This window comes from Hyla sarda, chromosome 5 (genome assembly GCF_029499605.1).
Source record: "Hyla sarda isolate aHylSar1 chromosome 5, aHylSar1.hap1, whole genome shotgun sequence".
NCBI lineage: Eukaryota > Metazoa > Chordata > Amphibia > Anura > Hylidae > Hyla > Hyla sarda.
Genome location: NC_079193.1, coordinates 71414167 through 71641145, shown reverse-complemented (window position 1 = coordinate 71641145; position 226979 = coordinate 71414167). Strand labels below are relative to the sequence as shown.

Below are 226979 nucleotides of genomic sequence, written 5' to 3'. Positions count from 1 at the left end.
AGGAGGTTTGTTATAGTGTGTCACCCCAGTAGTAAGGAGATTACATGAGGAGGGGTTTTGTTACAGTGTGTCGTCCCAGTAGTAAGGATATTACATGAGGAATAGGTTTGTTACAGTGTGTCATCCAAGTAGTAAGGAGATTACATGAGGAGGAGGTTTGTTACAGTGTGTCACCCCAGTAGTAAGGAGATTACATGAGGAGGGGTTTTGTTACAGTGTGTCACCCCAGTAGTAAGGAGATTACATGAGGAGGGGTTTTGTTACAGTGTGTCGTCCCAGTAGTAAGGAGATTACATGAGGAATAGATTTGTTACAGTGTGTAACCCTAGTAGTAAGGAGATTACATGAGGAGGGGTTTTGTTACAGTGTGTCACCCCAGTAGTAAGGAGATTACATGAGGAGGGGTTTTGTTACAGTGTGTCGTCCCAGTAGTAAGGAGATTACATGAGGAATAGGTTTGTTACAGTGTGGCATCCAAGTAGTAAGGAGATTGCATGAGGAGGAGTTTTGTTAACGTCTGTCACCCCAATGGTAAGGAGATTACATGAGGAGGAGGTTTGTTACAGTGTGTCAGCCCAGTAGTAAGGAGATTACATGAGGAGGAGGTTTGTTACAGTGTGTCACCCCAGTAGTAAGGAGATTACATGAGGAGGAGGTTTGTTACAGTGCGTCACCCCAGTAGTAAGGAGATTACATGAGGAGGAGGTTTGTTACAGTGTGTCACCCCAGTAGTAAGGAGATTACATGAGGAATAGGTTTGTTACAGTGTGTCATCCAAGTAGTAAAGAGATTACATGAGGAGGAGGTTTGTAACAGTGTGTCACCCCCAGTAGTAAGGAGATTACATGAGGAGGAGGTTTGTTACAGTGTGTCACCCTAGTAGTAAGGAGATTACATGAGGAATAGGTTTGTTACAGTGTGTCATCCAAGTAGTAAGGAGATTACATGAGGAGGAAGTTTGTTACAGTGTGTCACCCCAGTAGTAAGGAGATTACATGAGGAGGGGTTTTGTTACAGTGTGTCGTCCCAGTAGTAAGGAGATTACATGAGGAGGAGGTTTGTTATAGTGTGTCACCCCAGTAGTAAGGAGATTACATGAGGAGGGGTTTTGTTACAGTGTGTCGTCCCAGTAGTAAGGATATTACATGAGGAATAGGTTTGTTACAGTGTGTCATCCAAGTAGTAAGGAAATTACATGAGGAGGAGGTTTGTTACAGTGTGTCACCCCAGTAGTAAGGAGATTACATGAGGAGGGGTTTTGTTACAGTGTGTCACCCCAGTAGTAAGGAGATTACATGAGGAGGGGTTTTGTTACAGTGTGTCGTCCCAGTAGTAAGGAGATTACATGAGGAATAGATTTGTTACAGTGTGTAACCCTAGTAGTAAGGAGATTACATGAGGAGGGGTTTTGTTACAGTGTGTCACCCCAGTAGTAAGGAGATTACATGAGGAGGGGTTTTGTTACAGTGTGTCGTCCCAGTAGTAAGGAGATTACATGAGGAATAGGTTTGTTACAGTGTGGCATCCAAGTAGTAAGGAGATTGCATGAGGAGGAGTTTTGTTAACGTCTGTCACCCCAATGGTAAGGAGATTACATGAGGAGGAGGTTTGTTACAGTGTGTCAGCCCAGTAGTAAGGAGATTACATGAGGAGGAGGTTTGTTACAGTGCGTCACCCCAGTAGTAAGGAGATTACATGAGGAGGAGGTTTGTTACAGTGTGTCATCCCAGTAGTAAGGAGATTACATGAGGAGGGATTTTGTTACAGTGTGTCGTCCCAGTAGTAAGGAGATTACATGAGGAATAGGTTTGTTACAGTGTGTCACACCAGTAGTAAGGTGATTACATGAGGAGGAGGTTTGTTACAGTGTGTCACCCCAGTAGTAAGGAGATTACATGAGGAGGAGGGGTTTGTTACAGTGTGTCACCCCAGTTGTAAGGAGATTCCATGAGGATGTGGGGTGTATCAAAGGGCTGAGCTAGTGGGCGGGGTCAGGGGGCGGCAAAAGTAGCTTTTTCCTAGGGTGGAAAAATTCCTTGCACCGGCCCTGAAGATAGCTGTTGGCCTAATGCTCTTTTAGCAGACAGCCATCCTGCCTGGTGTGTGTAGCTTGGCTGAGCATGGAGGTTTTCAGAAAAGGTAGAGGGGAGAAAGCTGGATCAGCCTTCCAGCATGCTGGACTATATATTAGTAGTATATAGTATAGGTCAGTGTTTTTCAACCAGAGGTGTCTCCAGCTGATGCAAACTACAACTCCCAGCATGTTGGACTATATAATAGTAATATATAGTGTAGATCAGTGTTTTTCAACCAGGGGTGCCTCCAGCTGATGCAAAACTACAACTCTCAGCAAGTTGGACTATATAGTAGTATATAGTATAGGTCAGTATTTCCTAACCAGGAATGCCTCCAGCTGTTGTAAAACTAGTTGTAGTTTTGCAACAGCTGGAGGCTCTGTGGTTGGGAAACACTGACCTATACTATATACTACTATATAGTCCAACATGCTGAGAGTTGTAGTTTTGCATCAGCTGGAGACACCTCTGGTTGAAAAACACTGATCTACACTATATATTACTATTATATAGTCCAACATGCTGGGAGTTGTAGTTTGCATCAGCTGGAGACACCTCTGGTTGAAAAACACTGACCTATACTATATATTACTATTATATAGTCCAACATGCTGGGAGTTGTAGTTTGCATCAGCTGGAGACACCTCTGGTTGAAAAACACTGACCTATACTATATATTACTATTATATAGTCCAACATGCTGGGAGTTGTAGTTTGCATCAGCTGGAGACACCCCTGGTTAGGAAACACTGACCAATTCTATATACTACAATATAATCCAACATGATGGGAGTTGTAGTTTTCATTTGGGGCAGCTGCTGAGCCACAGGCTGTATCAGGGCATGCTGGGAGTTTTAGTTAGTAACTAACTGCAACTCCCAGATTTAATTAAAAACTAAAAAAGCAATCAAAAAAGTCCCATCAAAACAAAAATGGTACTGTTCAAAACCGCAGATCGGAGCGCAAAAAATGAGGCCCATATAAGGAGAAATAAAAAAGTTATTGGTTGGATAAATACCGGCCATTGCATTGACGGTATTTTTAATCTTAAAATACCGGCCAGGTTGCCACTTTATGTGAACCTGGGCTGAAAATAGCTTAAGGGGGTACTCCGGTGCTAAGACATCCTTTGGATAAGATGGGGTACTCCGGCGCTAAGACATCTTATCCCCTATCCTTTGGATAGGGGATAAGATGCATGATCGCGGGGGAACCCCGCGATCATGCATCTTATCCCCTATCCTTTGGATAGAGGATAAGTTGTCTTAGCGCCGGAGTGTACCCCTTTAACAAAGAATGTATGACCACCAAAAATAAGATAGAACACACAATGCAAGGTCCCTAAGGAGGTAAGAGCATGTCTTTTCTATTTCCCAGGACATGTATGTATAAGGACATTCCCCTATTTAACAATATTTCTTTCTCTAGGTCTATACAACATTTTATTTGCATTTCAGACAATTAAGACTTAAGGTTAATAATCTGTACAGTGTTCTTGAGAACAGGCCGTACTGTCTGAGCGAGCGTGGAAGGTGTCAAGCAGCAGCACGGACTGACGTCTTGAGGTTCTTTCTAGGTAACCGTTACAGCCCTGAAGTAGGTCATCCTCTACGTACAGGAGATGTGTTTTCACTAGTGATTATTTAATAGTCTGCAAAGAACATTGGGAAATATGTCATCAATCCATGGGGGTGACCTTGTTTTCGATGAGTATGTCACGCTTGAAGTCATTTGTTATTTTATGAAGTTCTTATCATATTAGAGGGCTGTAGAGGCTCAATGTATAACCATGTTTCTACTTGGGGGTCAATAGGCTTGATGGGTAAGTATCTAAGAAAGTCTATCCCAGTCTACAACTAAATGCATTAATAGCATATATAGTGTACAAATCGTATTATGTCATCACATGATGCGTAGGCGATGTGGCCAGACATTACATTTTCATAGTGGATTTCGTTTAGTGACATTAGACACACTGGGGGAAATTTATCAATGTTGGTGTAGGTAGAAGTTTTTTGTAGATCGTTTTGGTTGGTCTAAATTTGGTGCAAAGTTCTAAATCTCCACACAGTTCTATTTGTACACCTGAGCTGCACCTCACAGGAAAGTGGACACAGGGATTTTGTTCTATTGCTTTGAGGCTCGGATTCCATTGGGGTTTTTTGTCCACCAGCAACAACGCCAGAAAAACTGTCACTGCTTTTACCTGCGTTTTGTCAGTTTTTCTTGTGTTTTCTCCTGCGTTTTTGCTGGTGTGTGGAAACACATTTTTTTCACTGGCTTCAGGGCACCTGTTAGAAGTCATGCCACGGTAAGACATGCTGGCCGCGGTCACACTCCTTCTCCGCTGCCCGGTGGGTTCGCACTGTGATTCGCATCCCGCGATGCGATTGCACCCAGCCCACTGCTTGTTACCTTTCCCGTCGTCTCCGTGTCTCCTCTGTTCTTACTACTTGCCGGCGGGCCCGTCCCCACCTTCTAGGGCATGCGCGCGCCGGCTCTGTGAAATTTAAAGGGCCAGTACACTCTTAATTGGTTCTATCTGCTCCATTACCCTATAAGTATAAGCACTTCCTTTTGACACTTGCCGGATCTTTGTGCCCTTTCAGCCTTAGAGAAAGCATTCAGTTAGTGTCTTGCCTTACCGTGTATCTGACCCCATTGCTACGTATCCTGACCTTGCTCTTGTGCTGCCTGCCTTCTGACCTCTTGCTACGTGACCTGATCTTGCTACTGTGCCACCAGCCCTGACCTTCTGCCTGTCCTAACTTTGAGTTGCCTCATCCTTCCTGTGCCAAGTTACACCTCGGCTGCCTGTATGGACGAGTCGTATCAGGGATGGCGACCTGGGTGCCGCCTGCTGCAGCAAGTCCATCCCGCTTTGCAGCAGGCTCTGGTGAAAACCAGCGGCACCTTAGTCTCCACTCCCTGGTACGGCCCATGCCATCATCTACACAGGTTCAGCAGATCCACTTCACCTCTGCTGTAACAGTACCACTCTGTGGGTCAGATGCAGAGCACCCAGTCCACAGAGTGTAAGGAGGTAAGGAGTGATGTATAGCATATACATATACAGGGTACAGAGCATCAGTACTTACGTCCGCCAACTGTATAGTATACAGGGGTGCATTGTTTACCCATGTATACTATACAGGAGCCCAGCAAGGAAAGAGTTAACCCACGCTGCTGCTGAGCAGTTCTGGGTTAAGTCTTTGTGCGCTATCCTGTATATACAGCTGTCTATAGATGACTGTATACACAGGATACAGTAGGCAGACGTCAACAATTGGAGGCTCCCTGTTTAGGAACACTCCAGGGCAGAGAGCCAAAAATGCACTAACCTTTTTTTTGTTTTGTTTTTTCTTCTGATTTCAGATATGTGAATGCGGAGGACTATGTCAGATTCAGTGGATTGCGATGATGACCAGCGTTTTAAAAATTTCAATAAAATGGTTAACGAAGGCTATTGGGCAGTGTTTTTTAAATAACATTTTTTTTCAATGTGTCAGGTTTTTTATAATTGAATTTTTAGGCTTAGTAGTGGAAGCCGTCTTGTAGACAGAGTCCATTACTAAGCAGGGGCTTAGCAGTAGCCCCAAAAACAGCTAGCGCTAACCTCCAATTATTGCCCCGGTACCCACTGCCACAGGGGTGCCAGGAAGAGCCGGTACCAACAGGCCCGGAGCATCAAATATGGCACTCCTGGGCTGAGGCGGTAACAGGCTGGCGTTATTTAAGCCGGGGAGGGCCAGTAACAATGGTCCTTGCCCACCCTGGTAACGTCAGGCTGTTGCTACTTGGTTGGTATCTGGCTAATACTGAAATAGGGGAACCACACACGTTTTTTGTTTATTTATTTTGTTTATTTAAAAAAATGCCTAGGGTTCCCCCTATTTTCAGTATCAGCCAGATACCAACCAAGCAGCAACAGCCTGATGTTACCAGGGTGGGCAGGACCATTGTTACTGGCCCTCCCCATGCCAATAACGCCAGCCTGTTACCGCCTAGGCCCAGGAGCGCAATTTTTGACACTCCGGGCCTGTAGGTACCGGCTCTTCCTGGCACCCCTGTGGCGTTGGGTACCGGGGTAATAATATAAGGTTAGTGTTAGCTGTTTTTGGGGCTAACGCTTAGCCCCGGCTTAGTAATGGATTCTGTCAATAAGACGGCTTCCACTACTAAGCCTGAAAACTCAATTCTAAAAAACACGATACATTGGGAAAAAAAGGAAATAAAAAAACACTCCCCACAGCCCTCGTTAACCCTTTTATTGAAATAAAAAAAACGCTGGTCATTGTTGCAATCCACCAAATCTGACGTAGTCCTCCGCATTCACGTATCTGAAATGAGGAGAAAAGAAAAACACAAAAAATGGGTTAGTACATTTTTTGCGCTCTCCCCTGGGGAGAGCACACATAATGCAGCGTGTTCCTAAACAGGGAGCCTCCAATTGTTGCTAAACTACAACTCCTATCATGGGGGGGCAGTAGTTAAGCAACAGCTGGAGTCTCCCTGTTTGGGAACACACTGTCAGAAAGGCTCTGTTACCATTATGCAAAATGCATAATGAAAAGAGAGCCATCCTTACCACCCCGGCTTCAGGCCTGGACTGTGTAGCTCCGCCCCTGAATGATGTAATCACTCGGGGGCGGAGCAGTAAAGGTCGTAAAAGAGTGAGACCTCCCCTGCGAACTGTCCCTATGCCCTGGACTACTACTCCCATCATGGGACATTCTGTGTCCCATGATGGGAGTAGTTGTAGTACCACAGTGCTGAGGGATGGCACTTGCCCATCCCCCGGCTGCAGGAATCTTTTTGGACTGTAACTACTACTCCCATCATGGACAGACTCTGCCCATGATGGGAGTTATAGTCCAGGGGATTGTTACGCCGAGCGCTCCGGGTCCCCGCTCCTCCCCGGAGCGCTCGCTTCACTCCCTCCGCTGCAGCGCTCCGGTCACGTCCTCTGACCCGGGGCGCTGCGATCCTGCTGCCAGCCGGGATGCGATTCGCGATGCGGGTAGCGCCCGCTCGCGATGCGCACCCCGGCTCCCCTACCTGACTCGCTCCCCGTCTGTTCTGTCCCGGCGCGCGCGGCCCCGCTCCCTAGGGCGCGCGCGCGCCGGGTCTCTGCGATTTAAAGGGCCACTGCGCCGCTGATTGGCGCAGTGGTTCCAATTAGGGTTTTCACCTGTGCACTTCCCTATATTACCTCACTTCCCTTGCACTCCCTTGCCGGATCTTGTTGCCTTAGTGCCAGTGAAAGCGTTCCTTGTGTGTTCCTTGCCTGTGTTTCCAGACCTTCTGCCGTTGCCCCTGACTACGATCCTTGCTGCCTGCCCCGACCTTCTGCTACGTCCGACCTTGCTTCTGTCTACTCCCTTGTACCGCGCCTATCTTCAGCAGCCAGAGAGGTGAGCCGTTGCTAGTGGATACGACCTGGTCACTACCGCCGCAGCAAGACCATCCCGCTTTGCGGCGGGCTCTGGTGAAAACCAGTAGTGGCTTAGAACCGGTCCACTAGCACGGTCCACGCCAATCCCTCTCTGGCACAGAGGGTCCACTACCTGCCAGCCGGCATCGTGACAGTAGATCCGGCCATGGATCCCGCTGAAGTTCCTCTGCCAGTTGTCGCTGACCTCACCACGGTGGTCGCCCAGCAGTCACAACAGATAGCGCAACAAGGCCAACAGCTGTCTCAACTGACCGTTATGCTACAACAGTTGCTACCACAGCTTCAGCAGTCATCTCCTCCGCCAGCTCCTGCACCTCCTCCGCAGCGAGTGGCCGCTCCTGGGATACGCTTATCCTTGCCGGATAAATTTGATGGGGACTCTAAGTTTTGCCGTGGCTTTCTTTCCCAATGTTCCCTGCATCTGGAGATGATGTCGGACCTGTTTCCCACTGAAAGGTCTAAGGTGGCTTTCGTAGTCAGTCTTCTGTCCGGAAAAGCCCTGTCATGGGCCACACCGCTCTGGGACCGCAATGACCCCGTCACTGCCTCTGTACACTCCTTCTTCTCGGAAATCCGAAGTGTCTTTGAGGAACCTGCCCGAGCCTCTTCTGCTGAGACTGCCCTGTTGAACCTGGTCCAGGGTAATTCTTCCGTTGGCGAGTATGCCGTACAATTCCGTACACTTGCTTCAGAATTGTCCTGGAATAATGAGGCCCTCTGCGCGACCTTCAAAAAAGGCCTATCCAGCAACATTAAAGATGTTCTGGCCGCACGAGAAATTCCTGCTAATCTACATGAACTTATTCACCTAGCCACTCGCATTGACATGCGTTTTTCTGAAAGGCGTCAGGAACTCCGCCAAGATATGGACTCTGTTCGCACGAGGCGTTTCGTCTCCTCGGCTCCTCTCTCCTCTGGTCCCCTGCAATCTGTTCCTGTGCCTCCCGCCGTGGAGGCTATGCAGGTCGACCGGTCTCGCCTGACACCTCAAGAGAGGACACGACGCCGTATGGAGAACCTCTGCCTGTACTGTGCTAGTACCGAACACTTCCTGAGGGATTGTCCTATCCGTCCTCCCCGCCTGGAAAGACGTACGCTGACTCCGCACAAAGGTGAGACAGTCCTTGATGTCTACTCTGCTTCTCCACGTCTTACTGTGCCTGTGCGGATGTCTGCCTCTGCCTTCTCCTTCTCTACAGTGGCCTTCTTGGACTCTGGATCTGCAGGAAATTTTATTTTGGCCTCTCTCGTCAACAGGTTCAACATCCCAGTGACCAGTCTCGCCAGACCCCTCTACATCAATTGTGTAAATAATGAAAGATTGGACTGTACCATACGTTTCCGCACGGAGCCCCTTCTTATGAGCATCGGATCTCATCATGAGAGGATTGAACTTTTGGTCCTCCCCAATTGCACCTCGGAGATTCTCCTTGGACTTCCCTGGCTTCAACTTCATTCCCCAACCCTGGATTGGTCCACTGGGGAGATCAAGAGTTGGGGGTCCTCTTGTTCCAAGAACTGTCTAAAACCGGTTCCCAGTAACCCTTGCCGTAACTCTGTGGTTCCTCCAGTAACCGGTCTCCCTAAGGCCTATATGGACTTCGCGGATGTTTTCTGCAAAAAACAAGCTGAGACTCTACCTCCTCACAGGCCTTATGATTGCCCTATCGACCTCCTCCCGGGTACTACTCCACCCCGGGGCAGAATTTATCCTCTCTCTGCCCCAGAGACTCTTGCCATGTCCGAATACGTCCAGGAGAATCTAAAAAAGGGCTTTATCCGTAAATCCTCCTCTCCTGCCGGAGCCGGATTTTTCTTTGTGTCCAAAAAAGATGGCTCCCTACGTCCTTGCATTGACTACCGCGGTCTTAATAAAATCACGGTTAAGAACCGCTACCCCTTACCCCTCATCTCTGAACTCTTTGATCGCCTCCAAGGTGCCCACATCTTCACTAAATTGGACTTAAGAGGCGCCTATAACCTCATCCGCATCAGAGAGGGGGACGAGTGGAAAACGGCATTTAACACCAGAGATGGACACTTTGAGTATCTGGTCATGCCCTTTGGACTGTGCAATGCCCCTGCCGTCTTCCAAGACTTTGTCAATGAAATTTTTCGTGATCTGTTATACTCCTGTGTTGTGGTATATCTGGACGATATCCTAATTTTTTCTGCCAATCTAGAAGAACACCGCCAGCATGTCCGTATGGTTCTTCAGAGACTTCGTGACAACCAACTCTATGCCAAAATTGAGAAATGTCTGTTTGAATGCCAATCTCTTCCTTTTCTAGGATATTTGGTCTCTGGCCAGGGACTACAGATGGATCCAGACAAACTCTCTGCCGTCTTAAATTGGCCACGCCCCTCCGGACTCCGTGCTATCCAACGCTTTTTGGGGTTCGCCAATTATTACAGGCAATTTATTCCACATTTTTCTACCATTGTGGCTCCTATCGTGGCTTTAACCAAGAAAAATGCTGATCCCAAGTCCTGGCCTCCTCAAGCAGAAGACTCCTTTAAACGACTCAAGTCTGCCTTTTCTTCGGCTCCCGTGCTCTCCAGACCTGACCCTTCCAAACCCTTCCTATTGGAGGTTGATGCCTCCTCAGTAGGAGCTGGAGCTGTTCTTCTACAAAAAAATCCTTCCGGGCATGCTGTCACTTGTGGTTTTTTCTCTAGGACCTTCTCTCCAGCGGAGAGGAACTACTCCATCGGGGATCGAGAGCTTCTAGCCATTAAATTAGCACTTGAGGAATGGAGGCATCTGCTGGAGGGATCAAGATTTCCTGTTATTATCTACACCGACCACAAGAACCTCTCCTACCTCCAGTCGGCCCAACGGCTGAATCCTCGCCAGGCCCGGTGGTCTCTGTTCTTTGCCCGATTTAATTTTGAGATTCACTTTCGTCCTGCCGATAAGAACATTAGGGCCGATGCTCTCTCTCGTTCCTCGGATGCCTCAGAAGTTGATCTCCCTCCGCAACACATCATTCCACCTGACTGCCTGATCTCCACTTCTCCTGCCTCCATCAGGCAGACTCCTCCAGGAAAGACCTTTGTTTCTCCACGCCAACGCCTCGGAATCCTCAAATGGGGTCACTCCTCCCATCTCGCAGGTCATGCGGGCATCAAGAAATCTGTGCAACTCATCTCCCGCTTCTATTGGTGGCCGACTCTGGAGACGGATGTTGGGGACTTTGTGCGAGCCTGCACTATCTGTGCCCGGGATAAGACTCCTCGCCAGAAGCCCGCTGGTTTTCTTCATCCTCTGCCTGTCCCCGAACAGCCTTGGTCTCTGATTGGTATGGATTTTATTACTGATTTACCCCCTTCCCGTGGCAACACCGTTATTTGGGTGGTCGTTGATCGATTCTCCAAAATGGCACATTTCATCCCTCTTCCTGGTCTTCCTTCTGCGCCTCAGTTGGCTAAACAATTTTTTGTACACATTTTTCGTCTTCACGGGTTGCCTACGCAGATTGTCTCGGATAGAGGGGTCCAATTCGTGTCTAAATTCTGGAGGGCTCTCTGTAAACAACTCAAGATTAAATTAAATTTTTCCTCTGCATATCATCCCCAGTCCAATGGACAAGTAGAAAGAATTAACCAGATCCTGGGTGATTATTTGCGACATTTTGTTTCCTCCCGCCAGGATGACTGGGCAGATCTCCTTCCATGGGCCGAATTTTCGTATAACTTCAGGGTCTCTGAATCTTCCTCCAAATCCCCATTTTTCGTGGTGTACGGCCGTCACCCTCTTCCCCCCCTCCCTACCCCCTTGCCCTCTGGTCTGCCCGCTGTGGATGAAATTTCTCGTGACCTTTCCATTATATGGAGAGAGACCCAAAATTCTCTCTTACAGGCTTCTTCTCGCATGAAGAGGTTCGCGGATAAGAAAAGAAGAGCTCCCCCCGTTTTTTCCCCTGGAGACAAGGTATGGCTCTCCGCTAAATATGTCCGCTTCCGTGTCCCTAGCTACAAGTTGGGACCACGCTATCTTGGTCCTTTCAAAATTTTGTGTCAAATTAATCCTGTCTCTTATAAACTTCTTCTTCCTCCTTCTCTTCGTATCCCTAATGCCTTTCACGTCTCTCTTCTCAAACCACTCATCCTCAACCGTTTTTCTCCCAAATCTGTTCCTCCCACTCCTGTTTCCGGCTCCTCGGACGTCTTCTCGGTCAAGGAAATTTTGGCTGCCAAAAAGGTCAGAGGGAAAAATTTTTTTTTAGTAGACTGGGAGGGTTGTGGTCCTGAAGAGAGATCCTGGGAACCTGAGGACAACATCCTTGACAAAAGTCTGCTCCTCAGGTTCTCAGGCTCCAAGAAGAGGGGGAGACCCAAGGGGGGGGGTACTGTTACGCCGAGCGCTCCGGGTCCCCGCTCCTCCCCGGAGCGCTCGCTTCACTCCCTCCGCTGCAGCGCTCCGGTCACGTCCTCTGACCCGGGGCGCTGCGATCCTGCTGCCAGCCGGGATGCGATTCGCGATGCGGGTAGCGCCCGCTCGCGATGCGCACCCCGGCTCCCCTACCTGACTCGCTCCCCGTCTGTTCTGTCCCGGCGCGCGCGGCCCCGCTCCCTAGGGCGCGCGCGCGCCGGGTCTCTGCGATTTAAAGGGCCACTGCGCCGCTGATTGGCGCAGTGGTTCCAATTAGGGTTTTCACCTGTGCACTTCCCTATATTACCTCACTTCCCTTGCACTCCCTTGCCGGATCTTGTTGCCTTAGTGCCAGTGAAAGCGTTCCTTGTGTGTTCCTTGCCTGTGTTTCCAGACCTTCTGCCGTTGCCCCTGACTACGATCCTTGCTGCCTGCCCCGACCTTCTGCTACGTCCGACCTTGCTTCTGTCTACTCCCTTGTACCGCGCCTATCTTCAGCAGCCAGAGAGGTGAGCCGTTGCTAGTGGATACGACCTGGTCACTACCGCCGCAGCAAGACCATCCCGCTTTGCGGCGGGCTCTGGTGAAAACCAGTAGTGGCTTAGAACCGGTCCACTAGCACGGTCCACGCCAATCCCTCTCTGGCACAGAGGGTCCACTACCTGCCAGCCGGCATCGTGACAGGGATGAGAGGCAGATTGCAGCATGTCATTCTCCAGAGACCTGTTGCGATTGTTGCTAAAATACAACTCCCATCATGGGGGGCTGTAGTTAAGCAACAGCTGGAGTCTCCCTGTTTGGGAACACACTGCCAGAAAGGCTCTGTTACCATTATGCAAAATGTATAATGAGAACAGAGCCATAATTACCACCCTGGCTTCAGGCCTGGACTGTGTAGCTCCGCCCCCTACTGATGTCATCACTCAGGGGCAGAGCAGTAAAGTTCACAGGGGGTCTCAGGAGTGACACCCCCCCTGCGAACTCTCCCTATGCCCTGGACTACTACTCCAATCATGGGACATTCTGTGTCCCATGATGGGAGTAGTTGTAGTACCGCAGCGCTGAGGGATTGCACTTGCCCCACCCCCGGCTGCAGGAATCTTTTTTGACTTTTTGGACTGTTACTACTACTCCCATCATGGACAGACTCTTCCTATGATGGGAGTTATAGTCCAGGGGCTGAAGGGAAGATCGCAGCAGGACATTCTCCAGAGACCTGCAGCAATCAGCAGTTATAAAGCAGGAGAGCGAGCAGCATGCTCCGCTCCCCTGCGATATATATATATACTGTGTAAACTTTCATTTTTAAATCCCCCGACGGGAGTCCTGAATGGCCGGCACCGAGGAGCCATTCAGGGCTCCCGGCCGGGTTCTTTAAACTACTACTTTGACCCACAAATTTATGCCCCCATGCATATTTATAATAATTCATTGGACCCAGTGTGTTTATAATAATTAATTGGCCCCAGTGTGTTTATAATTATTAATTGGCCCCAGTGTGCGTATCCTTATCCCCCCCCCCCCCCCCCCCCCCCAGTGTCCTTATTTCCCTTCTGCTGCCTGCTCCTCATCTTCTTGGAGCAGGGCAGCAGGGGGACATGTCAGGAATCGGCGGCGGTGAATGAATGAAGCCGACATGTCCCGCATATAGGCTTCATTCATTTACCCCCGCCGCCCGACATGTCCCCGCAACCAGAGCTCACCGCCGGAACATGTCTATTCTCTGCTACTCATCTCCGTCGGGTACGGAGATGAACAGCAGAGAATAGACATGTTTTCCCCACACACATACACACACACCCATCCTCATTAGAGTGGGGAAATGGCCCACAGGGCGTTTTCAGCGGAGGAGGCATATGCCATACTTGCCTTTGACACTGAAAGTGCCAGAGAGGACGAGGAAGACCCCACCTTCCTTATTTCTTCTAAATTCTCCTCAATATCTTCTGATACCTTCTGAGCCACCAAGGCAGCGGAGATGCCACCATGCGAGGCTGCAAACCTCCTCAGCTCCTGACCCTGTGCCCCATGCTACTATGAGTCCCCCTGGCACTCATACTAGTCAAGCCCCCCAGCCAAGTTTACTGTGCCTGGTACCGGTGAACTTATTTGGACTGAGCCAGTGGACCACGAGCCCGTGATTCCTGAGTTTGTTGGTGACACAGACTCCCAGCCTCCTTTTTAGCTAGGTCCGGTGGCTGGTTCCCAGTGAGTGCAGCCGAAATAAGGATCTTTTGAGGCCTCGTGCTGAATATGGACCTAGTTAAAAAACCAAAGATCAGGCAGTACCGGAGTGGGGACATCCTCTACCAGAGCCCCGCTCTACAGTGTGGCCATGACCCGTCCCTGATTCGAGGCCATTTGGAAAAGTTTGCATTATGCTGATAATGAGGCATGTCCCCCCTGAACTGATCCCGCGTATGACCGCCTGTATAAAATCAGTCTCGTTATCAATCACTTTGGGGCCAAATTTTGGGAGGCCTATATCCCTGGAAGGGAGGTCGCTGGGGACCCCCGGGATCGCCACTGCGGTACCCTGCTATCATTACTGCACAGAGCGAGTATTTCCATAGTCAGGAGAAAAAGCCCTCCAAAATTTGTAATCCAATTTTTCCAATTACCCCTTGAGAAAATGTAAAAAGATTGGGTAACCCCAGCATTTTAGTGTAAAAAACTAAAAATTTTCAATTTATGGCCCACTGTTCAAAAAACCTGTGAGGTGTAAGTACTCACTGTACCCCTTGTTACCTTCCTTGAGGGGTGTAGTTTCAAAATTGTGGTTTCTTGCCGTTTTTTTTTTTTTTTAGATTTTATGTCAGAACTTCAACCATTGCAGTGCAAACCACCACTTTAGGCCTCAAATCTCATCGGTGCTGTCTCACTTCCAAGCCCTGTTTTGCAACTGCAGAGTGCTTTACCGCCATATATGTGGTATTTCCTTATTCTGGAAATTCTGTGGAGCTTTTTTTCTCTTACTACTTGTGAAACTAAAAAAAATTTGGTTAATACCAGCAATTCAGTGTTAAAAATGAATGATTTCACTTTTACAGCCCACTGTTCAAAAAACATGTGAGGTGTAAGTACTCACTGTAACCCTTGTTACGTTCCTTGAGGGGTGCAGTTTCTAAAATGGTGTCACATGTGTAGGGTTATTGCTGTTCTTGCACAATGGGGGCTTTGTAAACGCACGTGGCCCCCGACTTGAATTCCAAACATTTCACTCCAAAAGCCCAATGGCGCTCCTTCTATTCTGAACATTGCAGTGCACCTGCAGATTACTTTACATCCACATATGGGGTATTTTCTTTCTCAGGCGAAATTGCACTACAAATTTTGGGGGCCTTTTGCCCTATTACCCCATGTGAAAATGAAACATTTGGGGTAACTCAAATTTTTCACTTTTATGGCCCCCTGTGCAAAAAACATGTGAGGTGTAAGTACTCACTGTAACCTTTGTTACGTTTCTGGAGGGGTGTAGTTTCCAAAATGGGGTCACATGTGGGGGGGTTTCTGCTGTTCTGGCTCCATGGGAGGTTTGTAAATGCACATGGCCCCGACTTCAACTCCAGCAAAATTCTCTCTCCAAAAGTCCAATGGCGCTCCTTCTGTTCTGAGAGCTGTAGTGCGCCAGCAGAGCACTAAACGTCAACATATGGGGTGTTTTCTTAATTGGGAAAAATTGGGCTTCAAATTTTGGGGTCCATTTTCACCTATTACACCATGTGAAAATGAAAAATTTGGAGTAGCACCATCATTTTTGTGTTAAAAATAAAAAATTTTACTTTTACAGCCCACTGTTCAAAAAACCTGTGAGGTTTAAAGGGGTACTCCGGTGAGAAACTTTTTTTTTTTATCAACTGGTGCCAGAAAGTTAAACAGATGCCAGATTTGTAAATTACTTCTATTACAAAATCTTAATCCTTCCTGTACTTATTAGCTGCTGAATACTACAGCGGAAATTCTTTTCTTTTTGAAACACAGAGCTGTCTGCTGACATCATAAGCACAGTGATCTCTGCTGACATCTCTGTCCATTTTAGGAACTGTCCAGAACAGCATATGTTTGCTATGGGGGTTTCATTTTACTCTGGACAGTTCCTAAAATGGACAGAGATGTCAGCAGAGAGCACTGTGCTCATGATGTCAGCAGAGAGCTCTGTGTTTCAAACAGAAAATAATTTCCACTGTAGTATTCAGCAGCTAATACTTACAGGAAGGATTAAGATTTTTAATAGAAGTAATTTACAAATCTGTTTAACTTTCTGGCACCAGTTGATTTAAAAAAAAAAGTTTTTCACCAGAGTACCCCTTTAAGTACTCACTGTAACGCTTCTTATGTTCCTGGAGGGGTGTAGTTTCCAAAATGGTGTTAAATGTGGGGGTTTCTGCTGTTCTGGCAAGATGGGAGGTTTGTCAATGCACATGGCCCCCGACTTAAATTTCAGCAAAATTCTCCCATCAGCTACTATGGGGATATTCTCCCATCATGCACAGCTCCCGGGACGTGACATCATCATTGAGCAGTTAGACAGAAAACTTCAGAAGCTAATAACTATTGGAAGGATTAAGATTTTTTAATAGAAGTAATTTACAAATCTGTTTAACTTTCCGGAGCTAGTTGATATATATATATATAAAAAAATTTTTTGCCTGGAATACCCCTTTAAAGGTGAATCAAGGCTTCCTTCATCTCTAACCACTCATAAAGCTCAGGAAATCTGTCTCTTGTTTAAATACCAGTGTACCTACGTTTGCATGTCCACAGTGCTGCAGTGTTATCTCTCCCTTCCTTTCACTTATCAACAACACCAGAAATAGTAGCAGTCCAGTGCTTAGTGTAACCCCTTCCTTTCTGTGCTGCTGTTGTTGCTCTCCTTGTTGCTCACACAACACCTTGCAAATCTAGTGGATCAGTAATCTCTTCTCTCTCCACATGTCATCTATTACCATACAGTATGAATTATCAGCTTAGCACAGTGACAGCCTGTTCAGTCCAGTGTATTTTCTCCACCACTATGTTATGGAACAGCAGTAAAGAAAATGTGCTTTGATTGGCATAATAAGCAAGGGAAAGGAAGAACTATGGCAAACAGCCCAGCTCTAGTCCTTGCCCCTGAACTATAGAGAATCAGAAACAGCTATGCATCCTTGAGGAGACTCTCTGGGAGGTTAAATACAGCAGTGAGAATGTGAAATCACCCTGTCATCAAGGGTTAATATAACTAAACCAGGCAGGTGTTTAAAAAAATTTTGAGACAGGTACGCTTAAAAAAATTCTGTTGGGTTATTTGAATACCTGGGGGTATTATTAGGAGTGATAACTGAGCTCTCATTGAATGAATAATAATACTATTAAGAAGCCATTTCTGTATTGGAATATACTTTCTACCCTCTTAGCACAGGATGTTTTTCACTGATCTGGTCTCGTTTCACTTTGTTAAGTTAATAATAAGTCAGAGGTAACCTTTCTGCACTGACCTCTCATCTACAGATACAAGGGGATTAGGCTTTCTTCTAGAATAAACAACCATAATTCACATTGTCCTTGTATCAAGGAGCCTCTATGCCCAGTGATTCGGTTGCTTGGTTTTGCACTTTGTAACTACTATGGTGCCTTTAGGCTCTTAACAAACCTCATTATGTAACTGCACCCTTTAGTTCTCAGCTACGTGAATTTAAGTTGGGTTCACCAAAAACTATGACCTATGCCCTACATATCTGCCTCCCACGGAACAGGTAACACGGGCACAAGGCCATTCTTTTCACTCGTACCATTTTAATAACTGCAAAATCTGTTCTCGAAAACAATGAGAGGAAATTAAAACTGGGACTTCAATCTTTATTCTTGAAGTTTAATGACTTTGTACAGTAAATGGCGGATGCCATCTCATCCTGATTCTTCGGCTGCGTTTCCTTTTCATTCATAAGTCAGTTTCTTAAAATATATACACACGGTGACAGACTAAAAAATACAGAAAATGCAGCCATTATTCCATTAGAATAAAGAATGGTAATGTTTTGTATTCTTAGGATTTATTAAAGTTACTGTCTGGATTAGAAACAATGACAGATTGTGCATCTGAGGGTGATATACGATGTCTGTTCTGTCCTGGTGACAAAGATCGCCTTCCAACCTATACAGTCACAAAGGGTTAATAATGATGTGGTTTAAGAATGTATTGAAAATGTTGTGTCACCAATACTTCTTCCATATCCTACCCACACAGAAGGGGATAAATGCATCATAGTTGGTAGTTGGGGGGGGGGGGGGGGGCAACCATTGGAACCCTCATGATTTGAGAATGTGAGAATGAGATTCCTGAAGCTCCAGTCTAAATGGGAGCAACAATTGGGTATGCACACTCATTAGCTATGGGACTACTGAAGAAAACACTTGGCGGTATTTGGAAGTCCCATAGATAATGTATGGCATAGTAATGTGCTTACTCAAGTTGGCTTAGTAAAGTTCTGGTTCTTGCTGACATCTACATGGTTTCACATCATCTCTGTTGGTCCTGTGTCCCATCTATTTAAGCCTGCTGCAATCTTATATCTGTACAGCTTAAGACTACCTGCATTTAATAGTAGCAAACTTCTTGGGAAAACATACTTGGAATGTGTAAGTGTGTGAATAAACCTTTAATCCCAAATAATGGTCATACCCTATGACAGCATCCAATCTATTCCGAATGGGGATGCCATGTTACTTTCTGAAAGCCAAGAGTTGCTTTTACATCTATATACACTGGACGCTATCCTACAGAGAAAGCAGTGGTGAGAAGTAGGAGCCTCCAGTAAGAAGAACATATGTACTGCACCTTTAAATCCTGAGACTTGTGTAAAGTTGTAAAGAGCATTGTTCATTACTGTGTGATTCCGAGTACTTATCACATCTCTCTTTATCTTGTCTTCAGCTGTCATGGGGCCTAGCGCTTTGCATAGCAATAAGTGTAAGGCAAAAATGTCTAGTTACAAGTAAAATGTCATCCACTTTAGATCACATTAAACAAGATGAGCTTCTGTACAAGGCTCTGAGCTGTGTATACAGATCATGTCATCTCATCAGTAGAATCTAGTTCTTGTGCAGCAGAACAAAGCAGATCACCGCGGCAGGTATGGGATGAAGTGACTGGTCCATGTACAGCCAGGTATGGGATGAAGTGACTGGTCCATGTACAGCCAGGTATGAGATGAAGTGACTGGTCCATGTACAGCCAGGTATGGGATGAAGTGACTGGTCCATGTACAGCCAGGTATGGGATGAAGTGACTGGTCCATGTACAGCCAGGTATGGGATGAAGTGACTGGTCCATGTACAGCCAGGTATGGGATGAAGTGACTGGTCCATTTACAGCCAGGTATGGGATGAAGTGACTGGTCCATGTACAGCCAGGTATGGGATGAAGTGACTGGTCCATGTACAGCCAGGTATGGGATGAAGTGACTGGTCCATTTACAGCCAGGTATGGGATGAAGTGACTGGTCCATGTACAGCCAGGTATGGGATGAAGTGACTGGTCCATGTACAGCCAGGTATGGGATGAAGTGACTGGTCCATTTACAGCCAGGTATGGGATGAAGTGACTGGTCCATGTACAGCCAGGTATGGGATGAAGTGACTGGTCCATGTACAGCCAGGTATGGGATGAAGTGACTGGTCCATGTACAGCCAGGTATGGGATGAAGTGACTGGTCCATGTACAGCCAGGTATGGGATGAAGTGACTGGTCCATGTACAGCCAGGTATGGGATGAAGTGACTGGTCCATTTACAGCCAGGTATGGGATGAAGTGACTGGTCCATGTACAGCCAGGTATGGGATGAAGTGACTGGTCCATGTACAGCCAGGTATGGGATGAAGTGACTGGTCCATGTACAGCCAGGTATGGGATGAAGTGACTGGTCCATGTACAGCCAGGTATGGGATGAAGTGACTGGTCCATGTACAGCCAGGTATGGGATGAAGTGACTGGTCCATGTACAGCCAGGTATGGGATGAAGTGACTGGTCCATGTACAGCCAGGTATGGGATGAAGTGACTGGTCCATGTACAGCCAGGTATGGGATGAAGTGACTGGTCCATGTACAGCCAGGTATGGGATGAAGTGACTGGTCCATTTACAGCTGGGTCTGCACCGCTGTCACATCCTCTAGTACACAGAGTCTAATTAATCTTTCAGGGACTGCGAGCCTCTACGAGGCTGATCATGACTCTCACCACCCAGGGGCCCGAGCTGTAATTCAAAGGGCTTTTGAAATTTGCAAAATGTAAATTTATTTTTTAAGGGTCATGTGACTGTACATTATATGTAATATATGTATTAAGAATTATATAGTAAATTTATTCTTGCCTCAAAGGACGTTATCACATCTCATGCCAGAAAAGATATCTTCTTAATGAAGAGAACCATCTAAGGACCATGTCTATTATCCAGCGCAACCAGCACCAATCTCAGTTTAAGCCTATGTTCGCACACAGTTTTCTTGTCTGTTTATTTGGGGGAAAAAAAGCTTACAAAACAGGCATAAGATGGCCATTCCTTATCATTGAGCTCTATGGAACTCAACAGTGAACTGGGTGTCAATGTACACACCCGCCAATCACATAGTCATAGTATATCCCAGCAATTACAAAAAGCTTTTTATTAATGCATGTATCATATAGATACATATATATATATATATATAGAGAGAGAGAGAGAGAGAGAGAGAGAGAGAGAGAGAGAGACGCATGCGCTCGAAACGTGTCAAGATCTCTCAGATGGTGCGAAGTGTATCAGCTCCATGCTATTTTAAAGAGGATATGAAAATGAAGCAGCAATTTTCAAAAATGCTGGATTATCGTTTTCTTTTTTCATATTGGACACACAGGGTCTAGGTGGTGAATCCGAGCGCAGGAATCAGCAGGTGAGCTGGACTTTCCATATCTTTTTGTACTCCGCTACTATCTGCAGTGTCTGATCACTGGGGTCCAACCTCTAGGGCAATCTCCAGAACAGAGCCCTATCTCTCTGTGCACTGAGCAGGGTCGACACATGCACCATGCATTCTCTAGGGGGCGCTGTATATGAGCGCTGTTCTCAGGAATCTCCGGCCTTTCCATAGACAATGCATTAAAGGGTAGCTCCCACCACCCAATTTTTTTTTTTTGCTAGCCCGTTCCCCCCCCCCCCCCCCCCGCCCCCGCTACGGCACTAGCCCGTTCACTCCTAACACCCAACCCCCCCCCCCCTCCCTGCATACCCAGTTCCTTAATTACACTTGCAGTTACTGCAGAGTCTGGCAGCGGGCGTGCAGGGACAGCGGCGGCAACGAGGCGGCGGCGGCGATGTGCGGGAGGAGTGGCCTCCCAGCCAGTGGCCGGGGAGCCAATGCGCTCGCTCCCGCCTGTCTGATTGACAGACAGGGAGCGAGTGCAGCCTAACTGAAAAAGGACCGACTGCCACTCCAAAATCAGTCCTTTTTCAGTAGCCGGTTTTTAAATGTAAATGAAACCTTTTTAATGAAAAAAAAATAATAATAAAAGTATATTAGAGATATGTTGCATACATAACTACTACAACATATCAAAAAATAAAGTTGGTGACAGTGCCCATTTAAGTGCTTGCTGACACTCCACTCCACACACAGGGACAAACAGGCCCTTTTGTCCCGGGGGTCTCAGTTATACCCTATACTGGAGTGAAGTGTAGTACTAACTTTTTAAAGCCATATTAAAAAGTGATAATGTGCCGTTCTCCTGTCAGTTCTTTTTTACTAGAACACTATTGTGAGCTATCACTGAATCTGCTTTGAACCTGAAGGAACCTTTCAGTGGTTTAAAGGGGTATTCCAGGAAAAAAAACTTTTTTTATATATCAACTGGCTCCAGAAAGTTAAACAGATTTGTAAATTACTTCTATAAAAAAATCTTAATCCTTTCACTACTTATGAGCTTCTGAAGTTAAGGTTGTTCTTTTCTATCTAAGTGCTCTCTGATGACACCTGTCTCGGGAAACGCCCAGTTTAGAAGCAAATCCCCATAGCAAACCTCTTCTAAACTGGGCGTTTCCCGAGACAGGTGTCATCAGAGAGGATTTAGACAGAAAAGAACAACCTTAACTTCAGAAGCTCATAAGTACTGAAAGGATTAAGATTTTTTAATAGAAGTAATTTACAAATCTGTTTAACTTTCTGGAGCCAGTTGATATATATATAAAAAAAAGTTTTTTCCTGGATAACCCCTTTAAAGTTGTTGTTTTTTGTGGTGTCCCTATACGTTTACATTATGTTCTCTTACAGACAACTATGATCAGCATGGGTTAGAGAGCTGCAGATGGCCAATGGCCTTCATTCTAATAATCTTTACCCTCCCCGGGGTTTACTCTAGAATAAACTCGATATACAAGCTTCACTCCTTGCCAATGTTTCACAGATCAATTTCACTATCATCTACGCTGCTGGAGTTACAGAGTTTAACAACCTTTGGCACGGGGCTCACGTAGGACTTTAGTCTCCAAGCACTTTGCCTGTGCAGACGTGTTGTGCCAGGTTTGCCGAGGTCCTTGATTTACCTCTTTGTATTCGGTGAATTGCTTTAATTAATCACATTACAGAACGTGTCTACAACCTGCTGCGGGGCTGCATCACTTGTCTCGCTCACGACTCCAGAATGTAAACACCACATAGCAATACCTGTGGCCAGAATTGGGATACTTGAGCTCAGCTGACCTTGGCCACAAACCACGGCAATTTGTGGTAAAACTGAGTGCGGTTTTGCCACAAGAATTTTCACCATGTAGCACATAACCATACATGGGGCCATGCATCGGAATCCAAATATACATTTCTTATCACTCATCGGCCCCTGGGCCCCAGCACTGCTTATAAGCTCTTCCTCTTTTAGGCACATTGGGGGAGATTTATCATTCAAATTATACCATACTCTTTTTTTACTGCCATTTTTTCTGTCTACCTTTTTCCGTTGCAGCGTGTAATTTATCATAAGTGTGTACTGTAGATGATGAATTCTCCGCCACTTTGCATGGGCGGGAAAAGCTCTAGCTTACGAGGTTTTGTACGTGTACTTTTGGTCGGCATATTGTAGTGTCTGGAAATCAGGGTTTGCGCAATTTTTAGCGACTTATTCTAAAAGGGTGATAAATAAAGGTGCACTGCATGTCTAAATCGGAAATAGGTCTACTGCTACTCAAAAACTTGTCTACTACAAAAGTCACACAAATGTCGCTAATATTACATGACTGCGCCATCAAAGCGCCAATGATAGTTGGAAAATAAGGTCTATATTGAATGATAAATCTCCCCCATTATATCTTAGGAAGCCAATAGATGGGTCGAGGAACGTGTCTAATATTCTGTGCTGATAATTCTTAGGATTCCAGCAGCCATCAATCCTTCTTTCTATGGAAAAATGACTAAATCTTAGAAAAATATCCATTTATTGAATCAATTGAAAGAACTACACATTTCTGGAATAATGTATTAGACAATGACCATGACGATCAATGTGATGGCTTTAATCTAACAAAGGAAGCGCATTGAACCCTGTGTGATGTAAAAAGACTTATAAATGATAGTTATTGAGAGAGAAAAAAAAAGAGAAAAAAGGTGTTCTGTTATCCTTCCAGAGGTGAACCCAGCTCTGTGGTAGCGTTTAGGGTTACTGAAGGCTGTTGTTTCTCCTGTTACTTTCTCCCGTCACAAAATAACGTCCGTTATTAATAACAGGCTATGACGGGTTAAAACGGGTAATGTAAAAATCCCATAGACTATAATGGGATTTTGTAACGGTTGTTTAAAGGGGTACTCCAGGCCCTGAGACATCTTATCCCCTATCCAAAGGATAGGGGATAAGATGTCTCACCGTGGGGACCCCCGCAATCTTGTATTCGCCACCCACCTGTTTGAGCTGCACGCCACGGTGCCAGCTCACAAACAGCCGGGTGGCAACCACGTGGCCGGAGTATCGTGACGTGACGACTCCGCCCCCGTGTGACATCACCCCCCGCCCCCGCTATGCAAGTCTATGGGAGGGGGCGTGACAGTTGTCACGCCCCCTCCCATAGACTTGCATAGCGGGGGCAGGGGGTGGCGTCACACGGGGACAGAGTCAAAATGTCACGATACTCTGGCCCCGTAGTCACCACCCGCGGCGTGCAGCTCAAATAGGTGGGTGGCGAATGCAAGATTGTGGGGTTCCCCAGTGGCGGGACCCCCGCGGTGAGACATCTTATATTCTATAGTGTGTAAGCGGCCTTACATAGCATAATGTCAGCATGAACATACTGCTAGAACATGGGGGGCATTTATTTTGAGGCTTGTACCCGTTGATGTGGGAGTGTAACATGGGAGGGATTGAGGAGAGGAGATTTGGGAGGTTGGAAGGGACACAGAACAACAAGGACTTGCATAAGGGATCATGGTATTTGTAGTACCTGGAAGTGGAGCTATTTTGAACAGGGGTCTCCGGGGGTCCTGCAGCAGCGGATTTTGGCCTGATTGCATATGGGCGTACAGGTAATGCATCACAACACTGTCCACAGCAATTTTTTTTTACCACTGGATAACTTCTATAAGCAATCCCCCGGGGATTCCTAAGGGTAACATAACTTTAAGAAACACCTCTCCTCCTCCCATATTACCGACTATTATCAGCGGAGTGATGAAAACTATTTTGTTTTACTTGGACAGTCACTATAGAAACAAACTATATTTGCTGATCCTGTTACTCTGGTAAAACCCTGGACACACGCCAACTTTTTCCTGTATTCTTTTTTTCCTATATAGACACACCCAACGTCTTCTTAAAGATTTGTGATCATTCGAGGGATAAGTGAAGGGGGGAAAAAAAAGCAATGTTTTGTAAAGAAATCCAGTAAGTAATAGCAGATGTGTTTTTCAACTAAGCCTTTCAGTTTGACTAAATTTATAAGCAGCGACAAAGAAGACTTCCTGGAACATTGCAGCTGATCTGAATGAGATGTGAGCAGGGATGTACTGTGCGAAAAGTTACAGGAGGTCACACACAATAGAATGGGTCACCGCTGCCATCTAGTGATAAACATCATGCATTGCACAATTTGTTCATTCTCGTTTCTTACACACAAGATCAGGAGCAGAGTTACCATCCATCATGAACCATGAAAAATGTAACAAAAATCTCAGGAACCAGATTGGTAAATTATGTTATATAGGTGCAGATCTTGTTCCTGTAACAGTATTCCATCAGATTCCGTCAGACATGGATAAATACCTCATACAATTGCAAATATGACTCACAAGCCATATTACAAAATTCTGGAAACGTCTCATACATTGATAAGTACAGCACAGTCCCAACACTACTAGACCTAACACAGTGGCCCTATGGTTGTGCATAGGGGCAAGACCTCTCCTGTCCAGGAAACAGCTACGTTTTTACAACTAATATAAATTGCCATGGATAGAGTTATTATTGTCATGAACGGGGGGCAGTGAGAAGTAAGCCCTTAAGCTGTCCCTAAAACCACTCTCTCTGCCTACTTGCCCATCCACGCTAAACGACGGATCTACAACTTGGAGATGGTCCCTTCCTTGCACTAATGTGAATGGGCGTTGAAGTAAAAAAAACTAACGGAACTGTACAAAGTCGGGGAACAAGTCAGGAACATAACGGGAATGCAATAATCAACAAACGGATATATAAATACAAACAAGGCAGGATATAGCATACTAGAGCAATAGCACCGTTTACATTGGACACAGAACCAGAAACACACTAGACACCCCACTCCAATCATGGAGGGACAACAATACTAACTCCAAATTAACTCTTTGCTAAAGGCACACTCTACAGTGTGGAACGGTTAGTAGCCAAGGAGGAAACATTAATACAAATATGTGAAACACGGGTACAGACCCAAGACTAACTCATTCCTAGATAGACAGATTAGCACAAGGCTCAGAACAAGATTCTATCCTAGGAGATCCATGATTAACCCCTTAAGGACCGGGGGTTTTTCCGTTTTTGCATTTTCGTTTTTTGCTCCTTGCCTTTAAAAAATCATAACTCTTTCAATTTTGCACCTAAAAATCCATATGATGGCTTATTTTTTGCGCCACCAATTCTACTTTGTAATGACGTCAGTCATTTTGCCCAAAAATCGACGGTGAAACGGGAAAAAAATCATTGTGCGACAAAATTGAAAAAAAAACGCTGTTTTGTAATTTTTGGGGGCTTCCGTTTCTACGTAGTACATTTTTCGGTAAAAATGACACCTGATATTTATTCTGTAGGTCCATACGATTAAAATGATACCCTACTTATATAGGTTTGATTTTGTCGGACTTCTGGAAAAAAATCATAACTACATGCAGGAAAATTAATACGTTTAAAATTGTCATCTTCTGACCCCTATAACTTTTTTATTTTTCCGTGTATGGGGCGGTATGAGGGCTCATTTTTTGCGCCGTGATCTGAAGTTTTTAACGGTACCATTTTTGCATTGATAGGACTTATTGATCGCTTTTTATTCATTTTTAAATTATATAAAAAGTGACCAAAAATGCACTATTTTGGACTTTGGAATTTTTTTGCGCGCACGCCATTGACCGAGCGGTTTAATTAATGATATATTTTTATAATTCGGACATTTCCGCACGCGGCGATACCATATATGTTTATTTTTATTTACACTGTGTTTTTTTTTTTTATTGGAAAAGGGGGGTGATTCAAACTTTTAATAGGGGAGGAGTTAAATGATCTTTATTCACTTTTTTTCCCACTTTTTTTTGCAGTGTTATAGGTCCCATAGGGACCTATAACACTGCACACACTGATCTTCTATGCTGATCACTGGTTTCTCATAAGAAACCAGTGATCAACGATTCTGCCGCATGACTGCTCATGCCTGGATCTCAGGCACTGAGCAGTCATTCGGCGATCGGATAGCGAGGAGGCAGGTAGGGGCCCTCCCGCTGTCCTGTCAGCTGTTCGGGATGCCGCGATTAGCCGCGGCTATCCCGAACAGCCCGACTGAGCTAGCCGGGAACTTTCACTTTCACTTTTAGCCGCGCGGCTCAGCTGCGCGCTATTAGAGGTGGGTCCCGGCTTCACTATGACGCCGGGCCCGCCGTGATATGACGCGGGGTTACTGTGTAACCCCGCGTTATATCAGAAGAGCAGGACCAAGGACGTACCGGTACGTCCTTGGTCCTTAAGGGGTTAAACAAAGTCAAAACAGGACTGACAAATGCACAATGCGAACATGGAGTAGGAAACACAAAGCAGAACTAACAATACAAGAATATAAAACCCCAACAAAGGTACTAAAACAAGGCAAGCAAAAATCCAGGTATCAAACAGGACAGATAACCATGGTCAAACTCAGGAAATGAGCTCAGACAAAAGCTAAGGTACATCATAAAAAAGACATGGTCAGAGTACAGGTCTAATAACCAGCACCAAAGTTCAACTAAAGTGGCATTACATCCACTCCCAGTGCTGAAGCCAAGAAGGTTAACTTTTCCCACAAGAAACTGTTCAGACATTAAACTGCATATCTGAACAGGTCCCAGAGCAGAAAATACAAAACACAAATATACAGACATTACAGTTATACTCTTCTTCTGGAGTGCTGAACAGGGATAATGGCATCCTCATTGTCCTTATATAAGGGGTGTACAAAAAAATGGAACTTCCACCTATCAGATATTTATGTTGGGAATACTGCTTTTAGGAATCATTCTAGGTAAGGTCGAGGCTACGACTTTTTGTAGCATTGTTTTAATTTAAAGGGCTACTCCAGTGGAAAAAAAATAAAGAAAATGGCCCTCATTTACTATTCTTAACCCGACTTCTTTTGTTAGTTTTTTTTTGTCGCATCTTTGTCTGCGCCATGTCGCAGACATCGTGCGCCAGTCTGCGACACGATGCAACATTTTTTCCCGACGGACCTGATGTGGATTCTCCCAAACCTGAAAAAGGGGCGTAACCCAACATTTCTGAGCTTTCCCACGTATTTATAAAGGTTTCCAACCCGAATTTGTTGAATTGTTGTGGATTTTTTCCCGACAACTCAGAGGAGTTGGAAACCAAAACCAACAAAACCCACGTGCGACAAACGGGATGCGACATAATAATAAATACCAGGGGAAAAAAGCAGTCGGGTAAGAAAGCAAGATAGACTTACAACACGATTTTCTAAGTGAATGAGGGTCAATGTCTTAATTATTTTGATTTTGGAAAATTGCTGCAGAAAAAGTAAAAATTTAGTACAAACAGGAAAAATGCAGTAATAATTCAATGTGCAAATATAACCTAAAGGCTTCAAATCTTAATAAGACACTTCAGTTTTGTTTCTAGGTTGTGGCCTTCATGGATCAGACTGTTTTTTCTAGCACATCCCACAGATGATCGATCAGATTGAGAGCTGAAGAATTCGAAGGCCAAGTCAACACCTTAAACTTTTTGTCACATTCTTCAAACCTGAACAATATTTCGAATTTGTCCAGGCACTTTACTAAAAAAAAGAGGACACTGCCATTAACCCCTTAAGGACCAGGCAATTTTACACCTTCGGACCAGAGCGTTTTTTGCACATCTGACCACCGTCACTTTAAGCATTAATAACTCTAAGATGCTTTTACCGAATATTCTGGTTCTGAGATTGTTTTTTCGTGACATATTCTACTTTATTTTGGTGGTAAATTTTCGGCGTTACTTGCATCCTTTTTTTGCGAAAAAATTCCAAAATTTCATGAAAATTTAGAAAATTTAGCATTTTTCTAACTTTGAAGCTCTCTGCTTGTAAGGGAAATGGATATTCCAAATACATTTTATTTTTATTCACAAATACAATATGTCCACTTTATGTTGGCATCATAAAATGGAAATATTTTTACTTTTTGAAAAAATTTGAGGGCTTCAAAGTAGAGCAGCAATTTTCAAAAATTTCATGAAAATTGCAAAATCTGAAGGGACAGCTGTTACAGAACTACAACTCCCAGCATGCCTGGGCAGTCTAGGCATGCTGAAAGTTGTAGTTTGGCAACATTCGGAGGGCTACAGTTTGGGCACCACTGTAACAGTGGTCCCCAAACTGTGACCCTCCAGATGTTGCAAAACTACAACTCCCAGCATGCCCAGACAGACTTTGGCTGTCTGGGCATGCTGGGAGTTGCAGTTCGGCCTTCCTAGTGGTTGCCATAGTAAAAATCACTTTACTTTCAGTTTAATTTCTCCCCCCCACCGTCGATTCCCTACCTGAGCCGGGATCTCCAGTGAATATCTGCGATGATTGCCGGGTCCCACGAGTCTTCTCCTCCAGGTACCGGCCTCCATGTTCTCCCCCCGTTCTGCCTGACATCCAGGGGTGGGCAGAACGGGGGGTTTCCATGGCAACCCACCGTCTTGCTCTGCCATTGGTCAGAATCAGTTCTGACCAATAGCAGGGGATGGGAGGAGATCGCAGCGCAGCGACCTCACTCCTACCCTGCAGGATGCTGGGGCCTGTCACTGACAGGTCCGAGCATCCCTATTTTCCGGGTGATCGGGTCACCAGAGACCCGATCAGCCCGGAATAGGAGAAAATCGCATGTCTGAATTGACATGCGATTTTCTGCGATCGCCGACATGCGGGGGTCCCGGGACCCCCCTAGGCATTTGCACGGCATGCCTGCTGAACAATTTCAGCAGGCATGCCGTTCCAATCTCTGCCCGGCGAACGTCAGGGACCGGAAAACGCCATGACGTTGTGGGACGTCATTGGTCCTTAAAGCCCAGGGTGCCATGACGTTCCACAACGTCATTGGTCCTTAAGCGGTTAAAGGGGTATTCCAGCGGTTAAAGGGGTATTCTCTGATGATACGTGTCTTGGGATCCGCCCAGTTTAGAAGCAAATCCACATAGCAAACCTCTTCTAAACTGGGCGGTTCCCGAGACACATGTCATCAGAGAGCACTTAGACAGAAAAGAACAACCTTAACTTCTGGAGCCAGTTGATATATAAAAAAAAAGTTTTTTCCTGGATAACCCCTTTTATCCTTCCAATAATTATCAGCTGCTGAGTTGAGTTGTTCTTTTCTGTCTGGCAACAGTGCTCTCTGCTGACATCTCTGCTTGTCTCAGGAACTGCACAGAGTAGAAGAGGTTTGCTATGGGGATTTGCTTCTACTCTGGACAGTTCCCGAGACAGGTATCATCAGAGAGCACTTAGACAGAAAAGAACAACTCAACTTCAGCAGCTCATAAGTACTGAAAGGATTAAGATTTTTTTTATAGAAGTCATTTACAAATCTGTTTATATTTTTGGAGCCAGTTGATATATTAAAAAAAAGTTTTTTCCTGGATAACCTCTTTAGGGAACATCACTGCCATGAAGACATTCACTTGGTCTACAAACATGTCAGAGTAACATTTACTGTGATGGGCACAAGGTGGTATTATGGGTGATCCCAGACTTGGATATACAAACTATATACTGTATTAAATATTTTCCAGCCAATATTCTGTTCTAAAGAGCTTTCCATTGTTCTCAGGATAATTGAATGTAGTTTAGAGTCCAAGTGGATATGTGAATTCTTGCTCTGGCGCAGATTTACAGCAATGACACACACTATGGCATCCAGGCCTATTAATTACATACGCGCCTCGCTATAACCCCCGCAGCTCTTTTCATCCCACAGTTCACCTGAACAATAAGGTTAATTCAGTGTTATTAATAGAACAGCTGGTGCCAGGTTTTCCTCTCTTTTGTGTTGGGTTGGTGGAGCTAAAAGCTTCTTATGAGCTTGGAATATAGAAAGATATACTGTATAGCACAGAAGAAATCACTGTACTGTCTGAGAAGGAGATCTAATGGGAGAACTCAACAAATTCACTCAAGATGAATGCCCTAACATTGGGGCCAACCACACTGTATCCATAATGGTGTTAAAGTTTTTTAATCAACTGGTGCCAGAAAGTTTAACAGATTTCTAAATGACTTCTATTAAAAAATCTTAATCCTTCCAGTAATTATTAGCTGCTGAATACTACAGCGGAAATTCTTTTCTTTTTGAAACACAGAATGGTGGGCACCGGGCCGCCTAGGGCTAGGTGCCACGGACTATGTGGTCTGTGGTAGGAGGTTAGGAAGGGGTTAAGGTGAGCCCCATTACATGTGTGGGGAGAGAGATATACCGTATATACTCGAGTATAAGCCGACCCGAGTATAAGCCGAGACCCCTAATTTCAACCCAAAATCCCAGGAAAAGTTATTGACTCGAGTATAAGCCTAGGGTGGGAAATACCTCATCCCCCCCTGTCATCATCCAGACCCGTCATTAACATCCTCATCATCATCCCCTTGTCATCATCCCACACATCCCCCCTTCATCATCCTCTTATCATCCCACACATCCCCCCTTCATCATCCCCTTATCATCCCACACATCCCCCCTTCATCATCCCCTTGTCATCATCCCACACATCCCCCCTTCATCATCCCCTTATCATCCCGCACATCCCCCCTTCATCATCCCCTTATCATCCCGCACATCCCCCCTTCATCATCCCCTTATCATCCCACACATCCCCCCTTCATCATCCCCTTATCATCCCGCACATCCCCCCTTCATCATCCCCTTATCATCCCGCACATCCCCCCTTCATCATCCCCTTATCATCCCACACATCCCCCCTTCATCATCCCCTTATCATCCCGCACATCCCCCCTTCATCATCCCCTTATCATCCCACACCCCCCCCTTCATCATCCCCTTGTCATCATCCCACACATCCCCCCTTCATCATCCCCTTATCATCCCACACATCCCCCCTTCATCATCCCCTTATCATCCCGCACATCCCCCCTTCATCATCCCCTTATCATCCCACACCCCCCCCTTCATCATCCCCACCCCCCTTCATCATCCCCACACCCCCCTTCATCATCCTCTTCTCATCATTCGCCCTCAGTGGTCTTCAACCTGCGGACCTCCAGAGGTTTCAAAACTACAACTCCCAGCAAGCCCGGGCAGCCATCGGCTGTCCGGGCTTGCTGGGAGTTGTAGTTTTGAAACCTCCGGAGGTCCGCAGGTTGAAGACCACTGCGGCCTTCAACATCATCCAGCCCCCTCTCACCCCCCTTTAGTTCTGAGTACTCACCTCCGCTCGGCGCTGGTCCGGTCCTGCAGGGCTGTCCGGTGGGGAGGTGGTCCGGGCTGCTATCTTCACCGGGGGCGCCTCTTCTCCGCGCTTCCGGCCCGGAATAGAGGCGTTGCCTTGACAATGACGCAGAAGCACCTATGCGTCGTTGTCACGGCAACGTGACTATTCTGAGGCCGGGCCCGAAGCGCTTAGAAGAGGCCTCCCCGGTGAAGATAGCAGCCCGGAACCACTATCCCACCGGACCACCTCCTCACCGGACAGTCCTGCAGGACCGGACCAGCGCCGAGCGGAGGTGAGTACTCAGAACTAAAGGGGGTGAGAGGGGGCTGGATGATGTTGAAGGCCGCAGTGGTCTTCAACCTGCGGACCTCCGGAGGTTTCAAAACTACAACTCCCAGCAAGCCCGGACAGCCGATGGCTGCCCGGGCTTGCTGGGAGTTGTAGTTTTGAAACCTCTGGAGGTCCGCAGGTTGAAGACCACTGCGGGTGGGGGAGTTCACTCGAGTATAAGCCGAGGGGGGTGTTTTCAGCACGAAAAATCGTGCTGAAAAACTCGGCCTATACTCGAGTATATACGGTAGGTCAGATGGATAGCCAATGAGGAGACTGGTTGGTGGTAGGTGGCAGAGAGGGTGGGCTAGCCGGTTATTTAAGGAGGGGATCCCCGCTCCCACTTCCTCTTACCGATCTCAGCGCCAGGGAGAAAGCCCCGCCCTCCCGCCCAATTTTTCTTTGGTTGTTAATTCTTTGCTACGGTGCTTATTTGCAACCCCCTGTTATATAAAAAAATATATATATATATATATATATATATATATATTATTAAAAAAAAAAATCTTATTAAGAGACGTTGTTTGTAATTTCTGTCTGCATATATTATTCTTTTGCGTTTGTGAAGTCACAGCTGGCGGTACAGGAGATATGAGATCGGAATAAGGAAAGGTGGAAGGCTTTTATGCCGTCGGCTTAGGCCGGCTGCTTCCTCTTGGTGGTCAACCTATGGAGGTTGATAGTTAAAGTTATTTCTGGTTAAGAGGTTAAAGGAATAAAGCTGTGGCCGACCCCCACGTCCACTAAAAGATATCAGTTGTCCGTGTGGTTATTTCAAGGTTATATAAGGTTAGTGGGTCGAACAGGAGGTAAGGGAGCGGTATAGTACACACAGTCCTGTCTGCTGACATCACGAGTACAGTGCTCTCTGCTGACATCTCTGTCCATTTTAGGAACTGTCCAGAGCAGCATAGGGTTTGCTATGGGGATTATCTCCTACTCTGGACAGTTCTTAAAATGGAAAGAGATGTCAGCAGAGAGCACTGTGCTCGTGATGTCAGCAGAGAGCTCTGCGTTCCAAAAAGAAAAGAATTTCCTCTGTAGTATTCAGCAGCTAATAAGTACTGGAAGGATTAAGATTTTTTAATAGAAGTCATTTACAAATCTGTTTAACTTTCTGGAACCAGTTGATAAAAAAAAAAAAATAATAAAGTTTTCCACCAGAGTACCCCTTTAACTTCTCTGCATATAAAAATGCTAGCTAAAGGATCCCCACAAGTCATATGTACCTGATGGACCAACCAGTTTACCCACCTCTTTCTAGGGCAGTGTTCTTCAACCTGCGGACCTCCAGATGTTGCAAAACTACAACTCCCAGCATGCCCGGACAGCCAACGGCTGTCCGGGCATGCTGGGAGTTATAGTTTTGCAACATCTGGAGGTCCGCAGGTTGAAGACCACTGTTCTAGGGTGTAACACCCGGATGAGAGCTCAAAGTCTTCTGAGCTTCAGACATAATGACATCTTAGACTAAGAAAACTCTAAGCATCTGCACATCAGATGGTCCGTCTACACAGCTGTAGGTCCCAGACACTTTGTAGGACAAAACAAACAGGGACTAAGCGCCTTCATATCACGTTTGACTATCCTGTTTGCTTGAGTTTTGCTCGTCTTTTATTTTAAAAGAATCCCTTTACCAATTAGTTGGTTTTCATTATTGGGCATACCTTAAATTCCATGGCATCTATTTTTTTCTAAAAGGGCTTAAACCATAAAGATACATTTTTAATTTAACATTTTAACATATTTAAAATGTACAAGCATTTCTGAAAATGTATTGTTTGAGAGATATGTAGTGGAGCAGTTCAGGGCAGCTGAGGGTAGAGGTCCCACTGGCAAAATCTATTGTATTGTGTTGCCATGAATGGCTTTATACCCTGTAGATCCCTCTGTGAGCCCTTGTAACTTATGTAACTGGGGATCTGCACAATATAGGTAGTCAATGTCTGAAGGGGTGTACCTGTGATGGTGTGTGCATTAAAGGGGTACTCCCGTGGAAAAAACCATTTTTTAAATCAACTGGTGGCAGAAAGTTAAACAGATTTGTAAATCACTTCTATTAAAAAATCTTAATCCTTCCAGTACTTTTTAGGGGCTGTATACTAAAGAGAAATCCAAAAAAGAAATGCATTTTCTATGATGTCATGACCACAGTGCTCTCTGCTGACCTCTGCTGTCCATTATAAGAACTGTCCAGAGCAGTATATGTTTGCTATGGGGATTTTCTCCTGTGCTGGACAGTTCCTGAAATGGACAGCAGAGGTAAGCAGAGAGCACTGTGGTCATGACATCAGAGGAAATGCATTTCTTTTTTGGATTTCTCTTTAGTATACAGCCCCTAAAAAGTACTGGAAGGATTAAGATTTTTTTATAGAAGTGATTTACAAATCTGTTTAACTTTCTGGCACCAGTTGATTTAAAAAAAAAAAAAGTTTTCCATGGGAGTACCCCTTTAATACTGACCCAGACTCACTAGTAACTTGCAAACTGGGGTAAACTTTACTGAAATTAATGGTGCCAAATTTATAAAACAAATTCTCCATATGGCACAAATTTGCAGTTTTAAGGGAGCGTTCACACTGAGGAATTCACGAGGAATAATTTTGGTCAGGAAATTGTTGCCTTCTGTCATTCTATCCATCAAGCGGAATTTTCATGCGGAAATGAAGACGAATGAAGGAGGAGGCTATTTAATCTACTTTTCTGAATTCCGCTCATAAACGATGTCGGGCAGAATTTTTTTTTACCATTGACTTCTATTGGATTCTGCTCGCGGATTCTGCTTGAAGATGAACATGTTCTTTCTTCAAGCAGAAAGGAATTCAGCGTCGGAATTCCGCTAGCAGAATTTCCGCAGTGTGAACCGGACAGCAGAAAAAACATTAAAGTCAATGGGCAGAGGAGATGAGCATTAATATGGAGAAGAGAATTCTAGAGGAATTACTTGAGTAAATTCCTCTTGAATTACTCAGTGTGAACTCACCCTAAGATGGATACTTGGAAATTGGAGCTGGCGCCAGGAGCTTGTGACGTCAGCTGTCATGCCCCCTCCCATAGACTTGCACTGAGGGGGCGGGGTGGGATGTCATGAGGGGCGGGGCTATGATGTCCCGAGCTCCCGGCACCAGCTCCAACGTTCGGAACAAGGACAAGCCCACTATATTTTTCCCACACATTCATATCGCCCAAAATAATAGTCCACGGCGACCATCTTAAATTGATTCTTAACTTCACTTCGATGTGGCTGACTGAGGCCAAAATGTCCTTAAAGGGGTACTCCGGTGAAAACCTTTTTTCTTTGAAATCAACTGGTGGCAGAAAGTTAAACATATTTGTAAATTACTTCTATTAAAAAAATATTAATCCTTCCAGTACTTATTAGCTGCTGAATGCTACAGAGGAAATTCCTTTCTTTTTGGAACACTGATGACATCACGAGCACAGTGCTCTCTGCTGCCATCTCTGTCCATTTTACCAACCATGCATAGCAGATGTATGCTAAGGGCAGCATGGTGGCTCAGTGGTTAGCACTGCTGCCTTGCAGTGCTGGGGCCTTGGGTTTTCACCGGAGTACCCTTTAATGCAATACAACCCAACATCATGTGATAAAACCCCACATCCTCTTCCCCACATCTCAGACAGGTTTGTTTCCCTTTATAATCCATTAATTGTAATGCTCTAGGTGACTAATATAATCTAAAAATTATCCTTAGCAGGGTAGACTGATATTGTTTGTTAGTACAATATTCCACATTCTTGAAGATATTTTGCCAGGAGTCCTCTTCTATACTACCTAGTTCTATTTTCCACCTTTTTTATGAATGGTAAAGTGATTCTTGCAGTAATAACTTATAAATTTTACCCATCAAACTCTTGTGTGTTGTGTTCTGCTCAAAAATTTCAATTACCGGATGTGAATTAATAGTGACAATTTGTTGGCTATTCGTCACCCTAACTGCTTCAAACATCTGTATATACCAAAACTTAGACTTCTCCGTGATATCAAAATCCTCTTTTATTTGTGCAAAGGATTTAAATTGATTATTAGTGACTGTTTGGTCCACGTATTCTACAACCTTTTGTTTCCAAAAATCCTGTCCCATACCCTTATTAAAGTGCTTTAAATTTAAATTATCCCATATTCTAGTGAATCTAGTGCACCCAATTTGACATCTTATCTTCAGTTTCTGCCATACTCTTCTAAACATATTTGGGAACCTTTTATTGGGAACCCTGACTTAGCCCATTCAATATAATTTTTACTGTTACCGTTTTGATGTAACCATAGTTGTTTCAATACCCAGTCTTTTCCACCCATTTTTAGATTTTGTGTTTTCACCTCCAGATAGTATAACCTCAAATTTGGGAGTGCCCAGCCCCCTTTCCCCTCTGGCAAAACCAAATTTGAGTATTTTAGCCAGACCCGCGACCTCCCCCATATTAGTCTGCTTAGCATTGTTTCAATCCCCTTGAACCATTTAGCAGTGATCCAAACTGGAGAAGCTGAGATCACATATAAGATTTGAGGCAGCATTATCGTTTTTATTAGGCATACCCTTAGGACTGGGCGGTATACCAGTTCATACCGAATACCGAAATGTTTGTGCTACACGATATGAATTTTAACCCATACCGCAAAACCGAATTGGCCCCTCTTCCCCAATTAATTATCAGCCCAGCGCTACTACTCACATATGTCACCCGCAAGCGCTGCCCTCCTCGTCCTCCTGTTTGTTCCTGCCGCCGGCGCTGACTCTCAATACCAGTGGTCTTCAACCTCCAGATGTTGCAAAACTACAACTCCCAGCATGCTTGGACAGCCGTTGGCTGTCCGGGCATGCTGGGAGTTATAGTTTTGCAGCATCTGAAGGTCCGCAGATTGCAAACCACTGCTCTATACTGTATCCCTATGCCCGGGCTGCAAAAGGTAAACAAAATAAACTAACTCACCTTCCCCATCGGTCCGGACTTGCCCGTCGGTCCGGAAGTTCCCCCTTGGCCGGTGATAGGTTAAGCCGGCTTCTTACATGACAGTGGGCTCAGCCTATCACCGGCCGAGGCGGAACATCGCTGCGGCCGGTCATAGGCTAACGGCTGTCCGACGTTCCCGTCCCCAGCGTAAGGCCGACGTCTAACATGCGTTAGTTTTATTTTGTTTACCTTTTGCAGCCCGGGCATAGGGATACCGCACAGTATAGAGTGCCAGCGCCGGCGGCCGCAACAAACAGGAGGACGAGGAGGGCAGCACTTGCGGGTGACGTGAGTAGTACCCCGATGGGGACAGCGCTGGGCTAATAATTAAATTTTTTTGGGGGGGGGGAATACCGTTATATAACGTGGAACCGCCATAAGTTACAAAAATACCGTGATACACATATTTGCCCATACCGCCCAGCCCTACATACCCTATCTGCTATCCATAGGGGAAGTTTCACCCACACATCAATTTTATTTTATTCATTAGTGGTTTTAAGTTTAGTTGCAAATAAGAATTTATTTTATTCCCAATTTTTAGTCCCAGGTAGTCAATAGATTCTTCATGTCTCAGTACCTTCACTTTCTCTATTTTTGATATAGCCCCTTGCGATCTTGGGAGTATCATAGATTTTTCCCAATTTATTTTTAAGCCAGACACCTTAGCAAATTCCTCCATTATTTTCATAACCTCTGGAAGCATAGTCTCAGTCTTTTGTAAAAATAGCAGTAGATCATTTGCATAAAGCAGAACTCTATCAAACTCCACCCCCCCCCCCCTTAACACCGAACCCTGATATTTTACTTGCATTTCTTATTCTTATAGCAAGTGGTTCAATAAACAATACGAAAAGTAACGGTGATAGGGGGCACCCTTGTCTAGTCCCTCTTGTAAGATAGAAACTTTCTGTCAAACTACAATTTAGACTAATCTTAGCCCTTGGTGCAATATATAACAGTTTTACCCAACTCAAAAATTCCCCTCCCAAATTGTATTTTTCCATAAGCCGCCACAGAAACCTCCACTCCACCCTGTCAAATGCCTTCATTGCATCTAATGACAGGATGGAGTGGACTGAGTCATCGGCCAGCTGTATGTTTGAAAAAGTATGAATTAAATTAGACTGAATCACCCGCCCCGGTACAAATCCTGTCTGATCTTCTCCGATCAATTCCGGTACTACTTTAGCCAGTCTATTTGATAGTACTTTTGTGAGAATTTTTGAGGCAGTATCAATAAGTGAGTTTTTATCCTTTTTTGGAATTAAGATTATTATTGCTTCTAACGTTGACTATAAGAGATCTCCCATTGTTTCAGCTTCTTCTTGAACCTGCATAAAAAAGGGCAAAAGTACATCCTCAAAGTCCCGGTACACCTGAAATGGCAGTCCATCCGGGCCGGAGATGACTTTCATCTTCCTGACTTTACTGCTGCCCATAGTTCTTTGATAGTGATTTTATTATTCAAGGGCCCTTTTTTCTGGAGGTAACCGAGGTAGATCGCATCCTTTAAGATACTCATCAATTACCTCAAAAAGGGGTGTACCCTCTGTTTTGCAAAGGTCTGAGAAATACTGCAGTATCACCTCCTGAATCTGAGTAGAGTCTTTAAAAGTAGTACCCTGTTTATTTTTTATCGACAAAATCCCTGATTTTTCTCTTTAGGCCTTAATCAAATTTATTAATAGTTCCCCTGGATGACCAGAGTCAACATAGTTTTGACCAAAAAAGAACCTCTTCTGTTGTGCCCTTTCTGTTAAAAAATTAGCTAGCCTCTGCTGTGAAAGCTTAAAGGGGTACTCTGGTACCACAGTTTTATGGTTATCTAGCGTGTTTGTAGTGAGTTGAGCACTTTTGTAATTCACATGTTATTCATCTGTCCACAGCATACAGTGGGGATCAAAAGTTTGGGCACCCTAGGTAAACATTTGTATTAATGTGCATAAAGAAGCAAAGGAAAGATGGAAAAATCTCCAAAAGACATCAAATTACAGATTAGACATTCTTATAAAATGTCAACAAAAGTTAGATTTTATTTCCATCATTTACACTTTCAAAATAACAGAAAACAAAAAATGGCGTCTGCAAAAGTTTGGACACCCTGCAGAGTTAAAGGGTACCTCTCATGAAATAAACTTTTGATATATTTTAGATTAATGAATGCTGAATAACTTTCCAATAGCATGTTAATGAAAAATATGCTTCTTTCTATAGTATTTTTCCCGATCAGTCCTGTCAGCAAGCATTTCAGACTCATGCTGGAGTCCTAAACACTCAGAGCTGCCAGCCAAACAGGCTGTGAACAAAGCAGGCTGGCAGCTCTGAGTGTTCTCCTTTGTGAACAAAGCAGACTGGCAGCTCGTAGTGTTTAGGACTCCAGCATGAGTCTGAAATGCTTGCTGCCAGGACTGGTAGGGAGACCCCTAGTGGTCATTTCTTCAAAGTGGAAAATTAAATAGAAAGAAGCATATTTTTTAATAACATGCAATTGTAAAGTTATTCTGCATACATTAATCTATAATATATCAAAAGTTTTTTTTGATGAGAGGTACCCTTTAATATCTTGTACTGCCCCCTTTGGCAAGTATCACAGCTTGTAAACGCTTTTTGTAGCCAGCCAAGAGTCTTTCAATTCTGGTTTGCGGTATCTTTGAGATCTCTGGGCTGTCTGTCACGCACTGCTCTTTTAAGGTCTATCCATAGATTTTCAATTATGTTGAGGCCAGGAGATTGTGAAGACCATGGCAAAACCTTTAGTTTATGCCTCTTGATGTAATCCCCCGTGGATTTCAAGGTGTGTTTAGGATCATCATTATCTATTTGTAGAAGCCATCCTCTCTTTAACTTCAGCTTTTTCACAGATGGCATCAAGTTAGCATCCAAAATTTGCTGAAATGTTATTGAATCCATTTTTCCTTCTACTTGTGAGATGTTCCCTGTGCCACTGGCTGCAATACAACCCAAAAGAATGATTGATCCACCCCCATGCTTAACAGTTAGACAGAGGTTCTTTTCATTAAATTCTGTTCCCCTTCTTCTCCATACGTACCTTTGCTAATTCCGGCCAAAAAGTTCATTTTTAACCTCATCGGTTGTTTCCAAAATGCATCAGGCTTGTCTATATATTCATTTGCAAAGTTCAAATGCTGACTTTTGTGGTGAGGACGTAGAAGAGGTTTTCTTCTGATGACTCTTCCATGAAAACCATATTTGTACAAGTATCTCTTTATAGTGGATTAGTGTACCACAACTCGAGTGTCTGCCAGATCTTTCTGGAGGGATTGTGCAGTCAAACGTGGGTTTTGAATAGTTTTTCTCACAATCCTGCAAGCTGTTCTGTCTGATATTTTTCTTGGTCTTCCAGATCTTGCTTTAACTTCCACTGTTCCTGATGACTGCCATTTCTTAATTACATTCTGAACAGAGGATATTGTTCCTCGTTACAACCCAGGCTTGTGATGTCGGCATGTATTTTTTTATTTTTCCAGTGCCTCCCAAATTTTTGGGAGATCCCGACAGTCTTGGTGCATTTTTAGGCATCTTAGGTTGTGATCTGAGTTCTACCATGTTTTTCAACCCATAAGAGTATATAATTTCACTATTTTGCTATGCGGCTGTCATTTTATTACAGTTTCAGTAGTCCACAGCTATATATGTCTCTCTTACCAGGTAGCTCGTCTGATGGTATTTACATATATGGGCTTGCATACACCTTATATTACTCCACCTGGAGGACAAAAGCATCATTAGTTTTTACCTCACGGCAGTCTTATTCAGCCCCTATATCTCCACTTCTCGGGCTAGAATCTGACTGGGGTGAAGAGAAAGGGCAACGTGGAGCCATTAGGAAGTCCTCCCTCCTCTCCTTTCACAGTGTCTAAGTAGCGACCCCGGCAACGGTGAGCCCCCCCCCCACCCCCCGGACCAGCCGAGGAGAAGGGGGGGGGGGGTCTCCTGGAGCATAATTCATGGTTCCTTGTCGGAGCCTTCTTTTCCTTTTTTTCCCCGGGATGAAGGTGCAACCTACGCCATTACCCTCCTCATCTTTTTTTTTTTTTTTTTATTACGAAGATATATTCAGTATTTTTGGCATGAAAGCAATATTCCATTGGCCTTGCAGACCAGATGTTTAATTCGCATATTAAGCAGTTTAACCAAGCAGACATCACGTCATCCAAGAGCTAATACTCAATATTTTCTCAAACTTTCTTTGTTTTTTTCACTACCCTTTCTGAGTAGCTCTATGTCTGGGAGGATGGGGGGGGGGGGTTAAGGGGATTGGGAGGTGAAAGGTGGGGGGGGGGTTAAGGGGAAAGGTGGGGTTCTGTATATTTTTTTTTATATTAAAAAAACTATTTTATGTTTTGGAAGCAACCCTGGCCACTGACCCCAACAAGAAGATGCCCCCTCACCTCCTACTGCAGTATTCTTATGCATCATGGACCATCTGGCTATAAGAACAAACTATAAGTCTCCTTTAACAATACTAAGTCTCCTTTATCACGTCTGCACTTATAAGATATTAAAGGCTTCTTAGTTCTGTATGACAATTATATTACTTCTTAGCCATCCATTATTCTAAGGACTCTTAAGACTAAGATGCTTCTGTGCCTCTGGCTGTCAGACTTTATTACAAAGAGCTGGCAAACTATCCTCAATGCCCGAGGATGGTAACATTTTGCAGGTTTATTAAAGTAATACTAATATTAATTTAGCAAATATAGGAGGCAGGAGGTCTTCCATTATTAGAGCTGGTTTTGTATCTTTGCCACCTGTTTATGTGCCAATGCACTCTTCTCTACTAACATTGGTTTGCAAACCTAAAAAAGATAAAGGGTGTGCCATCTTTACATTGTCCTTTGTAATTCAGTCTTAGTTATTACAAAGTGAGTGGGTGAACTTATACAAATGTGATGGAATAAGACGTGCTTTGAGGCAGTCAGATCTTTTTTCCCATGCTGCTAAAGCGATATGGGATTACTGGAAGTTCTACAGAAATTACCATTAAAGAGTACTTGTCACCAAACTAAACTTTTAATATATTGTTCCTTTTTTTTTTTTTTTTTAAGTATTTATTTAATTTTTACACTTGAAACAGACATTACCAACAAGGTGAAAAGAACATAAACAACAGCCTCCGTAGGTCTCAGAGACTGACTCCACAATAATGACAGGAAGTCATAGGCATGAATAAACATTCGTCAACAGTAAAGAAGGGCACATCTGAGACCCGACCAGAGAAGGCCCAGCACAGACAGACAACCAAGCACTCACTCAAGCACACTTCCCGGAAAACCTGATCCTCTCCAAACAAGTGGATCACAAATTTGACTCCATGAGTTCCCAGAAACCGGCCTCCTGTAACCCATGCAGGTGAGGATAATGCACATCCCCCACAAGGGTGCCCTAAGAGATATCAGAGGCTGTGGAAATTTGCCTGATGTGGTGTACCACACTTTAGCTATAGCTTGAAGAGGGAGAAGAAGAGAAGAGCGAGAGTGATACCTGTAGAGTGAGTTAGTAAGAGCTTCATAGGAACCCATAAGCGCTCCAGCCAAGGCCGCAGCCGAATTCGACAGATCCAGGTCGATCCACCATGCTGCACAGACCAGTTGAGAGGCAAGAAAATAGTTATACACGTCAGGGGCAGCCAAGCCGCCATGCCCTTTAGGAGCCTGGAGAAGGGCCCGACCAAGTCTTTCCCTGCCAACAGAAGGATCCCAGAGCATCACACTGTGTATTAAAATATTTCTTAGAAGGAATCAGGGAGCTAAATGAAAGAGGAAAAGGAATTTAGGAAGGTAAATCATTTTGAATATATTGATCCTGCCAGCTAAGGATAGAGGTAGAGAGGACCAGGCCTTCAACCGCTCCACAGTGGAGCATAAGAGCGGTTCCAAATTCAGGGAACAATAATCCGTCAGGGATGTAGTGACTTCCACCCCTAGGTTTCTAAAACGAGGGACCACCTGTACACCCGCTGGAAAAGAGGAGGGAAGGGGGACCCCAGGTGAGAGCGCCATTAGAGAGGACTTAGCCCAGTTGACCCGTAAGCCCGAAATCAAACCAATCCGGTCAAGTAGGTCGATTAGAGACAGAGACCCCTCCGCATCCGTCAAGTACACTAAAATGTCATCTGCATAAAGGGAAACCTTCTCTACATTAGAACCCCTGAGGATACCACAGATAGTGGGGTCACTGCGAATGGCTTCCGCCAGAGGCTCAGCAGCTAGCGCAAAGAGGACGGGAGACAGTTGGCCCCCCTGTCTCGTTCCACGGCCCGGGAGAAAGGGAGCAGAAACATCTAAGTTAGTGCGAATGCGGGCCCTAGGGCTATCATATAACAAATGAACCCAAGTACAAAAACAGGGCCCAAACCCAAATGCACCCAAGACCTCCCACAAATACGGCCACACCACCGAATCAAAGGCCTTATAGACATCCAGACTAACTAACACTCCAGTAGGTAAACCCTACTGTTGCAGTAAAAAACTCTGCTCCCATCACAAATGACCTCTTCCTTGAGTTGGACTGCATGCAGAACAGCATCCCTGTCCTTGAATTGTAGAAGTTTGGTCAGGAAGGGACAAGGAGGACCTCCGGAAGGAGGAGGACTAGCTGGGACCCTGTGAGCCCGTTCAACGGAGAAATAAGGAGAAAAGGTGTCCACTGGAAGGATCTCCTTCAGCCATGTTTCAAGGAATAACACAGGGTCATTCCCTTCCACCTTTTCAGGAAGGTCCACCAGACGGATGTTATTGCGTGGCAGGCGGTTCTCCATATCATCCATTCGGCCCAGAACTCCCATCATCTGGTGCTGTAGTGAATCAACTCTGTCTGGCAAAGGATGGAGAGTATCTTCCACTGCAGAGACTCTACGCTCCACCTCCTCAGTGCCCTCACGTATCTTCTGGGTCTCATGTCGCAGAATAGACAGGCCTTTCAGGGGACTGTCACTGCGGAGGAGTTGGAGATCCCACAAACAATGACAGAGGTGGATCAGGAGAGTCACCTTTAGGACGGTCCTGAGGTCTGGAGAAATGGCTCAGCGCTTTCGCCGCATGCACAGAGACTGAGCAAGCGGGGTCTGAGCACCAGGGTCCTGGTGGGAAGGGCCACAGGAATGGGAGGACCCATCATCAGAGGAGGCATCCTCATCAGAAGTTGGCTTCAGCATGTTGTTTGGACTTCTTATTCCTGCTACGGTGGCCACCCATGACTGACAGGGCCACACAGAGAGCAGGTAGAAAGGTACTAGAAACAAAGTCCAAGTAGTACAGGTCACCTCTGTAGAGATAGCAGTCTCTAGCAAATGTAGAAAGCACACTAGTCCCAGCAAGCAAGCACAGCCAATCCACACAGGTTACTCACTGACTGAGGGCAAAGCAGCAGGCAAGACAGGCAATACTCTCCAATTGTGTAGAGGAGAACTCCTTCAAAGTCGCTCCGGTCACAAGGAGGCCAGCAGTCTGCAGCAAGAAGCTTGGGAGGCAGGTGAGGTGCAAGGTAGAGGGGAGACAGCAGCAGCCCAAGAGGACCCTTTATATTACAGGGTAGCCACACAGCAGCAGTCCGTCCTGCTGGCCACGGGACTATGGCAGTCAGGGGAGAAGAAGGCCCTGCCCACAAAGGCCTAGGATGGCGCCTGGATTCCTCTGCAAGAACAGCCCAGGACCGGACCAAAGCCAAGGAGAGCACCGAGCTCCGCACACCAGGCTGCTTGCCAGCAGGCACAGCAGACCCCACCGAACCTCTCACCACCAGAGCTGCAGTCACTGGGAGCCGCTCGCTCATCCACCAGACACTGGAGCCCGAACGGAGGCACCACCAGCAGATCCCAAGCACCTGGGATATCCTTCTGAAGAAAAGTGGCCAGACAGGGTAGGAATTTAGGGCTATTAAAGCTGGGATAGCGGGAGCCCTCACTTAGTGCGGACGCTCACACCGGCATCCAGACAACACCCTCTTAATATATTGTTCCTTATGTAATTATAAGACACTGCTATTTACTTGCTGTTAAAATTCTCAACCTTTATATGTTTTTGATGTGATTGAAAAAACGGCCACTAGGTGGCTCTGTTCTGTCTCCTTCTGGCCTGGCAGGAAGTGCGTGCGGGGCATGGCGAGGTGCAGCTCTCGCAGGCTTCAGTGATGTCGCATGTGCTGGGGAACACCCACTTTCTCCTAACGGGAGTTCAGACAATGTGAGCAAGGGGAAAGGTATAATACAGAGATTTTTAAAGCTCAGGGATTTTTTTTAGGGAAGGAGGGGTGTTCGGAGTAGTTAAGGAATATAATCTGAGTTAGTTTAGAAAATATGGTTTGATGACAGGTACTCTTTAAAGGGGTACTCCGGTGAAAACCTTTTTTTCTTTTAAATCAACTGGTGGCAGAAAGTTAAACATATTTGTAAATTACTTCTATTAAAAATCTTAATCCTTCCAGTACTTATTGGCTGCTGAATGCTACAGAGGAAATTCCTTTCTTTTTGTAACACTGATGACATCACAAGCACAGTGCTCTCTGCTGACATCTCTGTCCATTTTAGCAACCATGCATAGCAGATGCATAGCAGATGCATAGCAGATGTATGCTAAGGGCAGCATGGTGGCTCAGTGGTTAGCACTGCTGCCTTGCAGTGCTGGGGACTTGGGTTCAAACCCCACTAAGGACAACAATAAATAAAGCGTTATTATAATTATTATAATAACGTCAGCAGAGAGAACTGTGCTCGTGATGTCATCAGAGAGCATTCCAAAAGAAAATAATTTCCTCTGTAGTATTCAGCAGCTAATAAGTACAGGAAGGATTAACATTTTGTAATAGAAGTAATTTACAAATATGTTTAACTTTCTGCCACCAGTTGATTTAAAAGAAAAAAGGTTTTCACCGGAGTACCCCTTTAAAGGGGTATTCTGGCCAAATACATCTTATCCCCTATCCAAGGGAATGGGGATAAGATGTCTGATCGCCGGGGGCCCGCCGCTGGGATCCCCCGTGATCTCTGTGCAGCACCCACATTCTATGCGGGGCTGCGTCTCCAGTCTCAGAAACCTCTTTGTTTCCAGGACTGGAGACATGACGTCACGCCATGCACCCTCTAAATCATAATCCTTTACTAACCCTGTATTGTGACATCACTGTGTTGTCTTGTGACATCAGTTTGTACATTATCCCGGTATTGTGTACTGTGATCACGATCACTCTGCGCATCAAATCTGCACTATGACTATTATATACCCGAGGTGGCCCAATACTATCTCTACAAAGAATAATAGTTCTAAAAATGACATATTAGGTTGGCCTGTTAAAGGGCTTGCATCGGAGTCTAGGAACTTAACAGGGGTACTCTGCCCCTAGACATCTTATCCTCTATACCAGGGGTGTCAAACATCCGGCCCGCGGGACGAATCCGGCCCGCCAGACCTCGTCATGTGGCCCGCCGCCAGCCGCCAGCCTTCACCTTTAATCTCGCTTTTTTTTTTTTTTTTTTAAAGAAAGCCGCCTCTTCAGCGCATGCGCGGCAATCCTCCTTCGGTCCTCCTGGTCCTCCGCCTCTATGGTTGTACGCACGGGACGTCAGTGACGTCCCGTGCGTACAAGTACAACCATAGAGACGCGGGAGGAACAGGAGGACGGCAGGATCATCGCAGGAGGACGCGCGCAGGCCCTGGTAAGTGATCTTCTTCAGCGTTCCGGTCACCGCTTGACCGGTCCTGGCACCTACTGCTATGGTCCATAGGAGTAGATGTGACCCCGGGCCGGAGGAGTGGTGACCGGATCACAGTGGGGGCAGCACACAGACATACAGCCTCCAGCCATACACTGGAACTATACTGCCAACTAATGTGGGGGAACATGCTGGCAACTAATGTGAGGGAACATGCTGCCTACCTAATGTGGGGGGAACTATACTGCCAACCTAATGTGGGGGAATATGCTGCCAACTAATGTAGGGGAACATGCTGCCTACCTAATGTGGGGGGAACTATACTGCCTACCTAATGTGGGGGGAACTATACTGCCTACCTAATGTGGGGGGGAACTATACTGCCTACCTAATGTGGGGGGGAACTATACTGCCTACCTAATGTGGGGGGAACTATACTGCCAACCTAATGTGGGGGAACATGCTGCCTACCTAATGTGGGGGGAACTATACTGCCTACCTAATGTGGGGGTAACTATACTGCCAACCTAATGTAGGGGAACATGCTGCCTACTAAGGTGGGGAACATGCTGCCTACCTAATGTGGGGGGAACTACAAGGTACTGTACATTGCGGTAGGAGGGGTAGACTTATAAGGCAAGTATATCCCAAACTCTACATTTTAACTGTAAAAGTTGGGGGTCGTCTTATACACTCAGTCATCTTATACGCCGGCATATACGGTATGTGGGGGGGGGGGAGGGGTTCTACAGATACAACCGGCCCTTTGAGGGTGACCAAACTGCTGATGCGGCCCCGGATGAATTTGAGTTTGACACCCCTGCCCTATACAAAGGATAGGGAATAAGATGTCTGATTGCAGGGGTTCGGCTACTGGGACCCGCTGCGATCTCCCTGCAGTCACATTATGTTCAGAATGCTGGGTTCGGGCGGCTGTGATCGTGACGTCACACCACGCCCCCTCCTTTCATGTAATGATAATAATTGTGATCCCATGGTTGAATTCCTCTGGACTTGTGGTGGCAATCTGATGTGTCTGAGAGCCCTGGATGATCCCCTCTCTTAGATGGCTCCTGTATTGGAGAGATGGTCAGCCGCTTTCTGTACTGTATTGTTATTGCCTTTGCTGCCTGTACTCCGCAGGTTCTGTCTGTTTGCTTAGGTGGGGATGTTATAGGGGTTGTTTTTTTTACCTTTCCTATTATTATTATATATATATACTATATTATTTTTTTAATATAAATTTGCAAGATAAAGTTAATAAATACCATATCTGATGAAAAAAAGGTTGTATGGAGAGCGCTCAGGAGACGGACCCCGTCCATACCCGGTGGCTGCTTTTAGGAGCTGCCAATAACAGCTGACACAGTGCAATCTCTGCAGCTATTAACTGTTTAAATGTCACTTTCAAAGCTGACAGCAGAATATAAACAGTGTTGGCAGCCCGTTGTAGGTGGTATAGTGGGCGGATCGTCTCACTGCAGGGCTGCTCCTGCTCTTGTCCCCGCTCAGTTAATGTGCCGTGCTCAAAGTGCTAGTGCCACAAAGCCTTCAATCAGTGTCCTGTATATTCTAATGCCTTAGAATATACTAGCTTCGGCTCTATGGCAGTAGCGCTGTGTGCGCGGCAGTGCTTCAACAAAATGGGACTGGGACATGGGTAGCCTTGCAGGTCCCAACAAAAAAGGTGTTGGCAACATAGAGCCCTGTGTTTGCTCTTACTGCTGCCACACAACAGATTGGTGGCAGAATATGATCAGAATTTAAAGGGTAACTATCATTTAAATAAAAAAATTGGCATGACAAAAGTTAAAGGGGTACTCCGCCCCTAGACATCGTATCCCCTATCCAAAGGATAGGGGATAGGATGTTTGATCGCGGAGGTGCCGCCGCTGGGGACCCCCGCGATTTTGGCTGCGGCACCCCAGACATCCGGTGCACGGAGCGAACTGATGACTGGCGTTCCGGGCTAGAGGCTTGTGATGTCACAGTCCCGCCCCCTCATGACGTCACGGCCATGCCCCCTCAATGCAAGTCTATAGACTTTCATTGAGGAGGCATAGCCGTGACGTCACGAGCCTCCAGTGCTGCACACGACGCTCTAAATGAATGCCAGGTGCAGCAGGGAGATCGCGGGGGTCCCCAGTGGTGGGACCCCCGCAATCAGACATCTTATCTAGGGGCAGATGTCTAGGGGCAGAGTACTCCTTTAAGCTTGCATCAGGTCTTATAAAGACCTGCTGGAATCGCTAGTTATAATTCCAGGAAGTCTGCAGTAGCGCAGTCCCTTCAAGCTTTTCCACTGTTGCATTAATTTCCTCCATTATAGTTTTGTGCTTCACATATATTAGCCAGACATGACCTTTTTTCGCTATATGAGCCTATGAAGAAAAAAGGTTGGAACTGGCAACAGCTGGGGAGTTGAGCCAAATGCAGCAAACTTGTCATGTCTGGGCCAGAATCCATATATTAACTAGAAAATCAATCAATTGTTTATTATAAAGATCAGTTCTTTGGTAACATAAATATAAAAAAAGAACACTGTAGTAACAGAACATATAGGACAGAAGTGACATCAGACTCGCTCCTATGGCTTCAGATTGACCTGAGCTTTTTCCAGAATTTCTTTTTTCATTTTGGGATATGTGGGGTGAGCGTTAAGTACCTAGAAAACAATATAAGGCAGGTGATATCCCGACAGATGACTGGATGATAGTGACCACATGCATTTCCAGTCTGTACATACCTTATGGCAGATATCTATGGCATCTGCATACTTCTTATCCTTCAGATAGTTGAACGCGAGCCTAAAACCTAAAACAAATACAGGAGCAAGATATTAAACACCTAGAATCTCTTTTAAACGAAATAGGGATTTTGTACGGCTACTTGTTGTACTACATGCAGCATTGTATTGTAGTAATTATCACATTCTTTTCTATTTCTTCAATACACTTAGTCTCCAGCAGAGGGAGTTTTTCTACAGGGGATGGGGACTGACACAATGTATTTGCCCCAACTAGTTGTCTATTGCATATCTGTTACATTGAATAGTTTCAGATCTTTAAACAAAATGTAATATTGCGCAAAAAGAACCGAATGATAATATAACATTTTTATTTTGAATTTAATTTTTTTTAATGCATAAAAAAAAAAAAAATATATATATATATATATATATATATATATATATATACGGTATATGAATGGAGTTAGGTGCTGGAAAAAGTGATCAATTTCAGATCTTAGCGACGCCTGCTCCTCCTTACATTTGTTTAACCTTACGGCAGCGAGTGTATGGAAGGAGAGTTATAAGACACCATAACTCATAACATTGGAGGCAAAATCATATAAAACAAATAATCCACAGGATAATAGTTAAAGGGGTACTCCACCCCTAGACATCTTATCCCCTATCCAAAGAATAGGGGATAAGATGCCTGATCGGGGGGTCCCGCCACTGGGGACCTCCGCGATCTTAGCTGTGGAACCCCAGACATCCGTTGCACATAGTGAACTTCTCTCCGTCCCATATGACTGGCAATGCGGGGCGGAGGCTCGTGATGTCACGGTCACACCCCGCTCATTCCCCCTCAATGCAAGTCTATGGGAGGGGGCGTGACGGACGTCCGGCGCTGCACCCGACGCTCTAAACGAATGCCGGGTGCAGCAGGGAGATCTTTGGATAGGGGATAAGATGTCTAGGGGTGGAGTACCCCTTTAAGTGTCTGACCGCTGGGAACTCCTGTGATCTTGAGAGCGGGACTCCTGTATAATATACTGTTATCTGTACTTGAGATTCTCATAAGGCTCCTTGTAGAGAGATAGATACATACCTACAGCTGGGCTGGACTGACTACTATATTCCCAGGCTAGTTTGTAGCTCTCAGCCGCATCTTTATAAGACTGTTCCTTCTCCATAATGAAGCCGAGATATTCATAAGCTTTACAGCAAGACTGAAATGGAAAAACACAAGAATTCTTCTTTTTTACTATCAGGTCTGAATAATCTGATTTCTTCTTCAAGTAACCACATATGTAAATTGATTTGCATGTAAAAAAAACAGTAGCATCCACTGGTTGCATTTTAGGACCAACAAGACGAGCTGCATGGTATTCTGGGGTGCATGAAACATGTAGGGGCTCCCTCATCAGTGTATACTGGAGCACGCATGGTATCATGATTCCTTGTACACTGAGGCTATGTTCACACTACAGAATTTTCTGCATGTAAATCCGCATTTAATTTCTGCATCATTTTCAAGCCAATACACTTCAAAGGGATTCCGCAGTCCTATTCACACTGAAGAATTTCTGCATCTGTCTTTCCGAAGACAAAATTATGCATTCTGCACTCGGCAAAATTATAAGTTATGTCTTATATTTTTGCGGAATTAGGCTGTGGAATCACATTGAAGTCAATGGGGTTTGAATTTCTGTGCGGAATGCAGAATTGGTGCGGAATGTGTGCAGAATTTAACCTTATCTTTAAGAGGAGAACTACTGTCCGATGCTGGGGACATGTGCTTCCGGGTGCCGGGCAGGTGAATTTTTCAGGCCTTTAGCCCTGCTTCGGGCAAGCAGGGCTGGACCTGAAGGCCCCCAAAAAGTATGGCAGCGCTCAGGGTGTATTAAGTGGGCTCCTGACTCAAGCCCGCTCCATACTCGGTGGCCCCCAGTTGACTTCAGTAGCATGCGGCAGCTCCCAGCTATTAACCCTTTAGATCACTGCTGTCAAAGCTGACAGCGGCATCATAAGGGACATGTAAACGCTCCCTGGTGGGCTAGTGGGGTGGATCGCCACTGTAGAGAGGGCTTACCTCTGCTTCCTACCGATACACACAACAGATTACAGCGCAAAAAATTAGCCATCATACAGCCTGGTATATGAAAAAATAAAAAACTTACAGGGGTCTGAAAATGGCAATAAAAAAAAAAAAAATTGAAAAAGTTCTGAATTTTTTTTTAATTAGTAAAATGTGACGGAAACTATACAAAATGTGGTATTGCTGTAATCAGGCCAACCTAAAGTATTAAAATAACATGTTAGTTTGACCACAAGGTAAATGGTGTAAACCCCCCCCCCCCCCCCCCCAAGTTTGCATATTTTTTTTATTTTAATTTCCCTTCACCAATATTTTTTGTTTTTGTTTCGAAGCATATGTTATAGAAAAATAAAAGGTGTTATTACAAAGTACAATTGGTCTTGCAAAAAACAAGCCCTTATTTGGGTCTGTAGATGGAAACATTTAAGAGTTATGGCTATTATAGAGCGAGTGCAAAAACGAAAATTGGCCCGGACAAGTGGATTGTCATGAGAGACAAGTGGATTGTGCTCCTGTTTTAGTCCCTTGAACAAGTATTTTTTTATTTTTTTTATTTCCACAGCCCTGAGGTGTGAAGAGAGAGCATTGTGGTGAGACTGGAAAGAACCACACAACTTCCTCTAGATCGTACAGCAGCTGATAAGTACTGGAAAGATTAAGACTTTTAAACAGAAGTAATTTACAAATCTGTATAACTCTATGACACCAGTTGATCTGGAACTTTTTTCTTATCCTCCGGAGTACCCCTTTAAGTGGGACTTACGATACCCTACACAGTCAATAATAGGGAAACTTGGAAAGAGAGGTGTTAGGTTAGGCAACAACTAGAATAATTGGAAATCCGCAAGGGAAGTCACATTAAAGGGGTTATCCAAGAAAAAACTTTTTTTTATATATCAACTGGCTCAAGAAAGTTAAACAGATTTGTAAATTACTTCTATGAAAAATCTTAATCCTTTCAGTACTTATGAGCTTCTGAAGTTAAGGTTGTTCTTTTCTGTCTAAGTGCTCCCTGATGACACATGTCTCGGGAACCGCCCAGTTTAGAAGAGGTTTGCTATGGGGATTTGCTTCTAAACTGGGCGGTTCCCAAGACACGTGTCATCAGAGAGCACTTAGACAGAAAAGAACAACCTTAAAGGAATTCTCCAACTGAAATCTTTTAACCCCCCACTGTGCCCGGGCTGTAAAACTATACATAATAAACTTTCACTTACCTGCCTACGATCCCCCGTTGTTCCGATATCGCCGCCCGTGCTTCGGTCCCTGTCGGCTTCCTCTTCCTGCGGGTCGGTGACTTCACTCTGCGCTCAGCGGCCACGACGGGACATTGCTGCAGCCGCTGATAGGCTGAGCGCAGAGTGAAGTCACCGACCCGTAGGAAGTGGAAGAGACCGGGACTGGAAAACGGGACGGCGATATCGGAACAACGGGGGATCGTAGGCAGGTAAGTGAAAGTTTATTATGTATAGTTTTACAGCCCGGACACAGCGGGGGTAAAAAGTTTTAGCTTAGAGAACTCCTTTAACTTCAGAAGCTCATAAGTACTGAAAGGATTAATATTTTTTAATAGAAGTAATTTACAAATCTGTTAAACTTTCTGGAGCCAGCTGATATATAAAACATTTTTTTTTTCCTGGATAACCCCTTTAAGACTGTGGAACTTTAAATTTCAGTGCTTCTTTCCATGGCAATTCGCCATGGAAATAAATGCAGATTGCGCATCATTTCTGCAGATCCAAAGTGAAATTCGGCAAGGAAATATTCCCAGCTGAATTCTGTAGTGTAAACATATCCCCATCTATTTATAGCATATCCTGTCGATAAAGCAAAAATGTCCAGATAAGAATACCCTTCTAAATTCCATACAACTCGTAGTGCTAAGTTCCTGTGTCTTCCCATTTTCGGAGTGGATTGGAGTAGATTCCTGGTAGAGTACGCTTTATAGTAGATATTGTAAGAGAAAAGACTCATTTACCCATAGAGGTATTTTTTGCTGCACATTAGAGGGCATGCTGGGAATTTTTAAACCCAAATTTTGTGACTATGCTGTGTGAATATCTCAGATTAAACAGTATTTAAAGGGGTACTCCTGTGGAAAACTTTTTTTTTAAAATGAACTGGTGCCAGAAAGTTAAACAGATTTGTAAATGACTTCTATTAAAAAATCTTAATCCTTTTAGTACTTTTTAGCAGCTGTATGCTACAGAGGAAATGCTTTACTTTTTGAATTTCTTTTTTGTGTTGTCTACAGTGCTCTCTGCTGACACCTCTGTCCGTGTCAGGAAATGTCCAGAGCAGCATAAGAATGCTATAGGGATTTTCTCCTGCTCTGGACAGTTCTTGATACAGGCATCAGGTGTCAGCAGAGAGCACTGTGGACAACACAAAAAAGAAATTAAAAAAAAATGAAGATTTTCCTCTGTAGCAAACAGCTGCTAAAAAGTACTGAAAGGATTAAGATTTTTTTTTAATAGAAGTAATTTACAAATCTGTTTAACTTTCTGGCACCAGTTCATTTAAAAAAAAAAAAAAAGTTTTCCACCGGAGTACCCCTTTAACAGGGTATTCCGGCCTTATGCATCTTATCCTCTATCCAAAGGATAAGATGTCTGATCGCAGGGGTCCCGCAGGGGTGATTGCAGGGCCCCCTACATTCATGTTTAACCCCTTAAGGACGCAGCCCATTTGGGCCTTAAGGATGCAGACAATTAAATTTTTACGTTTCGTTTTTTCCTCCTCGTCTTAAAAAAATCTATGGCACAACCAAAAAAATACTATTTGTGTGGTGAAATTAAAAAGAAAACCGCAATTTTGTTAATTTTGGAAGGTTTCCTTTTCACGCCGTACAATTTACGGTAAAAATGACATGTGTTCTTTATTCTTTGGGTCAATACGATTAAAATGATACCCATGATAACATACTTTTCTATTACTGTTGCGCTTAAAAAAAATCGCAAACTTTTTAACCAAATTAGTACGTTTAAAATACCCCTATTTTGAAGACCTATAAGCGGTGGTATGATGGCTCTTTTTTTGCGCCGTGATCTGTACTTTTTATTGATACCATATTTGTTTACATAGACGTTTTAATTTATTTTTTATTAAATTTTTTGGGAATAAAATGTTATAAAAAAGCATCTATTTTGGACTTTTTTTTCATTTTTACGTTCACGCCGTTCACCGTACGGTATCATTAACTTTTTATTTTAATAGTTCAGATATTTACACAGGCGGCGATACCAAATATGTATATAAAATATTTTTTTAACACTTTTTGGGGGTGAAATAGGGAAAATGGGACAATTTACGTTTTTATTGGGGGGGGGGGGGGTCACATTTTTTTTACTTTGTTTTTTACTTTTATTTTTACACTTTAACCCCTTAAGGACGCAGGGTTTTTCCATTTTTGCATTTTCATTTTTTCCTCATCACCTTCTAAAAATAATAATGCTTTCAATTTTGCACATAAAATTCCATATTTTGGCTTATTTTTTGCACCACCAATTCTACTTTGCAGTGACATTAGTCATTTTACAAAAAAATTCACGGCGAAACGGAAAAAAAAATCATTGTGCGACAAAATTGAAGAAAAATTTTCATTTTGTAAATTTTGCTGGCTTCCGTTTCTACGCATTGCATTTTTCGGTAAAAACACCTTCTCTGTAGGTCCATACGGTTAAAATGATCCCCTACTTATATAGGTTGGATTTTGTCGTACTTCGGCAAAAAATCATAACTACATGCAGGGAAATTTATATGTTAAAAATTCTCATCTTCTGACCCCTATTACTTTTTTATTTCCACATACGGGCCGGTATGAAGACTAATTTTTTGCGCCGTGTTCTGAAGTTTTTATCGGTACCATTTTTGTATTGATTGGACTTTTTGATTGGAATTTGTTTGCACGTACGCCATTGACCGTGCAATTTAATTAACGATATATTTTTATAGTTCGGACATTTCAGCACGCGGCGATATCACATATGTTTATTTTTATTTACACAGTTTTGTTTTTTTTATGGGAAAAGGGGGGTGATTCAAACTTTTAATAGGGGAGGGGTTAAATGACCTTTGTTAACTTTTTTTTTAAACTTTTTTTTTGCAGTGTTATAGCTCCCATAGGGACCTATAACATTGCACACACTGATCTCCTATGCTGATCCCTGCAGAGCCATAGCTTTGCACGGATCAATCAGATAGATAGGGGCTTGATTGCTCAAGCCTGTAGCTCAGGCTTGGAGCAATCAATCGACGATCGGACACCGCAGAGAGAGGTAAGGAGACCTCCGCCTGCGTCCCAGCTGATCGGAATAAAATCGCGATGTCCCGATCAGACAGACTGAGCTGCCGGGAACCATTTACTTTCGTTTTCAGACGCGGCGGTCAACTTTGATCGCCGCGTCTGAAGGGTTAACAGCGCGCGGCACAACGATTGGTGCCGCGCACTGTTAGCCCAGGGTCCCGGCTGCTAACAAGTGACCGCGATGCTGCAGATGCCGTGATCTGTATTGATCACGGCATCTGAGGGGTTAATGGCAGAAATCCGTGGGATCGCGGATGTCCGCCATTACAGGCAGGACCCTACCAGCGATCAGCAGCCAGGACCTGCCGCGCATGATCCGGGCATCGCTCCGATGCTCGCGGTTATGCTTAGGATGTAAATGTACGTCCTGGTGCATTAAGTACCACCTCACCAGGACATTTACGTCCTCCGTCGTTAAGGGGTTAAGACATGAATGGAGGGGGCGTGATGTAACATCATGAGGGGGCGTGGCTGTAACATCACATCACACCGAGATTGCGAGCGGGACCCCTGTGATCTGACGTCTTATCCCCTATCCTTTGGATAGGGGATAAGAAATATAAGGCCGGAATACCCCTTTAATAGAGATGTTTATTACGTCATTCATATTGTTCTGAATCAGTTTATATCATAAGGGCACCGAGTATGTTTCTTACATCTCTTTTCTGTTTTACCTTATTGTATTTAAGACAGCGCTTTAGTAAATCTGTTGCTATGTCATATTTTCCTGATTTGATATAAATGTCAGCGAGCAGCAACCAACTCTTTTCAAGATCTTCGGCGTCTTCCAGGGTCCAGTGAGCTTTGGACAACCTCTTTAGCTGGTTTCTTGCTCGGGGAGTTTGCTTGAGAATCATGTAAGCTTGAGCTATTGCCAAGAGCACCGAGACATTCTCTTTCTACAACCACAAGGGATAACACATCACTTTTAAGGTATTATAACTCACTCTTGACAAAACTGAGATGATAGTGTTGTAGTGGCCATTTCTACAAAAGTGAAAACAGGGATAGAACCAATATGGAGTCACTTTTGCAAACATGACCACAAATATGCCAATTTCCACTTCATTGCTCCAACCTTAAAGGGGTACTCCCGTGGAAAACTTTTATTTTTAAATCAACTGGTGCCAGAAAGTTAAGCAGATTTGTAAATTACTTCTATTAAAAAAATTGTAATCTTTCCAGTACTTTTTAGGGTCTGTATACTACAGAGGAAATGGTTTTCTTTTTGGAACACAGAGCTTTCTGCTGACATCATGACTACAGTGCTCTCTGGTGACATCTCTAAAGAATTTTAGGAACTGTCCAGAGTAGCATATGTTTGTTATGGGGATTTCCTCCTATTCTAAACAGTTCTTAAAATGGACAGAGATGTCAGCAGAGAGCACTGTGGTCATGATGTCAGCAGAGAGCTCTGTGTTCCAAAAAGAAAATAATTTCCTCTGTAGTATTCAACAGCTAATAAGTACTGGAAGGATTAAGATTTTTTAATAGAAGTGATTTACAAATCTGTTTAACTTTCTGGCACCAGTTGATTTAAAAAAAAAAAAAAATAGTTTTCCACAGGAGTACCCCTTTAATTCTACACAAATAAGAGGGGTACTCCGGTGAAAAACATTTTTTTTTAAATCAACTGGTGCCAGAAAGTTAAACAGATTTGTAAATGACTTCTATTAAAAAAATCTTTACCCTTCCAGTACTTTTTAGCAGCTGTTTGCTACAGAGGAAATTCTTTCCTTTTTTAATTTCTTTTTTTGTCTTGTCCACAGTGCTCTCTGCTGACACCTCTGTCCGTGTCAGGAACTGTCCAGAGCAGCATAGGTTTGCAATGCTGATGCCCCTGATACGGGCATCAGGTGTCCGCAGAGAGCACTGTGGACAAGACAAAAAAGAAAAAATAAAGAAATTCTGTAGCATAAAGCTGCTAAAAAATACAAAAGGGTAAAGATTTTTTAATAGAAGTCATTTACAAATCTGCTTAACTTTATGGCACCAGTTAATTAAAAAAAAAAAAAAAAAAAATGAATTATTTCCGCCGGAGTACCCCTTTAAGTTTAGCTTAATTAATTTGGTAAATTGAAAGATTACCCAAACTATCTATGTAAATTATAGAAAGTACTGCATTGGAGGGGTTATCCAGGAGTAGATAAACAGAGCTAATGTCTTCCAAAAACAGCACCAAACCAGTCTTTAGGGTGTGTGAGGTATTACAACTTGGCTCCATTCACTTCAATGGAACTGAGCTGTTTTACAATAGAACCCGATGAAAGGCCTGGTGCTGTTTTTGGAAGAAATCAACTCTGTTTTTCTATTCCTGGATAACCCTTGTTAAACAAAATGTTAAAATACCACAAATGTATATGCATTACCTCAGTGGCAGCCATTTCTGTTAATGTACTTAGTGCAGTTTCCATGTTGGCTTTGTCCCTGGTGGCCATAAGGCAATGACACTGCAGCATAGTTAGCTGGTTCTGTCCATGTGCAGTGCGGGGGTGAAACTCCTTCAGCAACTTCTCTGCTGTCCGAATTCCCAACTTCTCTGAATCCCGCTTTTCCCCTATAAGACTGAATCAGACAACGACCGAATGAGAAAACCTATTGATCTTATGAGGGAACCTATTCACTTGGAGAGCGGTGCCATAGTATTTAGGGTAAGGTCGCACATAGCGCACCACAGAATATTTCACGCTGTGGATGCTATGATGCCATTCACTAGAGCGAGTTCTCTGCTGTAGCCGGGTAGTCCTGTGTGTCTGCTTGTAGCAGCGGATTTCCTGCAGCAGATCTGCTATGAACAGACAAACAGAACTACCCAGCCGCAGCAGAGAGCTCGCTCTAGTGCAGTTTTTCCCAACCAGGGTGCTTCCAGCTGTTGCAAAACTACAACTCCCAGCATGCCCGGACAGCCTTCGGCTGTCCGGGCATGCTGGGAGTTGTAGTTTTACAACAGCTGGAAGCACACTGGTTGGGGATCACTGCTCTAGTGACTGGCATCGGTGCATCTGCAATGTGAAATTTGCTGTGGATGCGCTATGTGCACTGCATGGAAACAATACCAGGAAGTAGTAAGACCGCTTTTAAGAATTTTTCCCTTCCTGGCAAAACCCTTTTATTGTGATGACATCATAGCAGAGTAGCCTGTGACTCTTTGAAGGCTGCACCAATTTCTTTATTTAGCTTATTGTTATTAAAGCGTGGAACCCATATTAAAGGGGTATTCCGGCCTAAGACATTTTGAGGGAGATTTATCAAAACCTGTGCAGAGGAAAAGTTGACCAGTTGCCCATAGCAACCAATCAGATCACTTCTTTAATTTTTCAAAGGCCTTTTACAAAACTGAAAGCAGCGATCTGATTGGTTGCTATGGGCTACGGGTCAACTTTTCTTCTGGATGGGTGATAAATCTCCCCTTTTACCCCCTATCCAAAGCACAGGGGATAAAATGTCTCATCGCGGGGTCCTGCCGCTGGGACCCCTCGTGATCTCCGGGCACCTCCCGGAATTCTGTGCCAAGCGCTGGTCCCGTGATGGAGACGTGACCTTATGCCACACCCCTTCCATTCATGTCTTTAAAAGGGCCTTATTACCTATTGTCATTTTGATTTGTCACAATGTAAAGTTTGAAACACCACAATTATCCATAATGTGAATTGTCTCCTTCACTACTAAATAGGCAATGTACCCATATCATTTGGCTGCCCAATGTATAATAAATGTTTAGAGTAAAAGTTTATGTAAAAGAGTTATTCCCTGACCATATAGTGTATTATTTTGTACCTGTTATTTTCTTCCGAGCTGTCAAACACCTCCCCACCGACAATCTCATTGTCTGGATTCAGACAGATCTGGATCATATTGGTGATGGCTCTTTGACCCCAGTCATTGTCTTTGCGAGCCTTGTTAAAAAATTTCAGAGCCTCATTTGGCTGTCCTATGTGCCTGGAAAGGAGAATACAGAACATTTTAAGTGTACCTGTCGCCAACAAAAACTTTTTATATAAAGTAGATAATACCATTATATGTATATTTGTAATATACATTGGTTACATTTGTGTATATTTTTGGGTGAAAAAAAAGCTGTCTCTACAGCTATTGTCTGTGTGTCTATGAGGAGACCAAATACAGGAAGTGATGGCAGGAGAAGCAGGGCTCTGTGCAGATTCCTTGCCTGTCAATCATCCTGATGTATGAGCCAGGAGCATGTTATAGAGTCTCAGTGCACAGAGTCCTGCTTGTCCTCAGTGTACAGAGCCCCGCTTGTCCTCAGTGTACAGAGCCCTGCTTGTCCTCAGTGTACAGAGCCCTGCTTGTCCTCAGTGTTCAGTGCCTTGCTTGTCCTCAGTGTACAGAGCCCTGCTTGTCCTCAGTGTACAGAGCCCTGCTTGTCCTCAGTGCACAGAGCCCCGCTTGTCCTCAGTGTACAGAGCCCCGCTTGTCCTCAGTGTACAGAGCCCCGCTTGTCCTCAGTGTACAGAGCCCCGCTTGTCCTCAGTGTTCAGTGCCCCGCTTGTCCTCAGTGTACAGAGCCCCGCTTGTCCTCAGTGTTCAGTGCCCTGCTTGTCCTCAGTGTACAGATCCCTGCTTGTCCTCAGTGTACAGAGCCCTGCTTGTCCTCAGTGCACAGAGCCCTGCTTGTCCTCAGTGCACAGAGCCCCGCTTGTCCTCAGTGTACAGAGCCCCGCTTGTCCTCAGTGTACAGAGCCCCGCTTGTCCTCAGTATACAGAGCCCCGCTTGTCCTCAGTGTTCAGTGCCCCGCTTGTCCTCAGTGTACAGAGCCCCGCTTGTCCTCAGTGTACAGAGCCCCGCTTGTCCTCAGTGCACAGAGCCCCGCTTGTCCTCAGTGTACAGACCCCCGCTTGTCCTCGGTGTACAGAGCCCCGCTTGTCCTCGGTGTACAGAGCCCGGCTTGTCCTCGGTGTACAGAGCCCGGCTTGTCCTCGGTGTACCGAGCCCCGCTTGTCCTCGGTGTACAGAGCCCCGCTTGTCCTAGGTGTACAGAGCCCTTCTTGTCCTCAGTGTACAGAGCCCTTCTTGTCCTCAGTGTACAGAGCCCTGCTTGTCCTCAGTGTACAGAGCCCTGCTTGTCCTCAGTGTACAGAGCCCTGCTTGTCCTCGGTGTACAGAGCCCTGCTTGTCCTCAGTGTGCAGAGCCCTGCTTGTCCTCGGTGTACAGAGCCCTGCTTGTCCTCCGTGTACAGAGCCCTGCTTGTCCTCGGTGTACAGAGCCCTGCTTGTCCTCGGTGTACAGAGCCCTGCTTGTCCTCGGTGTACAGAGCCCTGCTTGTCCTCTGTGTACAGAGCCCTGCTTGTCCTCAGTGTACAGAGCCCTGCTTGTCCTCAGTGTACAGAGCCCTGCTTGTCCTCAGTGTACAGAGCCCTGCTTGTCCTCGGTGTACAGAGCCCTGCTTGTCCTCGGTGTACAGAGCCCTGCTTGTCCTCTGTGTACAGAGCCCTGCTTGTCCTCAGTGCACAGAGCCCCGCTTGTCCTCAGTGCACAGAGCCCCGCTTGTCCTCAGTGTACAGAGCCCCGCTTGTCCTCAGTGTACAGAGCCCCGCTTGTCCTCAGTGTACAGAGCCCCGCTTGTCCTCAGTGTTCAGTGCCCTGCTTGTCCTCAGTGTACAGAGCCCTGCTTGTCCTCAGTGTACAGAGCCCCGCTTGTCCTCAGTGCACAGAGCCCCGCTTGTCCTCGGTGTAGAGCCCCGCTTGTCCTCGGTGTACAGAGCCCGGCTTGTCCTCGGTGTACAGAGCCCGGCTTGTCCTCGGTGTACCGAGCCCCGCTTGTCCTCGGTGTACAGAGCCCCGCTTGTCCTAGGTGTACAGAGCCCTTCTTGTCCTCAGTGTACAGAGCCCTTCTTGTCCTCAGTGTACAGAGCCCTTCTTGTCCTCAGTGTACAGAGCCCTGCTTGTCCTCAGTGTACAGAGCCCTGCTTGTCCTCAGTGTACAGAGCCCTGCTTGTCCTCAGTGTACAGAGCCCTGCTTGTCCTCAGTGTACAGAGCCCTGCTTGTCCTCCGTGTACAGAGCCCTGCTTGTCCTCTGTGTACAGAGCCCTGCTTGTCCTCCGTGTACAGAGCCCTGCTTGTCCTCCGTGTACAGAGCCCTGCTTGTCCTCGGTGTACAGAGCCCTGCTTGTCCTCGGTGTACAGAGCCCTGCTTGTCCTCAGTGTACAGAGCCCTGCTTGTCCTCAGTGTACAGAGCCCTGCTTGTCCTCAGTGTACAGAGCCCTGCTTGTCCTCGGTGTACAGAGCCCTGCTTGTCCTCGGTGTACAGAGCCCTGCTTGTCCTCGGTGTACAGAGCCCTGCTTGTACTCGGTGCACAGAGCCCTGCTTGTCCTCAGTGTACAGAGCCCTGCTTGTCCACAGTGTGCAGAGCCCTGCTTGTCCTTAGTATGCAGAACCCTGCTTGTCCTCAGTGTACAGAGCCCTGCTTGTCCTCGGTGTACAGGGCCCTGCTTGTCCTCTGTGCCCAGAGCCCTGCTTGTCCTCAGTGTACAGAGCCCTGCTTGTCCTCAGTGTACAGAGCCCTGCTTGTCCTCAGTGTACAGAGCCCTGCTTGTCCTCAGTGTACAGAGCCCTGCTTGTCCTCAGTGTACAGAGCCCTGCTTGTCCTCAGTGCACAGAGTCCTGCTTGTCCTCAGTGTACAGATCCCTGCTTGTCCTCAGTGTACAGAGCCCTGATTGTCCACCCTCACTTTCTGTATTTGGACTTCTCATAGAGACACACAGGCAATAGCTTCAGGAACAAAAATATACGACAGGTATACTTTAATGGAGTAAGAAAGAAAAAAAGATATCCTGGATCTCTCTGACCATACGGTCATAGCTGTAACTGGCAAGTTATACCTTTGAGCCATGACTGCATTAGGAACTGCTGGTGTCTGACATTTTCTAAGCAAGAACATGATACCACATGGTGGGGTGTCACGATCAGCTCTCAGAGAATGTGCTCTCTGCACAGTATAAGGCAACATTTGCCAGTCATGAGTAAACATGGTGTCTTGAGTGTTTTTGACTGTGGACAGATTGTAGGGACAGGTTTGGTGCCAGTATTTCTGAAACAGCCGCACTTGTTGACTGTTTCCCAACCATGATATCAAGAGTGTACTCAGACTGGATGAACCGTGGATAGACATCTGACAGAAGATCATACGGTGGCAGGCCACATGTGGTGATACATTTGGTATCTCAGTAACAACATGCCACTGCTGACCAGTTAGCCAGTGGACAAGTAAGACAAATACCTACAATAACCATGCGGCTTATCTTGCAAAAATTGGCATTCAACAGCCAGACCAACAAGGGTGCTCCTGGCATCCTAGCTTTATCGCAAACAACTCCTCACATGGGCCATGAAAAGATGTCAAAGAATCTTGGACACATAACAGAATACTGTGCAGTTTTGGTTCAGCGGGCTGGTGGTGGTCGTGTCATGGTCTGGAGAGCATTTTCTTACCATGTCCTAGGACTATTAGTCAACATACCACAATCCTTGAACAGTGAACACTATAGAGACCTGTCAGCTGACAATCTGCCCTCATGTCTTCAGGAGGTCTTTCTGACCACCTTGGCATCTTTCAACAGGACAATGATCTGTGTCATCTGACTTTGATCACTAGGGAGTGGTTGGAGGAACGTGACAATGAGCTCTTCACACTACCTTAGTCCCCATACTCACCTGACTGTATGGCCATTGAACATATTTGAAAGATGCTGTAAGGAAAGGTACAGATTGCTTTTATACCCTAACAGAAATCCAACGGTGTCTGCAGCTTTTAGAAGAGAGTTGACAGATGTCCTTTAAAGGGGTACTCTGCCGAAGGATAGGGGATAAGATGTCTGATCGCAAGGGTCCTGCAGCTGGGACCACCATGATCTCTGTGCAGCACCCGGTGTTCCTGTAGATCGTGGGGTGCCAGCGGACACGCCCCCCCCCCCCTCGTGACATCACACCACGCCCTCTCAATGCAAGTCTATGGGAAAGGACGTCACGACCCCCCCGCCGCCCGCTCCAATATTTCAGAACAAAATGTTCCGAACGCTGGGGCAACAGAGTACCCCTTTAAAGATATGGAGTGGAACTCTGACTGATCTATATAACAAGGTTTTAACAAGTTTTCCTATAGATTTTGGAGTCAGCTTTACTTCACTTCACTTTTAAAACATCTTTTGGCAGATGAAATAAAGAAGTAAAAGGAGATATTTATATTTTCTTGCTATTTCTCCATGTCTATGACCTGGGCAGTAAAGTCTAATGGTGTTGTGTGACCTGCTTTAAATGGTCGGACACCAGTAGTGCAGTATTAAGCGCCGTACCACAGAACAGTATTCCTGTTTAATATCGCTTTATATTCATACACTTTGGCACTGAACATTTTCACCACATTAGATTTTAGTGTTATAAAATAAAACATTTTTAACTCTTAGCTTGCAAAATATAAGAGATTTCATTTGGGGTTTCTTTGGCAACCATCCTGTGTCCAGTCTAAAAGCCTAAAGCTTGTCTTAAGGCCATATGTCACGGGGCAAGTATTGGCCAAATAGGCCAATATTGTGCCCTGTGTAATAGGATAGGCAGTCAGCTGGCGAACCATCAAATGTGTGTTTTTAGACTGCTTGCTGCGTTTTGACATGTTAAAAAAAAAATATTTGTCACCTCACATCCCCCAGGGTAATAAAGTATATGCTGCTGACAATGATGAGTAAAAGGCTCAATGCCTGGATCCAGCCATTGTTTGTGTGGCCCTGCCCACATCATAACCAAGCTGTGTAATAGGCTTGTTAAAAGAGTGCCGATTTGATTGATTGGCGCTTACATCAGGCAGCCATTGGCCCATCTAATACCACCCTTAGACATAGTAGATCCTGCCAATTTCTATCCTTTTGCATTTAGACAAAAGTTGAACACAGGTGTCAGTCAACCATGGCCCTTTCAGTCTTTTCTTGCACAGTGGCACTCAGCCATCCGCTAAGCAGGGAAATGCAATACAGCTCTATTCAAGTGATTGGGGCCAGCTTCAATGCTCTGTACACCAGGTGGATGGGAGTGTGGCTCCTAGTGTGAACAAATATGAAGTTTATGGGCACAATCGTGTAAAAATACTGGCACAATCAACAGTGCGACAATTTCCACAATGCACAGAAAGTTATATTAAGATTTTCAGTATTTTTAATGGTATGAACAGCACAGTCTGTAGCAGTATTGGCACCACCAAAAATCCCAGACCCCCAAGAGAATCCAAAAAAACTCTCCATCATGGAAGTACTGTATACAATTACACTAGTGTGAACAGAGCTTTAATTTGAATTATTCTGCCTACTTACCAGCAGTAAAGGCCTTTACAGAAATTATATCCGGGATCAAGAGTAGTTCGTGAAGACTGTTCTAATGCCATATCAAAGAACTGCTGTCCTTCTTTAAGTTTCCCACTCCTTCTTAGAAGATCAATAAATTTACTCAGTACTGTAAAGTTATCTAGAAAAGACAAGTACTTTAAGTGTTATGGTATGGTCACATCATGTTTCCTAAGTCTTTCTAGCGTGTTGTCCGGAAAGCTCCTGACGTATTAAAGGGGTACTCCCGTGGGAAACTTTTTTTTTTTTTTAAATCAACTGGTGCCAGAAAGTTAAGCAGATTTGTAAATTACTTCTATTAAAAAATCATAATCCTTCCAGTACTTTTTAGGGTCTGTATACTACAGAGGAAATGGTTTTCTTTTTGGAACACAGAGCTGTCTGCTGACATCATGACCACAGTGCTCTCTGCTGACATCTCTGTCCATTGTAGGAACTGTCCAGAACAGCATATGATTGCTATGGGGATTTTCTCCTACTCTGGACAGTTCCTAAAATAGACAGAGATGTCAGCAGAGAGCACTGTGGTCATGATGTCAGCAGAGAGCTCTGTGTTCTAAAAAGACAATAATTTCCTCTGTAGTATTCAGCAGCTAATAAGTACTGGAAGGATTAAGATTTTTTGAATAGAAGTAATTTACAAATCTGATTAACTTTCTGGCACCAGATGATTTGAAAAAAAAAGTTTTCCACAGGAGTACCCCTTTAAGCTTGTCCACAGCCTTCCATTACCTCATGGAGGCCAAAACAGAGTTCTTTTGGACAACATCTATCAGGTATACATCAGTATAGCACTGAAAAGGTAAGAATGGATTAGTGCAGTATCCTCTATTATTTTATTATATGAGATTCTTTAAAGGGGTTCACGCCCATCCCCTCGTGACGTCACGCCCGCCCCCTCAACGAAAGTCTATGGGAAGGGGGCGTGACTTTCGTTCCCATAGACTTTCGTTGAGGGGGCAGGCGTGACGTCACGAGGGGGTGGCCTCGAACACGGATGCCCACACACAGTGTTCGGAGTAATAAACTTCCGGACGCTGTGAGCGGAGCTCCGGAAGGCAGGGCAATGGAGAACCCCTTTAAAGAAAAATATCCTATAAACAGATACCATATAAGACTATGAGTGACGGATACCAACATATGGCATTCATCACAGGCATATGTTCAGCGGATAAGTCATCCGCATTTCAGTAGCTTTTCATGAGGAATCTATTGTCATTACAGCATTTGGGGGACAGTTTCATACTATAATAACTCCTGGGCATCAAGTCTGCTGTCTTGGGGTTGTGCTAGACTCCGATCTTTCTTTTCCACCCTATATCCAGTCACCTGCACCTCAAAAACATCTCCTCTCTCCAGTCCATCCTACATACAGCAGCCAGACTCATCTTTCTCTCCAGCCGTTACACTGATGCCTTCCCCTGGGTCAGTCCCTACAATGGTTACCTGCTCAGCTCAAAATATTGTATAATATTGTCTTCCCTCCTACACAACCTCTCACATCTCCAAGACTTTGCTTGTGCTGCAACAGTTCTCTGGAGTGTGATACCCAGACTCATTCCCAACACCCACAGCTTTACATGTGCCCTACAAACACATCTCTTTAGGCAGGATTATAACATTCCCCAAAAGGTTTCCCCTACTCCCCCCCTAACCTTTCATTCAGCAGTGTCCCCCTATGCTCCATACACTATGCTCCAGAGACCAGATGGTGACTAGCAAAGAACGATGATCCAGCACTTAGAATCAATAGCTTTATTGAAGATAACTGGACGCTGTAAAACCGACCATATCAACAGACGCGTTTCGAGCGCATGCGCTCGAAACGCGTCTGATGATATGGTCGGTTTTACAGTGTCCAGTTATCTTCAATATAGCTATCGATTCTAGGTGTTGGATCATCGTTCTTTGCTGTACATGGTGTGCCTTGCCGGGCACATATCCATCGGAGTGGTGAGCTGGATTTCTTCTCTACATTTTACCAGCTGGTGACTGGCTCATCCACTATTATGTGATCTACCCTATTTATAAAGGATACTGGACCACTATACAAATATAAAACAATTTGTGTGTAATTCTGTAATATCTAAATGTATATCTATGTACCCCAGAAGGATAAAGTACTGTAGAATATATAAATAAATGTTCATATTTTAGTCATTCATAGGCTACAATGGCAACTGCTTAATGGATATATCATGAATCACATATTAGTTTCTAGGTGACACCAATGACAGGCCTCCAGGATGTACTCCATTTAATGTAGAATCCAACATTTCCAACACACCCATCAACATCAACATCAACACACCCATCAGTAACAAAAATCGTATTGTTTAAAAAAAAATTGGAAGAAAAACCCACCTGGCGTTTTTTTTAGAACCTGGTGAAAATATTCTATTGCCTTGTCATATTCCTGTTTCTGAAACATGATGTCTGCCATCACCTACCAGACAACAACAAAAAATTTCAAAAGTAAAGACAAATATAGATAATAAGAATCATAAATAATCAGTGAAAATGACAAAAAAATATAAATCTGCTAAGAATTAATGAAATAGTGCATCTTACCATCTCATAATATGTGCTGTCATTTACAGTAAATAGTGAATTGTACCTAACAACTCCTGATATTGGAACTACGCTGGTTACCCGTTCAGCTCAGAATACGGTATAAAATCCTCACTTTTAGCCACAAAGCTCTCCACAATGCTGCACCTCCCTACATCTCCTTCCTCATCTCTGTCTACCATCCTACACATGCTCTCTGCTCTATAATATAACCTCTCACTCCTGTCTACAAGACTTTTCTCGTGCTGTACCTGTGCTCTTGAGTGTGATACTCATTTTTCAAAAGTTTTGATCAGTCAGGGTCCTAGGGTTAAAGGAAAACTGTCAGCTTTCTCCCCCAGCACTAACCAGCAGTACTGGCTGGTAGTGCGGGGGGCGCTGATCAGTTTGATGCTTACTGTGTCCGGATCCGCCGCACTGTTCGGCCGTAATCTTCTATTTTCGGTATATGCTAATGAGGTGCTAACTGGCACCGTCCAGGCTAACTGGCATTCTGACGTCAGTGCCGCCTACCGCAGCGCCGCCCAGCTCATCAATATTCCTCCCCTCCCTCTTCATTACAGAGTGGGGAGAAGAGGGAGAGGCGGAGCGAGAGGAGGAATATTGATGAGTTGGGCGGCACTGCGGCAGGCGGCACTGACTTCAGAGAGTTCCAGTTAGCCAGTTAGCCCCTCATTAGCATATACCGAAAATAGAAGATTACGGCCGAACGGCACAGCGGATCCGGGCACGGTAAGCATCAAACTGATCAGCGTCCCCCGCACAACAGCCAGTACCACTGGTTAGTGCGGGGGGGGGAGAAAGCTGACAGTTTTCCTTTAAGACCCGTTTTTTCCTTTAACCGATCAGGAGATTGAGCATGGAGAAGTGTGTGGTAGCGCATTTCACTTTCCCCATCTCAGTGATATACAGTACATCCTGTGGCTACAATTTAAGTCTACGGAGCTACAGGATGTAGATTGCTACAAGCCGGTGAGTGAAGGGCGCTACTGCACTCTTCCCTCTCCTCGTTCTCCTGATTGGTGGGGGTCTAAGTGATGTCAGAAGTTGTTGAACTGACAGGAACACTTTAAGAAGATCAAAATCCATGTTAACCTTTTTCAGAGGCCTTTATAAAAATAAAAGCTGGTTACTCACAAACTCAAAAACTAAAATATCTATTTACCATTGTAGCTTCATCCTTATATCTTGGGTCCTGAAGGAGCTCTTTACATTGTGCTTCACAGGAATCCAGGTCCTCCATTATTATAAAAAGATGGGTCATCTTCAGCAATACCTGGTAAATGTAAGGATAAAAACCTCTTTAAAGCATCACTTTCATGTTAAAAAAACGTTTGACATGTTGTTTACATGTTAAAAGTTTCGATTACACCAGGTCTTACTGCGATGGTGAGATAAAAGCTTGTGAAGTCTGCAGCATTGTTCTTCACTTTACTGGCTTATATCTCACGATCACAGTAAGACCCAGTGTGATTTATACTCCTGACATATCTGGAGGACAACATGTCAACATTTTTTTTAATGGGTACTCCAAAGGATAGGGGATAAGAAGTCTAATCGCGGGGGTCCCGCAGCACCCCCTGTCGCGATCTCTCCTGCAGCACCCCCTGTCATCTGGTGTACAGAGCAAACTTCGCTCCGTTCCTGATGACTGGCGATGCAGGGGGCGGAGGCTCGTGACGTCACGGCTCCTGCCCCTTGTGACATCACGCCCCTCCCCTCAATGCAAGTCTATGGGATGGGGCATGACGTCACAAGCCACCGGCCCCTGCATCACCAGTCATCAGGAACGGAGCGAAGTTTGCTCTGTACACCAGATGACAGGGGGTGCTGCAGGAGAGCTCATGGGGGTTCCCAGTGGCGGGACCCCCACGATCAGACATCCAAAGGATAGGGGATAAGACGTCTAGGGGCAGAGTACCCCTTTAAGTGACAATGATGTTTAAGTCTTCTGTTGGTCAGTGGTGCAGCCATTAGCAAGCTCCTTTTAAAGGAAAATGGGGGAGATTTATCAAAACCTGTCCAGAGAAAATGTTGCTGTTACCCATAGCAACCAATCAGATGGCTTCTTTCATGTTTCACAGGCCTTTTCAAAAATGAAAGAAGCGATCTGATTGGTTGCTATGGGCAACTCAACAACTTTTTCTCTGCACAGGTTTTGATAAATCTCCCCAATATTCTTATTTGTCACTCGGACTGCTGCTGATCTTAAAGGACACTGCTATCAAAGACAACTGGTCCTGCCGATCCAAACAGAGTGAGCATGGCGGCTGCCCCTTGGTCTTGCAGAAATCTATGCAGGAAAAGAAAGTTATGTGTAACTTCCAGTGAAAGGAGGTAAGCAAAGTGGAAGTACAAAACAGGTAATAAGATACTGGATCAGGAAAGGAGAGATAACCGGCACTGCTTGCATCTCTAGCGAATGGACATAAAATGAAAGCAGAGTGTCTCTGTAGTAAATGGGGGTGGATGCGGCAAATTCCCCGCTCCACAGCAGTGCTGCACGGTAGGGTAAGAGTCTGTATACAATGCATAGAAGTAGAAAGGTGTGAAGCTCCTGCCGCTCCAGCTCTGCTCGGACCACGGGGTGAAGGCATGCCGAATTTTTCGATGTAATCCTTGAATAAATCTACACAGCAAGACTACCAGGTGTGTGCTCCGTGTCTTTCTACTTCTATGCATTGAATAAGATACTGAAGTTGGCATTCCTATAAAACCAATCTGACTGGCCCTTTTATGGAGGCAGTGTGGTGGTCAGACTTACATTAAAGGGGTTCTCCAGCGTTTCAAAACGTATCTCCTATCCACAGTTCGGCGTTGGGGTCTGAGAGGTCGGACCCCTTGCAAACTCCAGAACTGGGCACGAACCTTTCTGCTGCATGAAGCGCAAGGTTTTCATGCACTTTATGTATTCTCTGTGGGAGTGCTGGAGATACACGAGTACATCGCTTGTGTATCTCTAGCGCTTCTACAGATAATGCATCAAGAGTGTGTTGACGCGGGGCCCCTTTCTAGAGCAATAAGATAATTATTCCCATATCCTGTCAATAGGGGATGTCTTTGTAAATGCTGGAGAACCCCTTTAACAACAAAAGTTATAAGGGCATGCTGGGAGTTGTAGTTTTGCAACAGCCAGAGTGCCACAGGTTAAAGGGGTCCTCCAGGAAAAAACTTTTTTATATATATCAACTGGCTCCAGAAAGTTAAACAGATTTGTAAATTACTTCTATTAAAAAATCGTAATCCTTTCAGTACTTATGAGCTGCTGAAGTTAAGTTGTTCTTTTCAGGGACCGGAGCACGGGCGGCGATATCGGAACAACGGGGGCAGGTAAGTGAAAGTTTATTATGTATAGTTTTAAAGCCCGGGCACAGCGGGGGATAAAAGATTTTAGTTGGAGAACTCCTTTAAGGTTGTTCTTTTCTGTCTAAGTGCTCTCTGATGACAAGTGTCTCGGGAACCGCCCAGTTTAGAAGCAAATCCCCATAGCAAACCTCTTCTACTCCACTTAGTTCCCGAGACAAGCAGAGATGTCAGCAGAGAGCACGGTTGCCAGACAGAAAACAACAACTCAACTTCAGCAGCTGATAATTATTGAAAGGATTAAGATTTTTTAATAGAAGTAATTTACAAATCTGTTTAACTTTCTGGAGCCAGTTTTTTCCTGGAATACCCCTTTAAGAGAGAATATAATTTGCAGTCCAAAAAAAGCTATGACCACCGAGCTATGACTCAATGCATTCCCGAGGAGCACTCCCATACACAACTGCTGCTAGTAAACAACAATATGCACTAGAGGTCCTTCTCCAGCTCTAGCCCAATAGCATTAGATGTTATGAAGATCATTTCCAGCTATGTGACTATGCCAGCACTGTGAGAGACTTGTTGCTGCCAAATTCACTGACCTGATCCGGAAATGTGCTGACAAGATGTAACATACAACAAGGTGACCGCAGGGTTCAGTCCTGACAGCACTATATAAAGGTCTTATCATTATTTCTTCCTATAATAAAGTGATTTAATCCGCACAATCACATAACGTGAAAACCTATTTCCCACACTGCAGACACTTACCTTGTTATCTACGTCAGAGTAGGATATAGCTTCCTTGTAGTATTTTAGAGCGTTTGGGTAATCCTTCTCCTCTAAGTAATAGTCAGCAAGCTGCACCATAATCTTAGAGGCTACTTGTTGCTGCCTTGTGTTCATATCTGGCTGCTCAAGGGGAACACGCTTCAGTATCCTAGTCTGGATATCCAGGGCCTAGAAGAACAATGTCATAGGTCGGCATATCACTTAGAAGTATGTGTATTATGGATGACAATTATACAGCAAGAAGAGCTCTTTCATAACCTACTGAATTGTAAAATCTCTTAAAAGCCTTAAAATACAGCCATAAAATAAGGGTATTTATGTATAATGCATTCTCCCTATCTTACCATTTAGCCTCATAAATGCTTAAAAGCTGGTATCCAGGCATAAATCTGACTCATAAAAAGAGACGCATTACATTTCTGATTTACAGAAATAGAAATAGCGCCACCACCTGACATTAAAAACCAACCAAAGCTGATGTAGTGTACGAGAGAAAGTCCAGCTCACTCCCCAAACCCGCAGCACCCGGACTGGCGTGGGCTACGCCTGGATATTGTGCAAACAAGAAGAGATGGCCCAGCGCAGGTAGGTCAGGAACAGGATACTTTATTGCCAAATCAAATGTAGGTACATGATGGACATGGACAAAGGTGACGCGTTTCGGCCCCTCCGGGCCGAAACGCGTCACCTTTGTCCATGTCCATTATGTTACCTACATTTGATTTTGCAATAAAGTATCCCGTTCCTGACCTACCTGCGCTGGGCCAGCTCTTCTTGTTTAACCAAAGCTGATGTTACCTAAACGGACTGGAAGCAGGAAACTTACATAGATGGGAACATATAGAGACAAATGGGGAGAAGGTCAGCCCCAAATGTGCACGGCACCCTGTGCGAGTGGTGAAATACTTGGAGAAGGATAAAAAAACACAGGGGGCGCTCCCTGATGAGGGGTATCTGCTGGTGTGTGCCCTTCACCACACCTGAGTGAGATACACACCTTGTAAAACCGTTAGTTGGTTGGTGCAGCGGTTGGCACGAGATGGGTCAATAACAATGGTTGCCTGCTGCGCTCCTACCGGTATCGGACCCCAATGTTGGGGACCGATAATAATGGAGTACAGATGAGGCAGAGAAAAACAGTTAGGCGGAGGCGCTGCACAACTTATAACATGAAGCGAGGACTCGAGCAGCATAGGACAATAAAATATTTTTATTGGTACAACGGGGACAACGCGTTTCAGCATGGACTCATGCCTTCCTCAGGTCCACTTACAGTGCCCAAGGGAATACTTGGTTTAGTACTGTAGAGCTTGTGTTGATGTCCTGTGTGCGTCTGTGCTGCCGCCGGTCTGACATTGAGTGGTGAAATAAGCATCTTGCCCATATCAGTGGTTTTCCCTTACCACCTGAGCATATTGGCATATTGGACTAGCCATCAACCCAGTCTGCTGGAAATATAGTGATCTAGTATAGCAAAAGTAGTTAAAAGAAAGCAAAAATAAAGGGGTGAGTCCCTAGTGTAGACAGCAAACCAAAAGACCTGTACAGACATGTAGAATCACTCAATCTGGGTCAGCAGCCTTCTCAATCCCTGCAGCTGGGGGTCCATGATATAAGGTTCCAGATGCAAATTGAGGGTCTATTGGGGGGTCTGTTGCACAATGGACAAATAATGTTACATATTAAAACTAAGCAATGGAACAACGCGTTTCAAATTCAATCTGTATTCTGTCAGGTACGTGCATAATGAACAATATACTGCTCACACTTTGTGCAATATTTTCATTATACACATACCTGACAAAGAATCCTTTCGGATTTGAAATGCCTTGTTCCAGTGCTTTGTTTTATATAAATAATGTTTTATGTTCGTACAGGGTGCACTGATTGAGAGAAGCACCCTACAGATATCTCAGTTTGTGGCTATTAGCCCAAATTTGTATCCAGACAGTATAGCAAGAGTGGGTCGGAGTGAAAGGCCTAGTTTTATATGTGCAATATTGTATGTTACACATTGGGAATGCAGCATATTAGTTACACAGCCAATCACCAGAAATCAGGTAGGTTCATGGGGAGAGGAAAGCAGAGCCTACCACCCTTCATGTGAGAAATATTGGTCTGCTAGATGCCACATGACCCCTACTCACACCCTACTAATGTCTTCCTCTGACATTAGGCACTATTTGCCACTTGCCCCTCCTTGTATACATAAAGGCAGTGTCTAGCTATGCACAGTCCCCCCCTCTCCTGCACTGCTGCAGATGAAAGAAGCCCTTGAAACTATAACTCTAGTTCTAACTAAAAATGTTAGTAACTTTATTTTTTTGACGCATTTCAATTAGAGATCATTCCTCTGTTTGGTATGAATTGTTACCAATCATCCCACCGTATGGTTGCAGTTTCCTCCTGAACAAGACAGAGTTGGTAGATCTCTTAGGCACCTATAGTCAATGCAGCTTGGCTATTACTATACTTAAAGGGGTACTCCGCTGCTCAGCGTTTGGAACAAACTGTTCTGAATGCTGGAGGCTGGAGCTCGTGACATCATAGCCCCGCCCCCTCATGACGCCCCGCCCCGCCCCCTCAATGCAAGTCTATGGGAGGGGGCGTGGCGGCTGTCACACCCCCTCCCATAGACTTGCATTGAGGGGCCGTGACGTCATGAGGGGGGCGGGGCTATGATGTCACGAGCTCTAGGCTCCAGCGTTCAGAACAGTTTGCTCCAAACGCTGAGAAGCAGAGTACCCCTTTAAGAAGAGTAAAGAGGGCTAGGAGACAGAACATATCCATGTCTACTTGGGATGCTGTTTTTGTATCTTTAAAACAGCAGGAAAGGCTATGTATTTGTTTGAGCCTACATGTTTGTTTGTTTCTTTTTACTTTTTTTGGGGGGGTGGGGGTTTGGGGGCGTCAAGCTGGGGAAAGTGCATGTATGCCTTGTGTAATTGAATGCCTGATTGGTCATTTGATATATTTTGATATATTTTCTTTGCATCTTCTTCCTTTCCCAATTGTGTAACATTGATTTTTGATTTTAAATGGACTTTTAAGATAAAAAAAACAGATCAGAGCAGTAGGTATGTCATTCCTTAACATACATTTTAAAAGTGGATTTTTCATAGAACATTACCTTGCTTAAAGTTTCGGCCAACAATTCCTTTTTGGAGTTTTTATACGTTTGTCCAAGTAGCATAAGGAACTTGACATCATTAACCATAGAAGGCAAATCAGTAACTGAAATCAGAAAAGAGTAACTTATTTTAAACTATATATATATATATATATATATATATATATATATATAGCAAAAGCTTTAAACCCCCTAGAAAGTCAACACATGGGGGGAGATTTATCAAAACCTGTCCAAAGGAAAAGTTGCTTAGTTGCCCATAGCAACAAATCAGATCGCTTCTTTCACTTTTGAAAAGACCACTGGGAAATGAAAGAAGCGATCTGATTGGTTGCTATGGGCAACTCATCAACTTTATCTCTGGACAGGTTGTGATAAATCTCCCCCATGGTCTGGTACTGCAAAAGACACTGCAATATAGTAATTTTCTCAAATGACATTAATCTTAAAAGGGTATTCCATTTATTTTATTTGACTATGCTACAAGGGCTGTAAAGTTAGTGTAGTTCATAATATAGTGTCTGTACCTGTGTGTGATGGTTTTCTCACAATTCTTATGTGATTTTCACCCCAATATTTATTTTTAGCAGCATACAAAATGACTGTTGTCACAGATTTTTCCCAGGTTGCAATGGGGCCGAGACCTGACTCACTAGTCAGCTGATGACAGGGAGCCTGTCTGCTTCAATGGGTGGAGCGATCGCTTGGTGGGAGAGAGATCAATCTGTACAGCTGTAGGCACCCTGATTTAAAACCATAGGTCTTTTGAATGGATGCAGCTCATTTATGTCTCAATGAGTGGGGGGGCTGATGTGTGGGAGGGAGGAAAATGGAATTATGGGATTTGTAGGCAAAAAAGGAAATACCAGTTCACAAAAAGCTAGCCACAGTGTTATGGTATTCTCACAACATAGCCATTTAGCCCCAAGACAAGCGCAGATCCTTCCTAAGCATGTCCATTACTGTCTAACAGGTACGAACTAAAATCACCTTATGGTGGATAACCCTTTTAAATGTGGTGCCTAAATGCCTGAACTGGGCTCTGTTCTCCATGCTAACCACTATATATAACTTTGCAATAGGAGACTAAGCTTCCTGATTCATCTCCACAGCATCTGTCTCCAGCGTAAGCCCCAGTGCCATAGAACAACATTACACTGGGTCAGGCACTGGAGACTGTAGAGATGCCGTTGAAGCTTCGTCTCCTATTGCACAGCCACGTGTGACGGGGACTGGGGAAAACAGCGCCTCCATTCAGGCATTTGGCGCCCTTAAAGTGGTACTCCACTGGAAAACATTTTTTTTAATGAACTGGTGCCAGAAAGTTAAACAGATTTGTAAATTACTTCTATTAAAAATCTTAATCCTTCCAGTACTTATCAGCTGCTGTTATGATCCACAGGAAGTTCTTTTATTTTTTTTATTTCCTTTCTGTCTGACCACAGTGCTCTCTGCTGACACCTCTCTCCATTTTAGGAACTGTCCAGAGCAGGAGAGGTTTTCTATGGGGATTTGCTTCTACTCTGGACAGTTCCTAAAATCGACAGAGGTGTCAGCAGAGAGCACTGTGGTCAGACAGAAAGGAAATTAAAAGGAAAAGAACTTCACGTGCAGCAAACAATAGCTGATGAGTACTGGAAGGATTAAGATTTTTTAATAGAATTAGTTTACAAATCTGTTTAACTTTCTGGCACCAATTGATTTACAATTAAATGTTTTCCAGTGGAGTAGCCCTTTAATGTCTTTTTGAAAAAAGACTATCATGCACAGAACTGCAGTCAAAAAAGATTAGGAAGTACACTTTAAAAAACAAAAATCAAAGAATGCGCATGGCACCCAACAATTCGATTGTTCATTTGTTGCTATAACTTATCTGACAATTTTTTAATATATATATATATATATATATATATAAATCTACGCATCAAGGAATTATCATCCAAACTTAAGATGTTAGTTTTCCATTTTTCAAATACACTGCCTACAGCCTGATAAAGGTAAATAAAGAATGTGCATTTTATAAAAGGTAAGATGGTAAATGATAGATTCTAGATTGTATACAATGCAGTCTTTATCCTCACAGTTTCTAAAGGGCGAATGCTAATTTCTTTTTTACGTTAAGCCGTTACAGGTTTTACATGAATTTCCATTATATACTTTAGGTAAATCCATTTAATTACTTCTAATTTGGCCCCCCAAATTAACAATAACTGTATTAGATTATACTGTAATAACTCCCAATAATGGTCAGAAATGTTCTCTCTCTATTCTGATATATTATTGTTAAAGTAGTACAGGAAAAAAGATAGCATTGGATTTCATTGTCTTGGCTAAGGGCTCTACTGGTTTTATTTCTATAATATACCAGCTAGTCCAAGCACCGCTTAGAGGGGTACTCCGCTGCCCCAGCATTCAGAATTTTTTTTCCACCACGTCCCCTCCCATAGAGGGGGTGTGGCATGATGTCACGAGGGGCGTGGCCGTGACATCATGACCCTGCCACTCGTTCCAGGCGTTCTGAAAAAAATGTTCCGAATGCTGAGGCAGTGGAGTACCCCTTTAGGCGGTGCCGCCACACCCCCTGCCATAGACTTCCATTGAGGGGGGTGGCGTGATGTCACGAGGGGCGTGGCCATGACATTACGATCCTGCCACCCGCACACAGTGTTCTTAATGTACAGAGATCGTGGGGGTCCCAGCGGAAGGAAACCCCGTGATAAGACATCTTATCCCCTATCCTTTGGATAGTGGATAAGATGTCTAGGGGCAGAGTACCCCTTTAAATGGAAAAAAATGCAGACTTCCTCCAAATGTTGTGGATGTGCCCCCAGCTGGATCCATACTGGTCTGCAATGTATTATTTATTCTGTCTATTCTATAGCCTGGTCAGATTACTATAGAACGGTTGCTTACTGGGGGATGAATTGTAAACAGAGAGTCATTGTGAGGTTTAAAGGATGAGACTGCCTTCCTTTCGGACATTTAGTTTATTTTTCTGCAAGTATATGATTATGCTATAACATCAACAATGTCCTGTACAGGGAGCTGACATTTCGTATTTTTGTCGGAAGCTACTGGGTTGGTTGTACGATTTGGGGATGGGGGTTGGGCTGAATACATTTTGTAAGACTATTGTCTGTATACCCTATATTTCAATTGTAATGACTGGACACATTTTGTTATGTATTTCTGTCCACATGTGCAGCTTTCAATATAGAAAAGACTTTATTTAAGAAAAAGAGTAGTTTAGGAATAGTATGTTGTATGAAGAAGAAACCTACCTGGTCCATGGTCCAGGACGTGCTGGAGAAGACTTTCAGCCTTGCTGTAATTTTTGATTTTAATGAAAAGTTCTGCAAGATCACTATATAAGAAATCCTCGGGACTCATCTTCAGAGCCGCTTCATAATAGTTTATAGCCTGTAGGCATAAAGGTAATGTAAGGAGAACTGAAATACAAAGCTCACTATAATACTGTGGCCCTGATTTACTAAGAGTGTTGTGTAGGTTTCTTTGTGGGTTTTAATTCCCTACAATTTATTTTCCACAGTATTTACTAAGGTTTCCCTACATTTTACACTTTCCCCACACTTTCCTTTTTTTTACACATGATCTGATCTTTCGGGTTTTCCTCAGCTGAAATCCACCACATTTTCTGTGGAAACCTTAGTAAATATGTTGTTTTTTTGTGAAAATGTCGGAGACATGCCCCTTTTCAGTAGCCACACCCTTTCCCAGGTGGTCACCCCCCTTTTTCGGGTTTTCTCAGTAAAGTGGAGAGTTGGTCATTTTTTTTTTTTAATTCTGGCGCAGACAGAATTTCTGTTGCAATGCACCAGAATGTGGTGCACAACCCGACAAACATGTCGGGTTTACAAGAGTAAATTAGGGCCAATGTCTCTTCTAACATTGGGGTCTAATGATATTAAAGAATAAACTCTTCTGCCATCTCTCTTGTCTCCAAGACTTTTTTTGTGCTGCACCAGTTCTCTGAAATGCAATTCCCCAGATGATCAGATTCATTCCCAACATGGACAGCTTTAAAGGGAACGGCCCTGATTTACTAATGTCAACCCAATTCTTTTTCTCAGGTTGTGCGACCAAATTTGTGTTGCATAGCCCATGCAACACTATGGCCCTCATTTACTATTGCAAACCCGACATGTTTTGTCGGGTTGTGTGCCAGAAACTCTGTCTGCGCGAGAATTTGCGCCAGAGTTGAAAAAACCTGACTAACTCTCCATTTTACTAAGAAAACCATAAAAAGGGGCATGGTCATCAGGAAAAGGGGTGTCCACCGAAAAGGGGCATGTCTCCGACATTTTCACAAAAAAACTAACATATTTACTAAGGTTTCCACAGAAAATTTGGTGGATTTCAGCTGAGGAAAACCAGACAGATCAGAGCATGTGTAAAAAAAGCAAAATGTGGGGAAAGTGGAAAATGTAGGGAAACCTTAGTAAATACCGTGGAAAAAATATTGTAGGGAATTAAAACCCACAAAGAAAACTACACTCCATTCTTAGTAAATCAGGGCCTTTGTGCGACACAATTTTCCGACACAAAATACCATCACTTTTTGTTTTTTAAACCCGTCAATATGGGCATGGTTAGCCGAAAAAGGGGCGTGTATGATGATGAACTCACAGGAAAACATGTGAATTTTGCTTCACCAAAACTCACTCAAATGACTCAAAACCGAGTGAATCCTACTCCCATCATGGAACAGGGTCTGTTCTATGTTGGGGGGCAGTAGTACAGGGGCTGAGGGATTGATCGCACCGGGTGTCACTTCTGAGACCCGATCCAATCAGAAGTTATTAAGCAGGGGAGCGGGCGGCATGCTCCTCCCCAGCGATGTGCAGTGTACTTTTACTTTCATTTTTAAATTCCCCGCCGGGAGCCCTGAATGGTTGGTACTCAGGAGCCATTCTATTTCATTCTATATCTTGCCCCCTGCTGCGCTATATAAGTCTTGCCCCCCCGCAGCGCATTTATATAGGTATTGTCCCGCGCAGCGCATGTGTAAATATATTTTCCCACCGCAGCGCTATGAATGAAAAGTATTAAAACAGCAGCGCATCTTGCTGGGAAGTTGGATGGCCCGATGCGCTGCTGATAGAATACTTTTCATTCATAGCGCTGCGGAGGCATATGATTATAGAAGCGCTGTGGGGATCAGATATATGTCTGGCCCCCCGCAGCGCTTCTATATATGTTGCCCCCTGCTGCGCTATATAAATCTTGCTTCCCGCAGCGCATTTATATAGGTATTGTCCCTCGCAGCGCATGTGTATATATATTTCCATCCCACAGCGCTATCATAAGCCCCCGGCAGCGCTATGAATGAAAAGTATTCTAACAGCAGCTCATCTGGCCGGCCTGATGCGCTGCTGAAAGAATACTTCTCAATCATAGCGCTGCGGCGGCATCTGTATATAGATGCGCTGCAGTGGTCAGACATATATCTGGCTCCCACAGCGCTTCTATAATGATATGCCTCCGCAGCGCTATGAATGAAAAGTATCGGACCGGCCAGATGCGCTGCTGATAGAATATTTTCCATTCCTAGCGCTGCGGAGGCATATGATTATAGAAGCGCTGTGGGGGCCAGACATATAACGTTATCTGCCCCTCACAGTGCTTCTATGTACATATGCCGCCGCAGCGTTATGAAAGACAAATATTCTTTCAGCAGCGCATCTTGCCGGCCAGATGCCCTGCTAATAGAATACTTTTCATTCATAGCGCTGCCGGGGGTTTATGATAGCGCTGCGGTGGGAAAATATATATACACATGCACTTTGGGGGACAATACCTATATAAATGCGCTGCGGGGGGCAAAACTTATATAGCGCAGCAGGGGGGCAAGATATATACCCCCCCCCAGCGATTCTATATATCTTTCCCCACCACAGCGCTTCTATTTAAAACCCCGCCGGGAGCCCTGAATGGCTCCTCAGTACTGGCCATTCAGGACTCCCGGCGGGGAATTTAAAAATGAAAGTAAAAGTACACTGTACATAGCTGGGGAGGAGCATGCCACCCGCTCCCCTGCTTAATAACTTCTGATCAGATCGGGTCTCAGAAGTGAGACCCGGTGCAATCAATCCCTCAGCCCCTGTACTACTGCCCCTAACATGGAACAGACCCTGTTCCATGATGGGGGTTAGTAGTACAAGCACTAATGTAGTCTGAATTTACAGAGACAGACGGCTGTGTGAATGCAGCCTTTCAAGATGTTACATTGTACAACTTTTTAAAATTATTTTTGACCCATATATCTTAATCTGTTCTGTGTGTTTTCTTCTCACTTTCCTATCTTTAATTGGATGTTTCTGTAATCATCTTGGCAATACTGCCTGTCAGGGCAGAATAATTTTTATGCGACAGATTTAAACCAGTGCGACACAAAAAAACTGAGATGGGCGACAGATTAGTAAATCAGGGGGAAAAAAAACAGAGTAAAAAGAAAAACACTCCACATTAAACACTTGGGTTTTAGTAAATCAGTGCGAATGTGTGAGTACAAAAGACATATTGTTTAATAAAGCTTTTATGTTAGACATATTTGTCAAGAATTGTTGGCGATGTTTTTTCAAATTTTTCATTTTGCTATTTAGATTTTAAAATAATCCTAAAATCTTACAGAAGTCATTCCAGCCACTAGGCCTAATACTAAGCTAAGACTTCTTGTGATGATCAAGAGGAGGTTGCTGGTAAGTAATCTTTACAGAATTACATTGAAAAATGACACCAGTAAATAGAGAAAACAGAGTACAGTGTTCGGCAGTTTCTGGCAGCTCCCTAAGAGAATGAATAGATTGGGGACACGCATGCGCAACCCTGTAGCTCCATTCTAATGGGAGACTGGCATCCGTGTTCTTGAGATCATTGGGTGGGCCCATTCATCGGACCCCACGTGATCAGATAGTTATCCCTTATCCTGTGGATGAGGGTGAGACTTGCCGTTGGACTTCCCCTGCCAACCTCCTCCCTCAGTGATCAGCTAGTTATTACCTATCCTGTGGATATGGGATAACTTTATCAGATGGGAAAATTCCTTTAACATAATGAGTAAGTAGATCAAATCATATAAAAAAAATTTAAAACCTTTTTATATTGATGGGTTTTGACAAGAGATAGGCCAACTCTTTTCGCCAGAGTTGCATCATTTGGCTTCTTCCGTTGTGCTTGGTCGTACACCTCCAAAGCTTTCTCTGGCTGATACAAAATAATAAAAAAAATATATAAAATAATACAAATTATATATCAGACAGGAGGCTCATATCTTGCATTAAACCTTTCTTTTTAATGCCCATAGCAGAAAATTACAGAGAATTTACTTCATAACATTAGAAAAATTTATTAAAACTACATCTCCCAGCAGCCCCTGGAATCCCCTCCCCTGGGGCGGAGACCCTATATAAGGGGCTGGCTGGATCTCCTCTTCCTCTTTCTTTCTGCTCATGGCAGCTGGTTAAGTATATAATTTTTCTTTGATATTTCTCTGTTTTGTGCCAGGTCTGAGGGCATTTGGGGACCCCCATTCAGTGTCCCTGTCTTCCCGTCTTTCCTGGTTCAGTTCATTTTCTAATATATGTATGGTATATATATATTTAGTTTCTATTATATTTTATATATATATTTTATATTCTTGGTATTTTCTTCTTCATTAATTCTTATTTTGCTTACTGCGCCGCATCTTCACGGCGTTTCCTTCCCCCCTTTTACTCTTTGCTCTCTCTTTCTAGCGCTGAGGTAAATTTCCCTATTTCCTCAGGCGCCATTTTTTACCTGATTGTTCGCGCCGTCTTCCTCGGCTTCCTCCCGCCACTCGCATCCTTTTCGCGGGCTCAGCGGCAGGGAGGCGTGTCTGAGTGACGCGTTCTTGCGACGCGCCTCCTGTTTCTGTTATGCGCCCAATCAGAGGAGCTTACAGACGTAGTCTCGCGAGACTACGGCTGTAAATCCTGTTTGCTGAGATCCTCCTCCTCTCACCGGCGCCAGTGTTGAGCGAGCGGTGAAAGGAGCGACAGCAGCTTAGTTATTGTCCGGTTTGCAGGTTAGCTATTAGGTGTTATCACCCTTGACTACTCCTTAGAAGGGTCCAGTGGGATATATTAGGTACACTATACTGGTGTATCTTCCCTCTTAGCATCTGCTCTGCGGCATTAGGTTAACCCTTTATAGTGACTGATTATCAGTCAGGCTACTTGTAGCCAGTAGTGTGTTATACATGGATTGTAAAATGACTGGAGAAACTTCCACACAGGTGGATGAGACCGTGGACATTGAAGCTTCACAGATAATGTCTGCTTCACAAATCCAAGCATTAATTTCTAAGTCCATCCAAGCAGCTCTAGCTGCCCATGTAGGTTCTGACCCCTCTATACCCTCTGCCTCTAATGAGATCTCAGGCAGGGGTAAGGTAACTCATAAAAGGAAGCACATGAACGTACATTCCGACTCCCCGGCAGGGGAAGTTTATAATATGTCCCAGGCAGAACCCGACCCGGTCTGCCGCACCCCGCATCCAAAAGTTCACTCTCGACCCTTGGGCCCCAAGGAGAACTACAAAGGGCTGAAATCCGCCAGGCGGACCAAACCAGACTCGTTCAATACGTCTAATGACGAATCCTCGAGCGAGTCCGGCGAGTCTGACGTGGCTCAGGCCACAGACTCTGAGGAGGAGGATGCGGGGATTCAGGCGGAGTATTCTGATACCGCACCAGATATGCCCAGCGAGGCAATCCTAGATGCTCAGGGTCAACCCCTGTTTAATCCCGATGAAATCACACACCCGCGCTCAGGGGACTGGGCTCCGTTGCCACACGTGGCACAATACATTGAACACTGGATTAGGCGACCTTTAGACCGCACTAACCGCAACAAACTAAGGGCGGAATGCCCTAGACCATGTGTGACCAAGAAAGTGGCCACTACCCCAGAAATAGACCCGGTCCTCCTTAAATACTTGACCCGGGCGGGGAAATATTCAAAGAAGGGGATCGAAAGATCTTTCAAATTAATCCAGGATCGCATACTAGATATGCTGGGACCGCTTACCAAAATTTTAAATTTATCTGAACAAGCAGCTGCGGCTGCCCAGCCAGTGGATCTCACACAATTGAGGGGTTGGGCCCAGCGTGCGATTTGCATGCTGGGCAGTGCCAACACGGCGTGTTCAGTTGAACGTCGCCGTTCTATACTGATGAAACTAGAACCCCAGCTCAGCCACTTAGCTGAAAATGAACCCGGCCCTTCCGCTGACGGTCTCCTCTTTGGAGAAGACCTAATTAAAAACATTAATAAAGTGGTCAGTTTGTTCTCCAGCCTGGATAAGGCGCAGACGTCATTAAAGAAAGCGGGCCAACCAACCAAGATTTTTGGCAGGGCCGGTAGAGGCAGAGGCCGATCTACCGGCCGCTCAGCCCCTTATAGGCCCTATGTTAGAGCTGCGCACCAACAGTTTGCTCCCGCTCAACAGCAATATACTATGCCTGTGGCCCAACCGGCCCCTTTCTTCCCCCCGCGAGGACGCCCCTGGAGGGGACGTGGAGGTCGCGGATTTCCTAGATCTCGGCCATCGACCGGTGAGTATACGTTCTCTTTCCATTCCACACACAATAGTGGGGGGCAGACTGATGTATTTTACCCACGCCTGGTCCATGATTACGGCAGACGCGTGGGTCCTCAATACGGTAGCAGGATACCGGATAGAGTTCCAATCTCTTCCTGTGCTGAATTTCATACCTCAACCCATTCGGTTTTCAGCGCAAAATATAGAACTCATAGACAACGAGCTTCAGGAGCTCTTATGCAAACAGGCGGTTGTAGAGGTAGACCCCTTGTCACCCGGATTTATAAGCAACATCTTCTTGGTAAAGAAGAAGGATGGCGGTTATCGTCCAGTGATAAATCTAAGAGATTTAAACCAACACGTATTATATCGTCACTTCAAGATGGAAGGTATCCATCTGCTGCGCGACCTTCTCTGGCCAGGAGACTGGTTGGTGAAGATCGACTTGAAGGACGCATATCTCACCGTCCCCATTCACCTATCCTACCAACATTTCCTACGGTTTCGGTGGGGGGACCGAATGTGGCAGTTCACCTGCCTACCATTCGGATTATCATCGGCCCCTTGGTGTTTCACCAAGTTGCTGAAACCGGTAGTGGCGGCTCTCCGGAGCAGGGGTGTCCGGCTTATCATCTATCTGGACGACCTGCTGATCATGGCACGCTCCAGAACACAAGCCCTGCGGCACAGCCAATGGGCGGTTTCCTTAATGGAGGACTTAGGATTCCTCATCAATCACAAGAAGTCTGTGCTGACTCCCTCGCAGGAGATGGAATTCCTAGGTTTCCTAGTGGATACCAAACGTGCCATCCTGCTGTTACCAAAAGCCAAACTAGCTCTGATTCGGAAAGAAATCAGAGCGACTTTGCGCAAGACCCGGGTATCTCTAAGGATGATTGCACGCATAGTCGGCCTGTTATCGGCCTCTATTCAAGCGATCTTCCCAGCTCCACTCCATTATCGGGCCCTTCAACGGCTCAAGACCCTCCATCTTCACCAGGGCCTCCGATATGCGGACGAGATTACCCTTTGTCCGGAAGCAGTGGAGGAATTGCAATGGTGGCTGCATCACGCTGTCGAATGGAACGGCAGAACTATCTTCAATTCCTGTCCAGACGTCATAATAGAGTCCGATGCGAGCCGACAAGGTTGGGGAGCTCGTTGCGGCCAGGATACTACAGGAGGGAGATGGTCCGCAGAGGAGTCTCTCCTCCACATCAATGCCCTAGAACTCTTGGCAGCGTTCTTCGCTATCAGGAGTTTTCTCCCTCTCACTGCCAATTGTTGCGTACTTTTACGCATGGACAATGTGGCTGCGGTTCAATATGTCAACCGCCTTGGGGGTACGAGGTCCAGAGTGCTGGCGGACATCGCGTCCGAGTTCTGGAACTTCTGTCTTTCCTGGGACATCACTCCGGTTGCGGAATATCTTCCCGGTGTATCCAATGTCGTGGCGGACTGGAATTCTCGTTATTTGAAGGATTCCAGCGATTGGATGTTAGACCGTTCTACCTTCCGAACGTTGAGGGAGCTTTGGGGTCCATTACACACGGACCTCTTCGCATCCCGTCTCAATCGACAATTGCCTCGTTTTTTCAGCTGGAGGCCGGATCCAGAAGCATCTGCTGTCGATGCTTTCCGCCAAGTATGGTCCCGGGGAACACACTATGCATTTCCCCCATTCAATATGATTTCCAGGCTCCTTCTCCAGATACTGAGTCAGAAGGCGACGGTGGTGTTGATCACCCCTTGGTGGCCAACACAACCGTGGTTTCCCCTTCTGTTGGGGATGACAATCGACTATCCTCGGTTGCTTCCTCAATCGCCTCTCCTTCTCACGAACCCGACCAGGGGTCCTCACCCGTTGGTGTTGGAGGGCAACCTTCCACTCCTTGCGTGGTTGGTTTCGGGGTCCCGGATGCTGGTAGTGACCTTTCACAATCGGCTAGAGACCTCCTCGCCTTGGCCTGGGCCCCAGGGACTAGATCGGCATACAGATCAGCCTGGGCTTTGTGGGTTCGTTGGTGTGATCAACGGCAAATTAATGCCGTTCATGCACCTGTGTCAGTGATTGTGAATTATTTGGCGGATTCTTTTGAATCTGGGAAATCATATAGTTCTATCAACGTATACAGATCCGCCATATCGGCATATCATTGCCCGATGGACGCTTTACCAGTAGGCAAACATCCTTTGGTATGTAGGCTCTTGCGGGGTGTTAAGTTCAAACGCCCTCCACGTCCTAGATACCAATCTACTTGGGATGTCTCCAGTGTGTTGGAATTATTCTCCTCCTGGGAGGATAATGTCGCTCTCTCTTTAAAACTTTTATCTTTCAAAATATCTACTCTTTTATGTTTAGTGTCCATAAAACGAGTATCTGACGTTAAAGCTTTAGATATTTCCAGGCGACAGTTTTCGCCGGAAGGGGTACGTTTTTCGGTGGTTCGCAGAACTAAGACAGGAATTCAATCCGTCTTTTACCCCTTTTTTCCGGACCACCCACGATTGTGTGTAGTACGCTGTCTACAAGAGTACGAAGCGAGAACCGCGTCTTTGCGATCGGAAGATCACAATCAATTATTGATATCTTATGTCAGACCGCATCTTCCAGTAGCCTCGGCCACTTTGGCCAGGTGGGTGCGGTCAGCCATGGAGTTGGCTGGGATTGATGTCTCTCTGTTTGGAGCCCACTCTTCCAGGGGGGCTATGGCCACCAAGGTAGTTACTTCAGGGGGTTCGCTTACGGACCTTTTGTTAGCTGCCGATTGGTCGTCTGAGACGACTTTTCGACAGTTCTATTTTCGGCCCCAGGAACACGTTTCTGTGTCTGTTCTCTGAACGTGTATGTTCGCATGTTTTCTGATTAATCTTGTTTAGCTTTAAACTTGCAAGATATGAGCCTCCTGTCTGATATATAAATCGGGATTTTCCTAGCTACCATGACGGAAAATCTAAGTTATATGAAGACAGGAGACGAGTATCTTCCCTCCCTTCCCAACCCTGTTACGGTGTGTTTCTCGTTTCAGGATATTGAAGAGCGGATCCTGCATCTACGCAGCAGAGATATTGAAGAACGAGACTTCCTTCTACACAGAAGAATCTGAGGAGACCCTGAGTTACAGTGGTTATGCTTTTCTGTTCCAGTTCGAACACAGTTCACGGAGGCCCAGTTGGCCCTGACGACCAGGTTCCAGTTGAAACACAGTTGCTGGGGGCCCAGTTGGCCCTGTCGTCTGGTTCCGGAGATGGAATTCGTTTGCCGTCAGAGTGTATCCGGAGTATCAAGATGTCGTGCGCTGTTCCGAAGTTCGCACGAAAGAAAGAGGAAGAGGAGATCCAGCCAGCCCCTTATATAGGGTCTCCGCCCCAGGGGAGGGGATTCCAGGGGCTGCTGGGAGATGTAGTTTTAATAAATTTTTCTAATGTTATGAAGTAAATTCTCTGTAATTTTCTGCTATGGGCATTAAAAAGAAAGGTTTAATGCAAGATACTCGCCTCCTGTCTTCATATAACTTAGATTTTCCGTCATGGTAGCTAGGAAAATCCCGATTTATATTGACTGCACAAGCTCATTTATAGTTAAATAATAAAAGAGATTTTCATTATTTTCATCATCCATACTGACTGATAATCCTATACGTGTTCCAGGACATTACACGGTTATTATAAAGGAAAACATGTCTTTCTTATCCTCACTCTCAATGCACATGCACATACAATGTAAGTTAGATCTAATGTAAAATGACTTCAATTATCTCTCTTGTATTTAAATAAGATCTGCAAAATGTGTGTAATGTGCAAAGTGAATATACTGAAGAGATGGAAAAGATTAGCTGTGACTAGATTTTTTTTTTACAATGAGAAAATCGATAACTAATGGTTAAAAACTGTTAATCCTCCAACAATTGAAAGGAACCGATTGGAACAATTAATTTGAATAATTTATCTATATTTATATAAGGTAACTACTTTTACGTAAGCTCTCAGGCCCATGGAATAGTTGGGTGGAGAATCCACATTTACAAGCGACACCGGATAGAAAGCGGCTATGTTTTTCTAATCCCACGTAACCCCTTTAAGACATCCATGACTTTCCAATAATTGTTTTCTATTCTTTCATTTTCTATAATGAATATTTTGAATATATAACAGCAACATGGTTTAATTGAAACATAAAGGGGTTGCCCATCATGGACAACCCCTGCTTGTTAGAATGCTGCCTTAAAGGGATACTTCGCTGCTCAGCGTTTGGAACAAACTGTTCCGAACGCTGGAGCCAGGAGCTCGTGACTTCATAGCCCCGCCCCCTCGTGCCATCAAGCCCGCCCCCCTCAATGCAAGTCTATGGGAGGGGGCTTGACGCCCCCTCCCATAGACTTGCATTGAGGGGGCAGGGCGTGACGGCATGAGGAGGCGGGGCTATGACGTCACGAGCTCCCGGCTCCAGCGTTCGGAACAGTTTGTTCCAAACGCTGAGCAGCGAAGTATCCCTTTATCAAAGAGCAGTAAGGGCTCATTCACACTACGTAACTGCAGGGTGGAATCCACAAGGAATATCTCCATGGAATTCCTTGCATATTCTGCCATGCATCCCAGTCCCATTGATTACAGTGTGTATTCCTCTGCTGTGCTCACATAGCTGAAGTTACGGGATGATAATTCCAACAAGAAATTGGATTCCGGTGGAAGAATGAACCTGTCAGAAAAGTCCTGTTTGTCAAAGGCAAAAGCACTGATTCCAGATCATTTCTGCTGGAGCGGGAGGATGGCAGATCTACAGAGGAACTGAGAGAGAAAATGTTCCTTGCTATGTTTCCTCGGTGTGCCCATACACACTACAGAATTCCCACTTGGCATATCCGCATGGAGGTACAGTAGGTGCGGCTGAAATTAAAGAGCGATATGACTGCACAGACATGTGTTGTCTCCATTACAGAAGGTATCCAGAAGTAGAAAAACAGAGCTAATTTCTTCCCCCCCAAAAAAGCCACCCCTGGTTGTTTGTGGCGTTACAGCTCAAGTCCTGTTTTTCTAATCCTGGATAACTTATTTAACGGCAATGTAGTTCCGCGCAGAATATCCATTCTTATGCAGGGTTGCGCCATTGCGGGACCTCTGCGATCATACATCTTATTCCCTATCCTTTGAATAGGGGATAAGATGTATAAACCCAGAATATCCCTTTAAAACTGTGGCATTGTGCACAGTGCAGCAAAATCTCATTGATTGGAGGCTGCTGCAGCAGAAACTCCCATAGTGGGAATGGGCCCTAAAAGTTCAATTTACTTGCAGGGAGAGATTAAGATCTCCATTAAAGGGGTACTCCGCTGCTCAGCGTTTGGAACAAACTGTTCTGAACGCTCGTGACGTCAGAGCCCCGCCCATCATGAAGTCACACCCCACCCCCTCAATGCAAGTCTATGGGAGGGGGCGTGACGGCTGTCACGCCCCCTCCCATAGACTTGCATTGAGGGGGCGTGACTTCATGAGGGGGTGTGGCTATGACATCACGAGCTCCTGTTTGTTCCAAACGCTGAGCAGTGGAGTTCCCCTTTAAGATCTCCATTAACTAATTCACAGCACAAGAACAATTTAAGACAATATTTGGTGATAGACTATATATATGAGACAGAGGTTGTGAAATTGTGAAATAAGTATTCATACACCCTACGTATTGTGGAGGCATAAGTTAAAGCCTATGGGATTCAAGCTATGCTATGCAGTAAAAAGTATTTATTGCTGTATAGTACAATTACACCATCAGACAATTATACAGCCACAGGTCTCTTATATGGCTTCAGTGGTTCCTTCACTGTAGGGGGCCTGGTTGTGACTGCGACTACCGCATCACCTATTGCTTTTCAATTGCCAACTACATTATAGTGAATGCATGTATTACTCAAGAATACGACAAGATTAGAACATACCTCTTGAATATTCATGTAGGCATCTCCCAGGAGAAGACTTGTGTGTGCACCAGGCAGCTGTTCGCTCAGCTCTCTATTAGAGAAGAGGACATAATACCGTTAATAAAGATTCCCTGCTAAGAACACACATCCCATGACTGCTAAAGGCACCTAAAGTCCTGTCTGCAATCTGAAAAATGGGAAGAATCTCATAAAGACAAGATAGCTGGATATCATTAAAGGGGTACTCTGCCCCTTGACATCTTATCCCCTATCCAAAGGATAGGGGATAAGATGTCTGATTGTGGGGATCCCGCCGCTGGGAAAGCCTATGGGAGTGGGCATGAAAGCACACAGGGGGTGCTGCAGGAGAGATTGCGGGGGGTTACCAGCAGCGGGACCCCCGCCATCAGACATCTTAGCCCCTATCCTTTGGATAGGGGATAAGATGTCTAGGTGCGGAGTACCCCTTTAAGACATTATTATAATGAATATTTCACATGTTTACCATCAACATGGTTTAATGGAAACTTAAAGGGGGTGCCCAAGTTGGACAAGCCCAATCTGTAAGACTACATGAACACCACGTTTGGGGCATAAAGCCTAATACTGATCCAGCTGGAGAATTTGAAAGCCAATTGCCGTTATATCCCTGCTGGATCGGTGCCATTGCCCATTCAGCTAGTGACTCCTGTCAGGTCATTGTCAAACAGAATCAATCCGTTGTCTTTTTTTGCCAGACTGAAAAGTGCAGCAAACTGCGGTTTTCAGTCCGTCAAAGGACCGGATATGGTCAGAGAATGAGCTGGTCGGAGTCACTCGCTGACTCCGTCCAGCTCATTGAAATGTATGACAGTGGTCTGTCAGGGATATGGCGGCAACCGGATTTCAAATTCTCCTACTGGATCCGGCCGCTATATGCCCCAAATGTGGTGTGAATGCAGCCTTAGAAGGGTCTCTTCCTGGGACTCTTAGCAATCAGCGGTCGGTTTCACTTTTTTTCCATTTTTAAGGAGATGGGAGAGATGACAAGATGGATGCAAGGGGAGTGAGTACAATCCATACTATGCAGAGTACTATTTATTTTTTTTTTTTACGTATTTTTATTTTGCTTTTTAGGTCTCTGGACAATCCCTTCAAAGGGTTACTCTGATGGAAAACATAAATTTATTTATTTTTTAAATCATCTTGTGCCAGAAAGTTAAAAAGATTTGTAAATTACTTCTTTTTATTTACAGAGGAAGTTCTTTATTTTTTTAATTTCTTTTCTGTCTGACCACAGTGCTCTCTGCTGACACCTCTGTCCATGTCAGGAACTGTCCAGAGCAGGAGCAAATCTCCTTGCAAACTTCTCCTGCTCTGGACAATTCCTGACACGGACAGAGGTGTCAGCAGAGAGCACTGTGGTAAGACAGAAAGGAAATTCATAAAGAAAAGAACTTCCTGTTAAGCATACAGCAGCTGATAAGGACTGGAAGGATTAAGATTTCTAAATAGAAGTAATTTACAAATCTGTTTATTTTTCTGGCACCAGTTGATTTAAAAAAATAGTTTTCCACCGGAGTACCCCTTAAACCACTCTGTTAAAAGTGAAAAAATCACAGCCTAAAAAAGACACCAGAAACAGTGTGGATCAGTCGTATTGTGAAAAATACTCATGGATCAGTCGTATTGTGAAAAAAAAAAAGTAAAACCCTGACTACTAGTGTGAAAAAACAGGGAAAATACAGGATAAAACATTACTAATATTATTATGAAAAGCATTTCCCCATACTTTTTTAACGGCTGCCAGAAAGTTAAACAGATTTGTAAATTACTTCTATTAAAAAATCTTAATCCTTCCAGTACTTATTAGCTGCTGAATACTACAGTGGAAATTATTTTCCGTTTGAAACACAGTGCTCTCTGCTGACATCATGAGCACAGTGCTCTCTGCTGACATCTCTGTCCATTTTTAGGAACTGTCCAGGGTAAAAGGAAATCCCCATAGCAAACATATGCTGTTCTGGACAGTTCATAAAATGGACAGAGATGTCAGCAGAGAGCACTGTGCTCATGATGTCAGCAGAGAGCACTGTGGTCATGATGTCAGCAGAGAGCTCTGTGTTTCATACGGAAAAGAATTTCCACAGTAGTATTCAGCAGCTAATAAGTACAGGAAGGATTAAGATTTTTTAATAGAAGTAATTTACAAATCTGTTTAACTTTCTGGAACCAGTTGATTTAAAAAAAAAGTTTTTCATCGGAGTACCCCTTTAAGGAGTCTGAACTGAGGACCAAAGGACACTTTCTACTAACTAAGAATTATTAAAGTATATGACAATGGGTTTTTCTAAACCAGAAACATCCTTTGCTCATAACTACATTTGGGATAACTGTATGCAAAGTACAAAGGTCTCCAACCAGGGTTCCTCCAGCTGCTGCAAAACTACAACTCCCAGCATGCCCGGATAGCCATTTTGCAGCATCTGGAGGGCCATAGTTTGGAGACCACTAGTTAATCAAACAACAGCCATCTTCCTAATTTTACCCATGAGGCCTAAATTCATTGATACTGTTATAATTAAAAAGATTTTATCTAATATGTCTAAAGCCAATCCCAAGTTATAATTCTCTTAATTTTCACGCTTCACTTAACCCTCCTAAAATTTGTTCCATAGGAAGGTTTGAATTAAACCAGTGTTACTGTAAATTTACCTATAGCAACCAATGTATAATTTCTTATCCATTCGAACTTTGAGATAGATGTCGGCCATCTTTTTCTTCACCTCAGTGTAATAGGGCTGGTTGGGCTTGACGTCTCTCAGCATACTTAATGCCATTTCCACATCGCCTTTGCTGAGACACATATCGGCATTGGCCACAACAATCCGAATTTCTTCTGGGGTACCCCGGAAAGCATGGATGGCATCTTGTATGATTTTTGTAGCTTCATGCTAAAACAGAAGAATCATGTTAGAATAAAGAAAGCGCCTACAATAATAAAGGAGTACTGGGGTGTATGACAATTTGTTATTCTCTATTCAAAGGATTTGATCGCGGGGGTCCGATCAGACACTGCGATCTCCTGCACTGCGCTCTGGCTCTCTTTGTGCACGGAGCGGGGGTTGGCACACGCCAAACATTAAAGGGGTATTCCAGGCAAAACCTTTTTTTTAAATATATATATATCAACTGGCTCTGGGAAGTTAAACAGATTTGTAAATTACTTCTATTAAAAAATCTTAATCCTTCCAATAGTTATTAGCTTCTGAAGTTTTCTGTCTAACTGCTCAATGATGATGTCACGTCCCGGGAGCTGTGCATGATGGGAGAATATCCCCATAGGAGCTGCACAGCTCCCGGGACGTGAGTCATCAGAGAGCAGTTAGACAGAAATCAATAACTCAACTTCAGAAGCTAATAACTATTGGAAGGATTAAGATTTTTTAATAGAAGTAATTTACAAATCTGTTTAACTTTCCGGAGCCAGTTGATATATATAAAAAAAGTTTTGGCCTGGAATACCCCTTTAATCTTTGTGGGAGAGCCAGAGATACACAAGTACAGCACTCAGGTATCTCCGCCTCTCTCATAGGAGGACATTTATCAATGGATTTATGCTTATTTTTGCTTATATTTGTCTCACAAAATGTCGCACGTGAGACATTTTGCATTGATGGGAGACTTTTTAACAGAGAAGCGAGCAAAGCAAAATCTACAAATCTTGCATTGGTATGCTATTTTCATTTTGGAACATGCAGTGTTCCTAAATTTCTCAAGATCGACTTTCGCACAAAAGTCGATTCACGCCTAAAAATCTCATAAATATAAGCAAAGTCAGACCTGGCTCAGGAAAACAACTTACACAAGCTGTAAATGAACTTTCTCACTGCCCGACATTTGAGACATTTGTTTGTATTAGCGCCGGGGATGGGTGAGTCTGGAGGACCACAGTCTTGTAGGGTCACATTTTTTTACCTTCCTGCACATGTTTTTTTTTTTTTTAAAAGGGGCCTTCCTGATTTTGCCAAACTACAACCCACAGTATACACATTCAGCCCTTTGCTGTCTGGGCCTGATGTGAGTTGTAGTTTTTCATAATCTGTTAACCCCTTAAGAACCACAGGTTTTTTCATTTTTGCACTGTCGTTTTTTCCTCCTCACCTTCTAAACATCATAACGCTTTCAATTTTCCACCTATTGACTCATATGAGGGCTTGTTTTTTGCGCCAACCATTTTGCTTTGTAATTACATCAATCATTTTACTACAAAATCTACGGCGAAGCCAGAAAAAATATTTATTGAAAAAATATTATTGAAAAAAAAAACGTAATTTTGTACCTAATTTTGTATATAGGTTTGATTTTGTTTTTCTTCTGTTAAAAAATTATAACTTTATGCACGAAAATTAGGAGGTTTAAAATTTCCTCTTCTGACCCCTATAACTTTTTTATTTTTCCGTATACGGCGCAGTATGAGGGCTCATTTTTTGCGCCATGATCTGAAGTTTTCATCGGTACTATTTTTGTTTGGATGGGAGTTTTTGATCGGTTTTATACATTTTTTTTATAGTATACAAGTGACCAAAAATAGGCAATTTTTTACTTTTTTGGTATTTTTTTTACGTATATGCCACTGACTGTGCGGTTTAATTATTTATTATTGTTTTATTATGTTTTTATATTTTCTTAATTATAATTTCTTGGTCTGTGTAATTATTTTTTATTTTCATTTCTCAAACGACGCTTATACACATATCTAGTAGGGTCAGAATTAAGGTGGCTTGGGGGTGAAAGGGACATTGTGGTAGACTCCGAATCTGGGTTTTCACAGTCAGAAGTCATTTGAAGCACGATCTATTTTTCTTTTGAAGTCTCTTCCTTCCCAATTCTGACATTTTAAAAAGAGACTCACGTCTTGACCAGCTTCACAAGTACTGAAAAGTTGCCCCACTGTAAGAGGCAATTTCACAAACTGTAGGTGCTGGACTCCAGAGCTCATCGGATCAATCTTGCTTCTTCCCGAGCTCATGTGAGTGAGGTATTTTATTTTATAATAGGTGTTGATCAAGTTGTTGACCCCTGTGCGACATAATTATTACTTTTGTGCGACTTTTTGATCAAAATAACACAGAGGCAAATGAGAAAAAAAAAATTAGGAAAAATCCAGAAGAAAGTAAGAAAGTGATGAGAGAGGTAAGTAAGCAAAAGAAATACGACCACCCGGCCGCCTAGAACATCTGCCAGCTATGTAGTGCAACGACAACTCCCAGCATGTCCACAATGGAAGGCCATGCTGTGCGTTTTACTTGCAAAACATAGCAGCATGGTGATGAGGTTGGGTATACCTGCACCAGAGCTGGCCTGTGTACAGAAAGTTTAAAGTACGGGTTTGGACTTTACTAATTCATTGCACAGATTTGACAGTGAGCCATCACCAAATCCTGACCGTAGTCAGTAATTCATTTACAGAGCAATATTTAAGAAAATATAAGTGAGAGCCAATAAACACCTGGGTACCAGGTTAACAAAAGAGAGATACTGATTCATGATTTGGAGGCCTACACTAAGCCCTGGCTTAAGAATGCACTTCATATATAAAAATTTGAAAGTACATATATACAGATTTTTAAACCCCCCCCCCCCCCCCCCAAAAAAAAAAAAGAAAAAAAATATAATAAAAAAAAAATAATAATAATAATATATAGGAAGCAAATAGGAACAGCACAACCAGGTAGTGCAATAGTTGCTACGGGTGCAAGCGGGCCCAATCGCAGCCCAGGTCACAGGCGGCTGTAGTAGATAGGACAAAGGCAAATATCCTACAGCACTCCGGTTTCCAGGGAATCAAGCAAAGTTTATTTCCTCAAACAGTGATACAACGTTTCAACCGTCTAAACGGTCTTTAACACGGAAAAAAAAATAATAATAATAATAATAAAAAAATATATACGTATACAGTATATATATATATATATATATATATATATATTTATATACACACACATATATATATATATACACACAATATATATTTAAATATGAAAAATTTTACACATCGAAAAGTTATTTTTAAACATTTAGGGCAGAATAATAACAGGTGACAAGGTGGTTTTTATAAGTGATGGTCAGAAGTCATTCTTTAAGTTTTGCTTATCTGTGCATTAATGTAATTTATTGATTTTTGATGATCTGCACCAGATTTATCAAGCCCCTTGGATAGTTTGATAAATATGTAATACATAAGCAAAACTAAAGCAAAAAAAAAATGCACACACATCTTGCTTACCAAAGCAAACATTGATAAATGTCCCCCATAAAGTTGAATGGAGGGCGCATGCGGTCTGTGCAGAGGAAAGCCAGAGGGCAGTGCAGGAGATCACAGGGGGTCCCAGCAGTCAGACCCCCTGTGATCAGACACTTATCCCCAATCCTTTGGATAGGGGATAAATTGTCCTGCACTGAAGTACTGCTTTAATGTTGAGCAGTAGTGGTTGTTTGCCATAGGATTGCCCAAATCTTCCCTATATCTTACAGGGGTTATCCCATTCTATAAAATGGATGGACTATTCTTAGGACAGACCAGCAGGGCCTGACCCTCAACATCACTGTTGATCAGGAGCATCAAGAGGTTGCAGAAAATGCCAGACCCCTTCATGTTCACAAGATACAGCTTTTAGAACTACTCTGCCAGGTATTGCCACTCAATAGGATGAATGATGGACAGAAATAGGATGATAGAAAACAATGAGGATGTTCTGATCACTATTGCCTGCAAGCAGCAGGAAAGCCAAGAGTTGGATCCCAACCAAGCTAATATTGGGTGGCCTTTCCTAAGGATAAACCATCCATTTTAATAAACCCCTATAATGCATGAAAATTTACATGGTTTTATTTTTTGTGTGCAAATGCATTAACCTATCCACCTATATGTTATATTTCAAGGGGTGATCCATATTCATAGTAAGTAATCCGGCCAACTGGTCAATGGGGTGTGACCGTGGAGTATTCTTTAATTCAGTGCCACTTTTTAAGGCGTAGGAATGCATACAGAAACTGGCTAGACCATAAAAAATTGGAATTTTGTTTTCATAAAAAGGAACATTTAAATACATTCCACTTTTACTTTTCCTCCATTCAAGCCGTAGTGCATAATTAAATATGTTAAGCTAATAAATATTCATATGCATTGTACTCCTGGTCAGCAAAGGGAAAAAAAAGACACTGACCTTTGGGATTCTAAATTCACATTCTCACTCTCAAATTACTTATTTTTGGCAAAAACGTAGTCGCCCTCTTACCTGTTCTCCATTTAGACGAAGAAGTTCTGCGAGTTCTAGGTAAACAGAGACCCGTTCACTGATGCTGAGGGTGTCTGCTTTTTCTCTTGAGCCCGCTCCTCTCTTCATTTCAGGCAGGTTCATACACATCCTTAACATCTGGATGGCTTCTGATACGTTTCCTGTTTGTTTTAAGACTCTTGCCTTCATCAGATGATAAACTGGATGTTCTCTCATCTTAAAAAATAACAAAAAAATTAAGATGGAGGACACTATATATCCAAGTGGACTTTGTCCATCTCCTCCACTGCTTCAATATAGACAAAATCAAGGCAAATTATTCGCCTATACCAACCATTTTGTTCTATATGTCGCTGATATGGAATAAAATCTTACACTGAATCGCATCTACGTTTTTGGAAATAAGGAGATTTTTTAACACTTACCGTAAAATCTCTTTCTCGAAGGATCCATTGGGGGACACAGACCGTGGGTGTATCTTGCTGTCTCTAGGAGGTGTGACACTATGGTAATAAAAAAAGTCGGCTCCTCCCAGCAGGATATACCCGCCTTCAGGCTCTGAGGTAATCAGTTTAAGTTCTAGAGCAATAGGAGGAGACCGTCAGGTCAAGAAGACCCAAAACTGTCCGAGAAGCAGAAGAAAAAACATAACTGAACATACCCTCGGACCGAGAACCAAAGGAAAAATCCCAAAAAGGGCGGGAGCTGTGTCCCCCAATGGATCCTTCGAGAAAGAGATTTTACGGTAAGTGTTAAAAAATCTCCTTTTCTCTATCGGCTCCATTGGGGGACACAGACCGTGGGACGTACCAAAGCGGTCCCTTGGGTGGGCAGGTAAGCAGTCAGGCAGACGGCCGTTCCACTGCCGCCTGCAACACTTTACGCCCCAGACTAGCATCGGCCGATGCGAAACTATGAACTCGGTAAAACCTCGAGAAAGTGTGCAAAGACGACCAGATAGCCGCCTGCAAATCTGCAAGGCCGAGGCTCTATTCTGGAGATCCCAGGATGTCCCAACAAAACGAGTGGAATGAGCCACAACCTTGAAAGGAGGAATCCTCCCCGTGCAGCGATAGGCTTCCGAAATGGCAGACCGAATCCACCTAGAAATGAAGTGGCCTTGGAAGCAGGTTGTCCCTTGCGACGACCTTCCATAAGGACAAAAATGGAATCACACTGACGAAATGAAGAGAGATGGAAGGATAAGCCCGAACAGCCCGGACTACATCCAGCTTTTGTAGTAAGTGCTCCTTAGGATGAGAGGGAGTAGGACAAAAGGACGGGAGGACAATGTCCTCATTGAGATGAAAGGCCGAGACCACCTTGGGCAAAAAGGAAGGATCTGACCGGAAAACGACCTTGTCCTGATGGATCACCAGAAACGGAGAACGGCAGGAAAGAGCTGCCAGCTCAAACACCCTCCGGATGGAGGTGATAACCACAAGAAACACCACTTTCCAAGAAAGGAGGCGGAGAGACACCTCTCTAAGGGGCTCCAAGGGTGCACCCTGGAGGGCACTCAGAACCAATTTCAAATCCCAAGGGGGAGAGGAGGACCGATAAGGAGGAACAGCGTGCGCTACTCCTTGAAGGAAGGTGCGGACATGAAAATTAGAAGCCAGAGGCCGCTGGAAAAGAATAGCAAGGCCGAAACCTGACCTTTAAGGGAACTGAGAGACAACCCCAGTTCCAACCCCGACTGCAAAAAGGAGAGAAGACGGGAAACCGAGAAGGTTACCGGAGAGAAGCCCTGAGCCGCAGACCAACGAAGATAAGACCGCCAAGAAACGGTGGTAAATTCTTGCGGAGGAGGGCTTACGAGCCTTGAGCAAGGTGTGAATGACTGGGAAGAGAACCCGCGGCCGTCAGAACCGCGGTCTCAACCGCCACGCCGTCGAATGTAGCGACTGTAAAATGGGGTGGCAAAGAGGACCCTGAGCGAGTAGGTTCTGGCGGAGCGTAAGGCGCAGGGGAGTGTCGTCCAGGAGCCTGACTACATCGGCGTACCACGACCTTCGGGGCCAATCTGGAGCTACCAGAATGGCGGGGATGTCCTCTGCTTTGATCCTCCTCAGCACCCTGGGAAGGAGCGGAAGAGGAGGGAACAAATAGGGTAGGGCGAACCCCGCCCAAGAAACCACTAGGGCGTCCACGGCAGATCCTGAGGGTCCCGAGACTTGGACATCAAGCGATTGAGCCGGAAAGCGAAGAGGTCCACGTCCGGAATGCCCCAGAGGTCGCAGAGCTGCACGAAGACCTCCGGATAAAGGGACCACTCGCCGGGGTCGGGTGAGGACCAACTGAGGAAGTCCGCTTCCCAGTGGAGCACTCCCGGAATGTGAATTGCGGAAATGGCCGGAACCTTGTTCCCTGTCCAAGTGAGAATCTTGGTCACCTCGGCCATAGCTGCCGAGCTGCAAGAGCCGTCCAGACGATTTATGTACGCCACGGATGTGGCGTTATCTGACAGAACGCGGACAGGACGGGACTGAAGACGGAACTCCCAATGAATAAGAAAAGAAGAATCGCCCGCAATTCCAATATGTTTATCGGAAGAAGGGTCTCCAGGGGAGACCAGAGTCCCTGAACCGTCCAATCTTGGAACACGCCGCCCCAGCCCGACAGGCTGGCATCCGTTGTAACCACCTGCCAGAGAAGGGGAAGAAACGACCGCCTTTGGAGGAGAAGGGGGGAGCGGAGCCCCCAGAGCAAAGACTGACGGACCCTGCGAGGAGAACACGATGGATAGAGGAGACCTGTCCCATCGAGAGACAATAGCCAGAAGAAGGGGGCGGTAAAGAAACTGGGCAAAGGGTATGGCCTCCATAGTTGCCACCATCCGAACCAGGACCTCCATACAAGTACGGATGGAGACTGATACCTGGGACTGAAGGGAGCGGACCCTCGACCGGAGCGCCAGACGTCTGTCCCGGAAGACCAATTCGGGCAGAGGCTGTGAAGAATCGAAGTCCCGGAAAGGTTAGAGACTGGGTAGGATGGAGGACAGACTTGTCCCGGTTGATCATCCACCCAAAGCGAGTCAGAGTGTGGAGAGTGACGTCCAGATTCTCCAGAGTCTGGGCTCCGGTTGGAGCCTGATGAGAAGGTCGTCAGGTAGGTGTCACCGCGATTCCCCTTGACCGTAACAGGCCCCTCACTGGTGCCAGGATCTTGTAAAGACCCAAGGCGCTGAGGCTAGACCAAGGGGGAGGACTACAAATTGGAAGTACCCTTCTGGAACCGCAAAGCGGAGGTACCGATGATGGCCCGGAAATAATGACACATGGGAGGTAGGCATCCTTGATGTCCACCGATGGAAGGAACTCTCCTTGTTCCAGGGACACCACTACCGAACGGAGAGATGCAAATTCTGAAGTGGCGGATGGGAAAGAAGCGGTTGAGACGCTTGAGATCCTGAATCGGCGCACAGAACCGACCCTTTGGGGGCCACAAACGGGGCCGAAAACCCCCTGGAGAAGCAGGGATTGGAGAGCCGCTCTAAATTGCTTCACCAGAGGAGGAGACCGGGGGGCCCGGAAATGAAAAAAGCGATCCCCCGGAAGGGAGGCGAATTCGGTCCGGTAACCGTTGGACACCACGTCCCTGACCCAAGAGTCCTGAAAATCTGGGATCCAGATGACTCGGAAAAAAACTGCATGCAGAAGTGGGTTTGCGGTTGTCCGATTTGGGCGCAAAGCGGCTGGACCGGTTGGAGTCCGACTTCCAAGACGGGCGTGCCCGGAACAAGGGAGCCTTCTTGTCCCGCGAGGGCGCCTGTCCGGACCCTTTACTGGGGCCAGAGGTCTGAAAGAACCGAAGGAAAAACACTTCCTTTGGGAAGGGGGCGAGCCTTATTTTGAGTTAACAAGGAACTCTTACCTCCCGATGCCTCAGAGATAATCTCATCAAGGCGTTTGTCAAAAAAGACGGCCACCAGTAAAGGGAAGCTCAGTGAGAGGCTTTCCGGAAGCGGCATCTGCATACCAAGCCGTAAGCCACAGAGATCGGCAGAGAGCCGCTAGGTGACCCACAGCAAAGGCAGAACAACAGGCTGACTGCATGGAAAATGCGCACAGAAAATCCCCAACTTTAGTGCTTGGAGAGCCAAATCAGGAAGATCCTCTGGGGGGGGGGGGGGGGGGGGGGGAATCCCGCTAAGATATCCTGATGGGGATTTTGGCACCACTCCGACAGGGCCTTGGACACCCATGTCGAGGCGAAGATGGGAAGAAGAGAAGAGCCAGTTGCTTCCGAAGCGAGATCCGGGAGATTGGTGGATCCACAGAGGGAGGAGAAACCACCTAAGCGACAAATCCTTGTCAAAAGGATAACGTAGTCGCCTTCTTGAATTGTCTTGATTCCCGGGAACCTCTTATCTGGATGTCTCCCTGCGGATACCAGAATGTCTTCAAAGTCAGTGTGAGAGCTGAACTATTGAGGTGCTGGCTTAGCACAATGAAAGGATACTTCTGGATGACATCCGAAGATCCTGGGTCCTCCAAGTGAAAGGTGTCTCTTATGGCTGTCACCAATGAGTTCACCGTTGCAATGAGTCCAAGCGGTCCTCTGAGTCAGATGCCGGCTCGGAAGCCTCGTCCACCAGGGGAATGAATGAGCAGAGGTAGCCCTGGAAGTGGGTGACCCATACTGGGTACGCAGCTCTGGCGTGGCAGAGCGGCAACCCGAGAACGTCCTCTGGAGGAGCAACTTTGGTGCCCAGATGACAGAGGGGGGGGCCCGCGAGGGGAACGCCCTCGTCTATCTGAAGACTCAATGCAGACAAGGCACCCCTAGCACGCTTGTGAGAGCGTTAAGTACCAGGAGACAAGAAGCGGCCCTCCCAGGGGTCCTGCAAGAGAAGACCCCTTAAAGGCGGACACCACTTCCCCTGAGGCCTCAGCCACCGAACGGGAGAATTGGGTCAAGTCAGCCATATACCGGGTCAGGGAAGAAACCCGGGCTGGAGGAGCGACTGAACCCCCCGGGACCGGGGGGGCATTAGGGAGCACCCGGGGGTCTGGGGGAGCAGTGGAGCAGACAGGGCAAGAGGTCTAGGCAGAGCCAGACATTTTAGTATCACAGTGCTACAGATATAATAAGGCACTGAAATTCCAGGTTTCTGCGTAGAGGGAGAATAGCCCTAGAGAGAGGACCTGTCACATGAACTTTCTCCCCTAGACTGCGTCCCCTGTTAGCTGCAGAGAAAACCCGCTCCCTGCAGTCAGAGATACTGAACAGGCCAGCCAATAGGAAGGGAGGGGCGTGCCAGAAGCAAGGCACACGGTACCAGGCCCCTTCACATAGAAAAATCGCGCCCACTGCGCTGATTGGACGCTGCTTTGCGCCCCTGAGAGCTCCAGCCCAGTGGGCGGAGCTACAGACGGCCGAAGAAGAACTGTCATGGTGCCCGCCCCTTGTCCCGATAGCGCTCAGGGGAATAGGGCGGGCGGCCTAAACGCCGGGCGAGACGGCCGGCAAAAGTAAAAGTAAGCCGGCGCTGAAGCGCCCGCCTCGTAGCAGCGACGCGGCTGTCAGCTGCAAATCAGGCGCTGAGGGAAAACGAAAGTAAGCCGGCGCTGAGAGCGCCCGGCCCGAAACAGCGCCGCGGCTGACAGCCGCATATAAGGCGCTGGGGTAGTAGAACCAAGCACCCACACCACACACACCACATAGTAAAGTGCCCCAAACACATGCCCTACATATATGCCCCCTTAGGTGCCACTGCTCCCCCAATAAAAAATGCAGCCCCTGTATAAACCAGCCCCATAAACTGAAGGTGGGCCAAAAACAGGGGGTCTCCAGAGGTTGCGAGCTCCGTACCTATGGAGAAAAAGGGGGGGAAGATACTTACCTCAGTCAGAAGAACTTACCTAATGGAGTCTTCAGCCAGCTTATGGTCCCTGCATCACGCCTAGCTGCTATAGCGCGAGCGAGGAGAGCAGAGAAACAGGGGGACCCGGACCCATGAGGTACCAACCCAGACGCTGACCGTTGGCGAGGGGGGGTGAACAGCGCATATACGCAATGTCTGTGCCCCCTTACTCGCAATGGGGAAACGAGGAACCGCAGTCCCTGAGTCCCCACCTGAAAACAGAAAAGAAAAAGGAATAAAAAAACTAACACGTCCCTAACTAGGAAAACAAAAAACATAAGACCTGGTCTGGAGCAAACCAGACCACATCCACCTCCTTAGACACTAAGCTTAAACTGATTACCTCAGAGCCTGAAGGCGGGTATATCCTGCTGGGAGGAGCCGACTTTTTTTATTACCATAGTGTCACACCTCCTAGAGACAGCAAGATACACCCACGGTCTGTGTCCCCCAATGGAGCCGATAGAGAAATTGAAGATTTCCAGGGTATGCCTAGTACTTCGTCTCAGTTCCATTTAAAGGGGTATTCCTGGTTTATACATCTTATACCCTATCCAGAGGATTGGTGATAAGATGTATGATCGCAGGGGTTCGAGACGGGGACGTGATGTCACGACCACGCCCCTAGTGACATCACGCCACACCACCTCCATTCATGTCTATGGGAGGGGGCTTCGCAGAGATCGCGGGGGTCCCCAGCGGCAGGACACCTACAATCATACATCGTATCCCCTATCCTTTGGATAGGGGATAAGATGTATAAACCCGAAATACCTCTTTAAAGGGGTACTCTCGTGGAAAACTTTTTCTTTTTTTTAAATCAACTGGTGCCAGAAAGTTAAACAGATTTGTAAATAACTGTTAAAAAATCTTAATCTTTCCAGTATTTTTTAGGGTCTGAATACTACAGAGGAAATGGTTTTCTTTTTGGAACACAGAGCTCTCTGCTGACATCATGACCACAGTGCTCTCTGCTCACATCTCTGTCCATTTTAGGAACTGTTCAGAGCAGCATATGTTTGCTATGGGGATTTTCTCCTACTCTGGACAGTTCTTAAAATGGACAGAGATGTCAGCAGAGAGCACTGTGGTCATGATGTCAGCAGAGAGCTCTGTGTTCCAAAAAGAAAAGAATTTCCTATGTAGTATTTAGCAGCTAATAAGTACTGGAAGGATTAAGATTTTTTAATAGAAGTAATTTACAAATCTGTTTAACTTTCTGGCACCAGTTGATTAAAAAAAAAAAAAAAAAGTTTTCCACGGGAGTACCCCTTTAAGTCTCAATCAGATATGGATTGCCACTTCTAAAAATAGGTATCATATTACAGTCCCGGAAAAATCCTTTAGAGAGGGTTGTCTCAATAACCACCTTGATATGAAAACGCCTCCTTTACTGCAGCAGCTGGCACAATGCATATAGTCGTGCCCAGCACTGCAACTCAACCACACTCACTGCAACTCAAACACTTGAATGGGTTGGAGTGCAGTATCAGGCACTGTCATGCTTGTATGGCTGTTGCTGTGCCCCCTACTGCAGTCAAGTGGACGACAGCCCCTTTTCAATAGGCTGATGGGTGGGATAGATTATCAATGTAATAACACAGAAACCCCCTTGAATACCATCTCTCCTATATAATGCAATGTATGTCATTAGGTATGTATGTAGACGTCCTATTTCCTAATTCCAACAACAACAGCATACCACCCAAAGAACAATACTTTTAAAGTGTCAATGCCATTATCCTGTAATGGATGGTTAATAAGCATTTACCTTAAAATTGTGGCTGACTCCTGTCTCTAGAGACTGTGAGCATTCTGTATATTGTCCTTGGGACAAATGTATCTGTGCCATTAGAAGGTGGGCGTCAGACCACTCGGGGTTCAGCTCAATGCATCGCTGCAAGGTCCCTTGTGCTCCATCAAAGTTTCCTACAAAGTACAAACAGATGAGATGAAATATGATGATTCTTCAAATGCACAAGACGATGTCGGACCGCTGCAGGGTCGGTATGAACATAGAAGGGAGAATAATACATTGTACTGTAAACAGTTCATTATGACATCAAATATATAAGATCATTATTAAAGCCTATGTCACAGTGTTACTGCCATTTATAAAACCTATTTACATGTTGCCCACACATGCTATAGGTTTTTATCGCACTGGGTCTCACTCCTAAGACTTGTGGCAATCGCTTTTTTCTGTACAAGTTTCTATGCAGATTTGTATGGAAAACATGTCAAGTTTTTAGTAACCATTTAAAGCTTAGATATTCAGGTGTGAGACACCATATCCCGCCTTCCCCATGTCATATACTTGCATCTGTTCTGGATGTTGACATACAAAGAGATGTTTGGTTGGGCCCCAATATACCGTAGCTGTCCATGTGAAGGCTACTGAAGCCAGGCCTGAGTTTTAAATTGTGTTTTACAAAGTCCCATTAAGGCTAGGTTCAATTAAGTCCCATTAAGGCCGGAGATCTAGCTGGCGGCACTAGGACCGTGTGGACTACATTGTCGTTCCCATAGATGTAAATGCATTTCTGAGCAGATCTCCCAAAAGATCTACCCAGAAATGCATTGCAGTATATGGGAGCAGCAATGCAGTCTGCTCGGTCCTAGCGCCACCAGCTCGATCTCCGGCAGAAATTCTGCCCAGATATTCTGCAGTGTGAACCTAGCCTAACTGTAAATAAAAGTGTATGGCATGCAATGACGTTATTTTATTTTCTCGCGGACTTTTCATAAATCTGTGCAAAATATTTCCAAATGTTTCTGTACACAGTTACAGTATGTCTATAGATTTTTATTGGTGTCATAGGGGGAAATCTATTAAAACCAGCGCAAAGGAAGAGTGGTGAGGTTGCCCATGGCAAACAATCAGATCGCTTATTTTATTTTTAAAAAGGTCTCTGAAACATGAAAGGTCGAATCTGATTGCTATGGGAAACTGTCCACACAGTTTTTGATAAATCTCCTCCTTAGTCTCTCTTTCTCTGTATGGATCCTCGATCCTATGGTCATATAAATGAGGTCTAAGTGTTGCAGGAACATCTGTGGCTAGTGATCACAGTATTCTCTATCATCAATTAAAGAGTACCTGTCACCAAACTAAACTTTTAATTTATTGTTCCTTATGTAATTATAAGACACTTTGCTATTTACTTGCTGTTAAAATTCTCAACCTTTATATGTTTTTAATGTGATTGAAAAAACAGCCACTAGGTGGCTCTGTTCTGTTCCCAGCCACAAGTCATACAGTTAGTTTGGTCTCCTCCCGACCTGGCAAGAGACCAAACTCAGGACGTGTGTGTGAGGCATGGCGGGGCACAGCTCTCGCAGGCTTCAGGGAAAGGTATGATACAGAGCTTTTTAAAGCTTGGAATTTTTTTTTTTAAACTCAGGAGGGGTGTTAGGAGTAGTTAGGGAATATAATCTGAGTTAGATTAGAAAATATGGTTTCATGACAGGTACTCTAAATAAATACTAAAGGACTATATATTCCAATGATGTATAATATACCTGTGTAGGTAGTAAGTAACATTAGGTCAAGTTGGTAAGGGTATATTCACACTGTGTTTTCAGTGTCTATGTGGTTTATGCGCCAGGAAAGCTTCCAGTGCATTAATCAAAAGTACCTATAGGATCCTATTTATCGGAGTCCAAAAGATTGGTATACATCGCTATTACTTTTTACTCAACTGTATGTAATAGTGTAGTCAGCTGTGTAATCCAATACAGAGGCACCCTGTGCAGTGTATACATTTATTTATTTTTAACAAGGGAGCCTATGGCCCGATTCACACGGCAGAATTTCAATGGAATGCGACAGCGAAATCCCATTGAAGTGTATTGGCTAAAAATTCATGCACAATTCAGCATAGAAATTCTGCCGTGTGAATCCGGCCAATGGGGATGTATGTCATTGTAGGCCTATGCAGTGTCAGAGTAATCTGTCAAAGCAATTGACATATATGTCCAACATACACTGCAAAAGAAGCGTGAAGAGACCCTTATTTTGTTGAGTGCTAGCATTTTTCATGACATACCTGACAAATATATGACTTGCGACATGTAATACAGCGGCTCTGGCAAACAGGGTGCTACTGTGATCACCGGTGCCAGGATAGTAGCAGCCTTTTCCAGGATGGGTGAAGCAGACTGGCTGGGGCCTGTTGGCTAAAAAAAAAAAGTAATAAAAATGGTTTACAATCAATGAGGATGATGGAAATAACAGCATCAAAACTGCAATGGCCTATAATGGGTTCTTCTTTGTCAAAGTACTTAACCTCTTAAGGACCCATGACGTATGCATACGTCATGGGTCCCGGTCCTGCGATATAACGCGGGGTCACACGGTGACCCCGCATCATATCGCGGCGGGCCCGGCGTCATAGTGAAGCCGGGATCCGCCTCTAATAGCGCGCGGCACTGATCGCTGTGCCGCGCGCTATTAACCCTTTAGCCACGCGCTCAAAGCTGAGCCGTGCGGCTAAAAACGAAAGTAAAAGTGCCCGGCTAGCTCAGGGAGCTGTTCGGGATCGCCGCGGTATAATCGCAGCATCCCGAACAGCTGTAGCACAGGAGGAGGTCTTCTTACCTTCTCCTGTGCTGTCCGATCGCCGAATGAATGCTTCAAGCCTGAGATCCAGGCTTGAGCATTCAATCGCCGAAAACACTGATTGATCCATTCCTATGGAGATGGATCAATCAGTGTAAAAGATCAGTAAATGCAATGTTTTAGCCCCTTATGGGAGCTATAATGTTGCATAAGAAAAGTGTAAAAAAATCATTAACCCTTTCAATTATCCCTTCCCCTAATAAAAGTTTAAATCACCCGGCATTTCCAAAAAGAAAAAAAAACATTATGCAAATAATAATAAAAATAAACATATGTGGTATCGCCGCGTGCGGAAATGTCCGATTAAAATATTCCGCTTGAATGTCCGATAAAAATATACCGCTTTTTAAACCGCTCGTTCAATGGCGTACGCGCAAAAAAATTCCAAAGTCCAAAATAGCGCATTTTTGATCACTTTTTATACCACAAAAAAGTGATTAAAAAGTGATCAAAAAGTCTGATCAGAACAAAAATGGTACCGCTAAAAACTTCAGATGACGGCGCAAAAAATGAGTCCTCAAAGCGCCCTGAACACAGAAAAATAAAAAAGTTATAGGGGTCAAAAGATGACCATTTTAAAAGTATAAATTTTCCTGCATGTATTCATGATTTTTTTCGGAAGTGATACAAATTCAAACCTATACAAGTAGGGAATCATTTTAATCGTATGGACCTACAGAATAAAGATAAGGTATCATTTTTGACAAAAAATGTACTGCGTTAAAATAGAAGCCCCCAAAACTTACAAAATAGTGTTTTTTCATCAATTTTGTCGCACATTGATTTTTTTTCCCGTTTCACCGTAGATTTTTGGGTAAAATTACTAATGTCATTACAAAGTAGAATTAGTGACGCAAAAATTAAGCCATCATATATAATTTTAGGTGAAAATTTTTAAGAGTTATGATTTTTTAAATTTAAGGAGGAAAAATTGAAAATGAAAAAACGGAAAAAGCCCGGGTCCTTAAGGGGTTAAGGAAGGTACAATAGGGGTCCATCTTAAAGGGGTACTCCACTGTTCCAAACGCTGGAACCGGGAGCTTGTGATGCCATAGCCCCGCCTCCTCATGACATCACACCCCACCCCCTCAATGCAAGTCTATAGGAGGGGGCGTGACGGCAGTCACGCCCCCTCCCATAGACTTGCATTTAGAGGGCGGGGTTTGACACCATGAGGGGGCGGGGCTATGAAGTCACAAGCTCCCGGCTCCAGCGTTCGGAACAGTTCGTTCCAAACGCTGAGCAGCAGAGTACCCCTTTAAGAATTAAGTTTAAAATCACTGCCCATGAGAACAAGATGGTGTCCAACATCTGGAGCTCTAGAATTTCTATGTATTATGGTTTGACTGGAGTCAAGCTTGATATTACATCCCTGCCATCATATTCATAGGCTTTTAAGATGCTTGTATGCAAGCAACTGTATTTAAAGGGGTACTCCACTGCTCAGCGTTTGGAACAAACTATTCCGAACACTAGAGCCGGGAGCTCGTGACATGATAGCCCCGCCCTCTCATGATGTCACACCCCACCCCCTCATGACTTCACGCCCCATCAATGCAAGTTTATGGGAGGGGGCGTGACGGATGTCACGCCCCCTCCCATAGACGTGCATTCAGGGGGCGAGGCATGATGTCATGAGGTGGCGGGACTATGACGTCACAAGCTCCTGGTGCTGGCTCCAGCGTTCGGAACAGTTTGTTCCAAATGCTGAGCAGCGGATTACCCCCTTTATTACCACATTTAATATCTGTTAGTACTGTACCTTATGATGGTTTTAAGCTTTTTTTGTCATGTTTTTAAGTCTATATCAGTGTTTCCCAAGCAGTGTGCCTCCAGCTGTTGCCAAATTACAACTCCCAGCATGTTGTAGTTTTTTTTAACATCTGCAGGCACACTGCTTGGAACACATTGGTTTATATGACTGCATTTTTTCATTTCTTACCTGTTTCGGACAATATGCCAAGTACTCTTTGACAATGTTAACAATAAAAATAGGATTCAGCTTTTCTAAATATTCCACTCCGAGAGGGAGGCCATGTATTGCTGCAAAGTGCATTTCCACTGCTTCTTTTAGATAATCCACCACTAATTTCTCCTCTTTACCCCTCTTTGAAGCAAAAAGTGCCTCCACAAAGCAAAGTTCCTGAAACATAAAAACCACAGCAGACTTATAATATTAGAATGTGCGATTATATTCCATATACAACAACTGGGAGGCAGAGAAGTTATGGCTTCTGTAAAATGGATAACCAGTTTTGGTTACCATTCAGAAATAGGGAGATGGTGGGTGGCACCCCCAATTTGAGCCATCATGGTGGGCATATGGAATGCCATAACTTTCTACAGATACAAAGATAACTTGTATAATTTTGAACAACCTGTCAGGAGAGGATGACTCAAGGACTTTAATGAGTTTTAATAGTGAAATCATTATCGCTTTTCCACAGGAAATATGATAAATGATTGATCACTGGGTGTTTTTTTTTATTTACCTAATTTTTTAATTTTTTTTTAAGAGCCGAGGAACGTGCTCTCGAATCACCCAAAGTGCAGGAAAAAGTGCAAACGTGTTACACTAAAAAAAAAAAAAAAAAAACGTGCACAAAGGATGCGGTCTATCGCAAGCCCTTCTCCGACAGGAGAGAGGCCCACCCAACAAACCTTACCCTTCACCTCCGGACCAAAAGGTACCTGCAAGGTTCCATGTTCGATGTCCCTTTTCGCCGAAGCTACTAAGGGACCACAAATGCTCCCGGTATCCCCCTGCCTGTGGAGCCAATAACGGTCGGTACCCTGCCCATGCAGGAGTACCCAGGGTTTTTGCAGGGAGGTGCAGAACCTAATGGCCACACACACCTCCCCTAGACCGCTAGGAGGGACACCCAGAAGGGCTACCGCATCCTGACAAATCCTGTGGACACACAACACGGAAAAAGTGACACAGTGACAAAAATTTAATAAATAAGTGAATGTGCGCAGGTATACTGCCCGGACTTCCATCCGGATCTATAAAAAAAATTCTCTGATCCTAGCCAGAAGGCCGGGAATCAAGAGGTGAGTGTAACAAGGTGAAGAGTTCATGGTGAAAGTGCTTCCACTCAGTGAGCCAATACTCCCAGTGAGTTTCAGCACCTTGAAGTCACCACTCCCTGAGGCACTAAAGTACCTCGGCTCTAGACCCTCTCAGCCTCATGCCGAGACCCGGAGGGAAACAGGTCACATCGGGGCAGCCGTCGAGCTGATTCCTCAGAACCAGCCCTGGAACGCCCTGGTACACCTGTTGCCTACCATACAGCACCCATCCCCACCAGCTCCAAACCGGTGCTGTGGAGACCACCGGCATGAAACTGATAAGAACAGATACTACACTTGATCTTAGTCAAACGCCAGGTACCCTACCAATCATTAGACAGAGGTTCCTAAGGGATGAAGCGGCAGTGCACTTTGGTGACCACCACTCCATTTACTGCTATGAGACTGAGGGAGATTGCCCTCGGCATGGGAGCAGGGCTTAACCAAGGAATGGTGCTTCAACATCTTTGTGTCTTACTGCAGCCAGCTGGGAATGTTCACATATCAGAGTAAAATAACACACACATTTCTTTTTTTACACTGCAGCCACAATATGAGGTGTGAACACACCCCTAACTTTTCAACATGTCTGAGTTCTGGGACACATTGAGACCATTACTTGATATATTTCTGAGACAAAATAGCATCAAAAGGCAAGGAGAAGAGAAATGATATTATAACTTCAGCAGGGAATGGGGCTCAAAGTCATCAAGCTCCACCAGTTCTGACTGACAGATATAAGTCAGTATAAGTAAATAGAACGAGAACTATCAGTTAGGTTGGCGGTTGGTAGACTTGAAGCCTGGTTAAAGGGGTACTTAAGGGGTACTCAGCTGCTCAGCATTTGGAACAAACTGTTCCGAACGCTGGAGCCGATGCCGAGAGCTCGTGATGTCATAGCCCCGCCACCTCATGATGTCACGCCCCCTCAATGCTAGTCTATGGGAGGGGGCGTGACAGCGTCACGCCCCCTCCCAGAGACTTGTATTTAGGGGGCGTAGTGTCATGAGGGGGCGGGGCTATGACATCAAGGGCTCCCGGTGCCGGTGCCGGCTCCAGCTTTCGGAACAGTTTGTTCAAAAGGCTGAGAAGCGGAGTACCCCTTTAAAGAGGTACTCCTGTGGAAAACATTTTTATTTTAATCAACTGGTGCCAGAAAGTTAAACAGATTTGTAGACTACTTCCATTAAAAAATCTTAATCCTTCCAGTACTTATTAGCTGCTGAATACTACAGAGGAAATTATTTTCTTTTTGGAACACAGTGCTCTCTGCTGACATCATGACCACAGTGCTCTCTGCAAACATCTCTGTCCATTTTAAGAACTGTCCAGAGTATGAGGATTTTCTCCTACTCTGGACAGTTCTTAAAATGGACAGAGATGTAAGCAGAGAGCACTGTGCTCATGATGTCAGCAGAGAGCTCTGTGTTCCAAAAATTATTTCCTCTGTAGTATTCAGCAGCTAATAAGTACTGGAAGTAATTTACAAATCTGAATTCGGGTAAAAGAAACAGGCATGGTCGCACATCTACAATCTTGTATAATGATCTGATTGCTTCTCAGCATAATATCAAAAACTAACAGGTTGTTAGTATACATTTTTGATCAAAAAGTACAAGCCCACTCGCCACGTCAAGGCCACCTATTTAGAGCGGGTCCCTAACGTCCCTAGCATAAAATGGCGTAGCACTGGGCGGCGACCACCACCGCCGCGACACCAGTGCCCACAGGGGGAACGACCCACTGGCAGAGCGTCCCCAATGCCACTCAAACCAGTCTATGGGTCGCACCTCCCCACAGACACGGCGCCACGGCAGCAACAGACGCCGCACAGCACCACACCAGTGTGAACAAGGTGTAATAGCTCACTTACCATGTGCTTCCAGTCAGACTGCATTTTATGCTAGGGACGTTAGGGACCCACTCTAAATAGGTGGCCTTGACGTGGCGAGTGGGCTTGTACTTTTTGATCAAAACATATATACTAACAATCTGTTAGTTTTTGATATTATGCTGAGAAGCAATTGGATCATTGTGCAAGATTGTAGATGTGCACCATGTCTGTTTTCTACCTGAGTACACATTGTAATTTACAAATCTGTTTAACTTTCTGGCACCAGTTGATAAAAAAAAAGTTTTTCACCGGAGTACCCCTTTAATGGCTGAAGTTATAACTATGATTCACTGAAATTGAATGGCCGTTTAGAGTAAATCATATACCATTGTGATAAGGGAACCTTTCAGCGTTTCACGGTTCATGCAGCATGAAACTAGCAACAGGTTCCTGTTAAGTAGTCAGTTGTATACAGTTTGTTTTAATACTCAGACCCATGTAAACCGAAGTACTAGCATAATGTCTTTGGACACCTTTGATTTTTCCAGGGACTGTTGTACTTCACGTAGGAATTCAAGTTGCTGTTCCGCTTCTTCCAGGTTATCTTGTAGTATCTGGCACCATATAATTCCTACCAACCAACAGAAAAAAATTATCTTTTAAAATTATATTATCAGAATCAACAAAATCTTAAAAAGAAAACAATAAAACATTGTCAAATAGATTTTGATAAACAAAAAAATAAAATAAAAACCTATGAGGACCTATGAGAGCTTCTACATGATTCCCGTCTATTTTCATGGCTGCGGAATACCAGCTAGCCGCTTTCGTCACGTTGCCTTGATACATCAGCTGACGGCCCAGTTCTGTAGCCAGCTCTGCCTGCGCATGAGAAATCCTGTATGTGCGCTCACAGAAGCCAAAGATCTCTTGTAGGATTAATCTGTTCCTCCCGCACTAAAAAGAAGAGAAAAAGAAAAATGATATTCCCGATACAGGTTTTTATTTCAACCAGACTATGAAAAGACCCGTACAAGATACTAGATACTCTTTGCTGCATGTTGGCTTGTTGTAGTACACATTACCACGCAATGGTTGTACCAGTGGCATAGGACCTGAATTTAGTTGCAATAGCTAGTGACACAACTTAAAGGGGTACTCCGCTGCTCAGCGTTTGGAACAAACAGTTCCGAACGATGGAGCCGGGAACTCGTTACGCCATAGCCCCGCCCCCTCATGACGTCACATCCCACCCCCTCAATGCAAGTCTATGGGAGGGGGCGTGACAGACGTCACGCCCCCTCCCATAGACTTGCATTGAGGGGGCGGGGTGTGATGTCATGAGGGGGTGGAGATATGACGTCACGAGCTTCTGACTCCAGCGTTCGGAACAGTTTGTTCCAAATGCTGAGCAGCGGGGAATCCCTTTAACTCCTGTATTGGGCCATGCAACAATAGGGCTTGCAAAGGTTTTACATAGAAGATGGGCACCATGTTGGCTCAGTGGTTAGCAATGGAGCAGTGCAGCAAGAGAGATCTTGGTGTAGGGTAACATCTGCATAAAGCTTGTGTGATCTCTCTGGGGCTGACTTTCTAAGGCTGGGCTTTAGTGACGCTCCGGCGGCCATAGGATCAGCTGAGCTATTAGGGGCTCTTGCTTCTTATGTATTGCTGCACCTGTCCCACATGCCGTACTTTAAAGGGGTATTCCGGGCAAAAACATCTTAGCCCCCAGCCGACCCCCCCCACGCGATCTCCCTGCAGCAGCCCGCATTCTATGTGTAGCTGCGTCTGCAGTTTCGGGGAAACCAAGGGGCTTCCAAGACGGGGACGTGACATCACGCCACGCCCCCTCCATTCATGTCTATGGGAGGGGGGCATTGCGGCCGTTACGCCCCCTCCCATAGAAATGAATGTTTGGCCCCGCCGGTTTCCGAAACTGCAGACGCAGCTACGCATAGAATGCGGGCTGCTGCAGGGAGATCGCGGGGGGGAGGGGCTAAGATGTTTTTGCCCGGAATACCCCCCCCCCCCCCCCCCCGATCAGACATCTTATACCCTATCCTTTCGATAGGGGATAAGATGTTTTTGCCCGGAATACCCCTTTAATATCTACACCAGATCCGACATCTGAAATCTAAACCAGATTGTAATAAATTAAATGTAGGTTTAGGCCATGCCCCTTTACATCATATCAAGCCCACAATTTTGAAAACAGGCACGAGTAGTGTGAAAGGGAAAAACTCGCAAATTTTTACACAAACTACGTCTTAAAAAAAGTAGACGTAGCAGTTTAAGTAAGTTCCACCCTCTCTGTTGGTGTGTTAAGAGATTAATGGAATGGTGCAATCTCTATACAATCAGAAGAACAAAGAGAGATGGATCCAGCTCGGTGCAGATAAAATGATTTTAATCCATAGGACAAGGAGGATACAAGTAACGCGTTTCAAGCACTGTACGCGCTCTTAGTCATAATCTCTGTACAATGTTGTGGAATTTCTTGGCACGATATAAGGAAAAAAATAATAATTTTAACATAAATAATAGTAAATAATAAAATGTTATCTGTGAGTAGAGGAACTCAGCAGATAAATCTCCAGACACAACCATCACAAAGAAGATGTATTCTCACCAAATTGTAAATTACAAGGAGCTTCTGGAAATGTAGAGCTGGGTTCCGAGGTTCCATTGTCTCAAGAGCGCTGATCAATTCTTTCACATGGTTAAGTGCCTGTAAGGTGACAAACATATTACGGTTCATAATAGAAGAATTGTATGGTGCAAGTATTCAGCTCGCCTCCTGTGTCCTGCAGGGCCCGGACTGGTGCAGACTACACCACGGTAGATATGTACAACAAAGAGAAATGTCCAGCGCTGCTCCCGTTAGAAGAATGAAGTTAATTCCGAATACACCAAGGTACAAGACTGTAAGGTAGACACAGGTGATGCGTTTCGGCTCGTCTGTGACGAGCCGAAACGCATCACCTGTGTCTACCTTACAGTCTTGTACCTTGGTGTATTCGGAATTAACTTCATTCTTTTAACGGGAGCAGCGCTGGACATTTCTCTTTGTTGTACAAAATAGAAGAATGTCCCAATGTCTAAGGGAATGTCCCATCAGCCTAACCATAAGCCTCAAAGTGTGACCTTTGTCCTAAGCCCACCCTACTACATGCCCTGCTGGGATTCCCAAAGAGCAATACATAAAATAAAGCCCTTTCAACTCCCAAGAATAGATGCACTACTTGGACCTCAGATCAATAAGATGTTTAAAGTGCACCTTAAAGGGGAACTCCGGTGAAAAACATGTTTCTTTTAAATCAACTGGTGCCAGAAAGTTAAACAGATTTGTAAATTACTTCTATTTAAAAATCCTTCCAGTACTTATCAGCTGCTGTATACTACAGAGGAAGTTTTTTTCTTTTTGAATTTATTTTCTGTCTGACCACAGTGCTCTCTGCTGACACCTCTGGAAATGTCCAGAGCAGGAGAGGTTTGCTATAGGGATTTACTCCTACTCCTGACATGACATGGACAGAGGTGTGAGCAGAGAGCACTGTGGTCAGACTGAAAAGAACAACTCAACTTCCTGTGGAGCACACAGCAGCTGATAAGTACTGGAAGGATTAAGATATTTAAATATAAGTCATTTACAAATCTGTTTAACTTTCTGGCACCAGTTGATTTAAAAAAAAAAAAAAATTTTTATTCCACCGGAGTACCCCTTTAACCTTTTAAAGAAACCTCTAATATGTCATAGATACATGTCATGACTTTGTTGCTGAGAATTTTACCTACCGATAGAATAAGGGTACAGCAACCTCTAAGCACTGCTCATAGATAAAGGGGCACCGCACTCAACCAAGCACTGCCACTCCTTTATTCTAGTGAACATGGATTCTCCCCCATTGATCCAGAAGTCTGTTAAAAAGGTACATTAAAGGGGTGCTCCGGTGGAAAACAATTTATTTATTTTTTTTAAATCAACTGGTGCCAGATAGGTAAACAGATTTGTAAATTACTTCTATTTAAAAAATCTTAATCCTTCCAGTACTTATTAGCTGCTGAATACTACAGAGGAAATTCTTCTTTTTTGGACCATAGTGCTCTCTGCTGACACCTCTGTCCATTTTAGGAACTGTCCAGAGCAGCATATGTTTGCTATGGGGATTTTCTTCTACACTGGACAGTTCCTACAATGGACAGAGATGTCAGCAGAGAGCACTGTGGTGATGATGTCAGCAGAGAGCTCTGTGTTCCAAAAAGAAAATAATTTCCTATGCAGTATTCAGCCGCTAATAAGTACTGGAAGGATTAAGATTTTTTAATCGAAGTAATTTACAAATCTTTCTGGCACCAGTTGATTTAAAAAAAAAAAAAAAGAGTTTTCCACGGGAGTACCCCTGGGGATTTTCTTCTACACTGGACAGTTCTTAAAATGGACAGAGATGTCAGCAGAGAGCACCATGCTCGTGATTCAGTAGAGAGCTGTGGGTTCCAAAAATAAAATAATTTCCTCTGTAGTATTCAGCAGCTAATAAGTACTGGAAGGATTAAGATTTTTTTAAATAGAAATATAAAAAAAAAAAAAAAAATTTTAATAGAAATAATTTACAAATCTGTTTAACTTTCTGTTCTCCACCGGAGTACCATTTTAACATGCATATTTTTGCTTGTTGATCTGCTGCAGATTTGCTGCTGCAGATTTTGATGCCCATTGACTTCAATGGGTAGCAAAATCTGCTTCAGCAAATCTGCAGCAGAAAATACGCACATGTGAACATCCCCTAAAAGTTTAGGTCTACTTTAATAAAAATACAATTTTCTGTGTTTTTGGGGCAGCAAAATGTAAAGTTCCTGCAGTCCGTGCAGCAGATGGACCAGATTTCCATCAGTAACAATGCTGACAGATGAACGGGAAAAAAATCTGGGTTATGTTAGTGAGAAAATCCCTGTAAAGTATTACAAGATATGGTTGGATAGAACTAACCTTGGGTACATTGCCTTCTCTTGTGAGACAATAAATGGCCATCATCTGAAGAGCATCAATGTTATTCCTCTGTATTGTTAGGAGTCTACAACAATATACATTAAATAAATCTAATGTTCTATACAAACCTGTATTGCAGATAAGACATTTTTACAAAGAGAATTACTAATAACAACTACAAGATAGGTTTTGCATCGCCTGCCGCTTTAAACATTTTTTTTTCCATGTCCTAGAGCAGTGTTTCCCAACCGGTGTGCCTCCAGCTGTTGCAAAACTACAACTCCCAGCATGCCCGGACAGCCAAAGGCTGTCCGGGCATGCTGGGAGTTGTAGTTTTGAAACAGCTGGAGGCACCCTGATTGGGAAACCTTTCCTAGAGACACGACAAAAGTTTTGATCAGGGTGGGTTCACACCACGATTTTGCTGTACGGTTCCTGTATCAGGTTTTTGATAAAAAAAAAGGATTCCTCAAAACCTGACTAAACTGTATCAAAACGTGCGTACAAATTTTTATCTGTATACGGTTTGAAAAATGTTGTCCGGTTACATCCGTTTTTCAAGAAAAAAAAAACGTACACGTTTTGTACTTTTCACTCCATTATGAATAAAGTTTCACTTGTTTGATTGAAATTCCAAGAAAAAAAAATGTGGAAAGTCAAAACCGTATGGTGAAAACCGGATGGAACCGTACGGACATACAGTTCTGTACGATTCCCATTGACTCCCATGATAAAAAAAAAACAATGCATACGGTTTAATACGGTTTTTCACCTGGACCAAAAAAACGTGGTAGGCCGCGGTTTTCTGTCCAGAAAAAAAAAAGTAAAAAAACGTGTGGTTTGAAAAATGGAGACAACCGTATACAATATGGTGCGTACGGTTTTAAATGGGAAGTCTATGGGCACGGTTTTCTGTGCGGTTGCATGCGTTTTTTTTTTTATGAAACCGTATGCCGAAACCGTATAGCAAAATTGTGGTGTGAACCCACCCTCAGTCGGTGTCTAAGTGTTCAGACTCCATCCTATTGGTAGAACGAGCAGCTGACCGAGACAATCCCATAGACTTACACTGAAAACGATCTCTTCTCCCAAACTTTTTTAAAGTGACAGTGCCCATTTAACATTTCCTAGTGTACATACAACTTAAAAGATGTAGATTTTTGCTCCTACCGCTGTGCTATTTCCAGGCTTTGATCCCAATCCTGCATGGCTAGAACATATTCCATCTTTAAGGTAAGCGCGGCTTTGAATTTGGGAAAACTAATAATAGTTTGGTTGATCACATCCAGTGCTCCAGAATAATTCTTCTGCATCATCAGACATTCTGCCTGCAAACAAAACAAGAAAAGAAAAAAAAGGAAAAAAAAGCAGAATGTTAAAGGGGTATTCCAGGAAAAAAAAATGTTTTGATATATCAACTGGCACCAGAAAGTTAAACATATTTGTAAATTACTTCTATTAAAAAATCTTAATCCTTTTAGTACTTATGAGCTGCTGAAGTTGAGTTGTTCTTTTCTGTCTAAGTGTTCTCTGATGACACGTGTCTCAGGAACTGTCCAGAGTAGAAGCAAATCCCCATAGCAAACCTCTTCTACTCTGTGCAGTTTCCGAGACAGACAGAGGTGTCAGCAGAGAGCACTGTTGTCCGACAGAAAAGAACAACTGAACTTCAGCAGCTGATAATTATTGGAAGGATTAAGATTTTTTTAATAGACAAATCTAATAATATACTTTCTGGAGCCAGTTTATAAATATAAAAAAAATTTTTTTTCCTGGAATACCCCTTTTAGTAAACTAGTCACAGTAACAATGTCATTTACTACACTAGATGAATGTATGGGGATGTCTTGTGACAATCTAATAGTTCATTATCAATCTTTAGAGCATTTATACAGTTTAGCAGAATATCCTTGTTAAAGGGGTATTCCGGCTTCATACATCTTAATGCCTATCCAAGGATAGGGAATAAGATGTATGATTGCAGGGGTCCCGCCACTAGGGACACCCGCGATCTCTGTGCAGCCTCCTGACATGAATGGAGGGTGTGTGGCATGACGTCACTAGGGGCGTGGCCATGACATCACGTCCCCGTCTCGGAGGCAGTGCCCGGCACAGAATGCCGGGGCAGGGGCTGCACAGAGATCGCGGGGGTCCCCAGCGATAGGTCAGATGGGTCAGATATGATGTGAGAGCCTTATCTAGGACCCCTAATAATCACTATAACTAAGTAGTCCATAACAACCCACTGGGTCCACACCTAAAAATTCTAAAACTATACTATGTAGTGACATTTACCGTATTCCCAAGAAAAGGGACACAGAACCTCTGCATTACAGGTAAATGTGACTTAACTTGGAGCTCTCTAAGCTAATAGCAATCGGTGTGGGTGGAGAGTAGAGATGAGCGAATCGAATCGGAAGAATCCGAATTTGTTACGAATTTCATGAAAAGTTCAATTCAGACCGAATCCAAATTTCCACTCGATTCGAAATAACAAATTTCTTCATTAGTGATTTAAAAAAAGGGATGGAGAAGATACCTTTTTTATTAAATTTCGTAGGGTATCATTTGAAAAAATAAATAAAACTAATACAGTAGTGATGGAAAAAATTGTAAATTTAACTAAAAAATTTTTTTTTATAACAACATTTTTAGTAATTTTTAAACAGGGATCAATTTATGTGGGCGGGCAGGGAATTAAAAATGTAGCTGACGGCCACCATTTTAGGCATCTGCCTGTACCCCTAAGGGAGCCTGCATAACGGGAGAGCCTGCATGTGAAGTGCTAAAAGTGCAGAAGACGGATCCCACTGTTAAAGAGTGCCCCTTACAGTGGTGGGGTGTTTCACCTGTACTGGACATTCTGCTCTTTCTGGTGTCCCCTGTACCTGCTCCTCCAGCTGGTTCTCTGCCTCCTTATGGTTGGAGGCTCACTTGGTCATCCTCCTTGTCTGCAGCGGGGGTGTGCTCCCCTATAGTGCTGAACTGTTGCCTGCCTGGAGGACTCATATTGGGGGCTGCTGAATACTTGCTGGGGTGTTACGGTCCCACTCTCAGGGCCTGGTGATCTCCCTACCCCCCCACAACTGGTGGACTATCCTAGTGCTCTATAGCCCTGCCTATATCTTGTGTCTCCTGCATTGCACCCTGCTGTTTGCCTTTTCTATTACACTACATGGCTGCTAATAAGTGGAAAAAGAACAAGGATGGAGCTAGCTCCTCGCAATAGGGGGCTGGCAGGTCTGCTAACCTGAGGAATAAACTGGCGCTGCAGCAGGAGGTGGCGGCTAAGTTGGAGAAGTTTGCTCTGCGGTCTCCCTCCCCAGATTCTCCTGATCGCAGGGGAGCTCCTCTACCAATGGCTGATGTTGAGGCTCCATTAGACCCTCTGGAGGATTATGATGCCTTCTTGCAGGCCTCTGTTTCGGATTCCCTGCTTTGCACTCCATCTGTGCTGTCTACTGCAGCGGCAGCTGCCTCACCTCGGCCTCCTGCTGAACCTACCCTGGCTGCAGTCTTTGCTGAGATACAAAGATGTAACATGACTCTCTCTCAACTGACTACTCAAGTGGGAACAGTCTGACATTTCTCTAATCCGCCATGACTTGCAGAAAGTGATGGATCACACAAGTGATGGATAAGTGATGTGAAAGATGGGGTTGTCCCTCTGGTGTGCGATTCTACTAGACATGGTCAGGATATTGCCTTCCTAAAAGCTAAAGCTCATGACCTGGAAAACAGGCTACGCAAAAATAATGTGCATTTGTGGGACTTCCAGAAAAATGTGAGGGGCGGTATCCCACAGAAAACATGGAATTCTGGCTCAAAGATGTGTTTGGGGCTGACAACTTGACCCCTCTTTTTGCTGTGGAGCGTGCCCACCGAGTTTCTACTAGACCCTTCCTGCCAGGGGAGTCCACCCCGGTCTATGCTTGTGAAACTCCTACCGTATCGGGATCGGGACTTGGTTCTACGGCTTGCCAGAGAGAAACAACCCATCAATGTGGACAGCCATGTCATTTCCTTCTTCCCTAACTTCTCAGCGGAGGTGCAGAAGAAGCGTGCATGGATGTCAAGAAATGGCTGCATGCCTTGGAGGTCCAGTACTCTATGTTGTACCCGGCTAGACTCTGTGTGGTGGCTATGGGTACTACTCACTTCTTCGAGGGAGTGGGTGCGGCCATCTGCTGGTTGGACACTCGAGAGTCTCAGTTGTGCCAAAGAGCACGTAGGGGCTCTCCGGGTCCTGCCCTGGACTATACTTTAGTTTATGCTGCCTACTACCCGGTGGATTGTTCTTTTCGGATGTTGCCATGCTATTCTTTCCATTATGTTCTTTCATGTCTTTTTTCATAGGACGGGACACATGTTTTGCATTGGGTACTGTTGTATGCCTATTTTTTTGAGTGGGGGCAGGGGGTTGCTGGTTATTGTTTTATGGGGATTGTATAACTATTTTATGGTAATGATGGGTATCCTAATGTTTCATTGCAGGAGTGTTTCTACTGCTTACTCGGTTATGTTTGGCTGGTTGATTGCATTCTTGCTGTATGTTTTCACTCTGGTCTGTACTTTTATTTTTCCATTCTATATTGTGGATAGGCAATTGGACCGTGATGGTAGGAGATGTCGGCACTGGATGAAGGAACCAGGAGGAGTACAGCATAAAATCAAGGTAGGTTTATTGGATGCAACGCGTTCCCTGCGCATGCGCAGCAAAATGCGTTGCATCCAATAAACCTTCCTTGATTTTATGCTGTACTCCTCCTGGTTCCTTCATCCAGCTACCATCACGGTCCAATTGCCTATCTATCGTTTCCAAGGAGGGCTGCAGATGAGGACACATATACTTTCAGGCGCTTCCCATTGTTGTGTGTGTGCACACAACCAACTCTGGTAAGCGGCATGGGATAGATCTACTCCCCCTCCCTATGGGCCTGACCTGCTGATCCCGCACATGGAGAGCCTTCTGTTTTCCTTTTAGATTCTATATTGTGGGATGGCTATCCCAGTGTGTCTGGAGTGTGTTGCTGATTTGTGTGAATATATTGGTGCTCCCTGGTACCGCATGCCGCCGTGTTGTGTGTGGCTGAAAAGTTTGTTTTTTGTCTTGGGGTGTGTGTCTAGTTTGTTTTTCGTCTCTTCTCCTTTCCTGGTATGTTGCTTGTCTCGGTTGATTGTGGGTGTGTTTTCTGGCCTCCTCGGGGGCTTTGTGATCCCTTGTGTTCCTTTCTGGATTTCCCTGCATGATGGCAGTATTTAACATTGTGGGGTGGAATGTCTGGGGACTTGGGGATGTAACTAAACGTTATTCCATTTTTAATTTAGTGATGCAGTTCCAACCTGTTATACTTTGATTACTGAGACCCATTTGACGACAGAAACTACTGCAGTCCTCCATAGAGCTTGGGTTGGTTATTCTTATAAATCTACCTACTTTTCTCATGCAAGGGAAGTTGGTATACTAGTAGATAAACCCATTCTCTTTAAGGTGGTCTCATGTTATTGATCCGGATGGGCGCTTTGTTTGCTTGGTCTGTGAAGTGTCTCACCGAATACTTATTATTGTGGGCATGTATATCCCCACTCCGTATAGTGGAGCAGTGTTACACCGTATTTTATCTATAGTTTCTGGGTTCCCTGCGGCTCCTCTCCTTCTTTGCGGGGGTTTTAAATAAGGTTTTAGATGCCTCCTTGGACAGATTTTGGGGGCTCAGGGCTCCCCCCCTTCTGGGCCTACTGGTCTTACTAAATTGTTGGGTGAGGTTGACTTACTGGATCAATATAAACAACATTCTTGCTACTCTGCCACCCATGGGACCCTTTCCAGAATTGTTCTCGCTATTGGAGATGTGGGAATGGTGGGTCTGGTGAGGGAGGTTGAATATTTGGTGCATGGTCTATCTGATCACTCCCCGATCCGTTAAAATTTCAGGTGGCTTGGGATGTTAGGGGGGAGCGCCCACTGTGGAGGCTCAATCTGTTCTGGTTGCAATTGCTGACTACCACAGAGATTGCATCTGTAGAACTCAGGAATTTCCTTGAGCTTAATGCCGGTTCGGCTTCGGTCTCCGCAGTTTGGGACTCCCTTAAGGCTTTCTTATGTGTGATATTAGTATATTAGTATCCATAACCAGAGAAAAGGGGGACAGGTTGCGCACCGCGGTGGAAGGGGCTGAATGTGCCTATGTCCTTCTTCAGTGACTAAAGAGGATTGGTTACAGGCCCAGGGTGCTTATACTGCCTACCTAGAAGAGGCTGCTAAACACAAACGTTTTCTTACTAAATGGGGGGTTACGTACATTGGTTGTCTGAGGGATGTACGGGGAGGGAAGTTACGGAAGATAGGGACATCTTATAGGTGATGCTAGATTTTTACGAAGACGCTTGTTCTGACTTGGACTTGGAGGACTATGTCAGAAGGGTATCCCTTCCCTCTCTTTCTCTAGAAAAGAAGGGCAAGCTGTACTCGCCTATCTCTTTGAAAGAATTGGAATTGGCTTTGAAGGATGCCGCTAATGAGAAGTCCCCAATGGTCTAGAGAGTGAGGTATACAAACTATTTCAGGGGGTCCTTTTGCCACAGCTGCAGCGAGTTTTTAAAACAGAAGTGGATGAGGGTGCTTTGCCCCGCTCCATGCTATTCATTTAATAGATAGATTGCAGCGGGTGTCACTTCTGACACCTGTTGCGATCTGTCTATTAATGCAGGTACTACCGCTCCCAGCATGGAGCAAAGTGTGCTCCATGTTGGAAGCAGTAGTACCTGCAGTTAAGGACAGATCACAGAGGGTATCACTCCAGACATCCAATGCGATCTTCCTATCTATGGCAGAGATGCAATGCGGCTTTCTCCTGCGCTCGCATTTATGCACTATACTCCTGCCAGCCACTGATGTGAATAGAATTCACATTATTATATTTTCCGCCCAGAGTGGTGATTGGCCAGATGGTGGTAGCCATCTCATTGCTCTCAGTGGGAAATATGAATGAGTGATGTGAATTCTATTCACATCACTGGACGGCTGGAGTATCTTGCAGAGATGTGAGCGCAGGATAAAGCCGCCCACATCTATACATTATACAGGACGATCGCAGCGGGTGTCAGGAGTGACACCCGGGGCGATCTGTTTATTAGTACAGGTACTACTACTCACATCATGGAACAGTCTGTTCCATGCTGGGAGTAGTAGTACTACCTAAAAAATGTAAAAAATAGAGAAAGTGAAACACACACACAAACACATACACACACACTATTTGCCGCAAATTTATTCAGATCGAATAAAATTTTTGGGAAAAATTCCCAAAGATGCAATGTCTCAAAGACATGTCAAAAGATAGATATAAATTTAGGTACACTCACAGTATTACCCAGTAACCAGATGGTCACATGTGGTATAATGTTTAGAACAGCCATCTAAAAATTGTACATGTTCCAAATCCATTTAATAGGGGAGAGTTCTTATTACAGGTGCACTATGTGAGCGAGGTTTCAGAATCTATCCTCCATGTACCGTGCTCTACATCCAGTAGGAGGAAATCTGATTCCATAAGCTTATGGAGAATTGTATAGTGCAGAATAGATCATAGGTTGAAAACCAGGTCAGTTTTGAAGAGAGAGATCAGAAGATGATACGTACCTTTCCAATAATCCCAAATAAATCTTTATTGCCTTTAGTCCCTTCCTCAAAATATTTAAGACATTTTGCAATAGATGGCCCAGGAGCTAGATTCAGCCATCCTTTCAACACCAAGCCCTAGAAGAATACACATATCAGCCATGTTAGGAATAAAACTTCTTTTACTTCAAATCTGACACAGGAAACTGAGAAAATTCGACCAAAAGTCATCTAAATACATAAATCTGTTAGAGGCTACTGGTAAGCAATAGTAGAGGATACTTTAAGGGCCCATTCACACTATGGAATTTCTGGCCGGATATATTCTGGACAGAGATTCTGTGTGCAGCAGAAATCAATGGGCACTATGACCACCAGGACATGCCCCATCCCCTTTGAGGCCAATGCAGTCCGTGCGGAACTCTGTTGAAACTAGGATATTTCTTTTGGCAGAGCCCGGAATTTCTGCAGCGCAAATTTCCCCACGGAAATTCTGTAGTGTGCATGGTGCAGCAGAATCCTACTGAAGACAATGGGAGGCTGCTGCAACTTAATTTCCAAGCAGAATTTATCTGCTTGGAAATTCCATAGTGTGAGTAGATTCTAGTTTACTAAAATGCATTTGTTTTTCTTATTTACTGGACAAATTAAAAGCTTTCTTCCTGGAATTATACATTGGTTTTAATACATTGTTTTTTGATAAATATACATAGACTTGCACTGCAATGCAAGTCTATAGGACTCTGGCAGTTCTGTATACTGCTCGCTTTAGCTGAGTAAAACAAAAGTGACTGCTTGTGCTTACTGGATTTAGACTGAACGTGCCAACCACTGCTTCATTGCTTACCTCCCCAGACATATTGGACATTTTCAGCATCCTGTCTACGTACTCCTGGGCCTTATCACTTCTTCCAAGCAGCCACAGAAGTAAGCCTGCGTAGTACAATGCCTTAGGTCCGGCTGATCTGCGAGTTTCTTTTAATTTTGCCTCTAACTCAGAAACAGCATCACGGTCTGTAAGGAACATAAAATGCAGAAGAATAGAGGATATGTAAAAAAAAATGATATTATTACAGAAATGATATCATGTCAGTTCACGTTAGCTCTCTCACATATCTTGGCATAACAGTATGTCGAGGACCAGAGATAGTTTGCGCTCTTTGACATACATCAAAGTGATCCCGTGGGCAGCATCACCGGACCCACATAATGTAACACAGGCGCACCCCTGACACAATTGCCGGCCTTGGCAAAACACTCTGATCCCGTCGGTTAACACTTTTAGAGCCATGATCACAACACTATAAACAACCTCTTGTTGCTTTGCACGCCCGCTCAGGTAACATGATTGTCATGGCTAGCATCACTATGGAAACAGCGTGGGACCAGAAAAAAGTACTTTAACGTGTATCCATCTGGTATTGTTAGGACAATATAGGGCAGTATATCTTTTTGCTTTTCAAACTGCACTATTCCATACATAGACATTTTGTAAGAGAAATACAGAACACACAGAAGATATTTTCGACAATTCTACAATGGGAGCCTATGGGCAACAGATGTGACTGTATTTACATGAGCTCCTTCTGATGTATAACTTGAATAGACACTGCAAAATGCAGGCTTTAGGAAGTAAGATACCTTTTTATTATACAATAATTCATTTTTGAGTCTGTAACTGAGGATGAAGTTTGAGTCGACCCGTCTCTAATCTCCTCTTTATCTCCAAACTCCTGGAACACTTGGTCTATTCCCGTCTAATCCGCTATCTCTCTGAGAACTTGCTCCTTGACCCCTTACAGTCTGGTTTCCGCTCCCTACACTCCACAGAAACAGCCCTAACCAAAGACACTAATGATCTTCTGAAGGCCAAATCTGATGGCAATTTCTCTCTATTGATTCTCCTAGACCTTTTGACACTACGGCTTTTGACACTACAGATCACCAACTCCTCCTTAGTAGTCTCCGCACTATTGGTCTTAAGGACTCTGCTCTCGCCTGGTTTTCCTCCTATATTTCTGACCGCTCCTTCAGTGTCTAATTTTCTGGCACTACTTCTTCTCCTCTTCCCCTTGCTGTTGGGGTCCCCCAGGGATCGGTCCTGGGTCCTCTACACTTTTCTCTCTACACAACCCCATTGGAATAACAATCAGTAGATTTGGTTTCACGTACCATCTCTATGCTGATGACACCCAACTCTATATCTCTTTCTCCAACAACAACCCTGCACTCCTACAGAATACCAGTGACTGTCTCTCTGCTGTCTCAAACATCATGTTCTCCTTATATCTGAAACGAAATCTTTCTAAAACAGAACTTCTTGTTTTTTCCCCATCAACTGATAATTTACCTAAACCTGACATTTCCATCTCTGTATGTGGCACTACCATAACTCCCAGTGTCTTGGTGTTATACTAGACTCTCCTCTCTCATCTCTGTCTACTATCCAGCACGTTCTCTCCACTCTGCTAATGATCTAACACTAAAATCTTCTATAATCCGAACCTCTAACTCCCGTCTCCAAGACTTCACTCTGGTATGCCATACCTGGAGTTCTCTGGAATGCCCTACCTTGATCCCTCAGACTCAACCACAACATCCACAGTTTTAAACGTGGCCTAAAGTCACATCTCTTCAGGCAGGCCTATAACATTCCCTAGTTTGCTTCCATCTCTATGTACTTTAGACCTTCAGAGATTAGCTAGCGACTGGTTCACTCTCCTGTATGTAACCTTTTTTTATTTATAAAATATGGCTGGACCATTGTATCGAAGAAGCCTTTATGCCTTCTGTTTCAACCACATTCCTCGTAGTCTGTAAGCTCTCACGAGCAGGACCCTCACTCCTTCTGTTTGAATACAGTGACCCCCCGACCTACGATCATTTCAACATACGATGGACTCTCAGAGGCCATCGCATGTTGAAGGCAGCATCAACATACGATGCTTTTGTATGTCGGGGCCATCGCATAAACGGCTATCCGGCGGCGCTGACTGCTTCAGCTGCCACCGGATAGCAGTTTACGGTGCCCCGTGTGGTCCGCTGACGATCACTTACCTGTCCTCGGGGCTCCGGCGCGTCCTCTTCGGGATCCCCTGCATTGTCGGCGCTCTCCATCGTCGTCATCATGTCGCTGCACACGCCGTCCCTTCATCCAATAGGAACGGCGTGCGTAGTGACGTGATGGCGGCGACGGAGAGCGAGCGTGCCGGGGAAGCAGAGGCCTTGCCGGAGCGTCGGGGACACCACGGGGACGCTGCGACAGCGATGGAAGGCGACATCCCAGGCAGCGGTGACAAGCTGGGTGTTGTAGTTTTGCAACATCTGGAGGTCTGCAGGTTTTAGACCACTGTCCTATACTTTACATTGCACGGATCCCTCAACATACGATGGTTTCAACAAACGATGGTCCATTTGGAACGGATTACCATCGTATGTTGAGGGACCACTGTAGTTAGTGTGTAATATTGTTATGTCTGATACTTTAACCCCAAAATTGTAAAGTGCTGCAGAATCTGTTGGCGCTATATAAATAAAATTATTATTATTATTATAATTAAGCCTAATATATATTAGACCTGTACATAGTGCCTGGTAATATTCAACAGTACAGCGGCCCTGTAGTACAGATCTACATTGCTGTGTGGTACCTCTACATAGAAACGTGCCATGATTTCTGTGTTGCTGTGAGACAATTGGAGACAGATGAATATACAGCATAGTCCGGCAGGTTTCTATGGGAGCCATATTTTGGATCTGTCTGCTACAGATCATGTGGATGAGGCCCAAGCTCTAAGTCCATCTCGTACCATCTATACACTACTGGATGTTTCTATTAATAAGCAAACACTTACCAACCACTTCACTTTTTTTGTGTGCATACAGAAGTAACATGATGGCACATATCGAGACCTCGGGGACATCCTTGATGGACTCCAGCTCTCGGATAGCTTCCTGCAAACGATCTGTTACCATAAACACAAATATAAGTAAACAAGAATATCAATTCTTTATCGGGTGCACTATATAATCTATCTAGCAAAACTGTCATAAATGCAAGAAAAACCAAAGAAAGCTAGAGGTCCCATTCTATGGCACTGTTGGCCATTACTGGTGTAGGCAACTGCACCACAGTTACATTGATGTGACTGGAGAAATGTTGTAGTTTCCTGCATGGCAGGAGGATAGCACCATGGCTGTTCAAGTTCAAGAAAATCACTGAAGGAGCTGTAGGGCTAACATTGAAACCTCTTCATTCTAAGTATAGTTAGGAGTCCAGACTGTCGCGAAATGATGGCATGTACTTAGTGGGAATACCCCCTTTAAAAGGGTACTCGAGTACTTTAAAGGGGTATTCCAGGAAAAAACTTTTTTTTATATATATCAACTGGTTCCAGAAAGTTAAACAGATTTGTAAATTACTTCTATTAAAAAATCTTAATCCTTTCAGTACTTATGAGCTTCTGAAGTTAAGGTTGTTCTTTTCTGTCTAAGTGCTCTCTGATGACACGTGTCTCGGGAAACGCCCAGTTTAGAAGCAAATCCCCATAGCAAATCTCTTCTAAACCGGGCGTTTCCCGAGACACGTGTCATCAGAGAGGACTTAGACAGAAAAGAACAACCTTAACTTCAGAAGCTCATAAGTACTGAAAGGATTAAGATTTTTTTAATAGAAGTAATTTACAAATCAGTTTAACTTTCTGGAGCTAGTTGATATATAAAAAAAAGTTTTTTCCTGGATAACCCCAGGATAGGGGTTTGTCCACTGAAACTCCCAGGGACCTCCAGAACAGGGCCCCATCTCTCCCTTTTGCATGGAGAGATGTAACGGCACGTGCTCCATGTACTGTCTATGGGAGTGCCGGAAATACAAGAAAACATCGCTTGTGTATCTCTGGCGCTCCGATAGACAGTGCATGAAGCTTGGGCCAAAATGTCGCTCTATGCAGAGAGAGAGAAAGGGACTCGATCTAGAGATAGCGGGGGGTCTCAGACACTGCAGATTTGGTGATTTTGCCTTTTTTGATGATGTCTCTGTTCCTCCTTACATTCATATTTTTATCTCAATAACTGGTTGTATTTTACATTTATGTATCAATAAAAATGTTTTTGTCTATTTCGATACAAGTGACTCCAGTTCTCTCTTCTTTGTTGTATTTATGGATGTGTGTGTATAAACTGTATCAGAACACGCAAATGGGAACCAAACAGAGCCTTTATTCCTTCTGCACATTTATATACATATAAGATAAATAATACCAATAAAATGTCACTTAACACATAATGAAAAAGTGGTAGTTAGAAAATATTTCAGCTACAAGGTTACCTTCCATCAAGATGCTATAAGCATTGAAAAATAAAAGCACTGGGTCATTGTGATACTTCTGTAGGCCTTCTCTTGTTACATGTTGCATGTGCTGGTAGTATTTATCATTACAGTAGAAAATAATGGAAGCCTGTAGGAGAAAAAAGAAAGATATTTAGAGACATTAGACTTTTCTACGTGCCTGAAATGCTATGAACATAGTCACTGTTTCACTGCATCTGGGCCATTAATTTAAATAGGGCGACTGCCAGTATGCCACATTATATGCCGGCATCTTTATTTAAAGGGGTACTCCGGTGAAAAACTTTTTTTTTTCAAATCAACTGGTGCCAGAAAGTTAAACAGATTTGTAAATTACTTCTATTGAAAAATCTTAATCCTTCCTGTACTTATTAGCTGCTGAATACTACAGCGGAAATTCTTTTCCGTTTGAAACACAGAGCTCTCTGCTGACATCATGAGCACAGTGCTAAAAGGAAATCCCCATAGCAAACATATGCTGTTCTGGACAGTTCTTAAAATGGACAGAGATGTCAGCAGAGAGCACTGTGCTCATGATGTCAGCAGAGAGCACTGTGTTTCAAAAAGAAAAGAAAAGAATTTCCGCTGTAGTATTCAGCAGCTAATAAGTACTGGAAGGATTAAGATTTTAATAGAAGGAATTTACAAATCTGTTTTACTTTCTGGCACCAGATGATTTAAAAAAAAAAAGTTTTTCACCGGAGTACCCCTTTAATAGAATGCCAACATTTATCTACAACATACCTGATTCAGGCAGTGCGAACCCGGCCTTAGGCTTTGTTCACATTATGGAATGTCCGCAAGGAAAAGCTCCATGCGGACATTCTGCAGACTGCAGGTGCCGGCATAATATGCTGGCGCTAGGACTGCTGAATGCGCCATCTCATAGACGGCAATGCATTCCGTGTGGAGTCCGCAGAAAGAATGAACAGGTTCATACTTTCTGCAGACACGGAATTTCCATGCTGGAAACATCTAGCACAGAAATTCCACCAAGTGCACAGCGCAGCAGAATTGGCTGAATTCAACTGGACTCTGCTGCACCGTAATCTCCGTGCGGACATTCCAAGCGGAATTGGCAAAGAAGTTTATATAGGAAACAACTGTATCCAATATAGGAGATGCTCTGCAAGCTAAATAGATCTGCCGCACATAACTCTCTGATAATTTGCAACAATATCAGAAAATGTATAATAAAATTTATAGAAAAATAGCCAACACAACCTAATGACTGGGTGGAAAATACAAAGTATACAAAAAGAAGGTTGCAGCTGCACTCTTGGTCAAAAAATGGAGGCTATAAGCGCACTTTTTGATCAAAACGCGTCTCCCATCCCCCACGCAGAGGAAACCTTCTTTTTGTATACTATGTATTTTCCACAGCAGTGTGTACCCATGTATTAGGTAGTTGTGCTGGCTATTTTTTCTGTGTTTTTTTTTTGCAATGTAAGTTAGGGGGAGTGACACCCTTTTAGTTGTGCACCCCTTCCTATTCACAGGAGGTTTTCAAATTCATAATAATATTGTAATTTATTACATATTGTATATTTATTTCATATATCATCATTAAAGTAACACATATAAAAGTTTTTCCAACATCTCTTTTTGGTACATTTCTTTCTTTTGTCAATAAGTGCATTTTCCTGTGCCTATAAATGACTTAGGATACAGGTCACGGGAGGCCAAAAGAGGATGGTAAAACACCTTTATTGTGACACGCAACGTGTTTTGCCACGCGTACGCAGCTTCATCAGGCATTCCTTCATCAGGCCTGATGAAGTTGTGTACGTGCGGAGAAATATGTTACTTGCCGCAGTAAAGGTGTTTTACCGTCCTCTTTTGGCCTCCCATGACTTGTATCCTGATCAGCGCTACCGGATCCTGATTAATTGAAGTCACTCTCCTTATCTATTGTCTACATCCAGGAAAGCTGCAGACAGGTTCTATTCTTCTCCTATATGCCTACCATTGCTATGTATGCGGGTACACAGCTTTAGCTGGTAAGTGACTGCCTACCCCTCGCCCCTCACTTGCCTCACTTGAGAAGTCTGCACTGTGGAGCGCCTCTGTTTTTCTTTCTATAAATGACTTAGGAAGAGAGAATACATGAAGCAGCACTCTTCTTTTTCAGATGGTTTTTCCTTAAGGCTATGTTTCCATTTGGGTTTTTTTCTGGCAGTTTTTGGAATACTGCCACTGCAGTTTTTGGAATACTGCCACTGCAGTTTTTGAGCCAAAGTCAGAAGTGGCTCCATAAGGGAGAAGATGTGTAAGTCCTTCCTTTATATGTCCTATTCCTTTTGAATACATTTCTGGCTTTGGCTCAAAAACTGCAGTGGCAGATATCCAAAAACTGCCTGAAAAAAACCAAGTGGAAACTTAGCCTAAAAGTCAGTGTTTCACTGGAACTCAGTCTTAGAAACTAAATGTGAATGTACGCCAAGCCAGAAATCTCTCCAAAAGGAGAGAATACCCATCTGCACTGCATCACCCAAGTTCAAACATGTCACACAAAAAAGTGCAATATTTTCAAAAGTGCAATATCAGGGCTTTCACCCTTCTGGGACTAAATTCTCAAACTAGAGAACCCCAATTAGTGTTGAAACTTCTCTTTATAAGTTCCTTCTTAAAATAACAACAGTGTGACAGGAATCAAAATATAATGGGGGAGATTTATCAAAACCTGTGCAAAGGAAAAGTTACCTAGTTGCCCATAGCAACCAATCAGATCGCTTCTTTCATTTTGCAGAGGCCTTGATAAAAATGAAAGAAGCGATCTGATTGGTTGCTATGGGCAACTGGGCAAGTTTTCCTCTGGACAGGTTTGATAAATCTCCCCCAATGTGTTTTAAAAGCCCGGCAACCGGATCAGTAAATTATGGAGTACAGGCTCCTGTCCAATATTTTTTTGTCGGTCTTATAGCTCCATGTCGGTATGCTATTATATATTATCTATCTCCTCCATGGAATTTCCTGAATATTCCAACTCTTTTATATATTGATCCAGGTATGCTGCCGGTTAAGAAGCAAAACACAAACCCCCCCCCCCCCATTCCGACGTTTCGCCAGCCGTAACCAGCTTTATCAAGGGCTGTGGTGTATATGGCTATGGACCATCACTCGTAGGTTAAATAGCCTCCGTTTTTAGGCATATACAACTCTGGAAAACACTAGGTACCAATCTTATCGTTCCATGTCAGATTTATAACTCCCCCTGTATGTTACACCGTCGTTAAGTGGTTAATTAGCCTTCCGAGCAACCAATAATATGCTTACCGTTTATTGTTTTTCCAGTCTTCCGGTTTCTGGCATCCCACTGACCCGAACTTCCTGTCATGTGGTATGTCACATAACCGCTCCCAGTCATGCGGGTGACTGCGTAAAGTTTTCATCGCTCACGTGACTAGAACGTCCACGTGATCTAAATTCTACATGTGCTTATTCACTGCGCTTCTCAGATATACACGCAATGTCCGCGCATGCGTATTACATACAAAGAATCTATTAATATAATATATGCACTTGCGCACTCCATAAGTAATAAGCAGTCATTATATAGCTTCAATTAGACCGGTACATTCATTTTCTCAATAATAAACCTATTTTTTTTTACCATATAATTAGCTTTTAACTTTATATGGGGGGTTTATGGGAGAAGTTTTCAGTACATGTCCTTATTATCATTACTCCCAGACACTCCTATTATTGAGATAGTTATTAATTGGGGGCCATTGATATGTTAATATATATTCTCAATGGGAGTATTTCATTTACATATTACTATTTTTTGTGTATTCCCCTCTACGATTTGATAATTTAATTATATTGTTAGTTGTCATTCTACATTTTTGTTTTACTTTTTATTTACTATTTATTTCCTCAAGGTCCTCCCACACCTGGATCAATATATAAAAGAGTCGGAATATTTAGGAAAGACCTACCAAAAAATAATGAATAGGAGCATGTACTCCATAATTTACTGATCCGGGTAACACATTGGGGGAGATTTATCAAACCTGTCCAGAGGAAAAGTTGACCCTGTTGCCCATAGCAACCAATCAGATCGCTTCTTTCATTATTAACAAGGCCTCTGCAAAAGGGAAGAAGCGATCTGATTGGTTGCTATGGGCAACAGGGTCAACTTTTCCTTTGCACAGGTTTGATAAATCTCCCCCATTATATTTTGATTCCTGTCACACTGTTGTAATTTTAAGAAGGAACTTATAAAGAGAAGTTTTAACACTAATTGGGGTTCTCTAGTTTGGGAATTTAGTCCCAGAAGGGTGAAAGCCCTGATGAAAATTTGAAAATATTGAATTATCAACCCTGGGAATCCCCTTTTGGGAGAAATGGTTATAGACACAAAAAAGTGCACAAGAATGCGGTCCAGAAGGAGAGGGGCCACCAAACCTTCCCTTTTGGGCCAAAATACACCTGCAACATTCAAGAAGCAATGTCCCCCCCCTTTGCCGAAGCTCAGGGAAGACCAACTCCAGGCCCCCACCATGGCATCAACCCAAGTTCCACCTGAAGAAAGAGCAACTAGATGGCATTCCTTAAAGGGGTACTCCGGTGGAAAACTTTTTTTTTTTGTCAACTGGTGCCAGAAAGTTAAACAGATTTGTAAATTACTTCTTTTAAAAAAATCTTAATCCTTCTAGTATATATTAGCTGCTGAATACTACAGAGGAAATTATTTTCTTTTTGGAACAGAGAGCTCTCTGTTGAATCATGACCACAGTGCTCTCTGCTGACATCTCTGTCCATTTTAGGAACTGTCCAGAGTAGAAGAAAATCCCCATAGCAAACATATGCTGCTCTGGACAGTTCCTAAAAAGGACAGAGATGTCAGCAGAGAGCACTGTGCTCATGATGTCAGCAGAGAGCTCTGTGTTCCTATTGGATGACGGGACGGCGTGCGCAGCGACGTGATGACGATGGAGAGCGCCGACGATGCAGGGGATCCCGAAGAGGACGCGCCGGAGCCCCGAGGACAGGTAAGTGATCATCAGCGGACCACACAGGGCACCGTAAACAGCTATCTGGTGGCAGCTGAAGCAGTCTGGGCTGCCGGATAGCCGTTTATGCGATGGCCCCGACATACAAAAGCATTGTATGTTGATGCTGCCTTCATCATGCGATGGCCTCTGAGAGTGATCGTATCTTGAAATGATCGTATGTTGGGGCCATCGTAGGTCGGGGGGTCACTGTACAATAGAGATCTCTGGCTTGGCATACATTCCCATTTAGTTTCTAAGACCTCTAGTTGGAGTGAACAATAAAGGGAAAGCTTCCTGAAAAGGTGGTGTAAGAGCTGCTTTACATATCCTTTCTTCCCAGAATTCCCAGTAAAGCAGTCTTTGGCTGTTCGGGCATGCTGGGAGTTATAGTTTTCCACAAGCTGGAGAGCCGCTTGTCTGATCTCTTTTGCAGTCCCTGGAGGTATTATAGACACTTGTGTTCAGCAGTAATAAATAACATAACAATGTCAAATACATATAAGGTGAAGTGAATATCTCACCAGCATCTCAGGATCCATTTCCGCCATTCTGATCCCCTTATATCGATAAGAAGGCTCCTTCCTCCAGATCTCTGTGGATCTATCCCAGCCTGGCACTTACTGAGTGGGATCACTACGTCCTCCTATAAGATCAGGGCCCCCGTGATGTGATCATTTAGGATCTCCTTAGATCCCCGTTTTCCCCACTGAATAGTCTCTATTCCCCAGCCCGTCTCCCCAGTGTCCGCGTCCCTGGTAACCAGGCCTCTTCCTCTGTTGCTATGTGACGTCACTACCCGCCAGGCCTCCTAGTCGATCCCAGATCGCCTCCCCCTGCTCTGTGCGGTAGCGCTGGATTAGTAAGCCTGGCGAGCGAGTAGTGCAGTGCTCGTCCCCGGCTGTCACAGTTCATTCCCGGACATGGGGCTATCTCTGAGCTCGGAGGCTTCGGATGGAGGCAGCGAGGGCTACCACGTCCATGGGGTGAGTGCTGAGGACGGGGACCCGTGTGTGTGCACCGGGGAGGGACATGCTGGAGCTAGATGACGTGGTCAGACTACTACCCCTAGCTGTCAGTCCAGCCAAGGCATGCTGGGAGTCCGAGCTATTTCCCTATGTACCAGGATCTGTAGCTTTCCCTATGAGATGCCTGTAACTCCCCAGGTGCTGGGGATCGTCATGTTGTGTTACTAGGTGTCTCTCTGGATTGTGTTTCTAAGGAGCGATGACAATCTTATGGAATCTGCGCAGATCGTGACAAACTCTGCAAAAAATCTTATAGATCTTGTGAGAATTTGCAAAAAAAATCTTAGATCTTGTGAGAATTCACAAAAAAATCTTAAATCTTGTGAGAATTTGCAAAAAAATCTTAAATCTTGTGAGAATTTGCAAAAAAATCTTAGATCTTGTGAGAATTTGCAAAAAAATCTTAGATCTTGTGAGAATTTGCAAAAAAATCTTAGATCTTGTGAGAATTTGCAAAAAAATCTTAGATCTTGTGAGAATTTGCAAAAAAATCTTAGATCTTGTGAGAATTTGCAAAAAAATCTTAGATCTTGTGAGAATTCACAAAAAAATCTTAAATCTTGTGAGAATCCGCATAAAAAATCTTAGATCTTGTGAGAATTCACAAAAAAATCTTAAATCTTGTGAGAATTTGCAAAAAAATCTTAAATCTTGTGAGAATTTGCAAAAAAATCTTAGATCTTGTGAGAATTTGCAAAAAAATCTTAGATCTTGTGAGAATTCGCAAAAAAAAAATCTTAGATCTTGTGAGAATTTGCAAAAAAATCTTAGATCTTGTGTGAATTTGCAAAAATCTTAGATCTTGTGAGAATTTGCAAAAAATCTTAGATCTTGTGAGAATTTGCAAAAAATCTTAGATCTTGTGAGAATTTGCTAAAAATATTAGATCTTGTAAGTATTTGCAAAAAATCTTATGAGAATTTGCTAAAAATCTTGTAGATCTTGTGAGAATTTGCTAAAAATCTTGTAGATCTTGTGAGAATTTGCAAACAAATCTTAGATCTCATGTGAATTTTCAAAAAATCTTGTAGATCTTGTGAGAATTTGCAAAAATCTTGTGGGGGAATCTGCAGATAATTTTATACAAGGAGATGTATGAAAACCTGTGGAGAGGAAAAGTTGAGCAGTTGCACATAGCAACCAATCAGATCTCTTCTTTCATTTTGTTGAGGCCTTTTTAAAAACCCAAAATAAAAGAACAATCTGGTTGGTTGCTAGAGGCAGCTGCATCACTTTTCCTCTGCACAGGTTCCAGAATAGAAAGTGTGTGTGTTTTATGCCATATGGAGGTAATTGCACATGCTTTTGTTTTTAAATGGGCACTGTCACCAAATGTTTTTTTTGATATGTTGTAGTACTTATATACTACAACATTTCTCTAATATACTTTTATTATTATTATTATTATTTTTTTATCAAAATGGTTTAATTTACATTCAAAACCGGCCACTAGGGGTCTCCCTCCTAGTGGCCGGCTGCAGGCTGGCGTGATGTCACGCATGAATTCGGACTGATGCCGGCCGGGCATCGGTCCAAATTCAGTCAGGCTGCGCTCGCTCCTGCCTGTCAATCAGACAGGCAGGAGCGAGCTCTTTGAAGGAAGAGGATGCGCGCAGGCTCCCTGGCCTCGCACGCCGGCCCCGGCTCCTGTGGACAGGTAAAATATTGTGCGTGACTGTTCTCACTGCTTATTCTTTTGCAGGGGTGGGGAGTGGCTTGAGCGGCGTGGCGGCGCTGGGGGGGTGGGGTGGCAGTGTGCCCCCCCCCCCAAGCAGGCATCAGTGATGTAGTGCCTGCTGGGGAGGTCTGCCTGGTAATGAGCACACTACCAGGCAGACAAAAGGCATTTTGAATATGTAAAAAAAAAAAAAAAAAAAAAAAATTAAAGGCAGGGAGGGGGTTAGGGATAGATGGGCAATAGGCAGGGACAGAAAAAAAAAAGAAAAGGATGGTGGTAGCTACTCTTTACGCGTAGTAAACATTTGGATACATGTTGGGAGTTGTAGTTTTGCAACATCTGGAGGTCTACAGATTGGAGACCACTGATCAATCCTTTAGGTCCAAAGTTGACTTGTGATCTGGCACGGGACAACGTTCTTTCCTTCCATGTCTTTGCATAGGACTGCAGTCTATGGACGTACAGTATGGCCCCATACTATTCTGTAAGGCTGCCAGCTGTACACGTCTATATCATGGCTGGGTCCACAAGATATTGACCGATTAAGTCAGCGGTGTCCAAACTGTGGCCCTCTACATGTTGCAAAACTACAACTCCCAGCATGCCCGGACAGCCAACGGCTGTCCGGGCATGCTGGGAGTTGTAGTTTTGCAACATCTGGAGGCCTGCAGTTTGGACACCATTGAGCTAAGTAAACCCTACATCTGCCACTGATGTGCAGCAATGGAAGCCACAGGGACATAGTAGTATCTGAAGGCTCTTAAAGGGGTATTCCAGGCCAAAACTTTTTTTTATATATCAACTGGCTCCGGAAAGTTAAACAGATTTGTAAATTACTTCTATTAAAAAATCTTAATGCTTCCAATAGTTATTAGCTTCTGAAGTTTTCTGTCTAACTGCTCAATGATGATGTCACGTCCCGGGAGCTGTGCATGATGGGAGAATATCCCCATAGGAACTGCACAGCTCCCGGGACGTGAGTCATCAGAGAGCAGTTAGACAGAAAACAACAACTCAACTTCAGAAGCTAATAACTATTGGAAGGATTAAGATTTTTTTGATAGAAGTAATTTACAAATCTGTTAAACTTTCCGGAGCCAGTTGAGATATATATAAAAAAAAGGTTTTGCCTGGAATACCCCTTTAATGTTTTACCCCTGAAAACAAGTCAGAAAGTAGTAGTCTCTAGTTCTCCGACCCCGGATGGGTAAGAGGTCAGCCTTTGGGAACTATTGAGTTGCATTGGATTTCATGTGACAGCATTCACATGATTGGGATTACTCGAGGATTGACAGCTACCGGATTAAGTGACCTGAACCGAGACAAGTGGTGACTAATGTTAAAGCGCAACTGTCATGGAAATTACACCCCCCAGACTAATACCATGATAGTATAGATGATGACACTTATAATGGACCCCCGCGATCTCAGTGTAGCCCCGGGCATTCTGTGCCGGGCGCTTCTTCCGAGACGGGGACGTGACGTCACAGCCATGCCCCCTCCATTCACGTCCCCGTCTAGGAGGCAGCACCTGGCACAGAATGCTCGGGGCTACACTGAGATTGCGGGAGTCCCCAGCGGTAGGACCCCTGCGGTCATACATCTTATACCCTATCCTTTGGATAGGGGATAAGATGTATAAAGCCGTAATACCCCTTTAAGACTTTTATAGAACTACAAGGAACCAGGTAACAGAGTGGATTTGTACAAGTGGCTTTAAGGCCAGGCTGTGGCAGCAGTCTGCTCTGTATGGCTATATTTAGCTAGTTCCTAAAGTTTATAGTATTGGACCCATACCTATACTATGGAGGAAAATGGCACCTGGAAGCAATGCCATAGTCCCCAAGATGGGTTTTTGGTGCCGAATCTTATAGGGAATGTGTCACGTTGAGTAAAATCATTGCTTATACTGGGCTTAGAAATCCAGGGGGCGGTCTTAATGTGTGCATGTTCATGTAGGAAAGGTGGTCAATCGCTGATTAGGCCCACCCACTGGACTCCTAAGCCACCCACTGGACTCCTAAGCCACCCACTGGACTCCTAAGCCACCCACTGGACTCCTAAGCCACCCACTGGACACCTAAGCCACCCACTAGACACCTAAGCCACCCACTGGACACCTAAGCCACCCACTAGACACCTAAGCCACCCACTGGACACCTAAGCCACCCACTGGACACCTAAGCCACCCACTGGACACCTAAGCCACCCACTGGACTCCTGAGCCCCGACTGAGCAAAGATTTTAAGTTCTATAGATTTTTTTTTTTATCACAAAAAGCTATGTATCAATGAGCTCTTCGTGCTATGTAACATGTCGGCAGATTGGACGGCGTTGTCAAGGTTTTATGTTCCTTTTAAAGGGGTACTCCCATGGAAAACAAATGTTTTCAATTCAACAGGTGCTCGAAAATTAAACAGATTAGTAAATTACTTCTATTTAGAAATCTTAATCCTTCCAGTACTTATCAGCTGCCGTATACTACAGAGGAAGTTGTGTAGTTATTTCCAGTTTGCTCTCTGCTGACACCACTGTCCAGGGCAGGACAGAGGTGTCAGCAGAGAGCACTGTGGTCACACTGGAAAGAACTCCACAACTTCCTCTGTAGTATACAGCAGCTGATAAGTACTGGAAGGATTAAGATTTTTAAATAGAAGTCATTTACAAATCTGTTACATTTTTGGCACCAGTTGATGGGGAAAAAAATGTGTTTTCCACCAGTACTACTTTAAGACGCTAATAATGCTTTTTTAAGACACTAATAATTTTAGAAAACGTGTTCTTCATATGCCCCTCTTATTTGCACTAGTAGCCATGCTCTGGCCAATCACTGTGCCTAAATGAAATAGATTTGATTTAGATTTTTTACATTATTAACAATATTTTTTTTTAATTTTTTTTTCTTCTCTCCCTCTGAGAGATTAGTTTTATTTATATATATATATATATATATATATATATATATATATATATATAATAGTTTGGATTAGTGTTCCATGTATAGATTAAATGGACTTGGAAGGGGTCCAATCCATCCTCTTTTCTACCTTCTTCGCTATATAATCAAAGGGGAAATTGTAGAGATATCTCAGTGTTTCCCAACCAGTGTGCCTCCAGCTGTTGCAAAACTACAACTCCCAGCATGTCCGGACAGCCAAAGGCTGTCCGGGCATGCTGGGAGATGTAGTTTTGCCACAGCTGGAGGCACACTAGTTGGGAAACACTGAGATATACAATTTGAAATCTAATAATTTCCTGGGGTCAAGCATTTGATCTATTTTATTATCCCTCTGCCTGGAATTATATATTTATACTGTGTAAATGTAAAATTGTAATAAAGATTATATAAAAAAAAAATCCCTGACCCACAACACCCACTGCAGATGGCAGCCGGTAGTAGATGGTGGGGGATGAGAAGCAGCGGCAGCTTGTAGATCTGCAGAAAAGCTGCGGTTACATAAGTGCCCCAGTTCTGAAACTCAGCATTTTGCTGATACAGATATATCAGGGACTTGCAGTCAAAGTGTTCAGTGTGGAGCTCGGCTCCAGAGAGTGAAGAGCTGCCGGCACATCCGGTCGTGTCTGTACGTGCCTCTATTATGTGTGCATGCCTGACTACTCACAAAAGGCTCCACAGTTCACGTGCTTAGTGCCATGGATGACCTGCAACCAAGTGAATAAATCTGCAGGGCTGGGTTTATAGAGCGAATGTATATTTCCTATTCTATTCTTATCCATTGGCTTTGTGATCAGGACAGAGCCTTCCGCTTTCCCTTCTTCTTTAAAGGGGTATTCCAGGCAAAAACTTTTTTTTATATATATATCAACTGGCTCCGGAAAGTTAAACAGATTTGTAAATTACTTCTATTAAAAAATCTTAATCCTTTCAGTACTTATGAGCTTCTGAAGTCAAGGTTGTTCTTTTCTGTCTAAGTGCTCTCTGATGACACCTGTCTTGGGAAACGCCCGGTTTAGAAGAGGTTTGCTATGGGGATTTGCTTCTAAACTGGGCGGTTCCCGAGACACGTGTCATCAGCGAGCACTTAGACAGAAAAGAACAACCTTAACTTCAGAAGCTCATAAGTACTGAAAGGATTAAGATTTTTTTGATAGAAGTAATTTACAAATCTGTTTAACTTTCTGGAGCCAGTTGATATATATATATATAAGAAAAAAAGTTTTTTCCTGGAAAACCCCTTTAATAGCTCTAGTCCAGGGTAGATATTGAACTATCCGGTGTATCTCAAGGATCATTCTAGCAGGATCTTTTATATTCATCCATCACATGTCTAGCTCGATGAACATCACAATGTTGTGCTCACTCATTTTCTTCGGCTCCAGCGTCGGCTATGCATTCCGTGCGTGTCCGCGAAAAAATGTACACGTTCATTCTTCTGGTATGGAAATTCCGGACGTGTGCACAGCGCAGTAGAATTCTGTTGAAATCATTGGGACTCTGCTGCTGCAAAATTTCACATGGAGATTGCGGACGTGTGAACACGGCCTCAGAAGGAACTTATTAGGACTACAGTATTTCACAATTTTTTTTTTCTAAGAGCCGAGGAACGTGCTCTTGAATCACCCAAAGTGCAAGAAAAAGTGCAAATGTGTTAAACTTCAAAAAACGTGCACCGAGGATGCGGTCTATCGCAAGCCCTTCTCCGACAGGAGAGAGGCCCCCCCAACAAACGTTACACTTCGCCTCCGGACCAAAAGGTACCTGCGAGGTTCCAGGTTCGATGTCCCTTTTCGCTGAAGCTACTAAGGGACCACAAATGTTCCCGGCGTCCCCGTTGGCGTTAGCCAAGGTATCTGCCCGCAGAGCCGATAACGGTAGGTACCCTGCCAAAGCAGGAGTACCCGGGGTGTTTGCAGGGAGGTGTGGAACCTAATGGCCGCACACACCTCCCCTAGACCGCCAGGAGGGACACCCAGAAGGGCTACCACATCCTGACAAATCCTGTGGACACACAACACGCAAAAAGGACTAGTTCACACAGCCATTGTGCTCCGGTAGTGGAGCTCCATCACCTAGTCTTTGCTCATCTCCTGGAAAATACCGGATCCCCGACGGACCCCATTCAAGTCAGTTGGATCTGTCGGGACCTGGTGGTGTCGGTTGTGCTCTGACCCATTTTGGGTCCATTCTGCTAAAAAAAAAAAAAAATGGACCCAGAAGGGGTCAGAGCACAATGGCCGTGTGAACCTAGCTGGTGTATGGAACCTTACAGGAAATGAACCTTGGGAAATTGTATGTAAATGATCTCTCCTCCAGAAGGAAGAATACTGTGTCTCTAGAACCACCACTAGGTAGCACTTCGTATCTTGGATTCACGCCTAGATCTATATATCTAGGGCTGGGCGGTATACCGGTTCATACCGAATACCGAAATTTTGGTGCTGCACGATATGAATTTTAGCCCATACCGCAATACTGGTTTGGCCCCTCCCCCTCGGGAATGAATGAATCAGCTCAGTGCTGCGCTGTTCCCACATCAGGGAACTAATCCTATGTGACCTGTGAGCGCTGTCCCCATCAGGGTACTACTCACATGTCACCTGCATGCGCTGCCCTCCTCGTCCTCTTTGTTGCGGCTGCCGGCGCTGACACTCTATACCAGTGGTCTCCAACCTGCGGACCTTCAGATGTTGCAAAACTACAACTCCCAGCATGCTCGGGCATGCTGGGTGTTTAGTTTTGCAACATCTGGAGGTCCGCAGGTTGGAGACCGCTGCTCTATACTGGGCGGTATCCCTATGCCCGGGCTGCAAAAAATAAACAAAATAAACTTTAACTCACCTCCCGTTGGTTCGGTACCGGCCTCACTTGTTTCCTGGGGATGGGAACGTTGGACAGCAATCAGCCTATCACCGGCCGCAACGATGTTCCGCCTTGGCCAGTGATAGCCTATCACCGGCCGAGGCGGAACCTCGCTGCGGCCGGTGATAGGCTGACAGCTCTCCGACATTCACAGCCCCAGCGTAAGGCCGACTTAGGTGCGTTAAAGTTTATGCAGCCCGGGCATAGGGATACCGCACAGTATAGAGTGTCAGCGCCGGCGGCCGCAACATACAGGACGAGGAGGGCAGCGCTTGCGGGTGACATGTGAGTATTTACCCCGATGGGGATATGGGCTGATAATTAATATGGGGGGGGGGGGGGGGGCGAGGAAATAGCGTTATATACTGTGGAACCGCCAAAAGTTTAAAAAATACCGTGATACACACATTTGGTCATACCGCCCAGCCCTATATATATATCCTAAGCAAAGTGCATCTATACTACTCTGAACAGCATCTATAGATGTGAGCCTGAGCCCCAAGGTCCACTAACCTCCTCAACATCTATATAAACTTTTTGTACCGTTCTACATGAGGACTGGTTACATAAGGGTTTAAACCATTTGTTGTTCCAGAAATTGTAGTTGGTCAAGATTCCAAAATTTCCCGTTGTACAGTACAATGGTTGGATTGTAGCAACAGTCAGAAAGGAAGTCAGCGAAGGCATGACAAATGCTAAGGCATCTATTACCAAGTGACTATAAAGGTCCCAGACACATTAGTAAATAGTTGGTGTACCCACCAACTTTGGCAGGTTTGGGCTACAGCCCTGCTTGGGGATTGTGATCCCGCAGGACCTAATAAAAAAAAGAAATAAAAAAAAAAAGAACTGCCAGCAGTAATGGCGGTCACAGAACATACAGTGGTTTTGGCAAAATCATGTAATGCCCCAGGAGGGCACAGAAATGGCACAAGAGGGCAATAAAATGGCATTGGGGGGAGTTGGACACATATTGCAGGAGGGTAGTAATATTCATAAATCCAGCAGGAGCAGAAGTAAGAAAACAGTCCCACGCAGGGCTCTAGTTTGGGCAACTCTCTAATATGTATTTGGGGCCTTCCAATCCTCTACGGACAAATGGACGATCAGACATGTTGTATTTCAATTGCTCTAACCCTTTGTTCTCTGAGAAATAAGCCACCATTGTTCTCCTGGCTGTAGCTTAAAAACTGCAATAAAAAATGTGTATTTGTTTCCACCCGAAGCCTAATATAACCACAAAAGAAAAAACAACAAGGAAAAAAGTGCACGACCGCCAATATACATAAAAATATGCAGACAACATTTATTATACAAGTGTAAGGCAAAAAAGACCTGGCAAATATATCAAATCAGTTACAAAAAACTCATCCCATCACCTAAATGTAGCAATGAATAAGCTATATCAGACCCTCCTGAATGCAGCGTGCGGATATTTCCCAGAACATGCCGGCGCTAGGACCGCACAGAAATGCGCTGTCTCATAAACAGCAATGCATTTCCGTGTGGACTCCGCAAAAAGAATAGACATATCGATTCTTTCTGCAGACACCGGAATTTGAATTTCTGCTGTGTGAATAGTGCAGCAGAATCCCATTAATATCAACAGGACTCTGCTGCTGCGGAATCTCCGTGCCGAATTCTAATGTGGAATTCTGCATGGAAATTCCATTGTGTGAACATACCCTTAATTACTATTACTAGCAGTGAGTTTCACACTGTGGGAAACCTGCTGCGAGTTACAGTACCATTGATTTGAATGGGTCCACAGACAGTCCGCAATAGTGTCAGATTTGCAGACTGTCCGCGGACCCATTTAAATCAATGGTAGCGTAACTCGCAGCGGGTTTCCCACAGCGGGAAAGTCGCTGCTAGCTACTAGCATGTGGATGCACCCTAAAGGGGTTATCCACCATAAGGTGATTTTAGTAGTACATACCTGCCAGAGTATTTCCTGTTGAATTTCGTTCTCTAAACTACACATCCCATAGTTCCATAGTTTGTAAGTATGAGGTCATTTTCCTCCCTCCCACACATTAGCCACCCCACCCATTGAAACATACCTATGATCCCTTCAATGCAACACACCAGTGTTTTCTAATCAGGGTGCCTACAGCTATTGCAAAGTGAACTCTATCCCACCCAGCAGTCGTTCCCCCTATTGAAGCAGGACAGACTCCCTCTGATCACCTGGCTAGTGATGTCAGGTGTCGACGCACTGCCACCTGGGAAATCCCGAGACCTGAATAATCTTGTATGCTGTTAAAAATAAATATTGGGGTGATAATCACAGAAGAATTGTGAGAAAACCGTCACACACAGGTACTGACTCTATATTATGAACTACACTAACTTTACAGCCCCTGTAGCATAGTCAAATAAAAAAGATCCTTTAATACCCCTATAAAGGGGTACTCCACTCCCCAGCATTCGGAACATTTAGTTCCGAACACTGGGTGCGTGCTTCAGGGTCCGTCACACCCCCTCCCATAGGCTTGCATTGAGGGGGCAGAACATGATGTCAAAATGGGGCGTGATAAGCCCCCAAAGCCCGCACCCAGTGTTTGGAACTAAATGTTCAGAACTCTGGGGAGTGGAGTAAATAAATGCATTACAGTACACAATCAGATGAAGAGGAGTATAGATAGTTGCACGGTATAAAGCCCTATGCTTATTGCTGCATTCAGGAGGGTCTCGGCTTATTCACTTCTATAGTCAGATGTTGGTGTGTGTGTTTTTAGTTGATTTTATATATTTATATATTTGCCTGCTTTATACTTTTACTAAGTCAATAAAAGTTGTCTGCATATCTTTACGTATATTGGTGGTTGTGCCCTTTTTCCTTTGTGACTATTACACTGTACCTGTTAGTGGTGCCTATTACTTTCCAGCCAGAGCCTGGCATCAGAGCTGTGCAGACAGTGTTACACATGTTTTCCAGACTGGGACATCAGGTTAGTGTGTTGGGCGTAACACGTCTCATTGCTGGCGTGGCTCTTGACAAACAAGTCAGATTGTGTCTCCTCCCTGGTAAATGAGTCTGTGAAAGGTTACACAGAGCGTTGGGATGTATTTTAACTCTTTTTGATCTGGCAGATCAATAGTGTCTTAAAGTCATATTATGTAAACTGCTTTTGCTTGGGGTTATTACATCAATCTGTGAACTAACATATACCGTGCACAGAGCGCAATATAGTAATTTATAAAGTATGGGGGAATTTATTATTGTATTTAGACATTTTTTTTGTTCTAAATTTGTTGCTGTTATTTTTTTTTGCATTTTTCTTCAACTTTTCATGTATACTGAGAAATGTAGGTACTAAAGGTCCACTATTTGGAGACCACTGTACTAGAGAATCTCTGTATGATGAATGCAAGACAGATAACCATATGTTCCTAGGACATCAAATATTGCACCACACATTAACCACTTAAGGACTCAGGGCGTACAGGCGGGGGTCCACTCAGAAGCGGCGGCAGAGGACTGGAGTGACGGCAGTGCGGGCAGCAGCATACAGCAGGAGGTGAGGCCTGTTCGCCTCCTGCTGTTGCTTATAAACAACTCCCAGCATGCACAGCCAAAGGGCATGCTGGGAATTGTAGTTAACAGCTGGAAGCACAACTATTACTCCCAGCATGCCATTTGGTAGTTTGTGCAGGCTGAGGGCTGTAGTTTTGCAACAACTGGAGGCACATTTTTTAAATGAAAAAGTGTGCCTCCAGTTGTCGCATAGTTACAACTCCCAGAATGCACAGACAGCTAAAGGGCATTCTGGGAGTTGTAGTAGTGTGCGTCCAGCTGTTGCATAACTACAACTCCCAGCATGCCCTTCAGCTGTCAGTGCATGCTGAGAGTTGCAGTTTTGCAACAGCTGAAGGCACACTGGTTGTGAAACACAGTCTGTTACCTAACTCAGTGTTTCGCAACCAGTGTGCCTCCAGCTGTTGCAAAAATACAACTCCCAGCATTAACTGAGAGACCGCACATGCTTGGAGTTGTAGTTTTGCAACAGCTGGAGGCATGGTGGTTGCGAAACACTAAGTTAAATAACAAACTCTGTGTTTCCCAACCAGTGTTCCTCCAGCTGTTGCATAACTACATCTCCAAGCATGTCTTTCAGTGCATGCTGGGAGTTGTAGTTTTGCAACAGCTGGAGGTTTACACCCCCCCTACAGGGTACATTCACACGGGTGGTGGTTTACAGTGAGTTTCCCGCTTCAAGTTTGAGATGCAGCACATTTTCCGCCGCAGCTCAAACTCCCAGAGGGAAATCCGACCGTGTAAATGTACCCTAAAAACACTACACTACACAAAATAAAAAGTTAAACACTAAATACACACCCTTACACTGTATCCCCCCCCCAATAAAAATAAAAAACATCTCGTACGGCACTGTTTCCAAAATAGAGCCTCCAGCTATTGAAAATTAACAACGTCCATTATTACCGGACAGCCACTGACTGTCCAGGCATGCTAAGAGTTTTACAACAGCTGGAGGTACCCTGTTCGGGAAATACTGCCCTAGGGTATTTTGGTGGCGGAGGCAAGTGTAATGCTTGCATCCGGGTCCGTCCCTATGCAAATACCTAATTTAGGCCTCAAATGCGCATGGCGCTCTCTCGCATCGGAGCCCTGTCGTATTTCAAGGCAACTGTCGTATTTCAAGGTATTTCCGTACTCTGGAGAAATTGTGTTACAAATTTTGGGGGTCTTTTTCTCCTTTTACCCCTTATGAAAAGGTAAAGTTGGGGTCTACACCAGCATGTTAGTGTAAAAAAAAAAAAAACATTTTTAACTAACATGCAGGTGTTGCCCCATACTTTTAATTTTAACAAGAGGTAAAAGGAAAGAAAGACCCCCAAAATTTGTAATACGTACGGGAATACCCCATATGTGGGCGTAAAGTGCTCTGCGGGTGCAAAACAGGGCTCAGGAGTGAGAATACACATGAACATTTGAGGCCTAAATTGGTGATTTGCACAGGGATAGCTGGTAGTTTCAGCGATTCTGACATAAACGCAAAATAAAAACACCCACATGTGACCTCATTTTGGAAACTACACCCCTCATGGAACGTAACAAGGGGTATAGTGAGCCTTAACACCCCACAGTTGTTTGAAGAATTTTCATTAAATTTGGACGTGAAAATGAAAAATTTAATTTTTTTCACTATTTACACCAGCATGTTAGTGTAAAAACATTTTTTTTAAACTAACATGCTGTTGCCACATACTTTTAATTTTAAAAAGAGGTAAAAGGAAAAAAAAGACCCCCAAAATTTTAAACACCATTTCTTCTGATTAAGGAAATACCCCATATGTGGATGTAAAGTGCTCTGCGGGTGCACTACAGGTCTCAGAAGGGAAGGAGCGACATTGGGCTTTTGGAAAGAGAATTTGGTTGGAATAGAAGTTGGGGGCCATGTGCATTTACAAAGCCCCCATGATGCCAGAACAGTGTCCCCCCCCCCACACACACACACACGTGACCCCATTTTGGAAACTGCACCCCTCGGGGAATGTGAGCATTTACACCTTACAGGTGTCTGACAGATTTTTTGAACAGAGGTCCATGAAAATGAAAAATTTAATTTTTCATTTGCACAGCCCACTGTTGCAAAGATCTGTCAAATGCCAGTGGGGTTTAAATGCACACTGCACCCCTTCTTAAATTCTGTGAGGGGTGTAGTTTCCAAAATAGGGTGACATGTGGGGGGGGTCCACTTTTCTGGCACCATGGGGGCTTTGTGAACGCACATGGCCCCCGACTTCTATTCCAACCAAATTCTCTCTCCAAAAGCCCAATGGCACTCCTTATCCTCTGAGACCTGTAGTGCGCCCGCAGAGCAGTTTACATCCACATATGGGGTATTTCCTTAGTCAGATGAAATGGTGTTGCAAATTTTGGGGGGCTTTTTCTCCTATTACCCCTTGTGAAAATAAAAAAAATTGGGGTAACACAAGCATTTTATTGAAAAAAATCTAGTTTTTCATTTTCACGTCCAACTTTAGCGAAAATTTTTCTGTCACCTGTGGGGTATTAAGGCTCCTTATACCCCTTGTTACTTTCCGTGAGGGGTGTAGTTTCTCAAATAGTGTGCCATGTGTTTTCTGGGGTTTTTTTGCTTAGTTTTTTGCTGTTCTAGTACCACGGGAGCTTCCGTAATGAGACATGCCCCCCAAAAACCATTTCAGCAAAATTCTCTCTCCAAAAGCCCAATGGCGCTCTTTCTGTTCTGTGACCTGTAGGGCTCAAGCAGAGCACTTTACTTCCACATTTTGGGGTACATTATCTTCTATTACCCCATGTGAAAATGACAAAAATTTGGAGTAACACCATCATTTTAGTGTTAAAAATAATTTTTTTTTATTTTCACGTCCAAACCTGTCTAACACCTGTGAGTTGTTAAGGCTCACTGTACCCCTTGTTATGTTCCTTGAGGGGTAAAAACTTGTCAATTTTATGATGCAAACATAAAGTAGACATATTGTATATGTGAAAAAAAAATATATATTTTGAATATCCATTTTCCTTACAAGCAGAGAGCTTCAAAGTTAGAAAAATGAAAAATTTTCAAATTTTTCATAACATTTTCAAATTTTTCACCAAGAAAGGATGCAAGTTACACATTTTTTTTACCACTATGTTAAAGTAGAATATGTCACGAAAAAACAATCTCGGAATCAGAATGATAACTAAACGCATTCCAGAGTTATTAATGTTTAAAGTGACAGTGGTCAGATGTTCAAAAAATGGCCGGGTCCTAAGGTGTAAAATGGCTGGGTCCTTAAGAGGTTAAGGTCAAAATTGGCTGAGTCCTTAAGGGGTTAAAGAGATACGCCACTGGAAAACATTTTTTTTTTTCTAAATCAACTGGTGCCAGAAAGTTAAACAGATTTGTAAATTACTTCTATTAAAAAATCTTAATCCTTCCAGTACTTATCAGCTGCTGTATGCTCCACAGGAAGTTCTTTTCTTTTTGAATTTCCTTTCTGCCCGACCACAGTGCTTTCTGCTGACACCTCTGTCAGTGTCAGGAACTGTCTAGAGCAGGAGTAAATCCCCATAGCAAACTGGACAGAGGTGTCAGCGGAGAGCACTGTGGTCAGACAGAAAATACATTTTAAATGAAAAGAACTTCCTGTGGAGCATACAGCAGCTGATAAGTACTGGAAGGATTAAGATTTTTAAATAGAAGTAATTTGCATATCTGTTTAAAGGGATACTCCGGTAGAAAACTTTTTTTTTTTTTTTTATCAACTAATGCCAGAAAGTTAAAGTGGTACTCCGCTGGAAAACTTTCTTTTTTTTAAATGAACTGGTGCCAGAAAGTTAAACAGATTTGTAAATGACTTCTATTAAAAAATCTTAATCCTTCCAGTACTTATTAGCTGCTGAATACTACAAAAGAAATTATTTTCTTTTTGGAACACAGAGCTCTCTGCCGAATCACGAGCACAGTGCTCTCTGCTGACATCTCTATCCATTTTAAGAACTGTCCAGAGTAGGAGAAAATCCCCTTAGCAAACATATGCAGCTCTGGACAGTTCCTAAAATGGACAGAGATGTCAGCAGAGAGCACTGTGCTCATGATGTCAGCAGAGAGCACTGTGTTCCAAAAAGAAAATAATTTCCCCCCCAAAAAAATGTTTTCCAACGGAGTACCCCTTAACGAAGGGACGTGCTCGCGTCAAGCTTGGCAGGTCCCGGCTGCTATTAGCACCCAGGGACCCGCTGGTGATGGCGCACATCAGAGATCGCGCGGATGTCTGCCATTAACCCCTCAGATGCTGTGATCAATGCAGATCACGGAATCTGCGGCATTGCGGTCACTAAAATGGATGTTCGGATCGCCCGCAGCGCTGCCGGGGAGGGATCCGATCATCCAGAACGGCGGACGTAGGTCCCCTCACTGCCTCCGCCACCTTCTATGGGTCTTCTGTGATCGAACAGACCATAGCAGAAGATAGCCGACAATACTGATCAGTGCTCTGCCCTATGCATAGCACTGTTCAGTATCTACAATCAAAGGATTGCAATATTAAATAGTTGGAACTATCAAAATATAATGGTAATGATCCCCGTTCGGCGTAAACGTAAAAAAATTTACTAAGAGATTTATATACGCAAATGTGGTACCAATAAAAAGTACAGATCACTGCACAAAAATGAGCCCTCATTCCGCCACTTATGTGGAAAAGTGAAAAAGTTATAGGTTGTCAAAATAGAGGGATTTTAAATGTACTAATTTGGTTAAAAAGTTAATAAAAGCTGGTACAATAATAGAAAAGTATATAATCACTGTATCATTTTAATCATATTGACCCACAGAATAAAGAACACATGTCATTTTTGCCGTAAATTGTACAGTGTGAAAACGAAACCTTCCGAAATTTGCAAAATTGAGGTTTTCTGCGAGAATTACGCTTGATTTACTATGTGTGAACGCACCCTAACAGTGTGAACAGATGTGTGGGAGCAATAAAAATAAAGTAATGAGACATAAAAAAAATTATAATCTCTAGCTACAACTTTTGGCTGGAGTTCTCTATGTGTCAGATGTTTTTCACGTGATTCTTTATAAACACGGGGGGGGGGGGGGGGGGAAAAGTCTAGTCCTTATCGAGCCAAATCTGAAATTGTGTGGGATAGGAATAGCAAAAATGTATGTTACAGCTCCTACTTCCTTAGGAACGCTCCTCTTATGCTTTACTGCTCAGTTTATAGTGCTATTAAGTCATAAGCGGGAAGAATACCGCATTCTGCTGCCATATTTGGCCAGTTTTGTGTCTTTGAGTTTTATAACATGAATTTTGCACCATTTTAAAAAGCAGTAAGAAGATCTAATAGGATAGTTAGATATTAGTATTAGGTATAGGTCTGGAGATTGGGCTGGTCATGACCCGGTCTTGATCTGGTGGTCCTCCATACACATCCTGGTTGACCTGGCTGTGTGGCATGGAACATTGTCCTTTTGGGATTTTCAAGGTTGGGGAACATTGGCAGTGCAGAAGTGTATTGCCAGGAAAACATTGTACTTGGCTTCATCCATGTGTCCTTCACAAAGACAAATCTGCCTGATTCCAGCCTTGTTGAAGCCTCCCCAGATCATCACCGATCCTCCTCCAAATTTCATAGTGGATGCGGGACCCTGTGGCTTGTAGGCCTCTTCAGGTCTCCTTCTAACCATTAGACAAACTGGTGTTGGCAAAGTTGCAAATTTGACTTGTCGGGAAGGATGACCTTATTCCATTCCTTCATGGTCCAATCGCTATGGTCTTTTGCAAACTTCAGCCTGGTTCTTCTTAGCTTCTCATTGACGAAGGACTCTTTTCTAGCTTTTAAAGGGGCACTCTGCTGCTCAGCGTTTTGGAACAAACTGTTCCGAACGCTGGAGCCGGGAGCATGTGACGTCATGGCCCTGCCCCCTCATGACATCACACCCCGCTCCCTCGATGCAAGTCTATGGGAGGGGGACGTGACGGCTGTCACGCCCCCTCCCATAGACTTGCATTGAGGGGGAAGGGCGGGGCTATGATGTCACGAGCTCCTGGTGCCGGCTCCAGCGTTCGGAGTACCCCTTTAAGGCCATGCACTGATGTAAATGCCGTGAGGAGGATTCATGAAAGTTACTGTGGGTTTAATCATTGGAATGGAATAGTAAAGAAAAAATATCCGTAACTGCACGTTCATATTGATTTATATTGTAACAAGATTTTAAAGTTAGACGTGAACAATTTGGGGAACAATATTTTATTATTTTATTGTATAGAATATATATTCGCTGGTTCCAATACATTGAAGTTATAATAGTTTGTTTTATATTGAAATATATTTGTTTTGTATTTTACTACATTTACATTTCTATTTGCCTATATATCCATTTAGCCCTTGAGCACCGATCTACATTATGGGTAATTGTATTTTGATTTTCATTTTGGGAATTGGTGAAATATCTATTTGGTAGGACCATATCGGTGTTAGGGAATCGTTGGAGTGGGCCTTTCCTACAGTACAGCATGGTGGTGGGAGTGTTATGGTCTGGGCCTTCATGAGTGCTGCTGGTACTGGAGAGATACAGTTCATTGAGGGAACATAAATGCCAACATGTACTGAAGCAGAGCATGATCCCCTCCCTTTGTAGACTGGGCCTCAGGGCAGTATTACAGCATAATCATGACCCCAAACACACCTCCAAGACCACCACTACCTTGCTAAGGACAAAGGTATTGAACTGGTCAAGCATGTCTGTAGACCAAAACATCACCAGCTTTGTGATGTTGTCATGGAGGAGTGGAATCTGGTGAACTCGATGGCCAAGAGGCTTAAAGGGGTAGTCCAGTGCTGAAAAGCTTATCCCCTATCCTAACGATAGGGGATAAGTTTCAGATCGCGGGGGGTCCGACCATGCACCCCCCCCCCCCCCCCCCCCCCCCCCGCGATCTCCTGTACGGGACCCCGGCTCGCTGGCCAGATAGCGGGTGTTGACCACCGCGTGAAGCAGCGGCCGGACACGCCCCCTCAATACATCGCTATGGCAGAGCCAGAGATTGCCGAAGGCAGCACTCCGCCTCTGCCATAGAGTTGTATTGAGGGGGCGTGTCAGCCGTTGCTTCGTGCCGGGGCCCCATACAGGAGATCGCTGTGGGCCCCAGCGGTCAGACCCCCAGCGATCTGAAACTTAACTTTGATTAGTTATTCAGCACTGGATATCTCCTTTAATGCAGTCCTGAAAAATAATGGTGGCCACAGAAAATATTGACACTTTGGGTGGAATCTGGACATTTCCACTAAGGTGTATACTCACTTTTCAGTGTTGTCACATGAAAACATATAATAAAATATTTACAAAAATGTGAGGGGTGGACTAACTTGAGAGATATTGTTGTACCTCACTTTCACCCTTCTTGGCACTCACCTCTTGTTTTCTGATTTCCTGGCTGATGGTTGTAAAGGATTTTTTCATAGATCTGGCGAGATGTCTGGGCGGTTCTTGCAGTATACATTACTTTAGTGTTGTTATTGTTGTTTTTTGTTTTGTTTGTGTTTTTGTAAGTATGCACTGTCCTCCAGGATTTGTCATGATGCGATGCCCTCCTGGCGGTATAGGGGCTAGGTGTTTGTGGCTATTAGGTTTCTCACCTCCCTGCAACCCTTAGGTCCCTTTCGAGTGATGCCGCCCAGTTTGGCTCTCGGGCTGACACTTAGGAAGGCCCCAATTGATGTTGGGAGCATTGTTTCCCCCTATTTCTTCTCAGAACCTAATTCTGTACATAAGGTGTGTTGTATTCTGCAGTAAATAAAGTCCTGACACAGCTACTTCCCTTTCTGCAGATGATGACATTGTGGGAGTCTTGGCAGGTCCAGTCTCCTAGTTATCTGTCTGTTTGTGCCGGTCGGCGGTGACCTTGTTTACTATGAACCCTCAGGAGCCGTCCACTATCCAACCCCCAGCACCTGCTGTGTGAGGACACAGATGTCTCCGGTCTCTGGACCCTTTCCCTTTCTACTTTTAATGCTCAGTGTGTGTTTAAATGAGATAAGTCTGTAACCATATTATGTGGCTGTAATTCCTTCCTAAATGTCTTCTGTGTTTTTCAAGTGCCTACAATGGTCTCAGCCTCTAGTACATTACTACACCCTAGATATCTATTCTTTAACACATAACAATTATCAGTGTGATCACAGTGATTCATACAGAATCTGTACAAAATAAACTGTGTATGAAGGTAGAGTATGGGCCTGTAGCAGGCTATGGGGGCCATACATTGGAACTGTACAGGTAAGTAGTCAGAGGTTCTCAACCCAGTCCTCTAGGCCCACCAACAGTCCAGGATTAGAATGTTTCTTTTCCCAAAGAAACCTAGAATGTTTGTTGGGCTTGAGGACTGGGTTGGGGACCACTGGTCGGAGATTCCCCTCAAATGGATCAGTATTGATCATCAGCTGCACTCAGGGGGGGCCCTCTTACTACACAAGAGCACTATTCATAGGGTCTAAAAAAGCTGCCACTAAGTGTCTCCCTACTTGTCCAGAGCACATTTCCCCCCATCTCTTCCATAGAATATCACAGACTGGCCTAGCAGAAGTCCAAAATCAGGAAATGCAGTCTGGAGTGCTTAGGGGTGTGTGTGCAGCCTTAGCCAATCATAGCTTATCTCACACTGAACTGCTATGGGCTGTGTGTAGCAGAGTGAGGGAGGAAGTTCTCCCCTGTATGGCTTCAGATGATGTCATGCCTGCTGGGTAACGCCCCTTCCCAGTCTGTAAATCGGACTGAGCAGAAAATACAGACCGATATCAAGGTAGAAAACTAAAAAAATAATAAAAATAAAGGCAGGGGGTGGTTTATCATGATGGGGGCAGTGAGCTGGGAGGATTATAAAAGTAACAAGATCATGAGAGGTACTCTTTAACTATACTTTCCCTATTTAATGGTTAATTTTTATCAAGAACGTGAGGGTCTTATTAAAGGGAACTGATCATGGTCACCAAGCAGTCTGATCTACCACCATCCTGTTATAGAGCAGGAGGAGCTAAGCAGATAGATGTATACATTTGTGAGAAAAGAATCATTAGAAGTTGTCCTTATCTTTGCATGCACAGTCATAGACGAAAGCTGTCAGTCACGGAGTAGGACCGCCTACTGGACTCCTAAACATAGAAAGAACAGGGATTTGAATGAAAAAGCTATACTGAATAATTTAAAACAGAACTATACATCGTTCTTATCAGATCTTCTTGCTCTATATTGAAGTAGAAAAAGGGAAGACCGGACGGGCAGCGCCTCGTGCGTTACATTTGGATGGCTTGGATCCTTTAGTAGGGATCCCTTATCTCTAGAGTAGGGGCAAGGTCACAGTGGTCAAATGGCCAAGATGGCCTCTTACCTTGTTCTATAGATTAAAGTGCATATCACCCCTGATAATGGGGTCTCCAGATGTCGTGGATGCAGCTGCAGCCTGAAGGTCACAGGGAGGGAAGTACCCAACCTGTTAAAGTGCAGTAGAAGTATCGGAAAGAAGACTTTATAATGGAAGCCAGGCGCTGCTTTATCTAGGGTTTATCCCAGAAAAATTCTCCGGATGCCTAGGTATTTTTGAATCATAAAAGTGTTTATTAAACAAACACCGCAGTATACTGTATGCATGCTGTATTTGTTTAATAAACACTTTTGTGATTCAAAAATACCTAGGCATCCGGAGAATCTTTCTGGGATATACCCTGGATAAAGCAGCGCCTGGCTTCCATTATAAAGTCTTCTTTCCGATACTTTTACTGCTTCTTGCTCTATGACACGGTTATAGTAGATTTTATAATGTTTTTATATTGACAAATTCACCTTGGATATGACACAGAAAACGACTGATTTTGCTGAGGGAAGTTGCTCATTTCTACTGTTGTGCACACTACAGGATAAATGGAGTGTTACATGGGACCGTTAAAGGGGTACTCTGCTGTTCAGTGTTTGGAACAAACTGTTCCGAACGCTGGTGCCGGCACCGGGAGCTCGTGATGTCACAGCCCCAGCAATCTATAACCGATTTTAAAATGCTGGAAGACCACAAACTGTTCCGAACGCTGGAGCAGAGAGCTCGTGACGTCATAGCCCCACCCCCTCATGCCATCACGCCCCGCCCCTCAATGCAAGTCTATGGGAGGGGGCGTGACGGCTGTCACGCCCCCTCCCATAGACTTGCATTGAGGGGGTGGGGTGTGACATCATGAGGGGGTGGGGCTATGACGTCACGAGCTCTCTGCTCCAACGTTCGGAACAGTTTGTGGTCTTCCAGCATTTTAAAATCGGTTATAGATTGCTGGGGCTGTAGAGAAAAGAAAAAAGCTATCTTTACCTAACACTAACCCCTCTTCCCCCTGCAGCTCTCGCTTCATCTGTCTGTCCCCCGTCACTTGTCTCCTACCAGTTTCTTATATAGGAGCTCGGAGCAGGACCTGCTTGCTCGGCCCTTCACTGGTCAGAACTGTTCTTCACTGCAGCCACTGTTTAGCTGAAGGTCCTGCTCTGAGTTCCTGTCTGGGAAGCAGGTAGAAAAGATGAGTTTTGAGTATTGGAAATAGGACTTGAGGAAGATTTGGAGGTAGGTAAGTATAGCTCTTTTTTTTTTTTTTTTTTTTTACATTATTACAGCTTATTTTGCAAATAAAAGTGCTTGAGAATATCTGTTTGTATACCATATATTGCAAATTAATGTAAATAATTTTTCCTTTTTTTTCCTTTTTCTAGGTACAGGAGAATTCGCCTGCACAAAAAGCAGGACTCGAGCCATTCTTTGATTTTATTATTGCGATTGGAAATTCCCGGCTGGTAGGTGATTTCCTTTGCTAGAAATGCTAACTCTTCTTATTTAGATACATACTGTATCTTTATACCTTAATAGGAAAAAATATATGTTAATGAATAAATATTTACATAGCATCATGTTCTTTCTAAATTAATATATATATATATATATATATATATATTAGGTCTGCGGGAGCCACAATAAGGTGACACACTGGAGCCGGTGGCAGTGGTATGCTTAGCTCCTGTGCCGCCCTGGCCCCTCCATTGTCCGTCTCACTGTGTCTCTTCCCACCACGACTGGCCACCGTATGAATATGGTGCAGCCGTGCCTCTTCTGAGCTTGCTTCATACTGGCTTATGCCCGACATCACTGATCCAGGTGATGTCCGGCATTAACCCTTTAGATGCTGTAATCAAAGTTGATTGTGGCATCTAAAATGCAAAAAAACTATCTCCGGTAGCTCAGTGGAGCTGAGAGAGATACTGGCAGCAAAACCTGAGGGTTCCCGATCAGCTGAGAGGACGGGCTGAGGTTCCCTACCAGCTTACAGATCGTCCTCCAATAATGCAGGTAGCCTGTAGTAATGGAGCGCTGATAGCACTGATCAATGCTATGCCTATGGCACAACAGTGATCAGTGTCTGCAATCACAGATGTTTTCCAAACAGTGGGCCTCCAGCTATTGCAGAACTACAACTTTAGCTTTAGGCATGCTGGGAGTTGTAGATTTGCAACTGGAGACACAATATTTGGAAAACAATGCCGTAAAAAATTTTTTTTAAAGAAAAGGTAATAAATAATAAGCCCCTCCGATAATAAAAGTTTAACTCACCCCCCCCCCCTCCCATTTTTAAATAAAATAATGTAAACAAAAATAAACATAAACCTATGTGGTATCTCCGCGTACGTAAATGGCCAAACTATGAAAATAAAACGTTAATGAAACCGCATGGTGAATGGAAAAAAAAATTCCAAATACACCAGGATTGCAAATTTTTGGTCACTTCATATACCAGAAAAAAAAAATAATACAAAGTGATCAAAAAGTCCCATCAAAACAAAAAAGTACTGATAAAAACTACAGATCACGCCGCAAAAAATATATGCTGTGTATATGGAAAAATAAGAAGGTTATAGGGGTCAGAAAAGGACAATTTTAGGCATGCTAATTTTTTTTTTTTACAAAAAGATCATTTTTTTTTTAGGTAGTAAATTAAAACAGAATAAAGATAATGTGTAATTTTAACAAACAAGTGCACTGCATAGAATCAAACACTCCCCTAGCGCTCCTTCCCAAACGGCTGCGCTGCACCATAGAGCAACACAACAACGCCAGAGAGTGTGCAGACTAGGCTAGGCCAAGAAATGCGGAGGATGAATTAAAGGGGTACTCCACCCCTAGACATCTTATCCCCTATCCAAAGGATAGGGGATAAGATGTCTGATCGCGGGGTCCCCGCAATATAGCATGCAGCACCCCCGCCCCCTCCCTCAATGCAAGTTTGTGGGGCATAACATCACAAGGGGGCGGAGTCGTGATATCACAATCTTCCGTCCCCGTGGTCGGGAGCCAGAACCTCCAGCGTTTCCAGAAGCAGATACGTTGGGTGCTGCATGCTATATTGCGGGGGTCCCCATCAGCGGGCCCCCCGCGATCAGACATCTTATCCCTTATCCTTTGGATAGGGGATAAGATGTCTAGGGTGGAGTACCCCTTTAAGCTAATGTCTCCCCATTTTATATCCAATCCCCTCCATTTTATGTTCAGTCAATGAACATTAAAATGGGGGAGGGGGAGGGTTGGCTTTATGAAATAAGGGGATTGGATATGAACTGGGGGGGGGATTTTACCATTTGTTTATTATATGACAATTGCATATTGAAATCGAAATATCACTGCAGCACTCTCTAGTAGTTAAAAAAAAAAAAATGTGAAAAGGTTTTATTCCATCATAATGTGAACAGCAGCAACGTTTCGATTCCAGAGTCTTTTTCAAGCATGCTTTAAAAAGAGTCTGGAGAGAGTAAAAACGTTGCTGCTGTTCACATTATGATGGAATGAATTCTTTTCACTACTGAGAGTGCTGCATTGATCTTTTTTGGTCTTGTATCCTAAAGGAATTATGTGGACCTTATTCCTTTTTTCTTTGCCTGCACGGTCCTGCAGGACATTTCCTACTTGCTGAGTCCTGACAATAAGCTGATTTTGTATTAGATCATCTGACGGATAAACTTTGGAGAAAAAGATGGAATTATAATGTCAGAAATTTATACACGTGACCACAAACTATGACCCAGATTTACTTAATTCTTAGACAGTGCACACTTACGTTAGACAGTCTAAAAATATGCCGGATTTATTACAGTGCTGCAGACTGTTTGATAAATCTGTTGTATTTTTAGACTAAGGGTCCTATTTCGTGCTGTGAACACATCGCTTGTTTAAAGGAGATTTACCACCATCCACATTCCACAGCAAACTTAACATTTTGTTGGTGGAGTAAAATTACACGTCTGCCTTAGAAAATTCTTTTGGAGGGTGTAAATGGGCCAGCCGAACACCCATTCACACCAATGCTAAATTAGTGCAGCAGATTTTCTGAGAATTCAGTGCTGATATTTCTCAGTGTGAAAATACTGTTAAAGGGGTACTCCACCCCTAGATATCTTATCCCCTATCCAAAGGATACACCCCGCTCGTGACACCAGCGGGGGTCCCTGCTGCACCCGCCATTCATCTAGATCATTGGGTGCAGTGCCCGAGGCTCATGACGTCTGCTCCCATAGACTTGCATTGAGGGTGCATGGCTGTGGCGTCACGAGCGGGATGTGACCATGATGTCACGAGCCTCCGCCACGCATCTCCAGTCATCCGGCACGACTCCCGCGATCAGACATCTTATCTCCTCTTCTTTGGTTAGGGGATAATATGTCTAGGGGGCGGAGTACCCCGTTAAGCAGGAGCTGCAGAGATCCTGTACCTTGGGGCTGGGGCACTGACAGTCATGAGCAGTCCTGCAGTCTGTCTTGGTGTCTCTGTTCTAGAGATGGACTGAGCCTAACAACACTGGAACGAATCAACGCTTGGACTATCTCCTGTGTGAAGTGCTGCTCTCTACTGTCTTGGTTTGAGCCAAACAGGCAGGAAAGGGGAAATTCAGTGTTAGTGAGAGATTAGACATTTGCTGGTGAACACTGCTATCAGAGGACATACCTTGTATAAAAGGTTAGTGTCCATTTAGATTGGCTAAAATCTTGTGCAATTATGGCTCACAGTGTTGTATCTTAAGACCCTTTTCCAACGTCATGCCCCTTTCCTAATCTGTCAGGATGGGACCCAGACTTTTCATTGGCATTGCCATAATACAGCCCAATGTATGGGGCATGAATTGGCATTGCCATAATACAGCCCAATGTATGTGGCATGAATTGGCATTGCCATAATACAGCCCAATGTATGCGGCATGAATTGGCATTGCCATAATACAGCCCAATGTATGCGGCATGAATTGGCATTGCTTGTGGCAGAGGTCAGTTAGTTGACCTTTGTATTATGGATTATGGCTTGGTTCACACATGGCAGTAGTGGTACAGCAGAGATGAGTGCATCAAACACCTACAGCTAAATCTTTAGCCAGGATCAGGTTCTAAAGAACAGACTTATCTGTGGGTTTTTATATACTTTTTTTTTTTCCTGTATGATCATTGCCCTAAATATCAAGCAGCTCCATTGCTTCTGTTGTGTTGTGTGAAAATGCTCTTAGGATCCCTGACTTAAAGGAGAAGTCTTGTGGTGAAAAACCTATCCCTTAAGTTTTTGATCACAGGGGGTCCGACTGCTGGGACCCCCCCATGATCTCCTGTATGGAGCCCCGGCTCTCTCCGGATGCATCGCACCACATCCCCCGCACGAAACGGGGGCCGCCACTCCCCCTCCATATATCTCTATGGGACAGACGTTCAGCTATCTTCGGCTCTCCCATAGTGCTATATAGTGGGGTAAGGGTCATTAAGCGCCGCTTAGGGGGAGAGCCGGGGCTCCATACAGGAGATTGCAGGGGCCCCAGGGGTCAGACCCTCCGCAATCTACAACTTATCCCCTCTAGACACCTACATAAGAGACTATACCTCAAAGAGGTAAGTAATGTGCATGATAGAAGCACCACCCAAAATACAGAAAAAATGATGCACAAATAAACAGCAAATAGAAAGAAAGTTAACAAAATCTTTATTAAAGTGTATCATCGATTAAAAACAATAGTACATATACATAATAAAAACAAGGCACCGAAAAAGACTAAGGTAGGTAGGTGGGGACTGGAACTAAGCATAAAAGAGGTAATAAACATAAGTATAAGGTCAGAGGGCAATAATTATTTATTCTTATTGCCCTCTGACCTTATACTTATGTTTATTACCTCTTTTATGCTTAGTTCCAGTCCCCACCTACCTACCTTAGTCTTTTTCGGTGCCTTGTTTTTATTATGTATATGTACTATTGTTTTTAATCGATGATACACTTTAATAAAGATTTTGTTAACTTTCTTTCTATTTGCTGTTTATTTGTGCATCATTTTTTCTGTATTTTTGGTGGTGGAACTTATCCCCTCTCCTGCAGGTAGGGGACATGTTTTTTCACCACAAGACTTTTCCTTTAAAGATTAATTTTAAAGGGAACCTATCACATTGAAAATGAAGTCCAATCTGTGGGCAGCATGTTATAGAGCAGAAGGAGCTGAGCAAAATTTATATATATAGTTTATAATATATAACTGAATTTTTCCCACTAAACCAGTGGTCTTCAACCTGGGGACCTCCAGATGTTGCAAAACTACAACTCCCAGCATGCCCGGACAGCCAACGGCTGTCCGGGCATGCTGGGAGTTGTAGTTTTGCAACATCTGGAGGTCCCCAGGTTGAAGACCACTGCACTAAACTATATACCGTATATACTCGAGTATAAGCCGACCCGAATATAAGCCGAGACCCCTAATTTCAACCTAAAAACCCAGGAAAAGTTATTGACTCGACTATAAGCCTAGGGTGGGAAATACATCATCACCGCCTGTTAATCCCTTCATCAGTGGTCTTCAACATCTGCGGACCTCCAGATGTTGCAAAACTACAACTCCCAGCATGCCCGGACAGCCGATGGCTGTCCGGGCATGCTGGGAGTTGTAGTTTTGAAACCTCTGGAGGTCCGCAGGTTGAAGACCACTGAGGCCTTCATCATCATCCAGACCCCCCTTTAGTTTTCTACTCACCTCCCCTCGGTGGGAAGGAAGGGTGAGCTGGTCTGGGCCATCTATGCTGCAGGGACCATCCGGTGGAGAGGGTTAGTCATTCCAGGCTATCCATCTTCACCTCTCTTCTCCGCTCCGGGCCAGCCCCGGACTAGTGATGTTGCCTTGACGACGACGCACAGGGACGTTCATGCGCAGGGACGTCACAGACCAGCTCACCCTTCCTTCCCACCAAGGGGAGGTGAGTAGAAAACTAAAGGGGGGTCTGGATGATGACGAAGGCCGCAGTGGTCTACAACCTGTGGACCTCCAGATGTTTCAAAACTACAACTCCCAGCATGCCGATGGCTGTCCGGGCATGCTGAGAGCTGTAGTTTTGCAACATCTGGAGGTCCGCAGGTTGAAGACCACTGAGAAGGGATTGACAGGTGGAGAGTTCACTCGAGTATAAGCCGAGGGGGGCGTTTTCAGCACGAAAAATCGTGCTGGAAAACTAGGCTTATACTCGAGTATATATGGTATGAATCTGCTCAGCTCTTTCTGCTTTATAACATGATGCCTGAAGATTGGACTCCATTTTCATTGTGACAAGTTCCCTTTAATGCCTGATAGATGTGATTTGTCTTTCTGTTATTTTTTATTATTTCTTTTTTTTTTTTTTTCTGTCAACCAGCAAGCTGCGGTCCCTCGAAGAGGGCAGGGTAGGTATCCACACCACAAGTTCAGCACCAGGGTGTCCTGACTGATCCGCTCATTAACCACTAATTTGCTGTGTTATTACATACCTTTAATCCTCCCCAGAGACTAATGGCCGGGTACACACGCTGGCACAGCACATGCCAATGAGGTGGTTGTAGTCAGGATTTGGCAGCAGCACACTGAACAACTTGGCACTGACGGCGGCTTGTGTGCACGTATTTCAGGAGCTGCTATTACGGATGTAAACAGGAGGCGAAACAGGAGGCTTTTTATATCACAAGACAAGTTCCAGCTTTATCTTTAACTTTCATCAGTGGGAATTATATAACAATTGTTTTCCTTTGTGTAAGCAATAAGTATTATGATTATCCAAGATTGGAGAGACAGAGCTGATTTCTTCAAAAACAGCACCACACCTGTCCTCAGGTTTTGTGTGGCATTGCAGCTCAGTTCCATTGAAATGAATGGAGCTGAGTTGTAATACCATACACAACCTGAAGACAGAGGTGGTGCTGTTTTTGAAAGAAATGGTGTTCTAGTGATTCATGATTACAGCTCTGAATGTGCATCTCTATTCAGATAAATGGAGCAGAGTACACTAAATCCTTAGCCTCCAGCCTGTGGCCTGTTAGGAAACTATGATACCATAAGCATGCTGGGAGTTGTATTCCCTTAACAGCCCCCACTAGGACTGTGCAATATATCGAAATCTCACCACGATTTTTGCGATATTTCGATATGGCCCCCCCCCCCCCCCCCGGGAAAATTTGCGATTACCTGCGGCCAAAATTCAAAGGCTAAGTCACTGTTTCCTAACCAGGGTGCCTCCAGCTGTTGCAAAACTACAATGTGCAGCATGCCCGGACAGCATGCCCAGACAGCATGCTGGGTGTTGTAGTTTTGCAACAGGTGGAGGCAGAAGACCAAAAAAGACAAAAGGGAGTTTTGGCAAACTGGTATATTAAAAAAATTAAGGTTTATTGATATACATTAAAAACCACATATATGTAAAGAGGAAACAAACATAAAAAGAAAAGCGGCATCACCGGACATATTAAAAAAGATCTTAGTATAACAAATGGAGAGGTAGGTATGTATATGAGGTAGAAAGATTGACAATTATGTAGCTACAGGCACTTGTAAACAGCAAGTATTAAAGTATATAAGGTGCTATATGCTATATGTCATAATAATACAAAGAACAATGCAAATACATAATAAAGATGGCATAAAACAGGATACCTACACACTACACAAGTGGTATAAGACCGGGATGACGCCACACTGGTGGAGGCCCCCTGGTTAGGAAACACTGTCCTAAATAATAATAGGGGTGCAGGGAAAACATAAAAAAATCTGATGCTCACTTGGCCCTGGTCCCCATAGGTCAGCCACAGGTCCCGTTCTCCTCCGTGCGGTCCCAGTGTCCTATCTGTGCTCCCGGCTGCCAGCTGGTTCCAGGTCTCTTAAATCTCTCGTCAAGGTGATTTGAAAAGCTGCACACTAAAATATATTTATTTGCTGAAACCAAAATGTCCCTTTATGTTTTGAAATGTGTTTTTCACTACTGTGTGTGTTATCACTACTCGGCAGGCAAGAAAATGGCCTTCTCTAAATGAGCATTTCCGCTTTTTGTTTAGAACAAAGAGAACAGCATGTTCAAAGATCTCCTGAAGGCCAACATGGAGAAGCCTGTGAAGCTAGAGGTGTACAACACAAAGACCATGAAAGTGCGAGAGGTGGAGGTGACCCCCAGCAACATGTGGGGAGGCCAGGGCCTTCTGGGGGCCAGTGTCAGATTCTGCAGCTTCCAAGGGGCTAATGAACATGTGTGGCATGTGCTGGTATGTAATCAATACATTAATCCTTTCTTAAGCACTCCAGGTTTTGTTTTTTGCTTATTACGGCAGTGTAGACTAGAAAATAATGTAGAGGCTGTTGTGTATACCTCTTTTAGTTGATGTGGCATTCATAGGTTTTCTGCCATTTAGATTCCTTCTTCCCCCCTGGTATGGTTTTCATAACGAAGCCTACATTTTCCATGATTAGGCTGACCATATTTCCTTGAGACAGAAACGGGACATTGGGATATCAAAAATGGGATGGTGCATGTAGAGGAAGAGGCGGAGGCACTCACCAATCCAATAAAATACTGAACTTTATTCCAACGGCAGCATAACACAGCAGGTACATACACGTGGGACGCCAAGGATGATAGCTATTTCACGCAGCTAGCGCTTCATCAGACCACCCAGGGTTTATATATAGTTATAGGCCCCCATACTGCCCCTATACACAGTTGTAGGCCCCTCTACTGCCTCCTTATACAGTTGTAGGCCCCCTCTCCTCAATGCCCCTATATATAGTAGTAGCTAGGCAACCCCAACAGACATACTGCTGCCAGCAGCTCAGCTTTACTGCCCTGCTGCGTCACTGCTCCTCTGGTCGGGCCTGGACCATAGCAGTAGGTCCCTAGACTAGAGGAGCAGTTGAGCACTGAAGCTGACAAAGGCTGTAGTTTAGTGACTGTCCCGGTGCCTACTCCAGGGTCCAGACTCGTGCTCTCCTGACATACAACAACAGTGCTGTCCCTTATTACAAGTACCTGATAACCACTGCTCACTGGCTTAGATCACACAGCACTGGTTGTGACCACTTTAAGAACAATTACTAGCAGCCTCCGCAGCACAGAAATGTAGAAATATTAAAGCGCAACTGTCATGAACTTGGGGCTATATAACCTACACACAGCCTTTGTACTGTGTGCAGATTGTGTCTACAGTAGTGTTTTTACTTTAGTTCTCTCTGCGTTTATCACCCCAAAAAACGTTTTTGATAGCAGCCGCACACAGTCGGATAGGCGTGGTGCAAGGTTCGGTATGTCCTTTCCCGTGTACGTCAGCGCTGGGACCGCTGTGTGATTGACATACAGGTCCCAGCGCATGCGCATCTTAGCTTATCTCCCGTGCGCGCTGCAACGTGTTATCTTGGCAAGCGCTTGCTCCCGCTGCCTGCCTCCTCAGTGTGCCTGTGCAGTGCTAGAGGCAGAGAGCGCGCTCTCTGCCTCTAGCACTGCGCAGGCGCACTGAGGAGGCAGGCGACGGGAGCGAGCGCTTGCCAGGATAGCACTCTGCGGCGCGCACATGCGATAAGCTAAGATGCGCATGCGCTGGGACCTGTATGTCAATCACACAGCGGTCCCAGCGCTGACGTACAGGGGATAGGCGTGTCGGCGGCAGGACATAGCGAACCTTTCACCATGCCTGTCCGACTGTGGGCGGCTACTATCAAAAACGTTTTTTGGGGTGATAAATGCAGAGATAAATATATTTTTCCTGGATAAATACATGAGACAGTGCCGTTCAAGGAACTTCTGCCCCCTAAAATGAGATGCAGCTTCAGCCTGTGTTCTTGGAAGTGGTTTTTCCCTGTCAACTCTTGTTAGCAAGAGAACAGTGTCGGGCTGATTCGCAGAGGACACACTACAGAAGCGGAGTATAAACACACTTCTGTCCATGTGTGTTTTTTATAGTAGCCGTATTAGTCCAGTGATGTGGATGCAAAATCCTAGAATGCTGCAGAATCTTGTGATTCCTTTTTTATTGGACTTGACACTATTTGTAGAGACAATGGCCCAGATTTATCAAACTGTGTGAGAGAAAATATAGAGAGATTTTTCCACAGCAACCAATCACAGCTCAGCTAACAAGCTGAGGTAAAGTGAAAGCTGAGTTGTGATTGGTTGCTGTGGGAAAATCCCTCCACTTTTTCTCTCACACAGTTTGATAAATCTGGGCCAATCTTTCGGGATTCCTCCCTTTATCAAGCCTGAGCATGTAAGCAGAAAACACAGGTTACATCTCACAAATGTGCAGGGGTACTGTTGCAGGAATGTCCAGATTCTGATCATTTTTTTTTTTTTAACTCTTTAGGATGTGGAACCAAATTCCCCAGCAGCACTGGCCGGTCTTCAAGCTCATGTGGATTATATTGTGGGATCAGATCAGATTTTGCAAGAGGTACATATAGATTACTTCATTTGTTTTTTTATATCTTAAAGGAGTACTCCGCTGCTCAGCGTTTGAAACTGTTCTGAACGCTGCAGGCGGCGCCGGGAGCTCGTGACATCATAGCCCCGCCCCTCATGATGTCCTGCCCCGCCCCCTCAATGCAAGTCTATGGGAGGGGGCGTGACAGACGCCACTCCCCCCTCCTGTAGACTTACATTGAGGGGGCGGGCGTGATGTCATGAGAGGCGGGGCTATGACGTCACAAGCTCCTGGCTCCAGCGTTCGGAACAGTTTGTTCCAAACACTGAGCAGCGGGGTACTCCTTTAAAGCAGTCCAGGTTATTGAATTGTCTTCATTACAGACGTGGAATATTTTGCACTAAGCCAGCAGCTGGTGTTGTAGGTGAATCCCTCCATGAACTACATGCTACCATTAGGAATCCAATTTACCCATATAATATTTGGGTGCAGATACGGACCCCATCCTTTTATTGCACATCAGGGACGATTCACTTGTAAATGCATTTCTCATGGTCTCAGAATTTAGGACCAACATGCTGTGTGGCATCTCGTGATGATCGAAGGAAGAAAAATAGATGCTTTTTATAACCCATGGGGATTGTGTAATGTGACCATTCTCATCTTGATGGATTAAGTTCAAGAAAAAGTTTCCAATGCAATTGTTTAACTAAGAAATATATAGGGCTGGGCGGTATGACCAAATATGTGTATCACAGTATTTTTGTAACTTATGCGGTTCCACGGTATATAACGGTATTTCCCACCCCCCAAAATTAATTATTAGCCCAGCACTGCGCTGTCCCCATCGGGGTAAATACTCACATATCACCCGCAAGCGCTACCCTCCTCGTCCTCCTGGTTGTTGCGGGCTGCCGGTGCTGACACTCTATACTGTACGCTGTATCCCTATGCCCGGGCTGCAAAAGGTAAACAAAATAAACTTTAAAGCATGTTCCTACATCGGCCTCACGCTCTTCCCTGGGATGGGAACGTCTGAGAGCCGTCAGCCTATCACCGGCCGCAGCGATGTTCCGCCTCGGCCAGTGATAGGCTTAGCCTACTGTCATGTAAGAAGCCGGCTTCTTACATGACAGTGGGCTCAGCCTATCACCGGCCAAGGCGGAATATCGCTGCGGCCGTTGATAGGCTGACGGCTCTCCAACGTTCCATTCCCTAGGAAGCGGGTCCGGACTGACAGGGAAGGTGAGTTTACCTTTTGCAGCCCGGGCATTGGGATACAGCTTACAGTATAGAGTGTCAGCACCGGCGGCCCGCAACAAACAGGAGGATGAGGAGGGCAGCGCTTGCGGGTGACATGTGAATATTTACCTCGATGGGGACAGTGCAGCGCTGGTCTCACAATTAATTGCGTGGGGGGGGGGCAGAACAGCGCTTGCGGGTCACATGTGATTAGTTCCCCGATGTGGGGACAGCGCAGTGCTGGGCTAATAATTCATTCCCGAGGGGGAGGGCCAAACCGGTATTGCGGTATGGGGACAAATTCATGTCGTGCAGGACAAAAATTTCGGTATGAACCGATATACCGCCCAGCCCTAGAAATATAGTTTGCCCATGTTCATATCTCATTGTTAAGCCATATATGCCACATGTTCAGCAGGATTGGGGCACTTCATTTGGCAGAAAATTTGGCCATTTATATATATATTTTTTCATTTAGGATGTGTCCTATGCAGACTTGTTCTTGATGACCAATATAATCAGTGGGACAGTGCACTAGCACTATATCATTATTATGTAGCCAACCTCCATCTAATGCCAAAACAGTGATTTCCTATCTACAGACCTGTAGACTCAAACCACATATTTCTTCTATTTTTATCCAGTCAGAAGATTTCTATGCTCTGATAGAGTCTCACGAAGGGAAACCACTGAAGCTGCTGGTCTATAACACTGAGACAGATTCCTGCCGAGAGGTGTATGTCACCCCTAATGGAGCATGGGGTGGAGAAGGAAGGTATTGTGACTTGTCTAGCCCATATAAAATATAGAACAGATCAATATAACATTAAACCGCTTCTACATAAACTCCTCATCTATTAAGATCACATGAATTTAAATTGCTTGTACAGTGGTCCCTCAAGTTACAATATTAATTGGTTCCAGGACGACCATTGTATGTATAAACCATTGTATGTTGAGACCAGAACTCTATGGAAACCTGGTAATTGGTTCTGAAGCCACCAAAATGTCATCCAAAATAGGAAAAAGTGAGGATTAAAGAAAAATAAGTAGATAACTAATATAGATAAAGCAAATCCTTACATATAAAAGTAAGAAAGATCTGCTGGAAGCGGTAAATCACTATCTATGTCAGTGTTTCCCAACCAGGGTGCCTCCAGCTGTTGCAAAACTACAATTTCCAGCTTGCCCGGACAGCCGTTGGCTGTCCGGGCATGCTGGGAGTTGTAGTTTTGCAACAGCTGGAGGCACCCTGGTTGGGAAACAATGGTTTATGTAGAGGACAGGAGCTTCTCCAGGGTCCTATACAGTACACAGTGTCCCATATGGAGCCGCCCTTACTTGGTGTCCAAATGAGCAGCTAACCCTGGCACAGGTAAGGAGTAGTACAGAACTTGTAGTTCCTCCCTGTACTGTAGGGGGCGCTACCAGACACCAGTCAGTGCAGGCACTTCCGTAATACAGGTGATTTACCAAGTAAAATGCCCATTCTGATTGGTCAGTTCCTCCAGTTGTGACACGTTTCACAGATCTGGACTGTCTGTAGCATTGTATGTTGAGTCTGGTTTCAAGTTACGATGGTCCAGAAAAAAACATTGTATGTTGAAACTATTGTATGTTGAGGCCATTGTAAGTTGAGGGATCACTGTACTTACTACTGTCATATTTGAAGAATAGCGCAACATGACATGCTGTTCTTACTGACAAAAAGACAGAATGTGGAAGAAGCCCATTATTAGTAAAGAAAAAATGACTGGTGCACTGTGATAGACTTTATAGGGGACATTTATCATTCAATATAGACGTTTTTTTCCGTCTATCTTTGGCGCTTGAATGTCGCAGTTATGTAAATTTAGCAACTTATATGCGTCTTTTTGAATAGAAGTTTCATAGCGTTTTGCGCAGCAGTACACCATTTTCTGATTTAGACATGCACTGCACCCTTATTTATCATATGCAACATTTGTAATAAGTCGCAAAATATTGCGCTTACCCTGATTTCTAGGCGTGAAAGTACGCATACCAAAAGCACACGTACAAAACCTCTCTACCCTGCGCAAAACAAACAAACGTGCACAGCTGCAGGGAATTCATTATCTAAGGTAGGGTACACTTTTAATGATAAATGTCTCCCTATAAGCTCACGGGTTCTCAGTCCTCCGGTACAAAAAGATGCAACATTTCAACTTCACAATGAAGTCTTTTTCAAGAAAAAAAGACTTCATTGTGAAGTTGAATTGTTGCATCTTTTTGTACCTAATGGGTGAATAAACACTTGATTTTTTTTCACTAAATTCTCCCGGAGTGCCGTCTTCCACCTTTGTATTTTGCTTTCCCATTATTAGCATGTGTTCACACCATGATTGCGCCTTCCATTCATGTCAATCAAATACTCCTAAGTGTCTCAGGGCCAAACAATGAAAATTACAATTTTAGGGACAAGTCCCCAAGGACTGCCCTAAACTAGAGACCACTTAACTAAATTATTAAAACTTAACTTTTATTACAACTACTTAATTATAAATTGTGCTTTTTGGTACCATAGTGAAAAAATGTTAAAAAGTCCGGTCATCCACTCTGACTACAAATAGGTCAATACTTGCAATATGCTTTGTGATCAGTGTCACTGTGGGAAAATCTAGTTCTTACAGACATTGCTACCACCACTGACTAGAAAGAACTCCCACCCAATTACAGTATTACTCTTGTGTGACTAGGATGCCGTTTTATAAAAACATTATAACCCCTCCTGCTAACGTTTCGCCAGCGTACCTTGGCTTTTTCAAAGAAGTGAGGATAATCATATGATTATTTAAAGCTGCTGAAGAAAGGACCGCGAGGGTCCTGAAACGCATCCAGCGACCCCCCCCCCCCAATATCTACTATTGAGACCATCTAACTATTATTAACAAGCGCAAGTCACCATTCACTGCCGAACATCTAAGACAGATACCTGTCAATCACATCTTATGTGTAGCGCGCGCAAACCTCCACGAGGACGCCGCTAGTGACTTTAACAGTGGGCGCAGCAGAAGCGCTGCAGTCCCCAACCTCCTGGCCCACGATTGTGCCGCACCGCGATATAGGAGAAGGCAGAATCTCCAGCGGTGTGCCTGCACTACACCCGCTCCAGCAGGAGGCCTTTTTGTTCCAGCGTGACCAGCGACCGGTACTGGAAGATCGCATCATCCATGCCATACCGGGTATCGCAGGACTGATATCCACCGGAGATCGCAATATCTATTCCCGAGGGACCGGTGAGCATACACGCACACGCTGAGTGTGAGATATTTTTGACTGCTACTATTGCTGATCTGGGCACATATATAACTGGTTTATCTGTTCATCTACTAAAGAACATATACGGGCTGTCAGCGCAGCAGACCCAGTGGATAAAGAAAGACTGTGATAACTGTATTACCGCAATAATTGATCTGTCAATTGGTGACTGCAAAAAGAAACATTGTTGCTAGATACTTACAAAAGCCAATTTACCTCAATACATTGTATCCACTTTGTATCCTGTGGCTGATCTGGAGCAACAAGTACCTAGAGTGTAATCCAGACCTTCTACAGTGGATACAACTTTATATATATTTTTTTATTGGTCTCAATTAAATTTTATATCATATTGTTGCATTTTATTCATACTTATTTTATGACAAATTTTAAATGTTCCTGACGACTCACAAGGGCCCTGTGAGTCCCAGGTAATTTTATACACTATTGTGTGGAACTATATTAATTATATAATAAATTGTGTACTGATATCTCAGACCTTAAGCCCCAATATTTTTTATAGTTTAGATTTGTAAATTACTTCTATTAAAAAAATCTTAATCCTTCCAGTACTTATTAGCTGTTGAATACTACAGAGGAAATTATTTTCTTTTTGGAACACAGTGCTCTCTGCTGAATCACAAGCACAGTGCTCTCTGCTGACATCTCTGTCCATTTTAAGAACTGACCAGAGTAGAAGAAAATCCCCATAGAAAACATATGGTGCTCTGGACAGTTCCTAAAATGGACAGAGATGTCAGCAGTGAGCACTGTGTTCCAAAATGAAAATAATTATTCCTCTGTAGTATTCAGCAGCTAATAAGTACTGGAAGGATTAAGATTTTTAATAGAAGTAAAAATCTGTTCAACTTTCTGGCACCAGCTGATTAAAAAAAAAAAAAAAAAAGTTTTCCACCGGAATACCCCTTTAAATACCATTGAATAAAGATTGTTATATCTACGGATGCACAACATTTTTTTAGATTTTTGCTTAGAGGTCATTGAACTTATGAGGACTGACACTGTGCTTTTTTTCCTAGTTTGGGATGTGGCATCGGATATGGATACTTGCATCGCATTCCCTCGCAGACTGTCACCCCAACCAAAAATCCAGAGATAAAGCCCCCTTCACCTTTACCACCTCAAGAACCTGTTGTGCACCCAACCAATGGATATAGTGAGGTATGAGACAGAAATATTGTGTGCGCTATAGGAAATTATAATAGCAAGTATGTCCACTTTGTATGTTGTACTAGTTTTAATGTTTATTTAAAGATCTGTTTAACATTGGTACTCATTAAAAATAATTTATTTTGTCTGGTATTAAAAATCCACTAAAAATAAGCTTATTATGAGGACAAAAGGAGATTTTTTGTACTCTCCATAATATCTCTTTCTGTGAGCTGCCATTTGGGGACGCAGGAACCATGGGTATATGCTGCTTTCCACTAGGAGGCTGACACTAGACAAAAGAAGTCGGCTCCTCCCAGCAGGATATACCCGCCCCCTGGCTCTTAGCTAATCAGTTTAGTCCCAAAGCAGTTGGAGAACACCAACAGAGAAAAGAAGACAGTCCGAAACAGAACCCAGAGGGAGGGAGCACCCCCACGACAAATGACCAAACCTGACCAGGCAACCAACAACTTATGGGCGGGTGCTGTGTGCCGAAATGGTGGCTTTAAGAAAAAAATTTACGGTGAGTTAAAAAAAAAAATTCTCATTTGCCGCATTGGGGGACATAGGAACCGGGGGACGTGAAGCAGTCCCTGAGGAAGGAAATAAACAACATCCCAAACAGACCAGAGTCAGGCAGACAACTGAACTCCTGCCGCCTGCAGAACCTTCTGGCCACGCCCCCTGTCGGCAGACTCAAACGTATCAATGATAGAACTTGGAGAATGTGTGTAAGGATGACCAAATAGCCACTTTGCACACGTGCAGAGCTGAAGTCCTGTTGTTGACCGCCCAGGAGTCCCCCACAGCGCAGGTGGAATGGGCTGTCACAAAGAGGGGAACCTTCAAAATGGTGGACCGTATCCATCTAGAGATGGTCACCTTAGAGGTCTGGAGCACCCTGAGCCGCCCTTCCGGAAGGATGAACAGCGAGTCACAATGGCAGAAAGAAGTGACTGACAGGTCAGAACGGCTCGGACCACTTCCAGCGTATGAACAGAGTGCTTTTGGGGTTGGGAAGGGGGTGGGCAAAATGAGGGTAACACAATATTCCCATTCAAGTAGAATAAGAAAACCACCTTAGGTAGGAAAGAAGGCACACGATGAAGAATCAGGAAAGGGGAGCAGCAGGAAAGTGCAGCCAATTCCGAGACACACCTGATGAGAAATGCCACCTTCGAAGAAACGAAGAGTGGCCTCCCTAACCGTAACTAGCTCCAAACCTCTGTCTGCCTCCTACTGACACGAAGCTAAAACTGATTAGCTCAGAGCCAGGGGGTAGGTATATCCTGTCGGGAGGAGCCAACTTCTTTTGCCTATTGTCAGTCTCTTAGTGAAAAACAGCATATGCCCATGGTTCCTGTGTCCCCCAATGCGGTGACCGATAAATTATTATTTGTGTAGAGCACAGCTGCACTGGTAGGTTATATGCTTATATATCACATTAGAATGGATACTGCAACTTTAAAATCTAAAATAAAAAAATTTTGACCTGTCAAAAGTTTATTCTGTTGGGGTCTGGGGATTCAGAACTTAACAGATCACTAGAAGTGGGCACTAAAGGTGTTCTCTCCTAATGTAAGTCTATAGGACTGTCTTTGTCACACACAGAGAATGGGGACAGAAGCACTCAGCCGCACGCTTCTCTCCCCTCTCTCCTTTTAGCAACTGGTCACTTAAATCACCACTAAAAAACTTTTGACTTGTCTCACAGTTTTAATCAAAGTTGCAGGTACACTTTATAGCTCCTCTACTTCTGTATGTTCTTTGTCTCATGTGTGAGCTCCTTCTTATTATACTCCTTAGTAGCGTGTATAGATAATTTAGGTATCGTCCTTAGTCTGGGACCTCCTTTACCTCCTAGTAAATCTCATCAGGTATTATACTTTCTTGGTCGGCTACATTGGGGGACACAGAGACCGTGGGTATATCTTGCTGCCACTAGGAGTCTAACACTAGGCATACAAAAAGAAATTCTGCCCCTTTTGGCAGGATATACCCCGCCTACTGACCCTAAGCTAGTTTTAGCTTAGTGTCAGTAGGAGGCAGACACAGGTCTGGAGCTCTCCAGACCTGGTCTTCTTTTTTATTTTATAAGCTAGGGCCTGTTGTAGGTTCTTTTCTCCTTTTGTATTTCTTATAGAGTATGCACTGTTAACCCCTTCCTGCCAACAGCCAGCGCCTGGGCTTGCACCTTGGGTCCGGGTCCCCCTATCATCCCTGCTCTTCCCGCTGTCTCAGCCTGACGTAAAGCACGTGACAAATAGCTGGCTGAAGACATCTTAAGTGAGTATGTGCTGGTCACAGGGTGAGTATCTCCCCACGGCCTCTCTCCCCCTCCTTCTTTCTTCCTTACTTAGGGGCCCCAGGGGGATTTTTCATTCATTTTCATTCATTTTTATTATTATAGGGGGCAGGGATGCAGGCTTTGGACTTATATATACAGTGTCGGGACCGCAGGGAAGCTCTCCTCCCCCCTCCCCTCTGCCATCCCCGACACTGCTTACTCACTTTCTTCGGCTCTGGTGCACCGAACGCAGCGCCGGTCAGCTGGGCTTCAGTCGCGCGGCCGGCTTCACAGTTTACTTTCATTGTCGCTTCATTGCCGCTACATGCTTCTCGGGCATGTAGCGGGCAGGAAATTAATTGAGGCCGCAACTGCGGCCTTGTCCGGCACTTAACACCGCCCACTCTTCGCACTGGGCACGCTGGAATGGCTCCCGGCCTCCTCCTGCTGCTGGCCAATGATCTTTCTATGGCGTGATCAACCAGGAAAAGTCCAACCTGTCTCTCTCCCAGTCTCTTGTCTTTCTGGGTCTCCTTTTCGTCACGTCAGCCGCCCGTGTTCGTCTTCCGTTGGACAAGCGGCACTCCCTCCAGTAGGGTGTCCGTCACCTTCGGCGCCCCTCTCTGGTTCTGATTCGCTTCTGCATGGAGGTACTGGGCCTTTCTCCCAGTTTCGCTATTGCCCTCTCCATCTGACCATCTTGGCCCGGTGGGACAAGTGGCCGTCTACTCTGGATCACCGGATTTTTCTGCCCCACCCCGTTTGTCGGTCTCTACTGTGGTGGCTCCACTCTCTCCTTCTTTTTCCAGGGGCGGTCGTTTTTTTTCCACCTCCACTGGCAGGTTGTCACGACTGATGCGAGTCTCCAGGGTTAGGGAGGTCTGTTTCAGGACCGGACGGTCCAGGGTCACTGGTCCCCTTGGAGATTCTCCTTCAGGGTCGTCCGGTTCGTGTCCAATCGGACAACGCCATGGCTGTGGCATATATCAATATATCAGGTCTCCAAGATTCTGCTCTGGGCCAAGACTCGAGTTCCCGCCCTCTCTGCGATCCACTTTCCGGGTGTGGAGAATTGGGAAGTGGACTTTCTCAGCCACTCCTCCATGGATCCAAGGGAGTGGTCTCTCCATCTGGAGGCTTTTGTGCAGATCTGCGATCTTTGGGGGACCCTGTAAGTGGATCTCTTCGCTTCTCGCCACAACAAACAAGTTCCTTGCTTTGTTGCAAAGTCGCGAGACCCTCTGGCTGTGGCGGGGGACGCACTTGTCATCCTTCCGTCTTCATTACCTCTTTTGGCCACTCCCTCTCCTGCCCAGGGTTCTGAGGAAATTCAAGGTGGAGGGCGTTTCCGCCATTCTGGTGGCTCCAGACTGGCCCAGGCGCGCATGGTACACCGACGTAATTCGACTGGTTGCAGACGTACCACTGCATCTTCCAGTTCGCCCCGATCTGCTCTCCCAGGGTCCTCTCTGTGGCTCATTCTTCTGCCTGATTCTGAGTTGGGTATTTTTTCCACCCCGGGGATTGCTTTAGTACGTCCCACGGTCTCTGTGTCCCCCAATGGAGCCAACCGAGAAAAGTAGATTTTTTTATGCTTAGCGTAAAATCTCTTTCTCAAAGGATCCATTGGGGGACACAGCACCCACCCATTGTGTTTGTTGCTATTGTTCGGTTTTCTGTCTGAGGGGTTGTTTTCGGTTCCTTTTTTGTCTGGTTCCCTCAGGCACCTGCTGATTTCCTTCCCTGTCGGTCCTCTCCTACTGCTTTGGGACTAAACTGATTAGCTCCGGGTCAGTAAATGGGATATATCCTGCCAGGAGGGGCCGACTTTCTTCTTGTATACCTAGTGGCAGCCTCCTAGTGGCAGCAAGATATGCCCACGGTCTCTGTGCCCCCCAATGGATCCTCCAAGAAAGAGATTTTACGGTAATCATGAAAAAAATCTACTTAACACCTGCTTACATAAGGCCCTTTGTCCTCTTCTGACCTCGTTGTTTTAGTAAGTAGACAGATATATATCTCTGAAATACCAATTCTAAAACTTCTTTTATTTTTTTTTATATCCCTGACTGGGATTGACATTTTTTTTTTGAATTTAGAAGCCAGCATAAAAATTTAGGAGCCAACATTTTTATTTAATGAGCAGCGCAATTTATTATTATTTTTTTTTTCGTACTGTGAGCTGTGGTTTTAGACAGTACTACTTTTACATAGCATTGACTTTTTCTGATCACTTATTACATTTTTTTCTAGGATGTGATAAAAAATATAAACTTTTTTTTTTAAATACTTTTTTTTTGCACTTTTTGAAGGGAGGGTGACAGGAGGTGCAGCAGTAGGAAGGGGGGACAAAAGTAGTCACAGGAGGTGCAGCAGGAAGGTGGGTGATAGGAGATGCAGCATGAAGGAGGATGGCAGCAGTGACAAGAAGTGCAGCAGGAGGTAGGGTGATGAGATGCAGCAGGAGGTTGTGTGACAGGAGGTTCAGCAGGAGGGAGGGTGACAGCAGTGACAGGAGTTGCAGTAGGAGGGAGGGTGACAGAAGGTGCAGCCGAAGGGAGAGTGACAGCAGTGAAAGGAGGTGCAGCAGGAGGGAAGTTGACAGTAAGTGCAACAGTAGAAATGGTGCTAGCAGCAACAGATGGTGCAGCAGGGGCCTAGGGCTGGCTGGGCAGAGTTGTTACATTTGGTAGGCTGCAGGGCAGGATGCCCGGTTAGGTTTATATTCCTCCTCCACACACACGGCAGCATCCCCCTCTCTTCTCTGGATGCCTCCTGATGATGCTTCCCTCCCCATATTTTCATACAGACTGAGGATCAGAGCACACCCTCCGCTACCACCCTGGCCCCTCTCTGGCCTCTCCCAACTGGAAACACCCAATTGACTATTGAGTGATACATTTCTAGTAAGAATAGCAAATGAACAGCACAACAGCTATAAGAAAAGATGCTCCGCAGTTGTTATGTCATAGGAAATACAAAGAATTACTAAAACAGGCAGGTCAGGATAGGCCACAGGTATTCTATGAACAGGCCTTATATAATCCCAGGTGATGATATTCACAGGCCCTCAGCTTATAATATATATGTGAAGTACAAAGGTGTGCAGTAGACTCACTTTGCAAAGATATTTCTTCTAAATTTCAAAATGTTCCTTTGTGTTCTCTATTGGCAGGCTCCTCTTTTGGCCCCAGACACCCATACAGACCAGGCAGTGGAAGCCCTGCCGACGGAGGAGACGCAGACCCTAAATGCTCATGTTCATCCCGGAGAAGCTGCACTTGTTCTCCCCCCTCCTGTACAAAGAGTTGTAAATCCAGGTACGATATTAGGAAATACCCAATTTACATGTTGATTTATTGTTATTGTGAGAAGATATTACATTGTAATACCAGGTTAAGAGGGATTCTCCCCCTCTGTTTTACTTCCCACAACCTCAACAATTTCAGAGTTTCTCCTGGTCTGCATCTTAGATAAAGTGTCTGGCACTGGCTGGAGAGTTCTGCTGTTAGGCCCCTTTCACACTATAAAAATACTTCCGTTATGAACGCCCATTATAAAAAGCCTGGTAATCGGCAGTTATACGGCCGCTACAAAATCACTAACGGCCGTTAGAAAATCCCATTATAGTCTATGGGATTTTTCTAATAGCTGTTTTAACCCATTATCGCCGTTATTAATAACGGCCTTTATTTTGTGAAGGGCTATAGTAACAGGAGAATAAGTGCATGCACTATTTCTCCCGTTCATTCGCCCATCACAAAATAACGGGCGATAACGGGTTAAAACGGCTATTAGAAAAATCCCATAGACTATAATTCGATTTTCTTACGGCCGTTAGTGATTTTGTACCTGTACCGGCCGTATAACTGCCGATTTCCAGGCTTTTTATAACGGGCATTCATAAGCAGGGCTGTGGAGTCGGTAGATAAATGTTCCAACGCCGACTCCTCTGTATTAATATGCAAATGTATTTATAAACACTTACAGTTGAATCCAAGAAGCTGTTCCACCAAGTTCTTCTAAGCTCTTCTAGCAGAGAGAGGTAGTTGGGCAGAAGCTGCTGCCTTCTCCTTTTTGTGTGCTGATCTGCTGCTGAAGCACTGTTCATAAGGGAAGTATTTTTATAGTGTGAAAGGGGCCTTAGGGTTGGAAAGGGAAGAGGAGGGGGGGATTAAAAAACATGGCTTTGTACAGTCTTATACCATTCTTCATACACGTTTACTTCTGTTCGCTCTTTTGTTATATGCCAAGCATTAAAATAAAAACATTATTAAAAAACAACATGTTTATTCTTCAGACCTCTCCCTGACATAGAACCAAATAGAACAAGCTCAGAAGATCAGCAAGATAAGATGTGAAATTTTACTAGTAGTAGAAGAAGACGATGATCCAGCACTTGAAGAACGATCGCTTTATTGAAGATCACATAACACTGTTAAAACCGACCATACCATCAGACGCGTTTCGAGCGCATGCGCTCGAAACGTGTCAGATGGTATGGTCGGTTTTAACAGTGTTATGTGATCTTCAATAAAGCGATCGTACTTCAAGTGCTGGATCAATGTCTTCTTCTGCACATTGTGTGCCTTGCCGGGCACACATCCGTGCACTACATTGGAGTGGTGAGCTGGATTCCTTTCTCCTATCTTCCTTTCTCCTATCTTAAACAAATATTTATTTATTAGTACATTGATACAAATTGATATGATATAATAAGGTATAACATGGCATAAATACAAATGTGTAGAGTAGTCTGAAAAGTACAGTGCTATACGAATACACACAAAGCTCTATGTAATGACATGTAAAATTCAAGTAGATTAGGAGGTACTCAAAGAAAATCCTCCATATGACCAAGTCAAGTGTAAAACTACACTACACTGAGAGGTATAGTCAGCATGGAAATGTGCACAGTACAGACCATGCTACACAATGCCTGACACATTCTTCATCCAAGGGACATCCTGCTTCATCCTCTGGATGAAGTGGGTAGCGAAACACGCGCCGGGGGTCATGTAGCATAGTATGTACTGTGCACTTTTCTATGCTGACTATACCTCTCATTGTAGTGTTCACTATTGTGTTCTTTTACACTTGACTTATTGACTGGAGGATTTGGAGGATTTCCTTTGGGTACATTATAATCTACTTGGATTGTACTTGTCATTACGTAAAGCTTTGTGTGTCTATCTACAGCACTTATCTTTTTGGATAGTTTTCTAATAGATTTAGAGGGAGATTATTAAAACGTGTAGAAGAAGAGTGGTGCAGTTGCCCATAGAACCCAATCAGATCGCTTCTTTCATTTTTAAAAATTAAAAAAAGGGATCTGATTGGTTGCTATGGGCAACTGCTCCACTCTTCCTATACACAGGTTTTGATCAAATCTCCCCCATAATGTTTCTTTGACATGTCAAAACTTTATTTTAAGCAACACTTTAAATTGACTTTGTTTTCTACATTAGGATTTCCAGACAGTTCTAACATTTTGGCACCAGAGGTTACAGATCTTACAAAACTACTGGATGTGACATTGCCGCCTCTCCTGAATGTGACACCGGATCTTCCTGCAGGCACAGACAAGATCCTGACCACTGAAGAGCTGAATGCTTATATTGGTATGTGCTATATGTAAATTGCTGGATTTAATCACTGACATGGTAGATGAATGTTATTTTGCCTTCTTTTTTCTGGTGAAGTGAAGTGATGGCGCATAAAGTCAACCACAGCACCATTAACTCTGTATGGAACTTCTGAACATTACCGAGTGTTGTACTCCAAAGTGCCCTAGATGGGGGTTTTAATGCAGATCTACCGTAATACACATAATCACTGTGAGAAAATAGAAGTATTCCGGCTCTATCCCTGGTCTGGATCCTGAGCAGGGAGAAGGTGTGGACCTCACCCAGAACAATAGAAATGAAGGAAGTAAACTCCAGCTCAGTTCAGGAACATGTGGCTTTATTCACATCAACGAGGCAACAGGTACACGGAGGAAGATCTTCCTCCCCGTACCTGTTGCCTCGTTGATGTGAATAAAGCCACATGTTCCTGAACCGAGCTGGAGTTTACTTCCTTCATTTCTACACATAATCACTGTCTTATTACCATATTAAAAAAACATGTTAGCATGCGGTTTTGCCGTAGTGCTGTAATGGTACTGCTCTTTGTCACATGATTACTACCCACGTTAGTGTAACCTAAAAATGTTGTCCCATCATCTCCTCTCTACCTGCCTGAAGTTTTCCCACTTCCTCAATAGGCATAGTCCATGACACACATTTCCCAAATAGTCACAACAACCCCCTTACCTTAACAGACTGTAACCGTAAGCTCCCTCCACACCAACCTGTTCTAACTGCAAGGTCGCCCCCTTTATAGTAGTCCCCGCTGGTTTGCAATAACCAATTCTGGTTGGGTTGGTTTTAGGCTAGTTCTCCTCAAAAGTAGCTCCTGTGTGTCACCCTCACCAGCTCTTCATTCTATGGAGAATTTGTGTCTAGTCTAAACAAAGAACTGAAAATTTTGGGCTAGAATACAATATCTTCCTTTCTGGTTCCCTTCCTGGTCTACAGAGTTAGGTGACCTACTGTTTCCTGCATCTATTGCCAATTAGCATCTGGAATGTATTTTGGTAACTGCTGAGTAAAGAGTGCTGGTGAGTTTGGTCATAGACGCCTTAAAAGGGTACTCCGCTGCTCAGTGTTTGGAACAAACTATTCCGAATGCAGGAGCCGGTGTCGGGAGCTCGTTACGTCATAACCCCGCCCCATCATTACTTCATGCCCCGCCCCCTCAATGCAAGTCTATGGGAGGGGGTGTGACAGCAGTCACGCCCCCTACCATAGACTTGCATTGAGGGAGCGGTGCGTGACGTCATGAGGGGGCGAGGCTATGATGACATAAGCTCCCGGCAACAGGCTCCAGCGTTCATCTGTCTATGTGTGTCATGGTGGCAATTCAGATGATTGGTCGCACATATAATAATGGGACAGGCCTAAGTCTGTCTAAAATGAGTCCCTTGTTCATGTATGGGGGCGGGGGGGAGGCTGTTGGAGACCTCTGGCAATATGCTATGCAATAAGGGTATATTTTGTATGTTCTCATACCTTTATTTCATAGCATATTGCCAGATGTTTCCTGGGGTTATCTTGGAAGGAGTTACAGATATAAACATTTTTTTATTTCACTTTTAAAGGTTCCTTTTTAGTTCCCTTTTTCCCCCCTGATCACACGCCTTTTACAGTTTCTTGCTACGCCCTTCCATTTCTGAGATATAACGGTTTATAGTTTTGTCTGACAATTCAGGAAATCAGTCTGATGGGTGTAAACTTAAAAGGGTTCTCCACCATAAGGTGATTTTAGTTCGTACCTGGCAGGCAGTAATGGACATGCTTAGGAAGGGTCTGCGCTGGTCTTGGGGCTAAATGGCTATGTTGTGAGATTACCATAATACTGTGGATAGCTTTTTGTGAACTGGTATTTCCTGTTTTGATTTTTCTTTTTTGCCTACAAATCCCATAATTCCATTTTCCTCCCTCCCACACATCAGCCACCCCACCCATTGAAACATAAATGAGCTGCATCCATTCAAAGACCTGTGGTTTTCAATCAGGGTGCCTACAGCTGTTGCAGATTGATCTCTCTCCCACCAAGTGATCGCTCCACCCATTGTAGCAGACAGGCTCCCTGTCATCAGCTGACTAGTGAGTCAGGTCTCGGCCGCATTGCAACCTGGGAAAAATCTGAGACAACAGTCATTTTGTATGCTGTTAAAAATAAATATTGGGGTTAAAATCACAGAAAAATTGTGAGAAAACCGTCACACACAGGTACAGACACTATATTATGATCTACACTAACTTTACAGCCCCTGTAGCATAGTCAAATAAAAAGAAATCCTGGAATACCCCTTTAATTTTAATAATGGGAGTGATGGGTGGGATTATACAGTCAGCGGGTGTGAATATTATACATTGAGGGGCCTGTAAACCAAATACACACACCCTGACTGTATAATCCAGCCCATCACCTAATATTCACTCCTATTATTAAAATTAAGGCTGACTGATTCCATTAATTGTATAAACCCACATACAGTATCTCAGGAACAGAAGGGCGTATCAAGAAATCTGAAAAAGGCATGTGATGAGAGCACTCTAAGCTACCGTATACTGTATACTCGAGTATAAGCCGAGTTTTTCAGCACGATTTTTCGTGCTGAAAACTCCCCCCTCGGCTTATACTCAAGTGAACAAAAAAACATTTCTGGCTTTAGCTGTGAGGGGATGGTCCCGGCCGTCCATCTCCGCCTGTCAATCCCTCGGGCCTTCGTCATCATCTAGACCCCCCTTTTGTTTTCTACTCACCTCCCCTCGGTGGGAAGGAAGAGTGAGCTGGTCCAGGCCGTTCATATTCGACCTCCTATGCTACAGGGACCGTCCGGTGGGGAGGGTTAGTCGTTCCGGCCTGTCCATCTTCACCGGGAGGCCCTCTTCTCCGCTCCGAGCCGGCCCCGGATTAGTGATGTTGCCTTGACGGCGACGTCCGTGCGCAGCAGACGTCCGTGACGTCCCTGCGCGGTGGCATCAAAGCAGCGTCACTAGTCTGGGGCTGGCCTGGAGAAGAGAAGAGGGCCTCTCGGTGAAGATGGACAGGCCGGAACGACTAACCCTCCCCACTGGACGGTCCCTGCAGCATAGGTGGCCAAAGATGGACGGCCCGGACCAGCTCACCCTTCCTTCCCACTGAGGGGAGGTGAGCAGAAAACAAGGCATGCTGGGAGTTGTAGTTTTGCAACATCCGGAGGTCCGCAGGTTGAAGAACACTGAGAACACTGTGATGATGAAGGGGGGTGATGATGACGACGACGACGGGGGGTGATGACGATGACGACGGGGGGGTGATGATGATGACGGGGGTCTGGATGATGACATGGGGGGGATGATTTATTTCCACCCTAGGCTTATTGCCAAGCCAATAACTTTTCCTGGGTTTTTGGGGTGAAATTAGGGGCCCGGCTTATACTCGAGTATATACGGTTTTTATGATAATGCAATCCATTTTTTGGGGGGTTGGTCATAGGTTCTATTTAAAGGGGTTTTCTGAGATCTGTTGGGATAGGTCTGGTGGGTACCTGACCACCTGTACCCCCAATGATCAGCAGAAACAAGGTGTGGTGCTCACTGGGACAACAGATGCCTTCTCTGCAGTACCCAACACATTGCTGCTGTCATTCAGCGCTATTCACTTGAATGGCGCAGAGCTGTAAAGCTTTACACACAGAATGCAGGGTCCATGCCCGGATGCAGGCTGTGAACTGCCAGTCAGTAGGGTTACTGGTGGCTCGACCTCAAACAAGCACAGATTGACGGCCTAACCAATGGTGTTTAATGTTAGATTTAAAAAAAAAAAACAACCTTTTAAAGGGGTATTACAAATTTATAAAACCTAATTCCGCTATCCCCTTAGTCGGACCCCCACAATCTGACACTTTATGAGTCTTTAGTATTGTGGTCCCTATATTATTATATAAAGTCTGTATATATACTCTCTTACAGAACAAGTCCAGGTGTCAGAAGGACCATCTCTTGACATCCCCGCCGTGTCGCATGTTGTCTTGGATCACGCGCCAGCTGAACAGAACTCTTTAATCTCCTTTGAGGATCTGGTGAGCAACACGTCAGAGGTCGCTCCAGCAAGTGAGTCCCTGGCTGAGCTGGACAGTGCTGACGTTTCCACAGTAAATGACAAGGAAACGGCTGAAGATTCTTCCACAGAACCGACCGAAAACAAAGAATAGAACAGAAATAACGATTTGGTCTTGATGATCAATGAGATGCAAATTGCACGTAGGCTTACCAGAAAATGGTTCATGTTTTTATTACAACTTTTTTTTTTTTCTATTTTAAAGCAAAACGACAAGCTTTTTATGCAAATGATATCAGTTAACATTTTAGGTAAATATCTGTCTCTTGGAACCCTGAAGTATTTGTAGTTCTTATAGACTTCAGTTCCTCACCTCTGCATGTGTTTCATGTCACAGAACACTATGTTGCCAAAGATTGCACAACTAGACTGTTCATGTTAAGAGTATTGCTTTACAACCTGTTATTCTCCAAAACTAAAACTCCCTACGTGCTCTGACAACTTGCAGCTGACCGTGCATGCTGGGAGTAGTAGTTGCATATCAATGATGTGGTTGGGGAGAGGAATGACATAGTAATCCTACAGGCCACTATTCCCCAACCCATGGATCAGGAGCCACGTTCCTGAGCTATTAGCTGCTGCAATTACTATTTTTGCACTGGTGGTCTCTTGGCTGCCATGGCATTAAAGGGGTTATCCAGCCCAAAAAAATCCTCCATACACAGGATAGGAGATAAGCATTTGATCTGGTGGATCTGACTGCTGGGACCCCCCGCGATCTCCAGAGCAAGGCCCTGCCTCTCCAAGCTACATGGAGCAGCAGACATGCACTGTCTATGAGAGTGCTGAGGCATACCCGAGTGATGTACTACTGCTGTACTATGGCTCTCTTACAGACAGTGCATGGAGCGGCAGACAGCACTCACTCTATGCACTGTCTATGAGAGTGCTGAGGCATACCTGAGTGATGTACTACTGCTGTACTATGGCTCTCTTACAGACAGTGCATGGAGCGGCAGACAGCACTCACTCTATGCACTGTCTATGAGAGTGCTGAGGCATACCCGAGTGATGTACTACTGCTGTACTATGGCTCTCTTACAGACAGTGCATGGAGCGGCAGACAGCACTCACTCCATGCACTGTCTATGAGAGTGCTGAGGCATACCCGAGTGATGTACTACTGCTATACTATGGCTCTCCCATAGACAATGTAAGGAGCGGCAGACAGCACTCACTCCATGCACTGTCTATGAGAGTGCTGAGGGATACCTGAGTGCTGTACTACTGCTGTACTATGGCTCTCCTAGAGACAGTGCATGGAGCGGCAGACAGCACACACTCCATGCACTGTCTATGAGAGTGCTGAGGGATACCTGAGTGATGTACTACTGCTGTACTATGGCCCTCCCATAGACAATGTAAGGAGCGGCAGACAGCACACACTCCATGCACTGTCTATGAGAGTGCTGAGGCATACCTGAGTGATGTACTACTGCTGTACTATGGCTCTCCTACAGACAGTGCATAGAGCGGAAGACAGCACTCACTCCATGCACTGTCTATGAGAGTGCTGAGGCATAAACGAGTGAGGTACTACTGCTGTACTATGGCTCTCCCATAGACAGTGCATGGAGCGGCAGACAGCACTCACTACATGCACTGTCTATGAGAGTGCTGAGGGATACCCAAGTGATGTACTACTGCTGTACTATGGCTCTCCTACAGACAGAGCATTTGGAGATCACAGGGGGTTCCAGCGCTCAAGCCATGTTCACATCTGCATTGGGTTTTTTTCCCCGTTCATCAGGAACATCATTGAAGCAGAAGAAAGAAAATAAAAAAACAGAGCGGCGGATCCGCTGCACACCAGACACTAATGGTTGACACCAACTTGAGAGATCCTGTTGACTTCAATGGGGTCCATCAGGTTTCCGGGATGGTGGCGGTCATATGACTGGATAAATAATACAGCATTTTGTATTTTTTTTTGTCCAGGACATATTCTGCTACGGTAACCTACAACGGAGCCTCCATCTAAGATGTGAACACAGCCTAACAGGAACTTATCCCTATCACTTGAGTACAATCCATATCAGTTGGTTACATCTTGGATGGTGGCCTCCGCCATAGGCAGTAGAGGTCCTCACAGTGAAGCTACTTTTGCAAACAATATGAGCTGTGCAGAAGAACTCCCTTATTGCCATGCAGGATCCTAGGAGAGAGCGTGCATGCTTTCTGCCTTTCTGAACCTGGATGCATGTTACAATATAGTTTAAGGTAACTACTGCCAAATATTATTGCTAGTACATAGCAGTGAGGTAGGTTTTTCCGTTACCAGACGGTCCATGGTGTGGGTACACAGCAGATTATATTTTCCTTTTATACAAGATCGTGGTTCCTACAGTAGACAGCTTGAGGATTTCCTCTGGTTACAAACATTGACATGATGTAAATTAGTGTTTTCCAAACAGTGCACCTCCAGCTGTTGCAAAACTACAACTCCCGGCATGACCGTAGTTATGCAACAGCTGGAGGCACACTGTTTGGAAAACCCTGATGTAAATGGATGTGAGCGACTGCATTCAATTTGAATGGAAATCCCAGTTTTATGTTACACGTGAGATCATTTGTTCATTTTGATTCTTTTGTTTTACTTTTAGACGGTTTTAAAGGGGTTGTCCCATCAGCATCACTTATCTATCCCCTATATACAGGATAAAGGATATGTATATATTTGGTGAGTGTTCAAACTCTGGGACTCCCAGTGATGTATGTCCTAAGTGACCTATGTACAGTATATCCTGTGGTCCCAGAGACGTGCGAGTCCATTGCTCCATTCAGAGCCAATTCAAAAGAATTATCGCCAGCAGCGTAAAGCTTCAGTAAAAACAGCCTTTTATTAAAACGTCTTCAGGGTGCATTCACATGTACAAGATCTGCTGCATATTTTGTGCAGCTTATTTTTACTACCCATTAACTTCAATGGGTAGCAAAATCAGCTGCACAAAAAATGCAGCAGATCCTGTACGTGTGAACATACAATAAGAGCGGTTACATCCATATGTACATATAAAGCAGGCCTGACAGGTTTTGGCAAGTACACAACCTTAATCATAGTCTATGATTAAAGAGTACCTGTCATGATCTTGTTAAATTTTATTATCCTCCCAGTTCACTGCCCCCATCATGATAAACCACCCCCTGCCTTTATTCTTATTTTTCGTTTTCTACCTTGATATTGCTCTGTACATTGACCCTGCCCGACTTACAATGGCCCCGACATACGATCATTTCACCATATGATGGCCACTCAGAGGCCATCGCACATTGAAGGCAGCATCAACATACGATACTTTTGTATGTCGGGGCCATCGCATAAACTGCTATCCTGCAGCGCAGACTGCTTCAGCTGTTACCGGATAGCCGTTTACGGTGCCCCGTGTGCCCCTGTGAGTGTCACTCACCTGTCCCTGCCGCTCCGGACCATCCTCTTCATGCTCCGCTGCATGGCCGTCGCTCTCCTTCGTCTTCGTGATGACGGTGATGGAGAGCGACAATGCAGGGCAGCGGTGACGGTCCAGAGCGGCGGGGACACGAGAGTATAACTTTGTCTATTATTATTGCACGGATTCCTCAACATACGATAAATTCAAGTAACGATGGTTCATTTTTTGCTCAGTCTCAGGCAGATTCACAGACTGGAAAGGAGCGTTCCCCAGCAGGCATGACATCATCTGAAGCCATACAGGGGAGAACTTCCTCCCTCACTCTGCCCTAACACAGCCCAGAGCAGTTCAGTGTGAGATGAGCTATGATTGGCTAAGGCTGCACACAACCACCTCAGCACTCCAGACTGCATTTCCTGATTTTGGACTTCTGCCAGGCCTGCAGGAGTCCAAAGTTTGTGCAAGAGATGTGGGGAAATGTGCTCCGGACAAGTAGGGAGACACCTAGTGGCAGCTTTTTTAAAACACTAATAAAACAGAAAACCCAAATTATTTTTTAAACAAAGTACATTAGAAAGATTTTTTATTTACCATAAGGAGTGCAATAGTAAAAATTAGTTTTAATGACAGTGCCCATTTAAGGCTGTGTACTGGCTGAAACGCGTCACAGCTGCTGTATCTGTACATATGGATGTATTCTCACATCACTGGGGGTTCCAGCAGTCAGCCCCCCCCCCCCCAGCAATCATACACTTACTTTATATCCTATTGGTGGGACAACCCTTTCAATTGAAATCTATAATATAACGGTGTGTTAATAATTGTAATATATTTAAAGGGATACCCTTTGCTCAGCGTTTGGAACAAACTGTTCTGAACGCTGGAGCTGGAGCTCATGACGTCATAGCCCCGCCCCCTCATGACATCATGCCCCACCCCCTCAATTCAAGTCTATAGTAGGCGGCAGGGCTATGGCGTCACAAGCTCCCGGCGCCGGCTCCGCCGTTCGGAACAGTTTGTTCCAAACGCTGAGCAGCGGAGTACCCCTTTAAGACAAAGCTTCATTTTTTTTTTATTTTTTTTTATAATTTAAACTGCATACAAACCTTTCCACTGAAACACTAGAGACCTTGTACTAGTATTAATAGCACAGATAAGATAAAGTGCCTCTAACCAACACTGCAGGACTCTTAGGAGATGGTCTTATGTTCTTTAGGGGATTTCATAATTCCTAGGTTTGCTTTGTTTTTTTGTTTTTTTTTAGATGTATTATTGTTTACGTACAACGGGTTTGTGGCTGCATTTTAGTTACTTTTTGTATAAATTTTCTAACAAATGAAGGTGTCCGTACTGCAAAATAAGACTCGGCTAACCTTGAAGGACCTAGTCCTGGGTCATGCAGGCTAATGGCGTGGCGTGACATTGACGGCCTGTGTGTACGTTCAGCTGTTTAAATAATCAGTAATGTCAGAGAGATATTTTTGACACCCTTCTTTTTTTTTTCTAATGTCTTATTTCAAATAGTGATAAATGTGTCTAATCTTATGCACTGCTATAAGTAAGCCCTGAGCTAGCCCTGACCTATGGTATATGTGCTGCAGTTATTTATAGCCACAGTACAGTGATCCCTCAACTTACAATGGCCTCAACATACAATAGTTTCAACATACAATGGTCTTTTCTGGACCATTGTAACTTGAAACCAGACTCAACATACAATGTTATGGACAGTCCAGATCTGTGAAACGTGTCAATGGCCGGATGAACTGACCAATCAGAATGGGCTTTTTACTGGTAACACCCCTGTATTACTGAAGCGTATGCACTGACTGATGTCTACAGTACAGGATGACTGATGTCCTACAGTACAGGGAGGTATTACATGTTCTGTACACTTTACCTGTGCCAGGGTTACCTGCTCCTTAGGACACCAGGTGAGGGCGACTCCATGTTACTTTTTTAGGACACTGAGTGTACTGTACAATACCCTGAAGAAGCTCCTGTCCTCTACATAGACCAGTGTTTCCCAAACAGGGTGCACCCAGCTGTTGCAAAACTACAACTCCCAGCATGCCCGGACAGCCAAAGGCTGTCCGGGCATGCTGGGAGTTGTAGTTTTGCAACAGCTGGAGGCTCCATGCTTGGCAAACACTGACACAGACAGTGATTACAGCTCCCAGCAGATCTTTCTTACTTTTATATGTAAGGATTTGCTTTATCTATATTAGTTTTCTACTTATTTTTCTTTAATCCTCACCTTTTCCTATTTTTGGATGATATTTTGGGGGCTTCAGAACCAATTACCAGGTTTCCATAGAGTTCTGGTCTCAACATACAATGGTTTCAACATACAATGATCGTCCTGGAACCAATTAATATTGTAACTTGAGGGACCACAGTAATTGTATAAAACATGCTCCAAAATAATGTCCTTGTCTCCTGTTAATCAATGCTGTAATTCTCCTATTTGTCCCATGTGATCGGCCATTATTTCCCACCTTCTAGCTAAGCTCACACTAAAGCTCTCTCTAGCTGTAAGGCACCTGGATGCAGCAGGAGCCCTCCCCCACTGCTCTACATTTTATTTAATTTTTTATTTATACAATCATTTGCACGCTGAAATATACCAAACAAACTATCATTCTGCCAATAGTTGGACAGAAACTCACTCTTCAGGACAGATTTTTGTCCAGGACGATTTTTTTTACGGCCCGTCACGCCCCCTCCCATAGACATGAATGGAAGGGACGCGGCGTGGCGTCACGACTCCAATCCCCGAAACTCAGAGGTTTCCAAGATTGGAGCAGCAGCCCGGCACAGAATGTTGGGTGCTGCACGGAGATCTCAGGGGGTCCCAGGGGCATGCCACCCACAATTAGACATCTTATCCCCTATCCTTTTGGCACAAATTGCGACCAAATTCTAGCGCATTTTCAGTAGCCAAACTGCCCCAATTTTCTTGGAACGTTCCAAAAAAGATTCTTCATCCTCCATTCAGTGCCATTGAGATATGACTGGTTTTAACAACTGTAATATCTGCGCTTGAAATTAACTTACTTCTGTCTAATGCAGTGTTTCCCAACCAGGGTGCCTCCAGCTGCTGCAAAACTACAACTTCCAGCATGCCCAGACAGCCAAAGGCTGTCTGGGCATGCTGGAAGTTGTAGTTTTGCAACAGCTGAAGGCACCCTGGTTGGGAAACACTGGTCTATTGTGTATGGCCACCTTAAAGGGGTACTCCATTGATATCAACTGGTGCCAGAAAGCTATACAGATTTATAAATTACTCCTATTAAAACAATCTTAATCCTTCCAGTACTTAGCTGCTTTATGCTCCACAGGAAGTTCTTTTCTTTTTGAATTTATTTTCAGTCTGATCACAGTGCTCTCTGCTGACACCTCTGTCCATGTCAGAAACTGTCCGGAGCAGGAGAGGTTTGCTATGGGGATTTGCTCCTACTCTGGACAGTTCCTGACATGGACAGAGGTGTCAGAAGAGAGCACTGTGGTCAGACTGAAAAGAAATTCAAAAGGAAAAGAACTTCCTGTGGAGCATAAAGCAGCTGGTAAGTACTGGAAGGATTAAGATTTTTAAATAGAAGTAATTTACAGAGTACCCATTTAAGCCCCTTCGACTGTTTTGGAAACCACAGACAATCCTGCAGACAGGCGAACACCATGGACAAGTTTGGAGATTCATTGGGGGGAGATTTATTAAAAAAAAAAAAAAAAAAAACTGTGCTGAGGAAAAGTCGATCAGTTGCCCATAGCAACCAATCCGATTGCTTTTTTAATTTCTTCAAAAAAAAAAATTTAAAGAAGCGCTCTGCTTGGTGCTATAGGCAACTGCACCACTTTTCCTCTACACAGGTTTCAAAAATCTCCTTCAAAGTTTCTTTAAGACAAAATTGTGGCACTCATGCATAAGTCGTCATGCTGCAAAGTTTGGGGGATGGGGCGGCATAAATATTTTAGTCGTGAATTCCATTCCGGAAAACTTGCATTAATAATAATTTTTCTGCTTGAGGTCCTAATTGATTTTTTTTTTTTATGAGAATTAGTGTATTTTATTGTAATGTCTAGAATTGATCTTACTTGAATATCAGATTCCTTATGTAACTATTTTTATAGTGGAAAGTTATGGATGATGGGAACTGAGAAACTTTAGTGCCAGTTTTCTTCCTAAAAACCTCTATTTTTATGGACTGCTGCATTATTTAGAGTCTATACTATGTGTATATTAAGATGACAGAAGAAAATAATGGTCTTTTTGTGAGGATTGGGTGTAACATCCTGGGCATATAGATTGTACATAACAAAGCCTCAGTACAGAAATGCCAATGTGTTCACTTGTAAAGGGGAATATTACTATGATTGGGGATTGGTAGACTTTAATGCTCCAGTCTGAAATAAAAAATGGATTTTACATAGTGTCTGTGTCTTCTTTACAGCCTTAAATTTGCTTACCTGAAATTTTTATTTCCTGGAGGTCTGTAGGCGGCACACCTCAGTTTGCCATAGCAACCATTGGAACCCCAACAACTGCATTGCAGGATATCCAATGGGTGACAGTCGGAGCCCCCTTCCACTTTCAGACCTTTTAGATGTAGCAGTCTTACTTCCCACAGCATCTACTGTCTAGGCTCTGCTCCTGACATTTGCAGCAGGACCTTGGTGGTATATGAAAGCCTGCTTTTGCCATGATTGCCATTTCTCAGCATGTATACATTTTCTTACATGACATTTTCATTTCTTGGAGGCCCGTAGGCAGCACAAATTTCCATTCTGTTCTGCCTACAAACCTCCAGGAAATGTACATTATACAAAGGGTAATTCTCATTAGATGGACCCTATGTTAAGACATAAACTGAAAGGTCAGGGACCAGCCTGGTTTTTCATTAAAGGGGACCCTTACTTGGGACCCTTATTTTTTTCTGATGAATCCCCTGTCAGACTGTTTGGCCCTGTTCACACTATGGAAATGCCACGTGGATCTGCGATCTTCCTGCTCTATGGTTAAATGGAGCAAAAGTTATCTGAAATTGGTGCCTGGAGGCAGGGGCGGACTGACAACACTCAGGGCCCCTGTACCAAATAAAGCAAGGGCCTCCAGTCGGCCCCTGACCACACCTCTGCCCCACCCTATTCGGACATCAGCCTGATTGGTGATGTCTGGCATTAGCCAAGGGAGTGGGAGCAGGCACTGTGCGTACATGTATGCCTTGTGTCCTTAGGGCTCATTCACACGGACGGATCCGCAGTGTATTTTACGGTGCGGATCCGCCGACAATGGACCTTACAGTGCTGCCTCCATCTGTGTCTGCTCATGGTGTCAATCCACTGCTATGAACAGACACGCTTTGATGTGCATGTTCGCCGCGCACATGCGCAGTATACATCGCAGCGATGTGTGCGAGTATACTGCGCATGCGCGTGGCGAACTTGCACCTCGAAGCGTGTCTGCTCTTAGCGGTGGATTGCCGTTATGAGCAGACACAGATGGAGGCAGCACTGTAGGGTCCATTGTTGGCGTATCCGCACCGTAAAATATCCTGCGGATCCGTCCATGTGAAAAAGCACTTATGGTATGTTCACATGTAGAAGATCTGCTGTATATTTTCTGCAGCTGATTTTGCTACCTATTGAAGCTAATGGGTTGCAAAGTCAGCTGCACAAAATATGCAGCAGATCCTGTATATGTGAATAGACCCTTTGGGTCTATTCACACGTACAGTATTCTGTGCAGATTTGATGCGCAGGATTTCAAACTGTTCATTTACTTTGAAATCTGCAGCAGAAAATCCTGCGCATCAAATCTGCGCGTCAAATCTGCACAGAATACTGTATGTGTGAATAGACCATAAAGGGGTTAATGATAAATAAACAAGCAGTGTGTTCACATGTTGTCGCCCCAGTGGGGTCACTTTCCCTCCTCCAGTGTCCACAGGTCACATTACCAGAACAATTTTTCGAAAAATCAGGGTAAAACCGTGCCATTTTTGCTGCGATTTTTCCCAAAAATATTTCTGGTAATGTGACCTGTGGAGCAAAAACAAAAATGTAGCCAGCACTTAAACCCAATACACGGGTGCACGCTGCTGTGGCAAGTACAAAACATGTAAAAAAAAGAAAATGGCAGCAGCACACTTGGTCAACAAAATGGAGGCTCTTAGCGCACTTTTTGATCAAAATGTGTCCTCCCATGTTTTTTTGTTTTTGCTGTGCAATTTGGGGGGAGTGGCTCCCTCTGTAGCTGTGCATCCCCTCCCCTATTTTCACAGGAGGTGGTTTTAGGTTGTTAGTGGATCCAGCATGTCACCCAGCCTGAGGTTAGGGTCCCATCCGATATGAGGCCACCTCCGCGTGGTGGATGGGGGGGACACGTTTTGATCAAAAAGTGTGCTAAGAGCCTCCATTTTGTTGACCAAGCGTGCTGCTGCCATTTTCTTTTCTTTTTTTTTACATGTTTGGTGACCTGTGGACACTGGAGGAGGGAAGGGGACCCCACTGTGCTGCTACCAGGGACGTGCACAGACATTTTGGAGGGTAGGGGCTCAAGTAAAAAAAAAGAGGGCACTTCTCATCATTTAAAAAACGTCTGCCAGACTTAATGTGCTGCGGCCCAGGGATACAGTGGACTCCCGCCAGGCCTCCTCGACATTGCTATCCCCCATAAAAGTTGGTGTTTTTGTAAAATAAAGTCAAGAACAGTTTCTATGAAGGTCGGCAGTGTGTATATACACTTTGGCTATGCTGTCAGTCTTATTTACAGAAAACATGTGACAGCTGCCCTATAATATACTGTATTATAGAGGAGATTTATACAAAACCTGTGCAGAGAGAGAGCGGGGCAGTCGCCCATAGCAACCAATTAGATCGTTTTGCAGAAGGCTTTTCCTCTGCAAAAGTTTTAATAAATCTCCCCCTATATGCCCCGGTCTGACCTCTATATGACAGAACCAATCACCCAGCACCAATCACCCATCCCCAATCACCCAGCACCCACCTTAGGGTGGGTTCACACATACACTCCCGTATGTCATTCATTTCAATGAGCCGGCCGGAGTGAAACGTTCGGTCCGGTCGGCTCATTTTTGCGCCGTATGCGCTTTTACAACCGGACCTAAAACCGTGGTTGACCACAGTTTTAGGTCCGGTTGTAAAAGCGCATACGGCGCAAAAATGAGCCGACCGGACCGAACGTTTCACTCCGGCCGGTTCATTGAAATGAATGACATACGGGAGCGCATACGGTGGCATACGGGAGCGCGAGGTTTTAGCTCCCCCCTGCCGTATGCGCTCCCATATGGGAGAAAACGTAGTGTGAACCCAGCCTTATGCAGGAATTTCCACACAGCTCTGGTTCTTACACTGAAGAGATGGACACCACACTAATATATACTTACATGCTGCAATATACAAGTTGGCAAAAAAAAGAATTATAAATATACAAAGACGGCCGGGCATAGCACAGCATACAGGATGGAGGCAGGGAAGCTCCGCCTCCATTGCGCACAAGACTGACTGCATACTAGCAATGTGGGGAAATACCTAGAAAACGGCTGCTCCACATTTAGTAAGTATAACATTATCTTTCTCCTGTTCTCCTGCACTGTAACCTGGTGTATTGGGTTTAGTGCGAGTAAACAGCCTTTCTCTATCGGCTCCATTGGGGGACAATAACCGTGGGTGTATGCTACTGTCTCTAGGAGGTGTGACACTATGGCAACAAAACAGTTGGCTCCTCCCAACAGGATATACCCGCCTTCAGGCTCTGAGCCAATGAGTTTAAGCTTAGTGTCTGAAGGAGGTGGACATGATCTGGACTGCTCCAGACCAGGTCTTCTGTTTTTTTGTTTTCCTAGTTAGGGACGTGTTTAGTTTCTTATTCCTTTTCTTTTCTGTTTTCAGGTGGGGACTCAGGGACTGCGGTTCCCCTTTTCCCCATTGCGAGTGAGGGTGCACAGACATTGCGTATATGCGCTGTTAACCCCCCCCCTCGCCAACGGTCAGCGCTTGGGTGGTACCTCATGGGTCCGGGTCCCCCTATTTAACTGCTCGCCTCGCTCGCGCATAGCAGCTAGGCATGATGCAGGTAACTAAAGCTGACGGAAGACTTCACTGAAGACTCCTTTAGGTAAGTTCTTCTGACTGAGGTAAGTACTTTCCCCCCTTTTTTCTCCATAGGTATGTACTCACAACCTCTGGAGACCCCCTGTTTTGGCCCACCTACACTTTATGAGCTAGCCCATGCAAGGGCTGTATTTTATTCTGGGGGAGCAGTGGCCCCTGAAGGGGCATTTTTTATGGGACACTACACGTGTGTGTGTGTGTGTGTGCTTGGTGCACTTCACTTATATGTGTGTGCTTGTGTTACCATGTCAGCGCCTTATATGCGGCTGTCAGACGCGGCACGGTATCAGGCCGGACGCTCTCAGTGCCGGTTTACTTTTGTTTTGTCGGCAGTGCCTTATATGCGGCTAATAGCCGCGGCGCTGCCGGCGCTTTGTCCGCCCGCTCTCTTCCCCCGGGCGCATAAACGGCCGTCAGGTGCACTCGGGACAAGGAGCGGGCGTCATGACAGTTCTTTAAGGCCGTCTATAGCTCCGCCCACAGGGCTAGGAACTCTCAGAGGCGTGAAGCAGCCTCCAATCAGCGCCGTGGCCGCGATTTTCAGTTAGGGGTCAGTTAGTGAGTGCCTTGCTTCAGGCACGCCCCTCTCTTCCTATTGGCTGGCCTGTTCACTCTCTTTCTAGCTGCTCAGAGCGAGTTCTCCTCACTGCAGCTGACAGGGGACACAGACTAGGGTGAGAAAGTTCCTATCTCCTTTTTTCTTTCTACATTATGTCCGTATCCAGAGCTGTTCCTTTCTCTAAACAGAAACCTGGAACTTCCGTGACTAACTATCTCTGTAAGCACTGTAATACCAAGATTTCTGGCTCGGCTGAGCCCACTTGCCCTGCCTGCTCCACTGCTCCCCCAGACCCCCTGGTACCCCCTGATGTCCCTTCGGTCCCGGTGGGTTCAGCCGCTCCACCAGCCTGGGTTTCTTCCCTGTCCCAGTATATGGCTGACTTGACCAAAGTCTCCCGTTCGGTGGCTGAGGCCTCCCGGGAAGTGGTGTCCGCCTTGAAGGGGTCTTCCCTGCGCAGGACCTCTGGAAGGGCCCATTCCTCGTCTCCACATACTTCAAGCTCTCACAAGCGTCCTAGGGGTGCCTCGTCTGACTCTTCCATTGAGTCTTCAGATAGATGTGAGCGTTCCCCTCGTGGGTCCCGCTCCATCAAGACCCCCCCCCCCCGCTCACCTGGGCACAAACGTCGTTCCTTCAGAGGACGTTCTCGGAGTCGCTGCTCTGCCACGCCAGAGCCGCGTACTCGGTCAGGGTCGCCCCCCCTCCAGGACTGCCTCTACTCATTCTCATTCCACTGGTAGACGAGGCTTCCGAGCCGGCATCTGACTCAGAGGACCGCCCGGACTCAATTGCAACGGTGAACTCTTTGGTGACAGCCCTAAGAGACACCTTTCACTTAGAGGACCCAGGATCTTCAGATGTCAATCCAGGACTATCCTTTCATCGTGCTAAGCCGGCACTTCAAAGGTTCAGCTCTCACGCTGACTTTGACAACATTCTGGAAACCGCATGGAAACATCCAGAGAAAAATTCAAGTACGTTATCCATTTGACAAGGACCTTGTCATTAAGGTGGTTTCCCCTCCCTCAGTGGATCCACCAATTTCCCGGATCTCTAAGGCGACTACACTGCCTCTGGCAGATGCCGCTGCCTTCAAGGATCCCACGGATAAGAAGGTAGAATCCTTAGCGAAGTTTGCCACTGAAGCAGCTGGCTCTTCTCTTCTTCCCATCTTCACCTCGACATGGGTGTCCAAGGGCCTGGCGGAGTGGTGCCAAAAGCTCCATCAGGATATCTTAGCGGGATTCCCCCCCCCCCCCCCCCGGAGGATCTATCTGCTCTGGCTCTCCAATGCTCTAAAGCTGGGGACTTCCTGTGCACAGCTTCCATGCAGGCAGCCTGTTCTGCTTTTGCTGTGGGTCACCTAGCGGCTTTCTGCCGCTCTATGTGGCTTAAAGCTTGGAATGCAGATGCTGCTTCCAAAAGCTCTCTCACTGAGCTTCCCTTTACGGGCGGCCGTCTTTTTGGAAAACGCCTTGATGAAATTATCTCTGAGGCAATGGGAGGTAAGAGTTCCTTGTTACCTCAAAATAAGGCTCGCCCTACTTCCCAAAGGAAGCCCTTTTCCTTTCGGTCCTTTCGGACCTCTGGCTCCAACAAAGAGTCCGGGCAGGCGCCCTCATGGGACAGGAAGGTTCCCTCATTCCGGCCACGCCCGTCTTGGAAGTTGGACTCCAACCGGTCAGGCCGCTTTGCGCCCAAATCAGGCAACCACAAGCCCACTTCTGCATGAAGCGAAGCCCCCACCCGTGGTTTCTTCTCGGGTGGGAGGTTGTCTCTTGGTTTTTCAAGACATTTGGACCTCTCACATTCAGGACTCTTGGGTCAGGGATGTGATGTCCAATGGTTACCGGATCGAATTTGCCTCCCTTCCGAGGGATCGCTTTTTTCGCTCCCAGGCCCCCCCTGTCTCCTCCTCTGGCGAAGCAATTTCGAGTGGCTCTCCAGTCTCTGCTTCTTCAGGGGGTTATTGTTCCCGTTCTTCCAGGGGAACAGTTTCAGTGTTTCTATTCAAATCTTTTTGTGGTTCCCAAGAAGGACGGTTCTGTGAGTCCAATTTTGGACCTTAAGCGTCTCAACCATCACATTCTCATCCGCCACTTCCAAATGGAATCTCTCCGTTCGGTGGTGGCATCCCTGGAACAAGGGGAGTTCTTTCATAAGTGGACATCAGGGATGCCTACCTCCATGTGCCAATATTCCCAGGCAATCATCGGTACCTCCGCTTTGCGGTTCCGGAGGGGCACTTTCAATTTGTAGCTCTCCCCTTCGGTATAGCCACGGCTCCTCAGGTCTTTACAAAGATCCTTGCACCAGTGATGGGCCTGTTACGGTCGACGGCAATCTCGGTGATACCCTATCTGGACGACCTTCTCATCAAGGCTCAAACCAGAGCCCAGACTCTGGAAAATCTGGACGTCACTCTCCACACTCTGACTCACTTTGGGTGGATGGTCAACTGGGACAAGTCAGTCCTCCGCCCTACCCAGTCTCTAACCTTCCTGGGACTTCAATTCGATACGGCGTCTGCCCGGATTTGTCTTCCGCCGGACAAACGTCTGGCGCTCCGGTCGGGGGTCCGCTCCCTTTGGTCCCGGGTATCAGTCTCCATCCGCACTTGTATGGAAGTCCTGGGTGGGATGGTGGCAACTATGGAGGCCGTACCCTTTGCCCAGTTTCATTACCGCCCCTTCAACTGGTGATACTTTCCTGATGGAACAGGTCTCCTCTGTCCCTCAATCGTCAGATTGTTCTCCCTCGCAGGGTCAGTCAGTCTCTGCTCTGGTGGCTCCACTCCCCCCTTCTTCTCCAAGGGCGGTCGTTTCTTCCCCTTCACTGGCAGGTTGTTACAACGGATGCCAGCCTGTCGGGCTGGGGCGGCGTGTTCAGGGATTGGACGGTTCAGGGACTCTGGTCTCCCCAGGAGACCCTTCTTCCGATAAACATATTAGAATTACGGGCGATTCTTCTTTGTCTTCTTCATTGGGAGTCCCGTCTTCAGTCCCGTCCTGTCCGCGTTCAGTCGGACAACGCCACGGCCGTGGCGTACATAAATCGACAGGGCGGCGCTCGCAGCTCAGCAGCCATGGCCGAGGTGACCAAGATTCTCACCTGGGCGGAGAGCAAGGTTCCGGCTATTTCGGCGATTCACATTCCGGGGGTGCTCAACTGGGAAGCGGACTTCCTCAGTCGGTCCTCACCCGACCCCGGCGAGTGGTCTCTACATCCAGAGGTCTTCGCACAACTCTGCGACCTCTGGGGTATTCCGGACGTGGACCTCTTCGCGTCCTGGCACAATCGGAAGATCCTTCCTTTTGTGTCCAAGTCCCGGGACCCTCAGGCTCTGGCCGTGGACGCCCTAGTGATTCCTTGGGTGGGGTTTGCCCTACCCTATTTGTTCCCTCCTCTTCTGCTACTTCCCAGGGTGCTGAGGAAGCTCAAGGCAGAGGACGTCCCCGCCATTCTGGTAGCTCCAGATTAGCCCTGAAGGTCGTGGTACGCCGACGTAGTCAGGCTCCTGGACGACACTCCACTGCGCCTTCCACTCCGTCCGGACCTGCTCTCTCAGGGTCCTCTTTGCCACCCCAAATTACAGTCGCTGCATTTGACGGCATGGCGGTTGAGACCGCGGTTTTGAGGGCCCGCGGGTTCTCTTCCCAAGTCATTCACACCATGCTCAAGGCTCGTAAGCCCTCCTCTGCAATAATTTACCACCGTACTTGGCGGTCTTATTTTCGTTGGTGTGAAGCTCAAGACTTCTCCCCGGTAACCTTCTCGGTTTCCCGTCTTCTCTCCTTTTTGCAGTCGGGGTTGGAACTAGGGTTGTCTCTCAGTTCCCTTAAAGGTCAGGTTTCGGCCCTTACTGTTCTTTTCCAGCGGCCCCTGGCTTCTAATTCTCATGTCCGGACTTTCCTTCAAGGAGTGACGCATGCTGTTCCTCCCTATCGGTCACCCTCTCCCCCTTGGGACTTGAATTTGGTTCTGAGTGCCCTCCAGGGTGCACCCTTTGAGCCCCTTAGAGAGGTGTCTCTCCGCCTCCTTTCTTGGAAAGTGGCGTTTCTTGTTATCACCTCCATCCAGAGGGTGTCTGAATTGGCAGCTCTCTCCTGCCGTTCTCCGTTTCTGGTGATCCACCAAGACAAGGTTGTTTTCCGGCCAGATCCCTCCTTTTTGCCTAAGGTGGTTTCGGCCTTTCATCTCAATGAGGACATTTTCCTCCCGTCTTTTTTGTCCTGCTCCTTCTCATCCTAAGGAGCGCTTACTACACAAGCTGGATGTAGTTCGGGCTGTTCGGTCTTATCTCTCCATCACTTCTTCGTTTCGTCAGTGTGATTCCTTTTTCGTCCTTACAGAAGGTCGTTGCAAGGGACAACCTGCTTCCAAGGCCACCATTTCTCGGTGGATTCGGTCTGCCATTTCGGAGGCCTATTGCTGTAAGGGGAAGATTCCTCCTTTCAGGGTTGTGGCTCATTTTACCCGTTCTGTTGGGGCATCCTGGGCTCTCCAGAATAGAGCCTCGGCCTCGCAGATTTGCAAGGCGGCTACCTGGTTATCTTTGCACACTTTCTCGAGGTTCTACCGAGTTCATACCTTCGCATGGGCTGATGCTAGTCTGGGCCGTAAAGTGTTGCAGGCGGCAGTGGAACGGCCGTCTGCCTAACTGCTTATCTGCCCACCCAAGGGACGGCTTTGGTACGTCCCACTGTCTGTGTCCCCCAATGGAGCCGATAGAGAAAAGGAGATTTTTTAACACTTACCGTAAAATCTCTTTCTCGAAGGATCCATTGGGGGAAACAGCTCCCACCCTTTTGGGATTTTCCTTGGTTCTCTGTCCGAGGGTGTGTTCTGTTACGTTTTTTCTTCTGGTTCTCGGACAGTTTGGGGTTTTTCTTGACCTAAAAAAATCTCCTTGTCAGTTTCTCTTTAATTACATACCGTACCCCCCTTAATGAACTATATACTGTGCCACCATTCATCTATTAATTCCCTATATACTGTGACACCATTAATTAACTATACACTGTGCCACTATTATATAACTATATACTGTGCTACTATTATTTAACTATATACTGTGCCACCATTCATCTATTAACCCCTTCACGACGAGCGACGTACATGTACGGCGCCGCGAAGTGTCACTTGGCGCGCGGCGACGTACATGTACATCGCGGGGTTCCGAGAGCGCCGCGTTGCCGGTAGCGGTGATCGGGCCGGGATGACTGCTGTTATCTAACAGCAGGCATCCCGGCACATCGCCGAGGGGGGTCCTGAGACCCCCCCATGACCGCGATGGGCGCAAATCGCAGGTCAATTCAGACCTGCGATCTGCGCGATTCCGGGTCATACGGGTCACTGGTGACCCGGAAAATAAGAGACACCCTCGATCCCCCTGAAGGGATAGGGGTGCCACCCGTCCTATCCCTGCTATTGGTCGGCCGAGCGACTGACCGATAGCAGAGAGGGGGAGGGGGGGTTAAAGTTCAGTTTCCCCGCTTTGCCCACCTATCGGTGTCCGGGCAAAACGGGGGAACTGTACAGGGAAGGTCGGCGCCGAAGGTCCCTTACCTGGATCCCGGATCCCCGAGCGTGATCCTCCCCCACGTGCGGCGGCGGCGGCAGCAATACTTCCGGGTCCTGCTAAGTGAGTTGTTGCCTAGCAACATCCGGAGGGCCACAGTTTACAGTGGTCTCTAAACCGTGGCCCTCCAGATGTTGCAAAACTACAACTCCCAGCATGCCCAGACAGCTGTTTGCTGTGTGGGCATGCTGGGACTTGTAGTTTTGCAATATTTAGAGGGGTTCAGGTTGTAGATCACTAAGTGGTCTCAAACTGTAGCCCTCCAGATGTTGCAAAACTACAACTCTCAGCATGCCCAGACAGCAGTTTGCTGTCTGGACATGCTGCGAGTTATAGTTTTGCAACATCTGGAGGGCCACAGTTTTGAGACCACTGGACAGTGATTTACAACCTGAACCCCTCTAAATCTTGCAAAACTACAACTCCCAGCATTCAGGAACAGCATAAGGCTATCTTGGCATGCTGGGAGTTGTACTTGCGTGCCTCCAGCCATTGCACAACTACATCTCCCAGCATGCCCTTCCGCAATCAGTACATGCTGGGAGTTGTAGTTTTGCAACAGCTGGAGGCACGCTGGTTGGAAAATACTGAGTTAGGTCATAGAACCTAACTCAAGGTTTTCCAACCAGTGTGCCTCCTGCTGTTGCAAAACTACAACTCCCAGCATGCATGGTCTGTCAGTGCATGCTGGGAGTTGTAGTTTTGACCCCCCTCCCATGTGAATGTACAGGCTACAGATTACAGATTCACACTGGCGGCAGATTACAGTGAGTTCCCCGCTACAAATTTGAGCTGCGGCAAATTTTCCGCCGCAGCTCAAACTCCTAGCGGGAGACTCAGTGTAATCCGCCGTCAGTGTCAATGTAACCGAAAAACACTACACTACACTAACATAAAATAAAGACTAAAACACTACATATACACACGTACACTGCCCCCCCTACCACCCCCCTCCCCAATAAAAATGAAAAATGTATTGTACAGCAGTGTTTCTAAGATGGAGCCTCCAGCTGTTGCAAAACAAAAACTCTCAGCATTTCTGGACAGCAATTGACTGTCCAAGCATGCTGGGAGTTTTACAACAGCTGGAGGCACCCTGTTTGGGAATCACTGGCATAGAATACCCCTCATAGGCGTGCGCACGGGGTGTGCCGGGTGTGCCCAGGCACACCCTAATCCAGTGGCGTTGCGACCCGGGTGCGGCCCGCACCGGGTGACACCAAGACGCTCCGCAGCACCCCCCATCTGTGCCCGACCGTCCTTCACCAGCCCAGACCCCCGCCCCCCCCGCGGACAGGCGCACCGCACAGCGCTGCCTCCTGCTCCTGTTTGTGCCCCGCTTCGCTCTGGCTCACCTTCAGTTGGTCCGGTCATGTGACGGCGCATTACTGCCGTCACATGACCATTTTTACACTAACATGCTGGTGTTGCCCTATACTTTTCATTTTCACAAGAGGTAAAAGGGAAAACGCCCCCCAAAATTTGTAACACAATTTCTCCCGAGTACGGAGATACCCCATATGTGGACGCAAAGTGCTCTGGGGGCGCACAACAAGGCCCAGAAGGGAGAGTGCGCCATGTACATTTGAGGTGATTTGCACAGGGGTGGCTGATTGTTACAGCGGTTCTGACAAACGCAAAAAAAAACAACACACCCACATGTGACCCCATTTTGGAAACTACACCCCTCACGGAATGTAATAAGGGGTGCAGTGAGAATTTACACCCCACAGGTGTCTGACGGATCTTTGGAACAGTGGTCCGTGAAAATGAAAAATTTTGCACAGCCCACTGTTCCAAAGATCTGTCAGACACCAGTGGGGGGTAAATGCCCACTGTACCCCTCATTACATTCTGTGAGGGGTCTAGTTTCCAAAATGGTATGCCATGTGTTTTTTTTTTTTGTTGTTGTTATGGCACCATAGGGGCTTCCTAAATGCAACATGCCCCCCGAGCAAAATTTGCTTTCAAAAAGCCAAATATGACGCCTTCTCTTCTGAGCATTGTAATTCGCCCGCAGTGCACTTCAGGTCCACTTATGGGGTACCTCCATACTCAGAAGAGATGGGGTTACAAATTTTGGGGGGTCTTTTCTGCTATTAACCCTTGCAAAAATGTGAAATTTGGGGGGAAAGCCACATTTTAGTGAAAAAATATATATATTTTTTTACATATGAAAAAGTCGTGAAACACCTTTAAAAAATGTGAAATTTGGGGAAAAACCAACATTTTAGTGACATTTTTTTTATTTTTTTTTTACAAAAGTTGTGAAACACCTGTGGGGTATTAAGGCTCACTTTATTCCTTGTTATGTTCCTCAAGGGGTCTAGTTTCCAAAATGGTATGCCATGTGTTTTTTTTTTTTTTTTTTTTTTGCTGTTCTGGCACCATAGGGGCCTCTTAAATGCAACATGCCCCCCAAAAACCATTTCAGAAAAACGTACTCTCTAAAATCCCCTTGTTGCTCCTTCCCTTCTGAGCCCTCTACTGCGCCCGCCGAACACTTTACATAGACATATGAGGTATGTGCTTACTCGAGAGAAATTGGGCTCCTTTTACCCCTTGTAAAAATTCAAAAATTGGGTCTACAAGAACATGCGAGTGTAAAAAATGAAGATTTTGAATTTTCTCCTTCACTTTGCTGCTATTCCTGTGAAACACCTAAAGGGTTAAAACATTTACAGAATGTCATTTTGAATACTTTGGGGGGTGCAGTTTTTATAATGGGGTCATTTATGGGGTATTTCTAATATGAAGACCCTTCAAATCCACTTCAAACCTGAACTGGTCCCTGAAAAATTGTGAGTTTGAAAATTTTGTGAAAAATTGGAAAATTGTTGCTGAACTTTGAAGCCCTCTGGTGTCTTCCAAAAGTTAAAACTTGCCAATTTTATGATACAATCATAAAGTGGACATATTGTATATGTGAATCTCCCCCCCAAAATTTTTTGGGAATATCCATTTTCCTTACAAGCAGAGAGCTTCAAAGTTAGAAATATGCAAAATTTTAAATTTTTTCATCAAATTTGGGGATTTTTCACCAAGAAAGGATGCAAGGTACCACAAAAATTTACCACTATGTTAAATTGGATTATGTCACGAAAAAACTATCTCAGAATCAGAATGATAAGTAAAAGCATTCCAGAGTTATTAATGTTTAAAAAGTGACAGTGGTCAGATTTGCAAAAAAGGGCTTCGTCCTAGAGGTGAAAATAGGCTCCGTCCTTAAGGGGTTAATTCCCTATATACTGTGCCACTATTATTTAACTATATACTGTGCCACCATTCATCTATTAATTCCCTATATACTGTGCCACCATTAATGAACTATATACTGTGCCACTGTTATTTAACTATACTGTGCTACCATTAAGGATCTATACACAGTGCAAGAATACATAAAAATATAATGTTCCAATATAAATAAAATATATTCTGTGCTTCCATAAATTCCCTATATACTGTGCTTACATTCCTCTATTAATTCCCTAATAATGTGCTTAATACAATAAATACAAGCACATAACATAAAGACACATACAGTACATACGTAATATATGAATTCGGGTAGAAAAACAGACATGGTGCACATCTACAATCTTGTATAATGATCTGATTGCTTCTCAGCATAATATCAAAAACTAACAGGTTGTTAGTATACATTTTTGATCAAAAAGTACAAGCCCACTCGCCACGTCAAGGCCACCTATTTAGAGTGGGTCCCTAACGTCCCTAGCATAAAATGGCGCAGCACCGAGCGGCAACCACCACCGCCGCGACACCAATGCCCACAGGGGTGAACGACCCACCGGCAGAGCGGCCCCAATGCCACTCAAACCAGTCTATGGGCCGCACCCCCCCGCAGACACGGCGCCACGGCAGTAACGGACACCGCACAGCACCACACCAGTGTGAACAAGGTGTAATGGCTCACTTACCATGCTCTCCCAGTCAGACTGGGAGGCTGCTAGGAAAGAAATGACCCATGTGTAGCTAACTACTACTTATATAGGGTTGGGCTGAGGGGGTGGGGAAGAGTGCAGACAACATGTTCAAACAAAAAAAAAAAAAAAAAGAGGGGATAGAAATCACAGTGAGAATTCAGGTAGAAAAACAGACATGGTGCACATCTACAATCTTGTATAATGATCTGATTGCTTCTCAGCATAATATCAAAAACTAACAGGTTGTTAGTATACATTTTTGATCAAAAAGTACAAGCCCACTCGCCACGTCAAGGCCACCTATTTAGAGTGGGTCCCTAACGTCCCTAGCATAAAATGGCGCAGCACCGAGCGGCAACCACCACCGCCGCGACACCAATGCCCACAGGGGGGAACGACCCACCGGCAGAGCGGCCCCAATGCCACTCAAACCAGTCTATGGGCCGCACCCCCCCGCAGACACGGCGCCACGGCAGTAACGGACACCGCACAGCACCACACCAGTGTGAACAAGGTGTAATGGCTCACTTACCATGCTCTCCCAGTCAGACTGGGAGGCTGCTAGGAAAGAAATGGCCCATGTGTAGCTAACTACTACTTATATAGGGTTGGGCTGAGGGGCGGTGGTGGTCGCCGCTCGGTGCTGCGCCATTTTATGCTAGGGACGTTAGGGACCCACTCTAAATAGGTGGCCTTGACGTGGCGAGTGGGCTTGTACTTTTTGATCAAAAATGTATACTAACAACCTGTTAGTTTTTGATATTATGCTGAGAAGCAATCAGATCATTATACAAGATTGTAGATGTGCACCATGTCTGTTTGCTACCCGAATTCACACTGTGATTTCTATCCCCTCTTTTTTTTTGTTTGAACATGTTGTCTGCACTCTTCCCCACCCCCTCAGCCCAACCCTATATAAGTAGTAGTTAGCTACACATGGGTCATTTCTTTCCTAGCAGCCTCCCAGTATGACTGGGAGAGCATGGTAAGTGAGCCATTACACCTTGTTCACACTGGTGTGGTGCTGTGCGGTGTCCGTCGCTGCCGTGGCGCCGTGTCTGCGGGGGGGGGTGCGGCCCATAGACTGGTTTGAGTGGCATTGGGGCCGCTCTGCCAGTGGGTCGCTCCCCCCCCCCGTGGGCACTTGTGTCGCGGCGGTGGTGGTCGCCGCCCAGTGCTACGCCATTTTATGCTAGGGACGTTAGGGACCCACTCTAAATAGGTGGCCTTGACGTGGCGAGTGGACTTGTACTTTTTGATCAAAAATGTATACTAACAACCTGTTAGTTTTTGATATTATGCTGAGAAGCAATCGGATCATTATACAAGATTGTAGATGTGCACCATGTCTGTTTTTCTACCCGAATTCACACTGTGATTTCTATCCCCTCTTTTTTTTTTGTTTGAACATGTTGTCTGCACTCTTCCCCACCCCCTCAGCCCAACCCTATATAAGTAGTAGTTAGCTACACATGGGTCATTTCTTTCCTAGCAGCCTCCCAGTATGACTGGGAGAGCATGGTAAGTGAGCCATTACACCTTGTTCACACTGGTGTGGTGCTGTGCGGTGTCCGTCGCTGCCGTGTCTGCGGGGGGGTGCGGCCCATAGACTGGTTTGAGTGGCATTGGGGCCGCTCTGCCGGTGGGTCGTTTCCCCCCCGTGGGCACTGGTGTCGCGGCGGTGGTGGTCGCCGCCCAGTGCTGCGCCATTTTATGCTAGGGACGTTAGGGACCCACTCTAAATAGGTGGCCTTGACGTGGCGAGTGGGCTTGTACTTTTTGATCAAAAATGTATACTAACAACCTGTTAGTTTTTGATATTATGCTGAGAAGCAATTAGATCATTATACAAGATTGTAGATGTGCACCATGTCTGTTTTTCTACCCGAATTCACATACGTAATATACACACATACAAAGAGACACTTTGACACATACATACAACATGGAATATATACTAAAAGATATAACCAACAGGCACATCATACATACAGGTACACACATACAATCACTCACAGATATATACACACACATACATAGATTCACTTGCTCACATATACATAGATTCACTTGCTCACATATACATAGATTCACTTGCTCACATATACATAGATTCACTTGCTCACATATACATAGATTCACTTGCTCACATATATAGGCACATACAGAGATACACACACATATACACATCATGCAGACACACTGACATACAATCACTCACATATATACACACATATACATAGATTCACTTGCTCACATATATAGGCACATAAAGAGATGCACACACATATACACATCATACAGACACACTGACATACAATCACTCACATATATATATACACATATACATAGATTCACTTTCTCACATATATAGGCACATACAGAGATACACACACCTATACACATCATACAGACACACTGACATACAATCACTCACATATATATATACACATATACATAGATTCACTTTCTCACATATATAGGCACATACAGAGATGCACACACATATACACATCATACAGACACACTGACATACAATCACTCACATACATACACACACACATATACATAGATTCACTTGCTCACATTATATACACACAGATTCACTTGCTCACATATACATAGATTCACTTGCTCACATATATAGGCACATACAGAGATACACACACACACACACACACACATACACATCATACAGACACACTGACATACAATCACTCACATATATACACACACACATACATATATTCACTTGCTCACATATATAGGCACATACATAGAGATACACACACACACACACACACACACATCGGGGGGGGATTAATCAATCTATATAGAGTAATTTTAGGTGTATTTTCTTGCGCAAAATCTTGCGCAAGAATATTTCCTGCATTCTTTTTGTGCGTCTTTTTTGGTGGAACTTTTTCTAAAGATGTCACCGTTCAGGTGTACCGTAGAGCTGTTTTTCCTGTAGACATGAATTTACTAACTGCGTCTTTTTTTTTTTTTGCGCACAAAAAGAACGCAAGTGTAATTTTTTTGCGCAAATATACACCAGCTCCCAGCACACGTACAAGTCTGCCTTATATTTTTTCCAAGAGCTGAGATGGGCTGGATTCTATTACGGCACATGATTCACAGAGACCCGTGCGCAAGTTTAGTAAATTTTGCGCATCTAAATGACAAATACACGCAGCAGAAAGGGGTAAAAAATGCTCTACCATACACTGATGTTGATGAATCCCCCCCATCATACAGACACACTGACAATCACTCACATATACACACACACACACACACACACACACACATATATATACATAGATTCACTTGCTCACACATATATACACACACACAGATATACATAGATTCACTTGCTCACATATCTATAAATATGCGCATACATAGAGATACACACACATATATATATATAAATATAAATATATAAATATAAATATAATATATACATATACATCATACAGACACACTGACATACAATCACTCATATATACACACTCAGTCACAGTAAGGCCCCGGCCATCCCTCTCTGCACAGGCACATACATAAAGATACACGCGCACACACACACAATATCACTCATATTTTCAGTTACTTACAGTAAGTAAGGGCACCATCCCCCTCTGCACAGGCTGGAGTTTCTGGCCGGGCAGACAGTGGGCGGGGCTTCTCTCTGCCTCCTCTGCTCCTGTCTCCTCCGTGTGGAGAGGAGCAGAGAAATAGCTGATAATGACAGGGTGAGTGGCGCCCCCTTGCTGCAGGGAGGGCACAGCACCCTCCATTAAACCACATACAAATCTCCCCAGCAACGGATCCTTTTTTAATGAACCTATCACCTCGAGTCTGAACCTCCTTTTGTGAGGGCACTATAAGGGCAGGTGAGGAAAAGGGCAGGGGCTCCAGCCCCCTTTTACATGTGTGCATGTCCCTGGCTGCTACTATGCACATCACCCAGCCCCAGGTTATACTGCTGATCAGAGGGGAGAGAAGCAGGACACAGGGACATCACTCACCCTCACATGAAGCGGCTGCTTTGCTGTGTTCTTGGGAGGCCTGTCAGCTCTCGGCCCATCCTTTTCCTGTGCTTGGGGCGGAGTCATCAATCAGGTCCTCTTTATCCCTGCGCTGCTGTTTGTCTCTGCTAAAGATACCAGAGCAGGAGCAGTGCAGGGATATTTATATAGAGAAAGACATCACCTGAAAATAGCGCTTGTCTGACTAAGGATCCAGGACAAGTGTCCTGAATCCTTAGCAGCTGCTGCAGGCCCTTTACCGGGCCGGGCCTTCGGACCACGGTCAAATGGACCGGCCAGTCAGTTCGCCCCTGCCTGAAGGAGATCAGCGGCAATGATTCATAGGTAGCTGTGTGCAGCGGAAGATTTAAGTTCAGAAGCAATGTCGCGGAACTTACCAGCAGATGGGGGTGGTTGCTGCAGGCTGCCGGGCACTCTGACCAGGATCTACAATCACCCCCATCTGGTGAACTGCAGCAGGAGGTTCCCAACATCGCCACATGATTCAAATCTCCTGCTGGCCAAACACCCAATCGGAGCTGCTGATCCTCTGCAGGACACTTCAGATCCATGCACTACCACCACCATTGTGCGCTGGTCATGCTTAGGAGCCCAGCGCACGAACATGGTGGTAGTGCATTCCGAGGGCAGCACTCAGCATGGATCTGAAGCTCCTCAGAGGATCAGCTGATCCCATTGGTGTGCGAGCATCAGGAGATTTGAATCCTGTGGCAAAGTCGTGCAGCGGTCCACTGGACAGGGGTGTTTGTAGACACCGTCAACTGCCTGTAAGCCCACAGCAAATAAACAGGATCAATCTTCTGCCGGAATCCAATTGCTCATGGAAATTCCATAGTGAAAATAAGCCTTGAAGACGTACTCCGCCACTAGACTTGTTATTCCCTAACCGGAGGTTAACATGTCTGATTCCTTATAAACTACCGTTCTCCACCACGGCACCTCAGTTCATCCGGTGCATGGAGCGAACCAGATGACTGGCTGGATGAGCTGCCACGCCCCCTCCATTCATGTCTAGACATAGAGGCGTGGCATCACAAACATGGAAGCCCCAGCAGGGCAGACTCCATCTATAGGCAGCAGCTTAGAGCACCCTCTTGAAGTTATTTCTCCAGGTCCTGACAGCCGCAAAATTGTCACCTTAGTAGTAAAGTGATTACATGAGGAGGGGGTTTGTTACAGTGTCACCCCAGTAGTAAGGAGATTACATGAGGAGGAGGTTTGTTACAGTGTGTCACCCCAGTAGTAAGGTAATTACATGAGGAGGAGGTTTGTTACAGTGTGTCACCCCAGTAGTAAGGAGATTACATGGGGAGGAGGTTTGTTACAGTGTCAGCCAAGTAGTAAGGATATTACATGAGGCAGAGGTTTGTTACAGTGTGTCACCCCAGTAGTAAGGAAATTACATGGGGAGGAGGTTTGTTACAGTGTGTCACCCCAGTAGTAAGGAGATTACATGAGGAGGAGGAGGAGGTTTGTTACAGTGCGTCACCCCAGTAGTAAGGTGATTACATGAGGAGGAGGTTTGTTACAGTGTGTCACCCCAGTAGTAAGGAGATTACATGAGGAGGAGGAGGTTTGTTACAGTGCGTCACCCCAGTAGTAAGGAGATTACATGAGGAGGAGGTTTGTTACAGTGTCAGCCAAGTAGTAAGGATATTACATGAGGCAGAGGTTTGTTACAGTGTGTCACCCCAGTAGTAAGGAAATTACATGAGGCTTCAGTGTTCATGAATGCCACAGCGCCAGCCCAGAGATCGTTTGGATAGGGATTATCATGTCTAGAGGCAGAGTACCCCTTTAAAGCATCACAAGACCATTCATGGGTGGGGGCTTCTTTCAACCAAGGGAGAGAGATCACTCATAATTTTACCTAAGAACACCGCCCTTAAAAGGGGTACTCCGGCGGAAAATTATTATTTTTTTTAAATCAACTGGCTCCAGAAAGTTAAACAGATTTGGTGATTATTTAAAAATCTTAACCCTTCCAGTACTTAGTTGCTTTATGCTCCGGAGAAAGTTATTTTCTTTTTGAATTTCCTTTCTGTCTGACCACAGTGCTCTCTGCTGACTCCTCTGTCCATGTCAGGAACTGTCCAGAGAAGGAGAGGTTTGCTATGGGGATTTTCTCCTGCTTTGGACAGTTCCTATAATGGACAGAGGGGGCAGCAGAGAGCACTGTGGTCAGACATAGAAAGGAACTTGAAAAAGAAAAGAACTTCCTGTGGAGCATACAGCAAGCAGTTGATTAAGTACTGGAAGGACAAATCTGTTTAACTTTCTGGAGCCAGTTGATTATAAAAAATGTTTTCCACTGGAGTACAACTTCTCCCAAGGATCCAGGAGCAATTTGGTGATGGCCAAGGCTTATTCCAGCATCATGGTTACCTGTATTGACGTTCCTACTTGGACAACATTACATGTTGTTCATCCTTTGTTACCTTCTCCATAAACTACACAATAAACCATATTTAATCAAATATTTTATTCTATACAACCATGAAATACACTTCATTAAACTATTCTGTATGTTCCCCAAAACTACAACTGTTTCAGAAGGGTCGTGGTGGAAATGTACAATTTTAAAATGGGCTCCGGTCACAATTCAACATAAATAATAGTTACTGGAATAACCTGATATAACGGCACAACACAAATAATTCATCCAAAAGGACATTTCCGCAATTTGCAGGACTGGATGTCATTACACTCCCATCTAGTGCGTAAACATTTCATAAAATTTCAATAAACCTAAATAAACAACTATTAGAAGCCGAGATCTATTCTATTATGCGTAGAGCGGGCGCTCTGGCTTTTGTGGCAGTACTGTATTCTGCCGGATGTGGCCTTCATATATACTACTTTTTTAGCCCATCTGTGTAAATTTACACCAGATTTAAGAAATTGCTAATAAAAATTTTAACTACTGTTTTTGTCAGATCTTTGCTGATCAAATATCGAAGGCCTCTCCATCAAATTGATGAAGCTGGATAAGCCCTTTAAAGGGGTAGGCTGGGTTCACACTACGTTTTGTCCCATACGGGAGCGCATACGGCAGGGGGAGCTGAAAACTTGTGCTCCTGTATGCCTTCGTATGTGCTCCCGTATGTCATGCATTTCAATGAGCCGGCCAGAGTGAAATGCTGACTCCGGTCGGCTCATTTTTGCCGCGTATGCGGTTTTCCACCGGACCTAAAATCGTAGTCGACCACGATTTTAGGTGCGGTGGGAAAACCGCATACAAAGGCATACGGGAGCGCAAGTTTTCAGCTCCCCCTGCCGTATGCGGTCCCGTATGGGGCAAAACATAGTGTGAACCCAGCCGTACTCCCGTGGAAAACTTTTATTTATTTTTTTATCAACTGGTGCCAGAAAGTTAAACCGATATGTAAATTATTTCTATTAAAAAATCTTAATCTTTCCAGTACTTTTTAGGGGTTGCATACTACAGAGGAAAAGGTTTTCTTTTTGGAACACAGAGCTCTCTGCTGACATCTCTGTCCATTTTAGGAGCTGTCCAGAACAGCATATGTTTGCTATGGGGATTTTCTTCTACTCTGGACAGTTCCTAAAATGGACAGAGATGTCAGCAGAGAGCACTGTGTTCCAGAAAGAAAACCATTTCCTCTGTAGTATTCAGCAGCTAATAAGTACTGGAAGGATTAAGATTTTTTTTAATAGAAGTAATTTACAAATCTGTTTAACTTTCTGGCACCAGTTGATTTAAAAAAAAAAAAAAAAAAAAAAAGTTTTCTGGAGGAGTACCCCTTTAAATCAGTGGTGTCAAACTGTGGCCCTGCAGATGTTGCAAAACTTCAACTCCCAGCATGCCCGGGGGATAAGATGCCTGATCGCAGGGGGCCCACCGATGAGACCCCCCCCACGATCTCCACGCAGCTCCCGTATAGAATGCGGGTTCTGCGTGGATATCGTGGGGGGTCCCAGCCACGCCCCCTCCATTCATGTCTATGGGAGGGGGCGTGATGGCTGTGGCGTGACGTGGAGGGGGTGTGGCGTGACATCACATCCCCAGTCCCGGAGGTTTCCAAAACTGGAGACGCAGCTCCGGGTGCTGCAGGGAAATCGGGGGGGGGGGGGGGGGGGGGGGGTCCCAGCGGCGGGCCCCCTGCGATCATACATCTTATCCCCTAAATAAAATAAAGTGTTTTTGCCCGGAATACCCCTTTAACCTGTTCAGGACGTAGGGCGTATGCATACTCCCTGCATCCCGAGTCCTTAAGGACGTAGGGCGTATGCATACGCCCGTGGGAATTCCGGTCCCCGCCGCTAGCCGGTTGGGGACCGGACTGGGATGGGTTCCTGAGACCCCCCCCCCCCCCCCCCCCCATGTCGGCGATCGGAGAAAATCTCATGTCAATTCAGACACACGATTTTTTCCTATTCCGGGCTGATCGGGTCTCTGGTGACGCCATCACCCGGAAAATAGGGATGATCGGAGCTGTCAGTGATATTTACTGCTGCCCTTCTAGTGGTTGCCAAACTGAAGCTCCCAGCATGCCCAGACAGCCAAAGGCTGTCTGGGCATGCTGGGAGTTGTAGTTTTGCAACATCTGGAGGGTCACAGTTTGGAGACCACTATTACAGTGGTGCCCAAACGGTAGCCCTCCAGATGTTTCCAAACTACAACTCTCAGCATGCCTAGACTGCCCAGGAATGCTGGGAGTTGTAGTTCTGTAACATCTGTCCCTTCAGATTTTGCAATTTTCATGAAAATTTTGAAAATTGCTGCTCTACTTTGAATCCCTCAAATTTTTTCAAAAAGTAAAAATATGTCCATTTTATGATGCCAACATAAAGTAGACATATTGTATTTGTGAATCAATATAAAATTTATTTGGAATATCAATTTTCCTTACAAGCAGAGAGTTTCAAAGTTGGAAAAATGCTAAATTTTCATTAAATTTTGGGATTTTTCACCAAGAAAGGATGCAAGTAATGACGAAAATTTACCACTAACATAAAGTAGAATTTGTCACGAAAAAACTATTTCAGAATCAGAATAATCGGTAAAAGCATTCCAGAGTTATTAATGCATAAAGGGATAGTGGTCAGAATTGCGAAAATGAGCTGCGTCCTTAAGGTGAAAATGAGCTGCGTCCTTAAGGTGAAAATGAGCTGCATCCTTAAGGGGTTAACTGAAAGGAGTTATCCAGGATCAAAAAATAAATAAATAAAACAGAGCCACAGCGCCACACCTCTCGTCAGGTTGTGTGCGGTCCTGTAGCTCAGTTCTATTAAAGTGAATGGAGCCAAGTTGTAATACCACACACAACCTGGGGACAAGAGTGGTTGTGTTTTTGGAAGAAATTAGCTCTGTTTTTCTGATCATGGATAAGACATTTAAAAGGAAATCTGTCATCAGTGATACTCGTACTAGCCTGATGGTAAAGTTGTGCAGTGCGGGTGACAGTGACGACAACCATACTTACTTGTTCCTGTTCCGTGGTACCGTTGTCCTGCTATCTTCCATTCTGGCACCATACTTGGGGCACTGGCGGGGACGTCAGGAAGCTTCACCCATACCCCAAGTCTGTTGCTGAAACTCACGATACGGAGGAAGATTGAGAGACATCGAGATCCTGGAACAGGGACAAGTAAGTATGGTTGTCATCAGTGTCACCAGCACTACACACCTTTACCAACAGGTAGTGTGGGTAACACGGACGACAGTTTTCCTTGTGAACCTGATTGTTTTATGCTGTTCAAACTTTCGGCAGCAGTAAAACTGGTGCAGGAAGAGCGATGCCAGGACACTATGGGGGAGATTTTTCAAAACCTGTCCAGAGGAAAAGTTGCCCATAGCAACCAATCAGATCGCTTCTTTTATTTTTAAGAAGGCCTCTGGAAAATGAAAGAAGTGATCTGATTGGTTACTATGGGCAAATGGGCAATTTTTCCTCTGGACAGGTTTTGATAAATCTCCCCCTATAAGTAACTCTAAGATGTTGGGGTGTTTAATAGTAATCATAGTTTATAAATGCTGCAAGGACCCGGATAAGTAGTTACTAAGGATCGGTCCTGGTGGCTGTTTACCACCCAACAGGCCAGAGTGACGTGTCTTTCCCCATCAGTGTATAGGGATTGACGAATCCCCCATACTGGCAGGACAGCGTGCAGCCACCGGGGCTAGTTTTCTGGGTCCCAAAGGCATTTGTAACTCTGATTACTGTAATACGCCCAAGGAGATGACAGTGAATCATAATTTTATGCTGCCCATGGTTTGGACAGCATTAAAATGATGACAGGTTCCCTTTAAGTGCCGACACAAAAGATTCAATTAGCCAACAGACAAGAGCTTGTTCGTCACCTGAGCGCTGGCTCTTTAACACAGGCAGATTATAGGGAATTAGTGTTTTTTGGTAGGAATGCTTACTTCCCCCGATAATCAGCCTGTGTAAAAGGGCCTTAAAAAGGGAGAGAAAAAAAACTTCTGCTACTATGCTTCGACACAGTTTTTTCGGCTGTTTGTGAGCCTCAAAAACAACTGAAATAAACAGACAAAAAAAGCTCTTTACTCTGGTTTTCAGAAATATTTTTGCTTTTGGTCTGATTTTTGGTCCATTTTTATTACCATTATCAAAACAGCCGTTTTAGGTCTCAAAAACTGCACAAAAATACTGTGTGTAACCATATAACTTAGAGTACCTGTCAAGATCTTGATAAATTTTATAATCCTCCCAGTTTACTGCCCCCATCATGATAAACCACCCCCTGCCTTTATATTTATTATTTATTATGCTCTGTATTTTCTGCTCAGTCTCAGTCAGATTCACAGACTGGGAAGGGGCGTTCCCCAGCAGGCATGACATCATCTGAAGCCATACAGGGGTGAACTTAAAGGGGTACTCCGGTGGAAAACTTTTTTTTTTTAATTAACTGGTGCCAGAAAGTTAAACAGATTTGTAAATTACTTCTATTAAAAACAATCTTAGTCATTCCAGTACTTATTAGCGGCTGCATACTACAGAGGAAATTCTTTTCTTTTTTGGATTTATTTTCTGTCACAACCTGGTGTCTCTGCTGATACATGTCCATTTTAGGAACTGTTCAGAGCAGCATATGTTTGCTATGGGGATTTTCTCCTGCTCTGGACAGTTCCTGACATGGACAGTGGTGTCACCAGACAGCACTGTGGTTGTGACAGAAAAGGAAAAAAAAAAAAATAATAATAATTTCCTCTGTAATATACACCCACTAATAAGTACTGGAAGGATTAAGATTTTTAATAGAAGTAATTTACAAATCTGTTTAACTTTCTGGCACCAGAAAAAAAAAAAAGTTTTCCAGCGGAGTACCCCTTTAATCCCTCAACTCTGCTACACACAGCCCAGAGCAGTTCAGTGTGAGATGAGTTATGATTGGTTAAGGCTGCACACACAACACTCAGCACTCCAGACTGCGTTTCCTGATTTTGGACTTCTGCCAGGCCAGCAGGAGTCCAAAGTCTGTGCAAGAGATGGGGGTGGGGGGGGGGGGGGGGAGGAATGTGCTCTGGACAAGAAGGGAAACACCTAGTGGCAGCTTTTTTAAACACAAAGGAAACATAGAAAACTTAGGTGTTTTTTTTTAAACAAAGTACATTAGAAAGATTGTTTATTTAAAGGGGTACTCCCGTGGAAAACTTTTTTTTTTTTAATCACCTGGTGCCAAAAAGTTAAACAGATTTGTAAATCACTTCTATTAAAAATCTTAATCCTTCCAGTACTTTTTAGGGGCTGTATAAGAGAAATCCAAAAAAGAAATGCATTTCCTCTGATGTGATGACCACAGTGCTCTCTGCTGACCTCTGCTGTCCATTTTAGGAACTGTCCAGAGCAGGAGAAAATCCCCATAGCAAACATATGCTGCTCTGGACAGTTCCTAATGGACAGCAGAGGTCAGCAGAGAGCACTGTGGTCATTATGTCAGAGGAAATGCATTTCTTTTTTTGATTTCTCTTTAGTATACAGCCCCTAAAAAGTACTGGAAGGATTAAGATTTTTTAATAGAAGTGATATACAAATCTGTTTAACTTTCTGGCACCAGTTGATTTAAAAAAAAAAAAAAAAAAAAGTTTTCCACGGGAGTACCCCTTTAAGGAGTGCAATAGCAAAAAAATAGTTTTAATGATAGTGCCCATTTAAAGGGGGTAAGTCTGCAGAAAACAAATGTTTTCAAATCAACTCTGCTGCTCTCTGCTACCAATTTTTTCCCGTGTCAGGTACTGTCCAGAGCAGGAGAGGTTTGCTATGGGCATTCCAGGCATGCTGGGAGTTGTAGTTTTACAACAGCTGGAGGCACCCTTGTTGGTAAACACTGACAAAGGAGCTGTAGACAACATGGTGGTGGTATTTTTCTTCACAAGGCTATTTGAAAACTTGCTTTTATTTTGCATGTGTTAGAGCAGAGGTTGGCATTGACCTTTAAAAACCTTAGTTGCTTCTCACAACAAATGAATGGCCTTCTGTTTAGCACAGTACCTGCTGACAACATGATAACATTTGTTAACAACAGACAGCAGACTAACAGAATGTCAATCTTGGTAGAGATTATGGTTTTCTACCTTTAAAGGGAATCTGTCAGCTCTATATCCTGCTCAGAGCTTAAGTGTCAGGAAGGCTGAGCCATAGGATGCATAACTCCTCCCTCCCCCACCCCTCCCTGCCTTGAATGATTGACATGCACAACTCAGTGTTGGTAAAAGAACTTGGCACATCAGTCAGGGAGGGAGGAGCTGTGCATCCTATGGCTCAGCCTTCTTGACACTTGAGCTCTGAGCATAATGTAGAGCAGACAGATTCCCATTAAAATGTAGAAAACCATAATCTCCACCAAGATTGGCATTCTGTTAGCCTACAGTGTGTGGTTAATGAAAGTTATCATTTCGTCAGCAGGTACTGTGCTAAACAGAAGGCCATTTATTTGTTGTGAAACATACAAGGAGTCTACACCCTTTAATGAAGTTGCTATTAATGTGCAATGTGGGGGCTGTTTGGCTTAAAAGAAACCTGCAGTCACTTATGTTTCCTGAACCATGAGTCGTCAGGTTGGTCCCTGATGCCTTCTGTTTGGCCTGTCGGCCTTGCCTGATCTCTATCCCAAAACAGGGACTGATCTCTCCCTATACCAAAACAGGGAGATATCTATCAATCAAGGCTGCTGTTTTCGAGCTCTGAGGACTGCCCTAATGACTTGTGGTTTAGGCAGCATGAAAGTGATGGCAAGTTCCCTTTAAGCAGGAGAGATAACTAATGGGGTATATTTTCTTTAAAGGGGTACTCCGCCCCTAAACATCTTATCCCCTATACAAAAGGACAGGGGATAAGATGTCTGATTACGGGGGTTCTGCAGCTGGGACCCCCACAATCTCTGTGCTGCACTGAGCGGGGTGCAGACAGCGGGGGTCGTTACATCACAGCCACGCCCTTCCTGACGCCACACCATGCCCCCTCAATGTCTATGGGAGGGGGGGCGTCGCCTGACGTCACAAGGGCTTGGCCGCCACGACCCCTGCCGCCTGCTCCAAGCGTTTGGAACAAAATGTTCTGAACGCTGGGGCACCGGAGTACCCCTTTAAGGCCCATTTCTCATAATGTGGTTTTTAACCATACTATTTCCCCAAAAAAATTAAAAATGGAGGGGGTTAACACCATAAAATTACCTTTAAATGTATATTCACTAAGTATTTATGAAAGATCATTCAAAGCTATTTTTAGTCAAAGTGTAGAAAAGATTGTGGACTTTGCCAGTAGTCTGGACCGCCCCCTCACAGTTATGGTAACTAGAGGGTGGACCAGACTACATCTCAATACTGCAGTGCTGCACCCAGCCTATTATTTATATCAGGGAAGATTTTTCAAAACTGATGCAGAGGAAAAGTTGACCAGTTGCCCATAACAACCAGATTGCTTAGTTTTCCCAAATTAAAGAAGCAATCTGATTGGTTGCTATGGGCAACTGGTAAACTTCTCCTCTGCACTAGTTTTGATAAATCTTCCCCATTGCATATTTTTAGGCTTACAGGATATTTTTAAAAATAATTTCCAAATCGAACCTAGGGAGAGGACAGAGAGAAATTTTTGGTTTATCCTTGATGAGGCCGTTTACATTGATTTCTACCATCTAAGTATATTTCCTATAAGGTACTTTTTTTCTCTTTTTTTTTGGGAGGGGGGGAGGAATTGGTCGGGGTTCAAGAGGAATTAAAAACACTATCCCAAGAGATGACGTTTTTATAATCATATTCCACCCTTGGGTGCAGTATTTTATTAATCTACAAAATTCTTTGCAATTTAATTTCCTTTATATATCTTTATAGTGGTTGGAGTAGTTTCTCCGAATCTCTTGCATAGCCATAGGTTCACCTCATTTTTTATATAAATTAAAACCAGATATTTCCACATTTTTTTTTATGTGCACAATTATGGGGGCGCCATCTAGTCTGAGCTGCTTTTAACGGATATTTTACAGCAGCAACATGAATATAGGAAACCATAGTCTGGAGGTGGCTCCAATATCTATTGGAAAGGTTTCCTGGCATGTTCTGGGATCTGTGCAAAGGGAAAGAGGACTAGAGCTGTGTACATCACCTATTGTGATTGGTCTGATCCCTTCCTTTCTATATAGGAGGTGGCTGAAATGTTTTTTCTAATGAAAAACAAAGTGTCAGCTTTTTATTAAAGGAGTTTTAAGCCAGGTTTTTTTTTTAAATGCCCATTTTGTCAGATAAAAAAAATAAACCTCTACGCACCTCCTCTGGTGTATTGCTCCAGTACCAGATGTGCTCCTTTTCCACCTTCTGGGGCTCAATACATCACACTGCAGCTCAGCACATTGTGCAGTGTTGTCCCGCCTCACCCAGTTATTGGCTGAGGGGCAATATTACATATTGGGCCAGGCACCAGGAAGAAGACCAGGGCCGGGGCTCAATACGTCAACATTGCAGCTCAGCCAATCACTGGGCGAGGCGGGACAGTGGCCTATGATTTGCGGAGCTGCAGTGTGATGTATTTGGCCCCAGAAGTAGGGGCCCGATACAATGGGCATATTTAAAAAAAAATTATAATAATAATAATAATTAAAAAAAAAAAATTAACACCCTCTTGCTGCATAACCCCTTTAAGCTTAGTGGCCAGGAAGAAAAACGCAGGCTTTCAGGAATATTTTAATATCTAGGCAGTGCTGTGGAAAATTAAAATAAACATCTTTAAAAATATGTTTAACATAAAAACTTTATTATTTAAACAATAAAAGCAATCACTTATACAATAGGTCATTTCCTGAAGACCTCTGAAAGATGACATACTGACTGCCTACCTAGAGGAAGCTTACTGCATACTGTTTGGACATTGAACTCAATGATATGTAAAAGGCTCCGAAGCTCCGTCCAAAGGTGACTTACATCTTTTAAATCTATGGCAATGCAAGATATCTGGAGCTCTGTATCCGAAAACCAAGCTTTCCGCCATTATACAGATATTTAAACAAGTTAATCAAATGTTGATTTTTTTGGCCAAAAAATTACATGATCATAAAAGGTGGCGATTCGCTTGAGAACTAGTTGTCTTCTGACATCCTCTACTTTTAATTAAAATGAAGTATTTACAAAATCACCAATTTTGTCCCTAAAATGGCAATTCATGACCAAACAACCTGTACATATTTCTATCGGCAAAAACTCTATTTACATTCCCACTATGTATGAAATTATCGGATTACTTTCCAGGAGCTCCACAATCTCTCAATGTTAATGCTACAAAATATCTTGCCAGTGAAAACGCTTCTGATCTTGCCCTAAGTCACCATAATGCAGGACGTGACCCAAAGTGTGGTACTGTTTAACGTCATATGATGCACAGCATCAGGAGGCACGCCGTGTCTGGACACATGGCATACAGTATTCCCCATACACGGAAATTGTTCCACAAGAACAGTTTGCCATTGTTCACTGATGTGTAGATAGGGCTGCTGTGCTATTCTGCCAAAATCCCATTACTGCTTGTCCCCAATATGGCGGCATCCTTTATTACATTGACAGGTAAGCCCATGAATAGCACAAACGTCATTTGCAAACCAATTATATTTCTCAATCCCCTCCCCAAGGGTTTTTTAAAAGGACTATTTGTGGACCGGAATGTGCACCCAAAATGGGATCAACGCGCTCAATTCCACATGAATGGAAATGGAAGGGATCATTGAAAGTATTAGAACTCTTTATCAACAACTCTGTACATTAAAACACACACAAATAACAATGGTTTGCCTATCTGTGGTCATTTTATGTTGAAACCCAAAAGGAACTAAAGTGATGGGATCTGTTACAGGTAGGTTGACTAAAGGTATATGTGAACATCCATACTGGCTCGATTGACACCTATAGTATGTATAAGAGTTCAGTAGGGCTTTCATACAGTACTAGTTTTTAGTCCAAAACGGTAACGTCAGTGTCGCTGTTCCTTGGAATCCATTCACGTCGACTTCTGGCGGTAGTGAAGGGTTAAGTCGCCACCGCTTTTCCAAATGAAATGTTTCACAGTCCGCAGGTCCATATTAGGATCCAGAATCTGTGGGAAGCAATGTGTTCAGTGGTTAGAAGAAAACACTCCCTTGGGTTAAGTAAAGAGGCATGAAATAGATGTCCCTGTCTACATTGTAAGTATTAGAAGAGTTTTCCAAAGGATAGGAGATAAGACCACTGATCATGGGGGGTCCCACCACTGGGGATCCCCGCAATCTCGGCTGCGGCTGGTGCGCGGAGTGAACTTCGCTTTGTGTCGGATGACTGGTGATGCAGGGCGGAGGATCGTGACATCACGGTCACACCCACTCGTGACGTCATGGCCACACCCCTTCAATGCAAGTCTATGGGAGGGGGCGTGATGGCTGTCACGCCCCCTCCCATAGACTTGCATTGAGGGGGCGTGGCCGTGACGTAACGAGCCTCCGGCGATGCACTCGATGCTGTAAACAAATGCCGGGTGCGGCAGTGAGATTGTGGGGGTCCCCCTGCTGGGGGGGGGGTCACGATCCTCCGCCCCACATCACCAGTCACCCAACACTGTGCGAAGTTTGCTCCGTGCACCAGATGTCTGGGGTGCCGCAGCCGAGATCGTGGGGATCCCCAGGGGCGGGACCCCCACAATCGAACATCTTATCCCCTATCCTTTGGATAGGGGATAAGATCTCTAGGGGCGAAGTACCCCTTTAATGGTGTGCACCACGCCTGCATGGTCAGCATTCCATTTATTGTCTATGGGACTGCCAAACATTTCCGAACTCGAACAGGATTGGCCTCCCCATAAAGAATAAATGGAGCACTGACTGTACGCCGGTGTGGTCAACTACAATTTATTCTGGTGACCATTATGTCACAGTTCTCATGATTAGTAGGAGTTCCAGCAGTTTGTTGGGGTTTCAGTATCCAGACCCCGACCGATCACAAGAATGAGTCAGGAGAAGTACGTGCTTAGCAAGTTTTATTGCAGCTTTGTGTCACGTGACCAGGACGGACTCATAAAGTAAGTCTATGGGGTAATCCTGGTCTCACAGACACAAAGCGGGGTGAGAAGAGCATTGGTGCCGCTCGCTTCTCTTCCTGCTCATCCTCGTGGTAGGTCAAGGTCTGAACGCTCAGACCCGACCAATAAAACTATTTTCACATGTCTCTAGGACACGTCAAAAGTTTTTTTTTATTGACAGACACACTTTAAAGGGGTACTCCGCCCCTAAACATCTTATCCTGTATCCAAAGGATGGGTAGCCACACATGATAGCTGTTGGCAGAATGTTCAGCCAAGCGTTCTTGTGTACTGAACAGACACAGGACAGTAGGGGGGCCCTATATACATTGGACAGTCAGAAGATTTGGCAGATTAATTTTTTTCATGTGAATAGGGCCCGTAATAGTGTGGTTTCTGAATTAACCATTAACAATATTGGCGGAAGGCGTTCAGATACCTGGTCTTGACATAGAAGCTCAATTTTCTCTTCCGCCAACACAGCAATGTCCTCCTCCTTCTCTTGTTCTCCTGGTTTCTCATTATTCGAGGAGCTGGTAGTCTGAGACTCTGTATCCACGTTTATAATTTTCTCGTAGACGTGTTCCATCACCTTCCTGACCTGCAGCATGTCACTAGCGGACAATCGGTCTCTGGAGAGCGGCAAAATACAAGGCACATTACACAAGTGACAGTGAGGGGAATTTATCAAACCATTTCGACAGCTTTTTTAAGTTAAATTTGTTGCATGAAAAGTCACAGGGTGGCCCGGTGCGACATTTAATTTAGACTATTTATCATTAAGTATTTAGATCACTTTGTGCAGTGGTCACTGATTTATCACGTGCAACTTTTTATGAAATGTCTCAAAAAAGTCTTACAAATGTCACATGGGCTAAATTTAGAAGTTTTCACAGGGCAAGTCAAACCTGCCCTATAGAACTATCGAAATA

At 44.7% G+C, this 226979-nt stretch overlaps 3 protein-coding genes and 1 long non-coding RNA gene across 7 annotated transcripts in view; 1 reads left to right on the top strand and 3 right to left on the bottom strand.

Annotated features, from left to right (window-relative positions):
- Nucleotides 1–49491: 49491 nt before the first annotated feature.
- TTC21A (tetratricopeptide repeat domain 21A) lies at nt 49492–137169 on the bottom strand. Of its 4 annotated transcripts, none has more exons than XM_056519649.1 (29): nt 136941–137169; nt 131399–131528; nt 129927–130037; nt 126920–127086; nt 126094–126210; nt 119622–119779; nt 118452–118536; nt 116094–116192; nt 114226–114418; nt 113995–114092; nt 110498–110698; nt 107984–108113; nt 105706–105863; nt 98063–98278; nt 93477–93715; nt 90801–90873; nt 82401–82511; nt 78569–78707; nt 75288–75391; nt 72137–72325; nt 69228–69338; nt 67856–67937; nt 65462–65612; nt 59916–60077; nt 58508–58703; nt 56813–57037; nt 50843–50963; nt 49753–49820; nt 49492–49671 (listed from the first exon to the last, which is right to left on the bottom strand). In XM_056519649.1, the coding sequence occupies exons 1-29, from the start codon at nt 136965–136967 to the stop codon at nt 49594–49596; spliced, it is 3939 nt and encodes a 1312-aa protein (XP_056375624.1). In that variant the 5' UTR covers nt 136968–137169; the 3' UTR covers nt 49492–49593. The 4 variants fall into 4 exon arrangements, with proteins under 4 accessions (XP_056375624.1, XP_056375626.1, XP_056375627.1 ...); XM_056519651.1 differs by lacking the exon at nt 136941–137169 and adding an exon at nt 134696–134799; XM_056519652.1 differs by lacking the exon at nt 136941–137169 and adding an exon at nt 134598–134620.
- A 23-nt stretch (nt 137170–137192) lies between these two features.
- On the top strand, nt 137193–189274 carry GORASP1 (golgi reassembly stacking protein 1). Its single transcript, XM_056519653.1, has 9 exons — nt 137193–137402; nt 159190–159270; nt 166832–167035; nt 169124–169210; nt 171067–171197; nt 174742–174883; nt 180337–180481; nt 182630–182782; nt 186725–189274. The coding sequence occupies exons 1-9, from the start codon at nt 137340–137342 to the stop codon at nt 186964–186966; spliced, it is 1248 nt and encodes a 415-aa protein (XP_056375628.1). The 5' UTR covers nt 137193–137339; the 3' UTR covers nt 186967–189274.
- On the bottom strand, nt 156915–167787 carry LOC130273226 (uncharacterized). Its single transcript, XR_008843917.1, has 3 exons — nt 167329–167787; nt 167140–167254; nt 156915–157598 (listed from the first exon to the last, which is right to left on the bottom strand). It is a non-coding gene; the product is annotated as an uncharacterized LOC130273226 (long non-coding RNA).
- A 34318-nt stretch (nt 189275–223592) lies between the features above and the next one.
- WDR48 (WD repeat domain 48) overlaps nt 223593–226979 on the bottom strand; it is a gene marked incomplete in the record, with an annotated part of 31916 nt that continues 28529 nt past the window's right edge. Inside the window, 2 exon segments of the mRNA XM_056519645.1 lie at nt 223593–225093; nt 226487–226679. Coding sequence (XP_056375620.1) covers nt 224998–225093; nt 226487–226679 — 289 coding nt within the window.

What these genes read in the sequence shown, in the direction of transcription:
- TTC21A (XM_056519649.1), bottom strand. Translation starts at nt 136,967, where the DNA reads ATGGCGGAAATGGATCCTGAGATGCTG. An exon ending in CAAAAAAAGTGAAGTGGTTG is followed by an intron (nt 127,087 to 129,926) that starts GTAAGTGTTTGC and finishes TGTTCCTTACAG; the next exon opens with ACCGTGATGCTGTTTCTGAG. An exon ending in TTATACATTGGTTGCTATAG is followed by an intron (nt 90,874 to 93,476) that starts GTAAATTTACAG and finishes CTTCTCTAATAG; the next exon opens with AGAGCTGAGCGAACAGCTGC.
- GORASP1 (XM_056519653.1), top strand. Translation starts at nt 137,340, where the DNA reads ATGGGGCTATCTCTGAGCTCGGAGGCTTCGGATGGAGGCAGCGAGGGC. An exon ending in AACATGTGTGGCATGTGCTG is followed by an intron (nt 167,036 to 169,123) that starts GTATGTAATCAA and finishes TTAACTCTTTAG; the next exon opens with GATGTGGAACCAAATTCCCC. An exon ending in GCATGGGGTGGAGAAGGAAG is followed by an intron (nt 171,198 to 174,741) that starts GTATTGTGACTT and finishes TTTTTTTCCTAG; the next exon opens with TTTGGGATGTGGCATCGGAT.